We start from the raw sequence: 288,358 nt of genomic DNA on the forward strand, positions 1-288,358 counted from the left end.
CAAAGGGAAAACAAAAAGAAGAAAGGTACAAAGAAGAAATACAAAATCAACTGGAAACAAGGTTTAAAATGGCAATAAATACATACTTATAAAAAATTACTTTAAATGTTAATGGACTAAATGCTCCAATCAAAAGACAGAGAGTGTCAGATTAGATAATTAAAAAAAAGAAACCCTACAATATGCTGCCTACAAGAGACCCACTTTAAGACAAAAGATAGGCATAGATTGAAAGTGAGGGGTTGGAAAAAGATATTTCCTGCAATTACAAAGAATAAGAAAACAGGTGTAGTAATATTCATACTAGGGCACAAAACAAGCCTCAACAAATTTATGAGGATAGATATTTCTCAAGCATCTTCTCTGACCACAACAGAATGAAACTAGAAATCGACCACAGAAATAAAAATGAGGAAAAAAAAATGATTATGTGGAGACTAAACAACATGCTACTAAAAACTAATGGGTCAACAAAAATGAAATCAAAGAGCAAACCAAGAAGTATCCTGAGACAAACAACAATAAAAACAGAGCCACGCAAAGTTTATGTGATGAAGCAAAAGCAGTCCTAAGAGGGAAGTTCACACTAATACAGGCCTTTCTCAAACAACAAGAAAAATTTCAAATAAACAATCTAAGGCACCATCTGAAATAATTAGAATAAGAACAAACAAAACCTGAAGTCAGCAGAAGGAAGCAAATAATAAAGATGAGAGAGAAAATAAATAGAGATAAGAAAAGAACTGAGAAAAAATAAATAAAACCAAGAGATGGTTTTTCTGAAAGGATAAACAAAAATCAAAAAACCTCTAGCTACACTCTCCAAGGAGAAAAGAGAGCTGACCCAAATAAAGAAAATAAGAAATAAAAGGAGAAATAACAACTGATACTGCAGAAATACAAAAAATCATAGGAACTTACTATAAACAGTTGTATGCCAACAAATTAGATAACCTAGAAGAAATGGACAAGTTTCTAGAAACACACAGCCTGCCAAAACTGAATCAAGAATAAACAGATAATTGATAATTTGAAACAGACTGATCACTAGAAGTGAAAGAATCTGTAACAACAACAACAACAACAACAACAACAACAACAACGACAACAACAACAACACTCCCTGCAAACAGAAGTCCAGGACTGGGTGACTTTACTGCGGAATTCTACCATAGAAAGAACTAATACCTTTCCTTCTCAAAGTCTTCCAAAAAATTGAAAAAGAAGAAACACTACTAAATTCATTTTAGAAATCCATCATCACCCTGATACCAAAACCAGAGACACCATCAAAAAAGAAAATTATAGGCCAGTATCTTTGATGAATATAGATGCAAAAATTCTCAACAAAATGCTAGCAAATTGAATCCAACTACCCTTAAGAAGGATCATACACCATGATCAAGTTTGATTCATTCCTGGGTCCCAAGGACAATTCAACATAAACAAATCAATCAATGTGATGACAACACATCCAAGAAAGAAAAGACCACAAACCACACGATTATTTCAATAGATAGAGAATAAGCATTGGATAAAATTCAAGATCCATTCATGATAAAATCTTTTACCAAGGTGGATATAGAGGGAACATATCCCAACATAATAAAAGCCATGTATGAAAAACCCAAAGCCAATATAATACTAAGTGGTGAAAAACTAAAAGCCTTTCCACTAAATTCTGGCACAAGACAAGTATGCCCATGCTTACCACTTCTATTCAACATAAACTGAAAGTCCTAGGCAATGCATCAAACAAGAAAAATAAATAAAAGGTATCCAAGTTGGAAGAGAAGAAAAAAATTGTCAGTGTTAACAGATGACATGATACTATATACAGAAACCCTAAAGACTTCACACAATAACTAGTAGAACTAATAAATGAGTTCAGCAAAGTAGCAGGATATAATCTGTGGCAATTCTTTACAGTAACAATGAAATATAAAAGAGGAAGTTAAAAGAAGTTTAAAATTGCATCAAAAATGTAAAATACCTAGGAGTAAATCTCACCAAGGATGTGAAAGAACTGTAAGCTGTGAACAATAAAACATTAATAAAGGAATCGAAGATGATACAAAAAAATGGAAAGATATCTGCAGCTCTTGAATTGGAAGAATTTACTGGTAAAATGGCCATACTTCCCAAAGCAATCTACAGATTTAATGCAGTTCCTATCAAATTACCCATGACAATACCAAAACCAGGCAAAGACACTACCAAAAAAAGAGAATTATAGGCCAATATCACTGATGAACATAGATGCCAAAATCCTCACCAAAATATTAGCAGATAGAATCCAACAACACATAAAAAAGATTATACATCATGACCAAGTGGGGTTCATCCCATGGACACAAGGGTGGTTCAACATTCGCAAATCAATCAATGTAATACATCACATCAACAAGAGAAAGGACAAAAACCACATGATCATCTCAATAGATGCAGAAAAAACATTTGATAAAATTCAACACCAATTTATGATAAAAACTCTCACCAAAGTGGGTATAGAGGGAACATATCTCAACATAATAAAAGCTATATATGACAAACCTACAGCCAGCATAGTACTCAACGGTGAAAAACTCAAAAGCTTCCCACTAAAATCTGGGACAAGACAAGGATGTCCACCATCACCATTCCTATTCAACATAGTCTTGGAAGTCCTAGCCACAGCAATCTGGCAAGAAAGAGAAATAAAAGGTATCCAAATTGGAAAAGAAGAGGTAAAAGTGTCTCTACATGCTGATGACATGTTACTATATATAGAAAACCCTAAAAGGTCCACACAAAAACTACTAGAGCTGATCAAAGAATTCAGCAAGGTAGCAGGTTACAAGATTAACGTTCAAAAATCACTTACATTTCTTTACACTAACAATGAATCAACAGAAAAAGAAAGTAAAGAAACAATCCCCTTTAAAATAGCACCCAAAGTAATAAAATATCTAGGAATAAATCTAACCAAGGAGGTGAAAGAATTATACACAGAAAACTATAAGACAATGATAAAGGAAATTAAAGAAGACTTTAAAAAATGGAAAGATATCCCATGCTCTTGGACTGGAAGAATCAATATTGTTAAAATGGTCACACTGCCCAAGGCAATCTACAGATTTAATGCAATCTCTATCAAATTACCCAGGACGTATTTCACAGAACAAGAACAAATCATAATACAATTTATATGGAACCATCAAAGACCTAGAATTGCCAAAGCATTACTGAAGAGAAAGAAAGAGGCTGGAGGAATAACTCTCCCAGACTTCAGACAATACTATAGAGCTACAGTCACCAAGACAGCATGGTATTGGTACAAAAACAGACATATAGACCAATGGAACAGAACAGAGAGCCCAGAAATGAACCCACAAACTTTTGGTCAACTAATCTTCGACAAAGGAGGCAAGAATATACAATGGAATAAAAAGTCTCTTCAGCAAATGGTGTTGGGAAAACTAGACAGCAGCATGTAAAGCAGTGAAGCTAGAACACTCCCTTACACCATACACAAAAATCAACTCAAAATGGATCAAAGACTTAAACATAAGACAAGATACAGTAAGCCTCCTAGAAGAAAATATAGGCAAAACATTATCTGACATACATCTGAAAAATGTTCTCCTAGAACAGTCTATTCAAGCAATAGAAATAAAAGCAAGAATAAACAAATGGGACCGAATGAAACTTACAAGCTTCTGCACAGCAAAGGAAACCATAAGTAAAACAAAAAGACAACCTACAGAATGGGAGAACATTTTTGCAAATGAAACCGACAAAGGCTTGATCTCCAGAAAATATAAGCAGCTCATACGACTTAATAAGAAACAACCAAACAACCAAACAACCCAATCGAAAAATGGGCAGAAGACCTAAACAAGCAATTCTCCAAGGAAGACATACAAATGATCAAAAGGCATGTGAAAAGATGCTCAATATCACTAATTATCAGAGAAATGCAAATAAAACTACAATGAGGTATCACCTCACACCAGTCAGAATGGCCATCATTCAAAAATCCACAAATGACAAATGCTGGAGAGGCTGTGGAGAAAGGGGAACCCTCCTACACTGCTGGTGGGAATGCAGTTTGGTGCAGCCACTGTGGAAAACAGTATGGAGATTCCTTAAAATACTAGGAATAGAATTACAGTATGACCCAGGAATCCCGCTCCTGGGCATATATCCAGAAGGAACCCTACTTCAGGATGACACCTGCACCCCAATGTTCATAGCAGCACTATTTACAATAGCCAAGACATGGAAACAGCCTAAATGTCCATCAGTGGATGACTGGATAAAGAAGTGGTATATTTATACAATGGAATACTACTCAGCCATAAAATCTGACAACATAGTGCCATTTGCAGCAACATGGATGCTCCTGGAGAATGTCATTCTAAGTGAAGTAAACCAGAAAGAAAAAGAAAAATACCATATGAGATTGCTCATATGTGGAATCTAAAAAAAAAAACAAACAAAAAAAAAACCACAAACAAAGCATAAATACAGAACAGAAATAGACTCACAGACATAGAATACAAACTTGTGGTTGCCAAGGGGGCAGAGTGGGAAGGGATAGACTGGGATTTCAAAATTGTAGAATAGATAAACAAAATTATACTGTATAGCACAGGGAAATATATACAAGATCTTATGGTAGCTCACGGAGAAAAAAATGTGACAATGAATATATATATGTTCATGTATAACTGAAGAATTGTGCTCTACACTGGAATTTGATACAACATTGTAAAATGATTATAAATCAATAAAAATGTTAAAAAAAACTAAAAAAAAAAAAATTACCCATGACATTTTAAACAGAGCTAGAACCAATAGCCCTAAAATTTATCTGGAACTACAAAAGGCCCAGGATTGCCAACGCAATTCTGAGGAAAAAGAACAAAGCTGGAGGCATAACCCTTTCAGACTTTAGACAATAGTACAATACTACAGTAATCAAAACAGTGTGGTACTGGCACAAAAACAGACACATAGATCAATGGAACAGAACAGAGAGCACAGAAATAAAGCCACACACCTACAGTCAATTAATCTTCGACAAAGGAAGCAAGACTGTACAATGCAGAAAAGACAGTCTCTTCAGCAAGTGGAAAGCTGAAAACTGGACAGGCTCATGTAAATCAATTAAGTTAGTACACCCCTTACAACATACACAAAAATAAATTCAAAATGACTTACAGACTTAAATATAAGACTTGACATCATAAAACTCCTAGAGAAGAACATAGGGAAATATTCTTGGACATAAATTGCAGTGATTATTTTGAAATCAGTCTCCCAAGACAAAAGAAATATGAGCAAAGATAAATAAATGAGACCTAATCAAACTTATAAGGTTTTGTACAGCAAAGGAAATCATAAAGATAGTGAAAAGACAACCTATTGACTGGGAAAAAATATTTGCAAACAATATGACTGACAAGAGCTTAATTTCCAATATACACAGATTGCTCATACAACTCAATACCCACCCCCCCAAAAAATTAACAAATGGGCAGAAGACCTAAATAAGTATTTCTCCAAAGAAGACTTACAGATGGCCAACAGTCATATAGATGCTCAACATCCCTAATTATTAGAGAAATCCAAATCAAAACCACAATGACCTCACACCAATCAGAAATGTCTATCATCAAAAAGTTTATAAATAATAAATCACAATAACCAAGACATGGAAGAAACCTAAATGTCCAGGGACAAATGAATGGATAAGAAGATGTGACATATATATATATATATGCACACACACAGGTACACACACACACACACACACACACACACACACACACACAATGTAAAATTACTCAGCCATGGAAAACAATAAAATAATGCCATTTGCAGCAACATAGGTGAAGCTAGAGATTATATCTAGTGAAGTGAGTCAGACAAAGACATATATCACATGATATCATTTATATGTGGAATCTAAAAAATGATACAAATAAACTTATTTACAAAACAGAAACAAACTCACAGATATATAAAACAAACACAATACCAAAGGGGAAAGGGGTGGGGAGGGGTAAATTAGGAGTTTGGACTACACACTACTATATGTAAAATAGATAAACAACTATTGTATAACAGGGAACTATATTCAATATCTTTTAATAAACTATAATGAAAAATAACCTGAAAAAGGATATATATACAACATTGTAAATCAACTCTACTTCAATAAAAAAGCATGTGCAACCACTCTATTTTGGCAAATACCTATGTGATAAGGTATTAGGAGGGAGCCTGAAAAGTTGGGGAGAACCATCAGATTATGCTGCAAGTCTATCCTAAATAAAGGATAGAAAGTGAGAAGACTCAACGGAAACATTCTAGATCGCTGTACAATTTGAAGAAGGTTCAACAGGGCCATCTGGAGTCCATGAGCCAAGGTCAGCCATCAAAGAATTAAGTCTCTCAGTAACAGGCATGCTTACTCTCTTCACTGCATTTAGTCACTGGGTGAGATCAGCCTGTGCTCTCCCTATTTGGAGGACTGTGAGGTGTATTCTTTTCTCCTTTGCAACATCTTTCTCACTTCGGTTTCTCTGAGATACCACACCATGTATTGGAACATCAGAACTGGTAGTTAGATGTTCTGAATTCTACATTCCTAAATTTGTCAACTTGGGGATATCAGTTTCTTTATAAAAAGTTCAGATTAGAAATTATCTAAGGCATTCATTTTTTAAAACATGTAACTTTGCTGCCCAGTTGACAGAGCAATGCCTCGTCATGGGGAAATTTCACTCTGAAAGTTTGCATTTAGAATCATACTTAAGTTTGTGTTTTCTAGTAGATGATCTAGGATAATGGTTAATCATCACCCTTTCCTGATCTCCACTTTCCTTCCTCCTCCTGCAGAGACTGTAGAGATTAATACTCTCTATCTCAGGGTCCTTTGCAAGCAGGGGTGCTACATGATACATTTCTGAAAAATGAAATGTAAAGGCATATCTTTTGAAAAAAAAAAGAAAGATTTAGGACTGGTTTTGTTTCCCAATAAAAAGAAACATGTTTCTGAGCACTGCCTCTTCTTCTTCCTTTCTGCATTGAAAGTGGAAGTTATATATCAAACTGCACTTTCTAAGTTCAAACTATAGCGGTAAGTATGTTAAGAAAAGTTACCATGCAAAGGACAGTGCAATGAAAGATAAACCACTGAACATCCTGATACAAATCCAAATATTTAGCATTCATAGTATCAAATACTTCCCTCTATGAATTTCATCTCTGGAGTGATTTGACTTGTTTGTTCTTGACATAACCACTTGATAGTTTTATAATTTTTTAATTGTTATTTACCACATTCAAAGTTACTTCTATGGTATCTCATTCCTTCAACAAATAAATACATGTATTTTGAGTACATGGCTAGCCAGTGTGATACAAAAACACATACTAGAGTATTAAAGAATGATAAAGAATTAATGTAATATATTTGTACTTCAGAGGGCCTTCTGGAGGATCAGTGCCTTACCTTTAAAATTGTTTTTAAAGTAAGAAGGCATCATTTAAAAAACTCTTTACCTCCTACCAGGATGCATTTATATACTCTGCATTTACTAAGGGCTTATCCTAGAACCAATAAATATTTATCAGATTTCTGAGACTTCTATAATTAAATAGTTTACTTACATGAGTTATGTTTGGGTTGAATACATGAAGTCAGAAATATGTTTTTTAGGGGACTGGAAAGGAAGCAAAAAAATTCCAGAAGTTGTAAGTGTTATGTTGGAAGTTATTTCTATGATAGAAAGACTTCTTTTATTTTTAACTCCAATTTAGGGTATTTTTATTTAAAATTTTTAAGGCTAACAAAGGACCATTTACACCATCTGTTTCAGTTTCACTGTGATACAGATTTTCTCTCTATTTTTTTTCCCTCTTTAAATAGACATTCTGTTTGGCACCTTGTGCTTAAGTACATGTCTTTGAGTCAAAAATGTAGTTTGTCTGACTTCCTGTCAAGCCAATATTTATTCACAAATATCTGTTTTGTTGCTTTCTCACATAAAATCATATAGCACTTTTCCCATGTGAAGAGTTGGCTAGTTGGTAGTAGTGTGAGCTGCCAGCTGGAGCTTTTACAGTTTTAGCATGCCAGCTGCTTTCATGATGGACAAGTTGTTCCCTGTCTTTAGTTTTACTTTTTTATTTTAATGGGAGTGCATTCCTTTTGCTTTAATTATGAGAGGAGAGGGTAATGCCTCTTATATTCTACATGTACACATTTGATTGCTCAGTTAAAAATAATAATAACATTTCTTTTGAAACTATTATCCTGGAACTGTTCTTGAGACAAAGGCCAGCCAGATACCTCCATGCATCTCTTTGTAAGGTATCTTTCAAATATCTTAGAAGAGTTCTTTGGAAGTTCCTAAGATGCACATACAAAGATGACAAACATGGAACAGTTGCTGGACTGGTAGACTAGGATATTCTACTTGAATAGTTGTTGGAAGGGTAGACCAGGGTATTTTACCCATAAAAGTATATTTTGTAGGAATTTTTTGCTGCACAACTCTAACAATTTTTGTCTGTCCCTGCTGCAGCTTTAGGAAAGTGAGGTTAAGACCTGCCTATCCTGACTCAGCCTTGGACTATTTTGCAATGAGTAAGAGTACCATAAGATTATTTTCTCTAAGTTTTTTGACTATATTTTTGAAATATGAAAGGTGAGCAAGAAAAACCTCAGTGTACTGAAAATGCACTATTTTTTCTTGGCTATTTATAAAATTATTTCATTTAGAGAAGAATGCTTCTGTTTATGTCATTCTCTTCATAGATAATTTTTCAACCTAGTGTCAACTGGGACACAAAGTAATTTCAGCAATGATTAAATAGAAAATTCTTAGTCTCAAATTCACCATATAAATACTTAATACCTTAAAGAAGTTTAAAATTGTATCTATTAACAATAATATTTCTATTCACTTGCAAGTTTAAACAAACTAAAAAACCCTAAATCAGATTATATACACAGCCTAGAGTTTGGAAATAAAGATATTACTGAATATTCAATTGAAAATTGAAAAAAAAGTTTCTAAAATCTTGTATGATCGGAGTAAGAAGGACACAAAAAAGAAATAAATGTCTATTTTTATTAAAATGTGATTATCAATTATTTCTTTCTCTAAACAATTCTACATAGTGAGCTTAAAAAGAAATTGAAGAACACTTTTTTTCCTCTTAAGTGAAGTTTTTAGCCAAAGAATTTACCAAGGGAAATAGTATTCACACAATAATTTGTTCATTCATTCACTCATTCAAAAACACTGCTATGCAGGTCAGCTATGTACATATCATCAAATCAGCTTTACTCCAAGGTTTGAACTGTCACTTAAACTGTGTTAACCAGAAAATTGGATAAGTAGTTGGGGTGGTAATTTGGTGGTGGTGGGGGGTGATATTGTAGATCTGATTTTATCTTATGTATGTCTCAGCTAATGAAATTAAAAGTTGATAACCTTTATACTGCTTTTTAAAAAATGAGATTAACATGACACTACTTTGAAAGTTTCTAAAGATTGTAAGAATTGAGTAAATGAAAATAAAAAGGAAATTTATATCTAACAAAAGTTTATTCTTTCTTTAGAAATCTTAAAATGTGGGATTATTTGTGAAATTGCATTGAATTTAGATGTATGTGAATCTAGATTGTTTAGATTTATTTTGCTATGAAGAAAAACATGTTTTGTAAATCATCCATAGATGCAATGCAAATTTATGACTGTTAAAGTTATTTATTTCTTATATATACAAACATATATGTATGTGTAATATAATCACACTTGCCTTTTCATTACTTGGAATTTAATAAGGAGCTTATTTATGGAGTATTTTTCTTGAACTAATTAAGGGAGTACAACTGAGTATATTTAAAAATTGTTATCTATATGTGTGAAAATATCTATCTATACATAGATTTAGATTAGATATGCAGTCATTATGTTACCTTCATTTTTGATCCATAATGTACAAATATTATTCCCAAATTAAAAAATCAAGGCTTTAAGAACTATTATCAAATTATTTCAGCAACATTTAAATTTATGTTGCCAGCTATTATAATTCCAATTATAATTTTGAATGTTTAGACCTGTACTAAAAATTGCAGAATATTTATTCCTAAGACAAAAATGACATTTGCTATTGATTTATTAATAAAATGAACACTGAGAAATAAGTAAATATGTAGAAGTCTTGTTTCCTGCTGACCCAGCATTTGCTGTCAACATTAATCCAAATTCTATTCTTATAAAAAACTTGCATAAACAAACAAAAATACAACCCTTGTATCATAGTTCAAAATTTATATATGTCTGGTTTAAATATATTTTCAAATTTGTAACTGCTACTGGGTATGAAATGCAGAACCCACACTAGGCTAGGGAAATACTTTCTCTTAATTCATCTTTTTGAAATTGTTTATATTTTAATGAATTGATATTGTTAAATAAGTTGTTCTAATATAGAACACTTTTTGAAAGACATATAAGTTAATTTCAAAGATTTTTCATATATATATAATTTACATATATATGTTTAAATGAATTTCCACCAAAATAAAATGTGTTTGTGGTGAAAAATAAAATTGTACAGAGAATCTCATGAGAAAAAGCTGTGTTCTCTCAACCGTACCTTTCCTACCTCTGCTCACTCCTATGGAGTAAATTATTTGATATCTTATTTTAGTTCTTCTGGTGATTGCCTGCATAACTCTTGAAAATATGCCTTGTTGTTCCTTGCTGATATATTAAATTGGAATAGTATGTGTTTATGTCTTGATTTATCTTTTACCTCATCTTTTCTTTTCAGCTTTCATATATATATTTTGAGTTTTCCATTTGCAAAGATTTTAACTTCAATTAATTAAGCTTCTTTGCCTTGTTTCATATGTTTGACAATATTTTCTGTCTTCACTTTATAAGAAAATATGTTAGAATATCCTTTCCTTAACCATCCCTAACAATTTCAGGCCTAACCTTCACTTTATACTTTGTCTTGCAGCTAAAATAAAGACTTCTTGTATATTCTTATTGATTATTACACTGGAAAGCTAGTATATGATGACTATTTCAATAATGTTCAAATTGGTGCTATTTCACTAAGACTGCATTTCCTTCTCACCTATACATTGCCTTAAACCTGAGTCACTAAGTGAGTATTTCTAGCATTTAGAATTAAATGTATTCAATTTTAAGCTCATTATTTGCTAAAAAAAAAACATGTTATAGCTCCTTTTTTTTAACATATTTGAATTAAACATTATGTTGTTCATTTTGATTTGGTTTGAGTTTTTAGCTTAGGAGTGAGTGAGTGAGTGAGTGTGTGTGTGTGTGTGTATGTGTATTAATTATCACATCCTCAAGTCAGTTAACCTTTCTGTACTGCCAAGCATCCTAGATCTTGTCTCACAGAACCCTCCATTGTCCTGATAAATAATTATTTATTCATTAATTTAACCAATGTTTTTAGCACCTATTAGGTGTCAGATATTTTAGGCATTAATAGCTGGATGTTCCCCAGGCCTTCAATTTGGGATCTATTTTTTACTGCTTTTATATGCTACAGTCTATGTTTTTCAAGATTATGTGCCTTTCTACTTCTTGATTTTTGTTTCACTTTGCTGGAGAATATCCTGAAGTAAAGTTGGGTGTACCAGAGGTAACTTTTTTGAGTCCATCAATATTTGAATGTGGCTTTATTCTGACCTCACAAACTGATTTGTATGCATGTCTTCTAAACTCTGAATTTTCCTTCAGAAGTACCGACATTTTTCTATTGTTTTCTTCCATCAATATTTCTGATGGTTGATCAGACAGTATTTTGTAGTGGGCTTATTTTCTCCCACTTAGAAGTATCTAGGATCCTTTATTTAGCCATTGATTTCAGAAATTTTATGAGACTAAAACTTTTATCCCTTTTCTGCTTTTGAAACTGTTGTCTAGTAACTATCAATTTCTAGAAATATCAATGTCTAATAATTATGAATTACTTCCTTTCCATCTTTCTTTCTGCTCTTTCATTCTGGGACTTTTATCATATTTTTAATTCCAAGTATTTATTCTTGTTGTCTGATATTTATTCCTCTTTATTAAGATAATAATATTTTATGTATGCTTTATATTGTCCAAAGTGCTGCAAATAATATGCAGAATTTAAAATATGTTTTTTCTAGTCTCCTTAATGGTCTGTTTCCCCAGAGGTCAGTATTTTTACTTGATTTTGATCTTTTTATTCCATGCCACTGATTCTTTATGTAGACCAGCTTATTGATTCTCTGTTCATACTAAGACAGTAGGCTTGAACAGCTGCCATGTGCTTCCTTTCATTTGTCCAAGAAATCTTTTTTCTAGACACTCCTAGAAGCAGTTAGTTAAGATCCCCTATGGGAGAAATTGATGAGATTTCACGGAGCATGATTAAGATTTAATCAGAAAAAGAGAGGTTAAAAGATTAATAGAATAGCCACATGAGCAAGAAAAAAATGATGTTTTGTAGAAAACAACAGTACATTCATATTTACTGGACAGAGGCAGAGGTGACACAGGTTTTGAAGTTGGCATTAAGAGCAACATCAAGTCATGGGGTCACTGTCTTCTTTGAGCAGATTGGAAAGAGAGAGTCTGGTTAGAAAACCCTATAATATTTCAGATGGAAATTAAGATGGATCTGAACTAGAGAAGAATTATAGAGAAAAAATATGAAAAATTACTGAACTAGGCAACTGGTAGCTTGTGATGAAAACTAAAAATGAAAAAAAATGCACAAAGCATGCAGAAAAGAAAATAATTTGACTAACAGGAAAGAAAAGTGGGTCAGTAATGTAGCATGGGCATTTAGTACACGGTTTTACTACCGATGATTGTAGTCCATTCACAAAAAGTATTGATTGAGGATAAAAGATCACTGATTCAGATTTGAACATGTTGCATATGAAGGAGCACTGAAGCATTCAGGTGGGATGTATAACAAATAATACATTCTAGAAATCTGAAGTTTACTAAAATAGCTAAGGTTTAAATTACAGAGTGGGGAGTCAATTCCACATAGGTGGTAATCAAAAGCACAATAATATTTGAGAAAATATAGTAAGAACCAAAAAATGTGAAATAATCTGAAGGAGACATCCTGAAAAAAACTCCAAATATTAAAAAGGCTGTTAAAGAAAGGCATCAGAATATTGAAACATGATTATCAGAAAGTAGGGAGTCATAGAAAAGGCATGAGTTCATGGCAACTGAGGGGGAAAACAATTTCAGATGGAGTGTGTGGTGAACATTTTCTGACTGTAGGGTTGTGTATCAGTGGTCTCTTTTGCTTGGGAGTTTTGCTTACCTACTCCTTTCAGGCTATCTCCTGATTACCCTTCAAGCCGAAACTTGAGTATAATCTCAGAGAGGCCTTACCAGACTACTCAGGCCAGTGTAAGTCCCCATTATTATTCTTTTCATAATAACTAGTTCTTTTATTTAAGTAAGTTTTCAAATTACAACGGTTCTCATATATATATATTTACTTATTTGTTCATTCTTGTATATTTGTTCAATATTTTTCTCTCTAGATTAAAAAGTCATGGAGAAAGGAGAGTTCTTTATTTTATTCATCACCATATATAATAAATGTAACTCAATTTCTGACACATAGTAGTTGCTCAGTAAATATTTACTGAATGAAAGAATGGAATTATAGTAGAGAAGGAGAGAAGATGAGAAAGAAAAGATTTCCACTGGATTTGAAAAATGGGAGATTATTAGATACCAGATTAAGAGAACTGCAGGTGGACTAGTAATAACAATGGGAAGAAATAAAGTGTTTACTGTGTTTCAGGTACCGGGTAAATTACTTTTCATGCATTCTCTCATTTAATCAAGGCAACACTATAAGGTTATTATTCTTTCTACCTCAATTCTAACATTAGGCAACAAAGGGTTAAAAGCATTGAAGCTAGGAATCAAATCCATGTCATCCCTGTAAATACCATACTTCTAATATGCCCTGATTTCAGTGGGTTGGTAAATAAATGGGAAACAGTAGAAAGAGTAAGAATATACTCTCCTTTTGAGAGTCTTAAGGAGAGAATAAACAAATGTATTGAGGATATTTGTAAAGAGTACACACTTATATGCTAAGACTAAGAGGTGCTTAAGTTCTTGTCAGTAGACGTTGAAACAAGAAAGGTCAATTAATGATGTAAAATTTGGAGGCTTCAGTTGGCTATGTAATGATAAGTAAAGGCAGCACTAAAATGCCTTTAGACTGTAAAAAGGAAACATATTAGGGGTGTATATAATAAATTTATAGTTGGTAAGGGGCACAAAGTTGAAAGACTAAAGATTTCAGGGAATTTTTTTGATTTTAATGTTGGGACTGAAGCTCATTCTGGCCAATCAATGCACCTGAGATAAATAAAATGAACTTCAGAAGAGTTAATAGTTGTTTTTATAAGCTGCCCATGACATACTATTTAGACATCACATTGCCCATAGAGGATCTTGTGATTGATAGTATTAAGATATTAGAATTATTTGAGATTCAGACTACTCTAAAGGGTGGTGTTACTCCCAATCTGTGTGCTACACAAAAACAAAAAAACAGAAAAAAAAAAGAATTCTAGCATACGTTCAGTTAATTAACATTAAAATTCTAATACAACATTTACACAGCACTTTAAAGTTGCTTCAAAACTAAGTTTGAAGAGTTTTTGTGGTTGAAATGTAAACAAACAGTAAATCAACATTTTATTCCATTTCTTTTTGCACACATTGTGTGTTCTCAGCTCCGCAGAAGTTACTCGTGTGTGTGTGTGTGTGTGTGTGTATAAATGTAATATAGGGTATGATCCTTGTCTTACAAGGCTAATGATATATCTTCAGTGATAGAAGAAAACATGAAGTAATCAGAGAATATCCATGAGATAAACTGTGAAGCTGAATTACGTATACAACAGAAAAAAAAGAAAGGAAAGGTCAGTCAGTGTCAGCTCACGTAATCAAAAGAAGGCTACAATGAAAGAGACAGAACTTATTCTGGGTCTTAGGAAATAAGTAAGATTTAGATGAACAGAAAGCTGCTGAGTGAAAACCACAATAGGATAATACCTGGAACCAAGGGTTGAAGGTGATAAAGGGCAAGGGTCTTGAAGGTTGTAAATGCTTCTGCAGGTAGGTGAAGTCATCAGACCATAATCAAAAGCAATTGCACAAAAATCTCTGCAAGAAAGAACTAGAGGCATTGTAGCAGATATTCTGACTTCTTGCAAAGTTAAGAGCAGCAGATCGACCAGATGGGAATGCAGAAACCAGAGATGGGGTGGATCTTTTTAAAAATAGGCATAAGCTACCCATTAAATCGAAAAGCAGAGCCCAAGATGGTGACAGGTTTTGAAAAGAATGGGCGGAAAGAAACATAAGCCACAATTTTGTTTTTCAGAGCCACACTTGCACAAATGGAAAATATCTTCAAATATGAAAGATGAGAGTGTGGAGAACAAAACTCAGAGACTTTTATTTTCCCATGTGAGTTTTCTCTATATTTCTGTACTTCAAGACTTACGCTGACCCTCATTTATTACATCACATAGTATCCTCTTATATTTGATTATATGTTTAATTTCTCTAATGAGTTAAAATGGAAAAAGTCAGCTTAGGGTAATAAATAGACAAATCAGCAATAAATAGTATTTATGAGAAAGTAGTGACTATTTAAGGGGACTGAACATCTAAAAATGTACATCTACTCTGATTATTTTAAAGTTTATTGTAGTAATTGTTATTTTGTACCACTTGATACTTTTCTTACAGCTTAGATATGACTTATTTCTCTGAAACACTTTAATAATTTGGATTATCCCTTTCATGTATGGTTGGATTTTAAAATAGATTATGAATAATTTTGTTGGTACATCAGTTAGATATATTAGATAACATGTTCATCTACTTTATGTAATCGATAACTCACCATGAAGTCTATTGAGAAGTTTAAACTTTTAATATATTCTGGCACAACAGATATGAATGAATGATTGAATGAAAAGTACACAGATTAATGAATAAATCAATTCTTATAGCACATAAATATTTTTATGAGGTTATCTAATAATCTAATGCTGATAGAATGTAAGAAAACTAATTTTTTGCTAATCATTTTTCTTCTCTCCAAATGGGATAGAATGTATCATAAAAATTTATGAGTACATAAATTTATTATTAATTATAGTGGTCTTAATAAGCCCTAATTTATTTAATTAACTTATTTATTTATTGAAGTATAGTCAGTTACAATGTGTCAATTTCAGATGTATAGCATCATGTTTCAGTCATACATATACATACATATATTCGTTTTCATATTCTTTTTCATTATACGTTATTACAAGATACTAAATATAGTTCCCTTTGCTATACGGAAGAAATTTGTTTTTTTATCTATTTTATATATAGTAGTTAGTATTTGCAAATCTCCAGCTCTCAATTTATCCCTTCCCACCTCTGATAACCATGTTTGTTTACTCTATGTCTGTGAGTCTGTTTCTATTTTGTAAATAAGTTCATTTGCATCTTTTTTTTTTTTTTTTTAGATTCCACATATAGTGATATCCTATGGAATTTTTATTTCTCTTTCAGGCTTACATCACTTAGAATGACAATCTCCAGATCCATCCATGTTGCTATAAATGGCATTATTTTATTTTTTTATGGCTGAGTAGTACTCCATTGTATAAATATACCACAACTTCTTTATCCAGTCATCTGTTGATGGACATTTAGGTTGCTTTCATGTCTTGGCTATTGTATATAGTGTTGTTATGAACATTGGGGTGCACGTATCTTTTTGAATTTGAGTTCCCTTCAGATATATGGCCAGGAATGGGATTGTTGGATCATACGGTAAGTCTAGTTTTAGTTTTTTGAGGAATCTCCATACTGTTTTCCATAATGGCTGCACCAAACTTCTTTCCCATCAACAGTGTAGGAGGGTTCCCTTTTCTCCACACTCTCTAGTATTTATCAAAACATTGATTAAGGAAATTAAAGATGACTTAAAGAAATGGAAAGATAATCCATGTTCTTGTACTAGAAGAATTAATATTGTTAAAATGGCCATACTACCCAAAGTAATCTACAGATTTAATGTAATCCCTATCACATTTTTTACAGAACTAGAACAAATAATCCTAAAATTTATATGGAATCACAAAAGACCCAGAATTGCCAAAGCAATACTGAAGAAAAAGTATAAAGCTAGAGGAATAACCCTCCCAGACATCAGACAATACTACAAAGCTACAGTAATCAAAGCAGAGTGGTATTAGCACAAAAACAGACATATGGATCAATGAAACAGAACAGAGAGCCCAGAAATGAACCTGCAGACTTACAGTCAATCAATCTTTGACAAAGGAGGCAAGAATATACAATGGAAAAAAGTCAGCCTCTACAGCAGGTGTTGTTGGGAAAACTGGACAGCCACATGTAAATCAGTGAAGTTAGAATACTCCCTCACACCATTCAAAAAAATGAGCCTTAACTTAAATAAATGTTAGTCTGGAAAAATGAGTAGTCAAAACTTTTCTTTATGCCACAGTAATAAGAAATTTTATTTTCATTTGGTCCTTCCTCACTTCCCAGAATAACATGAGTAAAATTAAAATGAAACAATTAAATATATCATAGTATATAGAATTAGTAAAGAGTATAGTTAGTAAACAATTACCACTTCAACTTAGCATATATTGGGGGCAATACAGCAAGAAAAATCAAGAGTGATGATGAACTAACTATAATTGCCTCTCTTCTCAGATGATATGAGAACATCCCAGAAATTCCAAAATAATCTGAAGGCTAATTATTAGAATATTAAGAACAAATTTTACAAAAGTGATAGATTTAAAGTCTAAAAATATCCAATCAACTTTTATTTATAGGAAACAAAAAAAAGTAAAATATACCATTCACAGTAGCATCAAGATTTTCAGTTACCTATGATATAATCTAACAAACAACACACAAAAATTTTATGTCAGAAAACATTCATAATATTACTGAGAAACAGCAAAGAAGACCTAAATAAATGGAAGGACTTATTCCTTTTTTTGATTAGAAGATACAATTTTCAAACTATGTCAGTACTGTCTACAAATATCTATTTAACCCAATGCGATTCTTTTTAAAATATAACTTTTTTTTTCTTTCTTTTTTTTCCCCAGGGGAATTGAAAGACTGGTTTCTCAGTTGTAAAGAAAATCAGAGAGGTAAGTGTAGCCAAGATAATTTTAAGGAAGAACAAAAAATTGAGACTTAACCTATCATGATATTATCAAGTAACAGTATTTAAGACCACATGATAATGCTGCACGGAGAGATTATTTGAGAAACAAGTTACACAGTAACTTGATTTATAACAATGATGATACTATAGTGCAGAAAAGAAGTGGCAGATTTCTCAAAATGGTCAATTGAATAAAGATACTGAAAAAAATGAGCTTTGTCCTGCCATCATATACAAAAAGAAATTTCAGATAGACTGTATATCTACATGTCAAAGGTAAAACAGTAAATCTCAGGATAAATGTGAGCAAATATTCATGACATGGGAGCTGGCAAAGATTTTTTAAAATAAGATATACTAGGGATTAAACATAAGGGAAATACTGATAAATTTGACTTTGTTAAATTTAAGAACATCTGTTCATTAAAAGGCATCAAAATGAGAGTGGAAATTCAAGCCAGAGTGAGAAAAGATTTTTGCCATAATGTTATCTGACAAAGTATTCCTATATAAAATACACAAAGAACTTTAAAAATTCAATAACATAAAAGAGACACAGCCCAAAACAGAAAAGAACAAAATATTTGAACAGGTACTTTATAAAAGCAATAATTCTTATTATCAATAAACTTATAACAAAGTGCTCAACTTCATTAGTAATCATGGAAATAAAGTTAATATCACAATTAGAATTCACTGCCTCCACTAGAATAACTAATTATGAAAAATACAAAAAAATAACATTTTGATGAAGACAGAAACAACTGAAACTAGCACACTGGTACTGTGGTATATTAACAGGAATGTAATATACTCCAATCACTTTGGGAAACTGAGTTTACAAAGCTGAATATAACATTAGCTTATGAAGATTTTATATGTGCACTGAACATAAATGTGCATATATGTGTGCCTAAAAAGGATATATTTAGCAGCACTATTCTTGGCCAAATAATTGGAAACAATCCAAAAACTCATCAACTATAAATTAATAAATTCTGATATAACAATTCAATAAAAAACACTATACAATAATAAAAAATCCAAATTTTTCTAGACATAACATGGATAAATCTTACAAGTATAATGGTGAGTAAAAGAAGCCACAGAAGTAAAATAAACCCACACATACGTTTAATTTCAAACCATGAAACTAATTTTTTAGACAAAACTAACAGAAACCAAGATGGTAGTGGTTAATTTTACAAGGTGGTATCATTGGAAGTTCTGATAGTAATCTAATTCTTAATACTGGTGCTGGTTATTTAGTAAAAATTCATCAAATCGTAAAATTTAGGGTCTCTGCACTCTTCCTTATGTTACATATACTTATATATAAAATACATATAATCTGTGTATTAGTTTCCTAGAGTTGTTGTAATAAATTACCATAAATTGGGAAGGTTAAAACAACAGAAATTTATTCTTTCACAGTTCAGGACACTAGAATTCCAAAATCATGGTGTTGGCAGGATTGGTTCATTTTATAGGTTCTAAAAAGAGCCTGTTCCATGCCTCTCTCCTGGGTTCCAGTGGCTGGAATTTGGCATTCCTTGTAGATATATCACTCCAATCTTTTGCTCTATCTTCACATGGCCTTCTTCTCTATATCTCTGTGTGTCCTATTCTGTTTCTTGTAAGTACACTTACTGGAATTAGAGGCTGTCTTAACTCCAGTACGAAATCATCTTGATCCCTACTTTAGTTACATCAGCAAAAATCATATTTCCCAATAAGGCCAGATTCTGATGTTCTGAGTCTATATAAATTTGGGGGAAACTACTCAACCTGTTACAGTTATGCTTCAATAAAGCGTTTACAGAAAAAATATATATATACTATAAAAATAATATTAGGTTAATCAAGTGTTTAATGGTTACTCATGGGAGTATAATAGTTTTATCTGAGTTGATTCCATGAGATACTGGAATTGTACCCTGGGTACTTTTTTAGCATCAATAAAAATTATATAAACAAAGAATCTTATAAAACATAAATATTCTTGTAAAAAATGCTTTTATCATTTTAGAGAATATATGAATTTCTTTCCATCATTTGTGCTAGATGTTTATTTTCCTTTGCCTTTAATAGAACTGTTTTATAATTTTAAATCTGACAAAATGGAAAACCAAAACAAAACTGATTTTGTGGATACTGATTAAATAACTACATTTATAAGCTTAAAATGAGTGACCATAGGCTGAATGTACTATTAGTATATTGTTAATATTTCTATACCTTAATATGCTATAGAACTGAGTGTAATCTTTAAAGTTGAAATTTGAAAACCAAAAAGGCTTTATTTCTTATATTGGCACATAACTTAAAAAAAAAGAAAACCTCAATGCATATCAGATTAAAGATATTAATCACATGAATGTATAATTATAGCTTTCTTACTTATAAAAACTGATTTTTTAAATTCTAGAGATAGTTTTGGACTTAGTCCTCACCTTTACACAAAACAATTCCTTTCTATTTTACATGCAATATGTTCATCATGATTTTCTATGTGGCATATTAGAATAAACAATTCTATCTCTATTTAATCTATACAGCTTTTAAAACTAAATCTGAATTTCTAAATTAAGAAAGGAGTGCTTTAGCACTGCTTGTTTATATGCATACCAAAATACCTTATCTTGGTTTTATGATGTTGTTTGTAAACTCTGGAGACACTAATGCTAATTTCATCTTTGTTACTTTCTTGGATAATCTGTTCTGAGGCTTTGTGTATTGCTGACATACAATGTTCAGATTTTATTTTTCCTTAGTGAAGCCTGTTGTTTAGCTTTGCTATCACTAAAGCTTGTTATCGTTTATCCTGCTCACTCAGCTGCAAGGTTCAGTCCCTGTCCATCATGCTTTCTAATACCCAATGTCTGTACTTTCTTGCAACTTTTTGTTTTTGTTTATTGGTATGAGCTTTTTTTCCCCTTTGGGAAGATGATAGCTGGTCTTATGGTAGGAAACATTTAAAGATATTCTTTCATTTTCAAAATATAATTTAGCCTATACATATATGTAGAGAGAGAGGAAAAAGAAAGCAATTTTTTTAGTAATAATATGTTCGAAATAGTAAATTAATTAGAGAAAGAAATGGAAAATAAATTTAGGCAGTATAGAGTTATAGTCTCAGGGCAACCAACATAAAGTGTGTTTTAAAAAAAGTAAAACACTGGCCTTTCAAATTATCTAGCAGAAGTATCAAACATAAAACTGTTTCAGAAAATCTTTACCCCCAGTGGTATGAGGATCAGTTAATAATGTTTTAGGAATTAGGACTACAGACTTTCTTTCATCCCAAAATGTATGGATTAACAAAAATTATTTGATAAAACAACATGCTTCAGATACAGAAAAATCTCCCATTCTATACCACTTACATGTAATGCAGCAAGTAATAAAAGACAGTTGTAAGATGTAAGGCAGATGTTATAGGTGTCTGGTTCCATATCACCTTAGCACTCACCATTCCAGGCTTTCAGAAGTCTTGTTACTGCATGCACCAGCAACTCTCTACCTGATGACTTTCCAGCAAGCATTTAGCTTGAAAGCAGGTTAGAAATACTGAGCAAGCAGGCACTCAGGGATCAGCCCTCAATCTATTGACAGACCAGAAGAAATATGGGAGCTTATTAACCTCAGGGATGGGACACAACATATGTACATACATTCTATGCCAGGGCTACACACTGCACTGGCAGCATCAGCATCAGCTAGGGGATGGTTAGAAGTTCCGGGGGCCAATCCAAGACCTGATGAATCAGAATCTCTGGGAAATGAGCTTCAGAAACTGCTTTAACTAGATCCTTAAATAGTCCTTATATCTGCTAAAATTTGAGAAGCATTATTTTACACCAGGAGTCAGAAAACTTTTTCTGCAAAGGGGCATATATTAGTTTCTTGTTGCTGCTGTAGAAAATTACCCAAATTTAAACAGCTTAAAAACAACACAATTTTACGCTCTCACAGTTCTGGAGGTCAGAAGTCCAACACCAGGCTCACCAGGCTAACGTCAGTAGAATCGGTCCCCTCTGGAAGTTCTCTAGAGAATCTGTTTCTTTGTCTTTGCCAGCTTCACAGGCTATGTGTTCTCCTTGACCTGTGGTTTCCTTCTCTATATTCAAAACCATCAGTGTAGTGTCATTTTATCTCCTTCGCTGACTGTATCTGCTGTCACACTGCCTTCCTCTGTCTGACTTTTTCGCATCCCCCTTATTAAGGACCCTTATGATTACACTGGACACACAGGATAATCATGATAATCCCTATAGCTCAAGAACCTTAAATTAATCACATTTGTAAGGTCCCTTTGCTAGGTAAGGTAGCATATTCACAGTCTCTGGGGATTATGACATAGGCCTCTTTGGAGGGGCATTATTCAGCTTTCTTTAGGCTAGACAGTAAATGCTTTGAGTACTGCCTGTCAAGAGGCAAAATTGGGGATATTATGTACATACTTATATAACAAAAGAAAACTCCTGCGTTGCCTCATTTTGCTGGGATAGGCCATCCCAGATGGCAGGCCTACTTTGGCTCTGCTGGAGAGATTCTCCAAGGGAGAACAGCTGGCTCGAGAGGGGTACCTGGTATTAGGAAATGCTGGCTCTGCTCTTATTAGTTTCATTCTTTATCCCAAGAATACTTAGGAATAATCCACTTCTCACCTCCTGGAGTTTTGGAAACTCAATTTGGGAAGCTGGACAGAAATGAGATGACTTTCTGAGTCCCTGACACCCAGTCTAAGATTCCAAAGCTTGGTGCCCAAAAATGCCAGCAGAGGGGTGCCCAGTATGAAGGTGGCATAGGCCCTGTGCAGCAATTAGGTGCAGCCACTGAGGAGGCAAATGCTAGGAACAAAGGGAGAAACGGGCCAAAAGGGACATCTAGAATTGGTCTCCATGGCTCCCAGTGCTACTCTGCTGTAGTAGTGCCCCTGCAGGGGGTACAAATACAGGCAGTATGCCAGGTTTGACCCAAGGGCTGTAGTTTGCTGACTCTACAATACACCATCTCCTAGAAGTCATAATGGAATGGAGGTCCAGTTGCCCACAGATATGACAGGCTCATATATGTATCCTCTATTTAGTTCCTTTCCTTTCCTATCTCACTCTCTCTTCTCCTTCCTAAATGCTTCCTGAAATAACTCCCCAAGTATAATATTTGCACTTAAATCCTTTCTTCAGGAGTGCTGCTCAGATAACACAACTAATACATGTTATGACTAGAGATGGTAGAATTTTTTAAAGTCAATTCTACTTGTCAAATGTATACCAATTATAAAACTGATATCACATGTAATACCAGATTTTTTGATGGAAATATATACTTTTTTAAAAATACCTATATTATCCCACTTGTTTTCCCATTTGTTTGTTTACTGTCATGGTACTATGTATAGATGGGAGAGTATAGATATATTAACAAAGCAAAATCCATGGAGACCTTTAAATGAAGCAACCAATAGAAGGGCAAGGAATCCACGTATATCAGAAAACTAACGATAACCAAAAGATCATTCTGCACTGTGATTTGTTTCTTGACCTCTAATACTTGAAAACTATTCTAGAAGAATAAAGAGCTAATCATGTTTTGTCTACTTGGCAAGTTATTTTCTAAGTCTATTAGTAGCCAGTGCTTTGCTGAAGGTCTGAATAATGTCTCTCTAGAACAAAGTCAAAGCAAAAGTTTGAAATCAGAAAAAAAAAGTTTGTTTTCAATTGGATAAATGGAAGGACCATCTTAAATCTAACTTCACATTTATAAAAAAGTATTTTTCCTGCCCTAAGGCAAAATAAGTATAAGATTTCAGATATGGAATATTCAAAAAGGTAATTCATATATTTTAGTTATGACTTAAACTGTTTTGGTTAGAAAATAAAATCCAAACTTTTAATTTAACACTAAAGACACTATTTTTTTTTCAAAAATAATGTGGCTAATGCAACAAGAAATCACATTTTACAAGTAACTAATCAAGCTAACAGTTTTCACAACATATCCTCTTCTAATATCACAATCAGGAAGAAACATTTCCTGTAGTGCCATTGTCACCAGCCAGATTCCAATTTAACTATAATAACATTAGTGAGTAACAGGGCATGGAAATGAGTTCTACAAACTAGCAGCATAAGGAAAAGATAGCCACACTCTATTTAGAATGTGATCACCACCATCTTAAGTGCCTCTGTGATTGCTCAATTTCTCAGGTAAAAATAAACTTTGAACATGTTTGAACAATTAACATTTAAAATGAAAAATTCAAGTGTATATAGCATCAGAGTTTGAGAGAATTATACGATAACTCATGTTTCCTTTACCCACATCCCCTCATGCACATATAACTAAAAACATATGAGTAAGACCTATTGACTCAATTAATAGTTAATTTCATATAGGATAAATTTCATGTAGACTAAAATACCTGTTTATCCAATTTAAGCTAGTCTATTATCACAGATTTTCAGTATACTTTATTATATTCAGATATAGATGTAGATTAAGATTAAATAAAGATGTGGATTTAGATAGAAATCTACAATATAGGGATTTATACAGGCATGAACAAAGATATAATGGTAAAAGTGCCAACTGAAAAAAGGCACTTGTCATCTACCCCTATAAGGATTAAATCATGAGCTGCTATAGCTGCTGACCTTCAACATACTCTGAAAGGAGTTCAGGGTGGAGACCAGTAAAAAGGCACTCTGTTCTCCTGGAAAACTGCAGAACAAGCCTTCAGATAGATATTTTCAGGGGAAGATTTTATAAGCCCAAATTGTATCTCCTCATATCTAGAAAAGCACTAAAACTTTAACAGTGACATCTGCTCCTCATGAAGAGCAGCAAGCCTCTGACAAAATGTGAATCTGCCCCTTCACTAAAATAATATATAATACTGACATTCCCCCTCTACCTCTTTAGAGAAATTCCTCAGAGCTATCTGAAATGCTGTCTCCCAGGCTCTAGTCCTCATTTTACCCCCAGTAAAACTTAACTCACTACTCTCACGTTGTGCATTTTTTTTTCAGTCAACAGAACTGAATGTATTTATTAACTGCAGTAACTTTTGGACATGTGACAACTAGGTAATTCCCAACTGGGAAACACTTTTACTGTCTTTCCAACCTGTACATTCCGATAGAGGTAGCTTTAATAGTGTATCAACTGATAAAACATATTTGACTATTTAAAAAATAAGTGTAATAGTGTTTCTATAAAACAAACCATAAAAATTGAAGTGCACTAAATCTTGACCTGCGATAAGTTATTAATTAAAGATTAACATATCCGTGTCTCTCAATGGAGCAGGAGTCGCATTTCAGAAAATTTACAGGTGTGTGAGATATTTGCATTTTCAAAAAGGATCATGAGTAAGAAAATAATTGAGAAACACTGCTCTGCTCTAATGATTTTATACCAGAGGAATTTTTAATTTTCAAAAGGGATCAAATAATGTCACTTGTTCCAAAAGTATGATTGCCTTGGCATGTTGACGAAATGTCTGGTAGTTTCTCTGAGATTTAGAAGTATTATATAATGGCATGTGTCTTCTCCTACAATATACAGTACACTTTGGTGAGCATGCATTGTATTTGTTGCTTCCACAGTAACACTTCAAATTACATAACAAAAGCTAACTATACAATGGGTACAGATTAATAATTTTTTTAGACCTCACTTCTTAACATAATGTCTATCAATACTTCAGTTTCTCTAGCATTTTGCATATAGAAATTCTAATTAGAGAAAGCCTAAACTGTCTTATTGTAAAAGATGATTTTATTCTCTATATTGTTTAAAATGGGAGTTTTGAAAATATTTATTGAAGTACAGCTGATCTACAATGCTGTTTCAGGTGTACAGCAAAGTGATTCAGCTACATATCTATCTCTATATATACTTACATATAATATATAGATTATTTTTCAGATTATTTTCTATTATAGGTTATTACAAGATTTTGAATATAGTTATCTGTGTTATATAGTAGAACTTTGTTGTTTTTCTATTTTATATACAGTAGTGTGTTATCTGTTAATCCCAAACTCCTAATTTATCCCTCCCCAACTTTCTGCTTTGGTAATCATAAATTTATTTTCTATGTCTGTGTGTATATTTCTGTTTCATAAATAAGTTCATTCTTTTTTTTTTAGATTCTACTTATAAGTGATATCATATGATATTTGTCTTTCTCTGTCTGACTTATTTCACTCAATATAATTTCTAGGTCCATCCATGTTGCTGCAAATGGCATTATTCCATTACTTTTTATGGCTGAGTAATATTCAATTCTGTATATATACCACATTTTCTTACCTATTTATTTGCCCATTAACATTTAGGCTGCTTCCATATCTTGGCTATGGTAAATTGTGCTGCTATGAACATTGGGTTGCATGTATCTTTTTGAATTAGAGTTTTCATCTTTTCTGGTTATATGTCCAGGTGTGAGAATGTTGGATCCTACAGTAGGTCTATTTTTATTTTTTAAAGGAACCTCCATACTGTGCTCCATAGTGGCTGCACCAATTTACATTCCCACCAACAGTGTAGGATGGTTCTATTTTCTCCACACCCTCTCCAGCATTTATTATTTCTAATCTTTTTGATGATAGCCATTTCAATTGATGTGAGGTGATAACCTCATTGTAGTTTTGCTTTTCTCTAAAAATTAGCAATGTTTAGCATCGTTTCATGTGCCTGTTGGCCATCTATATGTCTTCTTTAGAGAAATGTCTGTTTGGGTCTTCTGACTATTTTTTGATTAGGCTACTTGTTTTTTTGATATTGAGCTGTACTGTTTACATATTTGAAAAGCAATCCTTTGTCAGTTGCAGTGTTTGCAAATATTTTCTCCCATTCCATAGGTTGTCTTTTCAAATTCTATGGCAGTATATATTTAACTCTTTAAGGTTTATATCATCTTACTCTGTTTCTATTTTTCCATGTATTCTCTGTACTATTTTATACACAGTAGTTAATATTTGCAAATCTTGAATTCCCAATTTATCCCTTCCCATCTCCTTCACCAAAAACTGTAGTAAATACATATAAAATTTACTATTTTAACTATTTTTAAGTATTCAGTTCAGCAGTGTTAAGTACATACATATTCTTGTGCAACTTGTTCCAAAAGCATCCCACCATCCAACTTCAGAACTCCTTCATACTTCAAAAATGAATGTCTATACCAACTAAACTATAATTCCACATATCCTTTCCCCAACCCTTAGCAATCACAATTCTACTTTCTGTCTGTTTCTATGATTTTTGACTACTTTAAGTACCTAATATAGGTAAAATTATACAATATTTGTCTATCTGTGACTGACATTTCACTTAGCATGTCTTCAAGCGTCATCTATGATGACCCATATGTCAAAATTTTCTTTCTTTTTAAATAATATTCCATTATGGATGTATGCATACACACACACACACACACACACCACATTTTGCTTATCCACTCAACTATCAGTGCACACCTCGTTTGCTTCCACATTTTAGCTACTGTGCATTATACCACTATGGATATTGTGGTATAATATAATTTTGAGACCCTGCTTTCAATGTACCCAGAAGTGGTATTGTTGAATCATATGCTAATTATATTTTTAATTTTTTGAGGAAACACCTACTGTTTTGTTGTTGTTCTTTTTTCTCAAGATTGTTTTACCTCTTCAGGGTCTTTTGTAGTTGCATACAAATTTTAGGAATATTTGTTCTAGTTCTGTGAATAGTATCATGGGTATTTTGTTAGGCATTGCATTAAATCTGTAGATTGCTTTGGGTAGGTATGGATATTTTAACAATATTAATTCTTCCAATCTATGAACGTGGTATATCTTTCAATTTATTTGTATTATCTTCAACTTTTCCTTATCAAAACTTCATAGCTTTCAGAATATAGGTCTTTCACCTCTTTAACTATATTTATTCCTAGGTGTTTTAGTGTTTGTTTTTTTGATACAACTGTAAATGAGATTTTTTTTAAATTTTTCTTTCTGATACTTCATTATTAGTGTATAGAAATACAACAGATTTCTGTATATTAATCCTGTACCTTGCAACTTCATTGAATCCACTCATTAGTTCTCATACTTTTCTGGTGAAGTCTTTAGGGTTTTACATATATAGGATCTTAAAATAGTGACAGTTTTACTTCTTTTCTGATTTGGATACATTTAATTTCTTTTTCTTGTGTGACTTCTATGGCTAGTACTTTCAATACTGTATTAAATAGAAATGGGAATAGTGGGCATCATTGTCTCACTCATGATCTTAGAGGAAAAGCTTTGGCTTTTCACTACTGTGTTATTATTTTAGCTGTTAGGTTATCATAAATGGTATTTATTATGTTGAGACATGTCTCTTTTATGCCAATTTTGATGAGAATTTTTATCATGAATAGATGCTGAATTCTGTTAAATGCTTTTCCTATACCTATTGAGATGACCATGTTATTTTTCCCATTCCTTTCATTAATGTGATGTATCACATAAACTAACTTGTGGATATTTAACCATTCTTGCATCCCTGGAATAAATTCTACTTGATCATGATGCATGATACTTTTTACATACTGTGGAAATCAGTTTGCAAACATTTTGTTGAGAATTTTTGCATCTATGTTCATTAGGGATATTGGCCTATAATTTTATTTACTCTTTTTAAGTCTTTGTCTGGTTTTGATACCAAAGTCATGTTGACCACATAGAATAAGTTTGAAAATGTTCTCTTCTCTTCAATTTTTGGAGTAGTTTGAGAAAAATAGGTATTAATTTTTAAGTAAATGGTAGAATTCTCCTGTGAAGCTGTCAGGCCCTGATCCTTTGGGGTTTTTTTGTTTGTTTGTTTTTTGTTTTATAAATAACTGATTGAATTTCATCACTGGTAATTGGTCTGTTTATGCTATTTCCCTCTCGCCTACAAAGTTTCTGCTGAAAAATCAACTGATAGTTTACAGGGGGTTTTCTTATAAGTGGCTCTGTTTTTCTCTTGCTGTTTTCTTAAGTTCTTTTTTAATTTTTTATTTTTGCCATTTTAACTATGATATGTACTGGTGTTGGTCTCTTTGGCTTCACCTTTTGGGGACTCTCTGTGCTTTATAGACTTGTATATCTATTTTCTTCTTCAGGTTAGGGAAATTTTCAGCCATAATTTCATCAAATACCTTTTCTGCCTCTTTTTCTCTCTCTCCTCCTTCTGGGACCTCAATAACACAATTTTAGTATACTTGATAATGTCCCAGAGATCACTTAAACTATCTTCATTTTTTTTTTTCTTTTTGCTGTTCTTACTGGGTGATTTCCAGTATTCTACCTTTCAGTTTATTTATGCATTCTTTTATATCACCTAATCTGCTGTTAATTCTTTTTAGTGTACTTTTCACTTCAGTTACTGTATTTTTCAGCTATCATTGGTTCTTTTTTAGTATTTTATAGTTTTCTGTTAAAGTTCTCACTGAATTCCTTTATCCTTATCCTCTGTTTGTGTCTATGAAATTAGGTGAAACAGTTACGTATCCCATTCTTGATAGTGCATACTTGTGTGGGAATGTCCCTGTTCAATCTATGAGTACACAGAGGCTTTGGTGGATCTGAAGTGAGTACAAGCCATGTCTTTTCCTGGGGTGCTCTGGTGGCCACCTTCTTGTGTGGAGTTGTCTGTATTTCCCATTTTTAAACATTTCATAGACAGATTCCTACTTAAAGATTATATTCTTATATCAGTATACTAAAATCATCTTCATTAATAGATAAGTGTTGTATTGGTGGGAGCAATGAATTTTCTTAATAGAGCAGAAAATGAGAAAGAATTCCAGTTAAGGTAAAGTTGTAAGGAATTTATCTGCCATTTTCATTCCTAGGCATTTCATGGTAAGATTCTTGGTTTAAAAATACCACCTTTTGTTAGTATAGTGATATGCAATTTTTTAAAAGATTAAGAAAGTTCTGTTTTCTCTTTTGTTTTTCAGCATACCTTTCACTTGTTTACTACCTCATCTCAAATGTCAACTTATCCCCTCCATTAATCTTCTTTTTCTGCAGAGCAATGTTTCTCCAGAATTTCCATCTCCAATCCCACTAACTTCCAAGTTTCATCCATGGAGCACGTGATATGTATTAACCAATTTCCAGACTTTTGTTTACTGACTTAGTTCTTAATGTTGGATGTGCTCTTTCTGGGAGCATTTATTTCTGTGCTTTGACTTTAGTTTCTATACACCTCCTCTCTTCATGGATTTTCCAGCCTCCTATAGTGAGCTGAATAGTGCCCCCCCATACATATCATATACATATACATATACAAATACATATACACTGTTCAAAATACTTAGAACCAGTGAAGGGGACATGTTAAATAGGGCCTTTGTAGATATAATCAAGTTAAGATGAGGAAATACTGGAGTAAGATGTGCCCTAGATGTATCCTTATAAGAAGAAGGAGATACGGACACAGACCTACAGGGAAGAACACTGTGTGACGACAGAGGCAGAGAATGGGATGATGTATCCACAAGTTAAATGATGCAAAAAGTGGCCAGCAACCACTGGAAGCTAGGAAAGAGCATGGAAAATATTCTCTCTCAGAGACTCCAGTAGAAACTAATCTTGTCAATACCTTAATTTTGAACTTCAGGCCATGTGAATTGTGAGAGAATAAATCCGGTGTTTTAAGCCAACTAATTTGTGGTAATTTCCTATAGCAGTCCTAGAAAACTAATAAAATTCCCTTCCCTCGTTTTTATGTCCATCAGCTTGCAGCTGAAGCTGAAGCTGCAGCTTCAGTTTGAGATCTATTAGAATATGCTGTTTATTTCACAAATTAAAATAGTTCATGTATCCTCTATCTCCCAGTAATGATAAAAGTTTAAGTCATGCAAAATTATATAATGTAATGGTATTTAGATAAAGTATGAAGAGGTTTACATCCACGTGGACACAATAAACCTTGGGTCCTTGCTTTCTGTTGCCCTTTTAAGATGTGCCTAAAGATAATTCCGGAAAAGGAAGGATTTCTTGGGGAAAGGAGCCAAAAGCTAAAGAGGTGAAGAGATTCGGGAGCTATTTCTAAAGAGTAGAAATAGTTTACCACATAGAGAACATCAATGGCCTGTTCGTCTTAGCAAGAGCATCAAGGATAAAGAAGAAAACTACAGAAACTCCCAGATGAGAAACCACATGTCCATTTCCATTTCAGAACAGGAGAAGGGAACCCAGAATAGGAAGAAGAGGAAGAGTAAAAGAGCTGCAGCCTCACTTCTATTCTTGGGATAGCTATCTGGCTACTTTGGGGAAATATAAGGAGATGAACTTTAAAATGGATATTGAACTGAAGCTTTAAAGTTGGCCAAATTTTTGTCTATAATTGACATGACCAGAAAGTTAGAAATGTGCCCAAGAAATGTGCAATTGTGGAACTGAAAGGTTGATTTTTAAAGTATGGTTGAAGGCAGTGTGTGGATACAAATAAAATAGGTACAATTAATCCTTGTTAGTGGTGGATAGTTATGTTCTACAAAGTCACCATAAACCCTGAAATAGTGAATATGGAACCACTATTCCTAGAGAAACAAGGGTTAGAGACCTGAGAATCTCTGATCCCATTTTATTAACTGATCAATATATAACCCTGTTTTATGTGTTTCTGTTTAAAGACACTGAAATTAATACATACTGTTAATTCATTAGCCTTGATCTAATGGCAAATAGCACTATAACTCTTGCCTGCATGCAGCTTATCTAACATATGTATTTTCTTTGTAAAGTGCTTTTTATACTTTTGCACTTAGGAATACTAGGCAGCACTTCAATATTACATTAGGAGATTACTTTAAGCAGCAAAATCAACAACAAAAAGCATAAATAAGTTAAAAAAAAGTGGCACCAAATAGACTGAGGTGTATGATAGGAGGAAGAATGATTGGTTTGAGGCTATTTCATTTGTACGTAAGAATTGCTGAATGTAAGAATTTGTCACATAATGTAATGATGCAAGACTTCTAAGAAGTGTTGTGAAAGAACAAACAAGGTATTTTTGCAGTTGAAGTAGGGGGTTCTAGTCTGGAGTTTGAGAAGAGTAACACTGAAAAATAATATTTAATCAATTTTGAACAAATAATAAACATATATAGTTCCAAAATTTAAAATTCACAAGAGGGTATAGCAAAAGATGTCCCTTTTACTTAACTCCTCCAACTACTCAGAACTTCTTATTGGATGACAGATATTGTTATGCAGAGAGAAGGAATCTAGAAGGACATGGCATTTGAAAGGGGCTTGAGTGGGTGTTCTGGATTTGGAGAGACGGAAATGGATTTATCAGTATATTTGTAGAGACATTATGAGAAAATCTTGCTTGAAAAAAGTCATGGAGAGAAACTGTGAGAAGGCCTGGAATAAGAAGAAAATAGTCCATTACAGATTTAGTGAGAAGTTCTAAGTTACATGATTGTAACATAATTCTTTTCTGAATCACGAGTTAAACATGCCAAGGAGTATAAAGTATATCAGTTGATCTCAGAAGTGTATTCTTAATTTTCCTTTACTGTTAGAAGTGTTCCTTAATACCCAATGAAAATCTTCATCTATTAATTTTATCCCTGTGATTTATTTTAGTAGGAAGAGGATTATGAAAGACTACAAGAAAACCAAATCAAACAGTAAAAAGAAATTAATAAAATATAATCTTGCTTGAATTTAACAGTTATTTCTGGTAGTTTAAAAAGCCTTTGGGGTTTTAAACAAACTAAACTGAAATAGTTCTTCAGTCCCATGAAGCAGGGGCTGGCATTATAATCTCTATATTACAGCTGGGAACCTTGAGGCACAAAGCCATTTAAGTGATACGTCCAAGGTCACTGAGCAAGTCACTGGTGAGGCCAAAAATAGAATCCCAATTCTTCAGCTAGTTCTTTGTTCAGGAGACCATATTGGTTCTTTTTATTACTCTGAGGATAAAATTTAGCTTTATATCTGAGGCTTTTTTTTTCTTATATGCCAACCTAAAAATCAACATTTAAAAAGACCATTGAATTGATATTAAATCAAATCATATTTCATGCTTGAGATTTTCAAGTTACACTTAGAAAAGTGTTTTCTTGTTGTTTAAGAGGAAAATATCCATAGGTAGTTTTTCACTGCTATCATCTCAATTCATAAAACTTTTCTTCCTCCCCTAAATATTTAATGGCTCTATTTAACAATGAATATGTTCTGGTTGCTGCACAAGGAAATGCAAGCCATAGTAATTGGCTTTGCCTTCAGACAGCTGAATCAGCAAGAAATCAGGCAGCCTATAGAAACCTTTTTATTTGCTATCAGGTTTTCAGAGTTTCAAGCCATTGAAATGTATTGAAAAAAATCGGGAGGCAACTAAACCATGCAAATTAACCTTACATCTGCTTTATATGACTCTTGAACCTCCAGATTTGTAATTCCTTATCTGTGGCTGCTCAAACAATTTTCTGGTTCATAATGCTGTCGGTGCAATGGTAGGAAAGGAAAGTGGATTAGTCTTTGGTACATATTTGTTTAAAAGTACTTGTATTTTTCCCGAAATGAAAATAATCTTTTTCCCCTCTTGTGGGAATCCTTGAGAGCTAGAAATTCTACTTTTTGAGCTTCATATCTATCCATATGGATTTTGTGGAAAATTATTTTATAAAGTTCAAAGTTGTTAAATACTTTTAAAGAAATATATGCTCACATACACTAAAGAGGACTATAGATATACTTATCTCTACATGTATATGCACACACATATAAGAACTCGCATGTATATATGTTCAGATGTACTATATACCATTTTATAATTATAAGCAATTACAATGTAATGATATATATAACATTTATTAAGCAATTACCTTGTGCCAGGCACTCTGTGTAGGTCTTTACATATAACATTTCATTTATTTTCATCACAACATTATGAAGTCTCTATTATAATTATTCCAATTTATTTATTGAGGAAACTGAGACACTAAGACCATTAAGTCAACTGCCCTAATTTATACAGCTTTTAAGTGGGAGAGTAGGGTTATAAATTCAAGCTATCTAGTTTTCCTACATTGTGTGTGAATAGACGTTATTTGTGGACATATGAGTACAATAAAAATGTAAAGCCTACAGGTTCAGTTAAAACTTACTAAATTCATAAACTGAGATCCAGAGAAGAAATGTCTTTCATAGGCTGTACAGCTAGCCAGTTTCCAAACCTAGAGTACAACTCAGGCAGCACTCCGCTATAGCTTTAATAGTTGGCAACATTAAATGATATCCTAAATTGCAAACTGAGTAGGGTAGGAACTATCTTTAATGGTAATTATGCAATAGGTACCCACTTTTTTTCTAGTGACATTTTTCCAGTTGTGATAATTTTTTAAAATAGGTTGATAACATATTTTTTATTTGTTTAATTTTCTGTTGGTGTTTACAAAACAGTTTGCTTTTTACTGCACATAGAGGCTCCCATACAGCTTCATGGTTGGTGCTGAACAACTCTTCTCCACTCCCATCCATTATTCAAACTACCTCTCTCTACATGTTGTGGAAATACCTTTTGCCAAGACACTTAGAACTCCAAAATACTACCTTCAATGAAACATTTTTACCTTAGAGGTATGTGTTGCTGGTTTTGACACTCTTCTCTCTTCCCTTCTGTCTTTGAGTTTGACCCCCATGCTACTCTGGTCTCACTTGTAACTTTTTAACTCTGCTTATTCTAATTTCTCTGTGAGCAATTCTTTAACAAATATTGATACTTTTCAATTTTCAGTCTGTAGAATCTTACTTTTCTTACCATATAAACACCCTATGGGTGAAGGTGATGACATCTCCTACAAGTTTTTATTTAATAACTCAGTATGTGTATGTGAGCATGTGTACATGAATATAAGCAAGAGAGGGCCAGTGAGCATGAGATACCATTTATCTACTGTATTTTCCCAACTATCCATGATTCAAGGTATGAAACACTTAAATATGACTGTAAGAGGTCATATTTAAGTGACACCTTAGCTGAGAAGGATCCAGTCATGTGAATGTATCTGGCATACATTTTTTTAAAGCTTTATTTCTTCATAACCATCCTTAAGTGGGACCATGGTAAAAATTCCTGCTAAGAGTACACCAGAAGATCAGATTAAAAATCTCTAGTCTGTCAGTTTTTAGACTGATCTCACTTTCCCATTTAAGACTTTGACTTGCTACAAGTTAAAGCTCAGTTTCAAACTCAACAGTATGTTCTCCTCCCTCACTGTTTCTACCTCTAGCATAGACTAGACTTACCTTGGGCTATGGAAAATTGGAGTTAAGCAGAGAAAATTATGGTCTGTCCTTTATGTACTTCCCTTTACTACTTCTTTAGATACTAGTTCCTCTTTTTTGTTAAGGCAGGAGGAGAAAAAAGGAAAGATGTCCAATATTTCCTTACTGCCTTGGAAGGATTATAGTCTTTCCTTGCTTGGATATAACTATTTCCAATCCTTATCTATAGCTCCAACACACCTTGATAGCAACGTGTTCATTGGTGTGCAGCTCCCTTAGACATTTTTACATTTTTAGGTTTGGCCTCACCTCTTAGCTGGCCTTAAGCTGATGACATTTACATTGCATTCCTCTAATGACTGTCCCTTTTTGCCCCTTTACTCACTAAACCACACAGGCAAATGGCAAGGCTGTATCTCACAGCTGAATCTATCCTTGTAGGTCTGGTGAGCCCCTGCAGAATGCTTCTCTACATACTTAGAGGGGAGGTTCCCGGCTCCCTCCCGCGTATGTGCGCGCGCACCCCCCCCCCCCCCCCCCCGTGGCTGTCTCCGCCTTTTGCCCTTCTTCCTATTCGCCTTTCTTCTGTTCAGTTAGCACAAGAGCATATCAGTAAGTCCTCCTACTAAGCAAGCACAAACAAAGAATAAAAAGTGTTTCCCCTTCTTGAAGGCTTTACCAATTTTTGGAAAGAGCTCTCATAGATCTACTTTCCGTATCTTCAAAGTGGGAAAGGCTCACTTTCCATGAACAGGAATCTCTCCAAAATATCATAGTCATATTTGCCAATTTTCTTTCTATAGTAATTGGTAGGGATAAGTAGGGTTGACACATATCCATTCTCTAACTTCCACCCCTCAATAATTCCAACTTCTGTTGACTCTCTGAATTTAGAGTGTGAAGTACTTAAGGCAGTCTATTCTCAGCTTAAGCCACAATTATAGAACAACAGAAGAAATCATCAACGTCTTGTTATATTATGATCAGTTAAAAGATAATTCATAAGAGAGAAATTAGTAGCGGAAAAGGCCCTGAAAGTAAGGAACTCGTGGCATTTTAATAAACACTCTGACTTCATTTTTGACATTTAACTGCTGACAGCTTTCAAACTCAATGACTTCCCCCCTCTTCTGCCCCACACCTGACAAAGCTTATAAGAAAGACTAGGTGTTCCCCCATTGGCAAAAGCAGGAAATCCAAACCATGCAAACCCTAGTCCACTCACAGGAATCCTCGCTTCAATGATATCCTCTAATCACAATAAAAGCCAAACTAGTCTCTTTTTTTTTCTCTCCCTCAAGCTGCCGCTTTTGGACCTGTTTGGGAGATGTCTCTGCTTTCGAAAGAAAGTTTCATTATGTGAGTAAAACCTTTTCATACCCTCTTAATATTTTTGTAAGAAATCATTTTTATCAAGGTATAATTGGGACGTAACATTGTTAGTTTTAGGTGTAAAATATAATGATACGATATTTGCATACAATGCAAAATGATCACAATACACGCCCCCAATTATATGACCCAGAGGAAGAAAAACGTGTACCTGAAGCCGATCCAGAGAACAATCCTTACGATGGGACGTTTTGTGGAGCCCATCTAGGATGAGCCTTGCAGGAGCATCACGGGCCTAGGTGTGGCCCAGTTCCTGGTGAATACAGGCACCACTACCACTTACGAGTATGCCTATGCAGGTGCATAAGTTCAGCGTGAGCCCCGGTTGTCAGGCTCATCCTGGAGGCCAAGTACCTGGCTGACCTGCTCAAGCTGGTGGAGGGTCTGAAGCAGCTTGCCAAGTCGGACCCCATGGTGCAGTGCATCATAGAGGAATCAAGGGAGCACATCATCCCAGGGGTCGGTGAAATGCACCCAGAGATCCTCCTGAAGGGCCTGAAGGAGGACCATGCCTGCATTCCCATCAAGAAATAGCACCCAGTTGTCTTGTACAGCATGAGACTCTCAGCGAGGAGTTCAACATGCTCTGCTTGTCCAGGTCGCCCAACAAGCACAACCGGCTGTACATAAAGGTGTGGCCCTTCCCCAACGGCCTGGCCAAAGACATCGAACAGGATGACGTGTCCACCCACTGGGAGCTCAAGCAGTGAACCCGCCACCTGGCGGAGGAGTACGAGTGGGACTCGGCTGAGGTTCGAAAGACAAGGTCCTTTGGCCTGGGCGGCAGGCACCTGCCTCCAAGTCCTCACCGAGGCTGTGCAGTACCTCAAGGAGATCAAGGACAATGTAGCGGCTGGCTTCCAGAGGGCCAGCAAGGAGAGGGCTGCTGTGTGAGGAGAACGACCTGCGTGACGTGATCACCGGCGTGACGTGCGCTTTGACGTCACGACACGACGCTGCACGCAGACGTTATCGAGCGCGGGGGCTGCTGGGTCATCGCCAGGGCGGGATGGCTGACAGTCGAGGCCTAGCTCACGGAGCCTGTTCAGCTGTGGAGAATCCCGGTATGGAAGAAGCTGTCGGTGGCGTCTACTGTGGCCTGAACAAGAAGCAGGGCCACGTCTTTGAGGACTCCCAGGTGGCCAGAACCCTGGTGTTTGTGGTGAAGGTTCACCTGCCTGAAAACGAAGTCCTTTGGCTCCACTGCCAGTGCGAGGTTCCACTCCGGCTGGCAGCCGGGCTGTCCCCCAGTGCGTGTTTGACCAGCAGCAGATCCTGCCTGGAAACCCCTTGGATAGCCCCATCCGCCCCAGCCGAAGGCCGGAATGAAGATATCCCAGCCCTGGCCGACTTCCTGGACAAACTGTAGGTGGGACTTGGCTTAGTACAGGCTTCCAGCTGCTGTATCTACCCCAGCAACAAGCCTTCACATTCTCCTCACGTCATCTCCAGACAGTCCAGACACAGGGATGCTACGTCTGACAAGTTTCTGGAGCCCGCTCCGTGCCCGACATGAACACTTGATGCCATTTCTTTTGATACTCATTTCAAGAAATCAGAGGCAACAGAAATACCCTCGCTGCAGGTACTTAATTTGGCCTGTGGAAGTGGGGGAGGGGATGGGATACTCAATTTGACTTTCATTTCTTAACAGGGAAACTCAGGTGCCTCCAAATTTTTAAAAATGAATGAATTAAGAGGTTTAATTGGGTAAATGGACTATAACGGCTTTTCTCCCAAAAGGGGGAAGGAACAAAAGGGTAGACATTCTCTTTGGACAGAAACAAGGTAGGAAATCTTGTTCAGTGTTGTAATGAGCACCTCCAGCTGCATTAGTGCTATTAGAGTAATTTATTTGATATGGTAATGACTGTGAAACAAACAAAAACCCCTCTTAATTGAGTGTAGTATGATCGGTCTTAATATCCTAACCAAAGTTTAGGAGGAGGGCCCATCCCATCTCTGTGGGGTGAATAAATTGATTGGCTCTGTGAGGAGGATGGCCAGACAGTGACCACCACCTCAGGAAGATCTCTCTTCTAATGCTTTTGCTTGCTGACTGGTTTTGTTGCCTGCTGAGAAGCATGCACTTTTAGCTGCTGCCTGCTGGCTGGTTTGTGCTTTGGGTTATGTTGCTTTGCACTGCATTTACTGAGCTCTCAAAGTCTCTTTTATAGATCTAACTAATCTAAGTTGGAAGTTTTGCTAATTGTCATTAAAAATGTTACTATGGAATTGGGGGACTCCTTAAAATGGCTGTAGGACTGGGACTGTCTGTGTGTCTCGGGTTGAATCATGTGTCTCGATTCTAACATAAGCCATAACTGACTATAGCTCGTAACTGAATTACCTTGTGACCATGACTGTGTGTCTCAACCTGTCACTTGCCCTCATCCTATTGAGTGCTTAAGAGAAAGATTGACAACCTGTGCAATGTACAGGCCCATCAGGGGTTGCTCATGTGGAAGAAGATTAGTCACTATGTAGCATGCTGAGGGCTACCCTCCTAAAACAGATGAGTCGCTACAACTCTTAAAAATACCTTTGCCTGTGTTGCAAAAATACTCTTATAGTCCAGGATATAGGGGAAAATACCCATGGTACCCCTCCTGGAACACAGCTAAGGAGGTATAAACCTGATCTCAGTTGAGGATCCTTAATCCCAATAAAGCTGCTATTGCCATGGGAAAGTAACCTTATGCTACTGCTTTTCGACTTTCTGGAGGGAGAAACTTATAAGTATGAGCAGAACATAGAGAACTCCCTTGAAATGTATCTAGTAAACAAACAAAAATCAGAAACAGAGGCCAATGATTTACTAAAATTGAAGTTCAAACTTTATTGGAAATCTAAAATTTACTAAAAGAATTTTGACAACAAATAAGAGTACTAATTAAATTTTATGTCTCTGCAACATAGGTCTGAATTAACCGTAACATTTGAACAAATGCACCAATTGAACACATTTTTTTGCCCTTTATCGATCCTGAAGCCCAAATTTCACTTATTACTGGGGATACTACTAAATTTAAATAAGGTATCTGTTTACTCTTAGAGAAGGTAAAAAACATAAATAGAAGGAATAAGAAGTACGCTTCCCCTTAACCATCAGAACTAACACTTTAATTCCCCATGGTCAGAGCACCCATTATCCTAAAATATTGTGGCGTGGGCATGGGCACTCTGAACCAACCAGTAATAAGTTAAAATTAAATGAAGTCTTTGGCAGTCACAGTCAGAGTTATGAAATGGGACCCCATCAATCTTACTCTTCAGTTTCTCTACATTTGAATAATTCTTCATTTGGATGAGGCTTGGGTTTGGTGAGAATATTTGAGGCAGCTAGTGGTATCTGTTGTAGATAGGAAGAAGCAGGAGGGTGAGAATTCCTAGGAATATCAGAGAAGAATGCCTTGTTTGAATTTATCTTTACAAACGGTAATTCCTGAATGAGAGGTCCTGGGCTCTTCTATCTTTTCTCTACTCTGCCCAAAGGCAGATGGTAGCATTTGAGGGAAGCATTGGATTGGATAGCATTATATTTTTGTTCACTTGTCCTGTCTGTGATCAACCTCTGTTTATTCTAACCATTTGAGATTCAGCTTGATGAATTTAAAGAGAAAAACATTTACTAAAACAAAACAACACAGTGCTGAAAACTAAGTACAAAAAAAAAATAGCTTCCAGTAGAGTAAGATTGAGGTAAGTTATCTCCTTATACAAAATAGCACATTTTCATTGAACTGGTTGTCTATTTCAAGGTTCTGGGAATTAAGATATTAAATGATCCTTCCTGAGTCACTGTTTTTTGTTTCAGTAAGTAGTAGAACAAATTTAAAAACATGCTTTTAGTTTTATAAACAATATTTCTCAAATAGAAAATCTTACTAATTTTTTTTTGTGTTCTTAATGGAACATATGGACATGGTTTGGTTGTCAGTTACTCAAAAATATTTAATTAGTGTCTACTACATTACTCTTTCAGCAAAAAAAAAAGTATGTGAGGTTAGAGAGGAAGGAATATTTAGGAAAATAAAAAACATGAGGGATGAACTATGATCTGTATTCTCAAAATACTTTTAAGCTGTCTCCCTATTTCCCCAGAGACACTGGGTATATACAAATGGTAGCTTGTGTACCTTTCTCATAGCTATCAAGTTTTAATAAAATTGATGATTTATTATGTTTTTGTCATAAGCTTGTGAACATATTAAAAGACAGATACCATTGATTTCTCCTCTATCTTCAGTGCCAACCTTGTGTTGCTAAATGATGGAATCAGTAGATTTGATAAAATAAGTGTTTAGTTAATATGAGCCAATAGGAACTAACAGCCTATAAAATGGAAATATAGAAGTGTGTAAAAAAAAAAAGGAAATGAAAATAGTTTACAAAGATTTTTGTTAAAAACCATTAAATTTGTCTTCTCTGATAATGTATAAATATATCTAGTTCATTTTGAATTGAAGAAGCCCCAGTCCTTTCATAGGTGAGACATCACCTTTGAACTAGGCCTTGGAGGAGAGCTGGTGTTTGAGAAAAAATAAGATGACATTAGTACCCATAAGTTCAGCACAGAGGGTCATGTGGCTGGAATTTATTTAATCTGAAGATACTGAGTTCACTTTTTAAAGAATAACAATATCTTTTGAGCCTAGATATGATAACCAAAATTACTTTAAAATTTCTATTGTATGTCCTCACAAGAGTACCTTGCAATCCACAGTTTATCCTATTTTCCTTGTGTGTTGTTGTTTTTAAAATACACTGTCATTTTATCAGTTGTTTATATTGATGTGCTAAAATCAATGACAGTTACCTTTACCTCATCTCTAGATATAATTTGTTTTCAAAATCTATCAATTCTTCTCTTTCAGTAGCTGGTGCTCACTCACTATTTCAGCATAGTGTTAACCATGGCCAGACTAAGACACTACTTGAAGTAGTGCTTCTCATAGCTAATTGTGCATGTAAATGATCTGCAAATCTTGGTAACATGCAGCTTTCAGTTCAGCAGTTCTGAGGGGATCCTAGAATTCTTCATTTCTAAGATACCTGCAGCTGTCTTGGTGATTCTGAGACTTGGCCACATGTTGAAAAGTAAGGGTTTAGCAGTCTTACTAATACAACCCCCCACTGCCACCCATAGGTCACTCCAAGTTAAAAAAAATTAAATAAAATAAACCAATCCATGAAGTAAGTCTAAGGGCATAGAATAAAATTTAAAAAATATATTTTCTTGGAAATTGCCAAATTCAAATTCTAATTTGTACTTGTTCTGCCTGTTGAGTAGTTTAAGTTGTTGATCACTTCATGTGTCTCTTTATAAGAGCACCTTATTTGGTATTCAGTCTCTACCTCTTCCTACAAGATTTTCCTAAAAGCTATGTGACCAGTATTATGTAAGTGAACATGAATCAAATGCTAATTAAAAAATACAAAACTTAAAATCTTTACTTCCTTTTTGTTGCAAAGTTAATTAGACTGATAATCAAATCTCTCCATCAACTGACTTAATCTGAAGTAACTAATATCTTATTTTCTTACTTGAACATTTTCTTTCATCTAAGTTTTACTTCTGAAAAGATGTAAAATTCGTTATGTGCTCATTTATTCACTCATTCATGTACCAGCAAAATACACTGACTCTTGGCTTTTGTTGGGTGTTATTTTAGGCTCTTGGGCTGTACTGGTATACCCAGGACAGAAACAGTTCTTATTCCCCTGGTATTCAAAGTTCAGAAGAAGAACTGAAATATTTTTAAAATTTACACAGATAAATTATTAGTTGTGATTTTGTTTTGCAGAATTCAATGAGATTTAAATGAGTAGAAGCTACTGTAATCAAGACTAATGTATGTTTCAGTGAAGGCTTTCCTGAAGGAGACATTAAATTAAAATTGGAACAGTGATCAGGATTTAGGCAAGTGAAAGATTAATAGAATTTATGCCACAGTCTGGAGATGAGAATGTTTTTATTCTAAGCCTTTAATCATACTCTGTTACCAGGAGGAGGAAATAAAAGTTACCTTGGTTCTTAGTCACCCCAAATAAAAGAATTTCTAATGGAAGAAAGAGAGTGTGATATAAACAGAAGATTTTATTAGTGAAGTAAAAAGGTAGTAAAATATAGTACATGCCTGAGAATTGGGGGTTGGCCAATCCAAGAGAGGAAAAATGACTCTGCTCCTTTGTTTTTCCTGTTCTTGTATCCTGGCTTAGGGGGCGTTTTCATGATTGGTTATTGATGCATTACTCTCTCTGAGTGCTCAGGCTGATTGACAGCTCATGTTCCTTGTTCTCAGGCACGCACATCTCTTTTAGGCATGTTTTTTTACCCATGATGCACACAGAGAAACCTACAGGAAGGGGCTCAAACTGTAATGTTAATTACATTATAACGAACATTGGGTCAAGTTAAGCCAGGTCCTTCTCCTACTGCGCAGCCACAGCGTTCGATTCTAGCTGGCTTCTTTGCTGGCCTTCATTTAGAGAAAGTAAAAGTTTTTGGAACCCCTTATCCTGAGTACAGGCATACTATTTATTTTCTGGGTTGCTCCCTCCCCCTTCCTCTCCCCTTACCTGGAGCCCATTTCTATCTAACTGCCTAAAATGTCCACTTCCTGGAATGCTCTCATTCTGCTCCTCTGTGCTAATTCTTCTCATCCTCCAAGTCCCCATCACCTAAAACCTAATCATAGTGGGTAATATTTATTAAATGCTTATCATTTGCCAACCCCAGTGGGAAGTGTTTCCATACAGAATCTAATTTATCTCCTAACTTTATTATACACAGTCGCTTTAGTTTTCTTTTTTCAAGAAAGTAATGTGTAGGGGATTGAGTAGATTATCCAAGATTATATGTGGCTGGGTCAGGTTGCAAATCCAGGCTATCTGATCCAAAGGTGGTTTAACTATTAAGCAATAGTGACTCTTTTAAAATAAATTTTATTCCATTAACCTCTGCTTTAACTCTTTAAAATTCAACTGAAACTCTGAGGTTCTTAGTTTTTCAGACACTTGTTGATGTATATGGTCCCAGTGCAGTCCACAACCTGACATTAGTTTGTGTCATGTAGATATTATGAAAAGAATACTCAGACAAGACAACTTTCCCTAGTTTAGAGCTAGGTTCACAAAAGGCATCCAGTTAATATTTTGGGGTAAATTTCAGATTAATCTGTGGTTCACTTTGCTATCCCTATTCAGAGGCACAGTTTCCCTGAGTCATTTCAGACTAAGCTGAAACACAAAGAAGGTAGCAAATATTTGTTCTAATTGTACCAAAATGCACAGTGTTGCCCCCAAAGCCCTAGGGCACCTCCCAGTGAAGGAAAAAAGAGACTCAAGAGTGAATGGCTCTTCATTTAATAAAAATATCCAAGAGTGCACTGTTTTCTACCAAGGAAATGTAATAAGCACAGTAATCAATAGAACTTAGAATTATAAAAATCTAAATCTATTTCCAGCATGCCCAAGTATTCAATAATAATGCCAGTTAATCTTATACCCATTCGTGAATTGGGATAATAGTATTTAGGTCCAAGCTTGCTAAAAAGTATATTTAATTTTGGCAAAATGTTCTGTGTTCTTGTTTGGGTATCAGTATCAAGGGAGAATCTATCATATATGTTAACCTTTTTTAAATAAAAGGACTCTTAAAAATTAAAAATCATATTTATAAGAGTAATAGAAGTAACTTAACCATGAGTTAATATCTAGATACTCCTGAATTGAGATTTCTCTTCCATTCTTGACATGGCTTTCAAACAAGGGAACTTAATTAATAGAAACACATGGCCTATATTTTCCTATCTACTACCATTTGTACTCAGTGAATATAAGGAGGAAAATTCATAGTTTGTTCAAAGTCATGGTTTTCTGAACTACATTGGTGGCAATTTATATGAGGTGAGGAATAGTAAAGGGATGTTTTAACATTCCATGTCTGAAGAACTCCTCTTCTATTTAATAGAAAAGAAATTTCCTGAGTATCAAGTCTGTTCATTGATACATAGTTATATAAAAATTGCTTTATTTTTAGTATGTGTGTTTCTGGATGATATTCTGTTCTTTTGAATTTCTTTTAGCTTTTGTATTCAAGTGTTTACTTGCTCACTTTTCCTCTTATAACTTCCAAAATGTAGATTCTTTAAGTTTAAATATCAGGGTAATAGTATTATAGTCTTATTCTGTGGAAAGACTTTAAGAAAAAATAGAAAATAGACACTGTTTAAGTTGTCAGAATTTGTGACCACATTATATAGTAAGTCACTCTGACATGTGTGTTATTTGCAAGGTACTGAGTTCATAGTGTCATAAGTTTGCAGCTCTTCCATTAAACAGCCTTGTCTGCAACTATAATATATAACAGTCTAAAGTATTGGGCACGCATACATACCTGAATGGTTGCTATTGTCTTTATGTACTTATGCCATGAGTTAAAAGTTCTTAGGGTTATTTAGCTGACTATTTGAATCACAACTATGGCTCCCTTTATATGGTTATTGCATTATCCATTCTTTCTTAGAAAGTAACATTCACATATAGAACTTTTCTGAATTCAGCCTGCTTTAGTTAACTTTCCTTCTGTCCTCTTTGTGTTATACTCTTTCCCCTCTATCTAGAGAAACAAGGTCAAGGCATGTTCTCGGATGCCTGTTCATTAACAGCTCTGCAGGTGATGCTCCTAGAGAGGTCTGATGTGCTGTGTGATGTTCTCACACAAACTATGTTAATTTTTGATCAGTAATTATGAGTCTTAATTGTGTTTAGGTAACTGGAGGTTTGTTAAATAGGCCTCACTTTGAAATGCTAAGTTAGAGCAGTGAATCTTAAAAACAAGGAATCCCCCAACTTCTTGTGCTGTATTTTTGCATATCAATTCCTGAAGAAGAAAAACTGGTAGATTGATGAGTATTTATGCAAGACTACAAATGTGATTATGACTGTGACTCTCTAATTTTTTCTTTTACTGGCATGACTTATTTTTATTTTTCCTTGTAAACTCAATCTTTTAAGAGTCCCAGCAATGATGGAAAGGAAGGGGAAGGAGTATATATCTTATTCAAGTGTGCTTAGTTAAGATGACACAGAATTTGGATTCAAACCCAGGAAGTCTGGCTCCCGAAGCCCCCATCCAAGTTAGACTGCTCCGGAAACTCTAAGTCTTTTGTTTGATACAAATATAGGCCATTGTCATAGAAATAAACATACTTTTCTCTCTCTTAACTTAAATGTTTTCATTTTATTTTCAACATTTAGACTTTTTGCATCAAAGTTCTTAGTGGCTGCTTGTTACTCTTTTTACAGTATTTTTATAGTTTTTTCTTGTTTCCATCACCATTTATTTAATCTGTTTGCCTTTGCAGTCAGATTATGCACGACAAAGCACCTCTTTCGCCTTTTCAAACACTTTCACTGCAGTCTTCCATTTCATGCTTCTTGGAAGAAGAGAAAGGAAAAGATACTGCTTTTTCTTGAAATGAAATGATGCCTCTTTCTTTTTTTCATTTCTTCCTCACTCCATCCTGTTACCTTCCTTAGGAAGAATTACTAAGTTCATTGATTAGCAATTTTTGTTTTAGTCCCCAATATAATTACTATTTGAAATGGTTTGAGAATAGTGACTTAATGTAGCCAAGAAAAATTCTTTAGTAGGGCTTTTCTGTAATTTCTGTAATTTCTTTGTCTTTCAATAAAGAACTGTTTCTATCTCTAAAGTTGATTTTGACTATTGACAAGTCCTAATGCCTTATTTGGTGTGTATTTTTAAAATTTAATGCAAACATCAAAGTTTCCATAGAGCATATAGTGAACAGTAAGTCACGTTCAAACTTCTTTTCCCACCCAACCAGTGATTTAAATTGTTTTCATAACAAACAGTTATATTTTCCCTCTACTTCCCCTTAAAAATATTTCTTTTCTTCCCAAACTAAATTAGGGATTTATTTTGTAACAATTGTTTTCAATTAGATGTGTAGTTTGATCAGAATAGAATTCCATCAGATCTCAGCCAAGCTCTATTGTAAAATCATTTTTCTTCAAAATCTAATGCACTGAAATTTTCAAACAATAATGGTTAGCTTTAACTGTATCAACCAGTCTTTTTGTTTCCTTAAGGTAGTCTGGACTGAGAATTATTAGGATTTATATCTAATTTCAGAGTTTTAGTCAGCAGGAAATTACTAAATTAGTTTCAAGAAAAGGACCAGTCAAGGTGTTAATATGTCCTCAGATTTTATCAGGCAGGTTGCCAGTATTCAAGTTCCTTAGGTAGGACTGATAGGGACTCTTTGGGGCTACAATGTAAAATATTTGAGTATATGAGTTATATAAAGATTCTAAAAAGTTTGGCTTCTGATCTCATAGTCCCAGAAGTTGAATAGATTTCAGAATGATATTGGTCAAAAACTAGTGATTTTGGATTAGAATTAGGGCATAAGGGATCCTACTATTACACTAGGGAAATACTAACTGGATGGTAAGAAGCTGAAATATGCAGAAACAATTTCTGTGTATTTCAAGGACTGTCTTTCCCCTAAAGGGTACACTTTGTTAAGGTCAGTATTCTTACTATCTGTGTTACCCAAGCTTAATGCAGTCTGATGGCCCGAGGCCTTAGCTTGGTGTAAAGAGAGGATTGACCTTAAGAAACTGCAGCTCTGTCCAAAGATTTAGTTTCTTACAGACTGATTTTGGCTTCTGTTTCTGCATGACTTTGAACTATCTCCTTGAGAGATCCCAGGGCTAGGTGAGGCTTCACATATGACAGGACCATCTCATTAGGGCACTCCATTGTATTGCCTGAAATTAGAAATTCAGGCTGAAAGTGTATGAACTACTATGGGAAAAAAATAATCCTGGAGAAAAATGAGATTCTAGCTGGCAAAAACATTATTGTCAGTTCCATGTATAACTATTTGTTCTGAAAATGAACTCAAGTCAGCATATTAAGGCCTTGCCATTCACAAGGTAGACACTGAAGAGATATAAAAATGAAAAGATGTAATTCTTGACTCCATGTTTTCAAAAATTTGGATCTTTGTTTGTTATTGAAAACTCCTTAACTGAATTTTCACACTGTTATGTTCCTGTTTTTAAAAAAAGTGGGGAAAAAAGGAAAGAAAAAGGGGAGGGAGGAAGGAAGGGAAAAAAGGAGGGAATGGAAAGGGAAAGAATGAAAACAGTAAGAGATATATCCACTACAGACCTGAAAGTTGGCTGTGCTTGCAGAAAAGACAATGGATATAATCAACCCCAATTCACATCTATTTAACTTCGAGCACAGCATAAACAGTAGAGTTCTCTGGTTATTTAGTGACGTAATAGGAAAATGCATTGTTTTCTTGCATAATAAAGTTTTAATAACTTAGGAGAGTATATTGGTGATTTAGAGAAGCAGCAACTCTCATTAAAATCTTTTTAATAGAATTATCATGTACTTGAAATTGTATGATAGATTATCATCTTCAGTAGTATTATTTTAAGTAAGAATTATATGATCAAAATTTCAGTAAAGCTTATTCTCTGAGACCATAGGAAAACCAAGTCAATATCCCTATAGCTACATCATATTGATCATTCATTTGATTTAGGGAGAAAGAAGACAAATATGTTAGTGAAAGAGAGACAAATGAGTAGTGTGCCTGGCCAATTCCTGACTCATTTCCAAAGGAAGCTAATGTAACTCTCTTACTCATTTATGGGAAATATGATAGATCTGATTATATAATTTATGCTTCCTCTCTGACTTTGTGAACCTCACTAATTGTTTCTTCCTTTCTCTTCTCCACTTTCTGCTCACATATTTGGCAGTTACACTTTTTGGAGGTTTTTTTTTTTTTTCTTTTTAGGATATTACTATCAATCTTTTGCCTGTGTCTAAACAGCATACCTATGAAGAAGATCCCATTTTTAGCCTTAATATTTGCAAATTACTTGAGAGGTAATATAAGGGAAAAATTAAGCATTCACTCACATATGTCACTGTAGTTTTAACATTTTACTTAAAATTGCATAATCGAAGCCTATCAGTATATTTTGCTGCATAGAGTTAAAAATAGCAAATTGATTGCTTTAAATGGATTTTTCTCTATGTTGGAGCTTTGGTGCAATAAATTATTTTAAGTAATGTTAATTTTGACTGGAATTGTAAATCATAGTTTTCTAAGTTAAATACACTTTAAAACTTTAGTTTTAAATTTCAAGATCTATACATAATATCCTGAAATTTCTGGTATGAATAAATTTCAAGATCTATACATAATATCCTGAAATTTCTGGTATGAACAAAGACACACACATACACATAAAACTTTTGAAACTTTATAGACATCAAAAGTGTGCTTTAAAAATGTAAGTATAAATTAGTTCAAAATATATAGATTAATTTCCTTTGAAATATATTTCTGTTTAAAATTTAACATGCATAATGGTTAGTTGAATGTGTCTTGTGTTTTGTTTAGTACAAACATTCTAATTATTATATTGAACTGACTTTATGCTTTTAACTAAGAAGGGATATGGAAATACAATTCCTAAACTCATTGAAATAAATGCACAATTAACATAAATTTCTAAGAAATTTACATAAAATACAATTTATATTTTTGTTGAAGATTATCTAGGCCAGTGTTTCCAAAACTTCTTGTACATATGAATTTACCTGGAGAATTTGATTAAAAAGCAGAATGTAATTCAGTATGTGTCGGATAGGACCTGGGATTCTGCCTTTCTAAGGTGCTCCCATGTGATACTGCCATTGATACTGCCAAGAACCATGCTTTGACAAGCGAGAATCTAGTTCACACACTATATGGAAAATGTATATTTGATTGATTGGATTAAAAATTCAAGAAAAAATGCTTCCTTTGCATAATCTAATATATGAACTATGTATTCTAAATCCTCCCTACTAGACTGCCATTCAGAAAGCTCTAGATTTGGTAACCTCTGAAGGACTATAGGCAATATACTCTGCTTCTGCCTTTTGTTTTTTTATTTGGTTTTAAAAAATAGAGGGTTAATCTGATCCTGGTCTTTGGATTTGGGAGGCAGTTGATCAGTATGATTAAAATTGCTGTTAGCCATGGGCACAGGTTTCAACTTCAACTAACTATATTTAAGCAAGCGTAAACATTGGGAGTCATGGTAGTGGTTCCAGCCAAATTAGAAATAGAGTTTAACAATTAGTATCTCAACAGGACTAAGCTTGACAGAAAATATTGAGAATTTACTTTGACAGAATAAGCTCTGGAATTTTATGTTTTGTGGTTTATCATAGTCATAATCATTCTTATGTCACACAAAGAAATGATTGATGTTTATGTATGAAGTTATAATTAATATGTAGGATTTTTGCATTTTATGCATTGTCAATTGATTTTCTAATGAAGAGACAAAACATGCCGAGTTCTTCATACAAGGATTCGTGATAAGAATGGTGAGACTTTTCCTCCATAATACCTAACAAGAAGACAGTATACTTAATACATTTTATTTAATTTTAGTAATTTACATTTGTTCATTGGTCAAGTAAATGGAGACATGCTTGGTCATTTTACTAGAATTCACAAACCTGTGCTATGAATCAAAATGAGACACAGTTCATCCTAATTAATCATTTTAGCAATGGATTTTCTTCCAATGTGACTAGATTTAAAGAGATCCTGTATGTTATATAAATTTATATAAATAAGGACTAATAAAACTGTTGTATGAGAAATATTTAGTATATGAACATAAATATTGTTGCTTAGGATTATAGTTGGGTCTTACTCAAAATTTTTGAAGTAAGTATAATAGCGCTATGAGAGATTAACAATGAAATGAACAATAGAGCAGAGCAGAGCAGAAAAGTGAAGGTAATTGGAAAGAGAAAGAATAATTTCCAGGCCTATGTGACTTGTTACCTGAGTACATATATTAACACAGCTGGTTAAGGATGTAGATGTTCATGAGGAGAGTTGGTCAGTGACAGAAACTTAGATAAAGGAGAGGAACTGGGATAAACTTTAGCGGTACCCATCCGTGTCTTTTGGATAGAGTCTTAACCAATAATGTGAAGACTCTGCTCATGTGCATTCTTCCTCCCCAACCCCCATTCCCACTTCTCCTCCATCCTCCTCCTGTTCGTAACTCTGCCTTAAGTATGGGATGGATGATGAGAGGCTCTCCTAGCTTGCTTGTCACTGAACACTTGAGTCACCTGACTTTTTTGATTCCTTGTAAAGTAAGAACATTTCTATCTAGCCTCTCCTTGTAGTTCAAAAAAAAAATACACAATTTACATGGATTTGAGTATTTCAGGCCTTGTGACAACTTTTTATTATGAAATAACAATTAGATATTACAATATACTGTGTGGAAATCCCATTTTAGGTGCTAGGCTTGAATGCAACTGAACACATGAAGTGTCTTTGAATTTCTTGTTCAAATTGGGCAGTATATATAAGAAATGCATTTAAAATTATTCTTTTTTTATAGTATATCTTCCATTTTAATGAATAGGAAATTAAAGAGATTTGTCTCAATATTGACTTTATTTGTATAATGAGAAGTCACAATTTAGAGGCTATTTTTTTAGAAGAAGCATGCAGAATATATTTTATACTATTATGAAAATAGCTAAAATGATCAAAGTTCAATATACAAGACTTTAACATATGCACTAAATGCTTTTTAAGTTTTAGTTTCTTTTCCTAAACACTATCAAAAATTAAAAGTATGTCCTGCTTTATAAGACATAATAAGTTAATGAAGAGACAAATTGACATAACTAAATTTTAACAAAACGTATTCAATATATGTAATGTCCTAATAAAGTCGCACTTTACGTTACATTTTAATAGAATCAGGAAAACTTAAATAAAAGTGCATTTAAGCACTTGGGAAAACTATCACACAAGAAAAGCAGGGGTTATGTGTTCAATGACGAATGTAAACCCAGTGAAGATTTAGACAGACATTAAATATTAAGGATTTGGAACTTTATAGAAGTGGTTTGTTTTATTGCTCCTGTTTTTGTTGTTGTTGTTGTTGTTGTTATTGTTGTTTTTAATTTAGAGGGTTCGTCTCCTTTCCGTTCTGTTAAAGAAGAATTGGGCACATGGAAAAAAGTTGTAGAGAAATTCTGCTCCTAAACTGACAACGTTCTAAATGGGGGTAGGCAATAAAATTGGGGGATGCTCTAATTCCTCTTACCATTTCCTTACAGTTAGTGGACTGTGATGTGGAAAAAAATTGCACTTGTAGTAAGGTAGAAGGGGTCATTTGATTAAAAGTGGAAAACAAACAACAAAGAGTAATAGCCAGAAGGAGGGTTAGGAACCCATTGCACTCTATCTGCAGAACAATTGACTTTCTGTTTTGATACATCAGTTTCGTGAGCTTGGTCAATATCTGGTCCTGAGACATGAATGCACTATATCTGTGCTGACAAAATCAGGTTTATGTATCTGCAGTATTGCGGGGCAGAACTTTGGCCAGAGCAAATTTGCTTAAGTAATGAATACTACCATAGAGGGCTCCTTCTGATGGCCATCTTCATAGCCTTACACAGGAAACATAACCTCTGTGCATAACTGTATTGGTTGAATTCTTATTTGAAATTTAGGTGTTCGCTTTTGAGAGGTGCCATTGATTTGGAGAGCTATTGGCTCCTTTGAATATAAAGTGTGGAACATTACCTTTTTTTTATGAATAGTGCTATATTACAACTAAATGCAGGTGATCCAAAGTAAGAATTGAAATTTCAGTGATTATCAAGTGAAATATTTTAAATACAGACACAAACTGATGACTGACATTTAGAAGAATTCATTGCTTCTCAAAATCTATGAGGGCAGTTTTGAGAGTTTATTTTGCAGGTTTAAGATGGTTACAGTAATGATAGGTACAATTAACTAGAAAGATGATAGAAGGTACATGATTGAGACTATGTTGAAACAAAGAAATAAGTGAAATTTAGGATAAGTTAAAAGGAAATTAAAAATAACCTTGGATTTTAAAAAGTGTATTTTGTGTAAATATGTATATATGTGTGTGGATACATATATATGAATTCATGCACACACCTTTTGTATTACAAGAAAAACTAAAATGAAAAAATTTAATATGTTTATATGTCAATTATGCATAAATTTATCCAAGAATCAAACCTTAAAGAAAAATGCTTTTACATATGGCTAGTAATGACAACAAATAAAAAATGTTTTTGATAAGAAAATATTTTGAATCAGAAAGGAAATGGTAATAATTATACTAACATGTTTTTGTTCCATTTGTTAATCCAGATGTTTAAAACCCAGACTCTGAGGGACATAGTAGGACTCAAATTTTTGGTAGGGAAGCAAAGCAGACAATATTTTCCTTTTCTTCTTTCAACCCTGTATGTCAACAACATCTGATGTGATCTCTGGGAAACTTCCATTTCACAATTTTACTGAGAAATGTTAACCCTATCTGAAAAGTTTTTTTAGAGAAAACACAGTATAGTATCAAATATTCTAAAATATGTCAGCCTTGGCCAAAAAAAGTCAGCCAATTAGATTCAACTGGAATAACATGGCATTTTTAAAATATATTATTTTATATTAGAATAGTTGGAAAAAAAACCCCTCTACCTTAAGTCTCAAGAACTTTTGCTTCAAATTCATCAGTATGCTAAAGAAAGTAGATATGAATCCATCCCTGAAGACCATACTCCTAGGGGTTGTTTGCCGGTGGTATCTGTACCATGGTCAGTTCATTGTACCGGATAATAGAGGTGGAAGAACTAAAGTACAGAATGAATTTAAAACAATAATGGTGACAACAACTGATTTTGTACATTAACATGGAAAATCTGGCAGTGAGTTAAAAATCAATGATTAAAGTTATTAGGATAGTTGACTTTGGGAGAGGACTGGGCTGGCAAACTCTTAGTGATAACAAGAGTAAGAGCAACACTAAGAATAATATTGGCAGTACCATTTTTTGAAATTATCATATCTGGCAATACATTAGCATTTTAGTATTTCATCTTATAATTTTTACCAGAAACATACAACCTAAGTATTATTATTGCAGTTTAGAAATAAGAAAGTGGGCATCAAATAAATTAAGTAATCTCCCAAAGACAGAGTCGTAGATTAAGTAAGTAGCAGAGCTGGGATTTTAACCCAGCTGAGTCAGATTCCAAAACCTTTTCTGTTTGTTTTAGATCATGGACTCCAGCACCTTAAAAGCCAGACCATGGGTAAATCTTTATCATTTTATTTTAGATGTAAATTTGATTTGACCATGCCAAAGTTGATATACTGTGGAATTTTTTAATACTATTTTTAAATTGAATGAAAGACACTTTAAATTCTATAGTGCTTTACAGTTTTCAAAAGTTTCATTCACATGGTTTCATATAATCCCATAATCACCCTTTTTTCCCCCTACCCCTTTTTCCCTCCCCCTTCCCTCTCCCCACTAGTTTGTTCTCTATATCTGTAAGTCTGCTTCTTTATTGTTTTATTCACTAGTTTGTTATATTTTTCAGATTCTACATGTAGGTAATATCATACAGTATTTGCCTTTCTCTATCTGACTAAATTCATTTAGCATAATACCCTCAAAATTCATCCATCTTGCTGCAGATAGCAAAGTTTCATTCTTTTTTAAAGCTGAATAGTGTTCCATTATATATATACACATCTTTATCTATTCATCTTTTGATGGACTCTTAGAGTGCTTCCATTACTACAGAAGTTTTTGATACATATAAATCTAAGTAGTGAAACTCTCAAACTATTTACTGATTATATCTGAAGCACTTACAAAGAAATAGAATCATAAAAGGTAAAGAAAAATGCTATGGAGTGTCAGTAAGAAAGCAAAGGAACTACAGTACAAAAGAATGTTTAATGACACATTTCCAATACTTTCAAGATACTCTTACTGTGTTTATTGGATTTCAAACTAAAATTAAATTTACACAGTTAAACATTCCTAAGTAATTATAATAAGGCAGTGTCAGACTTTTTACATTCATATATTATACAAATATGATTTCTTAGAATGGCAGCTTGTTGAAGTGTTTAAGAACCCAAACTCTGGATTCTCATTGGCAAAAATTAGGATTTTTCTACCAGAAGCAAATGAATTAGTTGTTTGCTCCTCAGTTTTTTCATTTTAGTGATTGGAACATAACAGTAGTGTCTAGCTCATAATGTGGTTTTAAGAATTTAATAGGATTATCACTTGTTCCTATAATTGGCACATAGTAAATGCTCAATGAAATTTCACTATTTATTTTTGTAATATTTTAACTTGTTTATACAATGAAGTTCAAATTTCTTAGCATGACATACAACTCCTATATTTATATTTACAACATAATTTTCTACTACCCTTCTGAGTTATTTAACATTTGTTGTTTCTTAGCACAAAATATCCTTTCATCTCTTCCTTCTCTACCTGGAATCTCTTTTCTCTTTTTTCACTCTGTGGACAGATACTGTACCAATCTCAAGTGCAGCTTCTTGCTGATGTCTTTCCCACATTGTGGGAAGTTGCCCACATTGCCTGAGTTGTCTTCTCTGTATATACAGTGTTGTATTTACTTCAGTTGTGGTAGCTGTTTGGAAGAATAAAATTGTGTCAGGTTGGAAAAATAACGTGGTAAAGACTTCCTTTTCTCCTAATTGTTTTGAAGCTAATGATAAGAAAGAATCCAGCCTCTTTCCCATAGTCCTTTGCACTAGGTAAACAGATTTAGGTCATCAAAACAGTAGACAGACTGAGGAGATAGATGATGGGAAGCATTATTACTGAGCTTTATTTAGTGCTAAGATTTACTATTTTAAAAGGCCTATCATATCTAAATTGAAAAGATTCGTTTTAGATGAGTTGCTGTAAGTCTCTGAGAAATTTGAAGTTTACTTTCTAAATATGTCTTATTTATATGTAGTCTGTATTCTGCAGCTGTGTATGGAAAGAATAGAAAAGAAAGCTGGCATAAATGAGGACAGGCCAAGTTGATGTCTCTCAGCAAAATTCTTAAAAGGCAAAAACTACACTTACAGCCAAATTTCCAGTACAGCAAATTCATTTACTATGTAGATGAAAACCCATAGAAGAACATTATACCATATTTTTTGTTAAATCCTGTTTATGGTATTATATTTTTATAGGAAATTGTACCATACAGAAAGTAGTATTCTATCAAATACAATAAAATGTAATGCCTGTAAAACATAAAAGTGTTAGAATCAAAACAAAAAGAAACTTAGAGTGATACCGGTGGAAATCATTGTACAGAATGAGTTTTTTAATCACACATACATTGACATAATTTATTATTTATTATTGACGTGAAACAGGGCAAGTGTGATGAAATTATTTTCTGATTTCTTAGAAAATGAATGGAGAGACAGCAGTAAGTACTAAAAGCAAAAATGAAATTGTTAGCACCTATTTTAATAGTTTTTCAAGCCTCAAATTGTAGAATACAATCTTGGGGCTGTCTTTCTGTGGTAGGTCACTGCGACATTAAACAGTTGTTTGGTTATATAAACTAACCATTTGACATTGACAATGAAATAAAATGCCGTTTAACTAGGTTTCAACACACTGTATTGTGAACTGAGATACGAAAAGTTGTACTGACTTAGCAGAATCATTCTAATGATATTTTTGTATCTTAGATACTTAATTCAACATCTCATTATCATTTTTACTTTTTACCTGGTTAGAAAATTGAGGAAAATTTCAATGAAAGTTATGTAGCATTTATCTAGAAGTATTCTTTAGTTTCTAGTGTCTCATGTCAATGTTGGGAATGTATACTTGTTTACTGATGTAGGTATTCCTATTGATATGAGTTTTGTTGGTTTAAAAATTGCTAAAATACGTTGCATTAGCAAAACTATGAACATTATAGTTTTTACCATTAGCATCACACATCTCCCAGAATTTCTTATTTCTTCAGTCATTTCTAGTATTGTATGCTTTTGCCCTCTGAGAAAACCAAACCATTTGTGATGTCATAGTCTTTCCTGTTGGGAAAAATGAAATATATACCTCAAACATGGCATGTTACTTTTTCAGCCTCATTGGTACTATTCAAACTTTGTTCCTTTGCACATTATTGCCAAAGTTTTTTTGGTTTCTTATGGCTGTGTCTCTTATCTTTCTAACACTGGTATTCCATCTCCAGATAGAAATATTATTATGACTCAATTGTAGTATATTTCCAAAAGTGAATAATATATAACTAATATTTCTCTATCATTTTCTCATGTTGCTTTTTATTTTTGTGCAGTAATTTTCATTTCTGTCTCTACTTCATTTCTTCTCTTCTTAATTGCTTTTGTTATTGATGCTGATACCAGATACCGAATTTGGAAGAAAATAAATGCTAGAGTTTTTTCATTGTAACATTTTACTAATTCACATGTTAATTGGATAGTAACTTATTCAAAGTTGACTGAAAATTTTTCTATATATAATATGACCGACATGAAGAAAAGGTAAATTTAATTTTTCACATTGTCTGGGTAAGTTTTCAAAGTTGACAAGTCTTTAGTAGCTTGAGGAAAACATAATTTAATTAATGTACTTCCTCTTAGATTTTATTCCACTCTACCTTATTCCATTTTTGCTTTGTATTTTTGTTTTTTAGAATCATAGACTGTGATATTTATTCATTGATTTGTCCATTTTCATAATGCCTTCCATCTCTTACTACATTACTTATGTATCTTTATACCATAAGTTATGTACTTTTACAGCAAACCAGTGGATTTGAAAGTATTCAAAAAAGAATTTTTGTAATTTCCTAGCATTTATAATACTGATTCTCATGTTGAAGTGCTAAATACCATGCTTCTGTAACTAAAATGTAAAAACCTTATTGTTTCCCATGTGCTATAATTTTCTTTTATTTAAGTTTTTCTGATTCTATTAAAATGTAATATAATATGTGACTTTATTTAATATTGAATATACTTTTGCTATAATTTAGTTATGCTAACTTGTCTCTTTTAACTTATTGTGTCTTGTAAAGCAGGACACAATTTTAGTTTTTGATAGAGTGTTTAGGGAAAGAAACCAAAGCTTAAAAGCATTTTGTGCGTATATTAAAATCTTTCATATTAAACTTTCTGATTATTTTAGTTATTTCCATAATAGTATAAAACATATTCTGCATGCTACTCATAAAAATAGCCTCTTAATTGTGGCTTCTTACTATATAAATAAAACCAATACTAAAAGTCAAATTACATGGCCTTAAGTAGGGGGTGGAGGAGCTCAACTTAGCAACAGGTTGTATAAAAGATTTAGGAGATTCTGTTCACAATATGCTGAAGCCATCTCATAGTGACTGTGCTGCAAGCTTTGTAAACTGGTGTAAATATAAGACGAAGGACAAGGAAGGGAGGTGCAATAGTCCTGCCTGACTCTTCAGTGGTCAGTCTACTGAAGAATGGAGACAGACATTGGAACCACACTAGTGAACCATATATGGAAGACTAGGAATGTGTTTCCTGAAGAAGAAAAGTTGCAAGAAACATTAATGTCTTGAAACATTTGGATGGTTGTTATATGAAAGAAGGTATTAATAGATTTGCTCTAGGTGGAAGCTAAAGGAAAATAAGTTTTTGCTAACCTGAGGTATAACTTTTTTTTTCAAGTACTTTCTATATAGGTAAGGTATAATTTTTAAACTCTGAGTTTACTGGTGATGAAATAAACTAATTCTAGATGTCATAAGCTCCTCATCATTAATTGTTTAAATAGGATGTTGTAAATGAATTTAAAGCATTGGAAGATGTGTTGGGCAGGATGACCTTTAGGGCTCCTTTCAGCCCTGAAATTCCATGATCCATTGATTCAGATACAACTCACTCAGGCCCTTATTTAGGCAAAATTTCTTCTGCTGCTTCATAATTAGCTGACAAGACTAATTTAGTTCAATAAACATTTAAAAAAAATTTTACCCTGTATGATGTCTTGTACTGCATATTGGAAGTACAGGCATTGTACTTTAAGAGCTAAACCATAGAAACCTGCAAACTGATACATCATTGTATGATAGGATATGCCATGTGATTGAGGGTAGAAAGGAGGATCAGGGAGAAGAAAGCAAGAAAGGCTCACCTATGAAGGAATCTTTGACCTGGGTTTGTATGGTGAATGAGACCAAATTACAAGAAAACACACTTATATTAAGAACTGGGGATTTAACTTAGGGAGATGCATCAAATTCAGTGATATGTACCCCTAAATGCTTCAGCTTTTCTACTTTAGATCTCAACTTTGTCCCTTGGAGTATAGGACAATGACACTAAGGCCCAACAAAATCCTCCGCAACTGTTTTCAGCAGTTAGGCCTTCTGAGGTGTTGACTCCAGAATGTTAGAAAACAATACTGACTTTCTGCTATTTATTTAAAGAAACATCAGATTCACTTTGTCCCAGTGTTTCCCAGCTGATGTGGTTGACCAGCAGTTGATGAAGGCTGTAAGATATTTTTTTTAAAGAAAGCTTTATTTTCTCAATATTACCTCAGACATCCTGGGAAAGAATGTTTCTTATCTGTTTTCTGGTTCTGCTGGTTGAGAGCATTGTAGAACATTTAAGAGTCCCAGACGTGGTGGCTAGAGATACTGACTTGGGGCATATCCATTCCACAGGTGTCCTCTTCCACTTCTCCAGTTTTGTGTGGCAGTAACTCTCACCTCATTCATACTAAAAGACTTATTGAGTACTTGTTCAATTCTAGGTATAAATAGTAAGCCAGGTAGACATAGCTCCTTACTGTTTACAGAGCAAGAATATTGAAATCTGTGTAAGTAGTGAGTGTGTATACAGAGATTAGTAGAATAGAATTGATATCTGGAGATATAAAACAATGGGGAATGAGGGATTATTTAGTAACTTGTTTTCTAGTAGTTGGTTTATTTGGAGAAAAATAAGACTTGCTTTATAATATACTTAAAATAATTTCTACATGGATTAAAGATTAAATTGTGAAAACAAAAAAACACAAAAAATCTTAGAATGGAAAAAGACTAATTATTAAATGAGTGAAATAAACAAAAAAGAAAATATGGACACATGATCATATACATGTCAATATCATAAATAAAATTCAAAAGGTAAACTGGGAAAGAATGTAAAAATATTTGCAGAACAAAGTCTAGGGAAGATAAAATAGAGATGAACAAGCCCTTAAAATAAACAATGATGAAGAAAAATCACAAAATATATAAAAATCTTCAGAAAAATAAAAATAATGTCCAATCTCATTAATAATGTAAAATGGAAAAAATGAGGTTGCTACCTCTTATATTAATACATTTATTTTGTTTTATTTTTGCATTGATTTTAATAGTAATTCATGGAGTTGTCCAGGGGTGAATGAAACTTGCATTTTAATTTTGTTTTAGTGGGAGAAGAAATTAATAAAATTTCTTGTTGGGCATTTGGTAATATTTGTCAAGAGTCTTATAAATCTTCAAATCCTTTGACTAGCAATTCCACTTTTTAGAATTTATAGTATAAAAATTTGAGATGCTCATGAAGAGGTATTTCAAGATGTTTACTACAGCTAAGTATAAAACAAAAACCTATAAACAATTTAAATATTTATCAATTATACGAATTATATTATTTATCAAATAATATAAATTAACAAATTAAAAATTATAGGAAAATCATATTCTAAAAATCATTTTTGCTTCATTAGTGAAGTGACATCTTATTTTTGTCCTTACTGATTGTTCAAAGTTCATTGAAATCACGAGTTCAAATAAATTCTATCATTCATTCCTTTATGCATTTTGTAAGAATTTATTGTTGATTTACTATGCTTTTGTGTTATTACTGTGTTCCAATGGAGAAATGCATTGTTCTAGGCATTGGAAATCCTACAACTAAAAAAAATATGTAAATATGTTTCTACTTTTGTACAGCTTTCATTCTAGAAGATGAGCTCACCATAACCAAATTATTTCAGATGGTAATAGCTTATGGAAAATAAATAATGAGAAATAGGATAGACATAATTTGGGGATATGTGCTACAATTGTACTATTTACAAATAGTTTTCAGGGAAAGTCTCTGATAAGGTGACATTTAAAAGAGACCTAGAAGTGGTAGGGAAATAAGTCATGCCGATCTCTGGGTGATGAATAGTACGAAAGAAGCAACAGAATTCTGAGGTCCCTAAGGCAGAACCAGGAGCAGTATGGAAACCAGTGAGAGTGGAGTGGTATGAAACTTGGAATAGTGGTCAGAAATGAGCATTAAGAGATAGGAAGGGAGTGAGCCTGGATCTATAGGACCCAGTCTGTATGCCATACTAAGAGTTCTAGGTTTTTTTGTTCCCTTGTCCTTCTCTTCCTCCTCCTCCTCTTCCTATAGGAGTGATCACAGTGTCGAGCTGCTGATGGGTTGATAGAGATGAAGACTCAGGAGAGACCATGGGATTTGACAACATGACAGTCATTTGTGATTTGATAAGATTAATTAGGGGAAAGTTCTGGAAGAAATTCAGACTAGAGAGAATAGGAACTAAGAAAGTACAGGCAGTGAGGAGAGACAACTATTTGGATCTTTTGATAAAAAGAAAGTATAGTGGCTAGAGGGCACGTGGGAAAAAGAGTTTTTAAAATCGATATAGTAATGCATGTTTCTTCCCTGATGAGAATGATTCAAGAGAGGGAGATAAATTGATGACTCAAGAGAAAGAGGGAGATAATCAAGCTTGTCATGTTAGCACCTACAATAGCAAGGTCATACTTTCAATTATTCCTGTAAAAACAGGGATCTTTGACATTTTTCTCATTTCATGTCTAACATTCAAAGCAGAGAAGTAGAGGCCCAGAGCTCAAATCTCTGTCTTATCTATCAAGAATCCCCTATGAGATAAAGGGCCACGGCATATCAACACTCTTAGCTATCTGCCTCTTCATTTCAAAAATAACTACATCTACCTCTACTTTTACTTTCCACCATCTTATTTCAGGGAATAAGTCTCTCCTACCCAAAGGTGATCCTTTGTTTTGTGGATCTGTTCACAAACGACTAACTCAGATTGTTTTCTATTCTTTTCAACAGAAACAGCATTAACAAGGACATGCTGAAAATGTATTTTATAATCGAAGAATGAATGAACCTAAACAAATTTCTCACCATCTAATCTATGTACTATAGACAGTCACATAATACCAAAACATGGAAGAAAGCATGTATGCACATACAGGCATACCATTTTTTATCATCTAGTTCCTAATTTTTCAGAAACCTCATTTGCAAACTGTAAACAAACTACTGAAGTCAACTTCATTGGTTCAAAAATTAATTTACTTCAGAAACAATAATTTATTGGTGATAACAGATTTAGCAGGCACCAAGAAGCTAAAATCAACCAAATTCTGCCACAACAAGGTGTTCCTTAGTGTGCTACCATTGTCGATAACACTACCTATTTGTTGTATAACCACTTATTTGTGTTGTCACTGGATTCAGTTGTTCCTGAATTCTCATCATTCTTCCCACTGCTAGTGTTGTCATGAATAATCTCTATATCTTTGGCAGAGCATATGTCATGTGACTGTTCTCTAGTTGATAAGGAATAGAAAGAGGGTTATTTTCCTACTTGCAGTTTTCATAAGAAGAATTTATGATCAAACTTTCACATAATACATGTTAGGGGAAAAAACCTGACCATTTGATTTGAGATGTGTTGGATTAAAAACAAACGCTTGCTTTATATGAGCTTCTGAAAGCATACAAAGCATCCAGTGACGTTAGACTAGCCCATACTGAAGTAGTGTCTCCTTGGTGTTTTTGTTTTTTTAACAGAACCCATCGTGAAATAGGTTGACAATTTTACTTCTTGGAAGATATACCCAAAAGCATAATTATCATCCAGTGCATGTTTCTTTGGGAGTAAGATGAAAGTGGCAATAAGCGATGTCTGTATTTTTTCTAATTTTGTTACTGGACATGCCTGACATTTGGTTTTACATTCCTCAATTACAATAGCTTTCTGCTAGTGGAAGAATTGTCTCAAGTCAGCAATTGATGTGCTCAAATACTGTGTAATCTCCAAAAACCTTATGAAAACATGAATTTTTGAATTAAGATTTGATTTTTCAAGATTTTCTCTGTCATTATCTAGCTGTTGGGAGATGGTCAAGTTCTCTAATTCCTCCAACTCCATCTATGAAATTGTTACAGTAATACCTCACTTTCAGTATTGAAATTTATATTAAACACAAAAATAATAAATATAAGTACTTTGGGGGTGAATATCTAAAAGTTATGCAAATTATAGATACTATTATATTTGGAAAGCTATGTTTAATTCTTCAAACAGATTAGTTTTAGAAAGCAATGTTAGATTATGGGAAAAAAACTAAGTGATTAGAATCTTCATATAGTATAACTTATAATTAAGAAAAAATCTAATTGGAGACGTATACTTAATAAAATAGTATTTTTTTCACTATCTGCTTCAGATTTTAGCCTGAACATTCTCCTGTTCCCATTACAGATGCAATGTTAGTGAAGACTGGAAATAATTATTATCTGATGGTCACTGAATTTTATGAAATCTTCTAACAGAGAAAAGTGCACTTTCCTCAGTGGGGCCTAAAACAATGCCAATGAACTCTGTAAGAGCTTCATGAATACTTTATGATAATTCAAGAGGCCACATGTCCAAATTCACAGTCATTGATAACATTTTGGCACACATATCACATAGTGGCAATATTGGCAGCTTTGGATGCTGGATTGATGCTAGGGATGGTTTGTTTTAATTAAGAGTTGGAGTGTCTTGGCAGGAAGCACATAGGGAGCTTAATGAGCACTTGAGTAAAGAATTAGAAAATCTGGGTTCTAGACCTATTTTTGCTTTGCTTATTAATTATGAAATTTATATGTTTTATCTCTGTTCATATACTAAGAGTTTATAAGAAACACAACAAAATGCTAAATTATAACCTAAAGATACATTTTTCAGGCTAAGATAGTCTCCAATTTACTAGCTCTACAAAACTTAGGTCATTGTGTAACCCATTAAACTTTATATATTTAGTTTTTTAAATACTTTGGAGTTGTCAGGATCAAATAAGGTAATATTCAACCTCTGAAAACTCTAAAGCACTATACAAATATAAGGTGTTATATTTATGGTATATATCAGTATCACATTTAGCACTGGCTTAGGATGAGTGAGAACAACATTTTCATAGCGTACATTAAACTGATTTTTGTAGTGACAAGCCTCTATCTCAGTGATATTTGTTTTAAGGAGTATCTCTTGTGTGGTACACAGAGGTGACTAGAGAAGTTTCAGGCATCTGTCATCTACTATCATCTAACATTAGGCTAGTATATCAGGATTAATTGAGAAATACCTGGGCTTAAAAATCATGTCTATCCATAAGTCTGTGGTCTTATGTATATCTCTTAGCACTACAACATAAAGATAGCAGTTGCTAGAAATGACCCCAATGAGGGTTCTAGGAAAAGGCATATAATTAAACAAAAGCTATAATTTGAATTAGTATTATTCATTCTTATGGACAAATTCTTTGCTATCTTGCCTTATACAAGAAAAAATACTTTAGCAGATGTCTATCACCTTGATATTATGTATCACCTTCTACCAGAAGCAAAGATGAAATGCCTTAATCAGTCCTTAAGAGAGTACAGTATAGGCGTCCAGGGGAATTGTCCTCATCCCCTTGGAATGCATGTTGTTTCCATAGACTCCTTTTAAGAAAATCCTCTTCGAAGGGCTATTTCAAATGAGAGAAGAACACACTTCCTTTATGATGTGGTGACATTTGAGGGGCATAAAAGAAAATATACTGCCTCAAAATATAGCACCTTCATCTTCTTCCTTCTTATTAATTTGGGATAGGAGGTTTATTACTTGACATATTAAGACTTACCTGTCATTAATAACTTAGTTTCAATGGTTCGTCAGAGCATTCCCAATGGAAGACTGCTGGAAATGAGATTTTTCTCTTGGGTAGGTTGGGAAGTCAAGATCCACACATGGCTTGGGAAGGGGAGAAATCAGAAAATGGAGAGAGGGCATGGGTTTGAGAGACTTGGGTTTAGAGCAGCGGAGATACACATATATTACTGAGTGGACAACGGTCATAAAGAGGGAGGGAAAGGTAGGTAGGAGTGATTTCTAGAAGAATTTCTGCACTTGTAAAGGGACATACAAGGAAAAGCTGCAGTTCCATACACACATTACTTTGGTTATCACTGAGGCAAATCTGATTGGTAAGATTACCATGCCCCGTATTTTGGCCCTCCTAAACTAAGTCCCTGATATTTGACAGTTGCCACATGAGCATGAAGCTGTTCAACTGGTGCCAGATTGGCTAATCAAACAGATATGAAGGCAATGGTGAGAAGTAGTTTTATTGCCTAGTTCTTCTCCTTATAACAATTTCAACACTTCAGTCTCTAGAAACGTCAGTCCTCTATTCTTCTTATGCTGGAAGGAATGTTTTGTGTTAATGCCATGAAATGAGCATTTGATGCACAGAAATCTGCAAATCAACTTTTCACATTAGTTACCATTACAATGATTCACTCCAGGGATGCCATTTCTAGGCCAAACCACGTAACTATTATTCAGTAGCAAAACGGAAGAGAAATAAATGCTTAATCTTTAAAACAAGAATGCATTTTGTGAATTCTAGAGAGGAGATCTCCACAGAAGAGAGAATCTGAAACAGTTTTTCTCTGTGGAAGAGTCAATGACTGCAAAGTACTGCACATCCCAGGCACGTTTATACTGATAGAATATGGTGTGAAAATCAGCAGTTATGTTAGGGCCCTAAATGCTGCTTCTACAGCCCAAACTGCTATATTCTCTGTCATCCCTGATTTGAAGCAGTAGGTCTTCCTTGACCATTTTTTTTGTTTTGTTTTCATTTTTCTCTTTTAAAATTTCATTTTGCTTCCAGTAAATTCTGTGGGGATGATAACTGACAAAGCAGAGTAAAGAAGTTGTGTGCTAGTTTAATTGTTTGCCTCAAAGTCATATTCCAATATTATCATCAGTTCAGTCACAGTCCATTCAGGATTTCAGATGAAATCTAAGAAGGTAAACAATTTAAAATAAGTTTTATGTTCTGCTTGTGGAGAGCAGACAGATCATTGCATCCATCAAATCCCTGTTTACTTCAATAGAGACTGGCATGAGCTTAAACTAGCAAAAACTGCTCCTGCTCTGTTGCTGTTAGTATTCTCAGCTGCTTCACAGTCCAAGGCCAGCAGCAGGAGATCACTTAGGCGTCCATCGCCCATAGTGGTTTTTACAGAATATAATCCCTAACTCACTTTATCACAAAGAAGCCCCTTTCATTTGGAAGTGCAGAAACTAGTAAAGAGAACACAATACAGTTTTTGACAGTATGGCTGATAAACTCTTGATAATGTAGTAGAGGGCTCAGTGTTTTAGCATTGTTCAATTAGAGGATTTTTTTTTAAGTTAAAGATGTTTTGACTGCTTTGGCCCTTTGGGTTCAGGCAGAGTATTACTGAATAGGGTATCAAATAATGACAAAAGGGCAGAAGTGAAATTTTAAAATATGTGGGTAAAAATGGATTGGAATACAGAATTTATGGGGTGCAAGTATAACTACTCTGTCAATTGTTTGTAAAAAATAGAGTTCCTTCAATGCACAGTGCAGCTCTAATCTTTACTTGCATGTTATTAAGTATATGCAATTAATTGCTATCACACCTAGAGATGCAAAAACAAATTAAAATAAAAACTGCACAATAGGCTATGCAATTTGAAAACTTGCAGATTGCTGTTTTAAGAATCATTGACTTCATTCTTCAATGATTTTTATCATCTACTACAGAATAACTGTTATCATTCATATCATAAGAATTGATTCCTTAATTTTGTGTAACAGCTGTCTCATGATGATAATAAAATAATGCCTGATGTTAATGAAAAATTCAAGATATAAATTACATTTGCTCAACCACTTTTATTTTTCTAAACTGGAAATAAAAATGAATTCAAATTTCTAATGCAAAAATAATGTATCTTTAAAGTCTATTTAAATTGTTTGTGAAAATTCACCTTGAAGTCAAGTGTTAATGATTTCTTAACCTTTTCGTATAATTAGTCTAAATTTTCACATATGGGCTTGCTCACCTACTCCACTAGTGAAACATAAATCCATTTTCTATATATACTAGTTATGGCAAATAACTAAATTATTGTTTTTTCAGTCATAATTAAGGTGTTGATAGTTAATCTAAGTCCCCAGTGGCCTCATAATTACTTTAAATTTACACTATAGTATAGATTGATATAGACTGATGCAGTACTTCTAGACTTTACCAAAACTAAGGACAATAATAGGTGTTATCAAAACTGTGCATGGAATGAATGTAAAATGCTTGGCTGATGTTTCATAAATGAATTTACTTTGAAGGGATTGTGTTGTTTATTACTAATCTCATTGAGGAAACAAATCTAGAATTGACCAAATCTAATCATATCTTGTAGAGAAATTATATAAGTTTTCTAATTGTTAAGGTCAAATGATAGTCTTCAATGGAACATGAAATAGAAATTGAATTCAGCTGGTAAGATAATGTTTACATCACGATCTAAAATCTTTGCTTAATTCCTCAAACATTAGCAAATGTATTACCTTAGACCTCATTTTCTTCTCTCCAGGTTTTTGAGAAGAGTCAAACAGGGTACTATTTTTATCAAATTGAGCCTTTTTGAAGAAAATTTTCTCTATGTTCTGGCTTTACCATTCTAAATATAAATTTTGATGACTTTTTAGATAGAATGATCTAAAAGATCATTTAGATGATAGAAACATGTATATCAAGATATGATCAGACTTATCTTGAGAAAAAAATGTGACAATGAGTGTGTATATGTCCATGAATAACTGAAAAATTGTGCTGAACACTGGAATTTGACACAACATTGTAAAATGATTATAAATCAATAAAAAATGTTAAAAAAATAAACTAGATACATGCTGTTTCACTGACATAAATCATCAAAGTATTTTTAAAATGTCATGATACTCTATGTAATGTGGACAGATGATCATCAAGTCAGAATAGGATATATCTGACTGATACACACACACACACACACACACACAAAATAAATTGTTCAAGCTTGTTGTTTTTTCAGTACTTTATAGGGTAAATAATCCATGTTCATTGAGAAATAGAGCCAGTGGAGTCAATTTAATTTCTTGCTTTCCATATGCTGCCTAAATATTTGAGGATATATAACTCATCTCAAAATATTTAGTTTCTGAGAAAACTTTGAGACCTTGTCATTTGATCATTTGGTTTAAGGTGCTCTAAGAGTAGAAATTAATTTTTCTTAGAAGTCCCTGAGATTTCTGTGCTGATCCCAGGAAAATAATTTAGTATTCCATAAAAGTTTAAAAAATTCAGTAAGTACATTTGGAAAAGAAAAGCAAATTTCATGGAGCTCATTATTTGTAGTGAGATTATTGATGTAAAATAGAATTACTATGCTATGCTTACTTTTGTCTTTTTATCTTCTCTGAGTTACATTCCTACAGAAGAAAAGCAGTACTTATCTATTCCTGGAGTATATTACTTTTCTGAGAATAGTCTTTAGAAAACCTACAGAAAATATTTCCAGAAAATATTTCTTAATCGCTGAAATTTCCCATATGTACAATTATCAAATGGAATAGACCCTCATTTCTCGAATCATCATGTTTTATGTTGAAATAAATCCCCTACCCAATAGTAATGTGTTTAAAATACAGTAGAAGATATGTGGAAGTAAAATAGGAGAATAGAATACGTGTATCAGAAAGAGAGAGGGTATCTGGGTATGATTCAGAAGTGAACATAAATATAAGAGTGATGGAACAAGGAAGAGAAGGCAGAGGTGTCAAAAGAGCCAGAACAAAGTGAACTGGTGACACTGAGTGTAAGTGTCACAAAAAAATTGGGAGGAAGTAGAGAGTAAAGATGAGTGAAAAAATCAGATGGCTAAAGGACAGGTGTGTTACTCTTAAAAATTCCAAGTCATGTTTAAAGCCACATTTTCCTAGTTGCATAGAGTGTCTTATCCCTGGGCATGCGCTGACCTAAGAAATAGACATAGTATCCTTGTCAAAGTGTCTAAATTCTAAAGTGATACCTACCATATAAATTTTTAAACAAGTAATAAATATTAATCATTGTGATACATTTTATACAACTATCATCTGAGCATTTCAAAACATTTTGCAAACAGTTGTTACAAAGCCCCTTTAATTAATATTGGTGCCAGGGATGATCAGACTAAACATTTATTGAGAGGCATCAGTGTGAAACATTTCATAGACTTGATTTGATCTAACAAAGCAGACAATAAACATGTGAAAATAGATGACTTACTCAAGAGGGACTTATCTGGCATTCACTCCATTTTATATTGTCATGGATTATGGACCCCTCCAAGGACCTTTGGGTTCAAGGGGAGAAACTGACATGATTAAATAAAAGTGAATGTTAAAAATAGATTTTGAAGAAGAAATTAACGCGTCTGAAAATTCAGGAGAGTTTAAGAAGTCAAAGGAATTGCATGGAATCATACTTGAGGGAGACATTACAAAATGATCCAAGATCTTTCTAGAAAGCACTAAGAATTCCACAATAATGGATAATTTCTCCCTCTCTACTTCTTTTCCTCTCCAAAGTCTTTAGATTTTCTGATTCCCAGTGAAGCATGTTGCCTTAGACTTCAACCCCAGATATCCCTTGAGATACTGAAATCTTGAGATACATGGTCGTTTTTTCTGTCTGAATAGTTAGCTAAAATTGTACCCAGCTGACCCTCATTGAAGCTTCAGTGGATAGTAAGGTATGTGATTACCATTGTCTGTAAAAGTTACTCAAATACTTGGAGGTCAAAATGAAGACTCTTTTTAGTAGGTGTTTCTTTCTTCTAAAACGTCATATAACTGACATTACTATCTTTAGAACATTTAGCCATATTTTAAAATTCATTTGGACTTTTGTCCAGTTACCCATATCCTTAATAGTGAAACTATGGGAGGAATTTTAGCATAGGCAGTCCCAAACTCACCAAAGGTCTGAGCATCAAAATTTCTGATAAAAGTTGTTTGAAACACATGAAGAAACATTTTTATTTTATATTTTATATCTTAGTTCATCTCTCAGAATTATACATAAGAAGTCTTTATGGTTTATAATGCCACTGAAATAGAGTAAGACTATCATTTAAAGCTTAGTCACAATTTAAACATTGGTCTCTATGAAAAATCATTCCCAATGTTTTTGAGACTGAGACACAGCAATATGAATGGTATTTCCCTTTCTCTTCTGTATTTCACTTTTTAAGTATACTTTAGAAAAAGGAAGAGTGACCTTAAAGTCCTGAAATGTGAAGTGTTTGATCTACTTCCAGAAATTTGGAAAAGCTCAATATCCAGCTCGAGTGGCTATTTACAAAGCATAAACTGTGCATGTGTGGCCTGGAGATGGATTATTTATATTAAATATAAGGATCTGATATATGCCTGGAATACTGTGAAGAAGATCTACATATTCATATGCTTTTTGTTTAGGAAGATATGTATTTTGATTTCTTTTGTTTCTTAGATGTGAATTTTGGTCCAATATCAACTAACATTTATTTAGTGAGCTCCTGTTGAATAAACTCATAATATTGAAATTAAAGAAACCAGGAAATAATTAGACCTAATTACTGTCCTAAGGGCAGACACTACATGTAAGATTAATAACAAAAGATATTTAATTTTAAGTGTCAAACAAGATATTTGGCATTATAAACTATAAAGCTTCCAAATAAGGAAGTTTTGCTTTTAACTGAGATGATCGGAGAAGGATTCATGAAGGTGAAAGTGTAATTGATATTATTTAAGAGTATATAAAATGCAGTATTTGATATGAATATTTTGAATTTAATTTTGATTTTAAAAAATTACCTAAGAAAAAGGAGAAAAAATGAGGAAAAAAGTAGATTAAAAAGAACTCAACAAGGAATAGAAGAAAACAATTTTTTTGTTTGTTTCTTGTTCTGTTATTCTATAAAGTAGTCTTGGATAATTAAAAAGTTTCAAAAGAAAGTTCTCCAAATTTTACCACAGTAATTTAACATTATGTGTAATACAGATATACTGAGTCAGTAGCATTTTTTTTTCACTGTATCAACTAATTGGATTTTTCAAATAAGAGAGAACAGTTATCTAGCCTGTTTCTGATAGTGTTTGATTAAGCCAGAAACATAAATCCTTCTAATTTATTAGTTATGTAATAGGACTCTTTAAAGAATTTACCTGAAAACAGATGTGGAAAAACTTAGCATCTCAGAGAAAAAGTAAATACACTCATATACCACAAAATATATGATTTAATAAAATTTATTGTTTATTTAAGTCATGAGCTGTTCCACTCAAGTCAAAAGATACTTTGTTCCAGAAGGGATTAAAAAGACTTACAAATTTGTCTCTAGTATTTAAAACTTCACTTGCCTATAATTTTACAATGAAGTTTCATTCCTGTTACTACATATATGACAAACACAAACCCCTATTTTTTTAAGGATCCAGAGAGTATTTTTTTAAATTGACATTGTTACTGAGATAATTGTTGATTCACATGGAGTTATAACATATAATACAAAAGATTCCTTATACACTTTGCTCAGCTATTCCCAATGATAATATTTTATAAAAATGTAGTACAGTATCACAGAGAGAATATTGATATTGATACCTTCCACCCATCTTCAGAATTTTCCGGTTTTATCTTTATACTTTGTGTGTGTATGTGTGTGTCTAAGTTCTATACAATTTTATCACCCTGTGTAGGTTATAGATCCACCACCATAGTCAAGATACTGAGTAGTTTCAACACCACCTTACCCTTTTATAATCATACCTGTCTCCTTGCAGCCCGCTAACCCTTACTCAGTTCCTAAAGCCTGGCAACTACTATTCTATATTTTTAATATTTGAGATTTCAAAAATGTTACATGAAAGAATCATACTGTATATAATCTTTTAAGAATGACATTTTTCATTTAGCATTATTCTCCAGAGATTCATTCAACATTTTTATGTATCAAGAGTTTATTTCTATTTATTGCTGAGTAGTGTTTCATAGACTGGATATACCATTATCCCATCAAAGGACATAGGGGCTGATTCCAGTTTGGAGCTATTGCAAGTAAAGCTCCTATGAACATTTTTCAATGCAGGTTTTTGTGTGAACATAAATTTTCTGAAAATAATGCCCAAGGGTGCAATTATTGAGTCCTATGATAGTTACATGTTTAGTTTTATAAGAAACTGCACATTATATCAGATTGGTTGTACAATTTTATGTTTCTATCAGAAATGTATGAGTGATCCGATTTCTCTGCATCCTTATTAGCCTTCAATTTTATCAATTTTTTTTAATTTGTCCATCTTGTAAATGTGTAGTAGCCTCTATGTTTTGAATTTTAGGAAGTCATTTTGCTAAGTCCCTCTTTTCAAAAATATTCCTATGATATTCCAAGGAGTGAAAAATGATCCACCACAGATCAGGATTATTTGTTGTGTCAGACTGAGTTCTGAATCTAGTGAAATGTCTCTATTCTTCTTATGAGCTCACTCTACATGTTATTGGTTACTGTAAATTTTTGGTATCTCTCATTACGTTTATAGTTACATTGCATTTCTGTTTATCTTCCTGGAACTCGCTCATATTTTACTACAATCATGGCAAAGGCAAGGCCTCAACATGTAACAAGATTTTACAAACCATTTGGAGAAATTAAAATAGATTGATACTATAATATAATATAATTTCTGTTAGCTATAACTGTTCTGAGAGCCACTTTACTAACTTTGAATGGCTTCATGATGAATTCCTCTCTCCCTATTTTTAACAGAGCAGCTTCTGTCGGAGGTAGCCCTGCATACCATGTCGTCTCTACCTGGAGTTCCAGTTTTTGCTCTTACTCCTCTCACCACCGGTAAACACAGATTGCATGCATTCTGAGTGGTTATTTGGATTCTAATTGTAATTACCCTATGAGCAAAACTGGCTCAAAACTATACACAAACTTTCCAAGCCCAGGCAATATTATCCAGAGGAAAACCAGATTAAATCCATAGTTTTAAAAAATAAACCTTTCCTAGAGAAGCAACAGTGTTTATAAAACTGCAAAAGATCATACACATACATGTTAACAAGCAGAAAACTTAGTTTTCCAAACTAAGCCATTTATTTAATGTGGCTTCAGAGTTTTTACCCAATGAATGGATCTATTTTAGGATTTACTGAATTTTAATGTTGCAAATCCTAGTATAAACTTAAGCTAAAAACAAATTGAGAGCATACACGCTTATGTTACTGCAAAGTATACAGTGTAAATTCCCTCCAAGCACACCTGGATCCAAGGATTTAAACTAATTTAGGACTGGCTTTTTGTCTCCTACTCTTGGCTTTGTTCATCTTGGCATGGCTTAGTTCACAGACTTAGTCTCTTCACATAGATACATGGTAGTCTCTTCACATAGGTACATGGTAGCCTTCAGAGTTCCAAATTTACTAGGTTTATAACCTTTGATACCAGTAAAGAGATATCATCGATTCTAATTCAAGGAAAGACTCTGATTGGAATGATACTTGAACATACTGGTGGCCAAGATCATGAAACTCCTCCCCGAATGTTTAGACCAGGGTCAGGGATCTATTACCTGGGCATTTAAATCAGGGCTTCAGGCATACTTTATCCACATGGCCTTAAAAAATTGTCAAGTCAGGGAAAGACAAGTCTCCATAGAACTGGATTCTTGGTAAAAAAAATATCTATGTACTGTCCAATTTCATGATTTTCCAAAACAAAAGAACAAGAGGCTCAATGATTAAAGTTTATCTCTGCAGAATGGAAATGCTCTCAAATTTAAAGTCTTCACTCTCCATACTCTTTCCACTGAAGTTCCAACACTTTTACCACCGATGTGTGTAGAGTTCATGCTCAAAATAGTATTTTTTTATCCTCTCATTTCAACAATTTATGCAGAAGAACGGCATCTTTCAAGTATATAGTGAAAGGAAAGAAGTATAGTCTTGAGATGGAGATAATGGAATATTACACACAGCCTTCCAAGGCCTGTCTTGGGAGAATTTCACTTTTCCCTATTTGTGATTTCATTCAGGATAACGGTCCAGAAAACAGAAAACATTTTATTTTTTCAAAGAAAAAAAGGATTTAATGCAAGGCATTACATACTTGCCAATTATTGGAAAGTCTGGAGAAACAAAAATGAAGTGGCGGCCAGTGGATTAGTGATTTCAAATGCATACTCATACCTTAATTTTAATCCAGAAGAAAAGGCACTGCTGCTGCTTCTGCCTCCTCAGCTGTCCCCACTTTTGAAATTGCTGGCTTCTGCCTCAGCTGCCTCAGGGTTCTCTCAAAGTTGGAGTCTAGACTTTGGAGAATTGAGGGAAGTCTCCAATATTTACATCCCTTTGGCCTTCTGGGCTGGCAGTAGCTGCAGCAAGATGATGATCTGTTCCTCAACTCATTTTCCACAGCTTTAACACATGTCTCTCATTGGTGGAATTTATAAATTGAATCCATAACTGACTTCAAGGAAATCTGAGTTCTATAATATGTTGCTTTTCATATATCGAAGTACTAGAAAGCTGGTAGTAAAGGATCCGGAGTACCAGTCAAACAAACAATATACAATATAATTAAATACATGTGTTTATGTATATGTATACATAATACACATATGCAGTACATTTCCAAAACCTGGTTGTGATAAATGAAATTAAATATATTACCCTTTTTGTGTAAGATTCCAGGACATATCATTTTTATTTTATTTATTCTTATGAAATAAAATATACAGTCAAAATAATTTGGTGTACACTGTGTAGAAAATAGTAATTTTTAGAACTCTCATCTACTTAGTATTGCTGCTTCTATGAGTAGACTTAAGAAAGAAAATGATATAATGATGCTGGACATCGATTTATGGCACTGTAATTGAGATTGTACTAAAATCACAGCAATTTTTGAATCAGTACTTAAAAAAAAATTTAGTAGGTTTTCCTTATGGAAGCAATTTATATATTCTGTTCCTCAAGTATTTCTTTTCTCTGGGCTCACACAAGAAGGTATAGTGATTATTTTTCAAGTTTTTATTCTTATTCTCTAGTGTAAAATACATTTTCCTGATGGGCTTCATCAACTTTTTTTTCTTTTCCCTTTTTTCCTTTTTAAAAAATATGCTTCAGCAGAACAGAGAATGAGACTATTTTGAAATTGATGGGCTGGCTAGTACTTTTCATTCATTCAAGGTGGCACTCTTGACAAGATGTATATTATTTATACCTGCTTTTGCAGTCTATCCATAAGACGAAATTTAGGAAGAAAAAATAAAAATAGATTGTTATTTGGTAGGTGAATCAAAGGTTTCATTAATGTACAACAATGTCTTCACTGGCATGCTGGGGTTAAAATTATTTAAAAGGCTTCAAACTGGTTATTCAAGCTGTCTCATTTACTGTGTAATTCAATGTGACAGTTGAAAGAAACCTATTTTGAAGCATAGTTATTTGACATTGATATTTAATTTTTATATATTTATTCTCTTCAGTAAAATTATGTTGCTGAATGTCTAAACCAATATGCATGAGATTTTAGATCTTCTAAAATTTCTTATACATAGTGTTTTACTTGTGGTACTCAAGGAGTAATTGTTGGTAACATACAACTTTCTGGGTGGGTGAATTAAATACAAGCATAGAAAAGAGAGAGTAATGAAACTTGTGGGAAAAGGCACCAGTACAGTTAATGCATGCTAATTAAATTAACACAATTTAGCCAAACTTATGCAGCAGAAAAGTTTCTAATGAAAACACTAATACTTTTAATAAAATACAGGAATTTTTGAACACTTTAGTATTTTCTGTTAATCATCAGTCTTTTAATAATGGTACCATCTTTTGGCATCTCAAGTAGAAATATTTTGTGTAGTAAGAGATATACATTATAATGAAAATGTCTTGAAAACAGAATTATTTCTGAAGTGTAATTTCTTTCAGAGTAATAATATGATTTACATCACGTCTTTCTTAACATGTCATATCATTTATGATATTAACTAGTTTATTTTGATCATACATGGAATCTGTTGCTGTCAAGAATATGAGACAACTTCCCCTGGAAGAAAGGAAAAATTCAGGCTCTGCTTCATAGTATCAGATGTTAAGGTTTAGGTAATAGTGAGGATGTTGACTAGAAAGATAATGACATGAAAAGCAACTTTACACACAAGGGGCATTAAAATCCCTGAATCCCCGCATGTCCCAAGCCAGTTAATTATGAGACAAATTCTCCTGGTTGCAGTGTATCAAAAAGAATTTTTAGCCTGAGGAGAAGATTCCTAAGCTATGGAAAATAACCATTCATACCAGTTTTTTTCCTTTTTACATTTTACTTAATGCTAGTTCCTTCTTTCTATCATGAATAATCTTTTAGCTTCACTATACCTATATTTCAGGCAAGGAAAAGTCAATATGGATGACAGCAATGGGATATCATTACAGATGGGCAGCCTAAAGGAGAATTTCATTAAAAAAATTATATATGTATAGATATCTATCTATATCTATATCTATATGTATATCTATATACATATTAGGCTATCTTTGGTACTTTCAATAATAGAACTCATACTGGGTATACAGGGTTTGGAGTAATTCAGATCTATATTTAAATTTTCATTCTCTGTTTTTTTCCCCAAATTACTCCTATTTACTGATAAGGTAAATGTACCTTTTATCAATGATTAATCCCAGATGTAATAAGAATGAAAAAAAATAATATTTGATATAGTTTGAACTTCATTGGTCCACACTGAAGTTTGATTTGCTCTGGGATGTTTATCTTATGGTGTTATATAATTGAGTGATTATCTAACATATTTACAAATTTCTGATATTTGCATTTTCCCAATGAAATGAGTGTCAGATATAAACTTAGGAATTTTTTAATAGTTACTCATAAATTCAAGGTTTTCCTAGTTGTTTATTCATATACTTAAACTTCTGCAATAGTTGTCATCCAAATCTGAAAGCTCAGGAATTAAGTAGAAAAAAAATCAGAATGAGGCTAACATAAACTTCAGTATTTGACAGAGAAATTCATATCATCACTTTCAAGTTAAAGAAAGAAAATTCAGGTTCTACTTATCCTATTAAGAAGCATTTACCTCCAGTTTACTTTATAATTATTTTTACACAGAAGTATATCTCTATGAATACTTATTCACATATATCTGTAGGTATAATTTTATCTGAAAATATTAAAACATATATTTGAATTATTTTTTAGAAGAAATTTTAACACCTTTGAAAACTTAAATAAGAGACTCAAAGTAGGTTTTTAACTAGTAACCTCTAGCCATATAAAAGACGATAAAGCCAAAAAATTTTGTAAGATTTTATTTTTCTCATCAATCTTATGCCTATATTATCAAATAGGTGTGATCATATTATACATGAAATTTTAAGCCTTATTCAATTAACTTTCAATTATAACTGTTTCTCAAGTCATTAGCTACCCAAAAATGTTTTCCAGGAATAGAACATTAATAACTATTAAGCACAAATATGCTCATTGAAGTTATTACAGAATGTCAGTGAGTACATAGCATTATTATAAATTCTGAGCATATTGTTTATTGGAAAAATTTCTAGACAGGGAGGGCATCAGGCAACGTAAGTTCTGATACTGACTATTACTAAATTAATGAGTTCTGTATTTCTACCTCTAAGTGCTGATGCTGGCTATACTTAGGAATCTGTATTACATAGTTATACTTGGTTAAAGCTTTTTATTTTTTGTCTTCTTCCCTTTCTTCTTTCACCCATTAATTTATTTTCCCAAACAGCCATGCACTCATCCAATCATTCTTTTATACATTGAGGAAATGTCTATTGTCTAGTGGTTTCCAGGCATTTGGAAAAAGGGTTGAACAAAACAAAGATCCTTACCTTTGCAGATCTTATTACTATCTATGGTGAGGAAGGAGCCACAAATAATTTCTCTATGGAAAATATATTGAACTGGATTAAAAGTGCATGAGAACACACCAGCTGTACTGAGGAGAACCAGCTTGCCCTTCATTGTGTGTCTGTTTCTCTGGCATAATTATTAACTGTATCCTTTCAATCTCAAAAATGTTACTCAGATAATTTAAGTAGTAGATGATATATGTGTCACACATATCAGAATTTTATAAGGTAGCAGCCCTCCATCCCTTGTTTTACAAATAAAGGAAGCAATATTCTAAGTAGTTTGATGACTTACCTATGATAAAATAACCAATTAATGGTAGAAATGCACAGCTTGATGGGACAGGCAAAGCTGGACTTTGGAGTGACATAGACCGTGGGTGGATTACAGCTCGCCACTAGGTTTGTGATCTTAGAAATTACTCTAATTCTCTAAGTCTTCGAGTCATGACCACGTGAATTCTGATATCCTCGTCAAAGGATATTATGAAAATTAGAAGAGAGAATGTTCTTGAGCAGCCTAGAGCAATAGACTTAAAATGAGCTCAATGTTATTCCCTCTGCTAAAAGAGAAAGTGCTCTCACCCACTGACTTCTGTAGAATAAAGGAACACTTACAAGGTCCTTAAACATGGATAAAATCAGGGAGGAATATTTGGAATTTTCATAGTGTTAGTGAAAAGACTATTCTGGATTGATCAAAAGTTAAATAATCAAAAGATAGCATAGAAAGATATATTTTCAAATATGAAAAGAGAACTAACATGAACCTAAAGGACTGACATGGTTACCCTTCCAAGTGAAGTCTGCTCCAGACTGGGAGAGGTGTAATGACCAACCCTGTTTATATCACAACTTCCAGCTGGAAGTTCAAGGGAGAAATTAAGCAGTAGTTTACTAAAGTAGAGACAACCTTGTCAAATATCTCAGAAACGGAAAAAAAGAGGAAAAAATCATTTTTGTGGATATGGAACAGATGCCAGTTTAAGCTCTACAACTATTTTGGTATTCTTATAACGTATATGTCTAAAGCAATAGCATTATATGACGTATTGGATACATTCAATGAAATACAAATCTGCAAATGGGCTTTGATTTGAGGAACCATCTGAGTTTACTGCAGGATGATAACCTAGCACAATGTGGAGCACACATGCTGAGCACCCTTACACAGGCAGATCTTTAGTACATCATACTGTAGTGTTTAGTGATTTATCTAAGGTTTTGATAAATTATCTAAGGTTTTGAGTATATTCTCATGTGATTTATATACTTTTTACAAAATATAACATGTTTTTGTAATTTTACTATGAAGTTAAGCCCAAAGATCACTAACCCAGGAACTTTGCCAAGTGTTGTCATTCTGTTTTTCTTGAGGACTCACAAGGCACTAAATATTTCCTCATGGTAAGCCATAATTAAAAAAATTAGGAATAAATTTCAGATAGCATGATAGCATTTCTGATAGGCAAATATCATCACTTTTATTTTAAAAAGTGCAATTTTAGCTGAAAATATGATTAAAACATATATTTGGATGATTTTTGGGAGAGCTTTTAATCAGCATTTAGAAAATTAAATAAGAGACTTAAACTAGGTTTTTAATTAGTAGCCTCCAGTATTCTGAGAAGAAACAAATCATAATGAATAATAATGATAACTTAACCATGTTAACAAGGAGTAGAAGTTGTCATATTATAAATGTTTTATTATGAAACTGACTTTAACACTTTCATTCTGTTTTATACCTGTTAGGGTATTTTTTGATTTCATATACTAGACTGTATCCCATTTCTCGGTATCTGTTTTGACATGTACGTAAATCAGAGATAGACTTTATTAAAGGCTTGACTCATAGATTATGTGAGGAAGACTACTGTCTTGCACTTGTATGTAAACTTCTCAAGAATGTATGCAGTTATTTTTCCAGTTTGCTTATATACAGTTTCCTTACTCAATATATGTCATGTGTATTGAATTTGGTGATGATGTCTTGAAATTGTATTGTGATAAGTATTTTTTCGAAGGTGGAAAAGGGATGGAAGTTAACTTGATTTTGGTTTCATCCCATGAATAAATCACTTTGGCCCTTGATAGAGGAAAGTTGTCTTGGTGGTGGAAGGAAACATTTACTATTTCTATGCTGCTTCTAACTTAAAATATCCCTGAAAAAATTTAGGGGTGCCTCATTTAATTAACTAGGGATCCTTCCTGACCTTTACGATTTTAGCCCTGGAGGGCTGTTTCTGTTATGGTTTGAATTGTGTCCTCAGAGATGTTGAAGTCCTAACCCCCAATATCTGTGAATGTAAACTTATTTGGAAATAGGGCCTTTGCAGATGAGCTGCTCACATTTTATTAGCATGTGACTACTGTACACAAGTGGAGTACAGTGCCCACCAAGTGATCTTGGTAGAATCAAATAGCAGATTCCAAGGCTTGTTATAAGCCACATTTGTCACTGGGCTACTAGGAAGGATTTAGGATGGAAATCATAATTTTCCATCGGGGAAGCATCAAGCACTCCTTTTCTGCAGGAGACATTTTGGTGACCCATATGCTTGCTTGTGTGAAAATAAATAAAGGAAACCTCATTTAAAGTAGATTCAGGAAGCCCTAAAATGGGAGCTCTCTCACTTGTTGCAACCTACATAACCAGGAGGAAGAAGAAAGCTAAGAATTATTTTGACATGGGAGGGTATTTTTCACATAGTAATTTTGCCTGCTTTATAGAAAAGGAAGCTCTCTCCCTGCCCCACAACAATGCACTGATCACTACTTGCAGCCAATGAAAAACTGCCACAACCTCAAACTCTTGTTTTTATCCAGTGAATTTTTATTCAGAGCAGCCTTCCCCAGTTTCCTCCTGAAACCTAGTAAAAGCTAACCTCTTTGTGTCTTCAGACTTGCCTGTAGTTCACCATAGCTTGCTTGTCCTGGACTGCCATTCCTCTGCTATCCCTGAATTAACTCAACTCTGCTTTCATAATTTATTAATTATTGTATTTGTTGGTGAAAAATTAATCAGCCGATCTAAGAAAGAAATGGAAAATTTTAGTTGAGCCAAATTTGAGGATTATAACCCGGGAACAGAATCTCAGAAAGCTCTGAGAACAGTTCCGCCCATTAGTGGTCATGGCACAGTTACGTAAGTTTATCGAGGCAGAGGGTCTGCTTTAAATGATGTGCTATTCACAGTTTTCCGCAGTCCAGATATAAGCATCATTATGGCCTCTTGCAAGATCAAAAAAGAATGTTATCTTTTAAGGAGTTGTTTTGTAGATGCTAGGAGAATATTGCTCTTTATGGTTGAGCAGGTATTTTTGCTGATACGGGAAGTTTGGTCAATGCATAATGCAAGTACACAATGCACAGTGAGGGGAGACAGGAGGCTAAAGTGCAGAGAAGAGATTTCTATATTTAAATTTTTCTTGTCTTGCCATAAAATCTGAATTTTATTTCACATGTTTAAGGTTGACACCTGCAAGGAGAGGAGGTGTACATCAGATAGGTCCATGATCTGACATGAGTTAAAAGTCTCATTCCCCACAGGAGCCAATGTCATTTGCCAGAATTCCATAGACATAGCTTCCAGAGTCCTCTGAAGACATATACCTAGAGTTATCACACTCAGGGGAGCCTCAAGCTATGGCTTCTTATCAGGTAGTTTTAGATCTCTTAGTCCAGATGAAATTTGCCAAAAAAGGTTATTTTTACCATAATCTTTGTTGCTTAGAAACATGGAGAACTACCACCTTATTAAGTTGCCAGGGAACATTTAGAAAGTTAACCTAAGGTCAAATTCTCAGGAAGGAAGAGAAAATGTTTTGTTAATCTGTTACCCACAACATGTAGTAACACAGTATTTGTGGAATTAAGCTACTCACCAGTAGTATTTTATACTTGGGAAGTGTTGAATACTTTAAACCATTGAGTGTTTCACTGTACAGCTCTCCTGTATGTTTATGTAGAAACTATGATACACATTAAGTAACTGTTGCCTTTGTTGAGATTTCATTCTCTTTGGTGTTTCGCTCTTCTCATTACTTCCAAATTTCTGGGGATTCTTCACAGTAGCATGTCCTCTAGTCCTTTTTATTCTATTACATCCCTTTAAATATTCTTGCTAACTTCGTTAATCATGGATCTTTTGTGCTATGATCAGCTTTATCAGGAATTTTCTCCTGTAGGAGATTTGCAGAATAATTACTACTCTGCTCATAGTTTTGGGGTATATATTGCTTAATTAATAAAGTTGTTTCCAGATGTTAGTAACACATTTTCATTCTACTAGGAACCTTTACGTCATTAGCTTCAGGGAATGATTATCCTAGGATATTCAGGCAACATATCCAGTTTTTAAAGAATATTACTTTGACCATGCATTGTATTCCAGAGCCCTAATACCCTTTAATCATGTTCTGTTGACCCTTTGTGTGAAGTTGAATCTCTGTATTAAATGCTTTATTTTTCTTTTGATTTGTCGTTATGTTATGGTGTTAAATCATTTTTATATTTCTTATGTTTATAAACAATATATTTACTTTTTTATATTTGAAGCTGTTTCTGTTTTCTTTCTTTTTTCTTTTCTTTTTTCTTTTTTTGTTTTTCTTTTTTCTTTTTTTGTTTTTCTTTTTTCTTTTTGGGATTGAACATTTTTTTACCTCTCCAGAAGCAAAATTTCAAACAAAATATGACCACACTTACAAAGACCCTTATCAAGAAGGAAAAGCACATTCAGTTTTGATCTTGATCTTGTGCAAATATGATTTTCTTAGATATTTACCTCCTAAGAAATTTAATAAATCAGTTCTCCTGAATTTTTGAAGAGTACCTGGAAAAATACACACACACACACACACACACACACACACACACACACGTGTGAAAATAATACATTGCATAATTGAAAGAACTCTTGAGACAACAGAGCATTTAAATGTAAGGCTTTTAAAAAGACAAAGGATACGATAAAGCACAAGAAAAAGAGGGAGAGAGTTCAGACAAGAATTAGGGGCCCCTCAAACTTCCAGAAGCATCTCCCTTAAGTCCTTGCAGTGAACACAAGGATGTATTTTGTCTAAATTGAATCACCAAAATTTGTATGATGAATATTGATTTGGGGAGAGCTACCTGAAAATTTCCAGTGGGTCTTTCATGACTTCCTTTTACATTGTTAAGTCCATTTGTCTAAGTGATTACTTCAGGTGCAAGCTATCCATAAGCCAACTGGGTCTGAGTTCCACAAGGGAGTTTCAGATGTGAAACAGCACAGGGTAAGTCATTAGTTAGTTAAATCCCTTTATCTTGATCAAGAGTCAGTGCCAGATTTATAGGCATCCCCAGAGATAATCGCCGCTGTGTGAATCCAGCTGAAAATATCCTAGGAGCTAATAATATGTTAATTACTATAGTTTTATAAGAGTTAATAAAAATACTAAAAATTCAAGTAAATTCACGTTTATATTTTTAGAAGTATTATGTATGCTTATGTAGTCAGACAGCTTTTGTTTTGTGAAAAATCGTATCAAGGATTTAATGGCTCAGAACAACAACCATTTATTTAGCTCCTGATTCTCCTATTTAGCAATTTGGGCTGGGCTCAGCTGGGCTGTTCTTCTCACCTAAGAAGGATTTATTCCTGTGTCTACAGCCAGCTGCTGGGTTGATTTCGGTGCTGGTGGTTTTGGAAGGCCTCAGCTGGGATAGTTCCTTTCTGCTTCACAGGTCTCTTACTTTACAGCAGACTATTCAGGACTTGTTTATATGGTATCTTGATAGAGTTCTTAGAGTAGAAATCTGCAAGGCTTTTTAAAGTGTATCCTCAGGGCTGGTACAGTGCCACTTATGCCACATTTTATTGGCCAAAACAAATAGCACAGGTTGTGCTCTCTAGAAGTAGATAATGTGATGGTCTTTGGGATATAAGTTATTTATTATGGACTAGCACCTGTAGAGGAAGAGAGGAAACGTGATAGGGGTGAGGGAGAAGTCGAGCTGCATTGCGGCTTCAGCAGCCTCAAGCCACGTGGCGAGCTCTGGGGTAAGTCCTGCCTGTCAGTGTCCTGCATTGGACCGCAGTGACTGAGCCCTTATTTTCCTTCCTTCTCAGGCCCTGCAACTGGGCAGCCTGGAAAGAAACTGACTTTCAGTGACATGGCTCTCTTTAAGTGAGGCAGAGTGGCAGCTGTAAGCTCGCTAGTGACTGTATACTTCACAGCTGGACAGTAAGTCTTTCCTTAAAGGGGGATCTAGGAAGTGCATTTTCAAATTAAGGAATTCAGCAAGTCAGAGGGTCAGCCCGGGTTTAAGAGGAGAGGAAAGTGATTCAACATCTTTAATGCAAGAAGCAGGTGGTATCAACCGTGATGATACTTGCACACTTTCATAATGTATAAAGAGACCTTGAGCACAATTTGTACTTAGTATAACTATAGTATAACTTAGAATGAACTTCTAAAAAACAAAGGACAAAGAAAGTTACAGAGTAGGTATGTTTTGTTGTAAGTAGGTATATAGTAGCCCATCTACCTACTTGTACCTAGATGAAATTGTATGATTTCTCTGTTCTTGGGTGTAACTCTTGTCAACTGTACATTCAGCATCATAAATAAAATTCTTGGAATGCTGAGTGATTTCATGTTAGAATTAATGGCATTATCCTTTATCCCATTCTAGACAGGCTAAGCACTTTGATGTAATTTCACTGTCTGAAATATGACTTGATTGTCAGTTATCAATTATTAAAATTTGATGTAGCTAAGTCTGCCGAAAAGAGAAACTTGGACAAGAGTCTAAGAGGGCTGAGATGTAACCCAAGATATTCAACTAAATTTCATTATGATTCTGGGCAGAACATTTCTCTTTTGTGGCCTTGTCAAATGTAAAATAGAGACCCCATCTAAGTTCTTTGTGCTCTTTATTTTCCACTGCTTTTGTAGCACAAATTTTGTGACCTATTGTTTCAAATATTTTTCCTTTGGGACTTATTCCATCTAGTAAATGCTTCCTGTTAAGTCCTTAGTTAGAGACTTCATTTATCCACTTTTATTTTATTCCACATTGATTTTTCACTAGAGTATCTTTCATGAGTCTGCATCTTGGTATCAGCTCCCTTCTCATTTTGCAGAGGTGAGCTATCAGATGGCAACTGCTCTATATATCAGTCTGCCGTCTGTATGTTCAAGTCAGCAGAAGTAATTGTGGAGGAGTAAAAGAAAACCTGACATTCTTTTGGGAAAAAAAATCTTTACATTGAGTAATTCTTGATAAGTGGTGGCTTACAGTGAATGACCCTGACTATGCAGCCTTCAGGGAGATGTTCCCTGTTCCTAGTGATGGGTCTTAGCTGTCAGTGTGACAGTCAGTCAGTTGTCACAAAATCCCCCAAACTTCACACTCTGAATCTAAGCACTGTGCCACCAACATCAGCGACTATGCCCTGGACATGACAAATACTGATAAGAGAAAGAGATTTTACAGCTATCCAGACAAATTCATTGCAGCAGTACCAGCATCTAATGTGGTAATCATAGTGCAGGATTTCAACGTGTGGGATAGCACTGTTGCCAACATGTGCTGTGGGGCAAATGTACCTCACTGGATTGGAATGAAAAACACAAAATTATGAGTAAATATCCCCATCATAAAGAATGTGCTCAGAATAATTGAGAATGATCTGGATATGATATTATTTATTAACATTGTTGTATAGAACAGGTTCCAAAGAACAACTGGTAAGAAGTAACAAAAACAAGAGCTCTGACTGACTAAATTTGAACTATTCTCTGAATTGACACTTGATTCATGATTATAAATGAAGCCTATTTTTAATGTTATAAAAGAAATTTATAATTAATATATTCAGGTAGGTCCAAATGTTGTTCCAAATCAGCAGGAAAAAAAAAAAAACCCAGCATAGTTCTTTAAACCATCAGTTTTTAGATGAATTTATCCACAGGAAAATACTTTCAAACTGTACTATATATTTTTTGTCTTAGGGTATTTTTTTATTCCTTGCTTCAGAAGGCAGGAAAGGTTGTTAAAAATAGACAGGTTGGAACATAATATATTGACAGTTTATTCAGGATAATTTTCTTCAGAAAAACAAAATTAGAGCAAGGTTTGAAATTAGTATCAAAAAATGAATAGAAATATTTAATGGATTCTGGTACCAGTGGATGCAGAAATCCCTACCACATTGCCTGTGTCCATTTGTCTTGAAGTTCCCTGCCTGTCTTGTCATTTACCATCTTCATCATAAATAAAATTTACTGAAGGATAATGTTTTTTTCTAGGTCCTTGGAGTTCAGTCCTCTCTCAGGCCTAGTATTGAGCAAATTTTCACATTAACTATGGGAAATGTGAAAAAGTATTTTTAAAAAATGAGAGAGGGACTATCATCTGCTGTCTTTCTTCACTGAATAAATAAAATCCAATTTCTTTAACATTGATTAGTTTAGAATGGCAGGATACAGAAATATCACCTCATAGTTAAGTAGGGATTCCTGATTCATTTGAGGCACTCAATGCATTTGTTTTTGTCAAAAGCTTTACTTCATATCATATGGTTTAAATTATTCTATATATAACATTTAAAAATTTAGCTTTTAGGGGAAATTCATACATGAGTACTAGGTAACTCAGGCTACCATATTTCAAAACTATTTTTGTCCCTGGATGACTCAATTCTCCGTTTTCCATAATCCCTTAAAACACTTTACTTGGAAATAGAAAGCATGTTTCACCAAGTGGCTGTTTAAATTTGAAATTCCACAGTTACCAGAGTCCAATAGATAGTAACTTGGCAAGCACATTTTTTTCTAGTTTTTAAGGTAAAGAAGCTAAAATGAATCACAATATAGGAAAAATCATTAATTGCATATATACAGAATCTTGCATTATATCTGGGTTATAAGTCTTTAATTTTTAAAGCTAAGTCAGGTTTGCTTTTTATTTATGGGCTTTTCCTAGATATTTGAAATGGATAAAGTGAAAGCAAGAAAACTTATTCATCAACATACATTGCTGTGACTTGACTTGTAAAGATGTTGTTACTCCTTTGTATCAGAACTGAGCCACAGTTGGCTACTCACTCCCCCGACACTGAGTCACTGCCATGTTCTCCACTCAGCTCCAAAATAAAGTGGCAGATTTTTATGGGTGGAACCAGAAAAGCACAGGTGGTACCACCTACTGTAAATCCTTTCCTTCTTTTTAGCTCAGTAACAGCTGTTGGTCTTTTCACAGTCTGGTGAAAGCAAAACAAGGCATAGAACGTGGGCTATTGACATTGTGCAGCAATGCCATTTGTTTTCTCAGATCATGACAACCAATGGCAGCTGGAGAAGTGTTTCCTTTTCAGGCTTCAGATAAAAATCTTCAGGTCTGACTTCTTAACTTGCAAACAGTGCTGTTGATCTATTGATTAGTTCTGGGCACATTGCAAATTATATAACTACCATGTGTTGTAGTCTCACTAATTTGAGAATATGTATTATATATTTTAAAGGAATTTTAAGAATTAATGAGCATCTGTTTCATCCTGTCTAGGCATATGGGGGAGAGAGATTAAAAAAAAGGGAACAAACTGTTTTGAGGCTTGGTAATGTTGCCTTAAATGCCCTTTTCAGTGAGAATAGGATTTCCCTCTCTCATTCCCCACAAAAAGCCAGGCTTTCCATTCATAGAGTCTTAGTATGGGAAGAGGTAGAATGCCATACGTTTGATTAGGACTGGGTCACAAAAGAGTCTTAGGTATAGGGCTGGCCCAATTGTTGGTGAAAAGGAGTTTCAATTAGAATAATTAAAGGGAGGTAACACATTTGGGCTTTATTCAGGCAATCTTCCAGATCCATGATGGCTTGTTCACCTTGATAGAGTTTGCAATAGGATACTCTAGGCAGTAGCATTAATCAAACTTATACTGTTTTGAAACAGTATCCTTGTTAAGGCATAGACAGTGGGAAGTGCTCAGAAAGTAGCTCCTAGAGAACAAGGTTTATAATAAGACTAATATCATCCTGTCCAGACTGCTGAGTCTGAGAATATCTTGATATCCTGAGATTTTATTCTAGATTAAATCAGCAACTGGATAAGGCTGAGGCTATGTATTGGTAACAATTAAGCCAAGAGTTGACGAGTTGGAAAAAAACAAGAGTAAATGAAAGGGCTTACAGCAGTGGCTCTAAAGCACTAAGTATCTGCAAGAATGAAGTTTGGCATACTATGCAGAAGATAATTAAAAGGGAACCAGTAGTTCTATTGTCAGGTCTAGGAGTTTGCATTTTAAAATCCCAAATGATTTCAGTGTAGAAGCCCACCTCCTGCATTGCAATTTTATAAACAGTGTCCGTTGTCTAGAAATGAAATGCCTAAACAAACATAATGAACGATTAAAAATGATACATTGCCATAAGAGAAATATGGGCATCAGGGAAAGTGTTAAGATTATTTTGAATTCATCTTGTCTTTAAGAACCTTCATCTCAGATTAAGAAGGGAGAGAATCTGACGCAGATGGAAAGTGGTAAGCAGATGTGTGGAGGTGGGTCATCTTATGTTATACTCACCCTAAATATTTATTCCAGAGGAATAGTTCCTATAAAGTCACTGGGTATTGGCGGGGGTGGAGGGAGGGGAGTCAGTATCTAAAAGATAACAATGTGCAATAGTGAAGCTGAAAGGGATGTTTGAAATCATCTCATCAGACTTCTTACTCCAGAGATGAGAAGACAAATCTAGAAAGCTATCTCGTTCTCTGTAGGAAACCTTAGCTATTCATTCATGTCAACAAAATGTTGCCCCTTAAGTTTTAAACACTGATCTGGAACCTAGACTCATGAATCAGTACCTAACAAGTCTATCTGTCTCCTAAGAAAGTCTTCAAATATTGAAGACATTTAAAAATCTCACTGTTTTTCTTTTTTCTTTCTTTTAAATTGGTCCTAATTCTTCATCCCTAAATCAAATAATTATTTTTTATATATTTATTTCTATTATTTTATCTTTATAATTATGCCAGATTTATCCCATCCATGTTTTTGAGCAGTTTTCTAGGTTGTGCTTATTTTAAATATTGAAAGAAAATTAATCTACAAGTTTATAAATAAAATAACTTTGAATTTCCTCAATATCCTTTCTTTGAATCTGCCCTTCTTAGAGTTGGGCCTTCCTAAAATGAAGTGAAGGAAATTAAACTCCAGGGAGTTAAGAAGAAACTTAGTAGTGAGCCTCAAAGTGTGTTATCATTTGTTCTCATCAGCTTAGTAATGTCTCAAGAAGACAATATAAATCATGAACAATTACAGAAATAATGGAAGGATGATATCAGTTAACCATTCTCAGTCCACTCTTTGATCCATCCTGACTTATTTTCTGTAGCCACAGTTCTTCCCTTGAAGACCAACATCACCAAGCTCTGGCTGATACTCAATTTTGATTTTAGAGCCACCTTTACTGGGTGAAAGAACAAAAGAGCAATGTATAATACAGTTATTTCTAAATTAAAAAAACATAAATTCATTCTAAAATAGTTGTGAGTGAAAATATATACTGTAATTTCCATTTGCCATAAATTTGTATTATTAAATTGAAAAGCATTTTCTAGAAAAAAATCAAGTGAGTTGAGCAAAAACTGACCCCAAAAAATGGAAAGAAATATGGAGAAAATGGATCTGTGCTCATCTGGCAAAATATTTCAGTTCCATGAGCTTCAGTTTCCTTACTAGTAAAATAAAGAAATCAGTACTATTTTTACAAGTATGTTGAGATGATTAAATAAGAAAAATTGTGAATCAGTATGAAATTAATGTTATCAATATTATAACATTAAAGTATAAAGATAAAATATCTTTAAGTATAGCAACATTAAATTAGTGTTATTCTTCCTTATGGCCATTGCTAGGAGGTTAATGCAGGATATTTAAGTTTAATTTGATATTTTATAAGTCCAATATTAGGTTAGAAAAGTAGAGATATTTTAATATTGACATAGGGCATCTTTACTTTTAGTAAGAATGGTTTTCAGTGAGGAGTCAGTGTATAATCATTTAATGGTATGTTTTACAGAAACAGATCTTGTTGAATGTATTTTGGTCTCTTAAGGGAATGAAGGTACTATTCAAAACTTTTAATAAATGAAACCACTGATAAATTGAGGTGTTCAAGTCACATGGATAAACACAGAACAGAGATTACATATAGAATGTTACACTGATTTTCAGTTAATTCAATTACCATATAATGAGGAAAAACTATATTATATACAGCTGGCCCTTGAACATGAGGTTTAGGAGCATTGACACTATATAACTTTATACTTGGTCCTCTGTATCTGCAGGTCCTCATCCTCAGATTCAACCAACCTTGGATTGTGTAGTACTACAGTATTTATTGAAAATATTTGCATATAAGTAGACCCATGCTGTTTAAATCCATGTTGTTCAAGGATCAGCTCTTCTAGGTTATATCCTTTTCATTATTCTTCTTGATTTTACAGTATTTAAAGGTAAAAATTCATCATGGTTGAGATGTTCTTCATAGTACGAATTTGTGTCATTTTAATAATTCAGATATTTGGTATTCTTGGTGTCCTCTTAACATTAATTTTTAACATCTAATCAAGCTAACACTGATAAAGTATATCTTTAATAAACCTATGACTTTCAACCCATTATTTGTATTTATAAGATAACAATATTACGATCTTTCATATAGTTATAGCACATTTACTTTGGGTTTGTTTTCTCTGTTACTCTTTTTCTTCTTTTTAGCTAATGCCTTGGTCATGTTGAATCACATTGATTCCTCCTCTTTAGCTTTCCTTCTGTTTGTGATATTTATGTCAACATAAACATGTAGAATGCTGCATGTCAAAGCACTAAAAGATCATTTATTTGATTCACATGTTTAATTAAAGCTGTGAGTACATAAAGAGCCTCTTCTTTAAAAATCTATCCTCATTCATTGAAAAAAAAAAAAAGCCATAATGGGGGACTACTTTCCACCTCTTTTCTTCCTAAACCTAACCAAAACAAATTAGTCATTCAACAGCAAATGTCAGGAACTCAATGAGGAACACCTTTGTTTAATTACAACAATTGCATATACAGAGCTTAGAATGGTAGTAGACCCAGAAGCTACAAACTCTGCATCTGTTTCACTATGCCACTGTTTTTACTTATACTGTCAATTTGCTTTTTGATTAATTTTCCTCTAGTTGAATACTATTCTTAACTAACATTCTGAACTGTTTACTATTTGCAGGCTTTATTTTTCTTAAATACACTATAGCAATTTATCACTCTGCTTACTAAATTGGACTATAATTTTCCTTTTCCATATTCATTTTCTTTCACATATAATATTGTGATATTTTTCTGACACTTTCTGATGAGTAGCATTCCTTATTTTAATTAATAAATTTAATTGTAAACATTTTTTACTTTTTTAATGAAATCGCATTGATTTAGATTTCACCTAAGTGAATTTCTGTGTCACCACATTGCTTGCTTACCTTCAGACTTAGAACTTTTAGTCATCACTCTGAATTTATGCTTCTTACACAAATTTTAATGGGTGTTTCTATTCATATATATGTTAATTCAAATTGCTATTAAAAGATATTGTATAAACCATTATATAGATCAGTATTATAGAAATCTAAAGCAAAATTTTGTATTTTGAAAAATCATAATAATGTATCACTATTTATAACTCTATATAAGTACATGATTAATAAAATAATTTATTTGCATCTTTCATTTCTTCCTGTGACCTTATTTTCCCATAGTCCTTGTTAATTTATTTTTACCTTTTTACTGTAATACATGACAGACTAACAGAAATCCACACAACCACACAAAAATATGTATAGCATAATTATTATAAGGCAAACACCACCCAGTCAAAAAATACAACTTTGCCAGCCTCCCTAGATACTCATGTATATATCCCCTTGCCATCACAATCCTCTTCCCTCCTGCCAAATGTACCCCTATCTTGACTCTTGCAATAATCATTTTCCTTACCTGTGACTGTTGGGATGTCTGAGTCAAACTTTTGGTATGTAGAGCTTTCCACAGTGTGGATTTTGCCAATTACATATTTATTGCACTTTTGTTGTTCAGTATTTCTCTGTTTTTCTGTGCCCTGAAATGTGTCACATGGATCCAAGGTTTGATCAGAGACGGGTCCAAGGCCTTTGGCTTGACCATGGTGGCACTCTGCCCTTTCATCATGAGACACTAAATTTGGTTGTCTCTTGTAGAGATGCTTTCCTTATCTACTGTGTAATTACCCCTTGGATCAGTTCATATAGAAAAGCCATGATAAATATTTATTTCCTTTATTTACCAGTTTTCAAAATAATGAGTTAGTTCTTTTCTATTTCCTATAGGTGACCAATTATTTTTTAAAATTTCATTAGGAACTCATGATTTAAATGTAATTTATGAGTTTCAATTATTTGCAAATACTATACTTATTGAAATAACTTTGGCCAGTGGAAACCTCTTAAACATGATTCCTAATTCTTCTGGTCATATCATAGTAGTTTTGCTAATATCTTTAGTGTCTAGTATGATAAGATGTTCCAGGCCCACCCTGAACATTTCTTTCCCCAGACTTGGGAACAGCCATTTTTCTAATAAGTCCTAGTCCCTAGTTGACAGTGGTATTTCTGAATTATAGTCTGAGTAGTCTGGATGCTCATTGCTACTGGCCTAATCATTGATTTTAGTCCTTTGCTGAGGAAAGCGTTAGGAAATGTGTGTATATATGTGTGGTTCTGTAGTCTTTAACCTATTTTTCCACACAAAGTATCCTGATTCTCAATAACACAGCAAGAATCGGAATATTTTATAATTCCACACTTATTTTATCCAACATTAAACAAACAACAATCTCTTGCCTCACATTTCTTTCCTTGAATATCTCAAATGTTTTTATCCATTTTCTTATAGCATGCAAGCTTAGTTGTGAAAACTATAAATAAAGAAAAATGATTACTGTAAAACTATGATGATAATCTAATTTTCTTCCTCTTTTACGTCACTGTTTTTCCAAATATCCAAACATTGTTTAATTTAATATACTTACTAGAACATTTTTTGGTGTTGGTCATTCTCATTCAATATTCTCAGGTGTATAAAGTGATTTTCATTGTGTTTTTAGGTATATAATTTCAATGTATATATATTTCTATTTCACAAAGGTTATTTTATATGTAGCTATTTTATTATGCTCTCTTACTGTTGCTTTTTCTTGATTAAAAATATTTTAAGTATGCTTGATCTTATTTGCCTCCCTTAATGTTTGTGAATTTCTTTTGGATCTGTTTTATCTTTTTGTTGCATAGATTTTTACTATATCTTTCAGATTTTTGAAATAATTCCAAACTTATGGAAAAATTAGAAGTAAAATACCAATGACATTCTTTTTCCCTGAAACTTTGTATATATGTCTTTTACATGGTGCCCACCAACACCATATAATTTACTGTGTATTTCCTCTACAAAAGTACTTTGTGTAACACAATGTCAATTAACTATTTAAACCAGTAAATTAACATATAATTAACATATTATTTGTATCTATCCTTGGGCATATTCAATTATATATTAATATATAATTAATAAATTATTTCTATCTATCCTTGGGCATATTCAATTTTTGCCAATTATCCTTGTCAAGACTTTCTCAGATTTTACCAGATTTATAAGCTAACAAGTTAACCTATCATAGCTTCCTGGATGCCAACTGTATACATGTGAACTGTGAATCAGAGACAAAAGACTTTTTTACTCACAGTATAAAAAGCAATGGGAACTTCATTCATGTTTGTGTCAAATTCTCTTGCTCCCCAGTTCCCATGGAGGTGACATGGTGTGGCTTAAGGATGCTGCCAATGTAATCAGAGTACACCTCTGATGAAAAACTGTGAGGCCAGGAAACCTTAATATTTTCATAATGGGGTAAGAGCTAGTCTCTTTAACCTTTGCCCTGGAGAGAGACATTATTCTTTTAATTAGTTATCCAGTTATCAAACAAATCTTATGTCTGCTTCAAAGAAGAGTACCATCTCTCTTTCCCAAGTCTGTTTGTTATACAACCATTTTTCAAACGATAAAGCAAAGCAAATTCCATCAGAACCTTTGTTCAAAGGATGTGTAAAAAATGTGAAAGAGTCATGGAAAATTGTCTGCCAACATCCCAGCAATGTCTGTATTTGTTATGTTTCTTCAGTCTCCTTCAGTGGACAAGGGTTTCTCACGCATTCTTTGACTTTCATTGTCTTAACATTTTTGAAGATTATAAGTTTGTTATTATGTAGTGTATTCTTCAATTTGGGTAGGTTTATACTTTTTTATGCTAGATTCAGTTATTCAGTAACTGAATTCAGTAAATTTCTGGTAAGAATATTATAGAAATACTACTTTATTCTTCATGTATACTGTTAAGTTTGTCCCATTACTGATACTGCTTTTATCTTTTTATTAAACTGATATCTACCAGGTTTCTTCATTCAGAATTACTGCATTTAATTTAGTAAATATTTCATGGGAGAATACTTTGTAAATGTCCTTCTCATCAAACACTTATTATGTGTTTTATTAACTGCTAAAGATTTTCTCACGAATTCATTATTGTTTTGACAACTAATGATTTTTAAATTTTATTCTTCAATTGTACATTAATATGTTGGCATTCTACTTTAAAGTACAGATTTCTCATTTATATATCCATTTATTTCTTTATATGTGCATGGATACATGCATTTCTATTTCATTTAATGGATTGGAATCCCTTTTTTTCATTATGTAATTCTCAAATTTTCTGATATTTGGCAACCAAGAGCCACTTCCAGCTAGTTGCAGTATCTTGATAGTTTTACTGTCCTGACATCTTATGGTGTAGGACAGTTTTTAGAAAACAAGATCTAGGCCACAGGTGGGCTATTATTGGATGTTGCTGTCCACAAACCCTCACAGTGGACAAAGACGGGAAATATAATTTACTCGGATATTCATTACTATATTACATTTATATTTATTTTTGCATCTACCCCATACTTGGAAAATGATGAGTTCATACTGATAACTCTAATGGTGATTCAGTATCCAGTATCATTTGGGAGGAAAAGGAGGAAGAAAAAGGGGACGCAAAAGGCAAAGAGAAGGGATTCATTATCTCATTTTAATTTAAAAAAAATGTTTCTCATTTTAACTAACATTTCTCTTAAGGTATTATCTGTGATGATTATTCACTCTTACATCTCTTCTAACTTGGTCTTCATTTCCATTTAAAAAAATGAATTCTTTCTTGAGTGCTCCATATTATTTCTGAGATTTTCCATTTCTTTCTTATGTTTTTATAAAATGTGTTTTATTCTTTTGTATTATCTTTGAACATATTTTGTAATAGTACATTATAGTTTTTATTTGCTCTGTGAGTATGTCTTTCTGGAGTGCTTTCATTGTTTACAGGGATAGTATTGTGTGCCTTTATCTCTTTTCTTTATAATGTCTTTGAAGAGGATTTGATTTCAGTATTTTCTGATGCTCATTTTAACGTAAAATTGGTTTTCCTGGACTTCTAGAATGAGATTTGATCCAGGTTAGCTTTTATAAATTTGCAGAAGATTCAAGAGTTTTCAAGGCTCAGACTGCTCCAGTTGCTTTCGAACTTGTGTTGTACCTTCCATTCATGTACAGTTTGATAGGGAGAAACCTCCCATTTCATTGGTTGTTCTCACATTGGCATCATTTGTTCTTTAGCGACTTTCTGTTGGCTCTTTTGGGGTTCTTATATTTTCTAGTTCATCAGCTAACCCTTTGATTATCTTCCTTTCATTCTGCATAGTTGTTGATACTATGCAGGTTTTTTGGCTGTTGGTTGTTTGTCTTTGCATACTTATATTTGAAGATTTATGTAGGAACCCATGTTACCAAGTTTTGTTGCAAGTGTTGCCCAATTATTTTCAGGTTTGCTGTTTTATTATGTTTTCTGCTTTATGTGATGATATGGAAAGATTAAAAAAAAATATGTCATTGATGCCCCCCAAATGGTCCTAGAATCTTGTGTTTATATTTTTAAACTGTACATTTCATAAAAGGACTAAAGTTAAATGTTAATTGTAAATATTTTACAATTTTGAAGTGTTATAGACAAGAGAATAAGGGTAAGTATTCTAAGCTTTTTACTATACGAGAAAAAAAAAATTTGAATCCATATCCTAGAGCAATGGAAACAAAAGCAAAAATAAACAAATGGGACCTAGTTTAAACTTGAAAGCTTTTGCATAGCAGAGGAAATCATAAACAAAATGAAAGGACAACCTATGGAATGGGAGAAAATACTTGCAAATGATGCAACCAACGGGGGATTCATTTCCAAAATATACAAACAGCTCATACAGCTCAATATCAAAACAAAACAAACAAACAAAAACCACCTAAAAACAAAAAACCTACAAACAACCTGATCAGAAAATGGGCAGAAGACCTCAATAGACTTATTTCCAAAGAGGACATACAGATGGCTAATAGGCACATGAAAAGACGTTCAACATTGCTAATTATTGGAGAAATGCAAATCAAAACTACAATGAGGTATCACCTCACACCAGTCAGAATAGTGATCATCAAAAGTCTACAAATAATAAATGCTGGAGAGAGTGTGGAGTAAAGGGAACCCTCCTACATGGTTGGTGGGAATGTAGACTGGTGCAACCATTGTGGAAAACAGTATGGAGTTAAAAATTTAAAAAAAACAGAACCCAAAAATAGAGTTACCATATGATTGAACCAGCAATCCTACTTCTGGGCATATCTCCAGAAAAGACAAAAACTCTAATTCGAAAAGATACATGCACCCCAACTGTCATAGTAGCATTATTTACAATAGCCAAGACATGGAAGTAACCTAACTGTCTATCAATGGATGAATGGATAAAAAAGATGTGGTGTATACATACAGATATATAAGGAATATTACTCAGCCATAAAAAAGGATGAAGTAATGCCATTTGCAGCAACATGAATGGACCTAGAGATTATCAAACTAAGTGAAGTCCGACAAAAACAAATATCATATGATATCACTTATACGTGGAATCTAAAAAATGATACAAAAGATATAAAACAGAAATAGACTCACAGACAAAGAAAACAAATTTATGGTTACCAAAGGGGATAGAATAGGAGGCATAAATTAGGAGTTTTGGATTAACAAATATACACTACTATATATAAAACAGATAAAATAGCAAGGACCTACTGTATAACACATGGAACTATATTTAATATCTTGTAATAACTATAATGGAAAAGAATCAGAAATATGAATTTATGAATCACTTTGCTGCACACCTGAAACTAACACAATGTTGTATACTTCAATAAAAAACATTTTTTAATTAAAAAAAATAGGCAGAGGACCTAAATAGGCATTTGTCCAAAGAATATGTACAGTTGGCCAACAGCCACATGAAAAGATGTTCAGTAACGTTAATCATCAGGGAAATGCTAATCAAAATCACACTGAAATTTCACCTCACACCTATCAGAATGGCTATAATCAAAAAGACAAGAAATAACAAGTGTTAGGATGTGGAGAAAAGGGAACCCTTGTACACTCTTGGTGAGAATGTAAATTGGTATTGCCATATGGGAAACAGTATGAAAGTTCCTCAAAAAAATTAAAAAATAGAACTAAATATGATCCAGTAAATTCTGGGTATTTATTACGAGAAAATAAAACCTAATTTGAAAAGATTTATGCATTCCAGTGTTTGTTGCAGCATTATTTGCATAGCCAATTATAGAAGCAACCTAAGTATCTATCAACAGATGAATAGATAAAGAAGATGTGGTATATATATATAATGAAATATTACTCAGCCATAAAAAGAATGAAACCTTGTCATTTACAACAAAATGGATGGATCTAGAGGGTATTATACTAAGTGAAATGGGTCAGAGAAAGATAAAATACTATGTTTTCACTTATATGTGGAATCTAGAAAAGAAAAAAAATGAACAGATAAACATACACACAGATACAGTGAGCAGTCTAGTGGTTGTCAGAAAAGAAAGGGTGGGGGTTGTATAAAATATGTGAAGGGGAATAAAGAAGTACAAACTACAGTTATAAAATAACAATTCACAGGGATGTGATGCATAGTATAGGGAATAGAATAATATTACAATATCTTTGTGTGGTGCATAATCTATAAAGATATCGAACCACTATATTGTACAACTGAAACTAATATATGTAAAGACATTAAAAAGATTATGTGATCTACAGTGTTTGGAGCAGTTGTTCTTGGTTTATAAAATTTTTATGTGCTTTTTTAAACATACTCTGATTTTTATGCTGTCATATACAAGCAGGTATATTACAAAGTTTAATGGGTAAACTCAAGTAATACCACGTGCACAAATCAAAAGTATATCCATTAATAGAATTCAGTAAGTATTCAGTAAATATCTGATATACCAGGCAACATTCTAGATGTTAAAGATAAAACATTTAGCCTAATAGATAAAAATTGCTATCCATATGGTAGTTATATTATTGTAATAATAAAAATATGTAAATTATATTGGATGTTTTGAAAGTGGTAAATATTTTGAAGATGCATTAAGAAGGTAAACAAAGTGCAAGAGTAGGGGTTTTTACAATTTTAAATAGGTTAGAGAAAGCCCCATTGAGATGGTGATTTTTGAGCAAAAATTTAATGAAGTTGAGTAAATGAGTCATTAAGATATTTTCAGGAAGGAATATAAGATATTTTCAGGAAGGAGTATCAGTATGAATGTCAGGGGCAAATGCTCAATATGCATGTGCAGTATGCTCAAAGAATGAGAAAGAAGGCAGAGTTACAGGAGCTGAACATAATTGGAAGGAATGGACAGTAGAAGAAATGAGGTCATGGGGAAAATGGAGGCTTAGATCATATAGAACCTTCTAGGCTATTGTAAAGTTTAGATTTTACTCTGAGATCACAAATTATTCAAAACTTTAAGCTGGAGGATGATGCAATCTCTTTTTAATGTTTAAAAGGTCACCCTCACAGGTGTGTTGAGAATAGAATACAATGAAGAGAAGATGTGAAAGGACAGGGCTGTAAGTATGGAGTCCAATTAGTTAGGTAGAGGGATAAACCAGGTAAAAGATCATGGTGGTTTGGACCAAGATGGTCTCAGTGGACGTAGTGAAAAGGAGTCAGATTTTTTGAAGATACGTTTTGAAGGTAAAACCAACAAAATGTGCTGATGGATTATATGTGGTAGTCATCTGATTTAGCATCATGGATATGTGATATGTTGAGTTGCACAGGGCTACAAGCTCAGAAGGACTTTGTTTGGTATAATGCTTTGTTTTGCCGTCTTTAAATACTTTTATCTTTCATTGTGTTTTGTAGGTCTGATGTAGCAATGGATCATGTGCTTGAGTGGAGGAGAGATAAGCACAATATGCACACTTCCTTCATTTTTTTCCATTCTGTTCATATATAGCTGTTAAGAATCCACATGAACACAGAATTCTAGCAACCCATTGCGAGTGGAAGTTCAGCAAACTCACAGTCACTGGTTTTCATAACACATTTTCCTTGTACTCACTTACTGAACTCCCACAGGTGTGACAGGGGTCCACTGGAATTATATGCTCATGTTCCATATCAACATGGCTATTATTGAATAAATGGGAACAGAGAAAGCCCTCAAGATTTCCTTTCCAAATAGACCTTGGTTTGAACATAGAGGCAGTGGTGTTCTGAGAAACAAAAATAATGAAGAAACTTTGTATCCTTTCTTACTCATCTTACTTTTCTATATTAGCCAATCAGTTATGCTGAAAGTGATGATGTAGGAGGAAGGGGCAAGATAGAACAACTCAAGTTCCTTTTCCTTTCAGTCCTTTCTTACTCCTCAGTTCATAACTGAAAAGAGAAAGAATTGGTAGAACATGTTTGGATATCAAGAAATAAATACGAATTAGTAATTTTGTGCAGTATTTCTACTATGCTGGTAGGAACAAAATAAATAACATGATTATTATGATAGGAATAATAGAAGAGAAAGTTAAAATGTGGAGATTTAGTGGAGAGAAAACAGAATTGCTCATGCAATTGTCCTGGATGGTCAGGAAATAATAAAATCTAGTTCACAAGATGTATATTTGGCCTTTGAAAGAAGAATAAAGAGCTTATCTGTAGTAACAAGGGAAGACAAGGATATGTATATAAATAATTTGTAGCTATGCAGAGCTAAAAAGAGTTTATGGAATTTCTCTTCCGATTAATTCTGTTTTCTCAGTTTAAAAAAAGTGTGCAAGTTCACCTTATGAAAATGAGAATGGGAGAGCTGTTGGAGCTCTAAGGAGAGAATAAAGGAAATGATTTCAGCTCCATTGTTCACTTATCAGAGAAATCTTTCCTGAGCCCCTAAAATATGCTTTTTAACACTGTCTTCTTAACATTTTATTTGTATGTTTAGTGTCATAGTTAACCCACACCTACGCATACTTCAATATGCTGTTTTATTTTTAATTTTAGCATTTTGGGGGGAAGTTGCTGCTACACATTGGAGGAATCTAGTCGCTTTTCCAGGGAGGCCAGTGACTATATGTAAGTACTACCTACTGTGTAATGTGAGTATTGTTTCTCAATTCCTTGGTGTCATGTATTTCTTCATTTTATGACATAAGCTTTGTTATACTGTTTTTAGTTTTCTTTTGGTCATTTAAAAATCTTTTCCAGCTTGGATTATTTTTTCAAATGCCCTAGGAACTCATCATCCTTTCTAATAAGACGAAAGGTAAAAAGGTATTTCTTAAAACTTTCAACCTTTTTTCACTAAAAGAAAAGTCAGTTTGCATTTAAAGCATATTTAATTGGTATTCACCTCAGGTAGGAATACATACATAGCACTAACTTGAAGTTTATTGGAACATTTCCCTCAGTATCTCTATCCAGTACTTCCTGGGGAAACTACGGTCTTTTGTTAATCTCCCTAGAATGGTTTCTGAAAATAACTGGAGATTGTTCACAGGTTCACAGTGCTGTTCTTGAGCTGGTTGGATTTTATTTCTTTTCCTGCTTTCCTTCAATAGAATCTAACATACCAGTTTAATGATAAATGTTGGTAATAAGGTCTCAGCTATTTTTAATATACATAATCTCAAATATGTAGAATCCAATGATCTTATGTCTTCTGAAAACAATGCATCAATATTTGAAGAATAATTATTAAAAATAATTTTCTACTTAATACTAAAAGAAACCAAAATATTTCATTCTGAATTCATAGGATATGATTTCTTTTCTAAACATGGAAACAACGTGTTTACCACACGGTTCTATATTAATCATACCACCTGCTATATTTCCAAGGGAGAATCCATTCAGTCTTTTTTTTAATACAATTCTGTACATAGAGAATAAATGTGCCAGAAAAAAAGGTCAGAAAGTAAACAACAGCAGGTTACATTTGAAATATAATACTTGAAAATTTAGGTATGAAGCTTTCAGTGATATTAATGAGGATGGTGGAACTAAACCTCCCTCTGCTTTACTAAATCTACCTTTATATGTAAGTGCATAGTCAAGACTGAACAATCTGCCCTTAACTTACTCCGTTATGCTGGGATTTTACAGAAAAAGTCATGTGATATGTATTCTTTATTGTAATTCCGTGTAGTACTGTTTCTTCCACTGTCACATGATAAAGTGATTCTTTCAGATGCAGTGTGTGTATGTGTATGTGAGAGAGAGAGAGAGAAAGAAAGAATGAGACAGATTAAGACCAGTGTGAACAGCTACACATTGTTTCAAGATAGTGTAATACATATTTCTGACCAATGAATTACATGAGGAAGCATGCACTGATGAGGGAGAAAGACAGTACTTCTTCATAATGATGCCAGAGCTAAACAAATACCTAAAACTGGAACTGAAACAGGAAGCTACTCCTTTAACAAGGGGAAAATACCATTCCATTAATCAACCTACTTATTTTTTAATTTACTGTTCTTTACTTCCTTTTATCTCTAATACCACTGAATTAAATCATCTATGGCAGCAAGTATATTTTTAGGTTTTTTTTTTTTAAACCTGTATCTCTTAATGACTTTCTTTCAACCTTTCTTTTATGTTCCACCCTTGAATGGTCAGAGCTAGTTTGGAGGACATGTAAAAATATAGGCTAGCTTTTTCTGACAGATTGAAGAAGTTCTGTGATTTAGGTGAATATCAACTATGGTAGTTATGGATAGGATAAGACAGTCTAGGTATTTTAATTTAACTTGTGAGGAGTGTGCTTGATCAGCCTTGCTTCGATTTTCCTTCCATCTGCATTTTTTTCGCCTACCAGAGGAAACTCATTTAACCACCAGGGGGCACTATATGCATGGTAGCCCATTGTACCTTGAATTTGACCAAGTATTCTGTCCAGTAGAGGTAAAGGTGATAATTGAATAAACTAGAATTTGGCTATTGGAACACAAAGAGGGTGAGGAGGCAGGAAGAAAATCACCAGACATATTTCATAGATGCCACTGGAGGGAAGTATTGCTAGAATATCCTTGATTTCTGTTCCAATTCATAGGCATCCTAAACCGGTTTATTTTTTCATGGAAGACTGAGTAAATCTGTGGTTATTACAATTTAAAGGGCCTAAATAGCATGCTCTTGTTTCTATAAATGTGACAATGGCAGAAACAGGCGAGTCCTTGATTCGACTTTTTGGAATGATTGTAAAATCTAGGTTAGATTTAAAATAAATGGGAAAAAATTAAGTTAAGGTGCTCAGGTTTGATGAAGTTATGGTTTAAAGCAATGACTGTGTTTATTTTTTCTAAACTTTGGACAACTGACCAATAAAAAGATTAAAACTTTTAATTCATGTTTTCACCTTACCATTAAATTTTGTGCTAAGATTTTCCATTTATTTAATAATATTTTTTACACTAGTTTAAATATCAGTTCATCAAAGTATCTATAGTACTTATGGTTTGCAGTTACTGTTTAGCAAAATATCTTCTTAGGTAAATGGCAAGAGTGCTAGATACCCTTATATTCAAGTAAAATTGCCATAAAAACTCCAGAATAGTGTGACTCTATATTTTTGTTTGGAACACTGTATTTTTAACCATTTAGAGACTGATCAGTTTTGAGATATATATGATATATATAAACAAAAATAAACTACCACTTGCAAATACCATAGACAAAAATCAAATGAAAAATGACAAGCTGGGGAATGTTTACAGCACATTATCATAGACATCAGTTTTCAGGCTTCTTTCTCTACCATAAGAAGACCACCTGCAAAATAACAGCTACCTTCTAACAAAATGGGAAAATGAACAAAAGCTTAAAAACAAGAAAAAGACATTTAAATATATGAAGAGATATCCAATCTCACCCATTAAAAGAGAAATATAAACTACAACTACATTGAGATACCATTTTAACCTCTACAGTTAGCAAAAGTTCAAGAGTTTGATAGCTCACTCTACTGGCAATGATTCATAAAAACTATCAACTTTCATTCATTGCTGGTAGGAGAGTAAATTGGCACAACTCAAGTGGAAGGCAAGTTGGCAGTCTCTGTCAGTCTCTGAGCAATTCTCAATTTAAGAATTTGTTCCACAAACTGTATTCCACATATAGAAAATTGACCTGTAAAATTTTATCCACTCATACTGTTGTTTGTTATAACACAAAATTGTCTAAAAGCCAATCCATAGAGGAATCAGTAAATTTTTTTTTCATTCATACAATGAGATGTTATGTAACTGTTAAAAAATGTAAAAAGTCTTTTATTTTCTGATATGAACAAGTCTCTGAGATATATTAGAGGAAGGTCCCAAAACAGTATGTCCAGGCAACTGTGGAAAAGAGGGGGAAAAGCCCCAATTACATATGAATGTATATGCAAAAAAACTATTTGGAAGTTTCAATTAAGAAGAATTTAAAGAATTCTTGAAGAATGGAAGAATAAATAAGAAGTTAAATTAAACTATGTAAGAAGATAAATAAAATTAGAAGAACATTTAAAATTAGGTCATTGGGGGATGTTTCAGTTTTCATCAGATTCCTGTGTGAGTAGTAGACACTTGACAAATATGCAGATGGGAGAAAAAAATCTAAAAAAAAAAATCTAATGGATATGTTCATTCCTTCATTTAACAAATTTTTAGGGAGGATTTATTATGTGCTGAGTACTGGCGTAGGCATTAGGAATAGAAAGATAAATCAGATAGATTCTGTCCTCTAGAAGCTCACAATCCGAGGCTGGAAATGGGGAAGACCAACTTCTTATCATGTTATTATAATTCAGTGTGATCAGTATTAGGATATCAATATGTACAAAGTGACATGGGCTTTGCAAGAATAATTTTCTGAATTAGACTCTGAATTCAAATATTTCTTGTATGATAGATTTCATTTAAAATGAAAGTTAATTTTTAAAAGCAGCATCTACTTGGTTCCTAATATAGTACTCGGGACACAATTTAATAAAATTGTGTGAATATTTGTTTGTTTTTATCCTTCCAAAGTATAAATGCCTACAGAATGACAGATTTAATTTTATCTAAGAGAAGCTACTAAACTTTGTAGTAGGCTGTGAAGAAACAAAGCAGTAAGGAGGAAAAGCAGCCATGCAATGACAAAATAAATTCTTTGATAAACCTGAAAAAAAGTCTCTTAAAGAAGACCTTGTAATTTCTCCTCTGACTGTCCAGTCACATAGACATTTATATGAGTGTATTTATAAAGAATACTACTCAATCTCTTAAGAGAAAATGTTCTCAAACTATATACTGTAAGCTGCTGTCAAAATCAGGACCACTCTTTACCCTAAGGAGAAAGACTGCAAATAAATATGCTTTAATTTCTTCATATCAGTATATATTTTGTGGTAATTAGTTATTGACCAACTGTGTAGATTAAGAATAGTCTGACTTTTCTTGTTAAATTCCTCTCATCTTGAGACACATAATCATACTATTATATGTCTAGCTAATAAATGTGATGATGGAATTAAGGCTATGCTGTGATTCTCAGAAAGGGTGAAAAACCCTTATTCTCTTGGACTGCCATTCTCAGTATGTGTTATCAGCTGTTAGAGACTCATATCACATAGAGAGGCCAGAGACTTTTAGCATGTTGTCAGTTCTTGTGCCCAGTCCACAGAAACTATGGACTTGATCTTATATGAAAGACCTAAACCAATGAAGACTTTGCCCTTTTGATTTCCATGGGAAACAGTTTCTCAAGAATGTTTTTGAGTTTACGTTGTTCTGAATTTTTTTTTTTTTTTTTTGAGAATAGGTAGGATTCAGTTTGAATACTCTACTGGTAAAATCCATAGCTGGAACATAGGTCAGTCATTAGAGTTGGTAATGCATGAAAATCAACTGAAGACAATTCATGCAAATTGAATGTTTGTGTGCTCACAAAATTTGTGTGTTTAAATCCTAACCACCCAATGTAATATTTGGAGGTGGAACTTTAGTGGGAGGTAATTAAATTATGAGGGTGGAGCCTTATGAATGAGATCTGAACTTTTAAAAAGAGACATTAGAGAGCTCCCTTGTCCCCTTCTGCCATATGAGAATACAGCAAGAAGATGGTTATTGCTGAACTGTGAGGCAGGCTTTTACCAGCTGTTGAATCTGCTGGCACCTTGATCTTGAATTCCCAGCCTCTAGAGCTATGAGAAACAAATTTCTGTTGTTTATAAGCCACCCAGTCTCTGTCAAATATACTAAGAAAACAGTCTTAACAAGAAGATACTTGAAGGATCTGAACATGTCCATTTCATCAGAGATTTATATTATGCAATATGGCGCATGTTAAAATACTGGCAGTACCTCTAAGACAGTTCATTATTATGTCCAACACTTGATTCTGCTGTCAATACCAACCAGCTTATCATGGTCATCTCTTTCACACTTTAACCTAATTCTATTCTCTAACAGTTTTGCTTCTCAATGGTAAGGGTCATCTCTACAATTTCTTAATGTGTGCAGAGTTTCAATAAACAATCTTTTTAAATTTGGGAAGATTATAAATTTCGTAGAACAGAATTCTGTGAAAATCTTCAGCTACAGCATAGTGTAGTAAGCTTTTTCTTTTTCATTCACCCGGTATCCACTTACTCTCTCGGTAAGAACACACTGGTCTCTTTTGGAATTCATATCTGCTCTTTGGCCTGAGTGTTTAGTGATAGTGGCAGAAGTTCCTGGGTAGGAATAAATCTGTCAATAATCTCCACAGTAAAATGTCCTATATTGTTCAAAATGTTTTACAGTTTATAATGGGAGTAAGACACAAATGGCTTATGTACAGATTACATAAGCTGTGGGAGCATAGGAGAAGGAAGTTATTTTAACATGGGGGAACAGAAGAGGTTATCATGCAGAATTCATTGGAGACAATTCCCCTGTTGCTTTGGTATAGTTTATGTTGTTTTCTTCAATAATGTCCTACTTCTCACTCTATAACTTTGTGGGTAGTGATGGCAGCAGTGGCCAGTTTCCACATTCCAATTTTGAGGCATTGACTTCTTGCAAAATTGAGAGGGAATTTATTTATGTAGATCTTGTCCTGATCCTTGGATTAGGGAAAAAGCAGTTGCCTTAAATTTTACATGAATGTATTTAATTGGAAACATTGATTAACATTCAGAATCCTCATTGCACAGTGTTCTGGGAAATCACTTTCTAGGATTCAGAACTTCATGATTCAGGAAGACATACTTGAAGGAAGTGGGCACAAAAGCTAAGTTCAGGTCAATCATAACTAACACATGGAAGTATTTAAAACACCTGCATGTGATATTTTTGACCCCAAATTCAGCATAGATCTATAAATTTTAAATGCTGCTCTTACAACAGCATCATCTTAGAGGTGAAAGAGATTAGAGGAACAAATACTAGATTGAGTAAACCAAAGTAAGTAAAGAGCTTCATCTCATTGAGCATGGCTCATCTTGAATCCTGAGAACCTTTTTTTCCTGAAAATGTGTTCTTTCTTTCCGTATTTCCAAATAAAATTATATTTTAATTGCTATTCTATCTGGTTATGCTTATAAGTGCTTTGTAGTATCTTTTATCCCAACAGTATTTCCAGGCTCTTAGTATGTGTTCTGTGAGAAAAAAAACTCCTGTGTTCAAATAAATTTAGGGTATCTTATGTCTGGATTTATCCAGTGATTATTTCCTGCTTCAGATTTCTTCACAATTTAACCCATCTCCACCTGCTGCTTATCCAGTTACCTAAGAGGCCGGGGAAGTCAAAACTATTTTATAAGGACAGTTTTCTTCTACTATAGCAAACATATTTTGATAAAACACATTCATTCCCAGCACACAAGTGACTAGTAGGACTTCAGGAGTCCTTTGAACAACTCTCTCTGCTAGTTTTATATTTAACTCATATTTTGTGTGTGTGTATGTGTGTGTATGCACATGGAAGAGAACCTACCTCTTTATTGCTTAGGTGATATTTTCTGTGCCAAGGTGACTGCTTATATATAAGCTCAGTGTTTTTTGTTAGGTTGTTAAAGTTAAAATAAAACTGTAATAGAGTTTTGCTTTTTTCTGAAAAAAAAAAGTATTTTAAATGTAAATTATGTAAGCATTTTGATTTTAATTAGGTAAAAATATTTAGACAAAATGACCCCAAAATTGCAATAGTATTGAGAGATAATGTTCCAGGGATTTCTCCATGGCCATGTAGTCCAGGCCTTCTGAGCCAAGAACATACTTGATAAGTACACATGCCTTGCAAGCTGGAGATAGTAAATCCTTCTGGAAAGATTTGGAGATAAAAACTCTTCTCTTCTCTCTCAACACATTTGCCTGTACTCCAGGATAATAATCTTGAAATTCCTCCCCTCTTTCCCTTGGAAGAGAATTCCTTAATGAATAAGATCTCTTTCTCTGAAAGATGGGGTAGACGGCTGTACCAGCAGTCCCATATAAAACTAATCTGCCAGTTTTATTTCCTCTCCTGTAGTACAACCCCCTGCATGCACAGGTAAACAACTGGCTCTCATTCTGTGGCACTTTAATTAGGGGAAATTGCTTAAGCTGCTGATTTTGCTAAGAATAATAAATGGTCTATTCTTCTGGCTCAGGGATCTTGTGTTCATCTGACAATATAGCTACATGAAATTACAGCAGGCTAATTTGCTAGCTTAGAGGCAGGGTAAAATCTCAGAGGCTTTGTACATTCTGCTCTATCTGAATCCTTCAAAGTTCTATGTCGTGCTGATGCTCACCTGTCAGAATGGCCATCATCAAAAAGACAAGAAATAATAAGTGCTGGTGAGGATGTAGAAAAAAGGAAACCCTAGTATACTGTTGGTAGGAATGTAAATTGGTATACCCACTATGGAAAACAGTATGAAGGTTCCTCAGAAAATTAAAAATAAACTATCCTAGCATCCAGCAATTCCACTCCTGGGTATTTATCAAAAGAAAATGAAAACATTAATTCAAAAAGATATATGCACCCAGTGTTCATAGCAGAATTATTTATAATAACCAAGATATGGAAGCAACCTAACTGCACATGAAGAGATGAATGGATTAAGAAGATGTGGTTTTATATATATATATAATTCAGCCATAAAAAAGAATGATCTCTTTCCATTTTCATGGGGAGATGGGCAAGATAGGTGAAGGGGAATAAGAGGTACAAACTGCCAGTTATAAAATAAATAAGTCAGGGATATAATGTATAGCACAGAGAATATAGTTAATATTTTATAATAACTTTATATAGTGTGTAATCTATAAAAATGTTGAATTACTGTGTTATACACATGAAACATATTCTAAATTCATTATACTTTAATAAATTAAACATATAAAAATAAAAATAAAGGAACCACATTTATCCAGTTATACCAGAAGTACCTGTATCTGTTCTAAACACCACAAATTAGGAAGACTTTTAAAAGAATTTTTTAAATTTAAGTATAGTAAGTTACAATGTGTGAATTTCTGGTGTATAGCATAATGTTCCAATCATGCATATATTCATTTTCATACTCTTTTTCACTAAAAGTTACTACGAGATATTGAATATAATTCCCCAAGCCAAAAGAAGAAATTTGTTTTTATCTATTTTAACATACAGCAGTTAATATTTGCAAATCTCGAACTGCCAAATTTATCCGTTCACACTCCCTTTCCCCTGATAACCATAAGATTGTTAACTGTGTTTGCAAGTCTGTTTCTGTTTTGTAGATGAGTTCATTAGTGTCACTAGAGTTTGATGAAGAAATTCAAAATAGTTTAACCACAGATATCTAGTACTCTATACTGTTTTATATTCAGTACTGTTATAAGCGTTTTGAAAATGATAACAACCTTAAGATGCAGGCATTTTCATTAACATTGTTTTACAGAAGATTAGATTGAGGCTTAGATTAGTTATCGTGTTGCCTTAAACCACACAGCTAAGTGGAGAGATGCCCAGATTTTAATCAAGGCAATATGGCTCTAGAGTCTGTGATCTTAAATAATCCACAATATTCCAGGAATGTCTCTTGTTTCACTTGAAAATAAAGTAATTTTTGAAACTTATTTTTATACTGGACCGCTGACTTGTAGAAGTAAATGTTTTATTAGTCTTGATTGAGATATAGACCATCTCCCTTACTTTATTTTCCTCCTCTTACACCCACATCATCTATTGAAGTCCAGGTTGGTTATATGTTCATTATGTTTGTGTTCATTGATTTACTCTTCTTATCTTCCATGGAAGTTAATTTTGTGATTCTGTAAGAAAAATTCCATTCAATGACTATGTTCTTAGTAAACGTCGCCCTGTACTCAGAATATAGGCCTGTATTAAAAACCCTTTTATTTTTCTTTCCCTTTTTTTGTGTTTCTATAACGACAGAGTGTTATTCTGAATATCTTTGGTAACAGTGCCCTAAAACACAGGAATTTTCTACAATAGCAGAGCCTGGAAAGGATCTATAGCTATAATTTATCAATAAGACAGACACTGGCAAAGAACCATTCAGAGTTTTTATGGAGGACTCTGTATATAAAAATTTGGTTGGAAAATAATTGAAAGAAATGCTAGAACACCAAAAATTCATGTACATAAAGTTCAAATCTACATGCTATAGTTGAAATTTTTAAAAATTTGACAGACAAATATATTATTTTTCTGAATACAGATTTTAAAAGGTATGAAGGCATAAGTGACCTTTTTAAAGCAATTTGTAAAATTAACCGTAGCTCTTCTGTTTTATGCCTCGAGAAAGCTCCCTTGCCACACACAAAATTGCAGTGGCTAAAAAGGTTAAGTAAAATTAGTAAAATGCTTTAGTTTAAATTTTTAATGATACTGTATTCAAAAGCATGAACTTGACTCATGCTCTATTCTCTTACTACCCTTTCTTGTAAACTCACATTCACTTTCCATTATAACTGAACTCCATTGCTTGAAATAGTCTGAATTTTCAGCTAAACTGTGTAAGCAGATTCCACTTTACCCAAAGGAAATCTTGCAAAACACTAATTATTTGGAAATCTCTGCTCATAGAAAACAAAGATAAATCTCTCATTGGGCTATATATTTTTCTCATCCTAGGAAAAAAACACAATTTAAAAAAATTGTGTTGCTTAGTTTAATTGGAAAAATCAAACTTAAATAACATTAAAGGTTTGTATAAACTACAATAATGTGCTTAGTAGGGTATTCTTCCTGTTTCACATATACAGGATTTTCTCTTATTTCTTAGTTGAGTTAATATTTTTAAAACATTTAGAACAGTGCCTGCCACAGATTAAGCAACATAAAGTATCAGTCGATCCATAAATAATCAAATAAATAAATACAATTTGAAAGTATATTGACAGGATTTTAAAAAATATTCTTCTTTATGTTTTCTCTTAGTTTCTTCGTAGTTCGTTTTGTTAATTTTCTTTTTTCTTTCTTTCTCCCACCATCCCTCCCTGTCCTCTTCTTTCCTCCTTCTTCCCTCTATCTCACTTTCTCTCTCTCTCTACCCTTTCAAAAGACATCCTAAAACACTGGCAAACATTTAACATGTTATGTAAGAAAGCATACCATCAATTTGTGTTCAGTTTGTTAAAATTTTAGATAAATATCACCGAACCAATGAAAGTAGTTCTTGTACAGGGTTAAAAATAGCTCACAAGGGACCTGGTGGATATGAACCTGTGGAATTGTAAATGAAGCATTTTTTTTTCCTGCATAGCTAAGGCTTTTTGATCTAATGTTTCTGAAACTTGGGACCTGGGCAATCTTTAGAAGTTAATTTACAAGTCCATGTATAGTTAGCTAATGAAAAAACTTAAGAGACCTTCGCCAAACTCCAGAGGTATGTGTTTACACTGGTGGGGAGAAGGGAGTGTGATAGTGAAGACATACTTCCTGCATTGTAAAACAAGACAGCAGTCTAATCTGTCCCCTAGAGTTTATTTATAGTCCCACTGGTTAGAGGAAGAGCCTAGGATCCCATCCCTAAGGCAAATGTTATTCTATCATCTTTTTGAGAAGTGAAGAGAACAATATGTATTTTGATTTCCAGATTCAGATTCAGTTTTTTTCTGTATTTCTTGCCTATAGAGTCCATGTGTCATCTGTATGTATATTATGACATCTGACTCACTATAGCACACCTGGGGTAAGAAATTGAGACACCACACAGTTGATAATTGCTTTAAAATAAATAATAATCAACTCTGCCCTGAACCTCATATGGACATTCAGAATAGTAATGGTAAAAGCAGATATGAAGAACTTAAATATACTTAAAGATTGTCAATAAATAAAAGATATGTTATTTAGTGTTCATTTTGTATACTATGTAATTACATGCTGTACCTCTAAAGAGCTTAAAAAAAGATGAAATGTAGCTAGGATCTCCTTTTAAATTTTTCCCATATGATATTATCCAATAGGTAATAGAGTGGCCTCTGTATCTTGAAAGTTGAGTAACCTGTATTTTTGTGTTATTAGCTTAGGGAGCAACCGAAAGATTTTTTCCCAGACTTACTGTTATCCAAACTTAATAGAGCAGCCCTTCTTTTGTTCTTTGCAGAAATGTTTCAACACAGATGTTTTCTATAGGGAACAATAATTCACAAGGGACAAAACAACTGATCATAATATAGCAGTATGTTTTTACTACTTTTATAACATTTTCTTTATAATCTCTCCTAATGGGAGTTTTTTTTTTTTTTAAGGAAAGGGTTCAAGATTATTCCTCTTTATACCTATCCCCTAGAGTGCACATATAATATGTTGCATAAATGTGTACTGAATGAAATGACTTTAAAGTGTTATCAAAGTCTCCCTTTGTTTCCTTTTCTCTGTCTCTCTCATATGAGTGTATATATATATATATATATATACACATACACACACATGTATACATATCTATGCCTTACATATAACAGAAACACACACATGTGGAGAGAGAAAGAGAGAAAGATACAAATCGCTAAACTTTTATAATGTGAAAATTAATAAAGCTAAACCTCATTTAAAACAGAGTTGGGAATCCCTGAAGGGGCAGCTTTGACACAGTACCATTTGTTGCCATCTGCAAACCCAAAACAGGAAGTGACATACCTTGCATCATCTCTAACGGGAAGAAGATTTCTAATTTAATAACCCAGTAGGAAGAAGGAAGATTTTCTCTTTTCCCAGCAACAGACCCAGACAATGAGAAACTACCACTACTCAGCCAATGAGAAATGTCACCAATCTGAACTCTCATTTTTCTCCAGTGGGCTTTCTTTCAAAGCAGAGTCTCCCAGCTTCCTCTTTTTTTTTTGTTCCCTATAAACTAACATTTTTCTCCTTTGTTTTCTGAACTTTCCTGTGGTTGCTATAGTTTGCATGTCCCAAATTACAATTCCTCTGCTATTCCCAAATAAAACCATCTTGCTTGTGAAATAACTTGTTTAACTTGTAAGGTTGACAATATTCTATTCGAGATTTATTATCTGTGAAAATAATTTTTTTCATCAGAGTTAAAAATGGCCTACATAGGCATAGGATGTCACTTTGGGATTTAACTAGGAATTATGGAGGAGGAAGGGAGAGAGATAAATTAGGGAGTTTGTGGATTTCAAACATAATTAACATTACTAAGTATACTTCTGTTATCTTCAGTGAAATTTTGCTCTTCAGTGAACTTTGAAAACCATGTTTACTTTTATCTCTGGAGTGGCCAACAAATTTAACCTTTACCCTAAACCCATTGGAATTATTTTGTTGTTCCTCATGGTATTTTGTAGTTCCCACTCAGAGGCAGCTTTCATATGGCACTAGGGACTACAAAACAGCATTATTTTTTCTGTGCTTGGAAAGAAGAACATGTGTTTTACTTTCAATGGACTTGAAACAGTGGTCCATAGCATAAGATATGGCATTAGAATCTTTATTCACACCTTATGAAAGGTAAGCATTTATTCTAAGTCTCCCTGTATATTTGTGGTTCTCTGTTTGTGTATGGGTTTATTCTTCCCAGAAGGTAAAAACATGTCTTGTGTAAATTGGTTTCTTGTCAGTTTTCAGGGATATCTTACAACTAACTCAACTTTCAGTGTGATTCTCACACATCCTTTAGGACTACTGAAAAATCCAGTCTTGGCATTATTAAGTCTTCCTTCCTCCAGAGTCATTTGAAAGTCTCACACAGTCAAAGCCCTGATTGGCTACCCCAGCTAACCTGAGAATGCCTAATTTTCTGGCCTTGAGATCCAGTGGTTCCTAGTCTCTCATATCAAACTTGGAGCCAGGGAACATTGACAGTATCAGACACTTTAATGCCTAGGGCCCATGTTTCCTGGAGAGCCACTTGCAAAGCTGCTTTGAGGTCTTTACAATTCTCCAAAGAGCCAACACTGAATGCTTAGCAGGACCCCACTCTCAAAGGATCTCTTCCAAGTTTGGGAGAATCTTTCTTTCTCCATTCCTCCCCCTCTAAAAAGCACTCCTTGTCTTGCTTTTAGTCATTGAAGTTCCTAGCATGTTTTGTTTAGTTTAGTCAATTTGGATTTTTTTTTTTAAATTACATGGAGAATCATTAACTTGAACAAACTTCTGATATTAGGACAGCAAAGTTCCCTCTGACAATTAAATGCAATGTTATGGCTGACTTATTGAAAGAGAGACTCATTAAATGCAGAATAACATCTGAATATATTATCTTTCTTCATTTATATTACTCAAATGATTCCTTATTTTGTAGTGTATACATTATTTATTTATTTTACAGATCTCTCATGGAACAAAGTCATGAGTTCTCTAAAATAGAAGCATGAGCCTTTAATGCTTTCAGACAGAAAAAGAGTTTCTTTTGTTTTTAATGTTAAAGTTTTTTTTTTTTTTATGTTTAGGACATAAAAGGGATGATATTTCATGCCCAGAAGGATTGTATATTTTGGGCAAATACCTTGTGCATTTATCATGCTGCTTCCAGGAACATTGAGGGAATGGAGAAAACTTCTCTGTTCATCTCTAATCTAATTCTCTTTCATTGCTTCCTGTACTTTAACTTCATGAACCATACTTCTCAGATAAATGCTATCTGTTACTATAAAAGAAGGCTCCTTTAATTCCATTTAAAAACTAGAACACAAATATTCTTTCTTTTCACAACTTACATGATTTGAAAAAAAGTAACAACTAAATAAAGTAAGGAACCTCTTTAGAGCTTTACTAAAAGTACACCATTAGGGTCTGCATTTAAAACACTGAAAAATCGGTCATGATAAAATTATGTATTGGCCATGACCATAAAATATAATAATAAAATAGTCTCAGATCATGATTTGTTCCATAATGTATATTGTTTGTCATTTAATTTGATCTTGGTTTCTATTGCTTTTCATAATGAAAGCATACATATTTAAATAATAACTCATTGAAAATATGTTTCCTGACATATTTAGATATGTAACTACAAATGGCCAAAATCTATTTGGATTGGAATTATGTTTCAGATTTATTTCTATTGCTTATCAAAATAAAGGCATGAATTTGATTATATTACCCATCTATTAGGTACTAGTATTTGTCTCCCTCACAGGGAAGTAAGAAGATGAGGGTTAAGAGGAAGATATGAGAAATGAAATAGAAACGAAAATTTTGAAAGCAATTGTACTGTAACTCACAAAACAGATAAACAACAAACAATGAGCTCAAGTTCATTTTTTTAAAAACATCAGATTAAGGCCATATTTTCCAGGGTAAGAGCATAGATTTCTTTAATTCTAACATAACAGACTCATGTTCCAAGAATGAATTCACCATTTTTTCTAGCAAATTGTCCATTTTACCAAATAGAAGTGACAAAAACACTTAGAGAGGATGGGTTCTATACAAGTCAAGGAGTATATATTACGGGAGAAAGAACATTGTTTTTAAGAAAAATGGCAAGAGAAACAGAGCTAAAGGAATTTGTGTAAACTATGGTCATTTTTGTCCAAATATTAACTATAAGAATGACCTCTTAAAGAATGAAAAAATATTTTTAAGTAGCCAAATGGGAGAGAGTGTGAAAAACTGAAGAAGGAGGGAGAAAAACCAAATGTGGAAAACATTTATAGAAATGAAGAGAAAACAAGTTACATTTTAAAGTAGTTTTGACTAGTTTATCATTTTTATCATTGTCTTCACATTTACATCAAAGATAAACATAAAGATTATAGACGGTAAAAGACAAAATGTTTATATGGTTTCTTTGCAGAAGCAAGAAAAACAAAATCATGAAGCTAATTGGCCAGCAAAAAGATTGTTTACTAATTGAGATAAAACTCAGTGCTCATAGATGAAATTAAGCTAATCATAAATTGCTGTTTGCTTTATGTACACTGTCACATTATACTTTTTAATAACTAAAAAAATAATTATTACTACCATTCTGTAGGTAAAAACTCTGAAAATTCAGAATGTATTAAATTCCTCAAAATACACAGGAGGTAAGAGGCAATCCTGAGGTCAGGAGTCAGTTTAGTCTTTCCATAAATTTCATGCTATTCAGCAGTGCTGTATGCCTGTTTATGTCACTTCACATGTGGAATTACATTTTTATATACAATTTTAAATACATCTTATGTAAAGTTTTTCTGTATTTTTTTTTTTTTTTTACTGTAAGACAATGAAATGGTCAAGTCAGATGTTAATCTTGTCTTTTTTAAAGATAAGAAACGCTGAAGTTTTATTTTCAATGCAGGCAGTACAGCAGGAGACATATTCTAACAAAGATGGAGACAGAAATAAAACTTCAAGAAGTTTTCTTGGACCACTGAAACTGCCTTTGCATTTTCCATTCCTTTTCACTCAGTGCCTCCAAACTCAATAGTTTACACTATTAAAATGTCTACTGTACTGTTGTTTCTTTTTCTCTTCTTTTCTCTTTGTCTTCTTTTGGCTTGTCTTGCCCTGTTCTCTCCTGTCTAGTCCTGTCCTGCCTTATTTTGTTTTGTTATATCATTATTTCACAATTTCTATGTTGTTAAGGAAAAGCATCCAGATTTGTAATTTTGATTGACAAAGGTCTACTCAAGCTGGTCCCTGTCTAGCACTCATTCTTTGTCCTGCAAAACTCTTTTACGCATTTATTGTACTCCAGCCATGTCTGTCTTTTTATTGTTCCTGCAACATGCTGAATTCATTTCCAACTTGTGCTCTTTATGTTTGCTTTTACTTTTCTGCCTGAAATGTCGCCTCCACCAATTTTGCTATTGCTAGCAATTATTTTATTATTCAAGTGACAAGAAGTTCAAAATGAGTCTTTCATGAATAAAATCAAAGTGAGAAAGGGGCTGGTTCACTCCTGGGGGTCCAGGGGAGAATTTATTCTTTCCTCTTTCAGCTTCTGGTAGATTCTGGCATTCCTTGGTTTGTGTCTGCATCACTTCAATCTCTGCTTCTGTTTCCACATTGCCTTATCTTCTGTTGTTTAGCCTTCCTCTCCATCCCTCTTACCGAGCCTTGTGATTACATTTATGGCCCACCCAGATAAACCAGGATGATCTCTCCATTTCAAGATACTTGATCACACCTGCAAGATCCATTTTTGCCATTTAAAATATTTCCTGGGGTCCAGGGATTAGGGTGTGGATATTTGATGGGGGCTATTATTCAGACTACAACAAGATAACATAAACAATTCTGAGATATTTACATTGAAACTGAATGAACAAGAAATAATTCTTAGAATTTTTCAAACTGTCCTAGCCAGTGTATGACTGCCCAACATAGATATTCTCTAGTTTTTCTTGATGCAGACCTTAAAGCTGAACTCACTACTTATCACATACATAAAGAACTAATTAACTCTACAGAATATCAGTGATGAATATATTTTGAAAATTTTTCATAGATACATGAGAATGTGTTAATGATATATAACAATTTATTTAAATTCTATTTATATTTTTATATTTCTCCATGAGTTACTTACTCTTTCTGCCATCCCTCACCAGGCCTCATTTTTATCCTTGCAGTTTTCTCAAATCAGTCTTTAATACCTCATTAATATCTTTTCTATTTTTCAAAACATATTATATATATATTCAAGTTCTCTGAATCATAACAAGTAGATCCAAAGCCCTGTTGTTCTAGTTTCAAAGTGAGCTCATTAATTAAAGTATTAATTGACCTTCAATTCTTCTCTCCATAGATGATGATGATAAAGGTGGGCTAATCCTTTTGCTATGAAAATTTGTCCTTTTTTAATATCATTAAACAAGGATTTAAAAAGTCTTCAAGAATTCATAACACCTTTTTTACCTCTATAGGATAAAGTAAATTAGATTGGAATCAGACCCGTCTAGATTACTATATCACAGAAGTAAATTGAGACAAATTTTTATAGTTTTAAGGAAAAATGATGACAGTTAATTCTGTTTTTCAAGATTCTCTAGGAAAACAGAAACATTTATATGTATATTATATATGCTATATAAATATATTGTGATAGTATATTATAATAATAATGTTATGTTATATATAACATGTATAATATTTACTGTATTTGCATATATACATACATATGATATATACATATTTTAGATTTATATATAAAGAGATTTATTATAAGGAACCAACTCATATGATTGTGGAGGCTGAGAAATCTGAAGATCTGCACACCCAGGAGAGCTTACGTATACTTTCATACCGAGTCCAAAGGCCTGAGAGCCAGAAGAGATAGTGTTGGTTCCAGTGCCAATGAAAACCTTCAGGCTCAAGACTCAAGAAGAAATGAGATTTCAGTTTGGGTCCAAAGGCCAAAGAAGACCAACATCCTAGCTAAGAGCAGTTAGGCAGGAGGAATTCTGTCTTAGTTATGGGAAGAGGGTCAGCCTTTTTGTTCTATTTAGGCCTTCAACAGAATGACTGAGGCTTACCCACGTTAGGGAAGGCAATCTTCTTTACAGCAGTCTACCAAGTCAAATGTTAATCTTATCCACATATTTTCTCACAGACTCACCCAGAATAATATTTGACCAACTATCTGGACATAGCATGATCCAGTCAAATTGACACATAAATCAAACCTCACAGTTGACTATATGCTTAGCCAGTTTATCGCACGTATGTGATGGCAAAATAAGAGCAATCTTAGGAATGCGAGGACACGAAATACTTTACTATATGCCTTCCTGAGATATTTATTTAGAGAATTACTTTAGTAAAGTGAGAAATAAATAGAAAAATTTAAAACTACTTTTTAATGGCTTGAGGAAGATATTTTATGGCAAAAATAACAGTCACCAGTGAAATCAGTAAAGCTGATGAATAGCAGAATAATAGAAATTAATTCAAGCCCTCGAAATTTGTAAAAGACGACATGAAACAAGAAAAACATCAAAAAGTTTGCATCTACAATTCAAAATTATTAAAATAGACAAAAACAAAAGCACAAATAAATAAAACTACTAGTTAAAGGAGAATGAAAGAATATTATATTTCTTCTGTAAACTGCCTGGGTTGTGAGGCAGAACAAATGTTCAATAAATAATAAATAACATTATATTATCTAAAAGGATGTGTTGAATCATTTTTAAACTTACAAATAGTAATAGTGATATTGAGATAACTAATGATGGAAAAATTGTTGTACAATTTACAATGAACAAAAGGAAAATAAACAGAAGGAAAAAACCTGATCAAAACAAAAATGAATAAAGAAAAATGGTAACAATAAGAAGAGATAAAATGAGAAGTAAAAAATATGTTATCAGAAATAAGGCTAAATCTAGTATCAGTAAGAGTTAAGAATAGAGTGGATAAAAGATAAATATGGTTTAAAATCAATGAAAGAAAATATTGGAATTAAGGAAAAAATTGACTACTTTGTTCCGAAAGGCTGTATCCTTAAACCCCTTAAGACTACAGGGGCTGCTAAAAATAAGAAAATATAAATAGAAGCAGATTAACTATTTTAACATGAGATAAATAGAACATTGGAGATAAAGCATTAAAAGGGAGAAAGTAAATTGAAAATCTTCTGGAAAGAAGTCATCATTCTAGATGCCATTAAGGATATTTGCCATTCATGGGAAGAGGTCAACATATCAATACAGCAAGAGTTTGGAAGAAGTTGAATCTAACTTTTATGGATGACTTTGAGGTTCAAGACTTCAGTGAAAGTAGTAACTGCAGATGTAGTAGAAATGGCAAGAAAACTAGAATTAGAAATGAATCCTGAAGTTGTGCCTGAATCTGCAATCTTATGATAAAATTTGAACAGATGAGGGCTTGCTTCTCATGGATGAACAGAGAAAATGGTTTCTTGAGATGTTATATACTCCTGGTGAAGATGCTATGAAGATTGTTAAAATTACAACAAAGAATTCAGGCTATAACATACACTTAGTTGACAAAGCAGCAAGATTTGAGAGGATTGACTCCAATTTTGAAAGAAGTTCCACTGTGGATAAAATGCTGTCAAACAGTGTGCATGCTACAGAGAAATCATTCATGAAAGGAAGAGTCAATCAATGGGGCAAACTTAATTTTGTTGTTTTATTTTAAGAAATTGCCACAGCCACCCCAACCTTCAGGAAGCTCCACCCTGATCAGTGAGCAGCCCCCAGTTATTGAGGCTCAGCCCTCCACCAGCAAAGAGATTACGACTCGCTGAAGGCTCAGATAATGGTTAGCAGTTTTTAACAATAAAGCATTTTTAAATTAAGGTATATACATCTTTTTCAGACATAATGCTATTTCAAACAATGTGCCACAGTATAGTGTAAATATGACTTTTTTATGCACAGAGAAACTGAAAGATTTGTGTGACTTGCTTTTTTGTGATACTCACAGAATCATAGTGGTCTGGAACCAAACCCACAATATCTCCAAGGTATGCCTATATATTAACTGGTTTAATTTTAAATAATGTGTTTAGAGAAAATAGGTTATATAAAAGCACCTCATTTATTGTGTGTGCATGGAGTGTGTGTGTACTTATATATGTATATATAGAAAACATCTACATCAATTTTATCTATTTCTATAAATGGTAACTGTACCACAGTATTAATAGCAGTTATCTTTGAAAAATGAGATACTAGATCTTTTTGTTTTAATTAACTTAATTTTCTGCTGTTTCTACAGTTAGGTACTATGTAGTGAATGGAATGAAACAAAAGATAAAAGAAAAATTTAACCTGATTCTCTAAAAGGAATATAAATAGTGTATACAATTCTTGGACAGAAGAATCATTTGTTACAGGATTTAATATATGAATACATCTGTATTAAAATTATTAATAACATTTTCTAGCATAATTTTGGAATAATTAATATATTTATGCTAAAAATACTATACATTAGCAGAATATATCCAAAAATTTTTTCAACCTTTTTTTCTATTTTTTATCAGATGATATTTATCATTTATGTATGTCTCATTAATTTATTGTTAAGTCACTTCCTGTTTTACTGATATTGTGGATATTTTATTTTGTAGTTACTGTGCATTGTAATTTTGCTAAACATTCCTTTCAGGCTAATATTTTATTCATAGTTTTGTTGTTCTTTATAAGCTTATATATTTTTCAAATAATGTAATATTTATTATTTCTATTCTGTTCTTAAACCTATTTCTTTTTCTTTTCTCTAAGTATTGATTAAGACCTCTGGAAATATATTAAGCAGTATGGTGTTAAATTAAATAAGCATAATATTTATAAGTTTTTGTCTATAGATTTAAAGGTTTTATGAAAATACCTTTTATTTCATTTTAAAATCTCAGATAGTTGTTAAATGATATTGTGTTTATTTTCTACATCTGCCATAAAATAGTACCACAAACTGAGTGACCTGAAACAACAAAACATTATTCTCTCTAGTTTTGGAGGCTAGAAGCCTGAAATCAAGATATTGGCAGGGCCATACTCCCTCTGAAAACTATTGGGAAGGATCTTTCTTTGCCTCTTCCTAGCTTTTAGCAGTGGTGATTCTTGGTTGATCGCTGCATCACTCTTCGGCATCATCATCTTTACTTCATTTATCACATGGTATTCTCCCTGTGTCTCTGTCTTCTCTTCTTATAAGGACACCAGTCATCCTGGAGTAGGGCCCAACCTACTCCAGTATTACCTTGTCTTAATGTGATCACATCCACAAAGATGCTATTTCTACATAAGTTTACATTCACATGTTCTGGAGATTAGGATTTCAACATTTCATTTGCAGGGGTACAATTCAATTCATAACAGTTATTAACTTTTTTTTTGTATCTGTGAGATAATGAAGAAGTCTTCTCTGACTATATTAGTATACAAAAATAGATTTTAAATGGAAAAAGATTAGCATAGGAAAAATGAGGTCATTTTATAATATAAAATATAAATTCATTAGGAAGATACAAAAGTTTTAGTTTTTCTCATAAAAATAGGTGAATTTATATGATAATTTGTTTATGAGTTTTTTCAATCATTTGAAATTTCTTGATGCTTTATGACCAGCATACAGTCAATTTTTAAAAAAAGTTTATATGTATTTGAGTTGTATGTGTATTATATACATATTAGATATAGTGATCTCTAGCTGTTATTTAGGACAAATGTGTTATTTAGGTTAAATGTGTTTAATGATCTATATTCATACTGACTTCTCATGATTGATTATCCTGTCAGTTACTGAAAGATGCTTGTTACAATCTCATTATGATTATGAATTTGTCTATTTCCTACTTATCTTTTGAGCTATATCAAATTTGTGTTTTATATATTTTGCATACATGTTTATAATTACTGTATTGTCCTGTAGATTAACTCATTAATATAAAATGTCCCTTTATATCTCTAGTAATGCTTCTTATCTTAAAGCTTATCTTGTCTGATATTAGTACAGGAGTACTAGCTTTCTTTTGATTAATATTTATAAGATCTATCTTTCTCCAAAATTTTATTTTCAACCATTCTTTCTCTTCATATTTAAGTTGTGCCTCTTTTAGATAATAATTTTAAATTAAGTTTTAAATGAAATGCAGATTTCATCCTATAGACCAAGAAATGTAAAGTCTCTGTAGAATTCTCTAAACAAAACTGAATACATACTGGTTGAAGAACATGGTTGTATGAGATAAAGATGAACTGATCAATACTTATTCAAATACTGTTGTCTCAGGTGACAAATAAATTTGATTTCTTTTAGTAGTAATGAGTCATTTAGTAACAATATAATATGAGCTTTTATGAATATCTGTATTATTGTGAAAATGGGCAGGGAGATGAAATTGGTGCCATTGAGACAAGTTAAGAACTACTGCGCTCCAAGATTAGGAGTGATTCTATTTTATTAAAGCACACTGGAAATGATTATGATCATTGTTAATAATGTGAAAGTAGAAGGACAGAAGAAATGATCACTAAATCCATCCTGATACAAAGGAAACAGAAAACAGAATGTGTCATACATACAGATTTTTTTTTCCAAATATTTAGCGATGAGTAGAAATGATGGTTTGGAATATGATAAGCAAAAGGTTTTAAGTTCAGTTTTAATCTGCTTATTGTTGACTATAGGCTTACCACAGACAAGCAGATCAAGCAAAGTTAAGTTTATTAGAATTCCTGCAATCAGGAAGTGCACTACCTTGACACTTAAGGGAGCCTTAGTGTTGCCTCAAAATCAAAGACATAAAAGAAGGCTATTTATAGGGTTTTAGGATGTGGGCTGTAGTATTTTAAGGTGACTTTTAGATGGGGAAAAGCCACCAACCATAGAGAAGAGAGGTCTTGAAGCAAATGCAGTGAACAGGCTATTAGTAAATGTCTAGTTCATTCACAGAAGTTACTGCAGTTCACTAGATGCATTTCTCATTATTTTAAGGCTTTTTCCTCCCAGGTGGATGCTGGTTCTCTGGCAAAAACAAAACAAACAAACTGAAAACAGCAAACACAAATAGAAGCAGATATATATGTTAAAATCAAACCAAACCAAAAACCCACACATATGTTATTTTACAAAGAAAAGTCCTCCTATTACCAGAAACGACAATTAGTCTTTGAAAAGCCACGTTTGTCTTCCTCTGTTGAGATGTCATAGAACAGAGAGAAGCCATGTGAACCTCAGAAAAGACATGAATTGGGAGCAAACTCTAATGGGGAAATAATAATGGAAAATAGTAAAATGGGACTAGGGAAATCCTGTAATATTTAACTGTGGATTCAATGTCTGCTTTATCTTCCCATTTGATTCTCAGGAATAGATTTAATGAATAGACAGGTTAAACTGAAAGTTACAGGGCTTGATTTTTGAGACGACAGAAAGTTCTAACCCTTCCCAAACAATTCAGTTTTTCTCCTGTTCACCCTTATCTGGCCTTCCACACTACAGTCTCGTAATACAGAATATTGTCCTATTTGAAAGTACAACCACCAAGGAAAAATGACACTTTATGCTTTATGATTTCTTTATTTTAAAGTGAGAATGATTTTTTAAACTCTTTTCTGATGGAAGTATGACAAATTTCTTCATAACCTAATAAGAGGGGTTCAAAATTTTTCAATCATACAAAAGACAGTGTCACATCACTTTAAGATTAATACAGTAAATATTGTTCATTGTTCAGAGGTTTACTGTGTTAAAAATGGAGACATTCACTTATTTGTTTTCACTTGTTAAATCATTAAGAAATAAATCTTTTAGTGATCTCAGAATGTCAAAATTATCAGAGATAGTCACTTCTTAATCAGCCCCCAGAAGGCATGAACTTTGGTGTACCTAACTTTTGTTGGTAATGGGGTCTGGGAAGAGAAAAAATAAAATATCTAAATATACCCAAATTAAATTATTGTGGAGGTCTGTTGAGAACAGTTTAGCCACTAGCTTCATATCTTACTATGAGAGAACTGCTTTACCCTTCTAGTCTTATATTCTTCATCCATAAAATGCTAATAGTGTGATAGATGCTGAGCAATAGAACATTTTCAATAATGCATAGAAGATCTTAGTTTTCAAATTCTTCTCCCTACTTCCATGTTAAACCCAAGTTTACTAAACCAATGGCTGGTATACTAAGTCCTGCTGCTTGTGTGTCCTGTTCTACAATTAGCAAAACCTCAGTTTCCACATACATTCTGAGATTTGGAAGCATGAATAACTTTCAGAACAAAACTAAATCTTGACGGACCTTCTCCAACCAACCCATAAACAATCTTTGTGCTAATTATTCCTTCACAATATCATCTTGCACTGTTTACACATTCCAGAGATTTTAATAAAAGCTTAAATTAGTTGATTTTGATTTGGTTTTTCTCCTCCCACAGATTTAGTGCTTGGAAAATATTAATAAGGATAGAATATGTCAAAGACCTTTTGTTTATCTCCCTTAGTGTGGGCCTCTATGGCTGGAAAGTAGAGTAAGTTCTCCTGTCAGGTACTCTGCCCTTTTGTGTTAGGGTGCTGCCTTTATGTCTTCATCATCATCATCATCATCATCATCATCATCATCATCATCATCTCATTCTTGGATAAGAATCTTCTACTTTTTTTTTTCACTGCTAACGTGAGGCAGGAGTACAAGCATTTGATTATCAGGAGGTTACTAATATTTTTCATTTCCTACTACTGTAAGGCAATAGACAGCTGACAGTTGGGAAATCTACATCACACTAATACCATATTTGTACAGGTACTCATAGCCTCAATGATAAAATTTATAATTAAATTTTAAGAAGCTTTTGATATAAACAACTATGTTCATTTGAGAGGGACCTTAGGACAAAAATGGTAGAAACCCTTGTTTCCTATCGATATGAAAACTTTAATATAAATATGCACTGGCTTAATATGGTGATGAAGATTACATAGCCAAATCTTTTGAAAAGATAAATAACTTAAGAGAGGGATTAGTTTATTTAACTAAGCTAGAATAAATCTCTTCTGTTTCTCTAAGATCCCATTCATCTTTCCTAAAAATTATTTCCTTTTCTCTAAGAGACCTGTATCCTCCCTCCTCCTTCCCCATTAGGGCACTATTTAATTCTGAATTCTAAAGCTACCTTTTTGGCTTGCATTTTTCCCTGGGTATCTCCTATGTATACTTGTGGTATACATGCTAATAAACTCCTGTTGTTCCCTTTTGTTAATCTGTCTTTTATTACTGGATTCTGAGGAAACTACTCACAGAAGGTAGAGGGAAAATTATTTTTACTCCCCTATAAGTACAACTATTAAGAAGACTTTATATATAAAACTCTTAGTCACCAGATAACAGGAAGATTGGCTTCTTCACCTTTTAAAAGGAAAAATAATAAAAATACGTTTGTTTCTTAATCTCCAAATTTTAAGTAACTCCTAATTATCGTGAGAATTCTGTCTTTACTAAACTTAAAAGAAGAATCCAATGGACAATGAGAGGAATGCAATCCTTACAGTTTTATTATGTGAAGGTAAGATATATTAATATAAGTATGTTTCAAACAAACAAACAAAATCTCAGTCCAGAAATGGGCAGAAGACCTAAACAAGCAATTCTGCAATGAAGACATACAGTGGCCAATAGGCACATCAAAAATACTCAATATCTCTAATTATCGGAGAAATGCAAATCAAAACTACAATGAGGTATCACCTCACACAAGTCAGAATGGCCATCACTGAAAACACCACAAAGGATAAATGCTAGAGAGGAAGCACATTATGGAAAACAATATGGAGATAACTCAAAAAACTAAAAATAGACTTACCATATGATCCAGCAATCCCACTCCAGGGAATGTCTGGCGGGAACTCTAATTTGAAAAGATATATGTACCCCAGTGTTAATAGCAGCATTATGTGCAATAGCCAACACAGGGAAACCACATAAATGTCCATTGGCAAGTGACTGGATAAAAATGTTATGGTAAATTTATACAAGGGAATACTACTCAGCCATAAAAAAGAATAAATTAATGCCATCTGCAAGCTACATGGATGAACCTGGAGATTGCCATTTAAGTAAAGACAGAAAAAAAAGAAAAATACCATATGATGTCACTCAAATGTGGAATCTTAAAAAAAGAAAAAAGATAATAATGAACTCATCTACAAAACAGAAACAGACTTGCAGACATAGTAAACAAACTTACGGTTACTGGGGGAAAGTGGGTAGGAAGGGATAAATTTGAGAGTTTGAGGCTTGCAAATATTAACTACTATATATAAAAGTAGATAAAAACCAAATTTCTTTTGTATAGCACAGGGAGCTGTTTTCAGTATCCTATAATAACCTCTAATGAAAAAGAATATGAAAATGAATATATGCATATATATGTATGACTGGGACGTTATGCTATATACTAGAAATGGGCACATTGTAGCTGACTGTATGTCAGTATGTTTCAATAATTGTATGCTTCTCAGGTTAAAAGCATACTCAAGTTCAACTACATCAAACTGGTACAAAAACTGTCTATAAGGTTAATTTTTATTTCTTAATATTAGTAACATCTCAAACAAGGGCAGTTAGTGTCAATTGTTTATGTATGTTTTATTATTACATAAAAAGCCCTGGAGATTGGTCAATGTCCTCATGGTTTATTATACATGAATACTTCCAGAGTAATCATTGACTAAATCATTACAAATTAATAGTGTGTTATTCCTCAACAGAAGATTCCCTACTTCTCCATGTTTTTACTGCTGACTAACAAAATAGTAGAGGCTGATTGAGTAAAATCTTAAATCATCATCAGTAGGACAATTTCACTTAAATTTTTTGAGAATATTTCTAGCAGATGTTCCATTAGCCAAACTTACAACTCTAACAGAATTGTGAAGGTGGAACATAAGTAAGAAGCAATGCATAAGGATTATATGAACATTTACAAATGTATTTTAAACAGTTGCCTTCATCAAATAGATTTGATGTCTTGGTTAGGACTAGGGAAGATATGTGGAGGATTAAGGAAACATTTCAGAGTCTATATCTGATTTTGCTTCATGTGTTCCTTAGCAGAGTGATCTATGTATTTACACTGCCCAGAGTCTTAAATACTTCTATGTAACTGCTAACTTCTAATTCAAGAGACGATTGCCACCAACATAAAAATCTAAATACCAAATCTGAGCCATCTCAAAGGAATCTTAGCTTCCAAATGTTTCTCCTTACCCTTTATTCCGAAATCTAAATTAAGTAGCCAATAGATATAAAACTAAGGTCCCATCTTCCAGTTCCTACATGATTAACATAACTCATTTTCCCCACTCTTTCCAAGAATCTGAATAGTGAACAATTCTCAAAAAAAAGCGAATCTTTGAGTGATCCTCCCCAGTCAGCCTTGGAAAATCTTTCACCTACTTGCTTTCTATAGAACACTCATTTTAAGCTGTTTCTCATATTGCAACATTCTTTTTAAAAAAATATTTTTAAACAGTTTTAATGTCTTGAGTGCTTGAATGAGAAGCTTTAAGTCTTACCCTGTTTCTTCCTAGCTTTGTGTCTTCAGACAAGTCCTTTGGTCTTTCTGAAACATACTCTTTAATATGCATGTAATCATACCTTTCTCAAAAGATTATGAGCTTAGATGAAATAATGCATGGTAAAGTCTTGGTAAAGTTTACAAAAGATATGGCTTTTAAAAATACAGATTATTCATATGCTTTAAAATGTGTTCTTTTAGAATCATTTAACAAGCATCTTTGAAGTACATATTGCCAAGATATACAATATTCTCTGAGGAATCTTTAATTATTTATCAGTAAATTAAAATTTTCACTCTCTGTTTAATATAGTGACTAACTTAGTTTCTTCTGAAATACCTTAAAATCTTTATTTTTCACATACTAAGTTTACTGGATTGAAATTGTCATTCTTTTTTTTTCTTTTTCAGTTTTATTAGATGGAATTATTACAATTTGAATGCAGTACACATTATATTGGATGTAAATACATATATACAGTATACTGCACTTTTTTTTTTCAGTTTACATATATGTACACGTGCTTGATGGACAGGAGAGGGAAGAAAGACATCAGTCCGGAGGTGCATGTGGGAGGCCACCCCATGGGTGGCAGCCTGCCGGGCCTGGCTGGTGATCCTCCTGCAGGGGAGGGAGAGGAGAAGCAGGGGTTGGCGTGAAGGGATGGGGCGTGGGGCAGCTCTTCTTTGCAGCATTCTTAATAAATGCTTGAGTTAATGACCTTCAGTTGTTTTTTCCTTCATTTTGTGTAATAATTACCTTACAGAATTGTAAATTAAAAAAATGTATATAGATTATTTAGCACAAAACACGCTTTATGGCATATCTTGCGTAAATGGGCAGTAATACTGCTGCTGCCAGTAATTAAAACAACATTTATAGACTGATTTCATTGGATGATGTGATGATACTGATGAAGTCTAGGAAAGGCAAACAGCAAATTATTGGGTAGCAACTCAGAACAATCAAAATGGAACAGTGAACTCTGTGAGGGTAGATCAAACAGAGAAAGAAGGCAACATTATCAAAAAATTAAAACATAAAACAACAGATTACTTAAGAGATTTCAAATTATTTTTTTCTTTAGTAATATCATAGTGTTACAAATTTCAGGTTGTTGTTTCTTTACTGACACTCATTTCTAAATTGCTTACAGAAGTCTTTGAGGAGAGTAAATTTTATAGGTTTCTTGTTAGAGATTTCTATGTTAGACCACTAAAAACATACGAGGTCATTTTTTGCCATATAAGCCTCTGACATTAAGATAAAATAACAACAGAGAATTTTTTTTCCCCTCACTGTAACAGGGAAAGTCTAAAAATGTGTAGTTTTGCCCCTTGATACCAAGTTTTGTCATGTTAAGTGAAGGGCTTCCACATTTTTGAGAAAATGCTTAGATTTAGAGAGTGGATTCATTTTTAAAGTACTCAGGGAACTTAGTATGTGAAACTTTCAGTGAAACCACTGAAAGGCCAACCTTGCCTTAAGGGCACAGACCCATTAGCACTTGTTCAGGGTCCTGTTCTCTTCCCAGGAGAAGATCAGACTTGGCAAATAAAACATTGGTGGTCATTAATTCTTTGCATTTATAAGAGAAGTTGCTTCTGAACTTTATTCTTAACCCAATCCACTTGAGATCCAGATTTCTTAAGTGAATTGACCTTTAGTCTTGTAACCAGAGTCTTTACAGAACTGTATACTGGTTCATGTTTTAGAGAGGCTGAATCTGTTCTTAGTGGTTTTCTCTCTTGCTTTAAGAGGTAAAGAGAGTTAAAGTTTCCTAGGGCAAGCAGTTTTTAAAAGATGTAATTTTGTAATATGATTATCCAAAACTTTATTGGGCATTGTTTCCCGTATCTCTTTGTATTCTAAAGTAACTGAACCACATATCTAAATGATTGAATTAATTCAGATTATTTAAGTTACTCAGATAAAGCTGTTGGAAATTAACTATTATAAAACCCATGCTTGCAACATATTAAACAATAAGATATTTTTGTTTGTTTATAATATGTATAATAAATTCTGTTAGTGTTTTGTGGTCTCAACAACTTTTGTTAGCTTCTCCTGTACATCATCATAATTACCTCCTTTCGTGTAAATGCACACTATTCTTCCATTGAAAGATTGAGTTTTTTCCTCCATCTTTGAATGTAGGCTGACCTTAGTAACTTGTTTGACCAATGGATTCAGCAGAAGTGACACTGTAGCTAAGTCATAAGAATATTCACAACTTCTGCCTGGACCTCTTGGAATGCTTTTTCTTGGAAAACTTGTACTAAGAAACATCAGTCAGCATGTAAAATGTTGGAATACCTCAGGCCATGTTGAGAAACTAAGAAACATCATGACACTAAACATATGAGTTAAAAAAAATCTTTTTTAAGTGTCTCTTCTAGCCTTAGCCATAGTAGCTGATGTTATATGAATCAGAGATAAACTATTAATCAAAAACCATTTCTAATTCCTAAGCCACAAAATTATGAACAAAATTAAATAATTACATTAAGTCATTAATTTTTACAAAAGGTTTAATGAAATTGATAGCTAGAAGAGAATTTGGCAGTTGAAATTAGTCTGATACTGTATCAAAAACTTAAAAACAAGTTGCATTGCTTTGAGATTGTTAGTCAGAAATTTATAGCATTTTAAGGATACTTTTGGTGATTATTTTGTAGATAAGTAAGGGAATTTTATTGGAGACTGGAGAAAAGAGGACTTTAATATGCAGTAGAAGAAGTTTTGGCAGTACTGTCACTTGTCATAAGGTGGAAAAAGAAAGGGTGAAAAATAAACTTGTTCTGACTTTGGAAATTTTCAAACAGTATCTAGAATGTTCCAGTTTCTTTTCAAAATGGCTATGATAGAGAAGAGAGATTAATTAAAAACAGAGCTGTTTAGTTTTTGAGCAGAATTGAGAGGAGATATAAAAGACCCAGGACTTGCTGGCATCAGAAATAAAACCAGCTTTCATCACCAGTACCTCTTAGCTAAAGATTCCCAAGGTAAGAAGTGGTCTCAAGGAAAGAATCAAATCCAATGTGGTACCAATAAAGCAGGCTTCAGGGTCAGTTTCACAATAGTATGGCTCTAAGATGCTTGATACCTCAGAAAGATTTAAAGTCATACCTAATAGAGCTTCTAAGAATCTTACAAGAGTATTCTTAGACCCTTTCTGTCACAAAGGAGTGTCCCTAAGAATCTTTTTTTTTTTTTCTGCATCATTTAATTTTTTTTCCATTGCTGGAAGAGACCTTTTTTTTCAATTGAAGTATAGTCAGTTTAAAATGTTGTGTTAATTTCTGCTGTACAGCATAGTGATTCATTTACACATATGCATATATATTCCTTTTCATATTCTTTTTCATTATAGGCTACTATAGGGTATTGAATATAGTTCCCTGTGCTATACAGTAGGACCTTATTGTTTATCTATTTTATATACAGTAGTTAGTATCTGCAAATTCAGAACTCCCAATTTATTCCTCTCCACCCCCTTCCCTACCCCTCCCAGTAACCGTAAGTTTGTTTTCTATGTCTGTAAGTCTGTCTCTGTTTTGTAAATAATTTCATTTGTGTCCTTTTTGTACATTCCACATATAAGTATAGCTTTTTCTTTCTCTTTCTGCCTTCACTTAGTATTATGATCTCCAGGTCCATCCATGTTGCTGCAAATGGCATTATTCTTTTTTTATAGCTCAGTAGTATTCCATTGTGTGTGTGTGTGTGTGTGTGTGTGTGTGTGTGTGTGTTTGTGTGTGTGTGTGTGTGTGTATCTCACAACTTCTTTATCCAGTCATCTGTCAATGGACATTTAGGTTGCCTCCATGTCTTGGCTATTTTAAATAGTGCTGTTTATTAACATTAGGGTACATGTATCTTTTAGAATTAGAGTTTCCTTTGGATGAATGCCCAGGAGTGGGATTGCTGGATCATAGGGTAAGTCTAATTTCAGTTTTTTAAGGAATAACCATACTGTTTTCCATAGTGGCTTTGCAACAAGATTGTAGGGAGATTCTCTTTTCTCCACACCCTCTCCAGCATTTACTGTCTGTGGGCTTTTTAATGATGGCTACTCTGAATGGTGTGAAATGATACTTAATTGTAGTTTTGATTTGCATTTCTCTGATAATTAGTGATGTGGAGCATTTTTTCATGTGCCTGTTGTCCATTGTATGTCTTCATTGGAGAAATGTTTGTTTAGGTCTTCTGCCCATTTTTTCATTGAGCTTTTTGGGTTTTTTTTCGTTATTGAGTTGTATGAGCTATTTGTATATTCTAGAAATTAAGTACTTGTCAGTCGCAATGTTTGCAAATATTTAAGGGCATGCCTCATTAACCCTTTCAGCTAGACAAAAATACTTGAAAGAATCATAAAGGAAATAATGCATAGCAACTTGACTTTTGAGCCAAGGTACAGCAGTACCTATCTTTTGAAAAGAAATGTCGATATCATTTTTATATAATGGAATGGATTAAAATCTGATACCCTATAAAGCACACAAAGTCTTAAAAACATTGTATCAGCTTAGACTACAAAAAATGGAGATAATATAAAATGCAAACAAGTCTTTGAGTCCGTAAACTTCTTTATGCAGGAAACAGGCTGAAAAAAATTTATTTCATTATGAACAGGGTCTATTTCTTATGGAAAAAAGGGCAGAAACAAGACCTCAGAGTGTGAACAAAGAGAGAGAGAAAATTACTGCCAGAACCCTAACCATAAAATTGGAGACATGGATCAGGTTGGGGTGACTTTATTATGGAGAAAGAGAAAGAGGCTAATATATACAGAGACATCAGCCAAATGAGTGAGGAAGCCATGTTGGAAGTGGATCATCTAGCCCTAGTCATGCCAGCTGGTGCCATGTGAATTAGAAACAAACTGTCCACCTGAGCCCTCTCTGATTGTTTGATCCACAATATTGTAAGCAAAGTAAAATCATTATTTTGACCCACTTAAGATTCAGAGTAATTTATTATACATCAGTAGATAAATACGTAATTGGAGCTTGCTTCTCTTTACTATATTTAGTACAATTAGTATGAATTTGAAATACTCTAGATTTTCTCTTTTGAATCAGTAGAATATGGAGCTGTTAATAAATCAAAGCTACAATCCTTAACACCCCTTGGGGCTTCACTGTATAAACAAAGTTAATTATTGTATGTTCTCAAATAAGTATTGAATGAGCTTCTGAACTTCTGGCTTTGAGAGGACATTCTTGGCATATTTATTGGTTATTAACTCTTATCATCCTAAAGATAGGTTCTTTGATAGGTCATTTTGAAATATAATAATCATTTATCACAGGAATTCAGTGGTTACTATGTTTCAGGGATAATTTTAAGTACTTTATATGTAAAATTTAATATTATCCTCACAATAACCCTTGTCAACATTATTATTGTTGACAATTGAATTTCTTGGCATAGATTATCAAGAAGGATGTTCAAAAGAGACTGCTCCTGGGATCAACATCTCTAAAAGGAAGAAGAATGAAGCAAAAGTGAAGAGAGAGAGATGACTTTTGATGCACTTCCACCAGCAGTGTGGGTTCACACTGTGGAGAAGTGTGTCTTCTAGTCAGAGCAATCCAGGGTTTTCAGAGACAATTGTAATTGTTTGTTATAATTATTTATGAATTCCCAGTTAATTTGATGAAGCCAAACAGCATAAAACTTATCCAAAAATTGATAACTTTCTACCAAAAAAAGAGAAAATCACAGAATTGTATCTGTCAGGATCATAAACACAAAGGTCCATAACAAAATATCAGCAGAAAAAATATCCAGCATTATTTTAAAGAATAATACATCATGACTGGGTTGAGTTTATTCCAAAGTGTGCAAGTAAAAAGAACAATTGAATATAAAATCTGTAATTTTATAATATTTTCAATATGTTTTTCAGATTTTTATATTTTCATTTGTAAAATTGCTTGCAGTATTCAAAGTTGACAGCTTATCTATAATGCATTTGAAATTATTATCACTTTCTCTTTTTAGATTTTTTAATAAGAAAAATGGATGAAGTTTTCTCTAAATAAATTTGTGGGTATTCAAGATTTATCATACTTCAAATTTTTCACCATTATTTTGTTTTCAGATGGTTTACAGCTGGTGTGAGTGAAGATTATGTTCTTGTGCATAAAAATATGGTTGAAAAGACAGGGTCATGGGCATAATATTATGTTTTTAAAATTAATAGTAATAATAATAATAATAATAATAATAATAATAATAATAATAATAATAATAATAGAAGTACAGTCAGTTACAATGTGTCAATTTCTGGTGTACAGCACAATGTCCCGGTCATGCATATGCCTACATATATTTGTTTTCATATTCTTTTTCATTAAAGTTTATTATAGGATATTGAACATAATTCCCTGTGCTATACGGAAGAAACCTTTTAAAATCTATTTTTATATATAGTGGCTAACATTTGTAAATCTCAAACTCCCAGACTTATCCCTTCCCACCCCTTGTCTCAGTAACCATAAGATTGTTTACTATGTCTATGAGTCTGTTTCTGTTTTGTAGATGAGTTCATGGTATCCATTTCTTTTCTTTTCTTTCTTTGCTTTGTTTTTTTAGATTCCACATATGAGTGATATCATATGGTATTTTTCTTTTCCTGGCTTACTTCACTTAGAATGACAATCTCTAGGTCCATCCATGTTGCTGTAAATGGCATTATTTTATTTTTTATGGCTGAATAGTATTTCATTGTATAAATATACTGCAACTTCTTTATCCAGTCTTCTGTCAATGGACATTTAGGTTGCTTCCATGTCTTGGCTATTGTATGTGGTGCTGCTATGAACATTGGGTTGCATGTATTTTTTGAATTAGAGTTCCCTCCAGATATATGCCCAGAAGTGGAATTGCTGCATTATATGGTAACTCTATTTTTAATTTTTTGAGGAATCTCCACAGTATTTTCCATAATGGCTGTACCAAACTACATTGCTACCAGCAGTGTAGGAGGGTTCCCTTTTCTCCACACCATCTCCAGCATTTAACATTCATGGACTTCTGAATGATGGCCATTCTGACCGGTATGAAGTGATACATCATTGTAGTTTTGATTTGCATTTTTCTGATAATTATTGATATTGAGTATTTTTTCATGTGCCTATTGGCCATTGTATGTCTTCAGTGGAGAATTGCTTGTCCAGGTCTTCTGCCCATTTTTGCACTGTTTTTTTTTTTTGTTGTTGTTGTTGTTATTATGTCGTATGAGCTGTTTGTATATTCTGGAAATTCAGCCTTTGTCAGTCACATCATTTGCAAATATTTTCTCCCATTCTGTAAGTTGTCATTTTGTTTTGCTTATGCTTTCCTTTGCTTTGCAAAAGCTTATAAGTTTAATTAGATCCCATTTGTTTATTTTTGCTCTTATTTTTATTTTCTGGGTAGACTGCTCCAGGAGAACATCACTAAGATTTATGTCAGGAAATGTTTTGCCTATTTCTTCTAGGATATTTATCGTGTCTTGTCTTATATTTAAATCTTTAAGCCATTTTGAGTTGATTTTTGTGTACAGTGTGAGGGAGTGTACTAACTTCATTGATTTACATGCTGCTATCCAGTTTTCCCAACAGCACTTGCTGAAGAGACTGTCTTTTCTCCATTGTATATTCTTGCCTCCTTTGTTGAAGATTAATTGACCATAGATCTGTGGGTTTATTTCTGGACTTTCTATTCTGTTCCACTGATCCATATGTCTGTTTTTAGGGCATAATATTCTTATTCCATTATTTTTTTTCTTTCAGTTTTGTTGAGATATAATTGATATATAGCACTGTAAAAATTGAATGTGTACAGCGTAATGGTTTGATTTACATTCATCATAAAGTGATTATCACAATAAGTTTAGCGAACATCTATTGTATTTAGATACAAAAGTAAAGAAAATGAACAAATATTTTCTTGTAATGAGAACTCCTAGGATTTACTCTTAACTTTTGTATATAGCATACAGAAGTGTTAATTATATTTATCATGTTGTAAATTACATCCCTAGTACTGATTTATTTTACAACCGGAAGTTTGTGCCTTCTGACTGCCTTCAGTAAGTTCCCCTTCTCCTCTAACCTATGCCTCTGATAACCACAAATCTGATCTCTTTTTCTATGAATTTATTTTTTGTTTGTTTGATTGTTTTTGAAGTATAATTGACTTACAACACTATGTTGCTTGATACGGCCTGGTCCTAGTGCTAATAAACTAGAGGGAGAATTCCAAAATGATTGCCTGCACCAGTGTCCACGTGGTAGAATAAGCCCACAAAAAGGCCTTCTGCTGGAGTCCATGTCCCAGGGTGAGCTCCAGCTGCCTCCTGCTTCCATGGGAGACTATCCAAGATCAGCAGGTGGGTCTGACTTGACCCTTTTCAAATTACTGCCTCTGCTCTGGATCCTGGAGTGTGTGAGATTCTGTGTACATCCTGCAAGAGTGGAATCGGAATCTCTGTTCCCCATAACCCTCTGGCTCTCCTAAAAGCAAGTCCCACCGGTCTCAAAGCCAAACACTGGAGGCACATCCTCCTGGTACAGGACCCATGGACTAAGGATTCTGATGTGGGGCTTGAACCCCTCCTTGGGGAGAACCTCTGCAATTGTAATTATTCTCCCATTTGTAGGTTGTCCTCTCTGGGGTGTGCGTACTGACTATATCACATTTCCAGCCCTCCTATCCTTCTCGTGGTTCCTTCTTTAAATCTTTAAATGTAGGAGATCTTTTATACTAGGCTGTTTGATTTTTCTCATTAATAGTTGGTGTGCTTGTAGGGGAAGTGAACTCAGGACCTTTCTATTCTGCCATTTTAGCCAGTAGCAATCTATTTTCATTTTCAATCCATTCTTTCTATATGTTTTTAATTGAGAAAATAGTCTATAATTCTGAGTTAGCAGAAATCTCAGAATTGTGCTAAGTGGAATGTAGTCTCAATTTGAATTTTTAATTATATTTAAATATGTAAAAATTCAGCCCAAGTGTTTATAGGCTTTTTACCTCTATTCAGAGAAGTTTTAAAAACCTATGTTTTTGGCCTAGAATTTCAAGAATAGGCTATTTTTTTAGTACTTATTTTCAATGTTTTGCCAAATTTGAATGTGGAAAATTTTAGACCTCTCAACAGAATCCAGTTCCACTATAGAATATAAATTTATCCAATAAAAATAGGACCTATATGAAAACATGATTCTCAAAATGTACAACACGGAACAAATACAGAATTTCAAAATTAGACCTTGCACCTTATTTAAAGTCTCATTAATCATTCAGTTTTTTCCTCTCTTACCAATAAATTTTCATAGTAGTCAGTTTCAGTGTACTTCTCTAATATGTTCTTGTTTACAAGCTTTATTTTAATAATTAAAATTCTCTAAAAGCTACAAAAAGTAACTTCTCTTCATTTCTTGATCATTGAATTCTTTAAGGATTTCCAAATGATTTTGAAACAATTATTATCAAATGTCGAAGACTCATTTATAAAAGTTTCAACAGAATTATAGCCTACTTAAGTTGATTTACAAAGTATTTTTTTTAATATGAAACCTTTGTAAAATTCAGTTGATACCAGGCAACAAAGAGTGAAAGTGTGAATTACTCTTCTAAAAAATGATGATGATGATGATGATGATGATAATTAAACATCAGCTTCATCATGAAAAGTTATGTATTTCAGTTTCTCTTGTGTATGTAAATCTTGGCAATCATAGATTTTATTTCAATTGCTAAAATATCACTGCTCATTTGGATACATGCAATTATGAATTATTCATTCATATTACCAATTTCAACAACATTGGCTACATAGAATTGGTAATTTAGGAAAAAATTATTCTTACCATAATTCTGAGTCTGCAAAATGTGTTTTGTTAGTGTCAATATGTTTCCTAATATTATCATACTACACAGTGAATTTTAATTTAATGTACAACTTTTTAACTGAATTTAGAAAACTATTCAGAATCATATCTGGTGAGCTTCCAAAAGCTTTACTTTTATTCCATTTATTGAATAAGCCATCACATTATTATTATATGAGTAATCTCACCTGTTTTTCTCTTTGAAATATCTATTAATATAAATCTAGTATTGTTTAAATGTGAATTGCTTCTGTTGCTAATGAAACTAATACTATAACACTCATTTAAGATTTTTTTTCCTTTCACAAATACTTGGGAGTTGAAAATGACAAAAATTATTATAGAAGATTAATTATTTGATCTAACAAATAATTCATACTTTAGAGTGATAGAGAAATGCATATTATTGACTGCATATATTATATTACCATTTTTGTTTTCAAGTTTTGTGCAACACTCGTCTTTATTAACTTTGCTGAGAAATAGAAATTTAGTTCTTAATTTTTATTAGAAAGTCATCTTAAGTTTTTTGAACCACTAACACTTAAAAGCAAAATAAAAAATGTCATCAAGCAATAAAATAAACAATTGCAGTTTTACACCAGGCATGGAACTAACTAAACTGCTGTTATAAGAATGTTCAGGTTTTTCTCTATTTGCTCTATGGTTGTACCGCTCAATATACTGCCCACAAATATTTCACATATGTGTAATTTACAGTTTCTCACATTTCCTACTGATCACATGAACTAGTAACATGGCAGACTCCTGGATCTCATAAGTTGTGGCATAGCCCATGGTGGAATTGGCTGGCACAGTTGGTCTATGGAGACATCCTGGTTAAATAAATTTCCAACACAAGGCTGAAATGAATTTGTTTCACCTAGCTTATCCTATCCCTTTACACTATTTTTATCATCAAGTGTCCTCAGGAAAAGAGTTCAGCTCATTTTTCAAATTTCATCACATGTTAAATTGATAATTACTGCACATATATTACATACACTACTAGATGATATCTTGCCAGGTGATGAGAGGAATAATTAAAGATCCACTAAACTAGTTCCAGCTTATTTTATCCAATTCTTAATATTATTTAATGCTGCTTTATTTGTCAAAATGAAAAAATTTGAGACAATTGCTATGATGGACAAATGCTCTTCCCAGAAAATAGGCAAAAACTAGGACTTTCCAAGGCAAACAGAAAGTCTGACCAGACTATTTGTGAGAAACCTGAAGAGTTTCTTTAACTATTTGTAAAGCTGTAGTATTGAAGAATGATGAAATTTATCCTATATATGTTCTCAGAAATCGAACAAAGGATAAGGGCTAGAAACTAATTGAATTTAGAATTTGTTTAAAGGAATGGAGTATTCTCTAACAATTGCAGCTATCCAACACAAAATGTAATAAGTTGAAAGTCAGTATTTTATATCAGTGCAGATATTCAGGTAGAAGGTAGGTGAACATCTACCGTAAAATTGGGGAGAAGATCCCTAATTTCGGTAGGAGTTTGTTACTGATACCTTCTGTGAAATCTTCAGGTTTTTATTACCTACAATGAACAGTAATGTTCATTGGTAGCCTACTACAATGCATTTTATTTTACAGTGGATTCAGTAAAAGTTATTCAACTATGGCTTCATGCTCAAAGGTAATAAGGCAATCAAATAAACCTATTCTAATTTGTCCTGCTCATGTAATCACCTTATAGGATAGAAAACCAAGGACAGAAAGAGGGCATGAAGCCAGTGCAGAAAGTGGCAGAATTAGAGAGAAATACTGGCAGTTGAATCATTATGAAATGGTGGACTGCAATTTTCTTTTTACTACAAAACACAATTCAAATTTTATAACTTTCCTTTCAGTGCCAATATGCAGTCATCATTATCTTTGTCAATATTATTTATTTAGCATCCACAGGTACATGCCAGGTACTAGGTGCTGAAAGAAGAAAGTAAAATATACATATTCTATGTTCTTCTAGGCTCTCTGCCAGGTAGTACTCTTGGAATCTCAGAGAAAGTATATGAAAATGTAAGTTTTTTTTTTTTTAACTTTCCTCAATATGGACACAAGAAAAGATGTGATGTTTTGCTGTTTTAATTTTGGATTTATAGATACAATATTCATTAAACTAAGGAAATTCTTGGTAAAAATGTGGGCATCCTGATTGATTCTAAAATATAATATTAAGAATTCAAATTGATTTAAGTCACATAAATACAAGGTATTATAATATGTTTACTTTCTTGTATATACTGATGGCCACATACTGAATGTTTGTGTCTTTGCAAATTCATTTGTTGAAATCCTAAACACTGATATGATGGCATAAGAGGTGAGACCTGAACAGGATCAAGTTGGCAGGTATGAGGCCTCTGAGCTCACCTCCCTTCACAAACAAATCAAAACTACAATTACATGTAGACAATTCTTGCCGATAATGACCTTGAGACTAACAGAATGGTTCTTCTACAACCAAGGCTATAAATAAAGAACTACAGAAAGTCTAGTTGAAGGGGAAGAAATAGGATCTAATTGAGACCTGCATCCTTAGTGAGTGACCTAGAGCGGAGGGAGATATTACTGGCTTGGGGATCCCTGGAGAACAAAGAGTTTGAGCCACGCATTAGGCATCCCAGCCTTAAGGTCCGACACTGAGAAAATGAGCCCACGTAGCTGGTTTGAAAATGAAGGCTTATAAAATGGCTGTAAGGAACTGAAAAGAATGCACATAGACTTGCTTGATCCCAAGACCAGCATGGAGGCAATAGATTGACAACTGCCGAGTACTTTGGATAGCCTGCCTGGACCATCCTCATTTCACCCCTCCACTTGCATCAGGCTTCTAGCCCAACACTTTCTGCTCTGGCAATGCTCACCACTAAGGCAGAGGCCACAACTGCCAATAAGAATGCATGTGCTTGCAAGATTAACATACTGAATTGAAGGAGAGAGAAAGTTTCTCAGGAAAAACAAAACCTAAATAGTTCATCACTACTAAACTGACCTTATAGGAAATTATAAAGGGTCTTCTTTAAGTGAAAAGGAAAAGGTGATAATGAGAAATAAGAAAATATATGAAGGGGAGATTCACACTGGTAAATGCGAATATATGGTAAAATCACTGGATGAAACATTTAAGCTAGCACAAAGGTTAAAAGACAAAAATTGTAAAATCAACTATAACTAAAACAGTTAAGGGATAGACATAAAGATGTAAAATTTGACATCAAAAACAAACAAAAAATGGATGGGGAGTAAAAAATATAGATCTTTTATAATGTGTTTGAACTTAAAAGACTAACAGTTTAAAACATATAGGTAATAGTTACAGGTCAGTATATATGAACTCCACAGTAACCACAAATCAAAACCTACAAGTCATACATGAAAATTAGAGATAAAAGGATACAAGCCTAATATTAATGAAAATCATAAAACTAAAGTAGAAAAGACTATGAGAAGAATAAAAGAAGAGAGAAGAACTATAGAAACAACCAGAAAACAAGTAACAAAATGGCAATGCCTATCAGCAATTACCTTAAATGCCAATGGACTAAATGTGCCAATCAAAAGACATAGTGTAGCAGATTAGATAAAGAAACAATAACCATCTATATGCTGCTTACAAAAGACTCACTTCAGAGCAAAAGACACACAGAAAGTAAGGGGATGGAAAAATATTCCATGAAAATGGAAATCAAAAGAAAGCTGGGGTAGCAATACTCATCAGACAAAGTAAATTTTAAAACAATATCTATAAAAATAAGAGTATTGTATAATGATAAAGGGATCAATTCAAGAAGAGGATATACAATTCATAAACATAAGCACTTAATGTAGGAGAACCTAATGTATAAGGAAATATTAACAGACATATAGGGAAAATTGACAGAAACACAAAGATAGTAAGGGACTTTCACACCCCACTGACAATAGAAAATCATCTGGATAGAAAATCAGCATGGAAACAGTGGCCTTCAGTGACCCTTTAGACCAATTGGGCTTAATGCATATCTATAGGACATTTCATTCCAAACCAACAGAATACACATTCTTTTCAAGTGCCCATGGAATTTTCTTCAGGTTAGATTCATTAGGCTGCAAAAGAGGTCTCAACAAATTTAAGAAGGTAGAAAGTAGATCAGGTATCTTTTCTGACTATAATAATGTGAAACTAAAAATTACAGGGGAAAAAAAATGGAAAAAAGGCACAAATACATGGAGGCTAACTATATGCTACTAAAAAACAATGAGCCAATGAAGAAGTCAGAAAGGAAATCAGAAAATACTTGGATACAAATGAAAATAAAATACAGCTTTCCAAAATCTTTTGGATGCAGCAAAAGCAGTTTTAAGAGGAAAGTTCACAGTGATACTGGCCTACTTCAAGAAACAAGAAAAATCTCAGATAAGCAACCTAACCTATCACCTAAAGGAATTAGAAAAAGAAGAACAAACAAAGCCCAAAGTCAACGGAAGGAAGAAAATAATAAAGATTAGTTGGAAATAAACTGAAGGCCATAAAATAAATAAATAAATAAATACATACATACATACATACATACATACATACATACATACATACATACAAATATTAAGGAAACCAAAGCAAAAGCTAAACAAAAGCTGGTTTTTAGCAAAGATAAACATAATTCATAAGCCTGTATCCACTCATTAAGGAAAAACAAAGAGGACCCAGATAAACAAAATTAGAAATGAAAGAAGAAAAGTTACAACTGAAATCACAAGAATACAATAACAATATAATACTATGAACATTTATTTGTAAACAAATTGACAAACTAGAAGAAATTGAGAAATTCCTAGAAACTATAATCATCTATGGCTGAATCAGGAAGAAATAGATAATCTGAACAGACCAATTACTAGTACTGAAATTGAATCAATAATAAAAAATATCTCAGCAAATAAAAGCTCAGGACCACACAGCTTCATGAGAGAATTCTAGTAAACATAAAGAAGAGTTAATGTCTATCCTTCTCAAATATTCCAAAAAGTTTAAGAGGAGTAACACTCCCAAACTTACTGCATGAGGCCCACATTATCCTAATACCAAAACCAAACTAAACACTACAAGAAAGGAAAATTATAGGCCAACGTCTTATCTCTGATGAACATAGAAGAAAAAAATCCTTGGAAAAATATTTAAAATATTAACAAATCAAATTCAATAACATGTAAAAAGGATCATACACCATGATCACATGAGATTTATCCCAGTGATGTAAGGATGGTTCAGTATCTACAAATTAATCAGTGCAATACACAACATTAACAAAATGAATGATTAAAAATCGCATGGTCATCTCAACAGATGCAGAAAAAATCACTTGACAAAAGTCAATATTCATTCATTATAAAACTCCCAGCATAGTTGATATAAAGAAAACATATCTCAACATAATAAAGACCATTTATGACAAACCCACAACTAGCATCATACTCAATTATGGGAAAGCTTTTCTTCTAAGACCAGGAAGAAGAAAAGGATGTCCATTCTTCCCATTTCTATTTAAAATAATGTTGAAAGTTCTAGCCACAGCACCCAAACAAGAAAAAGAAATAAATGGCATCCAAATTGGAAGAGATGAAGTAAAACTGCCATTATTTGCTTATGGAATGTTCGTACATATAGAAAAACCTAAAGATTCTACCTAAAACGTATTAGAACTAATAAATGAGTTTAGTAAAATTTCAGGATATGAGATTAATATGCAGAAAACTATTGCCTTTCTAATAATTATCAGGACCAAAAAAAAAAAATCCAGAAAATAATCCTATTTATAATTGCATCCAAAAAAATATAGTACCTAGAAATAAGTTTAACCAGGGAGATACTGATGAAGGAAATTGAAGAAAATACAAATATATGGAAAGACTGCTTGTGTTTATGGAAGGGAAGAATTAATATTGTTAAAATACCTATACTAACAAATCCATCTATATTTAATGCAATATCTATCAAAATACCCATGAATTTTTCAAAGAACTAGAACAAATAATCTTAAAATGTGTATGAAATCACAAGAACCCAAAGAGCCAAAACAATCTTAAGAGGGCAGGAGCTGGTGGTATCACATTCCTTGGCTTCAGAAAATACTGCAAAGCTACAGAAATCCAAACAGTATGGTACTGGCACAAAAACAGACACATAGATCAAGGGAATATAATAGAAAGCCCCGAAATAAACCTACAGGCACATATGGTCAATTAATCTAGGACAGAGGAGTCAAGAGTATACACTGGGGAAAAGACAGTATCTTCAATAAGTGGTGTTGGGAAAACTGGACAGCTACATCTCCATGAAAAAAATTAGAATGTTTCTCTCATCGTATACAAAAATAAATTCAAAATGGATTAAAGACTTAAGTAATAAAATCAGAAACTATAAAACTCCTAGAAGAAAACATAGGCAGCCCCCCTTTGATATAGGTCTTAGCAGTATTTTTCTTTTTAATTTTCTCCATAAGCAAGGGAAACAAAAATAAAAATAAACACATGGGACCTAATCAAAATTAAATTTTTTTGCACGGAGAAGAAAACCATCAGCAAAGTAAGAAAAAAAACATGCTAAATGGGAGAAGATATTTGCAGATGATATGTTTAATAGGGGGTTAATATCTAAAATATATAAAAAGTCATACAACTCAATATTGAAAAAAGGAAACAATCCAATTAAAAAATGGATTTTCAAAGAAGACATACCAATGGCCAACATGCACAGGAAAAGATGCTCTACATCAGTAATCATTAGCAAAATGCAAATAAAAACTACACTGACTACATCAACTATACTTCAATAAAAAAAAAAATTAAACAAAAACCTACAATGAGATATCACTTCGCACATATCAGAATGACTATCATAAAAAAAAGACAACAAATAATGTGTTTTGGCAAGGATGTGAATGAAAAGGAACACTTGTACGCTGTTTTTGGGACATAAATTGGTACAAGAACTATGGAGAATCCTCAAAACGTTAAAAATGGAACTACCATATGATCCAGCAATTCTACTCCTGGGTATATATTCAAAGAAAATAAAAAGAGTATTTCAGAAATTATATGCATCCCAATGTTCATATTAGCACTGTTTACAGTAACCAACATATGGAAGCAACTTACGTCCATCAACAGATGAATAGATGAGGACGTGGTGTATATACCCAATGGAATACTACTTAGCCATAAAAATAATGAAATTTTGCATTTGCAACAATATGGATGGATTTGGAGGATATTATTCTAAGTGAAATAAGTCAGACAGAGAAAGACAATACATATTTTGAGTTATATATGAAATCTAAAAAAATTAAATGAATATGACAAAACAAACAAACTTACATATAAAGAGAACAAACGATTGTTTACCATTTGGGAGAGGAATGGGAAGAGAGTCAGGATAGGGAAAGGGGCTTAAGAGGTACAAACTACTAAATATAAGATTAAAAAATGTAATGTATAGCACAGGGACTATAACCAATATTTTATGATAACTTTATATGGAGTACAACCTATAAAAATACTGAATCACTGTATTGTACACCTAAAACTAATATAATATTGTAAGTCAACTATACTTTAATTGAAAAAAAAAAAAGAACTTGGGCCTTTCGGAGGTGATTAAGTCATGTGAGTGAAACACTTATGAATGGAATTAGTGTTCTTATGAAAGAAACCGCAGACAGCATTTTAGATCTTTCTGCCTTATGAGGATACATCCAGAGCGTGGCAGTCCATGAACTTGGAAGCATGTCCTCACCAGACACCAAATTTGCTGACTCCTTGATTTTGGACTTTCTAGCCTCCAGAACTATGAGAAATAAATTTCTGTTGTTTACTCAGTATATGGTGATTTGTTATAGAAGCCTCCAAGTGGTCTAAAAAATTAGCATTTTTATCTATACCATAATTATGGTACAGGAATCAATTATTCCCCCTGAAAAACTTTTTTCTTCCCCTTCTAAAGCATTATGCAATATATGATACTAGAACTCATTATATTTATAAATACAAAAATGTTTCTTGAATGCTTTTAGATTTTAGATTTGTTCAGTCCATGTTTAACAAGCTCATGGCATTCTTATGTATATATAAAGAAAATGATCATTCTTTTATAAGCAAAAATGAAATGTTATTTAGAAGATGAACTTATTTAAAATAACAAATTGAATCAAAAACTGAATTCTTACGTTATTTCTATGTTTTTGTTAGGCATCTTGATTTCTGTTATTATACTAGTTTAAAATTGTAGTATTGATATGTGAAAAATAAATGGAGAAAAAATTAAAATTGCCAATTTCTAGACTTAAAAAATGTCAATTTAAAGCCAGTATATTGAAGTAAAAGATAAATTTTAGAAAAATATATTTTATTTAAATTAAAGAGAAAAAAATTACATGCTAAGCGCAGTTTTCCCTAGACCCACTCTCTTCCATCATTCTAACCACTCTATATTAACAAACTGAGTCTGAGCTATACCTCTTAATTACTATAGCTCAATTCTTAAAACATAACATGTATAACTAATCTCCTTTCATTATGTTAGTTACATGAATGTAATTATTACAAATAAATGTCTGCGAACTGTTGCTTATCTTTGAGAAGAATAGATGATTGTGGCTAAGTTTTAAACAACACTTTGGGTTTAGTGTTGTGAGACTTGTATCATTCTTATCCTCAAAATTATAATATAATTGCTATTTTAATCCACTGAATTTGTGGTAATTTATTATATTAGAAATAGAGAACGAATAGTCTGCAAGAGCTGGATCCATATTGAACCTAAACTGCTCTCTGCAAATCACTAATTTCTCTCATAGTTGTCCTAATTTATTTTCATTTTTATTTTATTTTTAGAAATATGTAGCTTTTTAAATTTGATTTTTCAATTTGTTTTTGAAAATGTTACTTGAACTAGACAAGTTCTTTTACATCCATATTGGGTTCTTCCCATAATGGAATCATTTGAAATTTTATGGTCTCAATTTCATTCTCAGAACTTCTCTCACTTTACTTGCCAAACCTGTTTTTCACTGTTGGAGACTCCTTTTTTTCATGCTCAGGAGGTAAATTTCAAATACTATTTTATGGCTGTCCAAAATATAGTATTCCATTATATTTGAGGTTTTTTTTCCTTTGTGTATCATTAGTTATTGAATGTCCTCTGTTATTAGAACATATTGATTATTTAAATAAAATAAATCATATTGAACTTAGAGAAAGTAATGGGCAAAATATTTACACAAGCAATTTTGAAGACTGTATTTTTTCATCATGCCTGCTAAAATTAAAAACATATTTCCATTTAAATTTTCCATTTAAATTTTTGAAGAGTGACCACAGTTTTCATAGTTTTGTTTTTTTTTTTAATGTTTTCTGTACTTCCTAGAGCTAGAAGAAACAATGAAATACATTTTTTTTTTTTTTTTGGTCATGAAGTTATTACTATTGTAAATACATGAAAATTTAAAGAGCTGTTTCTTGGTTCACCTTGTTAGGTATCTCATGAAAATATGTTGTTCTTTTTACTGTTGTTACTATTCTTGATATGGCATGAATTCAGCCACCCCTAGGAACATTTTCAGAAGTTATTGCAAAATTCCTTCTAAGTATTAAATTGTAGAGCAGGAAATTGGGATTTATTTCACTTTTCTAGGAGAAAAAAAAAAAAAAAACTTCAAGATCACTCCACAGTTTTTCACATATATTAGTATTGTCTTTAATGATAGAAAAACAAATATGGAATAGATTAAAAATATAACTTTAGTCATATTTTGAACTCTAATGTTATAATAATGTAGTTAAAACTACAATAGATCACAGTCATTCATAGAAATACATAGATTTTAGATGTATATCTATATTTATGTTTTCACTAATGTAAAGCTATTATAGAAATCTGTGTTAAATTTTCATGTCTCTGTCCAATTTCAGAGACAGTGTTACATATTTTGAATTTCTTAATCCATAAACAGTGGTATTAATATGGCTATTAATTGAAACATTGTCTAACTCTCAGTCAGTTGTTTTTGTTTGTTTGAATTTACAGGACATATTTCACATCTAGTCATTTCTGGTTACCTCTTGAAGAAAACTCAAAGCTTTAGTTAATATTCAAAATAATACTTACTAGTTTAAGTCTAGATTTCTGTGTTGGTTTCTATATCCAGCTTATTTTTTTTTCAGAATGTACAATGATCCATAACCTATATTTGGAAATATACTTTTCTTCCTAGAACAATTTATAAAACTATCTACTATAGGGGGAGTCTCTATCTTTCTTAGGATGCTATATGCATATATTCATGAAACACTGTCTGGTAGGAAAGCAAATTTTCTGCACAGCTATTTCCTTCTCAGTTCTAAAGAGGTTAAGATGGAATACTGATATGTGTTTTTGGGAGGGTTGTGAGCTCTTTTATAGACTGTGAACTTCTAGCAAGTATGATCTGTATACATTGTTATTTTTGTATTATCAGATCAAAAAAGGTTTGGAACACAAATAAGTTGGTTAAATTAGCAAATGGATGATTTGTTGTGGTTCTGATTTGCACCTATCTTTTTAGTAAGCTTTCTAAGGTGGTTTTTTTGTTGTCTTGTTTTATTTTTTGTTTTTTGTTTTTTGGGGGTTTTTTTGGAGCAGAGAAAGGTTTATTGCAGGGTGGAGCAAGGAGGACAGGGTGGCTCATGCCCAAGAAAACCCCAAACTCCCCGAAGGGTTTCAGCAAAACATATTTAAAGGCCAGAAAAGGGAAGTGGTTTGCAGGGTATGTGATCGGCTCGTGTACAATTCTCTACTTGGTTGATGTTGAGGGAACAGGGTGGTCAACACTATCAACCCTTGGGCTCCAGAAGGTCTGGGGGCCATGTACTGTACTCTTGATCATCAAGTAGTTAATTTATTCTCTTTGGTGATGATTTTTAGCATCTGAAAAACTCAGGAAATGTACATAAAATACTATTCTCTGAGTACTTCAAAGAGGAGCTGCAGTAGAGTATATGAGGGAGGGGTCTGACCCTGGAGGGCCCCACAGGATCCTGCTCAGTTATGAAAGTAGTATTCTACGACAGCACTTCTGCCTGCCTCTGCCTTTCGGCAGCCTTGCCCCTCTTTGTCACACTGTCTTGCTTTATTACCTGGAATTATCTTGTTTATTTATTGTTATACTTGTTTGCTGTTTGTCTCTCTCCTCCCCCATTAGAATACAAGCTCCAAGATAAAGAGTACTTAATTGTTTTTTTCACTGCTTTATCTCTAATGCTTCACCCAGTGTTTGGAACTAACATGAATTTTTCAATAAAAATTTTGGAATGATTGAATTAAGTGGCTTTGGAGTTGGATCTTTAGATGGGCAGGATTGGGATATTCAGTAAAAGGGATGGGAGAGATTATTTTAGGTGGAGGGCACTTGAAGTTCTGCAGGGAGTGGAGAATGAAAGATGGATCTGGAAAGTGGGTTTAAGGAAGATTCTATTGAGATACTGTAGTGGATTAGATATGGAGAATAAAAGAGATAAGATATTGTGGGAGAATTGGTTCTTGCCTCATGCAGGAAAGAATTCAAGAGCACGGCATGGTAAAGTGAAAGCAAGTTTATTTAGAGAGATACACACTCCATAGACAGAGTGCAGTCTGTCTCACTCAGAAGGGGAAACAACCTAGGAGATACATACTCCATAGGCAGAATGTGAGCCATCTTAGAAAGATGAGAGGGAGAGAATCCGAGAGGTGTGAGGTGTTTAGTTTAAAGTAAAAGTAGATACACGCTCCATAGACAGATGTGGGCCGTTTCATAAGGCAAGAGAGAGCAACAGAGAGAGAGCAACCACAAGGTGCAGGTTAGGTTTTATGGGCTTGGTAATTTCATATGCTAATGAGTAGGAAAATTATTCCAACTATTTTGGAGAAAGGGGAAGGATTTCCAGGAACCTCCCTCCACCCACTTCTTAACCTTTTATGATCAGCCTAGGAACTGTCTTGGCACCTATGGGTGTGCCATGAGGCTCTTGAATGGCCTTTGCCCCCTCTTCTCTCAGACATCTTTCACTTCTCAAAATGATGAAGAACCTTAAAATGCAAAATTATTTGACTTTGCAATTGCAGATAAAGTTCAAGATGCAAATTTGACTAAAATAATTTAATATAGAGACATATTATATTGATTTAAGCATATTTACATTAAGCACCATAAGAATGGAGATCTAAAGACAGAAAAGAGGGTCAGCTTTTTACACCTTGCAGAGCATCTCCCTTGCTGCAGTCTATTGAAAGTCACCTTAGACACAGTTTGTGGAACAACAACAGCAAAAAAACCCAGCAAAGAGAAAGGACAGCCTTTTTTAAAATAAAGCACAGAAGATAAAATTTGAAAATAGCAAAGATCAAAAATGAAATATACATAGTTCGTAGTAACTCCTACCTTTAATTAAACTCTCTTTTTATAACAGCTGTATATACACATGTTTATTCCATAATCATATACACTAATTTAAATTATATTTTCCAAATATTTTACAATCACTTTGAATATGTAAACACCATTAGTGATTTACTGTGTGCATCATTCACTTGACATTATTTGAAGGAACATAAATATATGTCAGTCTTTTCTTCTAAAAATAGTACTATATTAGTCATTTTGTGTTCCATTAAGATAAGGATCATTCATCATTGCTAAAATTTGAACTCTTTCAGGAACTCTTTGGTTAATTCAATAAATTAATCTATGATATTAAGGGAAGTCAACTATGAGAAAATAGAAATTGACTGCTTTGGAAATCTGTACATGCTACAGAGCCCATGACTGTAATTTCAAAATGGGATATGGATATGTTTATAAGTAGGAGATGTAGGTATGTAAGTTTGATGATGAAAATAGCCTAAAATAAACATGTGAAAATGTTCAACTCATTTTAACATTCTGGTGTCTAGTCTTGCAAATTCAATTTATTTCCTAGTTGCACCAGATACCAACTAAGCACCATTTGGTGTGACAACCAAGTGTAAAAAAATCAATCCTTTTGAAATAATGGAGAAGACTATCTTGGAAAAAAAAAAAGGCTGTTTAGTATCTGTACTTCTAACGTGTTTTCTTAAAGACATTGTTTATAGTGAAATATAATTGGGTCACTTCCAGTGATGAGAATTTAGATCCCTGATTATCCTAGACACTATGGCTTATCTCCTATTTCAAATGTTGGCTAGATTATAATGGTAATGTCTTCATAATGATCAAAAGCAAAGGCTCCGTTAATGGGGTTATCAATATGATTGTAGATGCTGCCAAAATCTTTTGGCTCAAAATCAACTGCTATCACTGTGTCCAGTTTCTTTTCATATATATCATAACATATAAAGGAAGACAGCAACACCATTGAGATCTAGAATTATAGGGACTATGTGGTATGATTATAAATACAAAACTTTAATTTACAATTGTTATCTAAGAAGTAAATTATTTATTTCCCATTTATACATAGCCACCTTTATCTTCTCAGATAAATCAAGGGCTAAAATATATGGGAATATTTGATCTTAAAAATAATTAGATAAAATATCATTTACTTGATTTTATTAAATATTAATCAGAAATATTTTCTTACTGAATAAACCAGAAAGTTTCAGGTTTTTTTTTGTTAGCCATTTTTAAGAAAATGAGAAAAGTTTAGCTTCCTTAGATTTTCATCAAGTATGGGGGGATCGGGAACAGAGTCAGAAGGGCTTTCCATCAGAAGCATACGAGGGAATCATTTCTGTTTACATGATTGAAGCTTTAGGGACCAATAAAGAATAAAGATTCTTAAATCTAAAAAAAAAGAGAACAGAACCTTTTCAGAAAATATTGCAGATATTTATTCACTTTGAGCAATGAGGGAAAAAAAGTCTTAGGGGAGATATTGGTAATAAGTTAGTTATCTTAATTTTATCTTAGATCATTAGGTTTAATCAAGCTAGTTGCAAGAAAGGATGCTTACTTTCGTGTTTCCTGCTGATCTACTGAATCCTTGTAATCTTTTTTTATGCCACAGCTCAGTTGGAATCCTTGTCTGAAGCCATATTACTCGATGCAGGAAAGGGCTTTTGAGAAAATAGGATAATGTTATTCACATTGAATCTTTGAACTTTTTTTTCAAGAAGGAATTATTGATTGTGTCAGCATCCTTCACACTGCATTGCAAAGATTCAATGTGGAACAACGATTCATTGTATAAAGGAACACAGGACATGATTGCCCTGCTTCCGACCCTGTTAGTACTTTAACATTGGACTGCTTTACCCAGCCTCTTTGACATACAAATCATCCCTATTGGTTTTTAACAATATAAACTGTATTTGTATGCTGCTGTTATATTATTTTATCCCATTACATTCACAAACCTTATTTAGGTATTGAAGCTTGTGACCAGATCTCTTGATATAAGGTTAATTGGAAAAATAAAAAACAGTACCTATCCATGATCTAGTTCAAAACAAGAGCTTACATGAGAGAATATTTGCTGTATGAATATAAAGTCAGCAATAGAGTAAAAAATTGAAGGCACATAAACTCTGCATGCTAGACATAGACATTTTTAAAAGTTATACTTTTCAAGAATTTTTAAAGCATAGGGTCATACTTTGAGTAAATGATCAAGAGAAAACTCTATCTTGCATTGAAAGTTGTATTTGTAATAGCTTCATGCAATATACATATTTAATTAAACCTATTTCTGATCTAAAGTTTACTGCTCAATGATGGAAATGAAAATTCAAAATGTATTGGGGCTTTTTTCACAAAGGGTACTATTTGTCTTTTAGTTTTATGTCTACATGGTTTTAAAAATAATAAAAAAAAAAAAACCTTTAGATGCCAGAATTTGAATCACTGCTCCTTCTCAAAGTCCCTTTCCATATTTCCTTTGTTTAGAACATAAATTTATTAATTTTCATATGTTTTAAATTTTTGTACTAATTCATAATAGTTTAATATAGTGTCATCAACTCTAGTAATGTTTTACAAAATGCATTATCATATGTTGGTTCCCAAACTGGCCCCATTACAAAAAGGCAAGAAGAGACCAAAGAAAGAGGCAGACCACTCTAGATTAGTAGGTGGCAAGAGAATGTTTGATAAGCAAGAGAATTTACTTATGATACCACAAGATGAGTAGATCTCTGCACCCACCCAGTAGAATCTATAAAGTTTATATAGTGTCCTTAACTGGGTTCAGACACATACATAATCCAAGTGGTCTCAAAAACAGCATACTCTCTCAAAGCCATGTCCTTGAAACAGATCCCACTGTGGAAATGGTAGGCAGAGTGTATGTTCCAAAGACAGAGGAGGTGATGAGGACACTCCTATTGCCCACATGGGTCAGTGAGTATTCACATCTTGATCATTGTCTCCAACATCATAATAGTATCCCCGGTGACATTAGTGACAAACCTTAATACAAATTTTCATTTAACCTCATGAGATATATGAAAGCATATTAAAAAATCAACAGAATTTGTAAACATTTCCCAAGAGTTCACTCAAAAAGTTCAAGATTTAATGCCTAGTTGGATTAAGAAGAGTAAATGTTGAGGTGTTAGTGTATGAAACCATATCTAACCATGTAACTATGTGCTTGATATTGTAAAACAGAGTAAGGAATTCCAAGGAACACTTTGACCGCTCTATTTCAATTATGTATGTGCTTGTGCTTGAATATGTGAGAAAATGTTAAAGATTCCAAAAACAGTGGGTGAAAGCAAAGACATATGCTTCTCATTAGTATAGAGGACATACATTCCTGATGAAATATAAAAGCTTGATTGGGAAATTATACTTGATTTAATTTTTAAAAATAATTTTATTATAACTTTAGTATATTTATTAATATTTATTTTTACTAAAGTGAAGTAACATTTAATTTTACTTTATATGTGTGATGATGCTCTAAAGTGAATGAATTATAGCCAAAATGGTATTCAAAATGACTGTTGTCCTGAGCACACAATTCTGGCTAAAGGTTCTGTCTATAATGAGGAGACACAATCTAATTCATTTAATAACATGCTCAATAGAGATTTTGCTTATAAGTTTTAGCCAACTCACAGGCAAATTTATAAATCTTATAGGAGGAAAATATACATTTTCTACTGGAATATCTCCAAATATAGAAACTATTTCATAAAGCCATCAGCTAATTTTCAAATGTTCTAATAGTTGTTTATCCTTGTTATTGTGAATCACATAAAATTTCAGTTTATTATATTGAATCACAGCTCCTACAGAAGTGACATTTCTTGCCACATTCTTACAAGCACCTTAAAAACTTCAGTTGAGGCTTAACCCAAGTAGTCTGCTTTTTTCATGCATGATATTCTTCTACTTTACTTAGCATCCTATTTCCATAGATTCTTCTTATTATTATTGTCATCATCATCATCATCATCTAGAATGTCCTCTATGAATTGATGTATATCTAAAATAAGATTAGGAAGTCAGCAAATCCAAGAAGACCCTTCCCATCAATTTCCTCCCATCTGGGTACTCCCTAAGTCAGGGTTTGCCAGCTGGTATGAACTGTGTACTACACATAGGTTTAAAATGAACAAACTGAAAGTGTGCTGAGCTGTTATTCTTCTCAGCATTCATATGGAAACTGATGTGACTAGAGGCTGTGGACTGGTTCAGCTGCAAGTTGCCTTCGTACTACAATAATGTGTCATAAACATCATCATGTTCTGTGTGTGTTAAGTGAAAAAGTTTTGAATATAGTGTTCTAATACTTAGTCATGTAATTTTCATTCTTTCCATTGAATGTTTAAAAACAATTGTCCTATTTTTTCTAATTCATATCTTTTACCTCCCTAAATAAAATGTAAAAATCACAAGGATAGAGACTTGTCTTTTGCACTTTTGTGTTTTAGGGAAGATCATAATAAATGCTGTATTCATTATGGTTGTTAAATACATTGTATGCCTAATGAATGAAGAATGAAAGAAAATTGGGGTAGTGGAGGTGAAACAAAAGCTTCACACATCCTTTTATATTCATGGAAAACATGGAAATATTTGGTTATTTGTATGATTTTCTGACCTGGGATCATATTGAGTTTAACAGTACAACTTGAAAAATTATTCATAAGTGAGAGAGAAAAAAATATTCTTCAGTTCAGATTTCTACCTGTTCGTGGTTCTTAGGTTGATTTGCATAGAGTTATCCAAGTTTAAGGTTTTATGATTGGGCATTTTCTTTACTAGGTATCCTAAAATAAGTCATCCAGTCATTTTCCTACTTTAATTAAATTAAAAAAAAAAGTCAAGCTTTTCAATTATCACTTCCTATCTGCAACCTAAACTAATTTACATTCTCAATACTGGATTTATTTTCTAATTTATGTATTTCTCAGTTTGACTACATAATCCTTTTTTTAAAGATGGTAAGCAATTTAATCTTAAAAAAACATAACTTCCCAACAACTCTCCTTAATTTCCATTGTTTTCATATTACTGAATACATTTTCAAAGATGAAAAAGGAGGTCAGTTCTTCAAATTGAACTGTATCAAGTCTTTTGAGATGCATTTAACACCTTTGCTGGAAGTCTCAGTAGAAAAGCATATCATTTGATATAAACTGGCATTCTTTCCTTCTCAGCCAGAACTGCAAAATAGTTTTTGTCCTGCTGGTGTGGTTGCTTCCTTTATTCACCAAAAGAAAATTAATACCAACTATATTTGAAAGAACAGTTGATGTGTGGCCATTAACAACATAAGAGTGTGCATTACAAGACCTTGAAGTATTTACCTATTGTCAAAGCATTTCTGGGAACAGATGATGAAAGAAAGAATTGAAATAAGGTTCTTGACATTTTTTTGTTTCTTCTCCTATACCCACCATCCTTTATCTGCATTTGTTGTCTACACACAACTAGCCATAAATGAGGGGAGCGGAGAAGAGAGAACTGAAGGGAAAAGAAGTGATATTCCACGAAGTATATAAATGTGACAAAGTACATGTTTAAAATGGTGGTGAGATGATGGATATGCAGAATTAAGGTTCTTAAAATGGATACAAAACGCAACTGAATTAAAAAACATTGAAGATTGAGTACAGTTGTTCATGAGGCTTCAATAATTGTACTTTTAAAGTATGATTTTAAGTTGTTTATACAAAAATTAATTAATTCAAAAATTGTTTATTTGGTGAATATTTATTCATATCTGTTGTATGCCAGATATCTTCAAGGTACTGAAGACAGAATGATAAATAAGGCATCAATGCCAGAGGAAACTAACATTTTAGTGAGAGCAACTGAAAATAAGTAACAAATAAGTAAACAAACATATAATAATGATAGCTATATGTGCTATTTACTTTAAAAAAATTATTTTTACATGCCTGCAAAAATTAACTTACAAAAGCACATATTTTAATAAAATACTATTTGCAACATCACAGACAATAAATTTCCCCATATTGATTTATGTATAAAATGAATCACAGTGAAAATCTAAAAAAATTAGGTAAAACTAAACAAGCTGTTTGCAAAATTCACATGGAAGTGCAGATGACCATGAATAGCTAAGATTCTCTTCAATAAGGAAACAAGAAGGGAAGATTTGTTCTACTTGATATCCAAATTTATAATAAAGTTGTAGCAATTAAAATACATTGCCTAGGATAGGAAAATAAACAAAAATAGCAGAACATAGATGCCGTAAACAAACTGAAACACTTTGTCCTTTGATTTATGACCAGTTTGGCCCTGAATAATAGTGGAAAATTAAATACCATTTCAATAACTCATTCTGGAATAACTGAGTATCTAAAAGGGAAAAATAAAATTATCTCTACCTTACACTGCAGAAAAAATAATTCCAGGTGGATTGTAGATCTCCCATATACATGGTATCTCTCTCATTTTATTTCAGTCTTAAAAATCATTTTCAAATTGCTTAATCATTTTCATTTAACAATAGCATATGCTGTTTTTTAAAAACTTTTGTGTTAGTGTTGCTCATGTTCCTTGGATTTGTTTTTTCAGGTTTATTAAGTATTAATCTTTTTTCTCTGCCCTACTCTCCCTAGCTCATCTTTTCATTGCTTTGTTAGTTTACTTATTTTATTTTGTTTTACCTTTTTTTTTCTATAGCCCCTCCCTAACTTCTGATGACAATAATCAAGAATGTGCTAATTTTTAGGTAGTTTGGTGTTTTCTTCAACGGTTGGGGTATAATACTGAAGATACAGTCAGCTGAGATGGCTTCCTCCAATTCTTATATAGGCATAAATTCCAGGAACAAGTTGGTTACAGATTTTAGGGGATTCCTATATAAGCATAGGAGATCAGTAGCAGCCTCTGGCTTAAAAATGGTAAGTCTGAATTCAGTACTCTGAATAACTAGAGATGGCTTATTTCAAAGGGGGTAAAACTCTTAATTGCTCATGTATAGACTTAGGAGCTGGTAGTCCTATGGCTACAGTCCCAGTTACTGCTTTCATTTCATTTTCATTCTGAATACTGGATACAAAAATATTTATTTTGTGTTTCCTAGCAGCAGCTTCTCTCTCTCTCTCTGTGTGTTTTATCTAGAATCATTGTACTATCCAAATGCCTAGGCAGTTCCTTCATCAACTATCATTTACCTTCACACACCTCTATTAATCAGTGATTCTGATACAGAAACAATATTGCTGATGGTTTAATGTAAAATTATAGGCACTGAAATGTTCCTGGTGTTCAAATGAAAAATGTAAGTATCTCAGGTGTACTAAAAAATACATTATTTTTCGTTGTCTGTTGAAAAAGCCAATAGTGGTTTCTCCTTTAGTTTAAAATCTCAAGTGTTTTCTATTGATGATACTGACTTGTGGATACCTTAAGTTAAAATACTTGTATATTAATTATTTCTGCAATAGAATCTGACTTCGAATTGATATTGCATACAAAATACAGACAACTAATTTAATTTAATTTTTCCAGTATTATTCAGATTGTTCCAGGAAATAATAAATAATAATCAAAGCTCAACTTCCCTAAATATTATCTATAGGTCTAATTACCACTTTAAAATTGAGTAATTATATTCCAATAAATATATTGGAATGGAAAGGTATTTAATAATAAGCAATATAAAATTTGAACTATGGTCAGTATACTTTATTATCTTCTTTTTTAAAAAAAAATCTAAAAATTTTAGCTTAGTATTTATTATCTTGAAAGAAGTTTTCAATTTTAGCACTCATTGAGTTACTCTATTAGAAAATCTGGGCTAAGCTAATACAGTCATTATCTATTTAGGAATTCTAGGAATAGTGTGTTCATGCTTTCCTTCCTAGAATTATTTGCCATTTCAAGTAAAGCCTTTATTTCATTCTTTATTTTCTAGGACTTCATTATCTATGCTAAACCTGACATTTTCCAGATTGAAGATACTGAATTTGTCTTTTTTGGCCATCTGTGTTAATTCCTGTGCTAAAACCATCAGTTATCACTTTACTCTAATTAAATCCAACTATACATATCATTCGATGCCCTAATAACTTCTTTTCTGCAATCCTTCCTCCCTCCTTGATAAAACCAAGTTTTATCTATGCCAAAAGTGATTCTAACTCAATGTCTCCAAGATAGATGAGCATGTGCTGTGAATAGGTAGCTACCTGGAAAAGGACCTTTCTACCTCTCACTTTGATGAAGCTTTTCCATTTTTATCCACCCTAAGAAGTGGTAATTTTGAAATACTCCTCTGCATTTCTAATAAAAGCATACAACTGTGGTCACTTTCAACTTTGCCTCTTTTGCAGTTTGTTATCTGTGTCTTCTTTAGTCATCTTTCACACATTTTACTTTGTTATTGTTGTCTTTTGTTTTCCATCTACTTGGCTTACAAAAGGTAGGGTGGATACAAAAGGTAGGGTGCTTGATTTTTTAAAATTTTATATGTAATCACATAATATTTTTATGAGAATTGTAACTGATTTGTGTGGTGATTATTTTTCATGTTTGCTAAAATTTCTAGACAATTAAATCTGTAGATACCAATCAATATTATTATACTATAATAATCTAATATTATATCTTGCTCTACTATCTCTTATTCTCTTAAAACTTCTGTCTGAACACATCATTGCTGGCTACCTGCTGTGACGTGCAAAAATTCATTCCTATATCACCATGTACTCAAATAGACAACTCCACTGACTATTTCAGGTCAAAACTGCCTTTTTTAAGTTAAGTTTGTTTTAGAACTGCTCCTTTTTTGTTTGTATAAATTTTATTTTTACCTTGAAAAGCAAAATTGTATCTATGTTGAATGTGACTCTATTTGTCTAGCACACATCCCACTTTTTAATTGATAGAATTTATTTTTGAGCGCTTTCAGATTTACGGAGATATTATGTGGAGAGTAAAGAGAGTTCTCATATAGCCTCTTCTTTCTGTCCCAACTTTTTGCTCTTTATTAACATCTTATTTTAGTGTAACACATTTGTGACAATTGAGAAGCCAATACTGATACATTATTATTAATTAAAGTCCATAGGTTAAGTTATAACGCTCTGTGTTATAACTTCTGTTGGCTTTGACAAATGTATAATGACATGTATTTACTATTGCAGTATAAGACAGAATAGTTTTATTGTCTTAAAATCCCTATGTTTCACCCATTCATCCCTTCTTCCCTCCCTCTGGAGCTCTGGAAACTACGGATTATTTTACAACTATCTCCATAATTTTGCTTCCCTCAGAATGGTATATAGTTGGAATAATATTGTCAGTAGCCATTTCAGGTTGACATAATTCAGCTAGCAACATGCATATAAGGTTCTTCCATGTTGTCTAATGCCTTTGTAACTCATTTATTTTTCATACTGAATAATGAACCAGTTTATTTGTCTGTTCACCTTATGAAGGACATTTTGGTTGCTTTCAGGTTTTGGCAATTATGAATAAACTTTCTTTAAACATGCATGTGCAGATTTTTGTGTGGGCATACATTTTCAACTCTTTGAGGTTAATATCACAAAGAACACAAATGCTGGATCATATGGTAAGAGTATGTTTAGTTTTCTAAGAAATTGAAAAATTATCTTCCAAAGTGAAAATTGTCTCCCAAACTTCCACTCAACAGGTATGAGTGGGAGTTCCTTTTGCTCCACATCCTTGCCAGCATTTGGCAGTGTCAGTGTTTCAGATACTAGACATTCTAGGAGTGTGAAGTAGTATCCCATTGTTGTCTTAATTTGCCTTTTCCTGATGACGTATGATGTTGAGGATCTTTTCATGTGCTTATTTGCTATCTGTATATCTTCTTTCTTGAGATATCTGTTAAGGTCTTTGGTCCATTTTTTAATCAGATTTTTTTGTCTTCTTGTTGAGTTTTGAAAGTTCTTTATTTTGGATAGCAGTTCTTTATTGGATGTGTCTTTTGCAAAGAGTTTGTGGCTTGTCTTTTCATTCTCTTGACACTTTCTCATAGAGTAGAAATTTTTAATTTTAATGAAGTCCAGCTTACCAATTATTTCTTTCGTGGATTGTGCCTACATTGTTGAATCTAAGAAGTCATAATCATGCTCAAAGTCATTTAGGTTTTCTTCTATGTTATATCCTATGAGTTTTATAGTTTTGCATTTTATATTTATGTTTGCGATCCATTTTACATACATACAAAGTATGTAAAATTTGTGTCCAGCTTCATTCTTTTGCATGTGGATTACCAGCACTGTTGGTTCTAGCACTGTTTGTTGAAAAGAGTATTTCTGCTCCACTGTATTGCTTTTGTCCTTTTTCAAGGATCCATTAACTATATTTATTTATGTGAGGTCTGTTCTGAGCTCTCTATTCTGTTTCACTGATCTGTGTGTCTATTCTTTCACCAATACCACACTGTTTTAATGCTTTTGCTGTATAGTAAGTCTTCAATTCATGTAGTCTTCCAAATTTGTTCTCTTCCTTTAATATTATGTTGGCTTTTCTATGGTTTTAGCCTCTCCATATAAATTTTAGAATCAGTTTCAAAATAACTTACTGGGATTTTATTTGGAATTTCATTGAATCTATAGATCAAGTTGAGAAGAATTGACATCTGGACTGTGTTGAGTCTTCCTATCCATAAACATAGGATATATCTCCATTTATTTAGTTCTTCAATTTCATTCATCAGAATTTTGTTGTTTTCATCGTATAGATTCTGTACACATTTTGTTAGATTTATTCTTAAGTATTTAATTTTGTAAGTGCTAACGTAAATGGTAATGAATTTATAATATCAAATTTCACTTATTCATTGCTATTATATAAGAAAGCAATTGACTTTTATACTAACCCTGTTTTCTGTAATCTTGCTATAATCGTTTATTAGTTCCAGTTGTTTTTTTTTTACAGATTCTTTCAGATTTTCTACTTAGACAGTCATGTAGTCTGTAAACAAAGCCCTGAGTTTGCTCTAGGCTATCTTTTAGAAATTTTATACTTTTGGATTTTGTATTTAGGTTGATAATATATTTTGAGTTATAATTTATATATTATGTGTCCAGATGCATTGTTTAATATGGACATCCAAATATTCAAATTTCATTTGTTTAAACGACTGTCCTTTCTCTATTGATTTTTTTTTCACCAATACCATGCTGTCTTGTTTTTTTTTTTTTTTTTAATTTTATTTACTTTTTTTTTTTTAATGGAGATACTGGAGATTGAACCCAGGACCTTGTGTGTGCTAAGCATGAGCTCTACCACTTAAGCTATACCCATCCCCCATGCTATCTTGAATATTGTACCTTTATAGTAAGTATTAAAGTCAAGTAGCATCAATTCTTCAACTTTTTCTTTTTCAATATTGTATTTGCTCTTATGGATCTTTTACCTTCTGTATAAACTTTAGAATCCATTTGTTAATATTTACAAAAATAACTTGCTAGGATCTTGTATGGATCGTGTAGAATTTATAGGTCAAGTTGGGAATAATGGACATTCTAACAATATTAAGTGTTTTAATTCATGAACATGACATATCATCATTTGTTTAAGTTGTCTTTGACTCTTTTCATCAGAGCTTTGTACATTTTCAATATTGATCCTGAACATATTTTGTTAGATACTCACCTAATATTTCCTTCTTTGAGTATTATTATAAGTGGTATGATGATTTTAATTTTAAGTTCCTACTGTTCATTGCTACTGTATAACAAAGCAACTATATTATTGTATATTAACCTTGTATCCTGCAACCTTCTATAATCACTTGTTATTTCCAAGATGTTTTTTCACTTCTTTGAAGTTTCCTAGATGACTTAGTTATCATCGGCAAAGATTGTTCTAATTCTTCTTTCCCAATCTTATACCTGTATTTTCTATTTATTTTGTGTATTGCACTAACTATGTCTTCTAGTACCATATTGAATAAGAGTGCATTGTTTTCTTGTTCCCAACATAGAAGAAAAGCATTCAGTTTCTCACCATTAAATAGGAGGCTAGGTGTAGATTTTGTAGACATTCTTTTTCAGGTTAAAGAAGGTTACTTCTATTTCTAATTCTCTGAGAGTTTTTACCAAGTATGGGTGTTGAGTTTTGTCAGTTATTTTCTCTGAGTTAATTGACATGATCACATGAGTTTTCTTCTCTAATCAGTGGTACGGATTAAATTAATTGCCTTGTCAATGTTGAACCAGTCTTGCATATCTTGAATAATCTTACTTGGCCATGGTGTATAATTTGTATACATTATTGGATTTTATTTGCTAATAATTTACTGAGAATTTTGCAAGAATGTTCATGAAATATATTGGTCTATAGTTTTCCTTACTAGTAATGTCTTTATTTGATTTGAGTATTAGGATAATGTTGATCTTATGGAATAAGCCAAGGAGTGTTCCTTCTATGTCTATATTCTGGAAGAGATTCTAAAGAATTGACATAATTTATTCCTTAAATGTTTGGTAGAATTCACTAGTAATACTATTTGGGCCTGATGCTTTCTCTTTGGGGATTTTACTATCAATTTAATTTTTAAAATAGATACAGGCATATTTATATTACTTATTTCTCCTGTGTGTGTTTAGGTAGTTTAGGTCTTTCAAGTTATTGGTTTATTTCACCTAAGCTATGAAATCTGTGATCTTAAGATTGTCCATAGCATTCTTTATTCTCATATTAAAGTCCATGGGATCTATACTAATGATCCCTATTTCATTTCTGCTATTAGTAATTTGTGTTTTCACTGATACTCTTTGTTATTTGGCTGAGATTTATCAGTTTTATTGATCTTTTCAAAAATAAATTGTTGGTTTCATTAATTTTCTCTGTTATTTTCTGTTTTCAATTTTATTGATTTCTGCTCTCATTTTTATCATTTCTTTTCCTTTCCTTATTTGAAGATTATGTTGCTCTTTGTCTAGTTTCCTAAGGTATTGATTTTAGGTTGCTCTTCTTTTCTAACATATGTATTTAATATTATAAATTTTACTCTAAGCATGGTATCCAACAAATTTTGATAATTTATGTTTTCATTTTCCCTTATCAAAAATGTATTCTAACTTCTACTGAGACTTTTTCTTTAATCCATTTATTATTTAGAAATGTGTAATTTAATCTCCAAATATTTGGGCAATTTTCAGCCATTTTAAATCAATACTGACTTCAATTTTAATTCCATTATAATCTAAGTACTATTAGAATGAGAAACCTGGGAACTACTACATTGGGTATCCCTGCATTTTCATAGGTTTTATTTCCAGGATTCCTACTAGGTTCTCATGGTGAAGAGCCAAGAGATATCTTTTTGTTTTTCTAGCAGGGAGTTGAGGAAAATTGGAAGTTACTGATCATGTTATCTTCCTACAGGGAGCATTTCTTTTGCTTCTTGTAGGAAAGAAATACAAGAGCAGAGTGACTTAGTCAAATCAGTGATTGAGCCAGTTTGAATCTCTGTTTAGTCTTTGTTTGAACTGGCTTATTTCAGGTTGTGGCTTACTCCTACAGCATATAGCCTTGGAAAGTTCTACCAAAAATCTTGGGCATTTACCAGTTCTATTTCTCATTTGTGCACAAGAAGCTACCAAACTCTTCATCTATCCTTGAGTGAAGGGAAGATTTATTTACACTCTCAGTTTCTTAAGACCTCTTTTGACTTGGCAAAGTTTCAAAGAAAAAAGTGTTGCCAAATGCTTTGTTTACTCTCTGGGCTTTTTCTCTGAAGGATCTTGAGCTGTCGAGTACTTGCTGCTTTTAAGCTCCTCTGTCTTCTAACACATTTTTTTTTTTATACATTATGCAACTTTTTTACTTTGTAGGAAGATTGGTCTGAAAAAAGCTATTATACTTTTACCAGAAGGGAAAGCATAAGATGAATCTTAAAAGGTTCCCACATAATTTTCCAATGTAATTTTTAATGTGCTAGATTTCTGAGTCACTTGTCTACTTGAGGGATATGATATTAATACAGACTGCATATTATTTTTACTCTAAAAATATTTTAATGTTTGTCTTAATCTGCTTGGGTTATAGACTTGATGGCTTATACAGAAACATCCAATTCTTACAGTTCTGGAGACTGGAAGTCCAAAGTCAAGGTGCCGACTTATTTGGTTCTTAGAGAGGACCTATTTTCTGGCTTGCATATGGTGATCTTTTTCCTGTTTACTCTTATGGTCTTTCCTCAGTGTGTAGAACTGGAGAGAAAAAGAGCTACCCTGTTTCTTCTTCTTTTAAAGCACTAATTTTCTCATGAGGCCACCACCTCCACAATTTCATTAAACCTAAATAACTCCTAAGGCCCACACCTCTAAATATTATCATTTTGGGGGTTAGAATTTCAATATATAAATTTGGGGGGACAAAAACATTTAGCCCATAACAATGTTTATTTAGTAATTTCTTTAAAAATTTTAACTGAGTACCTAGCCCATGCCAGGTACAATTTATATTACAAAGGATACAATGGTTAGCCAGATACAAACATACAGACATATGTAACATATATAGATGCAGTGGAGGTGTGGAGTTTAATGGAAGCTGTTATGCACTGTCCCATAGAGAAAATATAATAGCTGACAATAAAAACTGACAGTGTTCTATGTGGGAGAAATGAGGCTAAGTAGTAGGGGACAATAAAGTATATATATATATATATATATATATATACACACACATATATGTATATATCTATATATATTTTACAGTGACATGAATATGAGTTTTGGAAATTGACACACAAAAAAAGAATAAGCCTTTCTATTGTAGTTAGTGTTTTTTTCACCTCTTTGGCTTACTGATGGGGCAAGATAACACCAGAAGTGCTTTGTTTCAGGTGAGATCAACAAGATAAGTCTCTAGAAGAATCAGATTACACTTTGTTTGTTCAAGACAATGCTGAATTTCAGTTTCAAGACCATACCAACTGAACTTAAACTTTGATAATATGATTTATCTTTTAAATTAAGTAGACATGTGAGCTCATGACATAGCAAATAAGAAAATACATTTTTTTTTATTACTGATGCCTACTTTCTAACAGGTGTGACCTCAAAAGAGAATTTGCCCAAATATTAAACTCCCTCCCTCACAAAATAATGCTACAACGTTCAAATCTTTATAAAAATAATTTTGTGGAATTGGATAGTATTGACCTAAAACAAGTAAACTGCCAGATGTTTCTCCAGCAAAGATGGGTTTATTTGAAATCAGCAGAGATTTTTAATTCAGGGTCAACATCTATGGTGAGTTATGTGCAAGACCCCCTCATGACAAGAGAAAGAGAACAGCTTTTATAGAGAGGAAAAAGAAGTTGGGAGGTCCATAGTAAACAAAGAGGCCATGGCTTTTCGTTGTCTGAGTCCTTGCTAGGAAAGGAGCCTTGCTTTTTCTTGTTGGTTCTGCTGTGGTCACAGGGCATGAGAGCTCCCTCTTCTGGCCTTCAAACTCTATTTAGTTGAGGTTTCTGTTTTATTTTATTTTATTTTATCCAAAAGTATTGACACAGATGAAATGTATAGCTAGAGTGGATTTTTATATACCAAATGTGCTTTGTTCAAAATACCTCAACAGTGCATCAAAGCATCACTTTTTTTTTTTTCAATTGGTAGGTGGCAGGTTTTTGTTTTTGTTTTTTTCTTTTTTTTTGAAGTGTAGTTGATTTACAGTGTTGTGTTAGTTTCAGGTATAAGCAAAGTGATTCAGTTTTACATATATATATATATATATATATATATATATATTATTTTTCAGATTTTTTCCATTATAAGTTGTCACAAGATAATGAATATTATTCCCTATGTTATACAGTAGGTTCTTGTTTGTTTTATATATAGTAGTGTATATGTGTTTATTAATTTTTACATTAGTCATGAACAGCTAACAAACATTATTAGATTTGGACATAGTTGAGGTTAAGTGCTTGTTGCCAATCATATAACAAAAAACAAAGGAAGAATTTATTTGTAAAGAGATTTTCTAGCTGAATCCAGGAAACTAACACACTTGCAGCAGGAGGTATATGGAGTGAAAGTAGAAATAATGGGCGAGGATAAACCAAAAACCCTTCTATTACTCTGTTGGTGCCTTGAACCAGGTATATTTTGTAAGAATATCCAGCATCAGTTTTCTTTTATTATGTATAATATGTTATGTAAAGTGAAGTTTTATTATCTTATTCTTCCAAGATACAGGCAGAGAAGGGAGTGTAAAACCACAGTTAAATGTTGGTCGTCACAAAAAATACAAAGAGAAGCAAAACAAAATTGCTCAGCAGGGCTGGCATTGCCCTAATATACTTAGTGGAATTTTCATTTCTCAAGAGACTTAGGTAGAACAAACACTTGTAACGATCAAGAAGCAAGAAATAAAATCGAGAGAAGAGGAAACAGTATATAGAAAGCTAACCTCAACTCATCCCTTTAATTTGAAGAGACAACAGCTAGTGTCTTCAATAGACTTAGTTGTCCACAAAAACAATAAACATTTTTTTCCCCATGGTCCACCGCACAGACCCGCAGCCAAGTGTCCTATGATCTAGAAAAGTACAACTCTGTAGAAAATATGAACTTTACCCTTATAGTTGAGAGGAAAACATTTGAAGAGCATTTCACATTATCCCTGATAATACCTAATACCAGAAGAGTAATCTTGTCCTCTTTAAAAAGCAGAAAAAATAGGAGGGAGGACAACAGCAGAGAGACTTTCAAAAAGATTTAGTTTTATAGGAATCATTTTGAAAATACAAGACTACATTCTGAAGTAAAATTTTTGAGTAAAGAGTTATGAAGCCTATTTAATAAAGCATAAAACTGTTTTGGACATTTAATCAATTAGCTCAGGAACATTTTTTTAGGCTTCTGAGGAAAATGAAAATAATGATCACTGAGCATATATAACTATTTTATGTAAAAGAGAAAAGAGATCCCATATTTCTCTAATAGGAAATACTGGTAACACTAGTTGAGAAGAAGAAAAAATAAGAGTAGATAAAAATATTTAAACTAAAATTGAATTTAAAATTAGAACTAGCATTCAAATTAGAATTTGAATTTTTCTAATTTGAATGGCATTTCAAATTATACATAGATTTCAAATTAGAATACTCAAAATAGCATTTCAAATCACTAATTTTAAAAAAAATAGCAAATCAGTTGAATTACATTTGAGTTTATGGTTCAGTTACCTATATAGCCAAAAGTATAAGCTTGCTACATTGTTCATAGGATATTTATTAATGATGATATGTCATATATGCAATTACCTTGCTACTGTGCAATTATGAGCTCTTCATGGGTATCTACAATCAGTTTTCTCTTACATCATAGGGAACCAAGTCCAGATGGCTAAGGGCCATCATACAATGCTAAAGTTAAGATGCTCAGTCCCAGTTATGCTATTAGAAGAATTTCAGTTACAAGAAAATCAACATATGCATGGTATTCTATAGCCTCATACGGTTTCACTCACCTAGGATAAAGATGTAAATGAGTAGAGAATATCATTCATCACTTAAGTTTGAAGTACTCTAGTAGTTAGCCTGCCACTAAGGACATGTTTCAGAACATATGTAATCAGTATTTTCTGCCAGACATACCATAGGCACTGAAATTGCAATACTAAACAAGAAAACAGTGTTACTATCCTCAAGAAGCTTTTTGGTAAAGGATAAAAAGTGGTAGGGAGAAAACAAGGCTAGAGTAGTAGGGAGAAAAACAAGAGAATATGACATTCTGTAATCCAAGATTACCAATTAAATTACCAATCTAAAACTGCATACTCATTCTATGCCAGGAAAGTTTGAATAGGGTGATGATAGAGATGTACACCAGATTTAGCCAGGTGAAAGCTATACCAAACAAGCTGAGTAACTTTGTTACATAACCTCTACTGCATATATAAGTCTATGATTTTCTGGGGGCTAATTATTTCCTACCTCTTGGCTAAAAATAGAACAAGATTTATGAATTTTCTGGTAAGTCTTATGAAATAAAAATTCCTTCTGCAATTTCTAGTTTAAAAAACTGCTTTATTTCAGTAATTAATATATCTATTCCAATATATTAAAACAATAAATTCCAAATTTCACCTGAACTATTGTTTTCCCTTTCTATAGCTAGAGTCTGAATTGGATAGGCAAACTCTAGATATACATTCAGGGCATGTTGTCAACTTCTTTTGTATTTCTCTGCCAAGAATTGTTTCTTCTCCTTCAGTACTCACTATGCTATCTCAGCTTCCCTGGAGACTAAAAAGAAAAAATAGCAAATCCAAAATCACTGTTAAATTTTTTAAACATAACTCTTTTAGTAACTTGTAATAGAAATATAAAGAATCAAATCAGTTAGGGATATATATATATACACACACACACATATATATATGATATTAAAATATTGACATAAATTATGTATTGACCACTTTATTTAATAACTGCATAATATACATTCTTTTTAATTGTCCATGGATTATCAATAATGATCTTATTATTGGCCCTAGAGCCAAACTGATCAAAATATCAGTTAGTGGGAATAGTACAGAATGTTTCTTATCAAAGTAGATTTTATTAAAATCCAATAACAAAATTATAGGTAGAAAGTGTCCATGTTTAAATATTAAACAATATGCTTCTAAATAATCCACAGGATGTGTAAAAGAAGAAATTATAGTGGAAATTAGAATATATATATATATATATATATATAGAACTGAATAATAAAAATATGCCATATCTAAACATTTGGAATTCAGCTAAAGCCATAATTACAGGATGTTTATTGTTTTAAATGCTTTATATAAATTTATAGTTTTATATAGTTTATAATTTTAAATGCTATAGTTTTAAATTCTTATAGTTTTTCAAATTTCTATATTAAAAAAGAATATTGATGTTGATAAACTTTAAGACAATAAGATATGTATTTTTAAGTGAGAGTCATAAAAATAATAATAATCAGGTTAGATAACTACCAATTAATTAGAGAAAAGCAAAAAGGATAAAAGAGAAACCAGAGCAATACAGCAATATTTCAGGAAACAAACAAAAAGAATATAGTGAAAATACTGAAAATCTAAATAGTAAAACAGTATGAAAGAATTAACATGGAGCTATAACATTCATGAATAATACTGGCTTTGTCTCATTTTAAAATATATAAACTGGCACGAAAGTCCATTATCGAATTATACTTCTGATTAGAATGCTATGTCCCTTCCCTCTGCTTTATGAAAATCTAATCCTTGATTAAATACTTCTTCTCTATTTTCCTGGTAACATGATTAGATGTCATATGTCAAAAATATTACTAAGCAACATTGCTTATAATATAAATAATCCCTAATCATAAATCACATCTAGTCTGGGAGGATCTGTAAATGAAATATAAATACCTCATGAAATGGCATACACTCTATTCTTATAAATAGCATATAACTTGTAGAGACACTGAAAGTTAGATTCGTAGATTTATTACAAGAGATACTGACTTCTGTGGAGCGCAAGACTTTTCGATCAGTGACATTTAAGTCAAGGAACCCTTGTGCTTGCATGTGGATATCTGCATTTGAGCTGCTTCAAGGACTCTTGCTGTTGAAATAAGATCTCTTAACAATGTCCTGTTAGAATGCTGTTTTTCCTGCCAATATCCTTCTAAGTAAAGTGGTTGAATGTGTGGCTGATGGTAGAGTTGTGAGTCTGAATGTTTAGGAAAAACAGGAAGAATCTGTGTGTATCTTTCAGATGAAGAAGCTTGTGACTGATTAGTACTCTTAATAACTAGAAAAGCTAGAAATATAAAACTGCATATTCTTCAGGGCAGGCATCATAGAGCTACTACAGCAATTATTATTATAAGGATGATGATTCTGGAGAGGTGGGGAACACAGGAATATAAACAGATAGTTGAAAGCTGCATTTTTCTCTGAAGCATTTTTTGATTCAGGAACCAAAACAAGGCACTAAAAATCTGGGCTTTCCTCAGGCAGAGGTTATCTCTTGGGGGACAGAGAAACAAGCAGTATTTTTTGGTGGTATTTTAGAATGGAAGGGAAAAATTATAATGATGTAATGGTCTTCAGACCCAAAACCAATTTCTCAAGACACTTAAAATTATGAACATGAGTGAATAGGAGGCTAACTATAGTAAAGATGTATAAACCCTATGCAATATTAATTAAAAGAAAGTCATACCTAAGGCTATAATACCTATAAAAGAATTGTTCTGTCAAAGCAAAAACGAACAAACAAACAAACAAAAACCTTAAAAGAAGCCAGACCCACCCCCAAAAAGAAAAGAAAGAAAGAAAGAAAAAGACACATTCCTGTTCAAGGAGCAACAATTGGATTTAAAGATGATTCTTAATGTAATCTATGGAAATCACAGTAAATGGAATACCTTCATCAGAGAGCTGAAATCAAATAAGTGAATGTGTCATTCAACAATGAAAGGAAGTAAAGGTATTTTTAGAGAAGAAGGAATGAGGGAATTTACCATTAACAAGCACATACTAAATGAAATACTAAATACGAAGTTTTTCAAGCAAAGAAGGAATGAAACTACAGAGCAAATATTACTATAATTATAAATAAAAATTCATCAGTAAAATAAAAATAACAGTGACCTGTGAGGGTTGAAGAATATATAGAATTAAAAACCACAAGATGGAAGGAAAAAAGTTAAGAACTGGTAAATAAGTTTAAAATGTTCCAAGGTTCTAGAATGGTGAAAATGACCGTTTGTATGAAATAATTCAAGGATGCAATTTGTAATCTAATTCAAGGATGCAATTTGTAATCTCTAAGATAACCATGAGTAAAAAGTAAAAATGGAAATATAAAATTTAGTATAGAGAAAAATAAATAATTGTAAAATACACAATTAATCATAAAAAGGCAAGTCCTCAGAAAAACAGTAATAACAGTAGATCAAATATAGCACAAATAGCAATATTGTGAAAATGAACCCAGTTGTATCAACAGTCATATTAACTGTAAATTAACCACACATGCAATTAAAATACTAAGATTTTCTTGTGGCTACTCCCCCTTGTCTTTCTTTTCCTCTGAATAATAATAGCAATAATTATTTTAAAGTTGAAGTATAGTTAATTTACAGTGTTGTGTTAGTTTGTGGTGTACAGCAAAGTGATCCAGTTACATATATACTATTTCTTTCAGAATATTTTCCGTTATAGGTTACTGTAAGATACTGAATATTGTCCCCTGTGTTATGCAGTAAACCCTTGTTGCTTATCTATTTTATATATATATTAGTGTGTATCTGTTAATCCCATACCCTTAATTTATCGCTCCCCTTTGGCAACAATAAGTTTGTTTTCTATGTTTGTGATTCTATTTTTGTTTTGTAAATAGATTCATTTCTATTTTTTTAAGATTCCACATATAAGTGATATCATGTAATATTTGTCTTTCTATGTGTGACTTAGTTGACTTAGTATGATATTCTCTAGGTTTGTACATGTTGCTGCAAATGGCAACATTTCATTCTTTTTTATGGGTGAGTAAACTCTACTATATATATTTAATATATACAGGTGTACATAATATATATATGTATATACCTATCTGTGTGTGTGTATATATGTGTTATATATGTATATATACTACATCTTTATTTACTCATTGGTTGATATACACTTAGGCTGCTTCCATGTTTTGGCTATTTTACATAGTGCTGCTATGAACATTGAGGTACATGTATCTTTTCAAATTAGAGTTTTCATCTTTTTCCATATATATATATATATATATACACCCATGAGTGGGGTAACTGGATCAATACAGTACCTCTAATTTTAGTTTTTTAAGGAACCTCCATACTGTTTTCAGTAGTGGTTACACCAATTTACATTCCCACCATTGACATAGGAGGGTGTCCTTTTCTCCACATTCTTGCCAGCATTTATTACTTGTAGACTTTATTGATAGCCATCCTGACCCCTGTGAGGTGATATACCTTATTATGATTTTTATTTGCATTTCTCTAACAATGAGTGATGTTGAACATCTTTTCATGTGCCTGTTGACCATCTGTGTCTTCTTTGGAGAAATATCTATTTAATTCTTCTACCCATTTTTTGATCGTGTTGTTTGTTTTTCTGATATTGAGCTTTGTATGAGCTGCTTGTGTGTTATGGAAATTAACCCCTTGTCAGTTGCATTATTTGCAATATTTTCTCCCAATTTATATATTGATTTTCATTTTGTTTATGTTTAATTTGCCATACAGAAGATTTTAAGTTTGATTAGATCTCATTTGTTTATTTTTCCTTATATTTCTTTTGCTTTGGGATACTGAATTAAGATAATATTGCTACAATATATGTCAGAGAATGTTTTGCCTGTGTTCTCTTTTTGGAGTTTTATGGTGTCATGTTTTATATTTAGGTCTTTAAACTATTTGGGTTTATTTTTGTATATGGTGTGAGAGAGTGTTTTAATTTCATTGATTTACATGAGGCTGTCCAGCTTTCCCAACACCACTTGAAGAAAGACTGTCTTTTCTGCATTGTATATTCTTGCCTCCTTTGTCGAAGATTAATCGATATAGGTGTATGGATTTACTTCTGGGCTCTTTATTCTGTTCCATTGATCTGTATGTCTGTTTTTGTGCCAGTAACTCACTATTTTGATTACTATAGGCTTTGCAGTATTTCCTAAAATCTGGGAGGCTTATGCTTCCAGATTTGTCCTTTTTCCGTAAAACTACTTTGGCGATTCTGGGTCTTTGGTGGGTCTATATAAATTTTAGGATTATTTGTTCTTGTTCTGTGAGAAATGTCATGGGTAAGTTGATAGTGATTGCATTAAATCTGTAAAATGCTTTGGGTAGTATGGTCATTTTAACAGTATTAATTCTTCCAGTTCAAGAGCATGGGCTGTCTTTCCATTTCTCTGAATCATAGTCAATTTCCTTTAACAGTATTTTATAGTTTTCAGCATATGGGTTTTTCACATTCTTGGTTAGATTTATTCCTAGATATTTTTTGCTGCTATTTTAAATGGGATTTTTTTCCCTTTCTCTTTCTGATATTTCATTCTTGGTATAAAAAAATGAAAAACATTGCTGTGTATCAATCTTGTATCCTCTTACCCTGCTGAATTTGTTTATTAGTTCTTATAGTTTTGGGGTGTAATCTTAGTATTTTCTATATAGAGTATTATATCATCTGCACATAATGACAGTTTTACATCTTCGTTTCCAATCTAGATACCTGTAATTTCTTTTTACTGTCTGATTGCTGTTGGTAGGACTTCCAATACTATGTTGGATAGAAGTAGTGAGAGTGGGCATCCTTGTCTTGTTGCAGAACTTAGCAAGAAGGCTTTCAGCTTTTCACTGTTGAGTAGTATGCTGGCTGAGTTTGTCATAAATAGCTTTTACAATGTTGAGATATGTTTCCTCTATATCCACTTTGGTGAGAGTTTTTATCATGAATGGGTGTTGAATTTTGTTAAATTTTCTGCATCTATTGAGATGATTGGTTTTTTTTTTTTTTCTTGTCTTTGCTTTTGTTGATATGATGTTATCACATTGGTTAATTAGTATGTGTTTAATCATTCTCGCAACCCTGGAATGAATCCAGCTTGATCATGGTGGTATGATCCTTTTTATGCACTATTGGATTCTGTTTGCTAAAATTTTACTGAGAATTTGGACATCTATATTCATCAAAGATATTGGCCTTTGATGAATAAAGAGATTTTTTGTTATGTATTTGTCTTGTTTTGATACCAGTCATTCATAAAATGACTTTGGGAGTATTACCTCCTCTTCAGTCTTTTGAAAAAGTTTGAGAAGGATACGTATAAATTCTTTTTCATATGTTTGGTAGAATTTCCTAGTGAAGCCACGTGGTCCTAGTTTTTTGTTCACAGGGATTTAAAAAAAATTTTTTTTTGATTACAGATTCTATCTCACTTATGGTGACTAGTCTATTCAAATTATTTATTTCTTCTTGACTTAATTTTGGCAGACTGTATGTTTTCAGAAATTTGTTCATTTCTTCTAGATTATCCAATTTACTAGCATATAATTGGGTTTTTTTATATATATTTCTGCAGTATTGGCTGTTATTTCTCCTCTTTTAGTTCTTATTTTGTTTATTTAAATTTTCCCTCTTTTTTTTTTTTCTTTTTCCTGGTGAGCCTGGCTAGAGGTTTGTGGATTTTGATTATTCTTTGAAAAAAACAGCTCTTGGTTTTGTTGATCTTTTCTATTTTTTTTTTTTTAATCTCTATTTTATTTATTTCCTCTCTGATCTTTATTTCCTTACTTCTGCTGACTTTGGGTTTTGTTTGTTTTTATATTTCTAATTGTTTTAGGTAGTAGGTTGAGTTATTTATTTGAGATTTTTTCTTACTTCTTGAGGAAGCCCCATATCACTGTGAACTTCCTTCTTAGAACTGCTCTTGCCACATACCATAGATTTTGTATGTTTATGTTTTCATTGTCATTTGTCTTGAGGTGTTTTCTTCTTTCCTCTTTGACTTTATTACTGACCTATTATTTCTTTTAGTGGCATGTCGTTTAGTCCCAATGTATTTGTTCTTTTCCCAGTTTTCTTTCTGTAGTTGATTTCTAGTTTCATATCATTGTGGTCAGAAAAGACACAATACTTGGAATAATTTCTATCTTCTTAAATTTATTGAGGCTTATTTTTGTGCCCTAGTATGTGATCTTTTACAGAGAATGTTCTATGTGCCCTTGAATGTGTATTCTGTTTTTTTTAATGTAATATCCTGAAGATATCAATAAATTCCTACTATTCTATTGTGTTATTTGGGATCTCTGTTGACTTTATTTATTTTCTCTCTGGAAGATCTGCCCATTGATGTAAATAACTTGTTAAAGTCTCTCACTATTATTGTATTCTTATTAATTTCTCCCTTTATGTCTGTTAGTATTTGTTTTATATGTTTAGACCCACCTATATTGAGTGTATGTATATTAATGGGTATAACATTCTCTTTTTGTACTGATCCTTTTATCATTATATAGCATCCTTCTTTGTCTTTTTTTATGGATTTGTTTTAAAGTCTGTATTGTCTGATACGAGTACTGCTACCTTCGCTTTCTTGTTGTATCCATTCACATGAAATATCTTTTTCCATCCCTTTACTTTCAATCTACCTGTGTCTTTCACTCTAAAGTGAGTCTCTTCTGGGCAGCATATTGTAGGGTTTTATTTATCCAGTCTGCCACTGTGCCTTTTGATGAAGCATCTAGTGCATTGACATTTAAAGTAATTATTGATAAGTATATATTTATTACCACTTTAAACCTTGTTTTTCAGTTGATTTTGTATTTTTTCTTTGTACCTTTTTTCTTCTTTTTGTTTTTCCTTTTGTGGTTTGGTGGTTTTCTTTTGTATTATGCTTAAGTTTCTTTCTTTTTGGTTTTTGTGAATCTGCTCTATGTGTCTGATTTGTGGTTACCCCAGTTTTCAAACATGTTAACCCCTAACAATATCTACTTGCTTTAGACTGATGGTCATATAACTTCAAACACATTCTAAGAGATTTACATTTTTTACTCGCCTCCCACACATTTTGTGATTTTTTGATGTTCTATTTTGCATCTTCCTGTTTATCCTTTTGCTGTTCATCAGAGTTATAATCACTATAACAAAGTTTTTTAATTGTTTTATAATCTATGAACTACCTAGTTTAAGTAATCTTCAATCCTTTTGTGTATTTGCCTTTTCTCTTGTGTTTTTCTCCTTCCTCTGAATTCTTACTTCTTTCCTATCCAGAGAAGACCTTTCAATATTTCTTTTGGTTAGGTTTAGTATTGCTGTATTCTTTTAGTTTTTGCTTGAGAAAGCTTTGAGAGAAAAGCTTGAGAAATTCTTAGTTTCTCCTTCTTTTCAAAATGATAGTCTTGCTGGGTAGAGTATTCCAGGTTGTCAGTTTTTCCTTTTCAAGGTTTTGAATATATCATGCCACTCTCTTCTGGCCTGCAAAGCTTCTGTAAAGAAATCAGTTGATAGTCTTGAAGGAGTTCCCTTGTAATTGATTCTTTGTTTTTCTCTTTCTGCCTTTAGAATCTTCTATTTATCTTTAAATTTGCCACTTTAATTTTATGTCTTCGTGTGTGTCTGTTTGGGATCATCTTGTTTGGGACCCTTTGTGCTTCTTGCACCTAGATATCTGTTTCCTTCTTCAAGTTTGGGAAATTTTAAACCATAATTTCTTCAAATACATTTTTGATCCCCTTTTCTTTTTCTTCTCCTTCTGGAACCCCTATTGTCCATAGACTGTCATGCTTTGTATTATCCCATAGAGCTCAAATGTTGCTTTCATTTTTTCTCACTTATCTTTCTGTTTACTGTTCTGAGTGAACAATTTACATTATTTTGTCTTCTAGATCACTTATTCATAATTTTGCATTATTTATTCTGCTCTTCATTGCTTTTATTTCAGCTGCTGAGTTGTCTAATTTTGATTGGTTCTTTATAATTTTAGTTGCTTGTTACAGGGATCTGCATTTCTGTTGATAGTCTTTCTTAATTCCTTTTGCATTTTTATTACTTCCTTTTTGAACTCTGGGGCAGGGGGCAGTTATGTAGTAGACTGGAGAGGTCTGTTTTCATTGTTTGTTCTGTGAAGGTATTTCTTTTGTTCTTTTAACTGTAAGTAGTTCATCTGCTTTTTCATTTTATTTAAATTATTCTTTCTCTATGAATTTAGGAGAAATGTTTACGTACTGTGGTCTTAAAGGGCTGTTTTAATGGAGAATCTCCTGTGTCAACTGTATGAGTCCAGTATTTTTGGTGTGAGTGGTGTTTTTGGTATGGATACCTGCCATGTTTTTCATCAAGAGTGTGCTGGTTGTTATCCTCTTGATACAGGGGTTGTGATTGGAATTGTGACTAGAGCCTGCACTGGAAGTTGGGTGGGGCCTCCTCTTTGCTCTTTGGTTGTCACAACCCTGTCAATGCAGGGTCTGCTCCCCAGTTGTTGGAGTAGAAGCTTTGAGAGTCAGGTTTGATAAGACTCTGCTACCCTTAAGTGTGTTCTGTCCTCAAGGGGGAGAATACCAAGGCAAGTTAGGCCTGTGTGGTCACAGAAAATCTTTGCACTGCCCATGTAGGTATCCTTGGTCCTGCCCAGAAGCAACCCAAGGTTGCATCCCTTTTTCTGTTGTGTTCATACCAGATCTAGTGTTTGGCTGGTGCTGGGAACAGAGCATTTTGGCTGCAGGAATCGAGGTAGTTCTGCTGCCTACTAGAATCTGGGCTGCCTCTGTGTTAGGATGCTCCCGAGACCTGTCTACCCCAGATCCAGCTCCAAGCTGCAGTGTGGGATAGGCGTGACAGAAGTGCTCTCACTGCTGCATACTCCTCCCTAGGGTCTGTTGGAACATGTGATTTCTATGACACTACCTGCCACCCAGCGTGTGTGCCAACAAAGTCCACAGCTGCTGGACCTGCCCCCTGATCTACCCCTGCTGTAGTAGCACTGATAATTTACTCTGATGTCAGCTCTGCCTCTGCAGTCTGAATGCTTATGAAGTTAGCTGCCACCAGACCCATGCCCTGCCATTAGCATGCTGACAGTGGGGCTCTTATGGGGCACCTGTGCCCCACCCTGGGTACACTAACAATGGTGGCCAAGACCACAGTCCAGGACGTTTTGGCTGTCTTCATGCAGCTGGACCAAGTCCTCCCCAGGGTCTGTCCACTGAAGCCCAGGTTTCAGTGCCTAGCCACTGCACATACTAGATGCCCTGACTGGCATACATTTCTAGCTGGGAAGTGCCATGACTTGGCAGCTGTCAGTGCTGGTCTCTCTCTGCCCTGATTGCTAGCAGGCCAGCACATGCATAATTCTTGGGCACTGAGACCAGGTCCCTTCAGCTCCCTATCTTCCCCACTGGGTCTCCCAGACAGCAAAAGGGGTTTCCAGGATAGGGGAATTCTTCCTTTTTCACACATCCCTCCCAGAAGCACTGGTCCCATTCCTGTCCCAATACCTTTTTAAAAAAATTACTTAGTTAAGTGGGGATCTTTCTTGCAACTTTGGTTGTATAAGAGACCTACTAGTTTTCAGGTAGTTTTTGTGAGGATTGTTTCATATGTAGTTTTTTTTGAAGTATTTGTGGGGGAAGGTGAGCTCTCCATCCTTCTGTTCAACCATCTTGTACTTCTTCTCCAACAATAATTTTTAAAAATAGAGCTCTAATCTAAGAGATGACTTCTATCACAATGTGAATAATAATAACATAAATGTATGCATATTTATAGTTTGTCATGCTATCACATTTTTCGGTAGACTGACTTGCATGATTTTTTAATGTATTAAGAATACCCAAGACAATACTGAAAATTTTCAAAATTGGAAAATTTATACAAACAAGATTATTAAGCAAGAAAAATTATAAAGACATGGTGATTAAGTTGTACTGATTGATTAAGTAATATTGATTCAAGGGTTGAGAAATATGAAAACAAAACTGTAAGTCTTTTAAAATTATCTTTCATTCAATTTATATTAAAAACAAACAGAAAATTAATCTATAATGGTAGAGGTCAAAGAAATGTAGGGTAATATTGAGGGGACTGAGAAACTTAGTGTAATACTGTTTAAATTATTTTTTGATGTAAGTTTTGATTATTGGTTATATACAATATATAACAATTCTTCTAGTTGTCAATTTGTGATGTTTGTATTTTTCACATGTATATATGTTAAACATCAGTACAATGTTTATCCAAAAAGTAAATTGTAGTCTCTTTATGAAAGACACTCTTTATGTAGTACACAGATGACAAAGAAAGTTTGAATTTTTTTCAAATGTGTATTTTCAAATATTTTCCAGGCAAATTTCCAGGTAAAAAGCAAGGGTGACATTATTAATACCAAATTATAAATTAAAGTAAATATCATAAAATGGTGCAAGTATCTAGTGGACTCTGAAGCTCCACTCAGATCCTTTACTGCCAACTCACTTTTCTCACAATTCTTATGATTATCATTTTTCTAACTTCAAACATCTGGATTCTGCATTGGAAATTGCCCTCAGCTTCAGGGAACTGCTTTGCCCAATTATGTCCATTCCCAGAGGGCAGGTTGTGGCCAATGACTGGCTAACTCAGGTATATAAATGCCTAACCAACTTGACTCAATATGGGGCAACTCTGAAGGTGCACCCCAGGTCCAGAACATCTTCAGGATTGTCTGAGGCCTCACCTACAATTCCATTGTGCATTTGTATCACTCTTGACTCAATCCTGACATTTTCACATTTGTATAGGCAAATCACCTGAGAACACTCCCCTATAAACATTCTATACAGAATTATTATTCATCTCAGAATCTGCTTCAAGGCACCCATGCTCAGGTCAAAGTAATTATTAACATAATTTTTGAGTGTGCTAAATAAATAGGACCCCACTACTTCACAAGAATCTTGAACTAATTGAGAAAGGCAATCAAATGATGGATATCAGAACATCAACTTTATTACTAATGAACCATATTGGAAGATGTGACTACAGGTACAACAAAAATGAGCACTGTGGTTTACACTGATTTACTCTTAACTCTCTCACTTCCAAACTCATTAGTCACAGACAGTGTAGGAAATTCGTAGGCACTGCTCACATAAGGTTTATCATTGTAAACTGTATTTCATAAGAGCAAAGATCATAAGATAACCACACTGAGGGCAGCCTGGCTTCTAAGGAGGAAAGAGAAGAAGTAGCAGAGCTGCTCATGCCAAGTTCCTTAATTCAAACTCACTAATGCAATAACATACCCACTACAGGGAAGTCGTGAGTGAAGGGGAAAGAGAGCACTAGGATATTTCTCTAAGGGCAAAAACCCAAAAAAGCAAAGATGATATAATGTGCCAATTTTAGAAGTATGGTGGTGGAGTACTATTGTACTGAGGTATATTTGTTAATTTATTTATTATACACTCCAATCAAAAATGTTTGTTGAGTGTCCTCTGTAGGTCAGGCACTATGAGCTATTGATTCAGTTTACAAATTTAGGAATAAATCCTACTATTTTGAAAGCTACACAAGGGCTGATATATTAATTAGTTTTTTTCTTGCAGTTATCTCAGTAAATATTTGCTGAATTATTAAATAATACCTTTAAGGAAAAATAGTATTTTAAAAATATAATTTTATTGAGACTTTAAAAACACTGTTTTCAGCTTTTACCAGAGGAAGTAGACAGAGAAAATAAGACAGAGACTGCATGCATATATAATTAATAGAGGCATCATAAAATGTCTCATAATTTTGTATTTAGAAATTGGAATTTTTCTGTTAAAAGTAAAACATTTATGAACTGATTTCTTAGATAGAAAAGCAGACAATTCTATATATTAAAAAGTACCAATTATTTTCCAAATTTTCAGATTAAAATGACAAAGTTTCTTAAACAGAAAAATTAATGAAGAAACAGATACCCAAACCCACAAACATGCATATCTCAGAGATACATAAAAAATAATATTTTTAAAAAGTTAATGAATGGAACTAAAAAATTCATTCTCCTCAAAATATCTTTACAGACAAAAACAAAGCTTGTTTATATGATCTATTTTAGAATAAATTAAATATAGCACTTCATCAATATTTATGACATTCTCAAAGCTATAGTTAGCTGAGAACTTATGTAAGATTATTTATTTCCATTTAATAAACAGTATTTTGAAAAATAAACTTACTTTTTGACTCAATAAAGAACAAAAAGAGAAACATGGAGAAAGGCAATAGTAACAATAAAAATTTTACTGAAGGGATGTAGAAGAAAATGACATAATAGGAATAAGAAATGTTATAAATGAGAAATGAATGTAAGAATTTTAAAAAGAGATCATAATACTTAGCACGGCAAATTAAGAAAAACAGTGTTTGTACTCTAAGAATGAGAGTGAAGCTTTATTATCATATATAGGGAAAGTTACAAAACATAAAGGAATTGTAAGTGATATATACAACATATCTTAAATTTTCCATTCACACAATGAACATACAAGTGACCAAAGTTGATTCAAGAAAGACTAGAAGTGTTGTCTTAAATCAGTCAATTATTTTGGAGACACTGATGAAGTTGGTAAAAACTCTCCCACAATAAAATGTACCTGTCTAAACTGATTAATGTGTGAATAAATTCCAGTTTGAAAGGCTTAAATATGACTAAGTGTTTTTAAATTTTCCAGAGCTCAGGAATAGAAGGAGTATTTTTGTTACTTATGGAAAGTTAGTATCTTCATTTTACTAAAACCTAAAAAAAGAGGACCACAAAAGAATCACATGCCACTACTACACTGCAATATAATTTGAATTCTTCAATAAAATGTCAGCATTAAAATATCTCAATATATTTAAATAACATAAATAACCTCCTGGATTTATAATATGAAAACAGGGATAGTTTAACATTAAAATGTTTCAGTCTGATATCAGTGATGATCTTGAAGTTTAAAATCCAGCAGAAAAGCGCCCAGTGAGGGTAGACTAACAAAAATCTAACATGTCTTAGAAGTCATAATACAGCTTAGTTTGATTTGGGGATTGAATACCTAATAAGTCTCTCAAAACGCTTGGGTCAATTTAGATATTACATGGGTTCATTCAATTAAAATTACGCTACGTGTATATGTATGACTGAACTATTATGCTGTGCACCAGAAACTGACACAGCTTTGTAAATTGGCTATACTTCAATAAAACAAGTAAAAAAAAATTATACTATCTCTTCACTAGTTCTGAATGAAAACATTTCCATAAGTTAATAGGTTAAACATGAAACTAGAATTTTTACACAACCCTTGCTATCTTTAATAATTCTAATCACCTTACATCCCAGCTGACTACACTCAAGATTGTAAATTGTTTCTGTGTTTTCTTACCCATGCATCACTTAGTCTTCACCTTACTTATCTTTTGCTTTTGATATCATTGATGTTACATTATATTTTGCTAACATTTATTAATTAGCAATTTTAAAACTCCCATATTTTCAAAATAAATAATTTAGAAAAAAATTAAATACATAAAAAAGAAATTGTATTTTACATTTTAATTTTCTACTTATCTACAGTGTTGAGCCTATGTGTCTACCCCAGGCTTTCAGATGAGACCACAAAAAGGCTATATCCCATTTGTAAAGGCTGCACCCTAGAAGTAAAGTTCTCACACTGAGAGAAGAATCAGAATTAAATAGTCCAGACCTAAGAAAGCATGAAAACAATCCTTTGTATAATCAAGTTATTCAATAGTTTAAAAGGAATAAAATATATTGAGACCTGAATGTGTTATAATCATGAGACTTATCAGAGAGGAGCTCTGAGTGTAGTTAATACCGTATACTCAAGAGATAGTGGAAAACATAGAGAAAATAATGAAAAAGTGCAGACTTTTGAAAGGAAATTGGAAAATATAAGAAGAAATCAAAGTTATATAGATATGTGTATATATTATCTATATATAATATTCTGTGTAGTTTTGCCAGAAGAGCAAATTATGTGGTTCTAAACATACCTGTGAAATTATACAAATTGCTATTTTTTCTTGAAAAGTAAAAATATTAATTTTGATTATATATATTATCTTAAATGTCAATCATAAACTTTTCTCCTTAGCTTCCTGCCACTTGTATATATAACTTGGCTTAAAATTGAAAATAAATAGAACAAGGAAACATGGTTAATATAAACTACTAAAATAAAAAATCTTTAATGTTGACATTATGTAGACCAATTTTAAGGTTTTTCAAAACCTCATTTTTAGAAGTGAGAATATATAGTATTTTTATCATAATAAAATATTTTCAATACTAATTTGTTTAACAAAATAGTTTGATCAAACTTAGAGACAATGAAAAAAATTAGTGGAGTTATTGTGTCTTCTAATTTCATTACACTTGCTGAGTAAAGCAATTTGAAACAATTAATAGTATAATTGCAAATTTGATTACTAAACAAAATTTTTAAAATTCTGTGAATTATTAACTTCACTTAGCATGTTCCAGATGGGTGAAATATTTATTTAGAATAAACACTTCCGAATTTCTAACAAACAAATAGATACATACTAAAATCTTATATGGCAAAGTGTCTTTTTATTCATTGCAGACTGTTTTAGAATTTCTCATCAACAGTATTTTGGGGAAAAAAATAGGTATTGTGTGCTTTCTGCTTTTTTTTTTTTTTCTTTTAGAGTTTTTTGAGAGTTAGTATTTTTTGAGATTGGGTTACATTTTCATATTTTAACTAATAACCATGAAATTTCTGGGTGAGTGTGGCAATTTCTACCATGGAAAGGAGCCTCAATAATTCACGAGTTGAGGTAATGAATAGCACTTTAATCTCTAGTATCTTTGGGTATATGAGACTTTTGCTACATTCTGTATTTTTAAAGTGTAAAAGTTATGTGTAGGCCAAAGAAAGGCATCATCCACACAGGTTCTATAGGGTACCAGGAGAGAGGCAGAATGGCTCTGTGTTTCTCCCTCGGATAAATTTGATACTAGACTAGCTCCAGCTAATTATCTGATATGATTTTGAGAACCTGCCTAATTTTTAGTATCTTATCTATATCTTTCCACTTAAGGGTCCCTATTGCCATCTTCTCTAGCTTCTTCATCAGTTCCATGTTCTATAATCTGTTTCTTCTGAGAAGAAATACATAACTCACAACTTCCCACATGTTTTTTGGGGGTTCCTTCTGGGTTTATATTATTTGATAGATTAACTTTGGTTTTTCCTTAACTCTGATTAGATAACTCAGATGATTCCTTCTTATATGTGGGTTCGCCACAAGTTGTGGGTTCTGGCCAGCAGAAGTCCCACTGAGACAGAATGAATTACTCAAGACTGGGGAAAAGTCAAGAGAGTGAGAGGGAGTCGGGAGCCAACTCCAGGAGCCTCTCAAATCTCTCATATTGATTGAGTACAGTAGAAGCAGGAATTTAGGGAAGGACAGGGTACAAAGGCTTTGTTTATTGTTGGTGTTTGGCTCAAGGTCAGAAGACCCTTTTTGGTGAATCATAATTGTGTTGAGCCTTTCAGCTTATCAGGGCGGAATGTATGAGAATCAGCTGCTTAACAAGAGTTTTTCTTGGACTCAGTTGGCTGTGCCTGTCTTAGGTTGCCCCCTCAGGGGATCTTACCCAGTCATTGGCTAACCAGCCTTCTCACCTCTGAGTCTGAATCTTTTTACCATTCCAGCCCAAGGCTGTTTTGGGGATAGAAGACTAACAGCAGGCACGCCCAGTGTTTATAGCCAGGGGCCTGGGTCATTGCTAAAACCTCAAGGCAGTTACTAAGCACATCTTCTTTAAGGAGATAAGTGGCTGGTATCTGTTACAATTTGTTAATCCAGTCATGGGCTCCCACACTTACAGTTGTTCAGATATCCATATTTACTCTTTATAACTCTTATGCAGATTAAACTTAAAATAATTCCAAAATGACAAGCCTCCTTTTATTGCCCAATTTGACAAAATCTGACATTGCCATAGGCTTCTGAAGCTGCATATAACTCAAAATCTCAGTTCTCACTGCCGTCCACTAATTCTAGGATACTGCGGCAGTCCTTCATATAGAGCTTGATCAACATGAGTCTATATTCTTTAATAATATTTGGAGTAGGATAAGGAAAATTTTTGTATAACTAGGAGTGTCTCTTTTTACTTTTTGAGTCTTCTTATTTTTTTGATCTATCTCTGCTGTGGCATGTTTTAACTATATTCCCTTGAATTTTTATTTTGAAGTTGAATTAAACACTCAGATATACAAATTCACACAAACACATGTTGATTTCATTAGTGATTTCTTTTTAGCTCACTGTGTTTTGTGGATTAACATTAATAATGTCAAGCAGGTATGATTCTTTTCCTATAACATCCAGTCTTATAACCAGTCTCAGAAAAAAAAAAAGGATTTGAAATCATAGATGACTCTATAAAATCTCTCTTCTAAGAACCATTGTGGCTTATTCTGAGCCTACCTTTAATTCTATACCTAAAATGTTGTATTGGGGTATAAATGGTAAAAATTTAATGAAATTAATTCAAGAGAATGAGCTCTGTTAAATTTTTCATTGGGAACTGCCTCAAGCTAGCTAAAACAGAGTAAAAGAAGACAGAACAAACAAGAATCAAGCAAACAAATAAAAAACCCCAGAGAGACGTGAGACAATACAGTCTCCAAATGTGGAGAGAACAGCTTCTCAATGATGTCATGAATGAACTCTAACATTCTTAAAATCTGTTTTTCTTCAGGCTGATACTAGTAGTCATTTCCATGCATTTCTATATCCAGAGGAAGATGAGAGACTATCTCTGCATTTATTTCATTCTTTTTTTTTTAATTAAAAAATTTTTAATTGAAGTATAGCCAGTTACAGTGTGTCAATTTCTGGTATACAGCATAATGTTTCAGTCATACATATACATACCTATATTCATTTTTATATTCTTTTTCATTATAGGTTACTACAGGATATTGAATATAGTTCCCTGTGCTATACAGAAGAAAATTGTTTTCTGTCTATTTTATATATAGTAGTTAGTATTTGCAAATCTCAAACTCCCAATTTATTCCTTCCCATCTCTTTCCCCCACCCCAGGAACCATAAGTAATTTTTTTTTCCCTGTGTCTGTAAGTCTGTTTTTGTTTTGCAGATAAGTTCACTAGTTCTTCCACACATGAGGGATACCATATAGTATTTTTCTGTCTCATTCTGGCTTACTTTACTTAGAATGACAGTCTCCAGATCCATCCACGTTGCTGCAAATGGCATTATTTTATTTTTTATGGCTGAGTAGTATTCCATTGTATAAATATTCCACAGCTTCTTTATCCAGTCATCTGTTGATGGACATTTATGTTGTTTTCATGTCTTGGTTATTGTATATAGCACTGCTATGAACATTGGGGGTGCATGTATCTTTTTGAATTTGAGTTCCCTCCATTATATATACCCAGGAGTGCAATTCCTGGATCACATGGTAAGTCTATTTTTAGTTTTTTAAGGAATCTCCATACTGTTTTCCATAATGGCTGCACCAAACTACATTCCCACCAACAGTGTAGGAAGGTTCCCTTTTCTCCACACTGTCTCCAGCAGTGTACTTGTGAATGACGGCCCTTCTGAGTGGTGTGAGGTAATACTCATTATAATTTTGATTTGCATTTCTCTAATAATAAGTGATATTGAGCATTTTTCATGTACCTATTGGCCATTTGTATGTCTTCATTGGAGAATTGCTTGTTTAGGTCTTCTGCCCATTTTTTTTTTTTTTTGGTTGTTATTATTAAGTTGTATGAGCTGTTTATATATTATGGAAATTAAACCTTTGTCAGTTGCAGCATTTGCAAATATTTTCTCCCATTCTGTAGGTTATCATTTTGTTTTGCTTATGGTTTCCTTTGCTGTGCAAAAGCTTATAAGTTTAATTAGGTCCCATTTGTTTATTTTTGCTTTTATTTCTATTGCCTGGATAGACTGTCCTAGGAGAAGATTGCTAAGATTTGTGTCACAAAATGTTTTGCCTATGTTTTCTTCTAGGAGGTTTATCATGTCTTGCATTTAAGTCTCTAAGCCATTTTGAGTTTATTTTTGTGTATGCTATGAGGGAGTATTCTAACTTCATTGATTTACATGCAGCTGTCCAGTTTTTCCAGCAACACTTGCTGAAGAGACTGTCTTTTCTCCGTTGTATATTTTTGCCTCCTTTGTTGAAGATTAATTGATCATAAGTGTGTGAGTTTACTTCTGGGCTCTCTATTCTGTTCCATTGATCCATATGTCTGTTTTTATGCCAACAACACACTGTTTGGATTACTGTAGCTCTATAGTATTCTCTGAAATCTGGGAGGGTAATCAGGCAAGAAAAAGAAATAAAAGGGATCCAAATTGGAAGAGAAGAGGTAAAATTGTCATTATATATGGATGACATGATACTATATATAGAAATTCGTAAAGCGCCACACAAAAACTACTAGAGCTGATTAAAGAATTCAGCAAGGTAGCAGGATAAAAGGTTAACATACAGAAATCAGTTACATTTCTTTTCACTAACAATGAAATATCAGAAAAAGAAAGTAAAGAAATAATCCCTTTTAAAATTGCAATCCCCCAAAATAAAATACTTAGAAACAAATCTGACCAAATAGGGAAAAGACTTATATGTGGAGAACTACAGAACATTGATTAAGGAATTAAAGATGACTTTAAGAAATGGAAAAATATCCCATGCTCTTGGATTAGAAGAATTAATATTGTTAAAATGGCCATAATACCCACAGCAATCTGCAGATTTAATGCAATCCCTGTCAAAATACCCAGGACATTTTTCATAGAACTAGAACAAATAATCCTAAAATTTATATGAAATCACAAAGACCCAGAATTGCCAAAACAATACTGAAGAGGAAGAATGAAGCTGGAGGAGTAACCACCCCCACAGACTTCAGACAATTTTTCACTCTTAGTAACGAAGGAATTTTAAATGGTCATTCTGTGACCAAAACTGGCCAAGTTCTTTGTTCTTATTTTCTAGAATTAATGCACTTGCCCATTTCTAAACAATTACAAGACTCCTCCTCTAGCAAACACTGGTAAATTTTTAATGGAATGACCATAGTTAACTTAGAGACACTAGTTGAGGTGAAATAGAATACAAACATAATCAAATTTTGTTGACTTTAAGTTGATTTCTTTTAGAATATGTTATTCAAATATTTACCTTATGCTATAATGCCAAACTTTGCAAGCTTTCATTAGGTTGATTAATTTGTTGCTTTATTCAATCAAATTTTTTTTCCATTTTTATTGAGATAAAATTGACATACAGCAATGCATTAGTTTAAAATATTCAACATGTTTTGACATATATATATATATATATATATATATATATAGTAAATGATGCAATCAAGTTTTCTAGGTCAAGATTTATATATAATTTTTCTCTATCTTCCAAAATGTACTATTTTCTATTATATTGGCTAAAAATTTAACAAAATATCTAAAAATAGGGATAATAAGCATGAATGTTTTCAACTGAAGTAAATCTGATTCAAATTAACTTACATCTGAAAAAAGATAAATAAAATTAAGCAACTCAGCTAAAATTCAGAGGAAGAATGACTTCAGGCATAACTAAAACTATAAACTCAAAGTGTTCTGAAGGTTGTTTCTTTCTTTTCACATCTCTCAATTCTGCTTTTATTTGCATGTTGCCCTCATTCTTTCCTACAATAAATAAACTGTTTCTTTGGGCCCAGAAGGATAGATGTTAAACACTTGAATTTAGACATCCATTCAGCTTCTAATCCCAAATCTAGGGAAAATCTGTTCTGATAACTCTGGCATAAATGCCCCTAGAGAATGGGCTGATTGGCTCCACTTTGGTTAAGTGTCATTCTTACTTACTTTGTCTGGGATCTGATCACTGATCAGATCTAGGTCACATATTCACTACAGAAGACAAGGAAAATAGTCATTCCCACATAAGCCACATGGAATATGAAAGAGCTGGTTCACAAATGGGACCATAGTAAGTACGCTATGCAGTATGTCAGTAAAAAAAAAACAAAACACATATTTCAGTGGATTAATAAAATAACAGTTAATTTCTTCCTAATATTGTTAACCAATGTGGTAGTGGTAGTCAAGAGGGCTGGTCTTTCAGCAGGGACTCAGAAACTTGAAATTCTTCCAGATTTTGAATCTGGCACATTCCACAAATGGCTAAACATCTCAAGATATTTCATCTGGAAGCTGGGGAATAAGAGAGAAAGTGAGGAAGAGATAAACTTGCCAAGGCATGGAAGTGACATGTCACTAATGCTTATATTTCACTGATAAGAACTAATTACATGGACCCACATGGATGCCTTTTGACTTGGAGATGCAATTTAGCTGTATACTCAGAAGAGGAAATGTATTTGCTGATTACACAACCGGTCTCTTCCATAGGAGTTTAGCCCTCAAACTTTATCTGTTCAGTATATTACCAACTATTTATGTTCTTCACCTTATTTGAAAATTTGCTGATACTTTACTGTTAAATACTATATTGTATGATGATTTGAAACAATTATTAAGGAAAGGAAGTTATCTTTTTACATTGGTAATTTATTACTGTTTAACCAACTCCACCACTTGATGGTTTGAACATAATGATTTATTCTTTGTCATGATCCTATGAGTTGGCAATCTAGGTAGCTCCTCTTTTGGTCTCCACTGGGGTTGCACGTGGAAGCAGTCATCTGGCAACTCAGCTGAGACTGCGAGGTCCGATATGGCTTCACTCATATTAGGCAGGTGGTGCAGAATGCTCTAAATTTCCTTCCCTATGGTCTCTAATTCTATGGTAGACAAAATTATCTTCTGCACAGAAGTGATCTCGCGATTATGGGATGGTGAAAGCAGAAGATACGAGGCCTCTTAAGGTCTAGGATTCCAAATTTATATACAATTTTTACCATGTTTTATTGGGAAAAGCAAGTCAAAAGTCCAGCATCAATTCAAAAATGTTGGCAAATAAGAAAAAATGATGAGGAAAGCAGTGATGTTACATTGAAAAGAGAATGAACACAGTGAAGAGTGATTCATTGGTGGCTTTTGTGATTTTTATCATTTTACTTTGAATCTATCAGCAATATATGTGGAAGATTACAAAATAATCTTCCACAATAATAGAAGTTTATGGTATTCTTATCCCCATTGGAGATTACCTATTTTGATGCATCCTCTAAGAGTATGACATTTCTGGAGAAGAAACACCTTTGTATGCAACAGTGTAAAATAATGACTGAGAATATTGATTCTAGAATAAGATAAAATATTTCTGTATCTTCTTTGCTTTAGTTACCAACAGTGCAATGTTGAGGGAGTATCTATTTTCATTAAATGAATTTATATTTTAAGAGCAGTTTTAGGTTACTGCACAACTAAGAGGAAAGTAGAAAAGAGATTTATACCTCCAGCCCCCACATGTGCATAGCTTCCCCCACTATCAACATCACTCACCAGAATAGTGCATTTGTTATTATTGATGAACCTACATTGACACATCATAATCACTCAAATTCCACAGTTTACATTATGATTCACTTTTGGAGTGTACATAATATGGATTTGGGAAAATATGCACTGACATATCTTCATCATTAAGGCATCATGAAGAATATTTTCACTGCCCTAAAAATTCTCTGTGCTTTGCTTATTCGTCAATCCCCTAACCCCAACTCTTAGCAACCACTGATCTTTCTACTGTTTCTGTAGTTTTGCCTTTTTCAGAATATCATGTAGTTGGCATCACAAAATATGTAGCCTTTTCAGATTGGCTTCTTTCACTGGATAATATACCTTTGTTTCTTCCATATCTTTCTGTAGCTTGATAGCATATTTCTTTTTAACAATGAATAATATACCATTACCTGAATGTAGTACAGTTTATTTATCCATTCACTGAAGGGCATCTTGATTGCTTACAAGTTTTGGCAATTATGAATAAAGCAGCTATAAAAATCGGTCTGTAGGGTTTTGTGTGTATGTAAGTTTTCAGCTCCTTTGCGTAAACACCAAGGAACATGATTATTGGATTATATAGTGAGTGTATGTTTAGCTTTGTAAGAAATTGCAGAATTGACTTCCAAAGTAGCTGTATCATGTTGCATTCTCATTAGCAATGTGTAACAGTCCCTTTTGCTCCTTGCATTTAGTGTCAGTATTCCAGATTATGCTTATTCTAGTAGATATATAGTGGTACCTCATTTTTGTTTTAATCTGCATTTCCCTAATGACATGTACTGTGAAGCATCTTTTCATATGCTTATTTACCATCTATAAATATTCTTTGGTGAGGTGTCTAAAGTCTTTGTCCTATTTTTTAGTTTGTTTCCTTATTGTTGAGTTTTAAGATTTCTTTGTATATTTTGGATAACACATTTTTATTAGATGTTTCTTTGCAAATATTCTCTTCCATTCAGCAACTTGCCTTTTCATCTCTTGATATTGTCTCTTGTATTGAGATCTTAATTTCAACATCTAGCTTATCAATTATTTCCTTCATAGGTCATACCTTTAGTAGTATTTCTAAAAAGTCATTACCATATCCCAAGGCCAACTAGGTTCCTCCTATTATCTTCTAAACGTTTTATTATTTTGCGCTGTATATGTCGGTATATTATCCATTTTGGGTTAGTTTTGTGAAGGATGTAAGGTCTGTGCCCAGTTTTCTTTCTTCCTTTCTTTCTTTCTGCCTATAGATATCCAGGTGGTCTAGAATTATTTGTTGAAAAAACTTTCTTTGATTCATTATGTTGCCTTTGCTTCTTTCTCAGTGATCAGTTAAATATATTTATGTGGATCTATTTCTGGGCTCTCTGCTCTTTCTCATTGATCTATTTGTCTCTTCTTTCACCGTTACCACACTGTCTTGAGTACTATAGCTTTATAGTAGGTCTTGAAGTAGAGTAGTGATAGTGTTTTCCTCAGTTGGGTCCAGCCTATAAGTAAACCCACCAGAAGTATTCTTCATTTTTGTTACAGTGTTTTTTTTTAATCTCTAGCAATTTTTGTTTGTTTTTCTTAGGGTTTCCACATCTCTCCTTACATAGTTCACCTGTTTTGCATGCTGTTTACTTTAGCCATTGGAACCCTTAGAATACTAATCATAGATATTTTAAGTTCCTGGTCTGACATTTCTAATATCCCTTCATGTCTAATAGGAGGAATTGCTGTAAACAGGTTTTTACTAAGTGATGATGATGGTGTAAGGGGAAGAAGGTGTTCTATAGTTCTATGATTAGGTCTTAATCTCTAAGGGAGCCTATGCCTCCGGACTGTGAACTTCACATGTGTTTCTATTTTTTTTTTTTTTTCATTCCACCTTTAGGTGGGAGAGGATGGCTAGAGTGGGCTGGAATTAGGTGTTTCCTACCTACCAAGCCAATTAAGCTCTGAAAATACCCCAGCAGGTGAATCTTTGGTTAACATATTCATGTGAAATCAGGTTTTGTTAAGCATATAGAACTCTGGCATATTTCAAAATGGTCTGTTTTCCTCTCCGCCTCTGAAAAGCTTCATTTTTTCCAGATGCTTACTGCTGGACCTGGTTAAACGCCTGCAGATCAATCTCATAAAATGGTGGGGGCCTCCCCATGATGTGGTCACCCCTAGAGTTTCTAAGAGTTGTCCACACTGAGCCTGCAGACATTCATTAATTACAGTTTATGTTTATCTACCTAGCTTTTGTTCCTGCTATGGTTTCGGTTCATGAGTCTGTGATCAAATAAATTGTTATTCCCTGTATTCACCTGTTGGTTTCTCCTATCTTGGGGGTATCTTTTTGCCCTGTGTCCTCACCTCTCTTACAAGTCTTAGAAGAGTTGAAAATTTCTCAGTCTGTTCTACTTTTTGTTTATTGTGATGTAGCAGCAACTTATGAGCTTCCTACATGTGGAATTGGAAATCACTGGAAGAGTCTCTTAATGTCTGTAAATCTCATTTTAATCTTATGTAACTGGGGATTACAATAGCATCTACTTCATAAATTGGTAACATCAAATGAGAAAAAAACATATTTATTACTTAACATAAAGTAAATTATATATTATGCGTTAAATAAGTGTTTGAATGTCTTATTATAATTATGATACCCCTATGTGCTTCAATGGAAATAAAATATTTATGCTTAGTGCTGACAGTATAAGATAACAATGTCATTTGTGTTTGGTGTCTGGATCAAGTTTCATTAGTTTGATAAAATATCATACAATGACTTTCCTTTTTCCTATGACTTTGAAAATGTATATAACTTAAAATTGACTTAACTTATTTTTTCCTTATGTGTTAAAAGAGCACTTAATCCCAGATTTTTTCAGCATGCCACTTAATTAATCTTGTATTTAGTTTTCTTTTTCATTTTTAAAATTGCATTTGGTATTTTATTTTACAAGAAATAATTTTCATTATGATATTTAAATAACTTTAATAGACATATAAGTTGCATACCCTTATAAAGTTTAAACACTCCTTGTGTCTAATATGAACTATTCTTTAGTTTTAACTTCACATAGAGTATTTTAAACCTTTGGATCAAATTTACATTGACTATAGTTTGGAGTTCTTTAAGAACCCTCTGTTGCATTTATTTATAATTCTGTTCATTTGCACTTTTATGTTTATTTCAAATTTAGTTTTACAAATTATTTGTTAATTTTCACAATTAAGGTCATGGCTCTGTCACAATTTTGTACCAAATTTTTTCTCCATTGTTTTTCTTACTTATTAAAGAAATAGTAATATTTTGTACCAAAACAATAATTTTCCAGATTTTGACAGAAAGTTCAAAGAAAAAATGTATTGTCACAAAGAATACATTTCTATCCTTTGTGTGTATATAATCCTTTTATATATATTATAAAATATAATCCATTTCTATTCTTTACATATTCCTTTTGCATATATTATATTCTATAGAAATAATATAGTATATGACAAAGTTATAAATATATTATCTTCTATGGAATATATGATATATAAGTATTATATATAAGGATATAAAAGGATATATATTATATATAACATATACTCACATATATTACATATATATTAACTATACTGTGTAGTGGCACAATATATAAAAAAGAAAATCACTACAAAGAGTGAGATTAATTAATGAGAAAAAAGCTATTCCATAATGCAAATAATTTTTAAAAAGGAAAGAATAACATAGGAAGGTAGCGGCAAACATTTTACAAATAGAACCAAGATTCCCAAATCAATTTTCACTTATTGTGATAAATTAAACAGAATAAACACTAATGTTACAAAAATACTACTACAGAGTAAGGTTTTAAATAGGGAGAAAATCTTAATATAATAAACTGCACACTCTGAATTTATTGTATTTTATATGAATTCCTTTTTTTCATATTTCAATTTGGGTATGATTTTAGTGAGACTTCATTTTCTATTGACCATCTACATCTGCTGGTTGTGCGAGACAGTAAAAGAAAGTGATGAGTGCCATTTATTGTTTAACACAGATTCATTGGTTCATATATTTCAGTTCCTTTTTTATTCCTATAGACTAACAGTGATTAATGTATTCTTTTATCCTAATCAATCCAAGCTTTATAAAATCAAAAGTTTATTTCAAATATTCTTCTACATTATTCATATTTTTGGGTAGATTCACTTCAGCAGTTGTGATCATTAGTCTATGATGTTTGACAGTGGGTTGCATGTTCTCTGTAATTTAATGTGATTTGCATGTGTCATAAGAGTAGTAAAACCATTTCAGTATTCAAGGGAATAGATGTGGCCCTTGAGAGTCATCTTATTAGCATGCAAGAACAATGCATCTAACAAAAGCATGTGTTAAAAAGAATAGTATTCTCAGTGATGCATTAGAGATCCTTTCACCAATATATATTAACTTTTTTTGAAGAAAAATCAGCAGTTTGAAATGCTCCTTGGCACCTCAAGAATTTAAAGAAAGATATTCAAGAGCAGATTAATGCTCACATAATTCAAACTCAAAGCATATTTGATATGCTTTAGAATTTCCTCACAAAAGTATGCTGGATTACATGCATAGCCAACAGAAAACTGTTATTTATATGTTTTGAATTCTAACATGCTTTAGAAAAAGCCAGAAAACCATGCTTTCAATTATTGTCTCATTTATTTTGTTAGTTAATTATGGATTACTGAAAATTATGAGGAAAAATTCCACAGAAAATTTTATGACCTAACAGTTACATAGTTGTAGATGTCACTAGAATGACACAGTAGGAAACAATGGACTCTCCTTTCCCCCTCCACAGACACAGTGATTCAATAGCAATGTATAGGCCTATTCCTTTTGTGAGAAACCTAGCAACTACCTAAGAGGTTCCTGCACCTCTAGTGAATGCAAAACCTGCAACAGAAAAATAGATAGGAAAGATGAAACACCTTCTCACCAAAATTTCCACCTTTGGTACAGCACCAGGGACAGAACACTCAATTACCAGCTTCTCCCTAAGGAGTTAAGTAGAAGGAATCCCAGCTTCTCTGGGTACTCACCAAGGGACTAATTTCTATTTTCCCTGTCTCAGAGCACTGACAGGCCTGGTATATTCTAGCTCCCTGGGAACTACAGAGAACTAATTAGAACTTACTGGTGGGCAATCACCACAGCTTCTCTCCCTGGTACAGTGCAGAGCAAGGGGTCAAAAAATCTCCATTCTCAGATTTTTCATGAAGAGCAAAGAAATTGGACTGCACATCTAGCATTACCAGTTCTCTGAATGCTACCTGTATAACTGACTTCTATCTCACTTGTCTTGGAGAGTTGATGGAGCTCAGAATATACTAGTGCCCCAGGGCCTACAAAGAGCAAAGTAGCAGTATGAATTAGTGGGGAAGCACTAATCACAGCAACTCCAGGCTTATTCTCTGAGTGTATATATGTATTTTATTGAAGTATAGTCAGTTTACAATGTTGTGTCCATTTCTGGTGTATGGCACAATGCCTCAGTCATATAGGAACATACATATATTTGCTTTCATATTCTCTTTCACCATAAGTTACTACAAGATATTGAATATTGATCCCTGTGCTATGTAGTATAAATCTGTTGTTTATCTAATTTTTATATATTAGTTAGCATCTGCAAATCTCAAACTCCCAATTTATCCCTTCCCATCCCGTTCCCCTCTGGTAACCATAGGTTTGTTTTCTATGTCTGTGGGTCTGTTTCTGTTTTGTAAATAAGTTTGTCTTTTTTTTTTTTTTTGAAGATTCCACATAGAAGTGATATTATATGGTATTTTTCTTTCTCTTTCTGTCTTACTTCACTTGTAATGACATTCTCCTGGTCCATCCATGTTGCTGCAAATGGTATTATTTTATTATTTTTTATGGCTGAGTAGTATTCCATTGTGTAAATACACCACAGCTTCTTTATCAAGTCATCTGTCGATGGACATTTAGGTTGTTTCCATGTCTTGGCTATTGTAAATAGTGCTGCTATGAACATTGGGGTGCCTGTGTCTTTTTGAATTTCATTTTTCTCCAGATACATGCTCAGGAGTGGGATTCTTGGATCACATGGTAAGTCTGTTTTTAGTTTTTAACGAGTAATAAGTCACAGATCCCAGCTTCTCCCTGGGTAGGGAAAGAGTTGGACCATATACCCAGTGTTCTAACTTTCTGGGAGCTACCCAGTGGATTGGCTTGTATCCTGCCTGTCTCAAAGTGTCAGTGGGACTTGGCACACTCTGGATGCCTGAGAACCATTAAGACCAAAGACGTAAGTTTTGGCTGGTATGAAGGTTTGAGAGGTCCACAAATGCTCAGACCAGTTTGATTGGTAAAAGATCTTCTCCTCCATGAGGCCTGTCTGGGAAGATGGAGAGGTGGTGTTTTTTTCCAATGTGTAAATATCAACACAGATTCAAGGAAAATAAAGAAACGGAAAGATGATCCAAACAAATGAACATGAAGAAACTTTAAAAGCTATCCATAATGAAATAGAGATCTATGATTTATCTTATATAGAACTCAAAATAGCTATCGTAAAAATGTTCAGTGAGCTCAGAAGAGTAATGCATAAACAAAAAAGGGAATTTCAACAAAGATAGAAAATCGAAAATAAAACCAAATGAAAATCTTGGATCTGAAAAATAGGATAATTGAATTGAAAAATTTAATAGAGGGGATCAGTGTTAGACTAGAGCAAGCAGAAGAAAGAAACAGAAAACTTGAAGACAAATAATTTGAAGTTATCCAGTGAGAGGAGGAAAAGTAAAAGAATTTAAGAGTCATGAAAACCTAAGAGAATTATTGGACATCATCAAGTAGATGAATATATGCATCATGAAAGTCCCCAAAGGAGAAGAGAGTCCCAGAAAGAACCAAAATACTTACAAAGAAATAATAAGCTGAAAATCTCCCAAATCTGGAAAAGGAACGGACAACCAGATCCAGGGGAGTTCAAAGAATCCCAAGTAAGATAAGATCAAACAAATTAAGATTGAGACACATTATAATCAAATCATTAAAAGTAAAAGGCAGATAGAATTTTGAAAACAGCAAGAAAAAAGTGTCACAAAAAGGAAACTCCTGAAAGAGTATCATTGGATTTTCCAGCAGACACCTTGTAGACCAGAAAGGAGTGGGGTGATATATTCAAAGTGCTGGAAACAAAACAAAACAAAACAAAACAAAACCACCTGCCAAACAACAATGCTATACCCAGCAAATGAAGGATGTAGACTTTCCAAGACAAACAAAAACCAAGAGAGGCTATCACCATTACCTCCCTTACAGAAAATGCCAAGGGGAGTTTTTAATTTAAAAGAAAGGAAGTTTAATAGCAAGATGATAACACAAAGAAGCATAAACTCCTTGGCAAAGGCAAATGTGTTGATAAATACAGGATACTTTATTAGTGTAGTGGTGGTAGGTAAACCATTTTTAATTCTAGTATAAAGTTAAAAGACAAAATATTAAAAAACAGCTATAAGTTGTCAAAGGTGGTTAAAAGGTACAAACTTCCACTTATAAGATAAGAAAGTGCTGTTGATAGACATTTAGTCTGCTTCCACATCTTGGCTACTGTAAATAGTGCTTCTATGAACACTGAGGTGCATGTATGTTTTTGAATTAGAGATTTTTTTGAAGATCTATGCCCAAGAGTGAGATTGCTAGATTACACAGTAACTCTATTTAAGTTTTTTTTTAAGGGATATCTGTATTGTTTTCCATAGTGGCCGCACCAAATTTCATTCCCACCAGCAGTTTAGGAGGGTTCCCTTTTCTCCTTACCCTCTCCAGCATTTACCATTTGTGGAGTTTTTAATGATGGCCATTCTGACTGCTGTAAGACCTCATTGTAGTTTTTATTTTCATTTCTCTAATAATTAGTGATATTGAACATTTTTTAATGTGCCTATTGGCCATGTATATGTCTTCATTGGAGAAATGTCTGTTTAGGTCTTCTGCCCATTTTTTGATTGGATTTTTGTTGTTGTTGTTATTGAGTTGTATGAGCTGTTTCTATATTCTGCGAGTTAAGACTTTGTCAGTCACACTGAGTTATGGTATATCTATATGATGTAATACTACTCAGCCAAAAAAAAAGAATAAAATCATTCTGTTTGCAGAACCATGGATGGACTAGAAATTATCATACTAAACGAAGTAAGTCAGAGAAAGACAAATATCATATGATATCACTTAAATGTGGAATGTAAAATACAATACCAATAAACTTATTTACAAAACAGAAACAAACTCACAGACATAGAAAACAAACCATAGTTACCAAAGGGGAAAGGGCAAGGGAGGGATAAATTAGAAGTTTGTGATTAGCAGATACAAAATAGATAAACAACAGTGTTCTACTTTATAGCACAGGGAACTATATTCAGTAGCTTGTAATATCCTGTAGTGAAAAAAAAATATTAAAAAAATATATATCTGTATAACTGAATTACTATGTTGTACACCAGAACCTAACACAATATTGTAAATCAACTATATTTCAATTAAAAAATAAAAATAAATAAATAAATATTAAGACTGTAATGTACAACATGATTAATATAATTAATACTGCTGTATGTTATATACAAAAATTGTTATAAGAATAAATCCCAAAGGTTCTAATGATAAGGACATTTTTTTAAAAATTTTGTATCTGAGATGATGGACATTCATTAAACTTATAGTGGTAATTATTTCATGATGTATGTAAGTCAGATCTTTATATCATACACTATGTAAGTCAGATCTTTATATCATACACCTTAAACTTCTACAGTACTATACATCAATTATATCTGAATAAAGCTGGAAGAAAAATATGTTAATGGAAAAAACAATATAAATAAATATAAATTGAGATATCAATAACAAAGAGTAGCGAGTGAGGAAAAGTGTAGAGTTATGTGATTGAAGGTAAGTTTTTATCAATTTAAAATAGACTGTTTTGACATAGAATACAGACTTGTGGTTGCTGGGGGTGGGGGCTGGGAAGGGGTAAATTGGGAGTTCAAGATTTGCAGATACTGACTGGGATATATAAAATAGATAAACAAGTTTATGCTGCATAGCACAGGGTAATGTATTCAATATTTTGTAGTAGTTTATAGCGAAAAAGAACATGAAAATGAATGTAAGTATATTCATGTAAGACTGAAGAATTGTGCTGTACACCAGAAATTGACACATTGTAAACTTACTATATACCTCAATAAAAAAATAAATAAAAATATAAAATAGACTCTTCTAACTATAAAATAGTTTATGCAAGTCCCATGAAAACTACAGAGAAAATACATGTAAAATTTACATAAAATAAAATACACATAATATGTATATAAAAGAAAAAGAGGGAGGAATCAAAGCAAATCAATAGTAATAAAAGAAAGAAACACAAAGAAAAAAACAAGAAAGGAAAAGAAAGACAAATGAATTAGAAAACAAACAAAACAATGAGCAAAAAACAGTAATTTCCTATCTATAGTTACTTTAAGTGGATTAAAACTGCTCAAACAAAAGACATAGAGTGGCTGTATATATTTTTTAAAAAGTTCTATCTATACAGTATCTGCAAGAGACCCCTTTTAGCTTTAAAGACATACTTAAGATTAAAGTAGAGGGATATAAAAAGATACTACATAAAAATTTTACCCCAAATGAGACAGTGTACCTATACTTATATAAGACAAAATAGATGTTAAGTCAAAAATTGTTACAAGAGACAATTAAAGACATTATATAATGATAAAAACCAACCAGGAAGACATAACAATTACAAATATATATGAAACTAGCATCACAGAACCTAAGTATAAAAAACAGACACTGGTAAATTTGAAGAGAGAAATGGACCACAATACATAAAAGTGGACTTCAATACTCCACTTAAAATAATGGAGAGAACAATCAGACAGAAAATCAACAGAGAAACAGCAGACTTAAACAATTTTATGAACCAAATAGACCTCACACATATAAAAGAATGTTCAGCCCAACAGCAGCAAAATACACATTTCTCTTGAGTGCATGTGGAATGTTCTCCAGAAAAGGCCACATGTTAGGTCACAAAAAAGTCTCAACTATTTTAATATTGAAATTATAATAAATATCTTTTCTAATCATAGTGCAATAAATCTAGAAATTAATAGCAGAAGAAGAACTATAAAATTCACAAATATGTGGAAATTAACTCACTTAAGAACAACCAGCAGGTCAAAGAAGAAAACAAAATTGAAATTAGAAAATAACTTGAGATGAACATTGGGGTGCATGTATCTTTTTGAATTAGAGTTTCCTCTGGGTTTCTGCCCAGGAGTAGGATTGCTGGATCATAATGTAAGTCTATTTTTAGGTTTTTAAGGAATCTCCATACTGTTTTTTATAATGGCTGCACCGAACTATATTCCCACCAACGGTGTACGAGGGTTCCCACACCCTCTCCAACAGTTATCATTTGTGGACATTTTAATGATGGCCATTCTGGCTAGTGTGAGGTGATAATTCATTGTAGTTTTGATTGCATTTTTCTGATAGTTAGAGATATTGAGCATTTTTTTTCATGTGCCTGTTGGCCATTTGTATGTCTTCATTAGAGAATTGCTTATTTAGGTCTTCTGACCATTTTTTTGGATTAGGTTGTTTTGTTGTTGTTGTTATTGTTAATTTGCATGAGCTGTTTATATATTCTGGAAATTAAACCTTTGCCTGTCACATCATTTGCAAATATTTTCTCCCATTCCATAGGTTGTTTTGCTTATGGTTTCCTTTGCTGTGCAAAAACTTATAAGTTTAATTAGGTCCCATTTGTTTATTTTTGCTTTTATTTCTATTGCCTGGGTAGACTGCCCTAAGAGAACATTGTTAAGATTTATGTCAGAAAACGTTTTACCTATGTTTTGTAATTGAGTATAATTCAATTAAAACAGAACATGTAATGGAAAAGAATCTGAAAAGAAAGTATATATGTGTGTATATGTATAACTGAATCACTTTGCTATACACCTAAAAGTAACATTGTTAATCAACTACAATTCAATAATTTTTAAAAAATGAAAATAACTTGAGACAAATGAAAATGACATCACAGTATATTGAAACTTATAGGATGCAGCAGAAGCAGTACTAAGACAAGTTTATAGCAATAAATACCTATAGTAAAAAAGAGGAAAGATCTTAAGCAACCTAACTATACACCTCAGGGAACTAGAAAATGAAGATCAAACAAAACTCAAAGTTAGCAAAAGGAGGAAAATAATAAAGATGAGAGCAGAAATAAATGAGATAGATAATAGAAAAATAAAAAAACTAAAAATTGTTTTTTGAAAAGGTAAAATTGACAAACATTTAACTAGACTAAGAAAAATAAGTAAAGTTAAAAATGAAAAAGAAAACTTTACAACTACTTCTATAGAAATGAAAAGGATCGTAAGAAACTACTATGAATAATTATACACAAACTAACTGAATAACCTAGAAGAAATGGGTAAGTTCATAGGAACATAAAACTATTAAGACTGAATGGTGTAGAAAAAGAAACAGAAAGTCTGAATAGACCTACAACTAATAGGAAGATTAAATCAGTAATCTAAAACCTCCCCTCAAAGAAAATCCCAGGATTTGATGTCTCCACTCAAGAATTCTACCAAAAATTTAAGGAATAAATAATACAGACCTTTTCAAAATCTTCTAAAAAATTGAAGAGAATACTTCAAAACTCATTTTATCAGGCCAGCATTACCAAAGGCAGACAAAGTCCACAGGGAAAGAAAACTATGGATGAGTATCCCTGATGAACATAAATGCAAAAATCCCCAACAAAATACTAGTAAACTAAATCCAACAGCACATTAAAAGGATCATACACAATGACCAAATGGATGCATCCTGGGATGCAATGATGGTTCAACATATGAAATATGTTATACCACATAAACAGAATGACATGATCATCTCAATAGACTCAGAAAAAGCATTTGATAAAATTCATTTTTAGCTTTTAGTGAACTAGAAATATAGGGAAATTATTTCAACATATTAAAGGCTATATATGAAAAATCCACAGCAAACATCATACTCCATGGTGAAAAACTGAAAAATTTTCTACTAATGTTAGGAACAAGGCAAGGATTCCCACTCTGTCCTCTCTATTTAATACAGTGCTGGAAGTACTAGCTAAAGCAATTAGACAAGAAAAGAAATACAAACTGTAAAGGAAAAGTCAAAGTGATCTTTGTTCAGGGATGACATAATCTTGTGCATAGAAAACCCTAAAGGCTCAACAAAAACTGTTAAAATTAAACAAATTTAGTAAAGTTGCTGAATACAAAATCATAAAAAGAAAAAAATACTGTATCTATACACTAATATTGAACTGAAAAGGAAATTTTGAAAACAGTCCTTTTACAGTAGCATCCAAATTAACAAAATATATCGAAAAAAACTTAACCAAGTAATTAAAAATTATGCAATTAAAACTATAAAGCCTTGATGAGATACATTTAAAAACCACAAATAAATGGAAAGATGGCCCATGTTTATGGATTGAAAGACTTAATATTGTTAAAATGTTTATGTTACCCAAAGCAATGTACAGATTCAATATAATCTTTCTAAAATACTAATGGCATTTTTTTTACAGAAATATAAAAAAATTATAAAATTCATATGGAAACACAAGGGATGCCAAAAAACCAAAACAGTTTTGAAGAAGAACAAAACTGGAGGTTTCACACTTCTTGATTTCAGTATCTCAAACAGATATTAGCACTCCCATGTTCATGCAGCATTATTCACAATAGTCATATGTGGAAACAACCTAATGTCCATTGACAGATGAATGAATAAAAAAATGTGGTACATATTTACAATGCTATGTTATTCAGTTTTTTTAAAGGAAATTCAGCAATATATGACAACATGAATGACTGTGGGGAACATTATTCTATTGAAATAAGCCAGATCAAGAAGGACAAATATTGCATAATTCCAGTTATATGAGATATCTGAAGTAGTCAAACTCATGGAAGCAAAGAATGGAATTGTGGTTGCCAGGGGCTTGGGAAGAGGGAAACGAGTTGCTAATCAACATATACAAAATTTCAGTTACGTGAGGTGAATAAGTTTTAGAGATCTGCTGTACAGCATTGTGCTTATCTATAACAATATTGTACACTTGAAAGTCTTATAAGAGGGTACGTCTCAAGGCAAGTGTCATTACCATAAAATTTCAAAAATATTAATGGGTATGTAAACAAAATATATTATCCTTGGTGCCTTTCCATGTAAAATAATTCCTATTACTGGCAGTAATTTCTTTAAGATTTTTAAAAGGCAATGTTTATAGATTATAGAGATTTTAGTTTCTGAGAATATAATTATACTTTGAAATATTACAAAACAAATGAAACTAAATAGCAATTAAACATCACAATTAAGAAAAATTACATGGTTTGTGTAAATCATTAAATTGTACAGATGTTTTCTACCAAATTAATGATGCTATATTTGCTGTTATCATGGTAAAATTAATGTCACTAACATCTATCAAGTTTACACTGGCTTGAATGAAATATTCTTAAAGTCTATTAATATTTTAATCAATGATTATTTATTCAATATCTATTGTGTGGCAAAACTTTGTAGTAACTTTCTCTCAATCCCTAATCTTGATCTATTAAAAGAATTCTTGTCGCCAGAACATCACAAATAGGTTCCATATATTACATCACCATTTCTTTAGGCTGAGTTAAACTTGACCACACACTAAAGTTTGTGGGAAACATTCCAGACAATGTGGAGAACATTTATGCATGTAGGGCTAATGCATGAGTATATGAGGATTATTAGGTAAAAAGTGACTTCTTAATAATCTTTAAATTAAATCTAAATTATCTTTAAAGAAAAGTAGATTTTCACTGAATGAATAAGGCAATTTTTAGTTTTATCATGTCCTTATCAATTAAAATGAATAGCAATAGATTTCTTTATATATCTTGATTTTAGCCTCTCAGTTGTGTAATTAGTATATTTTATAGGTCAATGATATTATGACGAAAGTAATTATAACACATGAATTAGAGAAAGTAGAAATGATGTTGGAATGAAGTATGATGGATGCATAAATATACTTGTGAATTACATGAACTAGTTATCAGATAAAGCATCAGGTTTTAAATAGTTTTCATGAATTGTTTATTAGGCTTGATGTGTGCTTATAAAAGCAAATATAACCAAAGTGACATCTTACTAAATGGAGTCAATATTACCAAAATAAATTTCTGTATATAAACTCTATAATCTGTGAAAATAGAGTCACAGATCCATGGTATAGATTTAAATCACAATAAAATAAAATAAATAAAATAAAGTAAAATAAAATAAAATAAAATAATAACAAGATGTGAATTATTATTGTCTGTACATAAAAAATATTCCAAATAAACATGCTGGCCACTAAATTAATCTGCATTTTTCATTTGTGTACTTTTAACCTATTGGCAATATGTGGTAATGATATGAGTGATTTGCGCTTATTAATCAGAGTCAACAACTATCTATAATCCTGTAATTTAACAGCTTTAACTTTTAACAACTCTCTGCTATTTGATCTTGAAAATATGTTTTTATCTTGCTGATTCTTTTCTACATAGCATATTTTAAATGATATTTTATATCTCCAATTATTAATGTCACAAGATGCCTCTTTATTTACTGTAATCCTACACCACCACTTATGTTATGTATTTAAGTACTAAGTTTCTGTTTTATTCCAAAACACCGTAAATAGTTTAAACTTACAGCTAATGAATTTTAAGCTGAGTAAAATTTTGTACAGAGATCCTCACAAGAGGAATATCTTACATTTTTAGAAGCAGTTATTAGTAGTCCTTTTTCTACTGAATACAATTTTATGTTAGTAGTTTTGCTTTACAAACCCAGGGAGAAAATTATAATGTAAGAGTTTTCTCTAATAATTAATATGGAAACTTTGTAATTTTAATATATCACTTCATGTGTATTACTACTATGTTTAATAAGAAAACTTTGAAATCAAATAGAAATTAACAAAATGGATCACAGGAACCATCTGATTTGAAATGGTTCTGTTTTGGACTTTACAGGTAACACTGTTGTTGATGTAGTAAGATAAAAAATACCGTTTAAAGAATTGTCAGTAGGGAGGGTATAGCTCAGTGATAGAGTGCATGCTTAGCATACACAAGGTCCTGGGTTCAATCCCCAGTACTGCCATTAAAAACAAACAAACAAACAAACAAACAAACAAACCTAATTACCTCTCCCCCCCAAAAATAAAAATTTATGGGATGATGGTTTAACTTTTGTGTGTCTTCAGTAGAGTTTCAAGGCTTTTCTTTATATTTTGCAATAGTAATAATGCCTTATATGGACATAATATTTTATGGTTTTTACGTTTATAAGTCAGTTATATGTAAACTGCTTCTTTTAATCCTCACAGTATCCCTGTTTTTTTTTTTTTTAATTACAGAGGAGGAAACTGATGCTATAGTTGGATACATGACTTATTCAAGATCACACAGCTGGTAAGTGGCAGATATAGAACTCAAAACCTTTGACTTTCCATTCAATCGGCTTTATATAATACATGTTGCATTCCATTCCAAGGCATAGAACAAATATAAGAGCTCAGAAATTCTCAAATCTTTTGTATTACATGTGTCATTTGAGTTTATATAAAACATTGCCATATTTAATTTTTGTAAGTACGGTTATTGAGTATATAGTACTTTCCTTTTCATTGCATGTGCATTTTATCTATCTTGCTGAATTTCTGGAGATTCTACTGAATTATATTTTTTTCCTTTTGCACCTTCATTTAGGTTGCAATAAATTCTATGTTATATATGTTTCATATTTTAATTATTTTAAATTAAAATACCAACTGATAAACTAGTCTTTTTTGACAAACTTTTGGAATAGCACATGATTTTCTTCCTCAAAGTAATTAATATATTTTAAGCTTGAAAATACACTTTCTAAAAATTAACAATTAAAAATGACTTTTGAAATCGTGAGGAAAGTACAACATAAGCATTTTTGACATACTAGAAAAGTGAAATAAGAAAATCTCTATCATAATCACAAAAGTTAGTACATTAATTTACAACCAAGTAATTCTTTGTCATGTCATAGATAACTTGATTATTCACTCTTTAGCAACTGGAGTCAGGACATGGTATGGTAAGGTGGTCCTAAAGCTTACACAGAAACTAGTTAGAAGCAATGCCTAAATGTTGTCAGTATTATAGAAGTAACACAATAAATTGTTTTTAAATGAGAACCTGAGAGCATTTTGGAATAGCCACATACTACATGGTAAAGTTCTTAGGAAACTAATACAAGAATAAATGTAAAAGGAAGTGTAATCTAAATAATTGTTTGCACCCTGTTTGGAGACATATAAGAGATTAGTGGTTTTCATTAAATTAAGAATTAGTGACTCAAAGAACTAGTGTTTTCTTAAATTCATCTAGCACAGCAATGATAAAAAGAGGAGGCATCTGACAGGTTCAAACTTTGTATACAGCAAAGTCTGCTCAGTGATGTGGCAGAAATGGTTTACCAGATTTAATCAGGGCATATTTGAAATACTTTTCAGTACTATCCTTCCTCTATGTACCCTGGAATATTCTGTTTATTAATCAGATCCGAAGTGACTAAGCCCGTAAAAATACTTACATGGCAGATAACAATAATTCTAGACACTAGGAATGTACACATTTTATTATAAATTAATAAATATGCATTTTGATGAAATGAATAGCTACCATTTAACAACTTAACCATGGACCAAACCCCATAGTATGTTTAAACATTGCCTTATCAAAATATCAGAACAAATTTATGAAGCCCAGTTATTGAAGTGAAATGAACCTTAAAGAGGTATAGAAACTTGCTTATGATCAAACTGTTAACTCTCTGAAGGACACAGGGTACTTGATCATTTGTTATATTAGGTTATTATAATAAACAGTATAATGAAGCTTATTTCATACTTGCTTAAAGTATAATGTTGAAAGGAGTCTTTACAATATTGCAAAATATCATCTTTTAGGTCCTATAAGAGAGATTTCTCCTGCTTTAGCTCCAAAGATTGTCTCTTCTGAATGAATTAAATGACTTGCTTTTTATTCTTTGAACTTTGAATCACTAATTTTATTGTGTTTCAGAGCCACATTTGTGAGATACATTTTTGTTGGCAAAGTTGCACTTCTCATTTTGGTGGAATGTGTTTGAAAACATTGTATTATTCATTCTCTATTACTGTTGGTTCAAATATTTATACATTGTTGCCTTTCTAGCAAATTCTATTTCACTAAATTAGGAGATGCTTAGTCTACAGTAGAACTGGATCAGCACCACCCCACATTAAGTCAGGATAGAATCTAGCTGTCCAGAATGAGAAACCTGCTGTGCAACTCAAAGCTGTCATTTAGGTCAGCTCGACCTATCATTCATTCTAGCATCTGTGTTTCATAACTAATTAGGAGTGATACTTGTGATACTGTACATGCCACAGCCATTTCTGATGTCTTTCTCTTCTTTATGTCATACTGTTTGTTGTTGAAATACATTATGGTGTAATACTTTGAAAACCCTGATACACTCAATGGCCGTCTCTGAATGAGAACATCTGTCAAAGAGGAGGCTATTTGTTGAATTGTGTCCTCCTAAATTCTTGTTTACCTGGGACCTCAGATAGCAACCTTGTTTAGAAATGTTACTTGCAGATGTGCTTAAGTTCAGATGATGTTATATTGGATTAGAGTGAGCTCTGAATCCAGTGACTGATGTCCTTATAAGAAGAGTATAAATGTAACTATTACTAAAACTATCCATATCTCATTCTACCTATAGGGTATTCTAGTGAAAAAGCCAAATGATAAGCAGAATGTATTTTAAAAAAACATGAGTGGAGAACATGGGTGCTACAGAACTAATAAAATGTTTGATTGAATGACACTATGATGGGCAGCCAAATCCATTCCACAAGAGAAAGAGCCTTGTGATTAACAAAAGAACATTGAAAGACTATTTGTTTTGAAATTCCCTTTCTATGGATGATGCTAGAACAGAGAATACTAACTTCTGAACTTTTGACTCAGTGATTTTTTTGTTCTAAGCTTGTATATCTGACCAAACCTATATTCTCACTGACACATTCTTTTTTGGAACGTTAATACATTTGGCGAGTAAAATTCTATTCTTAGAAGTCAAGAAATATTGTAAGCAATCTAGAAGATCTTCATGCTGATTCATTATGCTGGTTCTAATGTTTAGTATAATAGGGACAAATTATTCTCCTAATTTCTCAGGATTTGAGTATGCCTCACAATATTCTTAAAAGAATGACAGTATAGTCACCTTACAGAAATGTATATTATAATTGAAATGATAGAGAATCAAGAATTATGTAGCCTTAATTTCTAGATAAAACTAGCTCTAGGACCTCTGTGATTCTAAAATAACAATAATAATAATAGTCTTGTTTCCATTTTGTTCAAAGATCCAAAAATAATTTCCTGTTTACCTTTCCCTTTCAGTTAAAGTTTAATCAGTATATCAGTCACTGTGCTCACCGATGTTTTAAAAACTTGAAGGCTGACCACTTTTCACTTTTGAAAATTTGCTATAATGATAGCAAATTTGAGCTAGTGGTGGCTTCATACATTTACATTCAGAGAAGAGGAAAAGACTTTTGAGTTAGGAGAATGATGATCTATTACTGACAAACACAGAGATGTACAGCTTTGATTTCTGCCATCAGAGATGCCTACAACTTTCTACTAAATGGCTTTGTGTTCAATACACATTTGCTGAGGTGAGCTGTGCTATAATTAGAGCTATCACTAAATCATTATCACATTAGACCACTTTCTAGGGCACTATCTAAACCCTGTAGGGCAATTCCACCTCTCCTCTCCTGGTGGAGATCCACCATAATTCCCTGCAAGCTGGTGCTGTTCAGCTCCTACTTGAAAACACTCTGAAAACACTCTCTGATAGAGGGAAAATTGGATACTTGAATGTGGGGGTGCTTCCTGATCAGGAAAGAGAGAAACAAAAAAACCTTTAAAGAAACTTGAAGCAGGTTGAGCAGTCTCTCATTACTCAGTAAGGAGGGCACATATGAGGAGATAAGAGAGAAAGAGAGGTTGATTTTAAGTAATTTGGGAAATAAAGTGTGAGAGTAGAGGATTTGAGTATTTTAGAGTGGGAAAAGTCCAATACCTGATGATTGAAAAGCTAAAAAAAATTTAAAAGAATTCGCTACTAGATTAGGCTTTTGTCTCCAAAAGAAAGAAAAGTAAACTACAGTACTAGCTGGCCTGGTTTTACTTTTCTAGCACCTCCTTCATGTACTACATATTTCCACAATTAGAATGTACTCCTCTCATTTTTTCATTTTTCAATCTGGCCTTCCCCACTTTCAACCAAATTCTCAAACTTCTAGACCTATATCCTCAAACTTCTATCTTAAAGACCTATATCCTTAAACTCCTATCCTTAAACTCCTATATTTAAGATAAGAGCTATAAATCAGAATATAGTTGCCAGAATAACTAAAGTGAAGGGCTCAGGGTTTGATAAATACAAGCATGATATGAAGTATTTAAGGTTGCATAATACTGTGTAAATAAGATTGTACGGGATTGAGAAAAAATAGTTTGAAACCCAGTATCACAACCTAATAGCTCCTATGATTCTTAGTTTTCTTACATGTAAATTAAAGATATTAATACTAGCCCTTTCTGCTTCAAAGGAGTACTGTAAGGTACAAATGATCAAGATAAGAGAAGCTTTCTAAAGTTCAATATTAGTATACAAAGATAAGGTACTGTCCTGGTGAGGTGGACAGTGAAATTATGTCTACTGCTAAGATAAACTTTGTAAACAGGATATAAAACACAGAGATATTGATTTAACATAGAATATGTGTTATGTACAACACATTTAGTTAAGCATTTTTGGCTTGTTTTCACCTTTACGGTGTGGAGCTCATCTCTGTTAAGCCCTGCTGACATTTTCAATATTTTACCCTAGGAAACTGCAGCATCCTTGCTGAATGGTCGCTATCCTCTGTGTACAGATGTTGACTCATCTGGAGTGAATGCACTATAAGAAGGAGAATTGGGATTTTAATTTACTAAGTAGGGAGGCAAATTATGTAATTAGCTGATAAGCAGTTAAGCAGAAAAGTAACAGAAGTAATCTTGTAGGGAACACACTGGAATCACATAAGATTTACAAATATTTCTGTGGCACAATTTCTGAAGTTAAGAAAATTATACTGTGCATAGACTTACTGAATGATATTCCATGAGAAATGAAGAACACTGAAACCTAAAGTTTTGCTTTGTTTTTTTTAAGATTTTATCTTTTTTTTTTTTTTTTTTTTTTGGAATCTACTTTGTTTTTATTTAAACAGTTTATCTTCTTTCTGTAAGGAGATTTCTCTTGGAGGTAAAACTGGACGTTTTTTCTATAACAAAAATAATTGTATAAAAGTAAAAGCACCTCTTCATAGGCCAGAATTTACAGAGAGAGGAAAGATTATTTTGTGAGAGTTTTATAATAAATTGAGTGGAAGCTAGCATAAGCTATGGGGAAATCATCTCTTAAAAAATGTGGCCCCAGAACTAGTTTTGGGTAACACGGTACCTGTGTGGAAAAGCAATTGGTAAACCCTAGTGGTTTAAATTTTTATATTCAGTATTTGCATGGGCCAGAAGTTTTAATTTTAATGTCCAGAGAGATATAGAAAATTAGTGTGCCAGTGAGATTACATACAGTGAAATATTATCACAAATTCATGCTTAATTGTCCTTAAAAAATAATGTGCCTAGTTTTAGAAATGTCCAACATTTTAATATTCTCACTATAATGGAATTCATTTTGATTATACTTGAAAAATTCAGGGTGGGTATTTATGCTTTCTTTTAAGTGCATCCTTGGTGGTGTTGGCCTTTTAATATTATTGGCTTGAATTGCTCCAACATTAATGACTATGTGCAATGTGATAGAGAGTAGTTAGACATTTAACAGAGGAACTATCTGTAACTCAGAATTCAAACCATTGGTTCCTAGAGAATCACTGAAGGCTCTGCAAAGATTTGGAAGGAGACTCCTGTGCTCATTCTGATGTTATTTTTATTTAGCTCTACCTTACTCCCAGAGATCAGAAAATGATGAGAAATGCAATTGCTTTGGAGCTCAGTGTCACAGAATTCTGACCCTGAAAGCTAAGGGCTCAAGTTCTAATGAATGTGTGTGTCTCTGTGTGTTTTATTAGCATTATTTAGGACAGTGGATATTTCCTAAATGGATTACAATGTTAGTGCAGGAAACTCATGATGGTGATTAATTTTGATTTTATACAGCAGATGTTTGCTCAGTACCAAATAAACCTGTTCAGTTTACCCCATGTCTTAATGTACCCTATCTATTATTTACATGTGAGCACATGCACCACTGAGAAAAGGAATAGCAAGGGCATGGCAGGGGTATATCAAGACATCTGGTGAGGTGATTGCTTACAAAATCAAAATTCTTGGCTGCAACTCAAGGTTGAAAATAATTTAGAAACAAGACCATCTCTGTGTCTTCTGTCTTCAGCGCCTTGCACTTAAGATTTTAGTAAAAGCTCTCTGGTTATCAGTGGAGTGATAATATATTTTTTGATAAAACAACATTAGGAAAATGTGGGAGAATAAAGTTAGTATTTATTTTCTTATTCTAAATATTCTCATTATAATTAGCAGGCATAACTCACCAAACAATTGGTAGCGTTTGTACATAAAGTAAGTTCTTCATAAATTTGGTAATACATTCAAACTACTTAGTGCAAAGTGTTTAGTGGGTTTTCTTCTACTTTTATGGTAATTATAATACGGGTATAACCTAGTTCATGTGAGCAATAGAATCTAGAGTTTACACGTCAGAAACTGCAGATAAGTAGAAATATCAGCAAAATGAGTTACTTTAACAACAACAAAAAACCCTGAGAGAATTATAAGAGAAGGGTAATAAAAAAGTAGTATGTTTCCCTTAATTATTTCTAATTTTTTTTCTTCCAGTTGCTAACTATTTCTTTCGCCTGATAGAATTGTCTCAGAATTCCTTTAAGTCCAGGCCAAAATATCTCTTTTCATCCTAGTCAAAACAGATGCACAAACAGAGAAAAAAACATATTAAGCTTTTCTATTTCTTTAACAATTGACTTCTAATAACAAATTTGGAGCCTAATACATAGAGAATCTTGTGCTAGGTACTATGATGGGTGCAAAGACCCTGTCCTTATCTCTTGGAGAGTATAATGCAAACATGAGAATTCAAGTATGATGCAGACCATGCTGTCTACAAAAAGGAAGTTATTGATGCCAAGCAAGGAGCTGTTCCTTTGATAACAAACAACAGAAAATTGAAGAAAATAATTTATAGAATTTAAATTTGGGTGAGAAGGAGGAACAAATAGTGCTCATATATCAAGCACTGCTTGGAGAAGGCAGTCCTGGTTTAATGGGTGTGGCACTGCATGAACCTACCTTGTATGTATCCTAGGTCTTGGGTATCCAGAATATGGTAAGTTGGATCAACTAAAGATAGCCAGAATAGAAATGAAGAAAAAAAAATACTACAAGGCCCTCTAGATCTACCAGTTAAAAAGTTTGTCCCAGATGAATTATGTTATTAGAAGTCTCCTGTAATTTAATCTTCACTTCGAAGTTTGCTGCTTTGAATTATGAATTACCAAAGTAGTCAATCCTGATGGCAAAATTTAGGGGAAAATTATACATTTTTCATTGTCAAGTGTCACTGTATTCTCCAGACATTTATTTTTCTCAAAAAGTATTAGATCCTACAACAAGTTTTAGGAGACTTTCTACCTGTATGTCGTAACTCTAGTGTAAAAGCATACACATATATCTTTAATTTATGATTTGAGAATGCTTTTTGATTAGGAAGGTTAAGACTGCACCTGACTTTTCAATTTGTTTTGAGTCAACCAGAAACTTAATTCAATCAGAATATGTAAATATTACATCATCTCAGAGCAAAGTTTTATTAGTTTATCTAGAATACGAATGCAATACAATATGTCTTAGTTTAATCTAGCCTTTCTAACAGCATGACAATTATTTAATATATGGTATTTTGAATACTTTAAGTTAAAAATTATATTTGGTTTGTGGGTGGTTGCGACTGTTTATTTTACTGAAATTCATCATGCAAACACTTCTGAGCTTTTATAATTAATCCTACAAAGACCAGTCTTGATTGTGACATGCAAATTTGTAAAACATGTTTCAACATGATATAGGTTATAAAAAGTTTTTTTTTTTTATCACCAAAATACCTAGCTAATGGCAGCTATGGGTCTTGCAGAAGTAAATCAGTGTAGCACTGCTGAGGCATTTTATGTTCTGTGCTGTGACTTTTTATCTCCCAAAATAGAAGGAGCTTCAGTGCATATCTAGTCTGGTGGTAGTGACTCCAGAAAGGCTCTGCTTGTGAAATTGATGGAGATGTACTGTCAATAGTATTTCCACTGAAATTCAGAGCATGGACAGGAATCACCAATACACTACATATCTTTCCTTATATGGCAACTGCCATTCCATTACGTTTGAAATTCTGATTTTAATAATTCTCTTACTTTTCATGAGAGTGATGATTCACATTGTTTTGTTATTTGCTGTGCTGCTTAATCAAAAAAAAAAAACCTTTAGATTTGCATCATGAAACATTTAAATATTTTAATTAAAAAATACCTATATTGAAGGCTTTTGGTTTCTATTCCACATGTAAGGAGATTCGAAGTTGATGTTCCATCTTGAGATTCGAAGTTGATGTTACATCTTAACAACAAGTAGAAAGCTGAACAGACTAAAAAATCAACAATTCTTTTAGGATCTCTAGAGAGATAAGGACCCAAGGCAAACTATGACCCCACAACATTGGAGAGAAACTCAGATGAATATAGAGATTCATGGCTTACTAAAGTGGAGACTCACTAGCTCAAATATGGAAACCAGTGCCAGACAGGGTAGGAAAACCTGAACTGTAATTGGTAAATTATTGGAGGCTCAGTGTGACAATTCTGGAAAAAAAAAAAAAAAAAAAAAACCTACAGGGAAACTCTGTCATAGGGGGCCTCACAGTTTTGTGAGATTTTCCTCTAAGAGCTTGGCCAGACTCTGAGAATAATTCCCTCATGATTCTGGCAGGAAGATGAGAAAGAACCATTTTGAATACCCCAGAGTACTCTGTTCTTAATAAAGCTGGCTTTCAGGGGAAACTAGTTAACCAGACCCTAATATGCTAGGGTATTATCAGAGACTAACTTACTGGAGGAAGGGAAGTACCAAACTCCAGCCCTTTCTAACAATCCTCTCTCATTAACCAGTGAGAAAAAACTGAGAAATTTTTGTGAAGTTCACAGTTCAGAGGCATAGGTTCCCTAAAAGACTGAGTTCTAATTGCAGGACTATAGAATGCTTCCCTTCTCCACAACATGGTACCACCACATTACTAAAGGACAATTTACAGCAATTTACTGGTACATCATGTCCAGCTATCAATAAAAATTTACAAGGCATACCAAGAGGCAAAAAAAAAAAAAAAAAAAAAAAAAAAAAAAACCTTAATTTTAGAAGACAAACATGGCACGGATATTGGAATTGTTGGAATTGTCAGTCCAGGAATTTAAAATAACTAGAATTAATATGCTAATGGCTCTAATGGATAAAGTAGATAGCATGCAAGAACAAATGGACAGTGTAAGCAGAACGTGGGAATTTTAAGAAAGAATCAGAAGAAATATTAGGGAAATAATCACTGTAGCAGAAATGAAGAACACCTTTGATAGGCTTATTAGTGGGCTGGGCACAGCTGAGGAAAGAATCTCTAAGCTTGAGAATATCTCAATAGAAATTTCCAAAACTGAAAAGTAAACAGGACAAATAATGAAAAAGACAAAACAGGATATCAGAAGTCTTTGGGACAACTACAAAAGGTGTGGTGTGTGTTGAACAAGAATATCAGAATGACAGAAAGGAACAGAAGAAATATTTTTTAAAAATAGTGACTGGGAATTTTCCCAAATTAATATCAGAAACAAGCCACAGATCCAGAAAACTCAGAAAATACCAACCAGGGTAAATGCCAAAGCAAACAAAACAAAACAAAAAAAGAAAACTTAGGCATATTATTTTCAAATAACAGAAAATTGAATATGAAAAAAATTGCTGAAAGAAGCCAGAGATGTAAAAAACACTATATTTTAAGAGGAACAAATACAAGAATTACATCTGATTTCCCCTGAGAAACTGTACAAGTAAGAAGATAGTAAAGTTTATATTTAAAGTGTTGACAGAAACCAACAAATAAACCTAGAATTCTCTACTTTGAAAAATTACCCATCAAAAATGAGGGAGAAATAAATATTTTTCAGACAAACATAAATTAGGGGATTTTTTTTTTTTCGCCAATAGGCATGTCTTTAAGAAACACTGAAAGAAGTTCTTTAGGGAGAAGGAAAATAATATAGGCCAGACACTTGGATCTATGTAAAGTAAGGAGGAGCACTAAAGAAGGAATAAGTGTAGATAAAATAAAAACTTTTATTTTTTTATATGTGTAAGGTACATAAGCATATGTAATGAAGATACAGTATTGCTGATATATGCTTATGAATGCTTATATATAAGTGAAATGAATGAAGCAGTGACACAAAGGATCAATCAATCAACAGGATATAATGGACATCTACAGACCACTTCATCCAACAAGAGCAAACTTTACATTCTTCTCAAGCTCACATGGAAAATTCACCAAAACAGACTACAAACTGAGCCATGAAACATGCCTTAATGAATTTAAAAAATAGAAATCATGCAATATCCCTCTCAGACCACAATGAAATTAAATTAGAAATCAGTACAGAAAGATAACTAACTAGAAAAAAACTAAACCCATAGAGATTAAAAGTCTTCTAAATAACACATGTCAAAGAAGAAATTTTAAGTAAAATTAAAAGTTAGTTTGAATAAAAAGAAAATTAAATATATATTTGCAAAATTTGTGGGATGAAGCAAAAGCAGTAGTTAGAAATCTATGGCACTGAACATACATATTGGAAAAGAGGAAGATCTAAAATCAATAATCTAAGTTTCCTCCTTAGGAAACTAGAAAAACAAAAGCAAATTAAATTCAAAGTAAGTAGAAGGAAAGGAATAATAAGAATAAGAGCAGAAATCAATGCAACTGTAAAACAGGAAATTAAGAATTAACAAAACTCAAAGCTGCTTCTTTGCAAAGATCAATAAAATGGCTGTGTCTAGCCAGGCTAACTAGGGGAAAAAAAAAAAGAAGAAATGAAAGAAGGGGCATAGTTATATTCCCACGGACATTAAAAGTAAAAGGACAATAGCAACTCTAAACAACTGTGTCCTACAAATGTAATAATCTTGTTGAAGTGGACTGATTTCGTGAAATACCTAAGCTGCCAAAACTCACACAAGAAGAAATAGACAATGTGAATAGGTCTATAACTATTGAAGAAATTGAAACAATAATTAATAACCTCCAACAGAAAGCACCAGGCCGGCCAGACTGGTTCACTGGTGAATTCTTCAAACATTTAAGGAAGAAGTATACCAGTTCTTTTGTATAATCTCTTTCAGAGGAGAGAAGCTGAGAGACTACCTTCTTTCTTTCTTTCTTTCTCTCTCTCTCCCTTTCTTTCTCTTTCTTTCTTTCTTTCTTTCTTTCCTTTCTTTCTTTCTTCTTTCTTTCTTTCTTTCTTTCTTTCTTCCTTCCTTCCTTCCTTCTTCCTTCCTTCCTTCCTTCCTTCCTTTCTTCTTTCTTTCTTTCTTTCTTTCTTTCTTTCTTTCTTTCTTTCTTTCTTTCTTTCTTTCTTTCTTTCTTTCTTTCCTTCTTTCTTTCCTTCTTTCTTTCCTTCTTTCTTTCCCTTCCTTTCTCTCTTTCCCTTCCTTTCTTTCTCTTTCCCTTCCTTCCTCCCTTCCTTCCTCCCTCCCTTCCTCCCTTCCTTCCTCCCTCCCTTCCTTTCTTTCTTTCCCTTCCTTCCTTCCTTCCTTCCTTCCTTCCTTCCTCCTTCCTTTCTTTCTTTCTTTCTTTCTTTCTTTCTTCTTTCTTTCTTTCTTTCTTTCCTTCTTTCTTTCTTCTTTCTTCTTTCTTTCTTTCTTTCTTCTTTCTTTCTTTACAGTCGAGCGCTGCGTTCTTTCTTTCTTTCTCTCTCTCTCTCTCTCTCTCTCTCTCTCTCTTCTCTCTCTCTCTCCTCTCTCTTTCTTTTCTTTCTTTCTTTCCCCCAGAGAGACTACTTTCTTACTCATTCAGTGAGACCAGTCATTACTCTAATACTGAAAACAAACAGAGACATTACAAGAAAAGAAAACTGCAGATCAATTTCTCTCACAATCTAGATGCAAAAATCCACAGCAAATATTAACAAATTGAATCCAACAATGTATGAAAATAATTATACACCATGGCCAAGTGTGATTTATCCTAGATATGCCAGGCTGGTTTAACATTGGAAAATCAATTAAGGTAATTCACTAGATCATCAACAGGCTAAAATTAAAAAAAAAAAAAATCACATGATCATATCACTAGATGTAAAAAAAGCAAAAGCATTTCATGAAATCCAACACCTACTTATGACAGCAAGTCTCAGTAAACTAGGAATAGAGGGGAACTTTCTCCACTTGATAAAGACTATCTACAAAAATCTGTAAGTAACATCATATTTACTGGTAGGAAACTTGGAACTTTCCTATTAAGAGCACAGGAAACTGTATTCAGTATCTTGTGATAACCTATAATGGAAAAGAATCTGAAAAAGAATATAAATATATGTATATATAAACTGAATCACTTTGCCATACTCCTGAAACATTAGAGAATGCTTAATTTTGTACTTTATGCACAAGGCAACTATACTTCAATTAAAAAATCTATTATAAGAGATTCCCAAGATGATGGAGTAGAAGGACACTTAGTGCACCCTCTCCCACAAATACACCAACAATTACATCAAAATGGAACAATTTGCTCAGAATACCTAATGAACTTTGGTATAATAGCTCTTACTTCAGAAATACAAGAAAATCCTCACAAAACCAGATAGGGGAAAAAAAAGAAAAAGGAAACCAGCGCATGATCTTTCCCCCAGGGAGGGAGCGGTAGAGGAGAAAAAGTGCCCTCACCCTGGGAAGCCCCCTCTCCAGTGGGAAGGTCAGTGGGGACAAAAGGAGAACTTCAGAGGCTTGGAGGAGTAAGCAGCAGCCACTTGGCAGATAAAACTGAGAGAAACCAGCACCGAGGGTCCCATGTGGTATCTAGCCCCAAGACACGAGCCAGCAGGGCAGTTTGGATTGGCAGCAGGAGCTCAAGTTTCCATGGATGAACCCAGGGAGGGGACAGAGGCTGACTGCCCAGAGGCAGCCTCAGGGGGCTGGAGTGTGGTGCAGGCTGTGGCTGGGAGAGAGCCCATATCACCTGGGGTCCTTCCATAGAGAGCACCACTGCTGGTGCCTGTGGGAGGAGGGACACAGTATGACTCGCCATAGCAGCCCTCTGACCAAGTAGATGAAAGACTTATATGTGGAGAACTACAAAACATTGATTAAGGAATTAAAGATGACTTAAAGAAATGGAAAGATATCCCATGCTCTTGGATTGGAAGAATTAGTATTGTTAAAATGGCCATAGTACCCAAATCTACAGATTCAATGTGATCCCTATAAAATTACCCAGGACATTTTTCATAGATCTAGAACAAATAATCCTAAAATTTATATGGAATCACAAAAGACCGAGAAACATCAAAGCAATACTGAAGAAAAAGGATGAAGCTGTAGGAATAACCCTACCAGACTTCAGACAATACTACAGAGCTATAGTAATCAAAACAGGGTGGTTTTGGCACAAAAGGGACATATGCATCAATGGAACAGAATAGAGAGCCAGAAATAAACCCACAGACTTTACGGTCAATTAATCTTCGATGAAGGAGGCAGGAAAACACAATGGAGTGAAGATCATCTCATTAGCAAGTGGTGTTGGGAAAACTGGACAGCCACATGTACATCAATAAAGTTAAAACACGCCTTCACACCATACAAAGAAGTAAATTCTAAATGGCTTAAAGACTTAAACTTAGAACAGAGAACTATAAGCCTCTTAGAAGAAAACATAGGCAAAACACTTGCTGACATAAATCTTAGCAATGTTCTTCTAGGGAAGTGTACCCAGGTCATACCCATTTTTTCCTTTCCTCACCAGCAATGGTTTTTAATCTGTGCCAGGAGGAGAAAGTGTCTACAGCCCTACTTCCACAGGCTTAAGATAGTTTTCTTCTTTCTTTTCTTTTCCTTCCTTTCTTTTTTTTAAAGGAAAAAGGTTTGAGCAGAGCTCCTACCTTTTCTGCACAAGTAGCACTTTTCTCTCTCAAACATGTACCACTGAGAGACACTGTCTCTGATTTCCCATCCTGCCCTCCATTTCTTATGTTTAGTGAAAGTTCACAAAGTAGAACCATTACAATAGTGCAAATTCCTTTTGTGTCTGTGGTTGGCTGGGGTTCTAATTCCCTTAAAAGGCAAAATGTGGCCCTTAGCAATTAATGAAAAATTGTATCTGAATTCTTAACTTGCATTGCAGCCCAGTCTTTGTTCTATTGTCACAATAGAACAATGTCTCAAGTTTCTCATTTAAGCAAAGGTGGATACCTCTAAGGCTATCTGGGTATCTTGCAACCTTAGCTCTCTGATGGGTTCAAGAGAATCTTTGATTTTGAGATTTTTCTGGCTCTTTCTGGTTGTCCTTTTTGAAGGAACACTTTTTTTTTTTCCTGCTTTCTACAACCTAAGAGTAAATGAGAAGTAACCTTTTAGATATATTTTAATGTCCTTAATTGCAGTTTGCAGATGGCATACATTTGTCATTTGAACTTTGGAGGAACATTTGGAGGTTTAAATGTCTCTTCAGGACACCAAGAAAGAATTGACATTTATTTAAGGAAGCAGACATGATGAAATCATTTGCAAAGATAATTTTGGTTTTTCTTTATACTGAGCCTAAAAAATGGTCTTCAAGCCTACACAGCTTGTCCCTCAGGTAGGCTTAATCTTTGTCTACATCTCAGCCTGTTTTTCAGTTGAACTTTCTCCAATGCCAACAGCTAAAAAAAGTTCCAGTGGAAATCATAGCATGTTATAGAAGAAAGCAAAACAAATATTGCTAGTAGGGTTCTTCTTCTAATAGTTATTAGATGGCAAGTCTCCTAACCTTCCTCATCTGCAGCAATATAGGCAATAATTTCTATTTCTAGAGGTGCAGAAAGGATGGCAATTTAACATTTGCCCAAGCACCATAAAATGTAATGTTTTAAATGTGAAATGGTATTTTTTGGACATAATTTATTTAGAAAATTTTAGTTGCAAATCTACTTCAGGGGAGCAAAAAGGTAGAATGTATAATAAAACAACACTGTTAGGTGAGTCTTTTAAACAATTATATCTTCAGTTAAGAACTTGGTGCTGAATATTTCATCAACAAAAATATACACAATAATATTTCTGGTATAATCACTTTTTCAGACATAATTTTTTTTTTTTAGTTATAGGACTGTGGCATCAAAGACAAACTTTGTAGTCTATATCAATATTTCAAAGAGGATAGTAATTCAAAGTATGTATTATTAATTCACCATCTTTATGCCAGGAACTATTTAAAGTGTGTTACAGAGACTTGAAAGGAAATGTTGGACACTTGGACCCTATGGTGTTGGAACTCTACAGAAGGATGAGAACAGGATTACCGCAATCAATGAGTGATGGGGAACTATCCAGAAACTATTAAAAATAGTTACACTTTGCTATTCCCTGGGTCTGAAGAGGCAAAAAGAAAATGTAATAATCTATATCTGATGAAAGTTTCAGACTTGGTAGAACAACCATGATGCAGGAGCTATGGTCCTAGTTAGAAGATTGGGGCCACTGCCAAACTGCACACCCCAAAGAACCCAAGAGAATAAATATACCATTTATTTCTCCTCTCACTCCTTGATCTCATGTTAATGAACCCCACTGGATCAAAAAAAAGGGAAGTCAGAGGACAACAGACCTCAGATGAAAAAGTCTGTAAAGACCAGGCTCCTGTAGTACAAAACAGAACAGAAAAGGACCAAGAATGGTGGATCTGGAGGCAAACAAAAAATACCTAGCTCATTATGTTTATTAGTAACTATTTCTTGTTCAACTTCAGCTGCTCAAAATGCACTGCTAATTATCTATAAACTTCTCTCTAATAAGAAACAGATTATCTCATCCTTATTGAATACTCATCTCAATAAATAATAAATGGCCTTAATTCTTCAAAATGTTATTTGAAACATTCTTAGACTATTCAAAAATTTGAGATTAATGAAGACTTCAGGAACTCCTGCAATCCCAACTGGTAGCCATGCACTACTCTACTCTCCCACTTCCACCAATTTACCTGTCAGGGATGCTGAATTACTTACTTGGTACCTTTGCCAAAATATCTTTTTTGTTGTTGTTGTTAAGTCTCCCTGATTTGGGTATTTAGGAGAATAATGCAGAAAGGAAACCACTACTTATGTACTAGTCATTTGTCTGTGACTCTTTTGAATGCCTCCCTCATTTATGGGGGACTTAACTCTTAATAAATTTGTCTTTAATGAATTTCCTATCTATATTTTCACTGCGTCAATATTTTGTCTAGAACTTTTAAGTAAAGAGGTAGAGATCTCATGGATGGTTTGTGCCATCCTACAGTTCCAAATTTTGGAGTGTACATGTGTTGCTAGTTCATCACTCCATGGAGATATTTTTAAAGCAAGCAAACTAACTAACCACATTTTCAGATATCAGGTAGGAAAATACAGAGGAAAGGATATAAATGGAATAAAGCATCTGACTGGAAAAAATGAGGAAGAAAAAGAATATCGCTATTAAGGCACTGAAAAATAAATTGAAGTATTTGAACTACAATGTGTCACTTAAATTTGAATTAATATTTTTCACAGGGCAGTAAGCATTTTCCTAAAGGAATAGATTTGAGTGTGGCTCTTAAACTGCTGAATACAACAGCATTTTTTTCCCCTTTGAGTCAAACCCACTTTGCTTTTTAACACCGTAAGAAAAAGAACAACTTGGATTTCACACTGGGCCTTAAAACAGTACAGCTGTCTAAATCTTCATTATATAAAAGATCTCATGTATTATTTGATTTTAAAAATAGTATAGTTAATAATCAGAACTCTGCTTATTAGAACAATAAGCTGTATCTTATAATATCTGTGCTTGACAAGAATTGTGTTTTTAAAAATATTCATGTGGAATATTTCCCAGATTATCCATCTGTTTTTCTAATTTATTCCACTAAGGATAAAGATGCCAGGTTGTAGGGTGGAAATAATGATGACTGAGTTTATAAGCAGTGGTTGGACTACACTTGATATGAAATAATTATGGCAAATGCCCCTTCAAAAAGTCTGGCTGTAAATGTATATAGCTAAAAGTAGAATTTTGGAGTTAAGCTTTTTAGAAGCAAAATACACAATATTATTTTGTGAATTGCAGAATAGAATGGGTTGATAGAATAATTGTTTGAAATGAGTACTTCCTACAGGTAGCAAAAACTATGTCATCAATTGGAAGGAATCATAAATTGCCAGTTTCTAATAAACTTTGAGGCTAATAAAGAACTATAATAAATACTGTAAGGCTTTCATGAAGTATGTAATGTTAAGTGGGAAGGGAATGAGATTAATGCATGTAATTAAAAGCCATCTTAATGCAAAGGAAAAGTTAAAGAAATTTGGCTTCACTACTATTTTACTATAACTTAGAATTTCTATTTATATCTGGGAACAAAGGTGGTAAAAAGCAATGAAACTTGTTTTAAGATAAACTATGATTGCATCTACCTTCGGTGAACTCCATGAATAGGGTTCAGTGCCCAGAGATTATTTGACTATGAGAATTTACCTATGATAAAGCTTCACAGCAAGCAAACTAAGCCTTCTTATATGTTCTATTAGGGAAGTACTTCAGACAATTTAGCTTTTGCAATTATGTTTGAGATTTTGGGTACTTTGGTAATGTGTTTCCCAGAATGTTTGGTGAAATAATATGATTAAATATCTCTAAGAATATTTCTGAAATATATACTTGATTTATATCTTCTGAAAGACTTAGTTCAATGTTTACCCATTAGGGAAAGAAATATATTATTTTTAAAAGCTCATTAGCCACAGTGCAAGTGAGAACACATAAAGCAATTAAAGCATATGTTTAGTTCAGTGCACCTGTAAGTAGAAAAAAGTTTCCAGCATATTCTTATGTGCTTTTGGTGTGATAACAGTAAGAGATCCACATTACATTGTCTTAATTTTTATTCATGCATGCCTAGGTAGAAACAGGACTTGAATTAATTGTCCATAGATTCTCTATTTGATTTAGAAGGGAAGTCTTTTACAAATTGGTCCCAAAAGAATCAAAACCATAATTACAGCTCACTTGAATATACCATATATAGAGAACCATTGTTTTTTCATACAAGAAATGTTTGTCTGTTAAATCCATTGCTGGCCTCATTCTTATTAACTCATTATACTTTACTCTGGGAGAATTTAAGAGGTGAAAAGAATTTATAATTTCCTCTTCATCATTTTAATATGTAAATTTTTTAACTTTTAAAGTTAAGAATTATTAATTTTTTGATATTCAAATATAACATAGATGTAGTAATTAGGAAAATATTTCCAGAATATTATAATATCAATATGAGTACAATAGTGTCATCTTAACAAGCTTCTGAAACTACATGACTGTAAGTCAGCTTACTTGGACCTGATGAGTGAATTTGCCTGGCTATGGGAATTTTGGTCAGTTACTGTGGTCAGAATAAAGATATAACAAATTTTATGTAATATAGTTTCTATTGTTAAATATACATATATTTGTTAATATTATTATATGATAAATATGTATGTTATGGTAAATGTGTATATATATTTAATAACACATAAGGAAACATATATGTGATCACAGAGTAAAATTCCCTTTATAAAATTAATAATCAGCCACTTTTCTGTTTTCCAAAGTGTGCAAAGTCATATCTGTCATAAAACAACCTTATCTTTAATACTCAGTTTAAACAAACAAACAAAAAGACTTGATATAAGAATTGTTATCTTTATGTATCATTGGAAGTTCATTTTTTCCCAAATTTTCTTAATGTTAGGAAATTAATTGTGCATCACAGCTTAGAAGTCAGTTATTATTTCTAAAAAAAATGCTCTGCGGGAGCAAAACCACCAACAGTGGAAAGGGTTATGGAAGTAACTGCTCAGTTGTTTTTGTAATAATACTTAGTACAATAAGGGAAAATGTGGCTACTTACAGTAATCCTTATCTGTAGTCTCTAAGAACATCATTTTGTTTCTGTAAAACAAGAGTTATTCTTGCAAGCTAATAATCCAAAATATAGGGCAAGTCAATTAACTAATTGGGAAAAGAAAGATATAAGCACTGACTGGCAGTAGAAACATTGGAGGTAATTCATTTGATATGCTCACTACTAGCATTTACTGTGAAGCATATTAAAGACATAATGTGGGAATATTTCAGTCTCCCAATCTAATAAAAACAACTTTGTATATCGCAAATAGACTTCTATCTTATAGTTCCATAAAATGTTATGAAGAATGAGCAGAATCAAGAAAACCAAATTGGTCCTTGAAGAGTCATATGCTAATAAAGTTATTCTGTAATATACATCAATTTTCACTGTAACTGCCTTATCTATTTTTGAAATTTAGTCAGGTATGGTTCAGAAATTAAGAAATTTTATTCTAAGTCTAGGGATGTCACAGTAGAAGAGAAGAACGAAATACCACATTTCTAAAAGATCAGGCTGAGAAAAATGCATGTGAATCAGCGTGGGTGGATATGTGTGATGCAAGTAAACTACATCCTGAATGCATGTAGAGATATGTACAAAACCTAAGGGTCCACTGGATTTATAAGCCAGTAAGTTTGGAAGTGACATTATGTGAAAATGTAAGATGACATAGTATTATAACTGGAGAGATTTGGTACATCTGGTGTTACCTCTTTTTTCTTACTTATAATGTCAGAAATAGAATGGTAAATATTTACAATCTCACCCATTTATTCCAAAATTCATGTGATTAGTTGAGGATCACAATGTGATAAATCTGTGAAAGAGTTATGGATAGAATGGTGTATATTAATTAATTACAAAGCAAAGGAAAAAATTGCTGGTAGATATCTGTCCAGTTGTTTCTTCACATGCATAGATCCAGGAGACTAGATGTTCCAGAAAATGCAAGTATACGAATGTGAAGCTAGTGTACTGTGTTACTACGTGGAGCAGAGCCTCCAGCCCAATTGTGCTAGATATGTAGTATGATGAAGAAATAAATCTTTATTGTGTTAAGCCATTACAGTTGGATTTTTTTTTTTTTTTGTGAGGCACAAACTTACCCTATACTTACCAAAATACAGATGAAGAAACAGTGATAAGGAAAATAAAACTGTAATTTATCTTGTTCAGTTAATAAATTATCCGGAAACTATGATGTTTTTAAGAACAACTTCACTACATCTTTCTCTACATCAAGTAATGCTTACCTGTTTTTTTAAGAATGCAAAATTTATAAAATCAAATAAACATCTCTGCTATTCACAGATGATTGACTATAATGCCTTCTTGGTTCATGCTTTGGAATATACTTACTGGAGTTCAACTGGCTCTTTACAAAATTCTCTTCCAAAATGAATTACTTTATGTTTTCAGTCATTTTTATTTAAAAGCTCCTGGATTCTAATTTTTTGAGAAAATGAAAAAATAAATACTCAGGTCATAACATCTGTAGGAAATCAGAAATGTTTATGTTAATAAATAATTTATAAAAGGCATGAATTGTATTCTTGTTACTTAGAAACATCAGATACATATTCTTGAGGAAAGATGAGAATATTGAAAGTATTCATAGCAACAGTACTGGAGTCAAATGATTTCATAAATTTTTGCTATGGTTTTCTACTATGCCCAAAATAAATGGCTTTTGAAAATAATAGTTGAAGTGAGGCTAAGGCATTTAATCATTCTGAAAACCTATTTATTGTGTACATATCACATAGCAATAGAGATGATTTCTATTATAACACAAACCAAAACACAATTAAAAACAAATAGTTTTCTTCCCTGTGAGAGTTTGAAATCCTTGCTACCCTTTCATTTCTTGAGACATCTTCTCATGCAGGGGTGAATTTTGCAGGGCTGGTGTGTGAGAAAAATTACTGGGATCCCCTGCAGCCAGCAATTCAAGCAATCTCATATCCTTGAAAGACAGTGAAAATGAATTCTGTGATAAAACCTATTCCTGGGAATTGGAGGTGACAATTGTAGACTACGCAAATGGTTGCTGCTTTCTTTGGAGGATCAGGGTGGGAGGCATTTTGTATGCATTTAGTAAGAGTTAACCTGCATGTCTAGATTTTATAATGCAGAGAAATACCTAGATAAACAGAATCTTAATGTAAAGAAAGATATAATTTCTATGTAAATTGGATATCATTGAAGAATATTCTTCTTTTGTTATTTGGTGTATATAACTAAGAGATTATGTATTCATTAATAATGAAGGGATGATAAATAAAGAAAGGCATCCTGTTTTATCTAAAATGTGTATAATGAGTATAAGTTGAGTAGGAAGTTCTCATCACACACTGAATTTGATGAATACTGCAAAAGGAATGCATATCCTGCTACACACCTAAGAAAGTGACTATTTTGAAGGTTAGCTGCATTGAAGGCATGGTGGGATCTCATTTTAAAATACCTCTGATTTCAAGGTGCAATAAAAGCAAAATCAGCAGATAACTCATACACACAGTTTTCTTAAAGATTATAGTTGTGCCTTGTGATTGGTGAAGTTCAAAATATTCATAAGGATTTCTTCATTCCTCAAAAAGTTTTTAGGCTTGGCAGAAATTAATTTTTAATTTAAATTAGAGATAAGATTTGATGACTCACAAAATTCTGAATGTTCCTTTTATCAACATACTTGATAGTGAATCAAGATTTAGGTTATGTTTTTCTTTTAAAACCTTCTGCCTTCTGAGTTTTCCTTTTATGTAAGACATGTCCCTCGTTTCTTTTGCCAAATTTGGGTTGGCATTTTAAAAATGACTCTATATTGAAATTACAATTGTGACATTTCTTCACAAAATGTATTATTAGAAAACGATAAAGTGGAGAGAATTACGGTGTTCACAATAATATATCCTTTAATACCAGAAAGCAATTCTCTTAATTTTTTATATCGTATGTGTAACAATTGAAAGATACACAGTTGGAATATAGCTTCTTATTTTGAGATAGCCTAAACTCATTTCCATAATTTACCCATATATGATATCATTATGCCCAGTGGGCCTAGCTAATGGACATTTAAGAAAATATTGATTAAACCCAGGTCTCTCTCTACTTGCTCACAGCTTGCTCACTCTTTGCCTTCATATTAGTATACCAGCCAATTCTTTCCTCATTCCTATCCATAGTTCAAAATGAAACTCCAATGTAGGGAAGCAGATTTACAGAGGCAGAATATTATAATAGCATTCAGTATATTTAAATAAAAATATTCTTCTATTTATTGAAGTCAATTTATTATGGAGTCATTCTATTCCTAATGTCTACTAAATAGCTCTAAATTTATCCTCCACTCTACTCTTTCTAATTTGTCATATATCTTCTGAACTATTGCAACTGACTTCTTCCAAACTACGGTTTTGATACATCATTCCATACCTCTCATAATCTTCCACATTGCTACAAGAGCAATCATTGTAAAAAGTAAAAAGTAAATCTGACCTTTAAAAAATATATGTACTTAAAATCTTTAAATGGCTCCTGTTAAGGTAATGCCAAACTTCTTAGAATTGGATGCATGGCTCTCTGAGAAATTGTCCTTGCCTGTGGCCCTCAGCTTCATTGTATATACACTAACTCCTCAATTTCTCCTAGCCAGCAACTTGGGTCAGCATCTACCATACCTGTACTTAGGAGCCATGAATCATCATTACCCCCACCTTACAGTATCACAACTGCAGTTAAACATCTATGGAATTTACTAAAAACCTGGTTGAAGGAAATCTGATTACACTGTCATCTCCCCACCCTCAGGAAAGAATCATGCATTCTTCTCATTAAATGAGAAGATCCCAGTATTCATGTTACATTTTTATCTCTTGTCTTGCATCTTTGAGACAAAGTGTAGCATCCAGATTGCCTGAATGAAATCCTTACAACTGAGCCAGGGGTGCACCCAGCCAGGAAAGCTAATCTCTAAGTACAAAGTTTTCAAGTAGAAAATGTGGCTATAGATCAAAAGTAAAAATACTAGGAATAGCCTCTTAGATTGTGGTGAGTGGTGTGCAACAGATCAAGAAGTGAAGCATTTAGGACTGAATGTTAGAAATGGAAAAGTAGGACCAAGCAATGTCAAAGATGTTTTCTAACTGGATTTTTGCCAAAGACTCCTAGGGAAATATTAATGAAGGCTGGGCCATGAAAGCTGGTATGTAAATTTATTATCTTCTGAAAAATCTTCAATGGAAACCAAATCAATTTTTTATATAAAATGTCTGTCCATGACTAATAAGGGTAAATAAAATACCCAAACAGACAGGTGATAACTAGAGAACTCTTCTAGGAGAACTACCAAGAGTTACTGCCATCTGTGATTGACCATCTATATACCATAAACAACAAATGACAATGAGGAGTTCAGAGCCAGGCTTCTAGGAAGAGAGAATTGGAATTGTGATTCAAGCACTGAAATAAAATAATGTTTCAGACTGACAGGTGGAAAAGGGTCAGGGAGATTTTTAAGTGTCAGTTACCTGCGATTTCTTGAGAATTACCTGTTACAAATGTGTAATCTCTAAATGTGTCTATTTCTTTGCAAAAGATCTGGCCATGTAACAAACACTCTGACCTCCTAAACAAAATATATTGTAAAACCCTGTGACTTTTTTTAATACAAGAGAAGAAACTGGTGATCAAGTCATTGGGAAACATAAGTCAAGACCAAAATAGAGAATAAAAAGTGACATTGCCTAGTTTTGTTGGGAAGTGTTTGCAGTCTAGTGTTGCTAAACAAGCTTAGGCTTGATAAGTGACCTGAGGGCTCTGGAACTTTCACTGCTAATAGAATTAGCAGGTGAAGTAGGATAAAATAGAGGCTATAGATAAGTTTTAGACGCTGAATAAAAAGGTCATGAGAATAACACAAGTTGAATTTCGAGTCATAGATACTGATGGTGAAGGTATGTCTAGGCAGCTTGATATCTTGGCCATTACTAACTTATGCAGTTTGGAAACCCCAATGCCTTCTTCCAAATACCAGGTGCTGTAGGCCAGCTCAGATTATCTACCTCAGCAAGATCATATATTTATTTATTAAGATAATTTAAAAATACAGGAAAATTTTTTCAGGTAATTTATTTATGATATGTGGCCAAACTGAAAAGTCCTTTGGAGAATTCTGTCACTGAATAAAATACATTGTAGGATCTATCTCAATCTTCCCCTGAAATTTCCTTCTCTGACCTCCCTTCTCTCTCTCACGCATTGTCCCAGGCAAGTAAATGGAGAGAGAGACAAACTAGCTAAATTAGCCATGTGCTCTGATGCTCAAAAACTGAAAAGAGTCTCTCTCTATCTATCAAAAAAATATGGAAGAATAATTAACAAGGAAGCTGTGAAGTAGGAGTAATTTTTTAAAAATTTCTAAACACTGTGCATGTGTGTGCACGTGTGTGTGAGCATGTAGTATGAAATAGGAGCAGGATTTTATAGCATTATTAGATCACTTTTTTTAATGGAGATTTAAAAAATAATTTCTCCCTATGTAGGGTTTCAAAGCTACTGGCATTTACCCTATGGTTAGAAGATGCATTCCCAGAGATTCTCCTTCTTTCCTACTACATGCCACAAAATCTCAGGCCTTGGCACTCTTCTGTTCTCTTTTTGTATTCACTTTGTAAGTAAATTCATCTAATTCTATAATTTTAAGCAAGCTTTTTTTTCATCTTTACAATCTAATACACATATTTGTGTGAAGCATGGAAGGTATGTCCCATGTGTTTATAAACGTGCATATTATGGTGGTCAGTTAAGTTATCCTCCACATTGTACATTTTCATCTCAATTAACTTCTTTTTGAAGAGTATTATCACATCCAGCAAATTCCCTGGGCACTGATTTTGCTTTCTTCCACATACTCACATTGTTTTCCTCTAGGATCTTCCATGTGCTGACGCTGTTTTTTGATCTACCCAAGAGTACTAAGAATGCTCCTTTTGCCTGTTAACATTACACATTGTCAGGTATGAACAAAAATCAGTACATGTTCCTGAATCATTTAGAACCTTTCTGGAAAATGTTTCCCTCAGCTTTACCCTCCATTAGGTTCAAACAATTATAAGATGGTTGTAAGATGGGAAACCTCTGCTGTTCTCTTATTGGGAGGAGACTCTTTCAATGCCTCAGACTGACCACATGGAGCCCTCATCCGAACCTGCTTTTTAATGACTGCTAGTGGGAGTAATCTTTCACTTCATCAGATAGTTTGGTCATAGTAGCAAACACAGGCTAAAGTTGGAATCCTTAATGTATGAAACAGTCATATGGCACCTTCATTATCTATGATGTACCACAATTTTAACTAATGATAGTAGTTCTTATCTAGAAGTTGTATTTTTAAATGACGAAAATGGTCTTATAAGATCTAAATATTTTCTCTATAAGTAATACTAATTTGCATTCAAGTTATATGTTATTTGAATATAATTAAATATATAATGTATATATTATTCATATATATACATAGAGAGAGAGGGGGGCCATCTAATTAAAGAATTTCTGCCATTAAAGAAAGTTTAAAGTTTGCAAAGTATGTGGTTGTTTTGTTACCTAAATGTTAATAAAAATAGAAATTTAATTTTAATTTTGTATCATATAGCACTAATGGTTGCATTCAAGGCATTCTGAGTTTCACAGATATGAATTATTTTTCTTCTCATTTGTGTGTTTTTATTTGATTTTTCAAAAGTAGAATATATCTGTGGGGGAAATTTGGCAAAAAGACTGCAATTGAATCTAATAAATGAGGTCGTGATGTTAATGAAATATTTTATGCAGTAGCTGGCAGTTTCAACATACATTTCTAGTTCATACAAGGTAACTCATCCAAACAACAGATAGAGCCGTTCCAAATATTTTACATCTAAATAGCAATCCAAATAAATCTGTCGTATAAAATCATGTTGTTGAGATAGTGGTGAAGTCCAATGCTATTTTAAAATTAGGTGCCTGTTTATAAAAATGCAATGAGCTGGGCCATTTAAGAAAAGTAGTAACTGTCTGTTGATATGTTTTTAAGAAGTAAATTTATTTTTGATTTATTAATTTTCCTGATTTCCTTTACTTAAAGAGTATTCTTCTTACTACTTCCATAGTTTTTCTGAGTCAGATTTATGAATAATTCTGATTCACTTTTTGTCATATGTGGTTCTGTTTAAGGGGAGAGACATACTTTGATAAAAAATAAAAGAGGAAAAAATTTGAATTCTAGTGTTGTTTTCATAATGTTGTGATGACTTTTCTACTATTGAATCCTTTCTTTGAGGAAGAAATTTTACATTTTACTCTGTATATGAATGATACGGTGAAAAATTACAGAGAATACTTAATAACAACAAAAATCACTCTACAAGCCTTAGAGACACACAGTATGAGTTGATCTTCACTTATATGCTTCCATGATTTTATATTTCATTATTATTATTCCTGAATATCCTAATGTTATATCTGAGTCTGTTTGGAAACTGGAATTATTAGAATAAGAATTATTAACTTAAACTTCATATGTCATCCTCATCCACCAGTTCCTCTAGTCATTTTCCATAACACTCACAAGGAACAAACTATTTAAGAAAGAATATTCTAAAATCATATACCAAGCCTAAGCTTGGAGTCCTCCCTGAGTGTTCCACATGTACTGCATACAAAACTCTTCTCAAAATAGTGAATCTGTTTGTACTCTTTCTTGTATATGGGGCTAACCTCTAGTTCTGTGTAAGAAAATCAGTTTCTGGGGACACAAAGATGGTGCTCTATTACAAATACAGAAATTAATATTTTGAGATACTTTTTATATTATTGGTATAGTATTTTAATGTCTAATTATTAACCAACTTTTGTGAAAATGAATTTGGATCAATATTAATAACTTGCTCTGATAAATTTTAGTAGCCACCAACCAATGAAATACCCATTTTTTATCTGTTGGATGTCTTATTTTAAATATATGGTATATAAAATACTTTAGTCTGATAGAAGTTAAATAATGATTTTGGAGAAAACTGATTTGCAAAAATTTTTATTGCTATTGTTCATATTCATATTGCCTTTTTTGCCTCTCCTCTGTCTTTGTTCTTCATAGGCTTTTAAGTAATTTTTTATGAGAAAGCATTGGTGTTTCTCTTAGCTAGATACATTCAAAACTCCCCACACACACAAGTTGTCATAAACACCAACATAAAGAGCTGTGGAAAGGACAAGCAACATGTACTGTTTCATTCCACCTACTTCCTTATCCTCATGAGGCTCTTTACTTGCTTTTCATTAGGCTGCCCTGATTTCTTTTGGACCCTAAATACATGGTTCAGTGCTTATTTTCATGGCTGGACTGGTTCACATATTTCAATATAATTAACAACAATGAAAGGTAGTACTGGGCCTAAAAAACAAAAAAACAAAAACAAAAACAAAAACCTCTACTAAAACATATCATCGGCATACATATATAGTTAATGAAATTTTAAATGGGTTTCTTTCTCTAAAATCTAAGCCAACCATAAACTTGTTTAGTGATGCATTTGAGAAGTTATTATAGCCTAGGGTGTAGTGATTATTCTCTACTTATTGTATGAAGTGTTACATGTTCCTAATCCACAGGAAGGTCACCTTGGTCAAAATATTTTTAGTAATTTTATACTAAATATTAGAGTTAAAATGCTAGGTTCCTTTTTTTTTTTTTTTTTTTATTCTGGAGCACAGTAAACCAGGTATGAAAGGAATTGATAGTCTAAATGTCATTTCATTATTATTTAAAGACAAGAATATTGTACTATATTAAGTAATATATCACACACACTTAAATATTAACCTACATGAATTATTTACATCTGCTAGTGGAAGTCTTTACATAGCTAAAATGTGGAAATTAGTAATATTGGAGACAAAGCCCTGAGAAGTTAGAAATAAAAGGTGTTATCAGATGAGCAATCTCTACTCTATTTGTAATTCATGGTCATCACCTACATTTTCTAGGCTAGTTATAAGCTCTTTAAAACGTGATACTTCTTTAGGAAGCTATCCCAGGTTAGAAAGAAGGAAGGAAAGAAAAGGAGGGAGGAAGGAAGGAAAGAAGGAAGGAAGGAAGGAAGGAAGGAAGGAAGGAAGGAAGGAAGGAAGGAAGGAAGGGAGGAAGGAAGGATGAAAGGAAGGTAGGTAGATGGAAAAAGGGAAAGAGGGAGAGAAAGACAGACTTATTTCCGTAAACTACCAGGTCTTCCTGAATGTAAAATAAAAGTATAGATGTACATTTATAAGGATCTGCTTCACTGCTTCCTAAAATTGGCAGCCCATTATCCTGTAATACTTTGTTGGCAAAGTGATCTGATGGGAGATTTTTCACAAAATTGCATATCTTGTAGAGAGTTCTAATGTAGAAGTTGTATTCTAGATATAAACAACCGTGATAAGGCTTTAGTAAATTCAGAGAGAGCTGTCTCATTTAGACAGGAGAAATACTCTTTTCAAAATGCATGCGTGCATTCCAATACAGGTTATTTTTATTTGCATTTGGTCAGGCACCCATTTGTGCCAGCCCAGTTTGAAGGGTCAGTAACAAAACTTTGAAATAAAACTGTCAGAAGTACTGACTATGAGCAAGATTCCATAGTCAGATTATCTGGATTTGAATGCTAACTCTGTCACTAGAGTATCAGTTAACCTTAAACTATCCAGCATTTCTGTCTAAATTACCTCATTTGTAAAATGATAGGGGATACAATGATTCCTATTTCATTGTGTCCTTGTGAAGAATAAATTAGTTCCTGTATCTAAGAAGGACTGAGCACATAACATAGTTAGTACCATTTATAGGTTATGTAACATAATTATATGTTTAACCAGATGTTAGTGTTCTTTTTATTTTCTTTACCAAGCTCTTTAACAATTATATTAATATAATAGATTAAATCTGTTACTTAAGGTCTTATGTACAATTCTAGTTCTCCTTTGGAAAGAAACATGGTTGATTACAGGATAAATAACTCTTGAACTTTAGTAAAAGTAACTGTAACTCCTTACTGTCTTTCACTGGATCTTCTAAAAGGAAACTACATCTAAATAAACAAAAACATCTTAATACTAGTCAGATTCTAATGATCCCTGAAGATCCCCTCACCTCTGTTTAACCACAGACATAAGTTCAATATTTATTTATAATAAATATAAGTAAAATATGAGTTTGGATTTTATTCATGATTTTATATACAGTTCACATAAAACCAAGTAAGTTTCCTAACATTTAATATTTAATACCTTAATTTATTTCTAAGAAGGTTTAATCTCATTGTAATATATTTCTGTCTTTAAGTAATCCTAACTTAGAAAAACTTAAGATTTAAAATGATGTCCTATTTATTTTTCTCTTATTTCATTAATGAAGAAGTTAGAAAACTCAGCCTAGATCTTATTCCCAGGGTAACTCATTAGAAAGCTTGATCTGGCCAAAAATTGTATCATTTATTTTTATGGTTCACTTATAACTCTTCAAAATATTTGCAGTCTCTTGGAACATTTTTGTGTTGACAATCTTTTGTAGCTATTTTAACCTTTAAGAAATTTACATGTAGTAATTATATGTAGAATTACCATAAATTTAAAATATTTGACCATTAATTTTAAGGCAGATATACCACGAATTTGTATTTACACATTTATTATTTTTTGTCCTCTATTTTCCTAAATAGCAATTTGTTACATGTCTGTGAGGAAGACACTGAAATTCTCAGGCAGAAAATTTCACATTTGATTTCTTTAGAATTCTTTTGTATCATTTTCTCTCCCTGGTTAAAATAATGTGGAGCTGAAAGCCTGAGTCAACACGAAAATAATCTTAATTTCATATCTTTTACTGAATATTATTATTTGCATTGGTGTTACTCATTGTCTTATACATTTATTAAAACCATTCCTATCTCTTTTGAATGAAATAACTGACACAACCTACTATTCCTGTCTTTTTTCCCTCATGCCTTGATTCTGTAGTTTCATTCCCTTCTCCTATGTGCTTTCATGTTGACCATTATTTAAACTTCCTTTTCTTTAAACTATTCTTTATGAAGTCATTTGTTGTTTGTGTTCTTATAAAACCTGTACCCCACTTCATTTCCATATTATATGCATTTTATTTTAAAAGACACTACGATAATTTTAAGACACTTGTAAAATACATAACTCAAAACAATCAAATATAAATTAAAATATATCCTAGGAATTCAATTTATATTCTATTTGCAATAGTAAGATAAACCTTTAATATCTTTGACATTGATTTTATTTCTTCTGTAAATATAATTTACCCTATTTCTTTAGTGTCTTGCAATACTTGCAATAGAGTATTATGAACAAATTAAGTCTATAAAGTTTGGCTAAATAACACACATAAATTTGTTTTGCATGGGAAAGACAGCAAATCCAGATGCAATCAGTAATTGTTATGGGAACAATCATTCAAGAAGAAGTCTTGATTTGAAAATTATCTTTATTTTAATGTTTTTTTTTCTGTTTATTATAACTTGGAAAGACAGCAATTATACACAATTACTTGCAGTAAAAGCAAAATCAATTAAAACCAAGGGATTTCTTTCTATGGTTATTTGTGCTACTTAAAATCATTACTCACAACCTCAAAGTAGAAATTTTTACCAGAGAGAAAATTTAAATTTTGTTCACATTTAAAAGAGGGAGGTATTATAAATGAGATATATTTCTTGTCATCTTTGCAAGAATTAGTTTTAAAACATAAGAATAGAAGACTAATATTTTATTATTATTTTCTTTTAAATCATGTAATTTAATTGACTATAAAATGCATAAGAGAAGTTAGTGGTTAAGAATATTATATTGTATCAAGAATCCATATGCTGAAGAGAGTAAACTAGGACAAAAAGGAGAGTATCATTTCAAACACAGCCATGAATTTTGCCTATAATATTATAGTGTTTTATTTTATGTTATAACCTTTTATTTGGTAGAGTCATATATTTTAAATATTTATATTAAAATTAAGTTTATTTTAAAAATTTGAGAATAAAGCATGTAGCATAGTGGATATCCTTAATACTATATTAAAACTTAGTAGATCTTTGGTTCACATGTATCATTCCCACAGAGCATTTAGCATGTATAAATGGCTGTATGTTTTACTGTACACTCTTTGGGTAAATATGAGATTTAGAATAATTAGCTTTGTTGCTTGTTCACATACACTGCACACATAAACACTGTTAGAATTCTACCATTACCTAAGGAAGTATTTCTAGTGCAGCTCCTCATCAGCATCGGTGGTGACAGAAGGGGTAGATACTATTATAATTACTAATCCAATTCTACCAAAAACCTAACAGTGTTCTGGGTGTTATTATTAAGAATTTTTGTGGTAATTTATATTTCACAAAGTCCTTCAGTTACACAGAGGAAACTGTTCTTTATGATTGCTTTGTGATTTCTGAAATTATCTGAAAAAGGAATACTTTTAAAACAATAGTAATTTCTAAATATAGTGATGTATTAGCAGGATGAAATAAATGAATCATATCAATCTCACACTAGTTTTTTCTCAGTTTTATTTGGATAAGAATTATGTTCATATAAAACATTATGACAGAACCAATCCTTAAATTACTTTAAGATGCATTTAGTCATACCAAGTACTGGTGAGTATAAACAGTATTAGTGGTGACTCAGATTTAGATATAATATATATTTATAATGTGAAGTTGAGAGGTACTACAGTCAGGGAAAATTTAATATATTTGTTTTGTCTTATTTCTCTGCCTGATTATCTCTGTGACTATTGCTCCATTTTAAAACATGAAAAGTACTCACTTTATCTCTTGTGCTTCATCCAAAATATTGAAAGAGTATCATAGTGGACTCCGTGGTCATGTTGATGATACTAGGTCCAGATTTATTGCAGTATGTCTTATATTGAAAGCTAAATAAATTATATAAATAAATAAAATCACTCAATGTTTTAGATAGACGTAACATTCTCAATTGACTTCATCGTAATCTATTTAACCAAATTTCTTAAATAATTAGCTTGCTTTCAAGATTTAGCCATTAAAATCAACACAATAGCTAACATGTTTATTCATATGTACCTTTTAAGATTAAAGTCCTTAGAGTAGAAATGATGAATCAATTATATGCAGATTTAAAATAATCTTGTTTACTCTCAAATTTTCTTCCATATGTGTCACACCAAATTACATTCCTACAAAATTACTTCTACACCAGCATTTGAATTTCTAATATTTTATCCTTAACTTGTCTAATAATAGAAGAAAAGTTTTATTTATCTCCATTTTTCAAATTACTAATCCAAAAATGTATTTTTAAATATCCATTTTTCATTTATATTTTTATGTGTGCAATTCTCAGATTTTTGCTTATTGATATATTTTTTGCATATAATCTTTTTAAAATGTTTAAAATGCCAGATATTTATCCCAACACTACTTTCATAATTCATATTTTCTCACTGATTCAGGAAATGATTTAATTCTATTTCTCTTTCCCCACACCACACCCCTCTTTCCTCAGAGGTCTATATTGTCTTTTTCTGCTTTGCTGAGTTTTCTATTTCTGACTTTACATGGTATGTTGTTGATTTCTGGAATACGTTTTGATTACTAGAGAACTATGTGCATACTTTTTATTTTTCAAAAATTTTATGAGTCTTTATATATGTCTATTCATTCCAATGGTCTATCATTTTAACAGTTCCACAGTAAATGAATTAAACTGGTATACTTTTGAATTACTTTGCAGTTGCAAAATATCTATACATCAATTAAAGAAGAAATATAATACCCATATCTTTTAGATAGTCTACCAAAGGACAGAGTTTGCCTCTTTCTTTGTATGGTTTTCTTTTTTAATTTTGCTAAATTTTACTATACTCTAGTAAGTTTTCTATATGATCAGTTGGTCATCATCTACATTACCTTCTTACTTTGTTGATATTCAGGTTAATTGCTACTGTTGTGTATATATAAGTATTGGATATTAAATTGAGTAATAAATAATTTGAAGCATCCATATTATATAGGTATTATTGTTATAGTAGCTTATCAAATGACAAAACTGAGGCTCAAAGAGGTTTTGTGCATACTTCTGTTACACAGTTGGTAGTGGTAGGGGTGTATCTTGAACCCAGTTTTTTAGAAATTCAATATTTGAGTGCTTGTCATCATCCTGTACTGATTCTTTGTATACTTAACTTTTAAATAATCATGTTACTAAACTTAGTAATCTTTTTTATATATGTATACACACATGTATACATATTCATATATTTGAAAACACACATATACATATATATATACATTGTGTATGTATATATATATTAAACTTTAATCTTTTGTGATTTCCAAATCTGCAAATAAGTATTTTACTCTTTGCCTATCCAAATATCTGTACCATTTATTTTTGTTCATTGACTAACACTTTCAGAAATGTTTTTAAAATAGTGATAATAATAGGCTGCCTCATCTGGATTCTCACTTTAACAAGAATGTCCTTAATGTTTCACCATTAATCATAGTATATGAATTCTGTGGCACATAATTGCATGTGTTCTTTTATGCTGCTTTCTTTTATCAGGAGTCTGTATTGAATTTTATCAAATGCTTTTCCTGCATATATCAAGGTATTTATATACTTAATACACTTCCTATATTTGAAATATCATTGCATTCCTGGAATATATTCTATGTAATTATGGAATTTTATTTTATTATCTTACTCCTCTTTAACTGTGATTTTCTATCTAGAATGTTTGCATCCATTTTTGTGTTATATTGTCATATGCTACTTATTACTTTCATGCACTACTCCTTTTGTCAGTTTTCAGTCACAACATAATGGGGATTTATAAAATAAGGGAAGATGTTTATCTGTATCATCTGCAGCAATGAAAATGGCATATGGATCATCTTTACAATTCTAATTTTTGTTTTTATATTTCACCCGTGTTATCTTAATTAGGCTTTTTTGAGATTTGTGGTTTTCTGAGGTTTTTAAAGTTCCACTCTCTCAAGTTATCTTTGCTATTTTTGCTATTATAATCCATTCATAACTGATTTTATCCCTTTAATTACTCTCTTATTTCCTTAATTTGTCTTATTTATTCTTTAATTGAACTTTTAGTTATTTTAATTTTAATTCATTCAGATTTAGAAATGAATGTTTCTAAGACTATGAATCTTCCTCTGAGTACATATTTGGCTCACTGCATTTAATATTCAGTGTTCTCAGCATTGTTACAGTCTAGATCAAAGATTAACAAACTGTAGCCAGGGACCAAATGACATCCATTGCCTGCTCTTGTAAATAAAATTTTGTTGGAGCTCAGGCACATCCATTTGTTTACATATTATATATGACTGCTTTCATACTGCAATGGTAGTGTTGAGTAATTGGAATAGGTATGTAGATTTCAAAACCTAAACTACTTACTGTCTATACTTTTACAGTGGAGTGAAACAGGGGAAATTATGTAAACCAGAATGTGGCCTTAGCTGTGATGAGCTTCAGCCTTATCCTGCTAGTAGGCCTGGTGTATAAACTGCATGGAGCTTTGGTCCCACACTGAAGAAAGAATGCTTGTCTTTTTACCCCAGTGCCAATCGCCCGTCTGATACATATGCCATTCATTTGAGAAAGGGAGCTTAGTTTTTCAGGTGAGGCAGCTCCTGTCTGACTGAGGTATAGTCTACTGAAAAAAAGGCTGCTTTGAGTCATGACAGCTAAAACATAATAGCAGCTGGAGAATAGGTGCACTTGCCTAATAAGGGTGATTTGGGGGCCACTAGTAGCATTTACTAGGATCCATCCCTTGTTTCAGTCAGGTCTAACGGTTTCTGACATAGGTTCACTTCATCTAGTCATTTTCTCTAGAATTCTGAATGGTTGCACTTTCTGCAAAAATGAATAAGATGAGAATTAACTGGATGAACTTTAACTTCCACTGCTGTAGTTGTTTCTTATACTATAACTGATACTCAATATACTCCTTTTTTACTACATATGTTAGATGTAATTTCCTCTCGGCTAGTACTACCATTGGCCAAAGTAGCTTGTCTAGTGGTGTGATTCATGTCTACATGCTTGTGAGGATATGAGCCCCAGGATACCATGCACTTTTCAGCCTACAGTTGCTATATTTGTTCATTTATACTAAAAACTGCAGTAGAAGCAAAGTGTATCACCTGAGCACCAAGCGTATAATTCCCTTCCCTTATTATCTTGCAATAGCCCTATGTCCTCATATTGACCAGAGTCAGTTACCCTTGCTAGTATGAGAACTTTCTGTGACCACTGGTTTACCAGCATAAAGAGACAAAAGTGACTGAGAAGGCTATTATATATCTACTCTTGTAATTAGAGTCTAAAAGTGCATTAATCACAAGTATTACTTCTTCCAAGTGAAATATTCAGTGACGGTGACTGAGACAAATACATTCTTATGCTCTTGGATCTGTGTATTCTACTTGCTATGGATAAATGACCATACAAAGGCTGTTTCTTTAAAGTAGGCACTACATTTTGGAGGATATAATTCATTCTTTCAGAGTGTCATCCCTAAGTCGGGTTCTCAGCTATGCCTCAGATGCTTATTTCCTTGCTCTGGTCGGCAACTTTTTGATGGTGCAGTGTGTGGTAGGACCTTGGGTCACGTGCTCAAGACTATGCTTTATTTTCTGTAAGAAAATTTCTTGGTCAAGGTTGATCAATGTGGTACCCTGTTTTAGAAGTTTATCCTCCTTTTCTCATATATTATCATTTGAAATTAAGAGAAGCCAACTCTGACTTTCAAATTTTCACCTGAAAAGTTTTCTGTTGAAGTCTATAATTTAATTGGGCACCCTTTTCAGCTTACAAGTTTAAGCAGAATACATTATTGTCAGTTGTTTGTAAGTATATTACCTGGTGGCCATCTTTTCCAACCTGGTACAGCATCTTTCTTGTTGCTTTTTCTGCTTTGCATGTCAATTTCTCCCCAAAGACAAGGCCATATTTTTTAAGTTCTTTTACACTAGCACTCTACTTCTGAGTACTTATTTCTAAATCTGTTGTTTGTTTCTGCATTACAAACCACTCCAAAACTTAGTCACTTACAAGAGTAACCATTTATTGTAGCTCATGGTTCTGTGGATTTACACTGACCCAGTTTCTTCTGGAACCTCTTATACATCTCTGGTCAGATGACATCTGATTCATCTAGAATGGCCTTAAATATCCAGTAAGTAGCAGGCTTTTGGCTGAGTATCCAAACTATAGTTATCCTCCAGGTGACATCTTATTCTCCAGCAGTCTCACGGCAAATAGAAATTAAGGGGTTGATAAATATATTTCACCTCTAGATTGATGACAGAGAAAGCATTTTGTGAACACTTTGGCATTCTATTACAGATACCATGCTGTTAGCCCAATGTGCAGAAAGATTCTGTATCTGCCATGATAACTAGTCTGTTATAAGCCCACTGAGAAAGCATGATGGTAGTTAAAGACTGATATCTACGGCTCAATCATCCTGTTCACTTTATTGTTTACTATCTCTTCTAAAGTCTGTGTTCTTCGGTGAGCATTAACATGTAATACAGATATTTTCATACTTTGTATTAGTCCATACACACACTTCTCCAGATTTTTCTGTCTGTGATCTTCCAATCTTGCTATTTCTAGGCACCCAAGCAACCAGTTAACTTAAATTCCACTGCCCATGATTCTATGTATATATATCCTTACTCTGGGTCACTTCTCTCCCCATGTTGGATAACAAGATAAATTGCTTAAAGTTCTGTCCCCTGGGAAAATCCCTCCGTAGCACTGTCTTTTAAGGGCAATTGTAAACGGAGCTTTAGTGTAGCAGCAGTTCATTTTGGACATACACCAACATTATAAACTAGATCCTCTGTGAACAGGTTAAGGAATTTTCTACCTTTTAGGCAGAAAACCCTCACCCCCTCTTCTCCATGAAGCTAGACTATAAGCTGAAATACACAAGTTGGTAAGAGTGGTATTTGTGTGGATATTGAAGTATGCTGTTTGGATTCTTTCATGCTTAATCTTGAATAATGTATACTCTGGGATGCCAAACTCCAGAGTTCCTATTGAAGCTTTTCAGAGGAAATTCATATGAATTTGCGTTCCACATGGAGTGTTTCTCTTGTGCGTATTTTGTGAAAAAATGTTATTCATGGGATCTTCCAGGTCCTCAGGGCCTAGACTTACTGTAAAGCTCCTTTTTGCTCTGGTTCCCAGTCAAAACTAGCAGCCTTTACTATTACTTGATTAATATATCTGAGAAATATTTCTAGTTGTGGAATCTTTTAAGAAATCAATCTGGTAAACATTGCACTCTTCTATTAGTAATAAGTAGTGCAAGATACAATATTTTGTTCTTTATGTTGAAGGGATATTTCAGACCACTGGACCCTTATAAGTTTTCTTGCATACCATGTCCCTGAATTTATGTAAAGTTTACCATACATTCTTGGTACATTATCAGCACATCAAAATAATTTGTGGATTTTAATTTGTCAGAGCTGATTTCATAGTAGCATCAATATAATCTATCAATCTGATGTTACTTGGAGCTTTCTGTATTTCCTGGACCTGGATGCCTGTTACCTTCCCCAAGTTAGGAATGTTTTCAGCCATTATTTCTTTAAATAAATAAATTTTCTGCCCCCTTCACTCTTCTCTCCTTTTTTCAGGACCCCCTATAACCTGAATGTATTTCACTTGCTATTGTCCCGTAAGTCCCTTAAGGTATATTTACTTTTTAAATACTTTTTTCTTTTTGCTGCTCTGATTTAGTGAGTTCTCCACTGTATTTCAGGTTGCTGATCCATTCTGCTGCTTCATCTAGTCTTGTGTTGAACCTCTTGACTTTATTTTTCTGGAAATTATTGAATTTCTCATCTCTGTGATTTTTATTTGGTACTTTCTAATATTTTCTTTTTCTTTATTGAAGTTATTGCTGTGGTCATCCATTCTTATCCTGAGCTTGGTAAGCATCTTTATGACTGTTGTTTTTAAACTCTTTATCTGGTAGATTACTTATCTCCATTTCACTAGGTCTTTTGCTGAGGTCTGGTATTGTTATTCTGTTTGGAACATATTCCTTTTTTCCTCATTTTGCTTGATTCTCTGTATTTGTTTCTATGTATTTTATGAAACAGCTATCTCTCCCAATCTTGAAGGAATTGCCTTGTTTAGGAGATGAACCTTATTGTTGAACTTTGCCCTAGCTGTTGTTTGTCTCTCAAGCCTTTGGAATGGCTTATCCGTGATAGGTCCCCATGGTTGAGGGACAAGACCTATCAGTGTTCCAGTGGAAGGGATCTCAGTCAGCACCTAGTTTCAGGCTGAGTGGGAGCAAGCGCCTCAGGCAGTAGCTATAAAATATGCAATTACATTCATTCCAGTGGGACTGCAATTATAAACCCAGTTGAACTCCAGACCAGGAAATCTGGAGGTGTCTCCTGGATAACAGTTACAAAAAAATGGGGTTTCAGTGTATAAGCTCATATCTGGGAGGTATCAGCAAACTGTGGTAAGGCCAAGGGAGGAGAAAAGAATTGTGTCTCCTTGCTTATAGTCCCTGTGAATGCCTCTGTAGCCTCTAGATGTGTAGCAAACCTGAAGCATGTCCCTCAGATTCAAGCTCTAGGACAAGTATATTATTGGCTTTTTTCACAAGTAGACTAACTATGTGTTTCAGTCTGCTGTCTGTACAGTGTCCCGGGTGTGGTGGCCTGCCAGGCTGTCTGATTCTTAAAATCTCATGGGTCCCAGGAGGGAAAGACTTTCTGGCCACCAGTGCCAAGTGATCAAGACATGTCCCCTTTGTGTACTGTGTCCACCCACTAGCAAGTGAGGCTTTGGCAGAGTTCTGGGGTGGGGTGGGGGTGGGGGACAAGGTGGGGTCCACAGCTTTAGGGAGGCAGGGGAAGAACACTGGGGGTGGGACATGCCCACAGTTTTAGTGAATCTGTGTGTGTGAGCCTATCTGTGTTAGCAAGGTATAGGGACAGTACAAAAATGGTACTTGCTAATACCTCCATCACCAAAGAAATTCCTGCCCCTCCAGCTGGTGCTTTAAGATTAGTTAATAAATCTCCTTTACATATAGTTCAGGTATTTCTCTAACTGCTGTATTTTCACTGGGTCCCAGGACAAGTGATGTTGTGCATAAACCCCTCCAAATGAATATCTCATATCCCCATAGCTGCTCATGTCTCCTGAATATAAGCCTCAAAGCTGGACATTTTGGGGCCCTTTTCTCTCTAGTGCAGGTCTCAAGTATTGTGGTGCCTAATGTGGAGCATAAACCCCTTGCTCCTTAGGAAGTAGCTCTGGACCCAATATATCTCTCCCTATTTTGGGTCACCATGCTGGGGAGGGGGGGTGTTATTGAGAACACATCTTTGCCTCTCTTATCTCTCTCCGTGTGGCCTTTTATCCTTTGTTGTGGAGGACTATACAACTGGTTATCGGTTATTTTTCTGCAGTAATTTTCCTTTATATAGCCGTAGGTTTGCTGTGTCCATGGTAGAAGGTGAGTTCGGGATTTTCTTGTGCCACCATCTTGGACTACCCCATAACTCATTCATTTGATAGACATAGTGGTTTCCACTTTGAGATTAATATGAACAATGCTGTTATGAACATCTGTGTTTTCTTATGTTCATTTCTGTTGAGTATATACCTAGGAGTAGAATTTCTGGATTATATGGTAACTCTACATTTAATTTTTGAGGAACAATCATACTGTTTGCCACAGAAGGGCACCACCTTACATTGCCAGGAAGCAATTTATGAGGGTTCCAATTTCTCCACACTCTTGTTATTTTCCCTTCTCCCTACTTTTTAGAAGTCCTCTTTACTTCTCATCTACTTCTCCCTCCTCTTCTTTCTTTTTCACTTCTTCCTTTCTGTCTTCTTCTCCTTTCTTCCTCTTCTTCCTGCTTTTCACATTTCTCTTCTTTCTTTTCTTGCCATCTTAATGACTATGGAGTAGTTTTGATTTGTATTTCCTTAATGACTATGATATTGAGCATTGTTTAATGTTTGTATTTACTCTTTGTAAATCTTTTGGGGGAAATGTCTAAGTCATTTGCTTATTTTAAAATCCACTTATTTATTTTTTGTTGTTGCTGAGTTATGAGATTTCATGATATATTCTGGATACTAGACCCTTATCAGATGTATGATTTAGAAATATTTTCTCTCATTTTGTGTTTTGTTTTTTTTTTCAGTTTCTTCATACTGTGCTTTGAAGCAAGAAAGTTTTAAATGTTGATGAAGTTCAAATTATCTATTTTTGGATTGATGTGTTTATGTGTTTGTGTATCTGCCATATTTAAACAAACACTGTCTAATCCAGTATGACAAAAATTTACATGTCTCCTTCTAAAATTTGATAAAAATCACCAGTAAAATCATCTGATCCTTGCCTGTTGTTTTGGATGTGTTTTTATTACTAACTCAGTCTCTTTACTTGTTATATGTCCATTAAGATTTTCTAATTCTTCTTGAGTCAATTTTGTTACTTTATGAGTTTCTAGGAATTTGTCTTGAAACACTTTCTTATAGGCCACAAACTCTCTCTGTTATTTAATTTCTTGTTCATTTTCGAAAGATAATTGTGCCTTGGTTGACTTGTTTTGTTTTTCTTTCAGCTTTTTAAATACATCACTCCATTGCCTTTGGGCCTTTATGGTTTCTGATGATTGCTGTTTGTATTATTGAAGATCCCTTTTACGTGATGAATTGCTACTACCTTGCTGCTTTTGAGATCCTCTCTTTGGTGTAGACTTGAAACAATTTGATTAAACTGTGTCTCAGTGTGGATTTATGTTTATCCTACTTGTAGTTTGTTCAGTTTATGCCCCTTTCTCTGTTTCCTCTTGTGAGACTTCCATTATGTGTATGTTAGTATACTTGATGCAGTCTCACATGTCTTTTAAGCTTTGTTTATCTTTCTTCATTCTTTTTGTGGTTAATATTGGTCATCAAACTGAATACTCTTATATGACTTATGTTCAAGTTCACTAATTCTTTCTTCTCCCTGCTCACATCTGTAATTAGCTCATCTAGTTAATATTTCAGAACCAGAACTTTAATTTCATTTTTTTTTATTACCCCTTTATCTTTATTTATCTCTCTATTTGGTGAGATACCATTCTTATCATTTAGTTCTTTGAAAATATTTTAATTACAAATTTAAAGTTTTTGGTAAGTATAGTGTTGAGATATATATATGTATGTATGAGATATATAGTGTTGAGATGTATATACACACACACACAGATAAATGTATATATATATATTTGTCTCTATGCATGCCACATAATTTTTGTTATTGTTGAAAACTGGACATTTTGGATACTATCATGTGGAAACTCTGGAAATATTAATCTTCCCTTTTCCAGGGTTTGTTGTTGCTGTATATTCTAATTGTTGATTGTTTAGAGACTTTTCTGACCAAATTTTGTAGCCTCTATTTTTGGTCATGTGTAGCTTCTGAAATCTCTGTTCCATTTAGCTTAGGGTCAGTTAGTGATTAGACTGAGATTTCCTTAAGTACTTGGAACTAAAAATAAAAAATTCCCAGTTTTTTTTTTTTTGGTGGCAAATCAAACATGTATATATGTGTATAGTAGTGCATACCTTTAATATTCAGCCAGGTGGTTTAAATCTCTACCTTACCCTTTATTTCCTGCTTACACATAAATTGAATGTAAGACAAAGGTGAGAACTTAGTAACTTCTCATGTCTTTCTTGGGCATGTACACAGCCCTGGGCATACACTTAAATTTCTAGATTTCCAAGAATATGTTGGAGATTTTCAAGCCTTAACTCTCTAAAGCATTTTTTTCCCAGAATTTTTCTCAAGATTTTGGTTAATCTATTGCTTGCTCCAACTGTTATTCATTGCCCCAGGCAAGAGCAACAAATACATTTCCATATAAACGTTTTCATCATATGTCCCCTAAATAGCACTCTCAGCGCTTGGAGAGTTTATGTTAGATGAGATAAAAGTAAGTACCTAGAATCCTTCCTTCATCAAATAACCAGTCAGGCCTAAACATACATCCATGCTGTCTTGTGTGTGAATAGGGTTTTTGCTTTCCAGAATTGGTATCTGTACTTGAAATGCTAGCTGTTGTTTTCAAGACCACTAGTGGACTAAAGAGTGGGAGATGGATAAGAGTGGGTTAAAAATGCCACAAAGCTCACTGTTTTTACTGAAATAGAGTTAATTTTTCTTGGTTAAGCATTCCCCTGGTTGTGATTAGCATACAGAGTACTGAAATAATTGATTCTGACAATTTTGACAGTTTTTTAAATTGCTTTTATTGGACAGGTTTTTGGAGTTTCTTCTTCCACCATTCTCACTGATGATGACACTATTCTCTCTTTTGTTTTTGAAAGTGGTGAATGTTTACAGATGACTTATTAGGTTTAATTTTAATTAATGTTGCTTGGTTTCTGGTTACTGCTTAAAAAACTTTCCTTGCACAATTATTACTCATTGTTTGCACCTCACTATGGAGTTAAAGAGTAACTCAGAGAATCCTCAATTTAACTGCCATTGCATGCATAATGTTTTATTTTAAGAAATTTACTATAATGAAACTCCTAAATGATAAACCTAGAGGTTTTATACTTAACTGTCTACATATTTTGAAAGCCACTTATAATAGTTAGTTTTTTATCAACTTGACTAAATCATGGATATTTGGTTAAACATTATTTTGGACTATATCTGCAGGGTATTTCTGGATGAAATTAGTATTTGAATTTGTTGACTCAGTAAAGCGATTGTCATCCCCAGTGTGGCTGTGCATTATCCCATCGGTTGAGAGCCTGAACAGAATAGAAAGGTAGAGGAAGAATTTGCCTCTTTTTGCTTGATTGCTTGAGCAGGTACATCAGTCTCTTCCTGCACTCAGTGTTCCTGATTCTCAGGCTCTCAGACCTAGACTGGAATCTACATCATTGGCTCCCGCTGGTTCTCAGGCCTTCTGATTCAGGATGATTTACACTAGTGACTTTTGGGGTATCTACCTTGCAGACAGCAAATCATGGGATTTCCCAACCTTGATAATTGCATTAGCCAATTCCCTAAAATAAATCTATCTACCTATTTATATATATATAATATATATTCATAGATATATGAATAAATTATTCATAATCTATATCTATATCTATATCTATCTATATCTATCATGTTAGTCTGTTTCTCTAGAGAACCCTGACTAAAATACCACATTGTGTGATTTTTGTAGTTAATAAGAATAGGTTCCATATTGGGTAAAGGTCCATTTAATTTTGCCTTTGATTAGCTGAAATTAGCCAAAAGTATTTCAAGAGTTGTTACATTTTGAGTTTCCCAAATGTAGGTCTTGAGAAAAGGACTGGTTATAAGAAGATTGTTTCAAAGGTAAAATATTTTGAAGGAATGGGCAAATGAGACAAGAAAGATTGGAAAGTGAAGGAATGGTATGTATGAGTGAGTCATTCCTGTAGGCGGCAACTGGTGTTCAAGCCCACTAAGAACCTTGTGGAAAACCTTGTAGAACATGTTTCAGAATGATAGTGAAGATTGAGGCTGTTGGGTATTTATGCACCAGCCCTCATCACTCATTTTGTAGGATTGTCCCTGGTACATTAATTCCCTGACATTTCTGAGCTACTTGGTGTTCAGGCAGAGCACACTCTAAAGGCCAAGTATAGTCTCAGAGAGTGACTGAAAGTTGTCAGACTATATGGGAACAGCCTCTTGTCAGTAACTTCTGAGAAAGATCAAAGGGAAATGGGTGGGGCAAGTGGCATTTTTAAAGCTTTGATATTTTAAGAATAGAAACATTCAACATTAAAAATAAGAAATAAAAGAAAATAACTTTCCTTTTGAACAATTTTCCCTCAGTGGCATCTAAATAGTTATCTACAAACTTGGTATATCAAGGAAATTAAAATTACAAGAGACCTTGACAATATAATTAAAGTTAATTTGATTCTAGTTATAAAACTGGTTCAGGAGGTTCTTGCTAGATCAATGCTAAAGTTCACTATGTGGGAAGAATGAACACAATTAAAATGATATTGACACTTCAGTTTAATTACATAACACAAATTCTTCCATCAGATAACATGAAGCTTGCTAGTGATGTACAAATAATTCTAACATTTCTATTTCGTAAAGAAAACTTCAAATTTCGTTACCAAATGAAAGTTGAAAGAGCTTTAATTGCACAATTTAAAAACTGCTATTTTCTCTTATAGTTAATGCAAAAATATTTATTTTGACCAATGAAATAAAAGTTATAATCACTTGTTTTGAAAGATTTAAGACAAAATAATACATCTTTTAATGAAGAAATGTAAATGTGATGCTAAGTAGTCTGCTTCAGAAGATAATTCACTTCATAAAGATTAATATCCCATGTTGAAAAGAGGATGCATTTTATCCCTCTTTTTTTCTCTGTATATTTGATTCCCATAAGAGTGTTTTTAGATGTTTATGTTTTTAGTAAAAGAAATTGGCTTTAAATCATACTCTTTCCTCATGGACATCACCTTAATATTTCAAATTCAACTTAGAAAATTCAACAAAAATGTTAGGAGCACAAAGAACTTCATGTTCTTGTGTTGGCTGTTTGTTTTCTTTTGTCTTTTTGGCAGTTTCTCTGATGTGCCCCATACTGTTCAGGGCAGAACAGCATGATGGTTCTTCATATAGGCCCTCATGGCTATCACCTTCTATGAAAAATTAGACATTCAGATATTATACTGAATACAATGTTTTTATCTGTTGCAAATTATCTGTCTCAATGTGAAATATATGGTTTTGAAGAGTGGATACTAAATTCATTGAAAAATATATGAAAATCGCTGAGTAAGAGCAAGTCTGAATTTACAGTGAATCTGTACTGTCAATTCAATACTATGTCAAAATATACTTTCAAATCAGCTTTCCCTTTTCTTGTTTTACTTTATCCATTTTTATTGAAGTATAGTTGACTTACAATATTATATTAGTTTCAGGTGTATAGCATAGTAATTTGATATTTTTATAGATTATACACCATACAAAGTTATAAAATAATGATGATATTCCCTGTGTTGTACATTACATCCTTGTGGTTTACTTATTGTATACCTAGAAGTTGTACCTCTTGACACCTTTCATCTGTTTTACTCCTCCCTCACCCCTCTGCCCCCTGGTAATCAGTAGTTTGTTTTCTGTATCTGGATTCTGTTTCTGTGTAAATGCTTGTTTTATTTTTAGATTCTACATATAAGTAATATCATACAGTATTTTTCTTCATCTGACTTATTTCATTTAGCATAAAACCCTACAGATCCATCCATGTTGTTGCAAATGACAGGTTTTCTTTCTTTTTGTGACTAAATAATATTCCACTAGATAAATATACCTATTCATTTTTTTTGTCCACACTAAGTCTTTCTCATACTTTGCATCCAAACTGGAAGTACTGCTTCATAACATCTTTTGATTTGTTTCTGATACAGGTGTATATTGCTAAAGTCTTTGGATATTTGTTATTTCCTCTAGACCACTAGAATATTAATTAACAATGTCACATTGCACAGAGGCCTTTGTATGTTAGATCCATTGTATTTAGGTTCAACTCAAAACCTCTGGATTTTCTCTGTTCCACATCCAGCTCAAACTAAAGCTGAGAATGTTTAGATAATATATTCAAATTGGGATCATGTCTTATTCAATAATACACAGTGGTAATTTTGATGACATAGGTGTGAATCCAAAGGGTTCTGACTGGGTTGACCAAAACACTCTGGGTTCCTTGGGACAGTCTGATAATATCTATTGTCATGATGTAATGATTAATAGTATCTCCCTTTCACTCTCAAATGTATCCCTGCTCAAATGGTAAATTATATGATTATGCAAATTTTACAGATGTACCCCATTTAACAAAAGAAAGTCTCCTGGAAATAGGAATCGTAGCATTCATTTCAACAGGAAATATGCAGTGTACTCATTTTAGTATAGTTTGAAGGTAGATTAAAAATGAAATTGTTTACAATGGGGAATGCAAGGTACAGGGATATAAAAAAAGAATACTGTAGTACAGGAGTAAGTTGTAGCGGGATTTGGGGTTCTGATAACACTGCTAGGGATAAAAAGGATATGGAAGGGAACATTTTCAGAACTTTGGGACACAGAAGGTTGTGTGGAAAAGGACACCTGATAGGAAGAGTTCGTTGGTTGCGAGACTCAAACATCTGAGAGAAACTCTTCAGAGGCAAGGAAAGAAAGTCACGAAAACTAAGTAAGACAGTTATGTGAAACAGGCAGAATGGAGACCTGGTAAAGACGTGAACTTACTCCTCTCATTTTACTAATATCCTGCTAGTATTACTCATGGACCAAACTCAACCAGTGGCCAGAGGGCAAGATAGCCAGTTGCTATAAGTCTAGATATATCAACCTACCATAACAAGTGGGAAATATTCAGTAGAATGCACCAACTTTTAGTCCATTAGCTTGCGTCCTTTTTCCTTCCTGGTTTAAAAGGTAATTCCCCAACAAAGAGGGCACAAATATTAATTTTGTTGAACGTTCCCTTAAATTTTAAAATATTATATACCATCATTGTTCTTCATTGTTGGTGTGTAGGGTACAAATACTTTATAAAATACAGCATTTACAGTTTCCACTTTGTAGCTGGTAAAAATGGAGTCATAGCTGGCTTCTGGTCTCAGTACTGTGTTTCTTGCTTTGTTTTGTTTTGTGTCCTTGTTTATCTTTTATTATTGGGTCAATGTATTAACCAGGTTACTGATCAAGAAAATACAAAGAGGTATCCCAATGAATTTTCTAGGTTACAAATATAATCTCTCTTGTTCCAGTGGTATAACATTAACCTAATCTTCCTTGATTATCAGGATCAAGTACTCTGGTCAGCACAGATGCCTTTGTCTGCTGATTCCTACAAAGCCCAAATGAGTCAGGGAAACATGTTGGCTCCATGAAGAATGCATTTTTACTCTTGTAGAGTGATTTTATGCAGTAACCATACAGAGAATCATAGTAATTATGGTGAGACGGTTGGAATTTGGGGGGCATAATACATACAGAAAATATCTGCACAAAATGAATCTCCCAAATTGGTGTAGAGATTTATTCTCTATCTGGTTGTTAAGGAGTTATGTAAAACAATTTTTCAAGGCTTTACAGATAATAGTTACTTGGTGTTGTGTACTGAATAGGATTCTGGAGTTGAAAAGAACAGGGACATATTGAAGTTCTGACTACACAGATTGGAGAGACATCACTAAAGAGACTAGACAATTAGTTGAGGTCCAAGACCACACTTCTGGAGGAAAAATAAATAAGATCAAGAGCAAGGGGTCCTAGTCTTGGTACTATTAACATTTTATGCCAAGTAATTCTTTGTTTTGATGGGCTTCCCTGTGAATTTTAGAATGTTTAGCAGTATCCTTGGCCTCCATGTGTTAGATGTCAATAGGACCTCTTCCCTAAGTGTGATAATAATAAGATGTCTCCACACATAGAGAAATGTCCACTGGGAGCAAATGGCCTCTGATTGACAACCACTGCCTACAAGTAATGACTATTTTTAGTTGCCTTATTTAATGGATGAGACTAGCAACAGATTGGATACCACAGAAGAAATGTAGTAGACTTGAATATAAGTAAATTTCAAAGAGGAAATCTCATAACAATTTCAAAAATATTTTTAACTAAATGAAAATGAAAACACAAATTTATCAAAATTTGTGGAATGCAGTGAAAGAAGTGCTTAAGGGACATTTATAGCATTGAATACATAAATTAGACAAGAAGAAAGATTAAAAATTACCAATCTAAGATTCCACTTTTGGAAACTAGAAAAAGAAGAGTAAATTAAATCCAAAGTAAGCAGAAGAAAATAAATATTAAACATTAGAACAGAGATTAATGAAATTTAAAATGAAACCAGTAGAGAAAAATAGATAAAATCAAAAGCTAGTTCTTTGAAAATATCAATAAGCTTCTAGCCAGGCCAACTAAGAAAAAAAAAAAAAGGGAAAGGACAGAAACTACTAATATCAAACAGAAGAGGGAATATCACTATAGGTGCTATGGATATTAAGAGGATAGGGAAAGAATACTATGAACAACTCAGTGCCCACAAATTTGATAACCTAGATGAAATAGATCAATTCCTTGGAAGACAAAATATGCTAAAACTCACACAAGAAGAAATAGATAACCTGACTATGCCTTTATCTATTAAAGAAATTGAAAGAATAATTAATAACTTTCAAAGGCCCAGATACATTTACTGGCAACTATACTATAATTTTAAAGAATAAATTATACCAACTCTGTATAATCTCTTTCAAGGATAGAAGAAGAGAAAGAATACTTCCCAACTCATTCTATGAGACCAACATTACTGTAACACCAAAACCAGAATAAGATACTACAAGAAAATAAGACAATAGGCCAGTTTCTCTAATGAATATAAATGCAGAAATTCTCAACAAAGTGTTACTAAATCACATTTTACTGGTATAAAGAATTACACATCACAACCAAAAGGGATTTATCACAAGTATGTAAGGCTGGTTCAACATTTAAAAATCAATCATGTGATCAATCATGTCAAGAGATTAAAAAAATAAAAAAAAAAGAACACATAATCATTTCACTAGAACAGAAAAGCATTTGAAAAAGTCCAACACCTATTAATCATAAAAACTTTCAATAAACTAGAAATATAGGAGAACTATCTCAACTTAATAAAGACTAGTTACAAAAAAACCTACAGCTAAAATCATACTTGATGAGAAAATTGAAGCTTTTTCATGAAGATCAGATACAAAACAAGGATTTCCCTCTCACCATTCCTTTTGAACATCATACTGAAAGTTCTAGCTAATGCAATAAGAAAAGAAAAGGTAATAAAAAGTATGCAGATTGGAAAGGAAGATATAAAACTTTCTTTTTTTTGTAGATGACATGACTTTCTATGTAGAAAATCTAAAAGAATTGACAACAAAAACCCTCCTGAAACTAATAAGCAATTGTAACATGGTTGCCGGAAGCAAGGTTAACATTCAAAAATCAGTTTCTTGCCTGTATACCAACAATGAACAAGTGGAATTTGAAATTAATGACACAATAGCATTTATATTAGCATTTCAAAAATGAAATACATAGTTATAAATATAACAAACTATCCAGGATCCATATGAGGAAAACTACAAAACTCTAATAAACAACAAAACAACAACAATGACAAAAACACAAAAGAAAGGAGAAGGAGGAGAAGAAGGAAAGGAGAAGAATTATTAAGTAAATAGAGAGATATTCCATGCTCAAAGATAGGAAGATTCAATATTGTCAAGATGTCAATTTTTCCCAACTTGATGTATAAATACAATACAATAAAAATCCCAGCAAATTATTTTCAGGATATTGAGACTATTTCTAACGTTTATATGGAGAGGTGGTATATCCAGAATCATCAACGAAATATTGAAGGAGGAGAACAAAATTGGAGGACTGACATTACTTAACATCAAGGCTTACTGTAAAGTAATTCATTAATTACATTGAATGCAAGTTATGTGAAGACCAAAAAGCAAGCACTTCAAATGATATAAAAAAGAAAGATTCAACTATATGTCATTTGTAAGAGACTTTTAACTTTTTAACAAATTAAAGTTAAGTACTTAAGATGATCAAAAATCATGTATAATGCAAATGTAAATTATACAAAAAAATGGGGGATTATAACAATCAGTAAAAAAGCCTCGAGAAAAGCAATATTCAAGAGATGAAGAAGGAAATGTTTTATTGACCAAAGGACTCATTTGTCAAGAAAACATGAAAGTCCTAAAGATGCATGTACTTAGTGGTAGAGTTTAAGCATTAATAAAGAAAACATTTTTAAAATTTAAGGGAGAAATAGACAGATTTAAATCATTTTAGAAATTTTAAAACTCCATTGTTTTTCCATTGTGTATGTATAATTTCTGAGGACTTTACAAAAACATGAAAATAAAATATCTTAGTACCAGAATTTGACAATGTCATAATATATGACATTAATATGTGACATTAATATGCAAATTGTATTTCTATACATTAGCAATAAAAACTTTGAAAACAATTAAAAATAATTTTCACTAGTATAAAAATAATTTTAAAATAAGGATAAACTCAACAAAAGATACACAAGATTTCTGTACTGAAAACAAAACAACTGTTTTGCAAAAATATGTGAATGATGTAAATAAGTTGAAAGATATAACATGATAATTGGAAGACAAAATGTTGCTAAAAAGATAATTCTTTCCTTATTGATCTTTTGATTTAATGCAATAGTAGTCGGAGTCCCAACAAGCATTTTGTACACAAGGACAAGCAAATGATAGAATTTACTTGTAAATACAAAGGACCTAGTATAGCCAAAATTATTTTAAAAAAGAAGGAATTTCAGGATTTATAATACCTGATTTTAAGAATTACTGTAAAAGTACTAGTAATCGAGACAGTGTGACATTGACATGAGAAGAGAAAAAAAGTGATGGAACAGTACAGAGTCTACAGCTAAACATACGTAATTGATTTTCAATAAATGTTCAGAGCAATCCAATGGATAAAAGGAAAATGTCTTCAAAAGTGGAGCTAAAATTACTGGATAAGCAAATATACACACACACACACACACACACACACACACACATATTTACCAGTATCTCATTTCAAACACAAAACTTAATTGGAGATAGATCATAGCCATAAACATGAAAATTAAACTCCATAACTCCTAGAAGAAAGCTTAACAATATCTTGACCTTTGTTTGGGTGGCAAAGATATTTTGGACTGGAGCAAAAATCACCCTTCTTAGAAGAAAAAAATGTATAATGAATTTCATAAAAATTTAAAACTTTTTTCTTCAAGAGACGATTTTAAAGATGATTAATGAAGCAACACTTGGAAAAGCCATTCATGACAAATAATTTTTTTATCCAGAATGTATAAAGAAAATCTGTAACTCAATAACAAAAATATGAAAATTTTTAAAATATGGATAAACATTTGAAATGTACAGTTTACAAAGGAAAAGCGAATAAACACATTAATTTTTTCAACATTATAGTCATCAGGGACATAACATTTAAAAGCACAAAAAACACTGACAACAAAGTACTGGTGAGAATGAGAAGCAAATGAAACTCTCATATGTTGCTGTTAGGAATAAGTAATAGTTAAATAACATTGTAAAATTGTAATATAGCGTCTTCCCTATGATGTAATAATTTCACTCCTAGGTATTGATCCAATATAAATGAAAACATGTCCACAAAAATACATGTGCATGGAATGTTCATAGCAGCTACATCTATAGCAGTAACGAATCAGAAATGACCAAATGTCCATTGTTTGGAGAATGGATAAACAAATTCAATGAAATACATTCATCAATAAATTGAACAAATTACTAGCATATGACAAGAATGAAATGCCAGAACACTACTGAGTGAAAGGAAGACGCAAAATGGTAAATGTTGTAGTTTTCCATTCATTTATACTTTTGAGCAGGCAAAGTATAGTGATAGAAATCAGAACAGCAGTTGTCTTCAAGGAGGCAGAAATTAATTGGCAAGGGACTTGTGGAAAGCGTTGGGCCTAACTGAAATATTCAACACCTTAATTGGGGTGTGGATTACCCCATTTATCAAAAGTTATCAAGCAGTACACTTAAAAATATAGCTGACCTTGTTATTTTATCTAAAATTCTATTATGCCAAGATTGAAATGATTTGTTGTTACAGAATTTAAGTGTTACAGAGTTCAAAGAGACTACTAAATAGAAAACATAAAATGCCATTCATACATATTAGTATTAACTCTTATAGTATTCTCCTTTCTAAGGATGTAAATCTTTTTTATTGTACTGAAAGTCAACTAGAGATATCTATTTATTTTGAAATTGTTACAAATATGCTAAGAATCAATTAAGTAAAAATTTAAATACATATTATAAATATTTAAAATAATTTAAAATTTTATTTAAAACCATTGACTTTAAAGCACTTTCTATAACTACATATAGATATACACACACCCACAATATTATGTATATTGTGTTTGTAGTACTATAAAAGTATGATTTTTTATAAATTTTAACCTGTTAAAGAAAAAAAATAGAGGTAAAACAGAGGCATGTACATTCATCAGTGATATACTGTAACAAAGGGCTGAGCATACAGTCAATCTTCCATTGGTATAAGATTTCTTAATGGCATCCTTTACCATCAATTTTCAAAAGTTTTCCGCTATGAATTATTTTGTAGTTACTCTAAGGCTACAACCACCCCCAATCAATCAAGTTAAACAGTATTTGGTGGCAAAATATCCAACCGTGCTAGCTTAAAGCTGTTACCTATAAATATTTCTAAAACCACATTTTGTTATGTCTACAAGTATTCATAAACCCAAGTCCTTCATTTAATCATATTTACCCATAATATTTTATTCACATCAATAAAGCATTGTTAGTAGCATTAATGAGAGTAGTCATTTGTACATAAATTGATTATATTTTTGACATTTGTATTTGTGTCCCAGAGACATGAAAATAGGCTCCAGAAAAATCATTTATAATCTCTTTATAAGCATTGAAGAAGTTTCTAAAAAAGAAATAATCCTTAATTTTAAGTTTTGTAGTTTCAGTGCCCTTACAAGAAAAATAAAAAAGGCTATGCAATGTCAAATTGATTAAAATATAAACCGTGAGGGAATAGTTACCAATATAGAACAGTAAAGTTATATTTATAATTCAGTCCAGCTTTACCAGATGCAACTTTCCTCATCAATAGGAAATTTTAAAATAGACCCACAGGAATTTCACAATTTAAGGTGCTTCCTTTAGACAGTTTATTGACAGGTAGAGGCATTTAAATACATTCAACACAGTCAAATATGTGATGAGGTAGATGTGCTTTTCAATGCATGAACATGGCAACTAATCTAGAAGAGCTCTTGGGAAAGACTTCCCTGTGGAGAAGGCTTGCCAGATTTAACAAATAAAATACAAGATGAATAATATTTCAGTATAAATGTGTTGCAAATATTACATGGGACATGCTTATACTGAAATATTTTTGTGTATCTAAAATACAAATTTCACTGGGCATTCTATATTTTTTCTGGAAACCTACTGAGGAGGTAAGTCAGCAGTTAAGTTTTGAGGAAATAAATTAAAGAAGATGTGGGGCCAAAGAATTAGGAGACTACCCATTTTCTATGGTATTAAAGTAGACATTTCATGATGGGACTTATTCAGAGTAGACAGCAAAATGTAGGAGTTGGGAACAACAAATTATGACAGTGGAGACCAAATCAGATATAGACTCTGTATGCCATGGAAAGAAATCTGAACGTTTTGTTGAAGGTATATGGTTAAGAAATCAAGGGAGAGAGGGTGGCATTTGGAGGATTATTCCAACCACAGGGACGACAAAGAAATTAAGAAGGTATGATTGGAAATAGTGTGGTCACTTATGAGTCTGGAACACAGGAAAAAATATCATAAGAAAAATGATGAGAGGTGGTTAGTAAGAGGGATGGAAAGAAGGAAATATTTCTCTATTGTAGAAATATAAATTAGCCAGCTTCATTTACCAACTAAATGTAGAGCAATAAAGTGAGGAAAAATGAAGAATCTCTTCAGTTTTCTTGTTTGGGCAAAACAAAGAAAGTAATTATGCCATTTAGTGAGCTTTACAAAGTAAGGTAAAAGTAGTGTTGAGAAGGAGGTGGTGAGTTCAACTTTGGATGTTTTGAAATCCAGTTTTAGGATACAATATCTAGAAGAACTGTGGAGTTTGGAGTTGTATTTATGGCCCTTGAATTTAGTAGTAGGGAACATTTGCTGAAGATAAAAATTTTGAGCTATTGGCATAGAAACAGTAGTTGAATTCATGGGAGAAAGTATAATGATTCAGCACATATGTGTAGCTTGAAAAGATTCCATCAAATCTATAAGACAATTATTTTACAAACTTTAGCTCATTTAATAGTTTAAAATAAAAACAATGAAGGCATTGCATGTTTAAAGGAATTGTCTATAGACAAATAACTTAACCTTCTTTTAAACAAACTTACAAGGTATATGTTATAATCCCCATTTTCCAGAGGAAGAAACTCAATTTAGTTGAGGATAAACAATTTGATCAAGGTTGTACAGCTATTAAAAAATAGAGGGGCAGTGATACTAACTTAAGTCAATATGACTCAAAGCTTACAGTTCTTTGATCACAAAATATGACCTTAATCTCTATAAAAACAGCACTATTATTTACAGTGTGTTATTTGGAAAAATAATGAATGAACTGAAATATTTACCTAATGCTTGAGTCTAAAATATTAAATATAGTAGCTAATTAAAATTTTGAAGTTAATATGTCATATATACAAAGGTGAACAACAAAATATGCCTACATTTAGTAAAAGCAGTAAAGTGTTAAGGACTTTAAATTTCCAAGTTACCAATTTTGGATCAAAATGATGTATCATGACATAAAATGTAAGAAGAATGTCAAATATGTCAAGATTGCTTTAACAATGCCCACCAATGGCGTCACATTGTAAGACTTTTGATTATGGTGTCTATGGCTCCTAATTTACATAGTGCCCTCTTAGTTTATGTCTGTTTTTCTAGTGTAATTATTAATAGCATCTCCTTTTTCCCCACAGAATTCCATTTTAGCTGATACAATGAGTGGTCTCCTTACCTATGAGGTATGGCAATATGCCAGAGTTAAGGTGAGGGGACATAATTAGATACTGTCACACAGCAATATTCAAATCCAATTCTCTCTCTCACTCCACATTTTCTATTTAGGTACTTCTCTATCTGTATTTATCAATTGTTATTTCCTGTATGTTGTAGCCTAATATTCCAGCATCAGTAAATATGTGCTGCTCATAATCTATGCTAATTACTGGATTTTCTACACATTATTTCTTTTAATTCTCGCAGCAACCGTGGATTCCAGTAGCATTTTAAATTAAACGATAGGAGAATTGACACTCGGAATAGTTTAATTGCTAATAAGCATAAAGTTCTAAGCAGAAAAGTACGGATTTAAACGTAGGTCCCCAGTATATTTCAGCAGCACCCATGTCATCACAAGAAGCTCAAGCAATTTGACTGCCTTTATCTCATGTCAAATGAGAACAAAATCAGAAGAGAGGCTTCTCTGTAAACTTTTTAACAAACAAAGTAGTTCAGAGTAAGTGTGCCCAGCCCTTTTCATATATGAACACGAGAAATAAAATCAGTGCTTAGCAATTTCTCCATGCTCTTTATGGCTGAACATTCTGGTGTAATGCTTGACCGAGGGGTATTGGCCCTTAGAGGCATTAAACAAGTATAGGAAGCACTTTTGTTTATCATTGTGATTGAGGATTACTGGTATTTAATGTGCTGACAAAGAGTGCAGTCTGCAATCATTCTCACACAAGAATTGTTCTTTGTTTAATATGTGATTTTAGTGTCCTAATAACAATCATAGAGATAAAAACATATTTATAATGAACTGAACCTAGAATAACTTTCTTTACATATAAACGCTTCTTTTTTCCAGTTTTAGGATACAATAAATTTCTGGGAAATGCAAATACTAGTTGAATAGAAATAAGATTTTAATTTGTTTTGTTCAGGAAGTGAGAGCTGTCCTCAGTTTTAGGTCCTAGACCATCAATATTAACCCCTCTAGTGGTATTTGATTTTCCTAATGCAGGAAAATATAAGGCTGTATTAGTAGCAGTCAATTTATAGTACATGTAGCTGACTACACCAGTTCTTCTAATTTTGTCATTCCTGAGTATTTACATATTGAAATGCATGCTGTTTTATTATAAATGACTTTTCTCTTTCTCCTTATATAGTATTATATTGATCTTTTGAAATTATATTTACAGATAGGCTACGTTATCTATGAATTTCATTTCAGAGTAATAAAAAAGGCATTAAAATTATTTTTTTTAATGAAAAGATGTGTTGCGTCTGTGAAAACTATTTCCTCAAAGGAATAGAGGAATCCCTCTAGAAGGACACTGGAGACTTCTGACTCATAAACTTTATAAGTTCTGAGGAATTTATACCGTAACCAAACTTAAAATGGAAATTAACTTGTTACATTATACCTCACTGATGGAGCTGGTTATTTTGTTAAAATGGCTTTGAACACCCTAGTTATTGCCACTCATGCTCTGAATATTCAATGAGATAGATGGATCTCTTTGCAAAGTTGGAATACCTCGAACATTACCTGTATCATGACACTGCTGCACCTTCAGATCCCTGCTTCAGGTCTGAAGAACTTATCCAAACTGTGGGGAAGATTCTTGTCTGACAATCTTCAGCTATCAGTTGTCTTCAAATTGCCTCAGCTGGAGACTACTTTTCCTAAAGTCATGTCCTCTGCCCCTCTATCCTGGCAATCTGTGTTCATTGACTTCTAGACACAGGGTATACAGTCCTGGCTCCCTTGCTCAAAGTTAGAAATACTTTGAAAAGCCACGTTAGCTTTGGCACTCCCTGAGGGGTCCTCTGATATCTTGTATCTGTGCCACAAATCCTACTTTCTGCTCAATCTTGCTATATTCCCTTCTCCCAATGAATATTGACTCCAAGAACACTAAACTCTATGTCAGCCTTAGCTTTCTGGGGAAGCCTGCTTGTGATACTCAGCCTGGATATACAGGCATATTTAGGGTCAGGATTACAGGTATATGGATAGATATTTAGAAAAAAAAGATGTAGTTAGGTAGGTAGGAGGATGGATAAAATGATGGATGGATGGATAGATAGATAGATAGATCCATCATCATTGTTAAATTGATCTAAATAGTCATATCATTTAATCACTTCATGTTGGAAGTGAGGAAACAGCTCTCTAGTTTTACATTACTCGTCTAAAGCCCTATGGCCAGTGCGTGGAAGAATCCAAGTGTATAAGTCTCCAAGCACTCAAAGCAGAGCTTTCTGCCACTAATAGGGCTGTGATGTTTTAATCAACAGTTTATCCTTTTGATCAATACCTTTACCATTTCTCAGGTTTAATCATTCTATCTTCTCAGTATCTACTATATAATATGTTACTGTGCAGATCTTTTGCTAATCTGTTGTATATATTGTTGACTCATTTCATCATAGTGTTTTATTTTTATTTACTTAATCATTTATTATTCATAATTTAAATTATATTTATAAAGATCAATAATCTAGCAATTAATATATTAATATTTATTCTTTATATAGAAACATTTAATAATTTATTATTATTATTATTTAGAGATGATTTTAGCCCTTAAAGGTGGACATATTAAAAATTATGTAAGCCTAGGTTCACTTTCATCTTCTTTCCATAAAGATGTTCTACTTCATTATAAACACATTATAATTGAGTGCTATATGACATACATTAATACAATAAAATATACTTCATAAACTTTTGCAACCCCACTGTTTCAATTATATGTGACTTCAATTTTTCATTTTGATTTCAGAGTCTGAAGAAGTATTAGTTTTCCCTGTCCCTAGGCATTTTTGTATGTACTATTTTTGTCTTCATCTCAGTGCTTCTTTCTTTCCATCTGACTTTTTTATTTCCAATGTCATCAAACAAGAGACCACTAGAGAGCTGTCCTTCATCTTTTCATTATCTAAAAGAAGCGGGAAGATGGAAACCATCACTTCCCAAAACAACAACCAAAAAAGAAACAAAATAAATAAAAAGGGAAAAAAGGTGAATGGAGGTTTCTCATGCTCTGTGGTATAAAGCAGCATTCAAATTATGTGATTATAAAGGTTTTTCAAAATGATCTACTCATTGCAATACAATACCTGTGCTTGCTCTTGATTTCCCACCTTTTACCATGCATCTAACATATAGTCATATTTGAGAAAGTATCAGACAGTATCTACCTTTGGTAATGTCTGTATTCCTCTGAGTAGAATTTCCAGTAACATATCTAGCTAGAAAAATAGAGATTAATTATTAAAATGCAATAATGAGAGCCTTCAGCATTAGCACACATTGAAACAGCAAATTCATCTAACTGATAAACTGGTTTTTGGCAAGGGCATGTACAATATATATATGGTTTCAGGATTACACATTGGAATAATACTCAGTCATGAGTAAGAAGAAAATCCTGCATTTGTGACAACATAGATGAAATTTGTGGGCATTAGGCTAAGTGAAGTAAGTCGGACAGAGAAAGACAAACACTTGTATGATCTCACCTAAATGCAAATTCTGAAAAAGCTGAACTCATAGAAATGGACAGTAAAGTGGAAGTTGCCAGGGGCTGACGATGGTAGAAATGGAGAGAAGGTGGTCAAAGGATACAAACTTCCCATTTTTAGAATGAGTAAGTTCTGAGGATCTAATATACAGCATGGTGGTTATAGTAAACAACACTGTATTAAATACTTGAAAGTTGCTGAGTAGATCTTAAATATTCTCACACAAAAAGAAATGATGATTATGTAAGATGGTGGTGGAATTAACTAACTGCTATGGTAATCATTTTGCAATATATGTCTATCAAATCAACATGTTATGCACCTTAACCTTAAACATTATATGTCAATTATATCTCAATAAAGCTGGGAAAGTAAGAAAAAATGTGCTTAAATATAAAACATGTTAAATTTCTAAATTGGTCAAAATCAAAGAACATAGGACTTTTTTTAAAGGAAAAAGGCATTTTTTTTTCTTTTAAGAAAAGGTTCCAACAAATTGACAAAGGTAGAATGCTGACAATGTGTCCTTCCTAAGCAGGGGTCTGGGATGAAGTCAAGTCTGACCAGGGGTTGGGAGAAGCTAACAGTCTTCCCTGTGGCCCTAGGAGAAGACCAGGCAGGCTCAGGGGTGCAGGGGTGGGACTTCATTCTGTTAACGTTAAAAATTACCTGCAGCTTCAGCCAGACTCAGAGAGGACAGTGGGTGGCCCTGCTCTGTCTCCACCTCCTAACACTGCTCTGTGCTCCAGTGGAGACAGAGCAGTCTGAGGAGGGGCTGGTAGCAGAAGGCTCCTTGCAGATGGTCACCTGAGTGTGATTCTCAAATTCACAGACCCCCTCCACCCCTTTCATCCCCTGTAAACATGAGAATGGACTCCTCACTGCCAAGCCCCCCAAGACAAAAAAATAACCCAAATATTTAATTTATACAATTTTAGTCTTAATATAACCTCAATATATATTTCCTATGACATTTTCAAATTGTATCTCGTATTAATTCCTTTCTTTCCAACCATCACCTTATCGCAATCTCTCATAATTTTATACATGGATAATTATCTTTTTGTCCCTAGGCTATTTCCTGTATAATCCACTAGCAAAATGCTGTTAGATTACACACCACTGCAATTTTATAAGTACTTTGTTCATAATTCTTCAGTATGTTCTTGTTGCTTATTTTAGAATAACTTCTCTAGGCATTCTGATTGTAGAAGAGTCTGGCCTCAAAACTATTTTGCCAAAATAAATTGTAGTCTTATATATTAAGATTACTTTTGGTGAAAGTGATTCAACTCAAACTAGCTTAAATTAAAGAGAAGTTTATTGGCATATACAAGTGTAAATCATAGCGGAATATGTAGTTCATTTATAGTTTGATGTAGTACTCAATCATTACCACCCAAATTTATTGGTTGTGTCATTCCTGCTGGGTTAATATCATCTTCTGGCTGATTAATTTTTTGCTAAAAAAAATGGTTGTACCAGTACCAAAATTACTGCTGGTGTTAGTAGCACTACCTACCTTGCCACGGGTGTTTTTCAAGAAAAACCAGAACTATGTCTAAGCAATCCCAGAAAAAGTCAAGGCATTCAATTTATTGAACAGTAAAATCTTGAAAGCTTTTTCTCTAAGATTAGGAGCAAGATAAGGGTGCTCCCTCTCACCATTGCTGTTCCACACAGTACCCAAATTCTTTGCCAGAGAAATTAGGTAAGAAAAATAAATAAAGAGTATTCTAATTAGAAAGGAAGAAGTGAAATTCTTTGCTTGCTGATGACACAATCTTGTATGTAAACAACCTTGAAGACTCCACCAAAAATTATTAGATTTAATCAATGAATTCAGCAAACTTCCAGGATACAAAATCAACATGCAAAAATCAGTTGCCTTTCTATACACTAACAAAAACATATTTGGAAATAACTAAAAGTATCTCATTTATAATAGCATCAAAACCAATAAAACACACAAGAATAAATTTAACCAAGGAGTTGAAAGAGATCTTCAATGAAAAACTATAAGATCTTGATGAAAGACCTTGAAGAAGACACACTAAATGTAAAGATGTCTGTGTTCATGGATTGAAAGGGTCAATATTGTTAAAACATCCTACTAACAAAAGCCATCTGTAAATGGAGCACAATCCCTATCAAGATCCAATGTGGAATTTGGACACTTATTGCAATCCCTATCAAAATTCCAGTAACATTTTTCACAGAAGTAGAAGAAAAAATTTGTGTGGAACTACAAAAGACCCTGAGTAACCAAAGCAATCTTGAGAAAGAAGAACAAAGCAGGGGGCATCATACTATCTAATTTTAAACTACACTATAAAGTTTTAGTGATCAAACAGTACGATACTGCCATACAAATTGAGACATATATCAATGGGACAGTATCAAGAGCCCAGAAATAAACTCTTGGTTATATGGTGAACTAATATTTGATAAGGGAACTAAGAGGAGAAGATAGTGTATTCAATAAATGCTTCTGGGAAAAGTGGATAATCACATGATGAAATTTAAATTGCACTGCTTTCTTATATTACTCACAAAAATTAACCCTTAACAATTTTAAAATAGATTTCTAAAGGGAGGGATAATGTTTTTTTTGTTGTTGTTGGCCATTAGAAAATTCACAAATTATTAATTCTTCTGGTGTATAAAAGGGAATTACTCTAAGATATAAAATCCAATATGGTAGTATATCAGGAAATAACAGATTTAAGCATATCCCTACTAAACTGATAGCATATAAAGTCACAATATCATATTATTATAATTTTATCATGACTGAAAAATGTAGATTGCCCAGGGGTTGGAAAAATAAGAGTAGGAAGACAAATACAATTATGACAAGATATAAATTAATTGGCATTTTTTGAATAATTAGTAGAAACGTGTTAGTTGTTAACCTTATACAAGTTAATATCAAGGGAATTAAAAAACTAATAATGAAGTAACTAAATTTAATCATTAAATATGTGAGACATTGTATACTTATACTCTATAAAGTTAAGTGCAGATGCATACATTGTATTTATATTTTGAAATACATATGAAAAATATTGCATTTTATGTATTCATATTTAATCTTAGCCTTTTCTTTTTAGTAAAAGTTTTCATTTATTTGCAGTCTGTATACCATGGGATAGACTACTTGATAACAAAATTATTTTCTAGTCCTGAGCTAATATTTTCAGAACATTTTCACATAACAATAGCTCTGAACGTGGAATGAACTGAAGGAAATGAGAAAAAACAGTACCGGCTATACATGTGCTACAGGGATAATTTCAAAGGAAAAAAACACCTAAGTCAGAATCATCATCATCAATTAATGGTTTTATTTAACATTTTTGAGTACTATTTTTCCTTTCTCTCAAAACAACTGGATTTTTGTTTTCAGTGACAGAAAATACTTAAAGTCACTTAAACTTAATATTGGAAGCTATCAATGGCCCATCCAAACCCAATGACCCACAAAAACAAAGCAAAGCAAAATAGTCTTCAACAACAACAAAAAATAGTATCAGCGTGCTTAAAAGTTAACGCTAAAGGAGAACTGAAGGAAAAAGAATCAGCACAGAAATGTGTAGTGGCTTAGAGCTCTGTAAATGCTTTTTCCGTGTATTATGTAATACTCACATCTACTTCTATGTGAAGATAGTTACTACCCATATATTTCAGGGCAGTACTCAGGCTCAGACAGGTTAACATGCCCAAAGTTATATATAGTCCATGTACGGGAGAGAGGAGCCTCAGATATCGAAGACAATAAGAAAGCCTATTACATTTGTTTATATCAATGTGGAAATAGTTGGATCAATATCTTCTGAGACATATACCACTTTCCAAAATGTAAAATTTTGTTTTTATCATTTCCCAGATGGCAGCTATCATCTACAGATAGGTAAGTGTTCAGATATGTTTATAATAGGATTTCTCATATTAAAATTTTTCAAATGATTCCCTTTTTAATACACAAACTGATTCAATATAGCTATTGAATTTGTGAAGAAATTTATACTACCATTACTGCAAACTGCATTATGCTCTTCAACTTTGCATGTTATCACAAAGATTATGTAGTATTTATAAAAATCTCTTCACACTGATAATAGCAATAGTTATTACTATTGTTTTTATATTACTCAAATTTGATAATTATGCTTAATTACCTCTAGACAAATTTTCTTTTGTAATGTCTTTGATAATTTTGAACTGATATCATGGTGTTAGGTTACCCTTCTAATGTACCGTATGCCTAGATGTAGAAAGTTTTACTATTTGAAGCTCGTTTCCTGACTAGATTTATTTTATGTGTGTCATCAAATGCAAAGTTTTGATTAACTAGCATTTTTTTTTGATCAGAGATAATATGTAATTACTCAAATCTCCGTTTCTGTACATGACCAGCAGCTGGCATCCTGTTGCTTCTCTGTATATTTTACAATTTTAGCGTAATTTGGTGACTGATGTCCATTTTCAAAGATACACATTGCTCTGTATAACATTTGATGAGATGTAAAGTATTTGGCAATGCCTGATGATTGAAGAAAGTGCAAATATTGTTGTACTAGTTATTCGTCAAAGATGTCTACAGTGTAGTTTAAGATGGAATGGAGATGTGTAATCACTGTCAGTGGTGTCATTTTTTTTATAATGAAAGACTACAGTGAAGATATTATGAGGTATAATAATTAGAAAATTTGTTCTGCATCTGTACAAGCTACTTTTCATAAATGAGAGCAACAGAACTCTTAGAAATTGAGGTTTCTAAATTTTAATTATTTTAGGGGAAAAGAAGAAGCTAGTGAGAAGCCAATGGAGAAATCAGAAGAAGGTGAAATTAGTGAATCTCTAATAAAAAAAATACACTAACTTATATGCTTTCAGGATAAACTTCTTAAGCTGTGTTATTTGGATTGAGCCCTGTTAACTTCAATATCTAGGTACATTTTTAAAACTCAAAAGAGACCTGGCAATGGTTAAATCAGTTATCAGGAGAGTTTAATTTCTGCAGAATATGTGATTACACAGAATAATTCACTTAAGACTTTGTAATAGAGAAGCCTATATCCAGAAGCTGGATTAGAGTTCTAGCTCTATTTCATTAGCACATATAGTTTACAAAACCGTTTTAATAAAAGGTTACTGTTTAGTCTTGACCATGTTACTTAACATGTCTGAGCCTTTGTTTCCTCATCAGTAGGACAGAAGGGTACCCATATGTTCTGTACACAAACTACAGCATATGTGGGAGAATCAAATCAAATGGAGATAAAACAAGTGAAAGTATTGCATAAATATTGTAGCCATACAAAGAATGCTATTACACGAGTTACATAAATACAAGTGTACTTAACACTACATTTCCTGAGCTAATGTAAATCAACAACATTTAACTGAAATTAAAGAATTTAATAACATAAAAGCCTATAAAAGCCTTCTAGTCTACCTCCTTTCAATATATAAATTCAAGTGATAGTCTCTTGGTCTTAGCTACAACAGGAGTAATGGGGATGTTCACTTATTTTACCTGAGGATTTTAAAATATGAATCTTATTTTTGACATCTAGAACTAACATAATTAATTATTTTAAAATACCTGCTATGTACTAAGTACCACAGTACTAAGTATCATAGTAGTTTAATATCAGAGAATGAAATCATGGATGTTGCAAACACTGCTTCACTGAGACCCACCTTCTCCCCCACAAATCATGGTGGAAAAATACAATATAGCAAGTAGGAGAAACTCTGGAATGGTTAAAAGAACATGAAATTCAGCAATCACTATGTAAATAGGAAATATATCTCCACAACTGAGAATGATGACAAATGGTTTCAGCAAGGCAAAAAATAGTTAAGGTCCATTTATTGAGTGATCTCCTGCAAAATCTAAATGTTCTGTCAAATTAAATCCATACTCCATACTCCTAATTCTCTGCTCCCTAACAGATGAGAAATTAGAATTCAAACATTTTGCCTAGAAGGTACTATTTCTGGAGTGTCCTAGTCAACTGCTTGGAAGCAATGGATAATGTTACAATCACACTCTGCTTACTAGATATATAAAATGCTTGATGCAGGAAGACAACTCAGGAATATATTTATGGTTGGCTGAAGCTACAATCAATGAATATAAGTTTAAGAAAAGTTTTTGGCAGTACCCAAGGACATTGACCAAGACATTGTCTCTTTGCCTCTGCTTCTTTCTTGGGGAAAATTAGTAGGGCTGATTTTCCAGGATGTGAACGTTTCACTCTTTGTCTGGAGTTGAGAATAATGCTTCATTCCTGAGATAGAAATGAAATGGCATCAAGTGGGGAAACGGGAATGATCTCAGTATAAATAAGCAAGAAGGAAATGTGCCCTTAGGTTGGTAGCAAAATATGATACCAAAGAGTTCAGAGTGACTGAAGACCTACTCTTGCTGTGGTATCCCAGATCCTGAGCTAAGGTGTGAAATAGCAAGAATAGTACTGGATCTTAAGTCTTGTGGTGAGAGTAAACCCATGATATGCTTTTTGCTTTTGTCCAGAATATGGCAAATTGGATGGCTGGTTAACTAGTTGTGTAGGTTGGATTATTCAGTAAATAAATCTTCAGAGAGCTGAGAAAGGAAGAATTAGATAAAATGAAAACAGGATTCATAGTTTTATTTTTTTCCAGGTAATTTTCTATCCTATCAAATGAGAAATGTTTATAAGCAGTATAATGCAAAATAAACCATAGGTAATGGTCATTCCTTCTGTCTGAGTAATGATTTCTCAGAGATGTATTTGAGGGTTCAGTAGGAGTGGTTCTTGGGGTTCAGGAAGATCAAAGGCATCAAAATCAAAGGGAACAACATGGCAAAATTCTAACTTCTGAATGCAATGTTTAGTCAAATATATGTTACTGTTTGTTGTTTTTTCCCAAAACATTCATTTCTCTTTATCAAATTTATCAATCCTACATTTTTCTTTGCACAATACACAACATGATGTATTTATCTCTCCCTAAATAAAGTGACTGTAGAATTCCAGACTGCTTTGAAGATTGCTCTCAATTTTGCTTTTCCATGAAATCTTCCACAACTGTTCTAGCAGTTCTGATCTATTCTTTATTACCTCCTAAATACAGTTTTACCAAGTTCAACAGTAACTCCTTTGTATTCATTAGTGTTTCTTTATGGTTAGTGGAATCATACTAAGGTTAAGAATATTGCTTCAGGTTTTAATTTTTTTTTCTTTTCTTTTTTCCCCTTTATTATACCCTGGTACTTACTGGGCATATAGACAAAAAATAAAAGTTTAATTGAGTTATAATTATCATTAAATGTTATTATATTAAATTTTACATTTGAAAAGAAAGACTTTCAAAACAGTTCAATTTCTGATATTTTCAGGCTCTAATAGGAGATAATGAGATGCTCAGGTAAATATTCAAAGCATAATTTACATTGACCATTTCTGTCTTTTCATTTCCCATTTTAACAACCACTTGCAGTTTCAGGAAAACTTTAAATAATTGTTTTTGACTGTATCATTTTTAAAGTTGAGTAACCTGAAAAGACATATTTTGCTGCTATAAGGTAGAAAATAAAACCCTGAAACAGGCCTCCTGACATGCTTCAGTATATCACAAGAATGCATTATAAGCTATAAAATATCTTAGATTAAGATACCCTACATAGGTAGATTTCCAAGGAGCATTGCCTCATTTTTCAACAGTCTAGTTCTTAGTAGGATAAATGAGAACAAAACATGACCTGAAAGTAAAGGAGTTGAGGAGTCACTTGCTAAACTAAGTTTTCTAAATTTGTACTAATTTTTTTTGTAGTATATTTGATGCTGATGTAGCAAGAGATCAGTTTGGTGATATTCAACTTTAAAAAAAAGATTCACTGCCCTAGAATGGCTAATAATGAGAACAGGTGCCAGAGTAGTCAAATATGAACCACTGCATCAACAATCAGAAGTCCAGCTTCATCTGCCTCCACTTTCTGAGGCTCAACTAAATATTACAAAATGTTCTGAATTCTCAAAAAGATCAATAACATTTACAATATACCTACTATGTTTCAATTCTTGTACTTAACATTGTAAAATATGTAAGTTTTTAAAAGATGTAGGAGTCAGATTTTGCCTCTGAGTGCTCTTATATTTCTTTGTAGGCTATATATAGGTATGGATGTGGATATAGAAAATAAATTATGAAAAATATGTATTTTATGGTATGATAGATTAATTTGCTTAAAGGCTTTTATTTTTCATCTCTTCCTGGATCTACCTTTTCTCATGTAACTTGTTAGGCTCTCCCACTCTGATTCTGGTCTTGGTCACATGATTTACTTTGGTCAGTGGAATTCTAGAAAGTATAATACAAGCAGAGACTTGATAAAGCATTTGCATTCTTTTGCTTATGCTTTTTCCCTCTGCTATCACCATGAAAAGGACATACACCAGCTAGACTGCTGAAGATTGTGATCCCCATAAAGCAATCAAGATCTCCTAATCATCTCAACTGAGGTCTGGTACACTAGCCAACAGCCAGCTGACCTACAGACATGTAAGCAAGTGCTGTTAATATCAGCAGACCCACTTTTCAACCATCCTAGATTCATGATCAATGGATGCTATTGTTGTATGCCATTAAGACTTTTTATAGGGTATTATTATGGCAATGAATATTTAATATAATTGGTCCTGAATTATCCCTTAAATTTTGTGGTAGAGTCTGAAAATTTAGGTGCCCATTAGGACTGAATCAGAAAGTGTATATGATAATTCTACACTTAATAATTTTTCAGTAGTTGTTTGTCATCATCTTATCCCTCACAATTCCCAAAGAATCTCTTTAATTCGAAATAGTATGTCTGAACGCAAATAAGAGAATTAGGTAGTTAACCTAGTCATAAAAAAGCTGTGTTTGTGTGAGATAAACATTGCCACAAACCTACATGTGCCCATGCCCACAAACCCAATGTATTTATGATAACTATCCCAATATATAGTGACTGTATATCCATATACATAAACATACACTCATATGTCACCCAATTTCCCATTTTTAAGGACATATTTACCTTTAGTTAGAATATCACAAACCTTTATTCTGTATAATCTGAGCAGTTCAACATATCACCTCCATAATTCTAAGAGTTGTTAGCATGAAAACAATAGGGGTGAATGACTAAAATTTCTCCTGATTAGTCCATTTATCCTCCTGTTCCTCCGTGCCAATAATCACTAGTAATCTGATTTTACTAATTCCTCTCCAGGGATATCTTCTCTTTCTTCTTTCCTCCTTCTTCATGTTGAGGATACATCTCATTCCTTTATGCCTTCATAGGTCCTTGTATGTATAAAACACATTGAATGTTTCTGGATAGTAGAGTATAATTACAACACAGGACATAAAACAGCTTTAAATTCTTCCCATTCTAGAAACATGTCTGTATTTTAACATCACAGAAATTATCTTCCTTCTTCCTCTGTCATCATACTGACTCATTTTCTTATCTCTCTTTATTCTCTTAAATTTCTTCATCTACCAGGTGTGTCCCCCTCCAAGCACAACACATCCAAATATGCAGCTATTTTGAACAAAAATCCCAAATATGGCTTGGTTTTTTTTTATATAAAACAATTTACTGTTCTCTTGTTTTTCTTCTTTCCTTTCAAATTTTGTCCTAGAGTAAGATTGGTTTGGAGTAAGATTGGTTTGGTGAGTGATTCAATTTAATTTTCTCTTGTCCATCAGAATATTTCTAGAACAACAATCATAACAAAAAATGTCACTCTGTTGTTTCTACTTGAAAAGGTAAGTAACTATTTAAATAATGTATTTAACTGATTGATACATATATATATATCTCAGTTATTTTTATACAGTGTATAAAAATTTACTCATCCAATGTGTTTATGATATCAGCTCTTCCAATATGTAGTGACTAAGGTATTAGTGAAATATTTAAGAACATGTAATTAAGCAATACAGTCTTGCGTGCTGCTATTTAGATACAATTATTTGACTGCCATGAGCACATTGTATTTTGGTTGTCTTCTGCTTCCACCTCACTCTATAAAATTTTTCATTTCTTTACATTTGTTTTAAATTTCAAATACAAGAATACGCTACATCTATGACTTTAATCTTTCAATTTCAAATGAAGAAAGTAACCTACACTTATTCTAGGGCCAAATGAATGATTGCTCTATCATAAAAGTGAGGTTAAACCTAAAATAAGCCTACTTATTCTTTCTCTCTCTTGCTCTACCCTGACTCACATAGTAAGGATATGTATTTTTTTAAAGTCTGTATCGTAAGACTTAAGTACACTTCACTATTCTACATTTGTTCTAGCTATTTTTTAAGTAGTTTTACATTAAGTGGAAATATAAGTAATTGTTTTTAAATGTCAAATAATTCTGAATTATAGGTTATTGTAGTTGTTACTAAACCTAGTGCTAAGTAGTAGCTAAGCCCCAGACACAGGGCCATGTTAACCGTCTTAACTAAACTTCTAAGTTCAAAAAGAGCCATTAAATTAATTACAAAAATGCTTGTGCTAGATCTGTTAACTAGAAAAAGGATAGGATAAATCATATATGTGTCATATGTGTGGATCTGTGTGTATGTAAATTATGTGTGTGCATGTATTGTGAGTAAGAGTAGAAAGATCTATTTATGCATAATAACCTGTAAAGGGAAACCAGTGAAAGGATTTGAAGTGGCAGTGTTTCTTCTAATTTGTGTGTGTATTTATTTCTACTGCTTTGGGAGTCATATTTTGCCTCATGTGGCCAAATGTCTCTATGATACAGGGTGAGGTTTTCTCTTTGAGGAACATTTCATTTGACTTGCTTTCTCTTGTCCTTTCTAAAGATGCTCAGTTATTTTTTGTGTAACATCTCTCCAAAAATAAAGGCATTGATCATTAAAAAATTTTTAGTGAGGTTAAGTTTTTTTTAAGTTGACAATTAAGAAGAATTACAGAGAATGAATTGAATTAGAATAGACCAAGGACATCTTAGAACATACCTAAGCCTAGTGTTTATTTTCAGTTACTTATAAAAGATAAAATCTGGTGTAATGAACATTGGTCATTTCAGTTTCTGCTGACCTTCCTTTGATTCCACTTTTAATTTTGTGAATTTAAAGTCTAAATAGTTATTGGGACAAAGATCTCTCTTCTCAATACAAAAGCCCAGAAATATATATCTACATTTCTTCCTCAGAGTTCTCTCTATATGTCAGTTATCTGGCTTATATTATAACTTCTAGTCTGACAGTAACCAGCTCATCATGTCATAAGATAGCATTTGTCTAAGTGAGATAGCTGATGGTGAAGCTCCTAGTACTTGAAGAATAAAAAGAAATAGAGAAGGTCTGAGAATGAGTGGATGGGCCACTCAAAATCATTCTGTATTCTGAGTATCATAAGAAGCTGCCTTTGTGGAAGAACACTTAATATCTACATGAAGGAAAAAGACTCACTCTGTGAATACCCATTGTTTTAGTCCACTCCGGTTGCTGTAACAAAGTATCACAGACTGGATAGCTTATAAACAACAGAAATTTATTTCATACAGTTCCTGAGGCAAAGTCCGAGATCAGGATGCCAGCAGAGTTGGGTTCTGGTGAAGGCTCTCTTCCAGGTTGTAGACAGTTAACTTCTTGGTGTGTCCTCAGTTGGTGGAGGGGGCTAGGATCTCTACGGGTCTCTTTTATAAAAGCACTAATCCCATCTGTGAGGGCTTCTCCTTCTTGCCCTAAGCACTTGCCAAAGTCCCCACCTCCCAATCTATCACATTGAACGTTAGAATTTCAACATGCGAATGTTGAGAGGAGGAGGACACAAACATTCAAACCATAGACTTTACCATCTCTTTCATTAGAAGCATAAGATCTTGCTCCGAAGTAGTCATGGATTTAGGGATCAAAGATTTAAATACATACAAAACATTTTTTTTCACTAGATCAGTTCTGGCTGTTGCCATGACTGAGGATCTAACATGCCAGCATCAGCTTTCATGTCCCCTTGATAGAGGACCATGTCTTCTGGGAACTGACCAGCCACCTAGTGTCAGGTTGGCTACACATCACTGAAAAGACAGTTTTGATTTTGATTTTATTTCCCCATCTGCCTAGTTTCTGCTAGTATCACTATTGTGAGTTCCTTCAGGATCTTCTTTACTTTTATTTTGTTCCTTAACATTGCTTCTTGGAGTCTTAAATACAGTGTCACCTGAGAGACAACACACTTTGAATTTGGGGTACTTTCTACAGAATGGGGTGCATGCTCTGAATGTATTTTACCCTTAGAGCATGTAGGTCCTAAATTCAAGGGATATAAGAGCTAATATCAATTCTTCTTATTATATATGAGGATATATTACATGGTCTCATGATTCTTGAATCTGCAAATAAGGTGTTTTAGGAACCAATGTGCTGTACACCCTCCACAATAATCATGTTATGGGATTTTCCAGTTACAGCTATTTCACCATTTCATAATTCTCATTCCATTCAGTGAAAAAAAAAATATATTATACCCATGGTATCATCTAAGAAAGCTTTTCTTAACTATCAAGGGGGCTCTGGAGAGTGGCTAAACAGTGCAGCCTGAGAGAAGTATGAATAAGACCAGAGAATGCAGAGGACTGGAAGAATGTCATCTCAATGCCCTGTCCAGTGATGACAACAAAAGGAGCATTATAGCTGTTTTATACAATCAGGATAACCATGAATTCAGGTCCCTTGGGTTTGATAATTTGGATAAAATATCTTTAAGTGTACTCAGTATCATGAACTCTGAACCATAATCTGATACAGAGCAAGTAAAACATGCACATTAATGATATCTTGTCACACTTAAAAATTATGGCTTTTTTCAAAGAAGTCCAGCAATAAATAGGAATAACAATTGGCTCAATTGGAAGATTTCCAATAAAGTAAGTGAAGACTCAAGTCAGAGCTGTGAATGGCAATGACTTCTCAAGGCGAAGCAGTGCCTGAAACAAGACATTGTTTTGTTTGTGATGTAGTACACTTAATCCCTTTCCTGAGGCAGGACATAAACCAGCTGATCTCTGAAAGTTAATTCCAGCTTCATCATTGTCAAATTTCATTTATCTCTCACACCCTCTACCTTCCCCCCAAGTCTTTTTGTTTTTCCAGGTAACTGTCATCTTACTTTTCATTTCTGTTTGTAGTTTGGTTAAAGTGGCAACCAAAACTTTAGTTAAAGTGGCAACATTCATTCTGAACAAATTTTTATCCCAAATATTAATTTGATACTGCAGTACACAGATAGTGTGCACTACATGTCAGATTCCTTTGCAAAGGACCAATTTGGAAAGTATATTTTATAAACCAGTGTGCTACATTCTGAATATTATGTACTGATCAGTATTTTTTCTCAGGAGACTAAATATGCTTATTTTTGATCTATCTAAGGATTCTTATACTGTGGATTTTAGGCTTACCTTTTCAGGAAAAATTTCCTTACTAAAAGGCAGGTCATTCCTGCATCCAATTCTTTAAATGCTTCTATTCAGTGATTTTATTTTAAAAAAAAAAAAAAAAGGTTTAAAAAAAGGAAAAATTAAGGGTTGTGAAATAGCTTCATTAAAAACAAAAACCAAAAAACAAGGAAATATAATCCCTTAACGTGCTTGATCATGAATATTTTAGGTTTATTATGAGTTTCATAAAAATCTATAGGACTTGCACAGGTATGTAAGAAACATATCTGAAGAAAATGGCATTGTCCACCAAGGAGAGAGCATTTCTGCACAGCCTTTGCTGGTCATGGGTGAACTCAGCTGTTAATGGTCTGTGAACAGCATCATGGATACTTTCCTGGGGACAGGCCTGGTTCCTAATAATTTCTACCATGCAGATATGGTCATTGACCTACAATGGGGATGAAAGTGCAGCATTCTGGTGCTTTTTGCAGCAATTAAACTCAATGCCCAGGGTGAATAATTTCTACTATCAGTACAAGAAGAGTAGCGAATGCTGTGCTCTGCCTTTGTCTCACATCCTGTAATTCTTGTTGCCTTTTTCCTGAAACTCCATGTCAACTGACTTCTTCTAGTGAGGGTTTCCAGCAGAGCCAATGTGTCTACATTGTCACATATATGAAATCAGGCAGTTCACAACATAATAAGACTAATGGGAATACAAAGTAACTTTTCTGTATATTAATGCCTGTATTTTTTGATGTACTTTCACTAGAACCTGAAGGTGTGTAGGTAGAAACGACAGCCTAATAGAGCTGTATATGGGCTCTATGTTGGAAGAGAGCCAGGGAAGAAGTCAGAGAGGCTGTTTCCCCTTGCCCCATGAACCTACTTATACAATTCAGTATTCATAATTATGTGTCTGATTTTGAAAGTTTCATAAAGTGATAATATGATCCTCAAACCCCAGCCCTAAATTGAAGAATAAAGAAAAATGTCACCACCCCTACCACAAAATTAAAAAGCGTGAGACAAAAGGATGTGTGTTTTCTGACTACTGTTTCCTCTTCAGTCACAAGTGGCTGGCACAAAGAGCCTCATGTGCATTTTTTTCTAACTATATCATTTAACTGCCAGAAATTACACCCTTTTAAAAATATTTTTAATTTACAAGTTTTTAATAACATGGGTCAATTTATATTTTTAGAGTAGAAAACTGAAAGAAAAAAAAATTGGCTTCACTGTCTGAAAAAAAGCGCTCTACCTGAAACCTGTGACAACTTTGTTTCATCGAATGACTCAGAAAGACCTCAACACATTTTCCTTTGAGTGTATTTGTTGATTCTTTGTCTTTGTGAAAGCATGTAAATAAGGAAACTTAAAAATTTGCTAGAAAAAGAATTAACAGCTATTAAATCTATTAAATTTTGTAAAATTTAGATAAAAATCAGATAAATCTCCAGAACACAGATACATTTATGTTAAAAAACAAAACAAAACAAAAAAAAACTTGGGTAGCCATTAACTATAGGGCTTGATTTTGGTTAAAGTTCTTAACTTTTCCTAAGAAAATTCAAACCACATCTCCAGAATTTCTGTTTGGAAAAGCTGTTCTTAATTAGCAATGAGTAACATTGGCATTGAGAAGCTAAAGTTCAGTTGTTATCAATAAACTCTTTGAAAAAATATTTTGCAGAAATGCTTGAAGAACATGCTGTCCATGAATTCCCTAGAGAAACCATATTGTACTCTTAAGGCAAATGATTATTTTCATGTTTTATATTTTCATCTGTATCTCATAATGCAGCATACTTTATATTTATAGCATTTATTATTTTTCTGCCCTTCTAAAATGTAACCTTTATGAAGCCATCAGTTTTGTTTATTATGCCAAATTCTACACCCAGGAACCAAGACCAATTTCCTGGCACGTTATGAGTACTAAATATACATTTGTAGGAAGAATGAATATGTTAATGAGCTGTCCTTTTAGATCTCAGGTGGCTTTTTATTTTACATCATAGACCCTATGGGTCTTATAAATAACTTATTTTCTTCCTTGAATACTAGGAGGCTTAAGGTCAAATACTTGTTACATATCCAGTAAATATAGAGCACCAATTGGATGTCTTTGGGGCTTCATAATGTTATTGCTCTTATTTCCTTTTGTTTTAATTCTTACAAATATTTGTTGTGCCTTTCTATTTTGTTATTCTTGAATATTACGTAAAATACTGTTCTATAAATCTGGAAAGTAAGGAGAAAAACAAGATGAAAGAAGGAAGATGAAACACTAAGATCACAGGAAAAAAGAAGGAAGGAAGGAAGGGTGGGTGGGTTATGCATGAAGCAAGCAAATGAGAATAGAGAGAAACAGGAAAGTGAATGGGAGGAAGTTTTAAAGAGAAGGAAACTGAGAGGAAATGGCCTTGGCAGTGAGGAAGAAAGAAAAGATTTGGAAAAACTTCCTTAATTGGAAATGCTGAAACTGCAGAATAGATGGCAAGTATATCTTGCTATAAGCATATTCTGGATAAATACAGATTTTTCATGGCTGACTGTACTTTGCTTGAATTTTGGAAGACTTGTGGAGGTTTTGAGCTCTCACTCTCAATCAACTAATCAACGTGATGAGATAAAATAAAATTATTTTCGTTTAAGTGATGAAGCTGATATCTAATGTAGTAATTATTTTAAATTCTATGTAATAGTAGAAATAATTTAGTTGTTTTTTAAAGAAATCTAGAGAGGGTAATATTATAGACATAATGCAGCCCGCTCTGCAGTGAAGAGCTGAGTGATAACCTGTATACTCTTACAGCAATGAACAAGCAGCAGATAACCAAATATCAGGCTCATGGGAAGAGTAAAAGTTGTCTTCCAAACACAGCCATCAATAACTAACAGGAACAATAATTCATAAAATGTTTGAAGGCTTAAAACGCAACTGAACCACAGGCTAATGCAAAGCTCTAGACTAGTTGGTTCCCCCTAGCAATCAGGGAAAAGAGCAATACCAGCATTTAATGAAATATGGCTACAGGTTAACACATTAACATAGGAACTACATTCAGCTCTTCCCTCTCAAACCTTCCTTCAAAATTGTTCTATTCTAGGGAGAGTAAGAGCTGTTTCTTATCATTTGGTCCTTCACATAAAATCTTCTCCTTCTGAAATGTGCTGAAAAGAAATGTGTTAATGAGAACTGAACATCTATTGAACCCATATAGAGTTGGCTCTCTATATCAGTGAGTTCTGCATTCACAGATAACAAAGGGCCTTCTGTGCTACACCATTTTATATAAGGGACTTGAGCGTCAGCAGATTTTGGTACCTGCAGGGGTCCTGGAACCAATCCCCCACAGTCATCAGGGATGACTGTACTTTTGTACACAAGAGCATCAATACTATATGATCCCACTGCTTTTCCTAGTTGGCCTTATCAGGATGATTTTGCATCACAGTACATAATGATGGTGGACTGAAAAATGTCTAGTTAACCTTCTTGCCTTCCTCTGCCCTCTTCTGTGTCTTGGGAGATTGACTATTATGGACTGCATCAATTGGGTGCCCTTGCCTTCTGGCTTCGAGTTAGATTTGGCCAAAGAGCAGAAATGGCAGATTAGATAGTAGGAGAAGAACAAAGTCAGACTGTTTATTTACTCACTCACTTCTAGTTTAGGTTTTACAGGGCCTAAAACAGTCTTCAACTGTGGCTTCTATCAAGTAGTCTTCCTTCTGATACATCAGCTCTCACTGAGCTCTACTTAACACCCCTTCATCTCTCTGGTCCTTCAATGTGACAGAAGTAATGATTTTCTGCAATTGCTAGAGCCTGTGTGCCTCATCATCCTTTGTTGATTTCTATACCCAGTTCACAGTATACCAAAATAGCCTGTTAATTTGTCTTCAAATGGTCAACTTCTGTATCCTTCCAAGATGTAATGATGCTGTATGTCAAAAATCCATTCTAGCCTTGTGACCTCACTGTCAAGAGCTTTACAAACTGGATCAAAAATCAGAGCAGGAAACAATAACCTTATCTTCAGTTCCATAGCATCATTGAACAAAAGAAACTTTTTGTAATTTTAAGTAATTTACACCTCATGGCTTTCTACTTAAGTGAAAACTGTAAGATTATAAACTAGATTATTTGCCTCCCAACTATGGTAAGGCAAATTCAAAGAAGCATTTTAAAACTGCTAATTATATACAAGAGTATACCATTTCAATAAGTATTGCTTCCTCTAAAAGCCATTTTGTCTTTATTTTTTCACTTATGATCCTAACCTGTAATCTAAAAATGTGTGGACATGTGGCTGATTTCTCTTTACTTGGTAAAACATCAGGAAATGTTTGCAATTAGATCACTCTCGCTCTTTCCCCTCTCCCTCTTTAAGCATTAAATGAGGTCCCTTAACAAGTACTGGAAGGAATGTATCTAGGCTCAGATCAACAGTAATGAAAATCAGCGTGCCAATGCTGTGCCTAACAAGTCCGGAGTCACTCTTCTGGCTTCCCTTCTGTGCTCCACAGCTACCCCAGGTCTGCCCTCCCCCCTGCCTCTTGTGGTTTGGAACATAAGGCCTAGGCTTGAGATCTGATGTTAATCCTACAAGATTTGTGGTGTTGAGCTATTTATTTCATGTTTCTGAATTTCACTTTCATTAGCTATAAGGGAATGACAATAATCATGTACTGCGTTCTTTTAAAAGGAATAGAATCTAGATAAAAACATTTATCACTTAGAAAGTATTATGTAATTATTAGCTACCTTATTTATCTAATTTTTATTTCTAGAAGAAGGATAAATTATATAACATAGTAGCGAGAACACCTGAGTTGGTAGAGAACTGTATTTTTTTTTCCACAGAACTGGGTCTTCTGGCTTTAAGTCCCCTTATTTCAGTTTGCATTTCTCCTAGCATTTCCAGAATTACCGTCATGGTTCATCTATAGCTACTGGCCTAGAATCTCTTTGGCCTTTTAAGTTGATTAAAATTATTTAAAGAAAATTATTTTTATTTGTATTAGGATAGATATCATGATTTAAAATATAAGGAATACAGAAATTTTGCAATTGAGTCTGTTTTTATGTTGTATAGTCCTTTTGATTTTTTATTAATATAGTAAAAAATAACTTTTTAATTTCAAAAAAGATCTCTGTCATAATTAAAAATCATTATACTTCCTGTTAATTTACTTAACAAATGTGGGAGCCAGTTTGAGTACTCATTGGGAAGACATTTATTTTCTGGTTGATTTTTTTTCTTGAAGGAAATTTCCATCTTAAATAAATATAAAAGGAAATATAATATAAATACAAATTAATCCACAAGAGAATCAAAGAAAAACTTAAGTGCAGTCTGGTTGCTTGTATTTTATACAATCATTAAAGATTTATTAAACCTCTTAATTTTATTTGAGAGGTAGCAACAATTATGGGTAATAAAACCAATGGCATATCATTTGAAGGTGAGGTTTTGTGTAGGATAAAAGCTCTACTGGGTATTGAAAGATAACCTGACCTACTAGTGATGCAAAACTTTCAAATAAAATAAGGAACAATGATCAAAAAGAAGTCTAAGGTTTTAAAAGATTGCCTTTGTATTTTTCCAGAAGAGCGATGACTTTTCCTGAGAAACATTGTTATGTTACCTTTTGCAGAGATGAGAATAAAAAGAAGCAGGCAAGATAGATTGTTTAGAAGAAATGCTTCAGAAAAAAACAAAAACAAAATACTTTACTTAATATATGACACATATTTCTATTTCAGAATGCATATAATATAATGTCAGAAAATCTTGTGAAAGGTGATTCTAAAATGATGCACAAGACTGATTTCCAGTGAAGTGACAGACCATATTTTAATCTAGAAAAGACTTTTTTTTCCCCACATGAGACATCATAGGATGAGTTAGAGTTCTTCTGGGGTTTTTCATCAGCAAAAGTTTCCTGGTGCTCCTTTGAAACTCTCCTCTCTCGTCCCTTTCCTCCTCCCCCAGGTACACAGAAGACTAATCTGGTTTCTGTCATTGTAGAGAAGTTTCAATTTTCTAGAATTTTATATAAGACAAATCGTAAATGATATAATCATTTTTTCTGGATTTCTTCACACAGCATAATTGTTTTAGGATTCTTTAATGTTGTTCCACACGTCAGTACTTTATTTTCTTTAATTGATGAGTAGTGCTTTATTATAATTACATGCCATAATTTGTTCATTAACTTTTTGATAGACATTACATCGTCTACAGTTTTTAGTTAATATAAATAAAACTGCTATGAATTTTCTTGTTTCTTTTATGAATATATAAAATCTAATTTTCTTGGATAAATACCAAGTTGTGGATAACTTGGTCATTTTTAAAAAACTAACAAAGCTTTTCTCCAAAGTTGTACCATTTTACATTTCCATCATCAGTGCTTGAGAGTTGGGTATTGTTTTAAGCTTTGTTAAAGCATGAAGAAAACCTTTAGTCTAGGGTTTACTTTTGCTCCACTATTGAGGGAAAACTATTCTGAGCATTCTAGCTGATTCTGCCTGATTCCCAGTCAACTACGAGTTTTTCTATTTTGCTTGACTGGAAGAGAAACTGTTCTCAGCTACATGTGAATTCTTGTGATTGTCCTCTCTTTTTCTATTGGGTGATTTTTCCCCTAGGTTCAGATACTTTCCTAATATGCATACAGTGGTCAGTGCTCAGCTGAAGACTTGAGGACTTTTGGCAGACGCCAATGCTTTCTCTCTGCGCAGCTCTTTCTTTTCCAGTACCCTGTTCTGTGAGCTGTACTCAACTCAGAGAGACCCCTGGACTCCTGTCTTGATTTCCTCTCCTTTGGCCATATAAACCCTTTTCAGGCAAGAAGTTCTAACATTTGTGCACTCACATCTTTTGCTTTAGGCAAAAGAGTAGTTTTCTGTTTTACTTGGCTAGAAGCAGAAGTCTCCCTGTTTTAGGTTTTCTTTTTCTTTTTTTAAATCACTTTTCTATTTCTGTTACTGATACAGGTGTTGGTGTAGTCTGTGTTGATCTTGAGAGTCAGAGAAATCAGAGACCATATTCTCTTTAAGCACTCACCTTTTAGATAATTCCAACATTTGCATTAATATATAAATTAATAAATACTCTATGCAAGCCTCCTCAAAGATAAAAAGAAAGCAGCTTTTCCTAGTCGTTAAAGTTCTTTAATTCTCACAAAAACATGTCTGTTGCGTTGGAGCACAACCTGGCTGTACACTGGCAATATACAGATTGATTTTTTGAAACTGCTTGTGTCTTGGACCCACCCCTGAAATTAGATAAGAATCTCTGGGATTTAGACCTGAGCATTAGTATTCTTAAAGAATTCCCAGGGTAATTTTAATGGATATGAGATCTGCCATCCTAGACTGATCTATTTTGAGAGACTGTGCTTATGTGTGTGCACACACACACATGCATGCATATTTGTAAATCAAGTCTTAAATAAAAAAATGCTATCAAATACAGGCAACACAGAAAATAATGAAATCATTGTCTTACTGAGGAAATAAACTATTGTTTCAGATGATTTTTGTGAGCTTCTGGGCTTTTTCCTCTGAGGTAAATAAAAGGAAAGGAAATATATCCTGAGGGAATAGTATGATCAAATGGAATAGCATCAAAATCTAGGCAGCATACTCAATAAAACTGAAGTATCTGGATTTTAGAAAAAAATAGTGTGTATATGTGAGTATTTTGTATTTTATTTTTATGTATGACAGAAGTAAATGAATGTAGAAGTCAAAAATGACATAGTTTGCTGGTCCAAATTGTGAAGTTTATTTTATTTTTTGTTCAGGAGTTTTACTTTGTTATGTTGGTAACGGAGTTATTTGTACAAAAATTAATTCACATAAATATAGATGAATGCTTTTGATATGGTATATTATGAGATCTGGTAGGTAAGAATATAGTTTGGATCCACTTTTCGTACTTTATTCAGACTTCTAAAGCAGTTTTTAGATTGTCTAGAGCTCATGATAATATGTTTAGCTAAATAACAGAAAGCTTGAATGTCAAAGCAAGCTACATTTATTCTTCATATATTTACTTACTCATTCATTTATTCAGATGGCATTTAGCTAAGAGCTACATAGTATATGATATTTTTAATACATAATAATCCAGTAAATAATTTGAGAAAATCATACAATGTAGTCCAGTTCTCACTAACCTCGACTCAATCATACTGTTGTCATTCTTTCTTAGGACTAATAAAAAATTTAAATGAGTAGACAAAGTTACAAAGAAAGTTGAAGTATTTATTTTTGTTAAATATTTAATGTGCTAATGTAATATATTGTGTGGGAAAAAATTTTCAGTTTGAATTGTGCTATGCTGACTGGACTTGCCTTGACTCTATTACTCTCTGATTTATTACTCAGTTGAAAAATGTGATGAAATAAACAGTGATATTTAGTGATATGTATTTGTTGACAACATAAAATGTACTTAATAGCTTGTAATGGGATTAGGTATTCTCTCTAGCGAAGTTACAGAAGAATCAGTCAAAACACCCAAAATCTAGGTGAAATCTACCCAGGAGCAAGAATATAAATGTCAAATAATTAGTTAACTAGGCTTAATTGTGGCAATTTTAGGTGACTGAATAGCACACTTAATGGAGTTCTCTGTCAAATATGGAGGGTTGTAGGCAATTCTGGGTACACTCTATAAAACTTAGAGAAAAGGGTGGCAAGAAACACACTCACATAAACTATATGATATGCAAAAAATCTACAAGAGATAAGCAGAATAATTTAAAATAAGTGAAAATGTCTGCTGTTTTTTAAAATAGAAAATTGAAATTTTAACTATGGCTCAGTACGGCCATCAAGGACACTTACAGAAAATTGTGCTGTTAAGCAAGATTCTATGTGATAGGTTAAACCAAGAACTAAGTAGTCAAATGTACCAGGAAAGAGTCAAGAGGAGAGTTTGTTTCACCTCTAGATATTTTAGATAATGCACGCACATAATGAAACTTCAATTTGTGTGCAGTAGATTTTACCTTAAATTATTCTGAGTACTTGTTCTTATTTTGCGTTTCTAACCTAGGCTAATGATAGACTACAGGTAAAATCTCAGATGCCTCTTTTTTATGATAGGAAGGTTTTGGAACTAAGGGAAATATCAAATTCATAAAGAAAACTAAGAAATCTATATCTGAGAGCTTTATATTCTGCTTCGTTGGACAAATGGTAACTACATCTTGAGACTCACAACAAAACTCTCTAAGGGAGTTTTACTTTCTTTGAGACAATGCAGGAATATAGCTTAGAGTGATTATACATTATCTATGGTGAGGTAGATGTCTCTAGACTTCTCTTACATATGTGAATTGAATTGCATTTGTGACTGTCTTGTTCTGCTTAGTTAACTGAATTTGGGTTGTCATTATTTTTGTCTGCACAAAAGATTTACTGTAAGATATAAGGAGAAAAGGGACTTTTTTTTTTTTTTAACTTTCTGACTCTCATAACCTCTGGTTGAGTCTCTAGCAAATGCAACGGAAAATTAAATGGCTAACTGAGTTTGCTTATAACCCATATCCTTCTTTCTTATATATAAGTAAGTGTAAAAATGGTGAGCAATGGTTTATGCAAACTATTGTAATTATTTTACTATAATATGAATATCATAAAATAGTATCAGTGTAACAATTATGGATGTATTTTATATGTCAATGGCTAAAATGTTTGCTGATGAAAGTTTTCTCAAGTTTCTCTGCTTTTTAAATTGCAAACCTGAAATTAATGTTTAGGATTCCTAGTCCTAAACTTATACTTCAGTAAAACTACATTTTGCATCACTGTGATTTCAAACCAATAATTGGAAGAAAATTGTAAAATAATAATAAAAAGCTTATACATGCCTATAATGATGCCTGGGTACTGTTATCTTCTAGTATAAGAAAAAAATGTTATTTTATTATTATTTTCTTCCAAGGTATTTGAAATCCTTTATGTATGCAAATACATAAAGATACATAAAATACATTAAAAAATCTTGGTCTTCAGTTGATTTGTGTAGGTGATCTCACAAGCAAGTAGAGAATTAGCATTTAAATTTCAGTAGTCGGTTTGAATTGTTTTCACAGGTTTGATTTACTCTGGCTTATTTGGGTAGAAATATTCCTAAAATGTGCTGTTTTTTATTCTTAAAATTTTCTCTTTCAGGGCCAATTTATTTTTGTTTAAGCAAACATTTGAATATACGATCAACATTTTAAAAACATGGAAGATAAAAGTGTGTTTGTGTTTTTACTGATAAAAATAACCATTTAGATAATCAAACTAAGATTTAAAAAAAACTAACAGATGACCTCACTCATAATTAGAGGCAGAAAAACTGAATAAAATACTAACAAGAATCCATCATCATATTTTAAGAATGATAAAACATGACCAAAATAGTTCAGTGCAGAAATTCAAAGGTAGTGAAATATTAGGAAAACTAGTTATATACTAACCAAATGAATAACCAAATAGAACATAGATGTTAACAATGTGTGATGTATTTCTATATCCACTTCTGATTATAAAT

At 33.0% G+C, this 288,358-nt stretch overlaps 1 pseudogene; it reads left to right on the forward strand.

The window, feature by feature from the left end:
• Positions 1-37,065: 37,065 nt before the first annotated feature.
• LOC105087810 (elongation factor 2-like) lies at positions 37,066-38,297 on the forward strand (annotated as a pseudogene).
• The last annotated feature ends 250,061 nt before the right edge of the window (positions 38,298-288,358 follow it).

The sequence above is a fragment of the Camelus dromedarius genome, chromosome 2, assembly GCF_036321535.1.
Source record: "Camelus dromedarius isolate mCamDro1 chromosome 2, mCamDro1.pat, whole genome shotgun sequence".
Classification (NCBI taxonomy): Eukaryota; Metazoa; Chordata; class Mammalia; order Artiodactyla; family Camelidae; genus Camelus; species Camelus dromedarius.